The 259,902-nt window shown below is 46.9% G+C and overlaps 8 protein-coding genes and 2 non-coding genes across 18 annotated transcripts; 2 read left to right on the plus strand and 8 right to left on the minus strand.

Annotated features, from left to right (window-relative positions):
- The first annotated feature begins 14,790 nt into the window (after window positions 1–14,790).
- On the plus strand, window positions 14,791–64,224 carry BICDL1 (BICD family like cargo adaptor 1). 2 transcript variants are annotated; one of them, XR_009115374.1, is made up of 11 exons: window positions 14,806–15,126; window positions 19,748–19,963; window positions 45,191–45,307; window positions 47,333–47,479; window positions 48,425–48,604; window positions 49,272–49,490; window positions 50,591–50,734; window positions 53,835–53,965; window positions 56,556–56,676; window positions 57,482–57,590; window positions 60,045–60,132. XR_009115374.1 is itself a non-coding variant. In XM_058037186.1 (10 exons), the coding sequence occupies exons 1-10, from the start codon at window positions 14,806–14,808 to the stop codon at window positions 60,231–60,233; spliced, it is 1,785 nt and encodes a 594-aa protein (XP_057893169.1). In that variant the 5' UTR covers window positions 14,791–14,805; the 3' UTR covers window positions 60,234–64,224. The 2 variants fall into 2 exon arrangements, 1 of the variants encoding a protein (XP_057893169.1); XM_058037186.1 differs by lacking the exon at window positions 57,482–57,590 and having other exon boundaries at window positions 14,791–15,126; window positions 60,045–64,224.
- An 833-nt stretch (window positions 64,225–65,057) lies between these two features.
- On the minus strand, window positions 65,058–80,457 carry RAB35 (RAB35, member RAS oncogene family). The gene is made up of 6 exons (XM_058036807.1): window positions 80,355–80,457; window positions 75,990–76,040; window positions 75,106–75,229; window positions 68,415–68,539; window positions 68,203–68,327; window positions 65,058–67,654 (listed from the first exon to the last, which is right to left on the minus strand). The coding sequence occupies exons 1-6, from the start codon at window positions 80,404–80,406 to the stop codon at window positions 67,526–67,528; spliced, it is 606 nt and encodes a 201-aa protein (XP_057892790.1). The 5' UTR covers window positions 80,407–80,457; the 3' UTR covers window positions 65,058–67,525.
- Window positions 80,458–84,730: 4,273 nt separating this feature from the next.
- On the minus strand, window positions 84,731–123,133 carry GCN1 (GCN1 activator of EIF2AK4). Of its 2 annotated transcripts, none has more exons than XM_058036892.1 (58): window positions 123,098–123,133; window positions 121,346–121,448; window positions 120,687–120,750; window positions 119,602–119,733; window positions 118,884–118,992; window positions 118,142–118,240; window positions 117,928–118,062; window positions 117,390–117,458; window positions 117,200–117,308; window positions 116,725–116,799; window positions 116,345–116,473; window positions 116,065–116,115; window positions 115,564–115,662; window positions 115,119–115,292; window positions 114,071–114,223; window positions 113,245–113,337; window positions 112,541–112,616; window positions 112,222–112,381; window positions 111,389–111,578; window positions 111,149–111,273; window positions 110,667–110,845; window positions 110,404–110,497; window positions 109,817–109,930; window positions 109,439–109,637; window positions 108,808–108,963; window positions 106,167–106,348; window positions 105,822–105,902; window positions 105,219–105,362; window positions 104,421–104,548; window positions 104,052–104,241; window positions 103,600–103,670; window positions 102,718–102,883; window positions 101,586–101,780; window positions 101,156–101,402; window positions 100,571–100,692; window positions 100,147–100,261; window positions 99,498–99,677; window positions 98,947–99,167; window positions 98,215–98,283; window positions 97,948–98,086; window positions 97,642–97,838; window positions 97,185–97,327; window positions 96,299–96,416; window positions 95,922–96,137; window positions 95,424–95,588; window positions 94,863–95,024; window positions 94,319–94,411; window positions 93,932–94,075; window positions 92,691–92,960; window positions 92,465–92,578; window positions 91,721–91,951; window positions 90,885–91,078; window positions 90,200–90,314; window positions 89,120–89,216; window positions 88,174–88,319; window positions 87,483–87,587; window positions 85,998–86,216; window positions 84,731–85,421 (listed from the first exon to the last, which is right to left on the minus strand). In XM_058036892.1, the coding sequence occupies exons 1-58, from the start codon at window positions 123,113–123,115 to the stop codon at window positions 85,296–85,298; spliced, it is 8,010 nt and encodes a 2,669-aa protein (XP_057892875.1). In that variant the 5' UTR covers window positions 123,116–123,133; the 3' UTR covers window positions 84,731–85,295. The 2 variants fall into 2 exon arrangements, with proteins under 2 accessions (XP_057892875.1, XP_057892874.1); XM_058036891.1 differs by having other exon boundaries at window positions 88,174–88,322.
- A 348-nt stretch (window positions 123,134–123,481) lies between these two features.
- RPLP0 (ribosomal protein lateral stalk subunit P0) lies at window positions 123,482–127,274 on the minus strand. The gene is made up of 8 exons (XM_058036873.1): window positions 127,235–127,274; window positions 126,954–127,057; window positions 126,391–126,566; window positions 126,208–126,295; window positions 125,808–125,954; window positions 125,172–125,357; window positions 124,378–124,518; window positions 123,482–123,717 (listed from the first exon to the last, which is right to left on the minus strand). The coding sequence occupies exons 2-8, from the start codon at window positions 127,005–127,007 to the stop codon at window positions 123,553–123,555; spliced, it is 957 nt and encodes a 318-aa protein (XP_057892856.1). The 5' UTR covers window positions 127,008–127,057; window positions 127,235–127,274; the 3' UTR covers window positions 123,482–123,552.
- Window positions 127,275–130,563: 3,289 nt separating this feature from the next.
- On the minus strand, window positions 130,564–172,324 carry PXN (paxillin). Of its 3 annotated transcripts, XM_058037102.1 has the most exons (12): window positions 172,262–172,324; window positions 148,329–148,555; window positions 147,742–147,857; window positions 145,739–145,878; window positions 145,161–145,362; window positions 144,569–144,704; window positions 136,758–136,838; window positions 134,473–134,643; window positions 133,955–134,128; window positions 133,328–133,409; window positions 132,825–132,973; window positions 130,564–130,923 (listed from the first exon to the last, which is right to left on the minus strand). In XM_058037102.1, the coding sequence occupies exons 1-12, from the start codon at window positions 172,272–172,274 to the stop codon at window positions 130,657–130,659; spliced, it is 1,758 nt and encodes a 585-aa protein (XP_057893085.1). In that variant the 5' UTR covers window positions 172,275–172,324; the 3' UTR covers window positions 130,564–130,656. The 3 variants fall into 3 exon arrangements, with proteins under 3 accessions (XP_057893085.1, XP_057893086.1, XP_057893083.1); XM_058037103.1 differs by lacking the exon at window positions 136,758–136,838; XM_058037100.1 differs by lacking the exons at window positions 130,564–130,923; window positions 132,825–132,973; window positions 133,328–133,409; ... (1 more) ...; window positions 134,473–134,643; window positions 136,758–136,838 and adding an exon at window positions 139,414–140,479.
- A 4,397-nt stretch (window positions 172,325–176,721) lies between these two features.
- LOC131091321 (U4 spliceosomal RNA) lies at window positions 176,722–176,862 on the minus strand. The gene has a single exon (XR_009115381.1). It is a non-coding gene; the product is annotated as a U4 spliceosomal RNA (small nuclear RNA).
- A 658-nt stretch (window positions 176,863–177,520) lies between these two features.
- Window positions 177,521–177,661, minus strand: LOC131091322 (U4 spliceosomal RNA). The gene has a single exon (XR_009115382.1). It is a non-coding gene; the product is annotated as a U4 spliceosomal RNA (small nuclear RNA).
- Window positions 177,662–178,991: 1,330 nt separating this feature from the next.
- On the plus strand, window positions 178,992–186,863 carry SIRT4 (sirtuin 4). Of its 4 annotated transcripts, XM_058036910.1 has the most exons (6): window positions 178,992–179,039; window positions 181,233–181,738; window positions 182,369–182,663; window positions 183,765–183,968; window positions 184,387–184,559; window positions 186,743–186,863. In XM_058036910.1, exons 2-4 carry the CDS (start codon window positions 181,239–181,241, stop codon window positions 183,915–183,917), a joined length of 948 nt encoding a protein of 315 aa, XP_057892893.1. In that variant the 5' UTR covers window positions 178,992–179,039; window positions 181,233–181,238; the 3' UTR covers window positions 183,918–183,968; window positions 184,387–184,559; window positions 186,743–186,863. The 4 variants fall into 4 exon arrangements, with proteins under 4 accessions (XP_057892893.1, XP_057892890.1, XP_057892894.1 ...); XM_058036907.1 differs by having other exon boundaries at window positions 184,387–186,863; XM_058036908.1 differs by lacking the exon at window positions 178,992–179,039 and adding an exon at window positions 179,052–179,287 and having other exon boundaries at window positions 184,387–186,863.
- A 2,916-nt stretch (window positions 186,864–189,779) lies between these two features.
- On the minus strand, window positions 189,780–191,770 carry PLA2G1B (phospholipase A2 group IB). The gene is made up of 4 exons (XM_058037038.1): window positions 191,672–191,770; window positions 191,421–191,583; window positions 190,574–190,701; window positions 189,780–189,956 (listed from the first exon to the last, which is right to left on the minus strand). Exons 1-4 carry the CDS (start codon window positions 191,703–191,705, stop codon window positions 189,835–189,837), a joined length of 447 nt encoding a protein of 148 aa, XP_057893021.1. The 5' UTR covers window positions 191,706–191,770; the 3' UTR covers window positions 189,780–189,834.
- A 3,533-nt stretch (window positions 191,771–195,303) lies between these two features.
- MSI1 (musashi RNA binding protein 1) lies at window positions 195,304–224,080 on the minus strand. Of its 2 annotated transcripts, none has more exons than XM_058037173.1 (15): window positions 223,900–224,080; window positions 223,599–223,639; window positions 223,397–223,478; window positions 223,199–223,283; window positions 218,484–218,525; window positions 216,734–216,826; window positions 206,648–206,696; window positions 204,565–204,647; window positions 203,830–203,947; window positions 202,180–202,260; window positions 200,858–200,914; window positions 198,004–198,072; window positions 197,728–197,882; window positions 197,219–197,284; window positions 195,304–196,268 (listed from the first exon to the last, which is right to left on the minus strand). In XM_058037173.1, the coding sequence occupies exons 1-14, from the start codon at window positions 223,956–223,958 to the stop codon at window positions 197,243–197,245; spliced, it is 1,056 nt and encodes a 351-aa protein (XP_057893156.1). In that variant the 5' UTR covers window positions 223,959–224,080; the 3' UTR covers window positions 195,304–196,268; window positions 197,219–197,242. The 2 variants fall into 2 exon arrangements, with proteins under 2 accessions (XP_057893156.1, XP_057893153.1); XM_058037170.1 differs by having other exon boundaries at window positions 197,728–197,900.
- Between the last annotated feature and the right edge of the window lie 35,822 nt (window positions 224,081–259,902).

The following is a 259,902-nucleotide window of genomic DNA, read 5'->3' on the forward strand; positions in this document are numbered from 1 at the left end:
CTTAATGGGACCTAAATAATCCTTAGGTTCCTGACACATTTTGTTCCACTTTCTTTTCCCAAACTATCACAAATTATCCAACCTGACATAATAGTTGTGCACACTACAGGGGATGGGAATATTTGCAAAACACAGATTTGGGAAGAAGAGTTATGGAAGAGGGAAGTACATTCCTTATCAAATATATGAAGGCAAAGAGAAATAATCACCAGGAAAACAATTACTTTGTCTTTCCTTCTGCAGTATTTTTAATTTCCTCCTGAGAATTTTTGGAAAAAGACCACTCTGCTGTCATCCTCCTGGGATGAGCAAAAAGGAAATGAAACTTTAAAAGACCTGAAAGGCTGTTTGGTGTTTCTTCCATAGACTTTCACTAGAAGGTAGGCACAGAGATAATATTCTTCAAGGTTATTTTGACTAAAATATTAAAGGTCTTTTTTGTTTGTATTATTAATATGCTAATAATTGTATTATACAAGTGCTAATGTTCACTGGGGGTTTTTATGCATTGCTTCTATTTTCTTTATATTTACAGAAGTAAAATCCATTAAAAGAGTTTTTAAAACACATCCTATTAGATACATAGTTGTCATCTCCCTTTTGATTTATTCATAAAAATGCAAACAGACATATGTGATGATGCTCTTCAGACCAAATCCCAGTGCTGAGGGTTCCTCATTCCAGCACTCACTGCTCAGTTGTGACCACACTCTCCTAACACAGCCATATGTTTGAATTTCCCTGTAAGCCAAAACATAATCATGATAAATTTCTGGTGTGACCAAAATGAAATAGTAACGGAATTGGGTCACTAAGAATCTTTATGTGCAAACTGAGCATTTAACCTCATGAAAGTGAAGTGCTTTTTTAAATCCTAATTGTCTTCTACATTTTTTTTATATTTTGCCTAAAACAAATCCCTCATTACTTTCCAGAGAAATAATTTATTAACTTGCAGATGCAGTGAAAAGCAAATGATATTTTAGATATCTCATCTTCAGGCTTCCTTTGTGCTATCAGAGGAACATCCCTGATTCCACAAAAATTATTTTATAGAAAGCAATTTATTAAACCTCCCAATCTGTCAAGAGACATGAATATTGATGTATTCACATTAACTCCTGGAGCTGCTGAAAACTGCATTTGTCATGACTTAATGGGAATTACATGTTGCACAGCAACAGGTGACAGGAGCTTAATTAAAGCAAAACTGATAAAGTATCTGAGGCATTATAAAAAAATGTTTTGTTTTAAATGTCCTAAGGAACCACTTGCATGTTTTCATTGATGGGAAGGGAAGGCAACTCTGGTTTACAAGATAAAACCTAGAATAGGACAGGGGCTGCTTATCAGATGGCAACTGCATCTAACATAACACTCAATTACTCTGGAATTTAGATAGAATAATCATGTAAAAATGGCCATATCCAGATATATTTTATTCAGATTCCAAGAGGAAAAAAGAACAGCAATACCATTATGGTGAAGAGACAGAATTCTTTTGAGAGCACAATTAAACTTATTATTAAAATTTAATCATATGTTGGTCCTAGGGTGAATTAATTCTAGATGTTCACAGCAGGACTCTTTTCTTTGCCTTAAATCAACAAATCCACAGAAAAGACATCCTTTTCTCAACTACAGCAATAATTTGCTTGTTTGTGGGATGGGGCATCAGTGCCCAGGTATTTTGTTACAAAAACAAATACCGTCAGACTCAAGTATCAAAATTAAGTATGAAAATAGATTAAACAAAATATGTCTGTTCAAATTATGCCAGCTTTTTAAAAGAAAACAAACCCAGTCTTTACTAACTCTAATGATTTAAGATACAGAGGTAGACTTGGATTCTTTGTGGAATTGAACTTGAAATAAACTCTTTTTCCTTTGAAGATTTATTCCAAAAATTCCAGTAACCAATAATCTGTGCTCTGCAGCCCCATGGCATGGTGGGCAGTGTGAATAGGGGGAAAAAGCACAATAGTAGCACTTGGTGCAGAGTATAAATAAAAGCAGCAGATGAGGCAATGACAGTTTTAATGTCAAAGGACTCTTCCAGGTGAGACTAAAAGAAGTTTGGATTTGATTGCCTGCCTATTTTTTAATGTGGAATCACGATTTTGGTACCTCATGGATTTTCGATGTTCTCGCTCTGAGTGGGTGTGTTCGTTCCTGTCCCGAAGAGCTCGGCAATGACAGCCTACATGTTACTTTATTTAATCCCTCTAGAATTAGTTCTATAATGTTTGCTTGGAGGCCAGGAGATATTTTACAGTGACTGTGGTGGGATTCTCATTTTTAAACAGCTTTTCCATGTTAAGAATTGTGATGAATGCATGATTAAGAAATAACACTGACAAACAGTGAAGTAATTTAAGGTTCATAAAGGAAGTGAATGACAATTTCTGGCTGCTTTGGAGGTCACTGTATGGTGAAATTGCTTTTTTTGGAGTGCTCTTCACCATTTCTCATGGTGATTGGCCTGGCTCACATTGTTTTTTCTCACTTTTAAATTTTCTTTACTACCTGGAAAGAAAAGGCTCCAAACCCAGTATATTCTTCCTCAAAAAAAAAAAAAATTGGGAAGGTGGGAAGTTGTTGCAATGGTGCAATGCTCATGGTCTGCCAAGGAATTGCATTTTGCCATTTTTAGCCAAAGGCTGGATACAAAAATACAAATCTTGAAAGAGGAATGGAAATTCCATGTGAAAGAGTTTCTGTAGAATAAACATTTCCTGAATAAAAAATGGCTTTAGGCTTCTTTTTCCTCCCTTGTTTTTAAAGTGCTGCAGGATGACTTTTGTTTTGAAAATAACTTTTTAATGAAAGGTCGGTTTATGCTACTATTTCAAATTCCTCTATAATTGAATTATAGAGGTACTAAGGTAGAATATTTTCTTCTTTCTATTCCTCTCACCACTTTGCCCTCCAGTTTTCCTCAGAGCAATGGATCTTGTGCATTGCTTCTCTGAAATTTGAAATGGATCAGATGCAGCATTAATGAGTTCTGCCAGTGGATGAGAACAATTAGTATCAATTAGTGCCTTGGAAATGAGGGGAAGGTGCAGACTTGTCACACCCCACACCTTAAAGCTTTTAAGCACAAAGCAGAAAGTAGTCAGCTTTTCATATCAAAGAGCTATCAATAAAAGGCTAACAGCCAACCTCAAAATGACAAAAAACAACAATACCTAAAATAAATAAATAATTTTTAAAAATTTATCTTAAGTAATTGTTATTTGTTAACAACCAACTACCACTTAAAATCCTCCAGAAAACAGCATTTAAATCAGTGGAGGAGTCTAGCTTCTGCATCAACCTACTCCTCCATGAACAGATACTATAAAATAAAGATTATTTAGAATACAAGATGCTGGAATAAAAGAGATTTGCACAGAGGCTGCACAGTTTGTTGCACCTCTTTCTTCTCTACATTCCCCTGGCTTTCATTCTGATGCCTTTCAGTATCCCAGCCTCAAAAGATGATGTATCATCTAGTTCCTGTGAATAAGAACTGCTACTTCTCTCTTGAAGAGGGTTCTTTAAATCCTACTTGTTTTTTGGAATTCAGCTCCAAACTGAGCCAGAGGCACAGCCAGGAAATGCTGGCAGTGGTGTTCAACAGCTGTGTAGAGTCTGCAAAAGTCTTCCCCCCTTATCTGTAGCCTCTTGGGGCAAAAAAATGCTATTCCACATTCAGAAATATCCAGTGAAGAGGCTGATCCAAGGTATTTATAAACAGTGAGGGTGCAGGAGCGAGGCTGCCTCCCCCTGTCATTGGCTGCCCAGCTGTGGTGTGAGAGAAGGACACACAGCCCCCACTGCATCATTCAGCAGTACCAACACATCAGAAAATGGCAACTCCTAAGCAGCATTTTTCTTTTCATGCCTACCAAGTCATTTGTAAAGGGCCATTTCTGCCCAAGCTGCATATAAATCCTGGGTTGTTAGTGCATTGCTGCTCTCTGGCTGCCTCTGCACAGAGCTCTGTGCCAAAACCGGGGCTCTGCAGGACCTCAGCCATAAAGAAGAGAATGATCAATAAGCCTGGGCAGGCTGTGACGCTCAGTGACAGATTTGCGCTGCCTCTACGGCTGGATTTGAATTTAGACAAAAATAGTGAACAGCGCAGTTGCAAGGGAAAAGAAGTCATCTGCTTCTTATCTAATGTGTAATTCAAAAATTCCTATAATTGATCTTCATTGACAGTTTTTGCAAGCTCACTCACCCACACTGCACATATTGTGCTTCCTGACATAATTCCCGACATAGACGATGATATTTCAACAGAGGAAGCTTGTTAAATCAGGTCAAACAAAATAAAGCATTAGAATGTGCTGCAAGTCCTCGCAGCTGTCTGTCTTTTCACTCTTTCTCCTTATTCCCACCAAAAAAATACAAAACAAAACAAAACCCACAAAACAACAACAACAAAATGCACAAAAAACAATACAAAACCAATTTCCAAATACTGGTAATTTTGTAGTGGGCTAAAAACACAAAATTCAGCTTTGTTAAATGTTGAGAGGCTTCTGAATTAAAATACATTATTTTCTCCCAAGATGCTGGACTATTACTGTTGATCAGACATAACTGCCAGTCTTTTATTGCTTCCACGTGGTTTAATTTTCCCTGGAAGTGTCATATATATTCTAATGATCTGCTGAATTAAAAGAATTCTAAATTGGTTCCCAGTTGATGAGATGGTGTTTCTGAGATAGGACAATAAAGGGCATTTTCTCTCACAGACAAACACAAAAATTCAGGAGGTGATAATGGGTCCTCAGGTGTCTGAAAGAGCAATACATAATTTCAGAGCAACACAAACAATAGATGCATTTTCCATTTACAATGACGGTAAATAAAGAGGAACATAATGTTTCTGTTTTATAAACACAATCACTGGCCTAAGCAGCATTCTCCAATTACTCAAACTGCTCTTATTTTTCAAAAACTGAGATAGAGGAAGGGTTCAATGGACTAACAACTAATAGATACAATTAATGATAGCAGAAAGCCAGACAAGTTCAATAGAAGCATGTTAGAATAATAGATACAAAAGGCTGGCACTGGGGAACACCATTTTAATTTCTATAAATACATCTCCAGCTTTTAAAATAAAGCATTTGAAGTGCAGAGTGAGGCACTTTTCCATAGAAGTAGATTGCTTTATTCCAGATTCTTTTTCCAACTCTAGGTGCTAATTCTATAGCAGTTGAGAGCTGATTCCCATAAATCACCTCCCTGACCCACAGGCCTTTTCCCCATTGGCTGGAGGTGGCTCTTAGGCTGTGCTGCTGAATGATTTTCCAATTTCTGGTGGCTATAGCACTGCAGGTTATTTATGCTACAACTTATTGAGCTGAAAAGTCATCAGGAGAGAAAGAGAAGCAACCAAGGGTGACGCATGTACAGACACACTAAAAATAACAGTAAGCTCTTACCTTTCTTGCCCACAGCAAGTTCCCAGGAGGCTTCTGCACTGGACAGGGATGTTGGTGTGCATCAAAAAGTGAGACAATATTTCCTGAACTTTGCAGACATATCATGCTATGTGAAAACATCTCCTTTTTCCCACTGAGTAACTTCTGAAACACTCAACAAACAAAAACACTTTAAGGGCAAACCCATAAATATTTCAGCTGGTTGTGTATTGGTTTGGAGGTTTGGAGTTAAATAACTGGAGTAAAACTGACACAGTGTGTATTTTATACTGAGTAGCACAAAACTGACCCAGGGAGTAGCAAGGATTATGAGGCAGACAGTGGAATGGGAAGCCATACAGGCTCTTCTGCAAGGATATTCAATAATGGAATGTTTGGAAGGTAGTTGCTGCCTTTGTTTTTTGGCCTTCACTGAAATGTCTTCATTTAAGTGTAAATTTGGGGAAGCAAAACTCATCTGTCTATATGATGGCTTTGTATGAAAACAGTGAGGGAAAATAAAAAGTAAATTCTTCACATAAGGCTACATCTGACACTGACCTAAAAGAGGATTACTAAAATAGGAAAAAACATCCTAAGATAGACTTTTAATATCAAAGTGTTGCTGAAAGAAACCAGATCCCCAATAAGTGGCAAGCTAACCCACAGCACTGAAATAATGCAAAAAATATGAATTTTGATGACTTTTCCCTTCCTTCTCAACAAAGCTGATTTCATGTCATTCTAGGCAGGCAAAGGTGTGGAGCTTTACAAAACAACCTGATCTTCAAGAGAGAGGAGAATCAGAGACCAAAGGGCATTCAGCCAAACCCAGAGCCTGGATTGCTGTGGATTTTATCAGTCTCTACATCCAGGATGAAAGGCCATTGAGTAAGAAAAATATGCACCCTAATCTTCATATCTTTTGACAACAGCATGTCAACATATTCATTGATCCCAGTGAAGAGTATCTGGCTCCCTTTTTGTCAAATCATTGCCTTCACACACTCCATGGGAGACATTGGCTGTGAACTCACACCAAGGCTGCACTAAATGTTCATAAATGTCATTCCCAATGCAACTGAGCTCACCCTGCCCCTGCAGGCACAGAATGCTGTACAGCAAAATGCAAAAATGGGAAACAAGAATAGAAGGCACTTTATTAAGGTAATGTTCACATCTTAATTTCACCCCCATATAGATAATGTGTGGGTGAATATTAGATTTAAGCAGTTAGCTTAATGCTGAATATTTTAGTGACAAATATGGTCTATGCACTTCCTAAAATGTCTAGAAGTATGCAAAGCAATAATATGGGAAAGGCAGGATAGAAAGAGAAAGGAAACTTTTAATCTTAAGGTTTATTTTTAGGTGATCTATTGAATGAAGGTTTGGCTTTTCCTTAGAACACCCACACCCCTGCAGCAGAGCAAAGATTCTGATGAATGTGATACCCAGAGTATCACAGCTTTCTCCATGGTTGTTTTTTTCATATAATGCAGTCAGTTAATTAGATCTCCTCTGATCAATCATTGAATTACCGCTTCAAAAGGCATTATGATATGATGAGAGTGCCTCGCAGCAGTTAAACACTTTGATTTTTCTGTCCTAACACATTTACAACTGATGTCAACTAGGTCCTCCCAGCAGGAATAAAGAAATACTTTTTAAAATTACAAGAATAATTAATCTCACAATTTTAAATCTAAAAAATTACTGTAAAATGGATGAGTAAAATTACTGTAATAAGGACTCATTCTCTCCATTGGTCCTTTCTAGTATTTAAGACCAATCTCTTTCATGTTTTCCATGTTGCTTATGTTTTGAGGCCTCTGGAGCTTTAACCTTCTCTCTTGCTCTCTTCAGCTGTTTTATACCATCACTGTTATATATCTGTGACTTCAGCTGTGTTACAGCAGCTCCTTCCTTGATCCTTGGGAGTCTGGCTCAAAAACCAAAGCATTGTAGCCATTGCAAAGAGATATTGACAGGAACTCCTTTGTTTTCCTTTTGTGACTTTGCTCTTGAAGAGAAACTGTGATCTAAGGGTTAGGACTGTAGGTCACAACTCGATCATGAGATTTGCATGCCTTGGCATTGGGGACTGTTGGCAAGTTACTGCCTTGCTTCTCCTCATCCCTCTGTGAAAGGGAACAGGGATTACAGGACAATGCCACCCCAAGAGCTGCCTCATTATGGTTTCTGTGAAGAGCTTTGAACTCCTTGGAAAGCAGACAGTACAGGGAGGGGTGGTGTGTAGTTTTGGCAAAGGTCTGGCTTTGCTTCCTCTCCAAAAGCAGATGCCATGTGCCACATCCAGGGATCCTTGCACAGTGCTGTACAGAGTTGTTATGTTTGCAGTAAAACAAGAAAATAAAGAAGCTTTCTGTGTTCTGCTTTTGTTTGTAATTCAAGTCCTCAAATGGGGCAAAAAAGATACATTGGTTTTCTGAGCAGTACAAGTGATGGAAAATAATTTACTTTCTAATCCTACAGAAATACTTTTGCCAGATGAAAACTGTTCTGCCATTGCCTTTCCAATAGGGTAGTGCAGTCTGCAAGTAATTAAACAGCAGAAAGCAATACCCATAATTCAACAGTATGTTTTAGCTGTTATTTGGCAATTCTTTTTCTCTTGAAAACTCCTATACATAACATGAGCTTAAAATGGAAATCACTCATAGCAGGTTTCATTTCATTGTGAATTGTTCTCATACACCAATATGTAACCACATTTGTAAGGAACCCAAATCTTTTCCTGCCAGCTGAAGCTGTCCTGCACTCTTACAAAGTCTGCTATTTTGAATTTGAATACCTGCTACGTGGGCAGCAGACCCCAGGAAGATGATACACCAGTCTGGCAACTCGCCATTCTGTGAAACAGAAGGGTGCTGACAAAACTGAAGGGGATTTAGAAACCAGCAACTAGCATGAGAAAACACAGGATTTTCATTTTTCTGGAGAAATCAAGACTTGGCTATTTTTATAGCAAGGTTGATTACTGCCTCCCAAATTAAACCCCACTACTCAAGGAAACATCATGTGGAGACTGGTTCCCTGCCACTTGCAGGTCTCCCCATGGCCAGGCTGACACAGCAAAGACAGATTTCCAGCTGCCTCCAGAGCTAAGAGGGGGAGAGGTTATTGCTCCTGACAGTGCAGAGCCCTCCTGGGGCCCAGGGAGGCAGTGTGCCCCCTGTCCTGTGAGCTGAACATGTAAAAGGTGGCAATGTTCTTTTTAGTAGCTCAACTGTTAAAAAGAACCAGAAGAAATCTCAGTTTGAAAGCATGAAAAAGGGGAAAGATGCTGGGGAATAGCACTGACTACCTCAAGCTAATGCAGGATTCCTCATCCATGTAGAATGAGCTTTAGCTCACCAGGAGCAACTTAATTACTTCTGTTCAATGGTTTTCCACCCACATGTTTATCTAGTTCGTGCTCTTGGAAAGTGCTGAGGAAACAGCTCAGGGCATGAAAGGGGATTACTCTCATAGGTAATGGGTGCTGCAAAAGCTCCTCTGAAAGCTTCTGTGCTGCACATACCCAGGATGCCTCCCCCTGGGCAGGATGGTCTGACTCCTAATGATGTGAGAGATCCTGCAGAGACACGAAGGTGCTGATATTTGCACCAAGGAGTGCAAATTAACAGCTCTAAGGATTAGTAATTACACAAATAAGTATACAGCTAATGAAAAACCCCTGTTATCCTGTACTTTTTACTTTAAAATTTCTTGTTCCCAAGAAGTGAATCAGGCCTCTCTTCAGATAATTTATAGAATACCAGTTTCCATAACAACATAATTGCTCAATGAAGCAAAAATACCTGGCAGAGTTGCCATTATCATGAAATAATTGACCACAACAGTGAGTGAAAGAGGCTGCATTAAACCCCCACCATTGCTTTGTGTCAACATGGTCAATTACAATCCAGTAATGCCAGATCAAAGACCAGCATTCCTAAAACAAGTCATTACAAATCACAGCATATCCCTAAGAAGCAGAGAGATCATAGTGAACAAGTATTTTTCCCTACAACAAAGCACAAAGTCATGTCCAATCATTTATGTTGCAGAACTCCATGGCCCACACCATGACAGGAAATTTTAGGACCTAAGGGTTTGCTGTAAAAAAATACAAGCAAGAACAGCTCTCTCAGTTTGTGCCTTAAAATGGGAAAAGGCACAAACTACTTTTTAATTCTTAATAAGAGTGTTTGTTCCACAAAGGCTTGGCAAACATTGTCATGTGGTAAAATTCAAGAGGGAGAACTCACACCCACTGCTGAAAACACCTAGTTCATTAAAAAAACACAGCACCAGTCTAGATGTAGATGTACATCTCCCGTGGAACCCTTACATCTTTACTCCCCCTGTGGGCTGCAGAAGCAGCCAGCCCACAGCTGGGTTTGTGTGGGAGCACTCAGACCCAATCCCTCATATGTGAGTGTTCAATGCCACCCTGTACATCCCCAGCCCAGCTCTCCTCTGCACCCTGTTGTGCTCACCGTGCCCCTGAGACATTTTCTGTTTCTCTGCAGCTTCTCCAGCAGCTCTGAGTAGCTCCAGCAGTGTCACACTGCAATCCCAGCAGCTGGCACAAGGGTGTGTGAGGATGGGAGCCCTCTTGGCATAAGTGTTGGAAGGTCATCCCACTAAGGAGCCAGCGTGGATCCTGTGTCCTCAGTCTCCCTGAATCATGGTAAGCCAAGAAGGAGCCTCAGGTGCAAGGCAGCATGTGTGTCAGATCAGGGCCAGCTGTGAACCAAAGCCAAATTATTGGTGGGGTACCCCAAACAGATCAAGCTGGCCTGAAATATTGGCCACACAACTCCTCCAGGTCTGGAGTAGTTCTGCTTGTTCCCAGCACTGTCAGCTTTATTTTGGAGAGACTGTTACAGAATGCTTCCAAACTTCACAGAAACTAACACCTATGGTACAAAATAGTTACATCTCTAACTCCTATGTGCCACATTACAAGTCAAACTATTCCCCTGCTCTTTTCCCTTTGCACCCCCTGTTCCTTACACACAGGCAGGGTGAGCACAGCATGGTGTTGGTTCTGTCCTTGGGCACTCCTGAGTCATCCATGCTTTACCCCCTTAGCAGTCAAGGGATGTTTCCCCCTGACTTCAATGCCATGAGTCACCATGGTGGATGAGTGGTCCTTCTGTTCTACCTGATGTTATATTGATAACCCTGGGAAAAAACAAACTTGTCAGAAACTCCATGGAGATACTGAGCCTTGAGGAAAATAGGATGGCCTTTTTTTTTTTTTTTTTTTTTTTACTACATCTTGCTAGGCTAACACTCATAACAATGTTCTATCCCTTCTTAAAACTTTCCAGAATTTAACAATAAATCTCTGGTTTTTCACCCTTACCAAGCTCTGCAAATACACCTTCCCACCCTGTATTTCCTCTACTCAGCATCAGGGAGAAGCTGGGCACACACATACTGGATAGCTTTGGACATTACAGAAGCAAAGAGAAAGAAAGGTCACACATGAGCCAGAGTTTTATCTCTGGCTTTACAGTTCTGGCCTGTTTTGCAAGCAAGACACAGATGTCCTTTAATTATTCATTAGGGTAACTGCAAACTCTCTGAGGCTGCCTGCACCTCTTGTAGCAGAGGAGGTTGTGGCTGTAACACCTCGGCACAGAAGTACACAAACAACCAGAAAACATAAGATATTTGCCAGAAATTAAGTGCAGAAAAACAGAGAGAAGGATAAAGCGATTCATCATTCAGAAAGGGGGGAGTGGGGCAGGGAAGGAGAGAGAAAAAGAGAGAGAGAGAGAGAGAATGGCAAAAGAAACCTGATAGCTTGTGCTGCCTCCCCTGGAAGTCTGTCAGCCCACTGGCAGGAAGATTAAGGATGTTGATGGGAATTCCTTTCTCACCACAGTCGGCTTTAAAAGCACAGGACAATAACCTACTTTTACAGGTCTGGCTGTGGCTTTCCCACAACACATCTTTTTCTCTCCTTACTCTAAACAAAAAAAGATGATCCCTTGCAGTGCCTGAGTGCTGCCCTCACAGCTGAGGTGAAGGTATTGATTGAAGCACTTGGACATTTATTGGATTTGCAGCTTTTCTGATGTGTGAAAAATGCTTTGTCCTGCTCAAGTCATACAGTCCTACATGTTCCAGCATTTGTTGGTGTAACCACCAAAGGTCCAGACCCTCTGCCACACTTCCTTTGTGAGCAAACCAACCAGTGAAATCCCTGCAAGGCAGAATACAGATTTCAAAGCATCAGATTTAACAATATACTTGGCACTGGGCTTGAAGAGCCTGCACAGCTTAGAGTTCACCTCCCCTTGACCCTGTGGGAAGGACAATACCCACTGCTGTATCCACAGCTTAAGCTGGATTGCCTGTTTCAGTATCTTGCTCTTTTAGGAACCATAGCAGAGGGAATTTGCACTGGCAGGTTGCCCTGGGTGGCTCCTTGAATCAAGTTCTCCAACCCTCCCCATGGCTTTTTTACTGGATTCGGTACTTGTGGGATGGGGAAAAGCAAGAAGGAAAAAAAATTAGTACTCAGAGGCAAGGTCAGTGCCACCCTTTTGACTCATAAGAATAGAACCTTTTGCTTTCTAGTTTATACAGAACTATGCAAGATTTTGATCTGAGCAAGGAAAGAATGATTGACCCTCTTACAAAGACTCTTACACCAGTCTCTTACACCTATGCTTTATTTTCACCCTTGTTTGCTAATATCACAAAGAAGGCAGTGTGTCCTGGGCAAGGTGACATTTCTGTGCTGTGATGACATCACTGGCATCAGTCACTTGCTCTCGGTTCTCTGTGTGCTTGAGTCAGTCTGGCCTTTTTGCATTTTCAGAAAGGGCCATCCCTGGAGTGATTTCCAGGCTGAAAGATCATTTGTTCTGTACACACAGAAACCTTCTGTGTTTCAAGAGTGTCAGCTCCTGAAATGCCTGATCTAATCTCCACAAGAGCTACTCACTATTGCAGTACCTGAGGAGTGAAGTGTCACATCAGCCTTCAGCAGTGCAATTAAAACAAAACAACCTCATGTTTGACTTGTTTCCAGTAACTGGTTCTTCTATTTCCTGGGCTGAGGCTCTCCAAAGGACATAACCAAGCTGAAGCAGGGCAAGAAGAGCAGAAATGGGAGCTGGGTGTCCACTTATAGGCAGCAACTGTCCCAACTCTCAGCTGAAATACATTTTAGGATCCTAAAACATAATGCCACCATTTCATTGTAAAGAAACTGCATTGTTATATTCTTAACAGTTTTTCATAGGTATTTGATTGGAATGACACATACAAAATCAAATACTAATAAAGTAGCATACAAAGGAGTTTTAGAAGCAGTAACATACCATATTTCTAAAAAGCCAAACCAATAATTAAATTCACAGGACAATGGATTTTTATTTTTTTTTTAAGTGGAAGTCAATAATATGTTGTGCTATAAACAAAGCTTTAATCCAGGGTTGCTCCAGATAACACAGTTATGTTTTGCAGTCAATAGTCCCCAAAAGAACATTAAGCTTGTATAGAGGCCTGACTAAGATGGTGGCATATTTACAATACATTTCACTGATTTATATGTGCTTTTCCCTCTCCATCCAAGCAATAGATTTTCTTCATCCCTCTCCTAACAGATGCAGCAATGGGGTTTGTTTCAGGCTTTGTTTGGGAGATTAAAACCATCTCACTATAATCTCTTTTTGTTTTATACACTGAAGGAAGCATTAGAGATGAAAATTGATGCCACAATGGATTTCATTAATCACACCAGGAGCTTGGTTTGCTGTAGTAGGCACTTCCAGCAGAAGGTGCTCACAATCAGTTTAAATATTAAATGCCCTCCTGTGTTTAAACAGAGATGATCAAATCTGTGCAATCACAGCTCCTCTTGGGACTGGGATCCTTTTAAAAGTGCCAATATTGTCCAAACAATCTCACCTTATGGTCAATCCCTCTTTCCAGCAATGTAAGCCTCTGTGGAGCTGCAAGGACAAAAGGACGGGAAAAAAGTCAGTGCCTGGGGGAATTGCTGTGAGATAAAGGAGGTGTCACCTCTGGGTCACCAGTGCAAAGAAAATCACAATGCTCATAAGGACCAACAGTTACCGTGCTGGGACAGGTGCTGGCAGCACGAGGCACCAGTCTGCCAGGTCCTTGGAGAGTAGGTGCTCACATATCAAAAAGCAGCACTGCTGTTAACTGTTGCTGCCAAGAAAAAGGCCAAGGATCAACAGGTCCCCCAAGCCGGGCTGTTGGGGTGTATCCCCACGAAAGGCCGAGTCCCAGTGGCAGATGGCCAGAGGGAAGTTTGCATTGCCACAATTCATGTTCTAACTGATACGAATAATCAGCAGCTCTCCAGGGCCCTGGGTCTGATGCCAGGCAGAAGCCAGCCATGCTTGAAACCTGCATCCGTCACCAACTGTCCCAGCCAAAAACGTCCTTGGACTCATGTGTTGGGGCTGTTGCATACAGATGAACATGGTCTAAGTGAAGGAAAGGAAAGCAAGTCCCAAGAAAGCAGTGTACAAAGAAAAAAAGCTGTGAAACTCATAATTCCTGTCTGCAGAATCTAGGAATCAAAAGCACAAGTTCCCTTTAAAATGTTTTTGTGCCATCACTGTTAAAGCCTTGCTTGAAATTCGAGTATAATCAGAAATGGAGGGAATGGGGTCTTAGCAAAGGTGACAATATACAGGTTTCTGCTGCTGTATTCTGCCTCAGCTTCCTTCCTGTACTGGGATCTAAGGAGATCAAAAAATCAACAAAACCAAAACTGAAAGCCCAACCAGTCCTGCCCCTAATAGAGGGAATAGTACTGGGACCTGAACTGACTACAACTCCCAACGTTCACTGAGGGTACCTTCAGGACGAATGTTACCCGAGAACATGCCAAACAATCTGAAATTGAAAGCAAGCCCCGGTGGCTGTTGGAAGCTGTAGTCAGCTCTGCGGGATGAACTACTGAGCACAAAGATCCCGAGAGCTGCTCTGGCACCCGAAAGAGCTCCGCTAGAGCTCTGGGGGAGCGAGCAGCGAGCGAGGAGAACGCGCTGTGCCCCTCGGGGGTGCCAAGTTCCCTCCTGGGACTTCCCCGATGTTTTGGGGGGATTTTTGGCCTGGGCCTGCGGCAGAAGGGGCGAGACCTGCCCGCGTTAGCCGGGGCCAGCAGGACCCGGTTTCCCCCGCGCCGCCCGGGCCCGGTGCCCCTGGCGGCGCCGGCGGCAGTGGCAGTGGCGGTGGCCGTGGCGGTGGCGATGCGCTGCCGGGGCCCGGCGCCGGGGGGCGGGGGCCGGGGGCGGCGGCGCTCCCCGCCCAGCCGCCGCAGCCGCGGGCCGGGCGCGGGGGGCGCAGCGGAGCGGCGGCGGCGCGCAGGGCCATGTCGGCGCCGTGCCTGCGCCTGCCCGCCGCCGGGTCAGCACCGGCGGAGGCGGACAGCGCCGGCGGCATGGAGCCGCCCGGGGCCGCCGCCCTGGAGCTGGCCCTGGAGGAGGAGCTGGCGCTGCTGGCCGCCGCTGGGGAGCCGCCGGAGCCGCCGCCCGCCGCCGCCGCCCGCGACCCCGAGCTGCTCTCGCTGATCCGGCAGAAGGAGAAGGACCTGGTGCTGGCGGCGCGGCTGGGCAAGGCGCTGCTGGAGCGCAACCAGGACATGAGCCGGCAGTACGAGAGGATGCACAAGGAGCTCACCGACAAACTGGAGGTGAGGCCCCGCCGCGCTCCGCCCGGCCCCGGCCCCGGCCCGCGGGTTCTCCCCGCGCAGCGCGGCCCCTTCCCCGGCGAGCGGCGGGCGCGGGCCCGGCCGGGCAGCCCACGGGACGCGCTGCGGCCGTGACGGGGAAGAAAGGGTCTGAGCAATGCCTGCGAGGCCTGGGGGAGGCTAAGCTGCCGTTCTCCCCCGATCCCTCCGGCCGAGAGCCGGCGTGTGGGGCCGGGGCCGGGCTGCAGCACCGCGCTCCGGAGGCTCCTGGGGGGCTCTTCTGCCCCAGGACCACCTGGGAGAGATGTGCGCGGCTCATCTCGTCACAGAAATACCTCGGAAGTTAAATTTGCACAGCAGGTACTGAGCTACAGAGCATATGTGACCCTTATGCTTAAGCTGTTGCAGCTAAGGCTTTAGGCATGGCAGGAGATAAGCCCTAATGATACATCGCTCTTAGCTGTTGGCTCTAAAAAATGCCTACAGGTATCTGGAGAGAGCTGTTTGCCAGGAACTCGGGGGATTGAGCCCTTTATTGATTTTTTAAGATAAAATCGAGCTATTACAAAGAAAAGGACTTGTGCAGGCAGCTTTTTTTTTTGGAACGACTCTCTTGCACAATTGTGAGAGAACCACTATTATTCACTCTTCCTCATAGCTGCTCTTGAAATTGTATTTCTTCCAATAAGTAATACTGCTTAGAAGGATGAGGAAAGCCTCTCTCACCGTTCTAGAGAGAGTTTGAACAGTGCTGGATTAACATTCACATTTCAAGTCACAGCCCTAGACCAGTCCTTTCTGCACAGTCCTGAATATTCCTGTATTCCTTCCTCACAGACTTAACATTTCTCAAGTTCAAGAGGATCTGTGAAATTACTGTATGCCCTTTGTTCTCCTGACAAAAATTCCTCTCTCTTATTAAGCTTGTCAGTTACCTCAGCTGATCCCTTCCTTTTTGCAAGGCAATCTCCCTGCCTTTGCTATTTTAATAAAAAAATAGTGAAGGTGACATTTGCTCAAATTGTTGCTTAGTGGCTCTGTTTATCAGATGAGAATTTCCCAGAGTATTAAAATTTTCCTGAGTGAATGTTTCCAGGTTGATCATTAAGTAAGAACAGACGTATGTGGTGTTGTGCTGACATGGTTTTTCCTTAGGAGTTGGAGTAGAACCTTTCCTACCATTAAAGGAAAAATGCACAAGTTTAGGTACCCAGCAAGCTGCCTCTTAGAGAGTTCAGGAGCCTCAAACACCACTCACTGCTTGCAAAATGTTGAGTTGAAAAGGAGAAGGGAGAAACTACGACTTTACAGTACTTTAAATAACATCCCACAAATGTTTACCTCTGCTCTCACAGGCCCATTCAGAAGGTAAATGAAGAGACTGTAAACACAACGGGCTGTTTACATGTTTTCATGCCATTACTATCACCCTAACTTCCCAGTGGAATAACAGATTGCTATTTTCCAGGCTACCCATTTGAGAGGAGTTAGTGTTATCTACTTTAGGGTCATTTTTTTCCCATTGTGTTTGGCAAATTTAACCCAGTGCTGCTTCACACAAAAAATCAAATTTCAACATTAATCTTCTAAAACACAAGCTTGATAATCCCAGCCTCTGCAGATTAAATCTCGGCCTCCTCCTGTTGCCACTGAAGTGAATAAAATTTCACAATAAGCTTTTTTATTTCAGAGGAGCAGAGAGGAAGGACCCACAGCTGTTCCCTCCTTCCCTATGCTGAGAACTTTCTGATGGTGACACAAAGCAAAGTCTCAAATGAGATCCTTGCTGACAACCTGATATAATGATGTTTAGCACTTAAAAGGAGATATTTTGTCCCAGTTCACAGTTCAGAATTGGTTACAAGAGCTCAGTGAAGCCTCTCCATTTCACAACAGCCAAAGTCCAGGTCTGCTCATTGGGTGCTTTGCCTCAAGATTAAATCTGTTCTAGTTTTGTGGGTTCATTGCTGAGGTACAGCATTCCTGCCATGCACCTACTCTGGCAAACCTTTCATTTCACAGCCTGAATTTAAATTCATTTCTAATCATGAAATTAAAGTTCTGTAATAAATTCTGATATGTGATCCTCGACAGTTTTATCCTCTCTGAGGGATTAAAACAGTTAATAGTGCTGTTCCTCTGACACAGAGGAGCCTGCTGTGTCCAAGCACTTTACAGTATGAACCCTCTTTATCAGCTGGGAAACCTCCCCTTGCTTTCATCTGTTCAGATGAGGACCAGCCCAGCTCAGATAAGTTGAAGATAAGCTGTTTTCAGAAGAAAACATCTTCTAGAAAGCAGTTCTGTTTAAAAATCAATGAGCAGCTGGTGAGTGGAGAGACAGACACTCAGGAAACAAGAAACTCCCCTCCTGAGGCCAGCAGTTTGCCCTATCAGCACTAGGTGCAGAAATCCCCTCGCCAGACCTGCAGCCTGCAGGTGCTGGGGTGAGGGCAGGCCAGGAGAGATGGCTGCTGACAGGAGCAGGAGGGACCAGTCAACACATCTCCTCTGGCTTCTCCTCCTCTTTGCAACAGCCCCTCTGTGCCCCACTGCTCTATTCTGGTTTCTCTGTCACAACAGAATAAACTTCATATTCTTCACCTTCTTCTAATGCCAGCCTTTGTGATGGCCATTTACTGGGGCTCTGTGTAGTGGAGATTTTCTTTCGCAGTGAAAAAACTGAAGTGCTTTTTAAATGATTGACAAGGCTTATCAGTGGCTTCTAAATCACATTTGGGTGTCTGGGGCACTTCAGCTGCAGTGCTGCTTCTCAGCAGGCTGAAGTTCCACTTTCCATTTAGAGAAGGCCCTGGATCTTTCTAAACGTTGCCTAGCAGTGAAAGAGGCAGAGCTATAAAAGACAGAATTTTCAGTGTGCTGCTGAAAGTGAGATTGTGGCTGCTCCAGCCACACTTGGACTACAAACAAGATTTCTTTGCAATGGTTGTCATGGGCCAGTTACTGGGATCTCATGCCTACCTATTGCATTAAAATATTTTATTACTGCTTAGTTCTCATTTGCAAGGATGCTCATTCTTTTAGTGTCTGAAACATGGGGAAATTCCCTACTATGGGCCACTGTTTTTAATCAACTTTCCCTCATATTTAAGGGTTTTCATGAAAGTCTGGAATTTGCAGAAGGATTTGAAGGGCACCAGCACCATGCTGCTACACTGAGCTGGAAGGAGCATAGGAAAGGATTTGGGGATCAGGTGAAGAAAGAGAAAACATGGCATGTGTGTGGCAGAGCAAAAAATGGTGGAAGATTAGCAATACACAGGCCAGAAGCTGGAGAGATACTGGAGGGTTTTGACATTCAGACCTGCTTGGGAAGGTGACAAGGACCCTGCCAGGGAGGCTGTGTGTCATCAGCAACAGGCACCCAGGGGAAACAGCCCCCTCACAGCCTGTGTTTCTAACAAGCAATAAAAAGCCACTTCACATAAATGCAGTGCAATTTTCTTTTCCACCTAGCAGGTTTATTTTTCCCTCCTATCAGAAGTGCCATGGGAATTGTTCACCAGGGAACAATTCACCTGGGAAAAATAGGCAAGTGCTTGGCCCAGTGGGTTTCTGTTCTTTTCTAAAACACATTCCTTAAAGACTGGGGAATCTGATAAAGAGTAGCAGGAGAATATTCTGGGGATCAGAGGACAACCAACAAGGAGAGGACTCCCGTTTTTCAGGTTTCCCTGCTGATCCTGGGACGCGCCCATGTCCCCAATCTGTGACTGTTCTGAAAGTAAATGTGTGTCTTCAGCCACCAAGGGAAATTCAAGCTCAGGGTTTTGGAGCAGGGATTCTTTCAAATGGGCACAACATAAATCTGCTTTGACCTGATTTGCAGCTCTGTTTCAATCAAGCCCTCATTTAACTGAGCCTGTAAAACATGCAAAAGTTTCACCAGATTGGTGCTGTCCCTCATTTTCCAGCCAATCCAAAGCAGAGCAGAGTCTCCAGAACTTAGAGTGGTTTCTAAGAAACCTGGACCCAGAACATGGATGTACATAATGTCTATAGCAACCAGTTCATTGCATCCATTGCCATTCCAGAGCAGGCTGCATCAAACAATGGAGTTACTGTGCACTATCAAACTCTCAGACACTAATTAGGTCAGGAATAGAAGGAGCAAATGGATAGATGATTCAACTGTTGTTCATGAGACCCATATGACAACAAGGATGCTTCATCTACATTCCTCACCAACAGTGAGGGTATACAGTTTGTGTATTTTGACTATAAAGGCAATTTTTAAAAAATTATGCCACTGACCACTGAAATATTGCTTTGGAGTTAAACTGGGCTCTGCTAAATCAATTGCTCTGTCTGACCTATATATCTCGCCTATTGACATGCAGCCTACTTCACTCTTTTGGCAGTTATTTCAGTAAAAATTCAATGTGCTGAACTCCAGTGGCCAAGGACAGGCCAATTGCTGGAAATGGAAAATGGCTTAAGTGCCAGTGACCTGCCCTGATGTGGAATTGTTATCTCCATGGCATTGTCACGCTCCAGCACCATCCTGTTTCCTGCACGAGGTTTTAGCCCTAGCATAGAGGAGGAAAAGGAGACATTGACCCTTTTTCCCTCCCTTCCTAACCTCTTCTCCCCCATCACGTAGCACCTGGAGCAAGAGAAGCACGAGCTGCGGCGGCGATTTGAGAACAAGGAGGGAGAGTGGGAAGGAAGGGTGTCCGAGCTGGAGAGCGACGTGAAGCAGCTGCAGGACGAGCTGGAGAAGCAGCAGGTGCACCTGCGCGAGGCCGACCGCGAGAAGACGCGCGCCGTCCAGGAACTCTCCGAGCAGAACCAAAGACTCCTGGACCAGCTCAGCAGGGTGAGTCAGCTGGGTGGCACAGCTGGGCACGGGACAGGGGCACAGCTCTGCTGTCATCCCCCTCTGGGGCAAAGGAGTGGGGAAGCTCCAGCTTCCAGGGAAACAAAGGGCTCTGCCTCTGGTTATGTTACACAGGTGTTGTGATAACACATACTGCCTTTAAACTGATTTTACACCTCTAAGGAGTGATGCATTTCTTTGGCAAAACAGTTGTGTTTCTGGGTTGAGTGGTCATTTACTGCATAGTTATCTCTCTCAACTGTTTTTGTATCTAGAACTGATGTAGAAAATCTGTTTCTAATTTACTAATAGGCTGAACAAATTTAGCATGCAAGAAGAACGCTAATCTGCAAGAGTGGGGCGAAAGGCTTTTTGCAGGCCTCCCTTTTTTGAGATACATTAGCTGTAATGTTGTAGAATTGAACATACCATGTCATTCTCAGATGGTGTGTCACTACAGATAACTTTGCCATGGTTAGATGTGTGAGAACCTACTGAAATTCCTTGGAATGCTGTGTTTCATCAAAGAGCTTAACTTGCCTGTGAATGAAAGAGGATTTATAGTGAGGCTGCTACAAATCAGCCTAATTGACTGAATACTTGCAGCGTGAGTTTCTTTCTGACAGCAAAAGACTTAACAGTTTCTGCCTCCTTCCCACAGAAGTTAACCTGTCTTCTGGAATTAAGAGCCTTGATTTTTTTCCTCCCCACTGGACAGTTAGTACAAACCATAATTTTAATGCTTGAGAACACAGTTACTCCAGCAGACGAAAGCATTTGCTTGTTATCAGTTGCTTATTCCTAAAATAGCATAGAACAAAAACACACACAGATTCAGGCTGAAGAGGCCCACCTCATGCTCTAAGAACCTCTCTCAGACTAAATTCTGTCAGAGCTGAGTCTCTGGGGTGACACAGGGATTTTGCCTATGGGAGGGTGGACACCTCAACCACAGCACTAGGATCAAAGGACTCTGAAGAGGGCCACAGGTCTTCACTCAAGCTGTGTGTGCAGTTGTCCTGTGCCTCCGGAGGTGAGAGGAGCTAGTGTTGGGTATGACACTGTTCTGACACTTGAGGAAATCATTCCTCATTCCACTGTAGATTTTCTTGTCAAGGATTTAAAAAGTAACTGATTCCAATTTGGCTAACTAACTTTAAAAAGAAGAGAGAAAAAAAAAAAACCCAAAAAGACCTGATCTTCCTTAGCTCAGGAATGCTACTAAGTTTGTCCATGTTTTTAAAGCAATGTGTCCCAAGTGAGCTACAGATCTTTCACCTTTCTCTGGACAGAGCATATTCCACATACACCATGGATGAGGGTTTCCACAAGGTTTCCCCAAGCCCTGTGTTGTGTCAGGTTTCTTATCCAGGACTAAGAACTTGTCTCCTTCTCTGTATGTATGATTTCTGTCACTGGCTGGGGAATGTAAGATTTGTTATTGTCCCAGCATAAGCATAAACTGGAAGCACAGACTAGAAGGTAGGAGAGGCAAACCAGGCAGCTTGTTTTGGGCTTTTAAACCAGATGGGATTATCCTCATGTGATACTTGTACTAGAGAAACCTCTCACAGCCAGATGCTCAGAGATCCACTCCACAAAGCCTTGTCAGAGGAACCACCAAGTCTACCAGCATGTGGTGTCCAAGCATGGGTTTTGTTCCTTTAACTCCCTATTAGTGCCAGAAATGGTCTTCGTTGACCCACTTCAGAACTGCCACATTCAAAAATGCTGAGTATTGCTGCTGCCCTTCCCATTGCAGCCCAGCCCTGCTCCCAGCCTGGAGGACAGTTTTTCTCCAATGCAGATAAGCTCTGACAGAGACAGAGCTCATGTTTGCCGAGGCACGATTCAGTGCTCATTGAGTTTGTCACCTGGCCAAAACTTGCCAGTAACTCAAATACAGCAATGGGTATAGCAAGGATGTAAACAGTCCTCCCACAGTCAGGAAAACCTGGACAAATTGAAAGAGAGTAGGGAACAATCTGTTGTCATTCTCAGGGCTTTAGCTGAGGCTTTTTAAAATCTTAGCATTATATTAGCTGCTTAATATTCTATATTTGCTGCTCCATAGTGTATTTGCAGTCTCATGTGTCTGGTCTCTTATTCTGAAGAGGTTACACATGTAATCCCTGAGGCAGTGGCACTGCCTGAACCCTGCACCCATGGAGTTCTGGCTCCTGTTACCACTTAGGCTTCCAATTAATAAAAAGGACAAATAAGAGTAGCATGGATATGCTTGCCATAGGCTGGAGTCTCTCGTGGGATCATGAGCTGAGCACTGGCAGAGGAAAAGTCCTACAAAGAGGTGCTGTAACAGCTTCTGTGAGGTTTAAGGTGTTGTTGGTATCCTCCTTGTGTGCCTGGCTCTGCATTTGTGTCTCCGTGGGTTGTTTGGGAGCTGAGGGTTATGAGAAGTCTGGGATAAGGTGATGAAAACCTTATTCAGAGCCTCAAGCCTACCCCATCCTGCTTCACTCACAGGACACAAAGACAGGCTTCTCTCTGGTAGAGTCATTCTACACTAAAAGCTCCTTAAATTTGAATTTCTACCATTTTTAGCAATTAACACCTCGTGGCCCCACTTAACAACACTTGATCATCTCACTCCGGGAGAAGGTATCCCCTTGGCACTGGACTCTGTGTTGAATGACAGTCAGCCTCAGGAGCTGCCAGCCCACATGGTCCTGCTTGTTTCTTCTGGATTCCCTGGGCTTCAGCCTCTTTTATCTCAAAGCAGGGCAGCAGCCACCATCTCCTCCATCCTGCCCCTCCTCCTTCCTGCTGCTGCCATACTTTCACCAACTAATTAGTCCTTAGGACATTTTTTAAACTCTGCCTTCCCCAGAGATGAAAAGCCAACACATACTCGCTTTGTCTAAACCTGGCACTAATGCCAACCAGCCAAGCACACACACCCACACAAGGACAGCAAGGGGACCTGGAAAGCTCTGTCTTGCAATTAATGCCTGGGACTGAAAAAATCCATCATCAGTTCCAGCAAAGACTGATAAGGAAAACTCAAGGATGGGAATTTTAAGTCCATTCCAGTATCTAAAAATTAGCCTCTTGCCTGTGTCACCAAGAGGCTAAAATAAGGTCTTTAAAAAGTTTTGAGGTCTTCCAATGAGGTGGTGATACAGGAGAACTTTAAATATCTAATAATAGTAAGTAGGCTATAAGGAACTTCGCCTCCTCTTGAAATACAGCCTTTGGTTCTCTGCTTTTAGCAGAACAAAGATACTGCCTGAGGTTACAGCAGCATTAAACCATGGGGAATATTTGGTTGGCTGGACTGGGAGCACATGATGAAAGACATGATTGAAATGCCAAAGAGCAAGTTTAAGACCTCCACAGTATTTTTTAATTTGTTACATGATGATTAAAATCCCTTCTGCACATTGCTTTGATTTCCCTCCCCCTGCCTCAGCACAGCAAAGGGTGCAGGAGCTCTCAGCAGTGTGTCCACACCAAGCTAAATGCCACGTTTACCAAGGAGAACTGAAGAGCTGCTCATGAGCAGTGTGCCAGGGTACAAACCACTCACCAGAACTGCTCAGAGCTGAAGTATGAGGCAAGGAACAGTTCTGCTGAGAAAGTCAAGGCTTGGGAATTATTACATGTTCTGTTTCCAGCTCCTTCAGTCTCTCCCATCTGTTTCAGTTCCCCACAAGGATAAAAAAAGAAAAAGAAAAAAGAAAAACACAAAAACCACAATCCTATGCCTTCTGTCCTTTTATGGAGGAGTGTGTATAGGGAAAGGTCTCCTCTTACATGTGCCCACAGCAGGTAGCACAGCAAGAGTCTGTCCCCACCTTTGGGCTTCTAGGAGTTACTAATACAAATAATAATAACAAGCAGTCATCTTCCTATAATGAGACAACATATTACTACTTTGTCAGGAAGTGAATGAAAAAAGACTTCCACGCTGTTTCTGAGTGCCTTCACCAGATGGCTTTCCCACACATTTCCTGCTCCCCAGCTCTGGCTCCTGGAGCTGTTTGCTGCCTGTAGCTTGGGCGAGGCTCATCCTGCCAGGTTCAGCTGGGCTTCTTTTGTGGTTCATGGAGCACCGGGGAGAGATTTCACAATGTCAGGCTCAGGTAGGTTTTGCAATGCAAATCTGTTTCCCGGGGCAGTGGCAGAGTGTCATCTTGCACTGCTGAAACAGCTCCTTGTGTTTAGAGGGGAAGGCTGGGCTGCTGTGGCATCCCTCAGAGGGGCCCTCAATCACCAACTCCTTAGATTCACTCAGCATCCAGAGCCAGCATGCTGCTACAAAGAATGAGGTGTTTCAGTCAATCCCTGTGCTACAGCAAAAACAGGAGCAGCCAGCCCACAATTCTCCAAAGGAGGTATTATTTACTAACCACAAAAGCCTCCTTTCAGTAATATTTCAGTTGAAGTTTCTCACTTCATGCTCTAACATGCAGGACGTTAGAGAACTGGCAGGCACTGCCTGGCTTTGCTTTGAAAGAAACAGGTTTTTATTTAAGAACAAGCTAACCATAATGTGTTCTCCCTTCCAAATTACTTGTATTTTAAATACATCCTTTTATGGTCAAGAACACACAGGAGAGGCAGATCTGTTGTCAGTTATTTGGAGATTTTTCTGAATGGTTGTTGCTGGGTCTATCAGCATAGGAACAATGTTGGTTTTAAGAAATTCAGATTATTCACTGAAAAAGAAAGTTATTGGAAGAAGCGTACTGGGCAAGATGCACTGCTTTTGCCATGCCAGAAATCTGTAGCAATTACACTATGAATTATGTCTTTAATTCCTTATTTTATCTATACAGGTGCTTAATGCAAACCTGCTTGTGTCTTGTTTATTAAATTGTCTCCAATAGCCCAGCAGGGTCTATTGGGAGCTCCATCCTTAGCACAGAGGCAAGTCAGGCTGAATTTAAGTCCTGCTTCAGGGGGTTTATTTTTAACCAAAGATCCTGAGTGAACCTGGGCTAAAGAAGAGTGTTGTTACTACATTGTTGTATTCATATTTCTAGAGTCCCCTACCTTCTGGGTGGTTTTCTCACACACAGCTCTTCACAGCAGTGCTGCTCCTGCTTCTTCATCAGAGCTCCTCCAAGGCTCTCCCTAAGCAGCCAACCCACCCTCTTTTATCCCAGTTATCTTCATTGGCCACAGCTGCCACCCAATTAAGGACATCAGAGCTGCAGCCCATTTAGAACAACTAGGATTGGGGCAAGGCCACTGATACAATACTGATACAATACTAGGACTCCTACTAGAGAAGGGTTGCTTTTACTCTCCCTACATTTCAAGGTGCAGATCAATGACTACACTGAATTATTTTTCATAAAAACTCTCCAATTTTTACTCTTCAAAATGTTTACTGGACCTATTTAGTGAGTAGATTATTAGAAGGAGCTCTGCACTGAACTCCTCAAGCACAGAGTCCTGAGTAGCAAATCTTCACCTGCCTCACTACTGAGCAGTCCAAATTCAATGGAAGGGGAAATTGCAGGAGAAAGGGCAGCACTGCTTCCTGATGAAGGGGCTGAAGGACCTGCTTGTCACAGCAGCTTTAGTGGGGCTGCTCATTCCTTGAGAGAAGGCAGACAGTCCTTGAGCACTGTTTTGTGCCTGGCATGAGGCACACTCGTGTCACACATGCTGGGGTGAGAGGAAACAGACTCCAGCACCAGACAGAGCCAAACAGTGATTCCAATGAAGCTCCCAGTAACCTCATTCCCCAGCTCCCCACCCCTCTGGAGCATCAGCAGATCCTCACGCCACATAGCCAGATCCCTGATCACCCAGGGAATACTAATGAGAAATGAGGCTCCTTCTCTCCAGTTGCTTCTCCTCTAGCAGAGAGCACTTGTTAATAATTCAGCTTCGTGCCACATCAGGCCTGGAGTGCTGAGGCTTTCCATGCTGAGGCTGTGAATATAGGACGTGACTGCAGCTGCCTGTTCTCGCCTGCAAAGTCCTTCAATGAAATGATTCAGTGCCCTAGAAGGTAATGGAGAAACACCTTGAGATCACTGCTGAGTGGCACTTGTCCTTCTGGGAGAACAAGGAGACAGGCTCAACCCTCTGCTGAGAGTCAGTCCAAGCCTGTAGCACCCATTAACCCCATTTTAGGACACACAGAGCTTTGGGACCCAACAGGAACAGGGCCATCCAGACATCAAGGAATAAATACAGGAAGTGCCAAAGTAATTTCAGCAAACATGAGGGGGAACACCCCTACAGAATTTGCCCAAGGATTTTGCACACACTCATTTCATGAAAGATTTTTACCCTTGAGTCCTCTGGCTGATGAGCACGTACAGAATGAGCAGAAAGAGAATGGGCTGTTGTGATAGGACAAGGGGGAATGGGGACAAATTAAAAGAAGGGAAATTTAGGTTAAGTATTAGCAAGAAGGTCTCTCCTGTGAGGGTGCTGAGACACTGGAGCAGGTTGCCCAGGGAGGTTGTGGCTGTCCCAACCCTGGCAATGCTCAGGTTGGATAGGGCTTGGAACAGCCTGGTCTAGTGGGAATGTTTCCTGCCTATGGCAGGGGGAATTGGGACTAGATGATCTGTAAGGTCCATTCCAATCCCTTAACATTTCATGCTCCTATGAAAGCTGTGCATGGAATAAAACAGGGGCTCCTGAATAGCAAAGCCCTCCCTAGGAAAAGGATTAAACTACTATTTAGATTAGAAAAAAACGTTACTGCTAAGGCAGTGGAGCTACACAAGTCGCTGTTCCTGGGCAAAAGGATGGTGGCATCCCTGGGTCCCAGGGGCTGGGTGGGACCCTCATCCTCCCCTGGGGCAGCAGAGCATCCCCTCCGTCCCCAGGGACCCCTGGCCGGTTGCTGGATGATGACAGCACGGCATGTCCCGGCTGGTGCTGTTGCCGTGGTAACCGGGTGTGATTTCTGTGCTGTAACGCCACGACAGCCGGGGACACGCAGGGAGACGCGCTTGTGACGTCCGAGGCGGGCGGGCGGTGGCCGCGGCCCGTCTGCCCCCCCCGGGGGCTCGGCTCGCTGCCGGGCCGCGCTCTCTGCATCCCCCTCCCCGCCCTCCCTCCTCTGCTCACGGCCATTTCCCCCCCAAAGTCGCGCTGGAGCTGTACCAGCCCCAGGCAGCCTGTTGTCTGTACCATCCGCAATGAGCTCCTGAGCCTGTTGGGACAGACAAACATTGTACACCCTGGGTGAAAAGAGCCCCTCGTGAGCAGATCAGCGAGCCCACGCAGTGACCCTGCTGGGGATTTGGCACAGAGCATCTCCCGGGAGTCCAGCTCGGCCGTGGCACCAGGGAAATGATTGTCTGTCCTAGGCACTGAGCCTGCAGGCTGTGCACGGCTCATCTCCCACCCTCCGAGGCTGTCGTGCCTGGATGAGGCAGCACAGGCTGCCCCGGGAGCCATCACAGAGCCGCTCCTCCTGTCGCACCACCCCCCCTTTCACCGGGCAGCACATCTGCAGGAATGAGTGGACAGATACACGTAGGTGTGAAGCCCTGGGTAGTCAGCCATACACTGTTCTTCCTGCACTTCAGCTGAGCCCTGCTCATAGCCCAGCTTTCTCCTCTGGCAAGTGGTCCTAGAAGACATTTCAAAAGTTCATGCAAGGCTTCTGTCTTGAGACATCAGCAGCACCACTAATCTGTGAACATCTGAAAGCCAGAATCCAACATAAAACTGAAGCTGAACTTGTCCTGGAGTAAGAAGATAAAATTCTGAATGAGTCCTTTCCTCCCCTCTTGCACTACACAAAAAATTTTGAGTGGCTATTCTGTTTACATCCAGGTTGTTTATTGGAATTGTTTTATTATGCAGTAGCTCAGAGGTATGAACACATGGGCAGAAGAAAGTTTTTCAAAATATTTCTGCTTATTCACACTTGCTGTAAACACTTCCTCCAGTAGATTCTAGAAAGTAGGACACTGAAGGTGTTTGTATCCAGCCACTGCATTACTAGCTAGAACCAGAGACAAACATGATTGAAAGCTTTGCAAATAGCTACATAAGAAAAAACCAATTAAAAGCATTTGATCTTTAAAGACCCACTCTGGCTTATAAAGTTTGCACACCTTATAATGAAAGTCTTGTTTTTTCAAGCAGCCTTGCTTTTTCTAAATGCAATTTAGTAGACAATAGCTCAAGAGGGAAGTCTCTTCTACACTGAGAGGGTTTTGCCAGCTGTATTGAGTGCTCTGATTACCCATGAAATCAGAGGCCTCTTGCAAAACAGCCAAGAGCTTAACCAACATTTTGTTTAGAATGGCATTTAGCAGAACCCAGTTTATTTTGAGCAGAGATACAGGATCAGAAAGATACTCTTGTTGACTTCTGGTGGCCACAATGCAATACAGAGCTGGCTCGTGCTTGGCAGCACCACCACAGGCATGGGAAATGCCACCTCAGACAGGGACACAACAGGATCCAGAGGCAAAGGTACCACAGAAAACAACTGACATAAGTCAAGGGGCCTGCATGTCAGAGCAGCTGGAGTAAAAGGCTGCTCATAAGCAGCCCAAGGAGGCATTTAATTTGCAGGAGATACAGGCTGGCCTCACAACCTCAGTTATCCTTCTGCAGGGGCTCAGTTCTGTAGATGCCAAGTCCTGCAACAGATTTCCATCATGGATGGGATCCCTGTCAGTGTTTGAGGGGGGACTGCTGAGGTCAGAAGTGTTGGGAACAATTCCATTAACTGTTCTCTCCCTCTCCTAACTATTCTTGCCTGGAAGGTTCTAATGTTGAAGCATGGAAAGAACATTTTTAAACTGAGGGACTGCTTGGATAGTTTCAGCTGGGTTATGACTACCAAGATTAGCACAGTAATGCAGATGTGTCATAGCTGCAGAGCTTTCACAGAACAGTTACACGACCTGCTGATGTTTGGGTAACTAAAGCATCCAGCTCATTGGATTTGCCCTTTAAATGGAATCCTTCAGTTCCTTTGCACTTCAGTGCACCAAGATAACGAAATTTAACCTTGTGATTGCTTTGTTCTCTCCATCCTTTAAAGTCTGTTCCTGAACCCACTTCCAGACTTGGCACAGTTTTGTAGTGACAGGGGTGCTCTTAGAAAGCTGTTCCATTTGGCAACTATTTAGCCTGAGCTGTTCCTGGTTACTTGTTGAACAAAGCCCCATTGTACTTGGCTGTCTACAAGCTCAAATCCAGGAAAATGGATGTCTTTTACAATTCAGGTGTAGATTTGTCACTCACACTAGGACCATTAGACAGGTACAAACCTCAAGACTTGCTGGAGGGAAGGGTCTATATTTACAGAAGAGATCCATAGTCCTAATTGCTTTTGTAGGCAAAGTGTTTCAGGACAAAAACACCCACAAATTTCAAGAAAAGGCCTTTTGGAGAAGTACCTAAAGAGCTCTCATTGTTTCTTTACTTGGTTAGCAAGGGATTGGCATAAATTCTATTAACACCAGGAAACTGAGGCACTGACAGACTTTTCAATGTAAACCAATAAACAAGACCTGAGTGAATGAGAAATCTCCACTCAGGCAGAGTACATAAGAGTTGGAGCTTGTCTTGCTCTTATAGAATGGGGATGAACTGGGGTGGGGCTTGTTGTTTGTTTTTAAGATGTGGAATAGCAATTTAGTGCTCTGTGCCCCACACTGACAGCATGACAGGGTAATGCTAGTGCTCAGACATTGCTCCTTGACCAAGTATAGGCTTTCTTTATTCTCCATGTCCCTTACATAAATGGCCATGCGTATAAATTTCAGGATAAAAATTAGACTGATATTAAAAAAAACCCCAAAAACCAGCTGTAAGTTTGGCTGAGTAGGAGAGATGGCCCAGAAACTCTACAAGGTCTCCATCAAAAAAGGAAGCTTTTGGGAAGTGGCCAAGCAGACACCAGTTAGGGAGGGCTGGCCAATTTCTGCACTGATATGAGAAGAACTAGCCAAAGTTAAGTCTGAAAGAGACCTTCTGAGGGTTTCCTTTCATGCAGGCAAGAGTTTGACTAACATCAGGTTATGTTTTCTTGCTATTCATGAATACTAAGGAATGAGGCAGAGAAACCTGAGGGAATGCTCACAAGGAATGTGTGATCTCAAAGGCTTTGGAACAGACTTGCACTGAAACTCTACATGGACATAAAGTAATGAAAGGGTGAAAACAGATGTAAACAGGCCATTATTCAAAATGCTTGAATAGACTCAGATTTTGTGGGAGTCATACTTTCAACAGATTTACGTTTAGAGGCCAAATGAGAAAGCCTGGAATGACCATGTTTGTTTCAAAGAGATTGTTGGTAGAATGTAGCAGTATGATATTTGTCTAAATAACATTTATTGATCAGCTATGAAGTTGCACAGGGATTTGCCAACTCAGACTGTTCCTGTAGGTTTGTCTCTATTCCAGAAAGATTTATTTCCCTAGGCTTTACTGGATGTTGTACTTCACTTTCTGCACAAATTCTCCCTAAATGTTGTGCTACTTAGCCTTTATTTCACTCTCCACTTTAGCACAAGGGACCAGATTCTTAGTGAAGTCTAACTCATAAATATTTAAACCTTTAGGGGATCCAGGCAAATGCTTATAAAATTGATGATTTCATTAATGCCACCTCTTCCTGGGGCCTTCCTGTGCCTGAGGCACTGCTGCCATGGGCACAGGCCCTCATCCTGCAGAGCTGCAGACAAGGAGGGGTCTCTGAGGCTTGGGCTGCTTTATCAGCAGAAGCTGCAATAAACCAGTTCAGGCATTATCCAATCCAGCAGCTCAGTTAATCTCTGCTTACCCAGATTAACTCTGGCATCACGAGACACAGCCCATCAGCTGCAGGCTGGCTCTCAGCATCTCCCTCCTTTCAAAGGAGTTCTTTGCATCAGGCATTCAAAACTTGGGAAATTCCTTCTGCCTTCCCATCCTTCTTAATCCTCCATCAAGAGACAGTATCAGAGTCTAAGAAGGTCAAACTGGGGGAGAGGGAAGGAGACAGGCAGCTTTCTCCCTCACTGCATGTCACTGCCTCACCTCAGCACAGGAGGGGAAGATTTGCCCAGTGTGGGACAGCTCCAATTCACAATTTTAGTGCTCCTGGTCCCAGACATGGGCCTCCTCCAACAATCTCTGACCCTTTTCATGGCCATGGAACACCCTGCCAAGGAAATATTTTGCTGTGTGAAACCAACAGTGCAGAAGCCTTTCCAAGCATGAACTTGTTCAAATGAAAGTATTAACTCTCTGGCTTATTTAGTCTCCCTAAGCAGAGCTATAAGGCACCCCAGGTCAGGAAAAGTGGCATAATTGCCCAAAATGCCTGTCTAGACCCACATACCAAGTAGGCCATGATGCTGACCCTGCCCACAGCTCGGTGAATGTGACACAAGCACCCAGAGCCAGGTGTCTGTGGCACAGCTGGGCTCACCCTGCAGGGAGGGAGGAACAAGCTGGCTGCCTGTAAAGCCATCAACAAAGCCCACACACCTCCATGCCTGTGAGTACCTGCACACCTCCACTCTTTCCTCCCTCACACCACTTGGCCTGAGGCACCTGTGAGTATTTCATGGTGGAGTGGACAGTTCTCATTAAGCCTCTGTCAGACTGAAATGGCTTCTTTACACTCTTTATCCTTGTGTATGCTCTGCTGATGCCACAGAGTGCAGGTGGCTGGACAGGGAACTCACATCACTGCAAAAGCCTTGTCTGCCCCTCCCATGAATCCTTGGAGTGACTGCCTAGAACAGAGGCTGGACAAGATTAAGAGAATAACAGCAGGTATTTATTAAAGGTCTTCAATAGGTAAACCTTGGGCAGTCAGAAGCCTCCCAGAGGCTACACCCAAGATGGATGATGGTCACAAGTTTTTCCACAAAGTTTGGTCCATTTGCATATCAGGGTTCAGCTTCAGGTAATGAAGTAATTTAACCCCAGTTTGCTCCCCCAAAATTCACTTTTGTTTATACTTTTCAGGGCCTGAGGCTGTAGGGCGTCCTTGAGTTTTAGGCTTAGAGGAATTGTTTGTCTGACCAAAATGTGAAGACAGTAGTTAATACTTTATATGGAGTTTATAGTAATGCACTAATGCAGTACAGGATTTGAAAAATATAAAGGCTAAAATCTTAAGGAATTACCCACACCACTGGATGAGGCCACCATAGGATAAAATCAAAAAATCAAGGCCAAGCTGATGCTGCTTTAATTTCACAGGGACATTTTTTGCATGTGTACCAGTCCTCCATATTCATCACAGAAGAGGTAGTACTTCAAAGGCACTCAGATAATCACTTCTTGGTGCATTCCACCAGCATCATTAGGCAAATGTCCATAAATACCCTTCTCACATATCTTGTTTCACTCAGATTATCCTTGTCTCCTTGGCAACTGTCAGATGATGTATAATGCTGGCAGGGATTAGCCCCAGTGAGCCTCATAACCCTCGTGTAAATTCCGACTCTGTGAAGGGACCTGGCCAAAACACTCCTTTCCTGGTAAGGTTTAATTGTTGCCATAAACAATATTAAATCCTAGACCCTTTCAGCAAACTTGAGTAAGGGTGGAAATCAATAGAGAGCTTTTTAACTGGCAGTATTTGTCTTGTCCTCTAAATAAATAATTTTGAGACATGGATATACTTGGTGTTTCACAGCTTGACATGTAAAGCTGTATTTTGAATCAGTACTTGAGAGAAGGCTTGTGCTGAAATCTTGGCTCTAATATCTTTATCTCCTTCGTCCCTTGCTGTCAGTGGGATCACACTGGGAAATTCCAAATCCCTGCAAGAGCTTAATAAAATTATGCTTCACTTCAACCTATTAATTTCTGCAAACTACCCAGGGTTCAGGTCATCACTTGGTGTGCACACACTGTCTGTCATGGGTTGTACTGGGACTTTGCACCTCTGAGCAAGCAGCTCTACCCTCGTGCCCCACTGCTCAGGCAGACATGACCAAAGCATCAAGTCAAGGAGCTTCCACAGATGCTCCACTTGCATGAAGCTTGTCTCTACACCACACGGTATGTGGGTCTGCTGAGGAGGATGTTCCTTGTCTCATGTGGCATCCTGGGCACCCAAAGCCAGCTTTTGCCATGTGTGGCACTGGCATGAGACCTGTCTCCATATAGGAGATGCAGAGAGTGCCTGTGCATGGAGCTGAGCAGCCCTGCATTAGATACAAGTGTTAAGAGTTGGAGATCTAAGTGATAAAAGCCTACCTGTGCTGCAGTAGTGACATGGTTAAACCACTTGTTCCTTCTTCAGTCCACTCAGTTCTTTATAACTTTCCAGACTGGGGATATCTGCTCGAATTCAACAGAAGAACTATCTTATATATCTTTAAGCAATATCTTATATATCTTTAAGCAAAGCCAAGGAAAGGAGGCTGAAATCAGTACCAGCCTCAGGAACAAAACCAAATCCAGACAAACTGCAGCAGAAATAATAGTATTTCTGTAATTGAGCAAACAAATCTCTGGCATAGCATTGTGTCTAAAAATGAATTCAACAATGCGTCATGGCTGATATCTTTTAGACTAATCAACTAGAGAGAGCTGGGAGAGGAGGGGTGAAAACTTTCCAGGAGGTAGGTCACCAAACAGCCAAACCAAGGAGTGATGGGGAAGTCAGTGACAGGCAGAAGAAAACCCAAGTCCTGGCACAGGCTGGTTACCACTGATGCAGCCTGATTTTTTTGCATGCTCATGTGGACCTGTTTGCTCCCCAGCCATCTGCCAGCTCCAGCACACACCTCACTGCATGCAAGACTTGCAAGGAGGGGGGAAAGGGATCAGTGGCTTAAGGCAGGTGATTTTTAGCACTGATAGGATGAAAGCCCTCCTAGCTCACTCACATGTCTGTGTACTGGCAGAAGCTCTAAGCAGCACCATTTTAGGCACTCCAGCACACAGCAGGGGCTCAGGAGATTTAGTGCTGCTACCACTGGCTTGTGCACATAGAGAAATTCAGCTACAGCAGCAGGAGTAATAAAAACTGCTGAGAGCTGAATACCACAGTCTCTTCTGTCACTGGTCACATTACTCTTGATTTCAGGCAGCAAGAGGAAGAGAAAGTTAATCATTTATGTGCAGCAAAGCTAGGGAAGATCCCAGTTTAAAATCCTGCTGTAGTAGCAGAAGAGATGGAGTAGATCAGCCCACGATTAAGTGCAGGAGAATCCACACACACTCAGGCAAGGCAGCCCTCTCTGCTGAAGATAAAGTGATAAATGAACATACCTGGAAAGCAACTAAGGTTGCCACAGGTAAATTATGAGCATGCTCAAACAGGGCTTTGAAAATGAAGCACATTCCCAACAGTAACTTGTCAGGGAGTCTCTGAAGCTGAAAAATAGCCACTGCCACACCACTTTTGTTGTGTTTTTCTTGTTGCACTTTACAGCTGGTCTCCTGTTCCCTTTTATGGCCCTAAGTAGGGTCAAAAGGCACATGCGCAGGGTACATGTCATTGATACTGACTTCTGCTTAAAAACACCAAAGCCAAAAGCAACAACATTTTCTCTAAAGGGCAACTGTAGGGAAACTCTCCTTATTTACAAACTCTGCCCCTCCAAGACAAATCACTGAGGGTGATCAGGGAGCTTTGGTGAGGGAGGGAAGCATGCTTCTTACCAGCCAAAGCCTCAGCTGTGAAACCTTTACAGAGAAAAGAGATCTTTTCTCAGCATCAAACACAGGACAGGCTGCTAATTCTGTCTGTGCAGTGTTTCCCAGTCTAAGACCTTGAGCAGTGCTTACAGGTTTGCAGGCAGCCCCACACCAGGGCTGTGGGTCAGTCCCAGACCTGCCTGACACCTGCTCCAGCTCAGCCCAGGCTTGCTGAGAGCTGGCTGTGTCTGCATGGAGTCAGCTGTCAAAAAGCAGCAGCCTCTGTGCCAGAAAAACACAGCTTCAGTGACTCTTATCCCTCTAAGCAGCATCTTAGACAGTGCAGGAAAGGGCTTTCACTTGAATGACACATGACCTGGATTTGCAAAACCTTGGCTACAGGTATAAGTCTGAGTCTAACATGTTTGTGCCAAATTGGCTGCCCACAGCCAAGCACAGCTTTTGTAACATTTTCAGTGGACTCTCTCCCAGGCAGTTACTCTAACACTCTAACAGAGCTGTTGGGATGTTGATGCAGCAGGTTTTTCTTCCTCCAATAACACTGCACTTGTTTTCCATCAGAAAAATAGCTGAATACATGAAGGGTTGGTGACTGAGGCATCTTCCCCCATACAGAACCATCCATACTTTACCTTTAGTGATACTCACATACACTAAACCCTGTGAAACTCATAGAGAGAGGGGCTCTTTCCAGTCCCTGATCATGATTCCCCTGCATGTGTATGGTTTGGCAGAGTAGAGTATCCTTTATATGCCACCCCACAGCATGTGCTGCACCCGCCTCATTTTTCAGCTACGTTTCCTCTTCACATCTGCTTGCATTATTTTTTATTTCTAAGTACAACCTGTTGTAGGACTTCAAGTACCAAAATGCCAGCAAGTTTGCCAAAAGCTGTTATTTCAATAAAATTCATGCAGGAGCTTTTTAAAAGCAAGATTGTAGGAGGACAAAGCTGCAAGGAGAGATCCATATTTCCAGACCTTCCCCTCATCCAGACACTGCCACAGCTACAGCCATGCAGTCTCTCCAGAGAGAGAGAGACATGCCTAAGATCATTATCACATGAATAAGATCTGGCCAGTTGCAGAAGTACTGAGAAGCTTCCCAAAAGCTGGGTTACAGGTGTGGTTTGGAAGATTTTATCTTCAGCTTTGAGTACACCTGCTGTGAATTTAGGTCCTGGCTCACTCTAGAAATTACAATTGCATATTTGCCCCTGTGTACAGCTGGGGAGGTGCTGACTGCTCTGAAGGCCAAGCCCTGCCCTGAAGCTCTGGGAATTAAAGACCTAATCCCCTCAGTGTTTACATCTGTGCACTGCACAGAAGGTAAACATGCTGTGTTCCAGCATCTGCTGCACCTGCATCCCCAGGCTCAACCTGGGTGGAAACAGAGCAAAGCTGGGCTAAAAGGAGACAGAATTCCTGTACTTATTACCCATGTTAATGCACTAAGTATAGATTCAGCTTCAGCAGATCAAAGTGCTCAGATGTTATTACTAACACATTGTAATTATCTTTTGTCAGCAATCACCAAGAGCAAGGTCTGCCTTGTGCTCAAAGTCTGCTCCAAAGACCTTATGCTCTGAACAGATCTTTTCATGCTGTCAAGAGGGAGAACAATTCAGATATAGCTGGAGGCTGCCAAAGTACAGGAAGAAGCACTGCTAAGTTAAATGATATCTGTCTAGAAGCTTTTTGTCTGCAGGTATTCAGCACAGTTCTTTTGTGTTTAGAAGGACAGATCAAGTACTGGCTGACCAAGAAATATTTTCAAGTAAAATGTTACTTAACAGCTCCAGAACAATCCTTTAAGAACATAGATTTGAACTTTTTTGAGTGCTGCAATGTGACATGCTGCCGTATGAGTTTCATGGTTTCAAATTCATCACAAAGTTTCCAAATCTTTGTGATGGACTTGCTCATTTTCATGGCATTCACTTTCCATGTGTGACCCTATTGCACCTATCTGTGGTTAAAACATTCCTCCTGAAGAGGAAACTTTATTGGAATAGTTTGAAGCTGTAGCTTTCATCCTGGCCAATATTCACTATAGAGTTTGAGTTTTCTTATTTTTCCACAGAAAGCAGCCACAAGTTCTACTGTATTGGCCATGAGAAATCATCCTTCTGCACTGAACATTTGCACATCTTGCTTTATTCAAGCCAAGCTCCAAAAACCACTTCTTAGCTCTTCCCTCACTTTTGAAATAAGTTTATCAAGTTTTAAAGGAAATGAGCAAACACACATGAGCACTATTTTTAAGAAACAGCCTGATGGAAGTTATTTGGAATCAAACTTTGCAGGGATTTAAAAGCTAATCAAACATGTCCAGGTCAATCTACCATAAAATTTAAATATACATTTGAGAAAATGCTTTCTCTCTTCCTGTCTGAAGACTTCCTGGGAGAGTTTAATATATTTTAAACCAACTCCTTGAATTTTGTTCCATCTTTTTGGCACTAACTCATTTCATATATATGGGAATGGTCACCCCTGTTTTCATGCATTCAGACATGTTTGTTACTTCAGGTTTGAGCATCAAGTTTACACACACTGGAAAACTTTTGGCTTGCATTTACTACTAATAAATCCTAAAACAGTAATTGTGAGCTTAACATGGTGTAGACATGAAGATTTCAAGAGCAGACAGAACTGTTAGCTTGCCATCAGGTATTAGATATCCCCAATAGAGCTCAGTTAATTTGCCTTCAAATAAAGGGTAGAGTGTGCTTAAAGCCAGAGACTGTAAGAAGCTTAATTATTGTCTCTTTCTTCCAGGCACAACCATTTGGGTTTGAACACCTCCAGGTTTAAGGTCTTAAGACTAAAATGATTTTGTAAAAGAATTAATTCAAGAATGGAGATTGCCTGTCCTGACTTGAGGCTACCATGGAAAGACAGCAAAGCCTCTCAGGCAGGAGGGAATGTTACATTTCTTTGTCTCCATCATTGTAACCACCTTAATTTTTCAAAAGGTTTTAATGACCAGGTCAAGTATTTGTGTTTCCAGTTCAGTTATTTCCAAACTAGTCAGGCATTTTGTATTTCTTTGTCCTCTCATCTGACCCATGCTTTTGGCTCACTAGGAAGTTACTGGAAGAACTATTTTTCAGCCTTTAGCTCATGTAGCAAAGATAGACTGAGCTCCAGCAAATCTGGATTAAAAGCCCACATCAAAGGTAATGGCCAAAATGGTCTATCAAGATAAAATATGCCTTTTTCAGGGGGAAAAAAACTTATTAGTGGAAATTAAATATTAGAAATGCATTAGGAGTTATCTTGGAGAGCAGACCACAGAGCTTACTGAGGGAAAACATGAACTGTCCACTTCCAAACTGTACCATTCCCTCTGCTAGTCCAGTGCAGAGCTCCAGGCACTGTGCTCTTGCACAGGCACAAGGGGAAGGGCAAACTTTTTAACCTGAAGGTCCCAGACCCCCTTGCAGCAAGGGCCAGGCTGTGCTGCAGTGAATTAATGTGGTGGTTCCTCTCAGCTCCACCAGACTTGATTATTGCAGCCTTTCTGCTTCCATGTGCAATAGGTAACAAATGCTCCCCTCCAGGTGATGTGCAGCATCCCCACAGAACCAGACCAGCCTGCTGGTGTCACATGTTGTTACCCTAATCCTCTCCCCATCCAGGAGCCAAGCAGCTGCCAACAAGCCCATGTTCAGCTCTCTGTGCAGAGCCCTACAACAGACACAGTGCAGAGCTGTCTCATCTCCCACACTTCTGCAAAGCAGGATTTGCACACAGAGCAGGAGCCACTTCGTGCACTACTTAGCATGGTGTGTCCTCCAGGCACACTTTGTCCTCTGAATTATCTCCAGTGCTAATTTATTGCAGCATTCAAAGCATCGTGCCTCCTGCAGTCCCTCCCACAGGAAGCTGGCTGACTCATTTTTCCACACACTCTATTTTCTTCTCCACAAGAGCCAAATGTTTAGGTCAAGAATAAACGACAAAAAAAAAAGGGAGGTTTGTGTTTAAGCACCTCCTAAAACAGCCCACAGCCACTTGTGAAGCTCTTTGTTTCATTCAAACAACAGACCTGGAAGTGTTACACCCAGGTAGAGTTACCCCCATATGGCACCCAACTGCCCTTGCAGTTCCTAATCCTGTAAATTGATTTAGCCCAGCTAATGGTTTTTGGTCTCAATCAGTTATCTGAACACTACTAAAAGACAAGATGAAGGCCACCATTTTGCATTCATCCCCCTGAGCTCTTTCCCAAAGCATTCAGGTGCTTGCCTTGCACACTGGTTTTGATGTATCACCTAACCTTACAAGAAGGGAAAAAAAGAACATTGCCAGGAAAACCCCATCTAGTTTTTCACACTTTGCTTAGTGATGCAGCAAAAAGTCAACCATCTTTGATAAAAGGACTTTTCAAAGACACTTGAAAATAAAAAAAGCATCAGTAGCTTTTCTCCATCTCTAGCCACACTTACACAGTTCTCCAGTCACCAGAAATATAGGAAGCAATCAGTCTCATACAATGCAAACACTTTTCCTTCCAAAAACAAGAAATCCAGCTTCAGCCTGAGAAGAGCCAAGGTTTGTAGATGTTTCTACCAAGGAACTAAATATCTCCATTCTTACCTCCACCTCAAGAAACAGGTGCCAGACCACCCCACCCCAAAATGCAAAGCCCCAGGCGCTCCCTGCTCTCTCTTTTAACCCGCTGGGTGTGTGACCTCAGAGTTGATTGGCATTAACCCATTGCCACCCACTGCACAACTAGGGCTTGTTGAGAGGAAACACATTCTTGGGGTTTTTTATGGTGAAACCCAGGTAAATGGGAGTGAGGCCAAAGGACACATTCTGCATTTCCCACTTGTCCTACAGAAGGGAAAGGGAACAAATCTGTAGCAGAAATTTCTCACTTTCATGCAGGCAATAAAAGCTCGTATTCTTGTATTTCCAAAATGTCAAAACTGTGGAAGTAGTGCAGAGCTTAGCATAAGCTGCCATTGCTGCCCTTTGTCTCACAGAATCCTCTCAGAATAGGTTTAATGCTGCAGCCATGAGGCTTTTCCCATCACTGATGTGTCCCCAGCCTGATGCTTATAAAAGAGTCATAATTGTGCCTTTCCTCCATTACTGAGTCTCCTTGCTTTGGAAATCCTTTGGATCAAGATCTCTGCTTTCCTTTTTTCTGGAGAGATTGATTTTGTGCAAAAATAATATTCTTTTATTTACCATTTTGTAAATAAAAGTGCTGGCTCTCACCAGCACTTCCCAGCTCTGATGTCCTGTGCTGCACTGGGGAGAAGCAGGAAGAGGTCTCTGGAGAAGGCCTAGCCAAATCCCCTCCTACTCCTCCTTCAGCCATGAGGCTGTTGCTGTTTCCCACACTTTTTACCTCAGCTGTCACTGGCAGAAGGTTCTGTCCTTTCCTGAGTGCATTTTTCCAGAGGTGGTGAATGACAGGCTCAGCCCTGCCCACAGAGGGGCTGGGGTGGAACTCACCATGTCCACCCTGGGATGGAACTCACCATGTCCACCCTGGGATGGAACTCACCATGTCCACCCTGGGGCAGCCCCAGCCTCACCCCAGAGGGTCTCTCAGCCCCCCAGCAGTGCCTGGGCACCTGCAGCAAATAAATTCCATCCCTTGCCTCAGCAAAATGCTGATTTCATAATGGTCATTAAAATCTTCACTCACCACACACCCTGCACAGCTCCACTGCTGACATTGGCCCAATATCCACCCTCAGTACAGCCCCATCCTCTCCCTCACCACAAAAATCCCCATTGCTAATCCAGTCCCAGGCAGTGCCTGGTCTGAGCTTTGCCTTTTACTTTACTGATCACTGTTTTAACTTCAAATTCCCTAATAGTGTGTAATCTGTCTTTGTCTCAGCCCACAAGCTTTTAAATCTTATTTTCTCCCCCATTGTTGAGAAGGGGGGGTGAGAGCAGCTGGGTGGGCATCTGGGCAGCCCACCAGGGTGCCACTGCTCTTCTCCACAGAGATTTCCACAGGGAATCCCTCTGGGCACATCAATCAGCAAATACAAGCTGATTGAAGGCCCCAAGAAGTGGTGAATGCAAGCACCTCTATTATGTAAGAACTTTTCCTGGATAATGTTTCAAATAACAATTTGAAATTGACCTGCATTCAAAGCTTTGCTAAGAATCTCTCAAAGATTCCCAAACTGAGCAACTTCCAGGTGTGCAAAATATTGATGGTGGCTAATGGTGCCAATGTCCCAAGGGCTGGGAAACAGCCAATTTATTGTATCAACTTTCCCAGAAAACCAGGCTGCTTCCAGCACCAGGATTCTGGCTGCAGTGGCAAGACAGCAATCCCAATCCTCTGGGACTTCCCTCTGAAACCAGATTAACAATTTTTTGTAAATTACTAATCTAAAGCAATTTGTTGTTGTTGTTTCCTGCTCTGGTTATGTTTTAGTAGCCAAATATATTTTCCTTCCAGAGAAGAGCTGGGAATCCAGGAACCTGCAGCCAGGGGAGGCAGCAATTAGTGGTTTGAAGTGTTAATGGGACCACAGTGGGAACTGGAAGTCCCTTGAACTCAGCTATTAGCAAATTAATAAAAGGGGTAACACGCTCTCCTGAGTGTTACAAATTTAGCACTAATTAGAACTTCTCTTTCTTAGCTATTTTAGGCAAGAAAATCTTCAATATCCTTTGTTAAATCTTAATCATCTTGTTTGTAGAAGTAAATCATAGGGAAACATTGGTTTCTCCACCCAGCTACAGCCTATTTAACTTTTTCCATTCTCCTTTTCTTTGTGACATGACTTATAGCTAGATATTTTGTAATCAGTTAGCTTTATTTATCAACTCTTACCCCAAAGGAAGGTTTTCTTTGACTAAGACTAACCTGCAGGCCATTAATTTGTCACAATCCATCCCTAACTTCTCAAAGATCCTCCCTTCACAGGAACATCAGTGGTCCAATTTATTTATATTTGTTTTATGTATTTATTGCTCATACATTCCAGATGTTAAACCTCATGGAGTTCTTGGAACTGGCAAGCATCTCTTTCTGCCAGAAATATACACATGTAGATATTTGTGTATTTTAACACTTGGGAATTAATCACGAGAGAAACTTAATCAAGTTTGCAATGATGAAAAGCCCTTAATTAGAGCAGAAGCCAAAACGTCCTCCTGCTCTTCTTGCACTGCCCAAATCTCATCGAAACCTTGCCTGAAGACCAGAAAACAAATCTCACAGTTGATTGGATATATCTAATTGTGAATTGATGTCCATGCTTTTGCAGATATGTTTCAAATCTTGCCTGGCGGCTGCGTTCACCAATTTGCCCATACTGAGGAAATTAATTCATTTTTAACTACAGAGCAAAGCTGTGATGTTGAGCAATATATGTCTCCCTTTCTGCAAAGAATATTACTTGTCTCTAGGAAAATCAGTGCATTGCTAAGTGATTGACAGAACCACAAAAGATTTAGCTTTTAATGTTTAGGAAACACTGATGGAGGAGAGAAAGCCCTACAGGCTGGCTGAGGCAGAACAAACTCACTTCCATTCAGCAAAAGCCATATTGAACATTAAAGAGGAAATGGAGATGGAAGGTTACATCTTCACTGATGCCACTAAGTAAAAAGAGCATGTTAGAAGTAATCAGTGGGGAGCTCATGGTTTAAAACACACATGTACAGGTGCACACCACCAGCAGTGCTGACAGCTGAAGCAGACACTGTCTGAATATACACCATAAAGCCTGAGAAATACTGGACACTGTCAAGGTGGCTTTCATAAATTAATGCAAGATGATGTTAAAATCTCTATTTTACAACCAATTAGAAAGGGTAGTTTGGCAGCAGCATTAATAACCTCTGAAACAAATGTAGCATGACAAGGAAGATTCCATGACCAGAGCTCAGCTCAGAAGGCTGTTTCATGTCTAGAAAAACTGGATGAAGACTGTTTCTAGTTAGCCTGTGGAGGGAAACACAAAATACAGTCATTTCTGTTTACTTCCGCTAAACAACTGGTCAGAGAGTATTTTCTGCACTGTGTGAGCCTAAAGCAAGTGTTGTTTTTACTTTTCTCTACTGCATGAGGCAGGATGCAAGTGGTGTTCACTGAGGTGACACTGTGACATCCTGTCTGCCTTTAGGGCTCTAAATACTACCAGTAACCGAGTCCTTTTTTCCCTCCATGTGGGTTATAATTGTGGCAATAAGATGTGTAAACCTGTGAGCTGGGCAGCACATAGATAAATTGCAGATGATGATTTAATGCTGGCGAATACAAGTCTTATAGTCCTGCAAGCAGCCTGGTACTGGAGAGGACCTTTGAGGTCAATTCATTTCCCTTCTGTCACCGGCAGCCCTCTGAAAGAAGCTGCATGACAAAGTGACCCAGCTCCATTACAAAGTTAATTCTTTTGCCACCATTTCTACTACTGTAATGGTGCAGGAAGAGGAATCCTACAGCAGGTCCTTGGAAATGTAGAAATCTTCCTATTGCCAGACTTAATATACTCTTATCCGGTTTATTCACATCTTTCTTTTCTGCCAAAATTGTGCTTCTGCTTAAATAGCGCTTCTCCCTCCTGTGTGCTCATCCGTGATGTATTTATAGGGAGTCCTCTCTCAGCATTCACTGCATGAGATAAAACAAGCCATCCTTTTTTTAGACTCCTTTCATATAACAGACTTTCCACAATCTGAATCATCCTTGCAGCTCATCCCTTCACCTGCTCCTGTCTGTGCATGGGGAGCAGAACGAGCAAGAGCAGCTATATATTCTCCTACCAGGGATTTTTACAATGCCATTAATACTGCCTTGTTTCCTTACTGCTCTGTTGTCCATTTATATACTCTCTGTATGTAGAATTCTTCAAGCATATAAATTATGTTACACAGTGAGCTATCAAATACTGGTGTGTCATCTCCTCTGGGGCCACTTGTGCTCCTTGGGAGTGTGGTCAGCATCTTGCAGGCAAAATCCTTCAGTGCTTTTCATCTGGTGCTTTTTCATCCTTGATAGCTCCTGCAGAGTGTTTCAGCATGAAGATGTTTCAGCAGTCATTACAAAAGCAAGTGAATCATTCAGAAAAAGCACAATCCATCCATCTTCTTTAGTGTCACCAATTAATAGCTGCTCAGGATGCTTTGCAACCTATAGTTGCTTAAGGGAAGAAAAATAACCACCCCTTCCTGTAGTGCTGTTCTGTCATTATATTCTGTGTATCCAGCCCAAGCAAGGAAGCTTTATTAAATCCATTTGGCAATCTGCAACAGGTTCTGATATGGGGCTTTAGAGAAGAGTGAAAAAACAGTATAAGAAGGGAACTAAAAACCAATTGGTAGACAAGATTATTTCTTTTTATTGGAACCCCATTTCTCTTTTTGAAGCCAGTGGTCGGAGCCTGATTTGTTGGCCACGCTTCTGTCTGCTGCTGCCCCGCCAAGCAAACAGTGCTGAGGCCACCAGTTTCCTCCACTTGATGGAGCTGGAACAGCCTTTTACTTCATGCTTCTGATTTGGAATATTTTGCTGCAGACTGTGCAAAATAAGGGACCATTTTTTAAAGGGAGCAGTGTTGCCTTTGTGGGCAGCTCAGGCTGGGTCTGTGTGCTCATTGCTCCAGTCACAAGCTGCTAGAGCAGAGTCATTGCACCCTTTGGTGAAGCTCTGCCTTGAGCACTGTCAGAGCACCTGGAGAAAATCCAGACCCACATTTGCCAGACCTAAAGATGCATTCCCCAACCTGCCCACAGCTGCTGACTCCAATCCCTCCCTCCCATCTCACCCCCCAGTCTAAAGCACTGTGGCTTTTGCCACTGGACATGCCCCAAGCAGGACAGGAATGCCACCTCTTGAGGGGAATCAGCTCAATCCCAGCCCATGTGGCATAGTTGGAACTCTGTGCCTAAGTGTAATGAAACCTGATGGAAGCTAATTAAAAAGAAAACTATCTATTTTGCTGTCTCTTTAGGATTTAGTCATAAAAACCTTATGTTGTCTCACAAGCCTAAACAAGTGTGTTCACATGTAAAAAACAGCCATAAAGCTGCCTGGAGAGTCCTTAACATGTCTAAGCTGTCATTTGTAAGGGCTGCCTCAAGCCTGGATCCTGCAGGTAGGAATGACCTTTCTGCTGTCCTCAAACCACCCTGCATAAGTGGGGCATCCCTGCTTCAAAATGGGAAAGAGGGACAAGCCCAGGGATCCTTCACTGACAGTCATGTGCAGTGGATGTTTCTCCATCTGGCCTCGACAGGAGCTGGGAATCAAAGGCAAAGAGTACTTGTTATGTTAGAGCAGTGCCAAAGATGTTCAGAGGTTAAGAGAGTGTAAATCTAATAGCAGCGTTTCCTGGTCTTCTCCTCAACCCCAGCTAGGCTACAATTTTTAAGGCAAAGTGAATTTCCTTTAGGACACAGGAGTCATCATGCTTTTTTTGCAGTGGAAAAAAATTATGGGCTGTGTCCATGGCTGCCCCAAGGGAAAAATCAACATGGTTTAAATGGTAGCTCTCCTCAGTGTCTGTCCACGATGAGATTTTCACTCACCCAAACTCTGCAAAATTCAGAGTTTCTGCTGAAACTGGGCTTGTGCAGAAGGTGTATCTGGGTGGGTTTCCCTGGCCAGGAGGAGAGGGCTGCTCTTGGGGTAACTCCAGCTGTGTCTCCCTGCAGGCGTCGGAGGTGGAGCGGCAGCTCTCCCTGCAGGTCCACACGCTCCGGGAGGATTTCCGGGAGAAGCATTCCTCCAGCAGCCAGCACATCGTGAGGCTGGAGAGCCTCCAGGCCGAGGTGAGTCACCTGCCTCCCTCCTGCAGGAAGCAGCCAGGGCTCTTGGAGTTGTGTAATGACCCTCTCTGAGCTGGGCAAACACAATCAGCCAGTGGAGCCACCAGAGGGATGGCAGCACTGGGGCAAAGGACTCCCCCAGCAAGGATTGCTCCATGGTGTTCTGGCTGGGCTGGCTCACAGCACCTTCCAGTGCTGCCTCAGCCACAGCATTCCTGCAAAATGAATGGATGAGAAGGCTCTTCCAGGAGCCAAACCATGGCTGTGCTCCTGCAGGGCTGCTGCCCAATACAGACTAAACTCTGGTAGGAATGGTGGGAAGGTCTGCAAGGGTTTTTTCTTCTGTTCCTCATGCTTGCAAAGAAAGCAGCAATCCTCTCTTGCCTCTGAGCCATGCACTTGGGAAAGCAAGGATCCCCTGCCTGTTTTAACTCAGGTACATTTGCAGGAATGAGACAGCTTCCTTCCTTTCCCCTTCCCTGACAGGGTCACTGGGGATCACATAGGCAGGAACTAGATGGGTAGAAGATGTCCAACTCTACTACCCAACCACTTCTTTTATTTAAAAGCTGTCTGGAAAAGCTTTTCCTAAAATCTCTCGATTTCTTTTCTCCCGCTCCCACCTGCTCCTTGCTGGTCCCTCGCCTTTTGTTCCCCTCCCCTTGGTGTGGAGCAGCAAGTCCTTGAAGTAAGTATGGAGCCTTGGAAAGGGTTTGCCTGCACATACATTGCTGTCACCATGCATGCCTGTCACCATGCATGCCACACCTTGTCTTCTCACCTCCTTCCTGTCTCTTGCTTTCCAAACCCTTTCCCCCTGTGCCTTTCCCATGGTCCAGGGCTCCTGGCAGAGCAGTGTTTTTTATGTTGCATCGTTATTTACAGCATGTTCATTACTGGTCTGCCCACCAAATATGAAATCTTAACACAGTCTCTCCATTAAACCTCTTATTTTTCTTTCTCCAACCCACGCAAATCATGGTGGTGGTGGGCAGAGACATCTCAGAAACCATTAGTCACCTCAGAGCAGCTTTCCAATACCTCCAGCAGCCTTTACTCTGCAGAAATAGCAAGTCCACATACTTGGCTGATACTCCTTTGTGCAGCCAGATCTTTCCAGCAACCTGGAAAGCAGCAAAGAGACAAGGTCCCAAAGAGGCCAAGAAAACAGTGGGAATTTGCTGAATTTGTCTATACTCCATGAACTGAAAGGAGGCCATGAGGAATATTTAGGGTTATACTGGACTGGTGGATGGCTGGCATACCAGACCCCAGAGATCCTGTGTGTACTAATGTGGGAAAAAGCTCCTTCTTCTTGGTTAAACAGAAGAAGTGACCTTGGCTACTGCTGATTCATCCCTTGCACTGTTCCCAGCTAACTGAGTCACGGAGGGTTTGTTTGGCAAACTGTCCCTTGCCTGAAATCACTGCCCTTGACAATTAAAAGAAATGAACCAATTTTAAAGGCAACCGATCACTGGGAGGCTAAAAATAAGCACAGCACAGAAAGGAGTCTACACAATTGAAAAGACAGAAGAATCCCTGATGGGGACCTGATGAACACACACCAATTAAGAACAGCAATGGGCAGTGCTGTGGCACAGCCCTGCAGGGAGCAGGATCCCAGAGACTCACTCTGGATCCTGCTGGCTCACCCTGTCATCTCCAGCACCCATACAGGAGAAAACGCCACCATCAGGATCAGCCAAAAAAGTCACCAGTTCTTCCCAGTCTTTTGAATGTGAAGGTTCAAGGGGTGGGCAGGGGTGGTCTCCACCACAATATCCTTGCATATTCCTGTCAGTGCACACCCAGCCCCTTTGGAGCAGGCCCTGCAGCCTGGGGAAGGAGTTGTTTCCTTTCAGAGCTTTCCTAAGCTTTAAACCACACACAGAGGTAGCTTCTCTCATACAGGTACAGAACATCTGTGTACATCCTTCTGCTTTTTGCTGTTTCATTGCTCTCCTGGGAATGTGGTGTCTTTCCTGGCCTCTGCAAAGTCTGACAGGGCCTCTCTTTGCCCTGCAGATCAAGATGCTGACGGACAGGAAGCGGGAGCTGGAGCATCGCCTCAGTGCCATGATGGAGGAGAACGACCTTCTCCAGGGCACCGTGGAGGAGCTGCAGGACCGAGTCCTCATCCTGGAGAGACAAAGCCATGACAAGGACCTGCAGGTGAGGAGGCAGCAGTGAGACAGGGAGGGCATGGGGAGATGCAGTAAAAGTCATGATTTGGGGTAAAAATGGCCACAAACTGGGAGACAGGATAACTAGAGGAATGAATGGTAGCAAGCAAGGTCCTGGGTGTTCCCCATGAAGACAGGTAACAGGAACATCAATGAGGCATCTTGGCAGCAAAGAGCAGCCTAGGAGGCAGATCTGAGCAAGGAAGTGGGGCAGGGTGCTGGGGAAATGAGATAAATGAAAAAATAATCAGAGGACTCGGGTTACAGTTCATTTTATTTAATTTTTTAAGAGTAGAATTGGCTTCAAAAGGGGCTTCTCTAGATCCAGAGAAGCCCCTCTTGATCTCTGCTGTTCCAGATCTCTTAGATCCCAGTGCTCAGGTGGTTTCCCAACAATCTCCATGGTGTTCACAGCCATGAATCACCAAATGTCACTCCCCAGAAAACAAGCTTGGCACCTCTTGGGCTTAGGGCAGACCAAGGTTTTTCCATTTCACTTCTGTGGTTTACCAAGCACTGGATGCTCAGCTCTGCAAAACAACCCTGAATATTTTTTCCTAAAAGTATATTTGTAATTTTCTTTTAAAAAAATGTAGATAACACTTTCTCTTTGGATCCACTTCCTGCTGTTTTGTTTTCAGCAAATTTCTTTACCTGAGTCCCAACTTCTTCACAATGTTCTCCATTTTAGTGCTGATTAATCTGCTATTTTTATCTTTATGGGTATTCTGGATTCTAAACAATGTCTAATGACACTTGGAGATTATTAAGCTCCAATAAACAGCAATACCAGCCAAGAGTACTTTCCTCCTGGCTGGAAACCCTGTTTTGTGTCACTCATTCCTCCCTCCCAGCTCCCTCACAAACCAAGAGATTGATCCAGTCCATATTGCCTCCATTAATATTTTTTTGTTTCCTTGATTTTCTTCCCAAGCTGCACCAAAGCCAGCTGGAGCTCCAGGAGGTGAGGCTGTCCTACCGACAGCTGCAGGGCAAGGTGGAGGAGCTCAGCGAGGAGAAAAGTCTCCAAAACCTCAACACAACCAGCACATCCCTGCTCTCTGAGATAGAGCAGAGCATGGAGGCAGAGGAGCTGGAGCAAGAACGAGAACAGGTATTTGCCCTCCAGCTCTGGGAAAGCCCACAGGCCTCTGGTCCCAGAACAAAAGGGAGTTTAATGTATTTGATCTGGATGTGGAGCTGGAAATTGGGATTGGGGTGTGCCATCAGCACCCTTTGACCATTTGAAAGTAAATCCTCTGCATCCATTTCTAAATCAACATGGCAAATATTTGTGAGGGCTGGAAATCCCACACTGCGCTTTGTGACCATGTTCACAGGGGTCCAAGGATGAGGGAAGAGATGGGGATCTGACTCCATGTTTTAGAAGGCTTGATTTATTATTTTATGATTTATATATAATATTAAAACTATACTAAAAGAACAGAAGAAAGGATTTCATCAGAAGGCTGGTTAAGAATAGAAAAAGAAGGAATGATATCAAAGGTTTGTGCGTCGGACAGAGAGTCCAAGCCAGCTGACTGTGATTGGCCATTAATTAGAAACAACTTCATGAGACCAATCACAGATGCACCTGTTGCATTCCACAGCAGCAGATAACCATTCTTTACATTTTGTTCCTGAGGCCTCTTGGCTTCTCAGGAGAAAAAATCCTAAGGAAAGGATTTTTCATGAAAGATGTCTGTGACAGCACTTGGCCATGGAGGGAGGCTGTGCATGGCGCTGACGGCGCAGGCTAATGGCAGGCTCTGTTGTTGCAGCTGAGGCTGCAGCTGTGGGAGGCGTACTGCCAGGTGAGGTACCTCTGCTCCCACCTGCGGGGCAACGACAGCGCCGACTCGGCCGTGTCCACTGACTCCTCCATGGACGAGTCCTCAGAAACCTCCTCAGCCAAAGACGTGCCCGCCGGGAGCCTGCGCGCCGCGCTCAGCGAGCTCAAGAGACTCATCCAGAACGTGCTGGACGGGGCAGACTCCACGGTGAGTTGGTGGCACTGAGAGGCCTTGCCTTGGGCATGTCCCCTAGCCCAGAGCTTGCTGCAGGTGCTGCTGGATCCTGAAGGCCCTGATGTTCTCTGTGGCACAGGGCACAGCCCACTCTTTGTGTCTCAAATGGTCAGCCAAGAGCCAAGCACGTGGGGTTTCACCCTGAAGTGCTCAGACCACGTAAAGTTTCAAGCCCATACAGCTGTCATTGGCCTGGGAGTCATTCTAGAAAATTAATAAAAGTAGGCTTACTTTGAGATTTTCAGTAAGTTAGAGTTTCAACGTGGATATATTGCAGGTTGTCTTACACATCACAGTTCAGTTCTTTCCTTTGAGATTTTCCTAACCTTGCTTTATTAGCAATAGTACCATAAAAACATCATAACCCCTATATTAGGATGTTCCGTCCTTGTGAATGGTAATTGGTAGAAATGTCTTGGCAGGAGCTGCCAAACTCAAATTCATGGCAGGTTAAGGGTTTTGCTGGCACAAGATGATGTCTGTAGGATGTGGTCCCCAGGCTGCTGGGCAGAGGGGGGCATGGAGGGACCACTCAGCATCCACAGAAGTGCAGAATTACAACAAAACACCTCACTTCTTGTTGTGGCTCAAATCAGGCCTGGTCCCATTCCCTACAAGCTGTTTGCATTGCCATTAGTGCTTATTTGGGGTGTTGTGGTGAGAAAAAGAGTGTAACCCCTGCAGGGAGCTGTGAGGGAGTACTCACCCTCCTCACTTGAGTACCCATAGGCAGAGTACAGAGATGAAGTTGTATTTGTTAAATAAAACATAGAGAGTCCTGTAAAAGGTTCACAAACAGAGACTGTAGCCACGTGGGCTACCAAATGGGCAGTAGGTCTCTGTAAATTTGGTTTATGCCAAGCTCTGCATGCTCTTTGCATCATGTGTGGAAGCACTACCCTTGGTTGAGCACCCTTGGTTATGGAGGTATATGCAAACAAAAAGCTCTACCAAAGTCACATTCACATTTTCTTTTTCATTGCTTAGCACCCTCATCCCAAACTGGTACCAAATTAATACAATTGCCTTTTTTAAAGTGAAATCTGAGCAAGAGGTTTCTCTCCCGCTCTCAGAGCTCTCGGCGAAGCGACGACGACACCTTAGAGGAGCAGATCAGGAGAACCAGTGAGGATTCACGAGCCCTGAGGGAGTTAATGGAGGGAGAACGGGGGAAACTGAGGCAGAGTTTGGAGGAGCTGCAGCGACTGCACAGCCAGGTTAGCAACTCCCAAACATTTTACATGTGGTCTTGTAACAGCAGAGTTCATCCTCCAAGACACACCTTCCATCAAAGAGACCAACATGATCAATAACCCAGGAGGATTTAGGACAAAATGGTTGGACGAGGGAGATTTGTTAAACCAAATGCAGAGGATTTAAGCATTCAGGATGAAAATTTCTGACAAATTGTCTGGGGCCCATCTGAAGCATCATCTCAAGCAGCCAGACTTCCTATAGGCCTTTCTCCCAGTCCACATTTTAGCCAGTCTGTTATTTAAATTCTCAGCAGAAGACCTCACGGTATGAGGCTTCTTGGTATGGGGTACTGGAAACCCAAAGGTATCCAGTTCAGCTGACCTGAATTGCTGCACTGAGCCCTTGTGAAGGGTATGTGCACCATTCCATGGATATAAAGGTGCTGCTCTGCTCTGCACGGAGCAGGGCTTAACCTGTTCCACAGCAACATCACAAACCCACAGAAAAGCACTCCCAGAGGATCCTAATTGTGGCCAGGCTGGCTCCAGGCAGCACCCCCAGGACCAGCTGAGGCAACCTCAACAGCAAGGAATGGTCACCCCAACACCAACTCTACACTCATTGCACCCCCACCCAGCATCATCTATCTCTGAGCCCTGTGCCAAGAGCAGGAAATGGACACAGGCATCCAAAGAGGTGCTTGGCAGTCCTTGGCTCTGTGGGACAAGACTCCAGATGCTGGAAGGGATCTGGAGGCTGCAGCAGCAGCAGCAGCAACTGGACTGGAACATGGAATGAATACATGTCCTTGGCTGGTCTTCCCAGCAGTGCTGTATCACCCTTTGGAGAGTAAATAGGAAAACACAGCCCTGCTCAGAAAGTCAGCACAACCTGGGGTGTGACAGCCTTGTGTAGGGCTGTGGGAGCTCCCACCAAAGGGAAGAGAGTGAGAGCATCATTAAATACCCTGGCAGTGGTGGCTGTGTGTGTGCAAGGGTGGGAAATGTCCTGCTTCCACAGCAGCTGATCAGGGCAGAGTGTGGGAGGGGAGCAGCCCTGGAGCCTGTCCTTCTCCCAGGACTGCTCCTCTCAGCAGTGTGGCCACCACAAGAGACACTTGTGAAGGTCCAGTCTTCTGCCCCCAGTGAGACATGAGCCAGCCCCTGCCCTGGCTGTGCTGCTGCAGTCCTGTGCACCACACACAGCTTCCCTTGCCCTTAAACACCTCTGAGATGGAGGAGACAAGAGACAAGGGCTCGACTTCTGCAACCTGGGAGTGCTGACAGAGTCCTTTAGAGACTTATTCACAGATTTGAGGCTTGTCTGATCTCCCCAAACTCTCCAGCCAGGAGGGACCAGAAGACCAGCCCTGGATTGCAAGTCTGGAACCCTGGGTCTGCTTTTAGAGGTCCCCAGCTACCAAAGCTCTGAATATTTAGTAAGCACAGGGAGGACTGCAGTTCTGTTTTCTTCTCACACCTCTGTGTGATGTGGAGAAAGATGAGGCATAGCTACAAATGCAGCAGCCATTACTCTCAGAGAGGAACTCCAGCCTCCCACAGCCAGTACATGTCTCCCACAGCTTTTGCCTGTTATCCAGCCTCACACTTGCTGCAGGTTAATAATTACTCTCACCACCTCTTTAAGAGGCAACACCATCTTCTGTTCAGTGCTACAGAAAATTGATGCATGTGGAAATCTGGTCCACCCGGGGGAAGCAGTGCTCTGCTGCCTCCTCATCCCTCTGTTCTGGCACTGGTATTGATACAATCAAAGGGGAGCTGCTTCTAAATGGCTTTTAGGATCTTGTGGCATCACACACATTCATTGCTCCTGCTCAAGAGCTCAGTGAGCAGGTGGAAACAGGAGCCATCCCCTTCTCTGTCTACACTGAGAAGCTATTTCACACCTTCTGCCTGTTTATTTCCTTCCATTCTTACCTGAAGCCCAGACAGAACCAGTTAAAATCCCAAACCTATCCCCAAACACCATGTTTTGGGCCTCTGGATCCTCTGTCTTCTGGGATTTCTGTAGAAGTGCTCAGCACCTTTTACATCCCCCCATCACCACTGCTCTGTGTCACATCCTGGCTCTGAGGTGCTCCCCACGTGGGGCTGAGGGAGGGACAGCTCCCCAATCCCCTGGCAGCCTTGGCACAGCTCCCTGGTCCCCTGGCAGCCCCAGCACAGCCCCCCAGTCCCGTGGGGAGTCTCTGCACAGACAGGGTGCAGTCACACCCTCCTCCCCCCGGCCCAGCCGTGCCTCACTAACAGCAGATCCTCCCACGCCCTGGATGTGATCAGCCCTTTTTGACTGTCTGCCCTCTATTTAAAGATTTCTTTGAAGATTCAAGCACTACTGAGCTGCATTTAGAGGCAGGAGGTGGGTCAAATGCTGGAGGGGTTTCCAGGTGGTGGAGTAGTGTAACAGAGCATGTGTGTGCCCTAGACAAAGAAATTAAATGTGTATGAAATACTGTGAAGCTGTGCTAATGCAATCCTTGCATGATTTCACACCCTATTAACTCACTCTGCACAGGACCAAAACCATAGATCATTTCTCAGACTATTAAAGACTCCAGACATATTTTAAAGTCTAATTAAAATTGTGAGATGTGCCAGTAACACCTTCCATGGCATGAAAGAGAATTTTCACATCCTTTGTCTACAGCTTCATATTACTTCAGAAGATGTAAGGATCCTTTCAAAAAATATTATTTGCTGGTAAATTATGTTAGCAATAATTTAACCCTGGAAAAGATCAGAATTATAACAAGCAGACTCAAAGGATGTGTACAAATTGCTTGGAGAGAGACAACATTTTAGCACTGATGCCATAGTGCCAGCAAAGTCACAGGTGGGTCCTGCCCTGCCCAGCTTTCAGTGCTGTTTCTGCACATTGCTGAGGCCACCCTGGTGGCACATCTCGCTCAGGTCAGCATCCCAGAGTCACTCAGCACCTTTTAGGCACCAGCACGAACAGCCCCACTCAGCAGACACAGCTTTTTCTATGACCAGGGCATCTCTCAACCTGCAGGCTGGCCCATGTGGCTTTCCCCACACGCACACTTGTGCATGTTCCCGAGCAGCCCCGGGTTTCACAGGCTCCCTGTGCCCGCAGGTGACGCTGCTGAGTGTGGAGATGACGACGCTGAAGGAGGAGCGGGACCGGCTGCGCGGCGGGGCCGAGGACAAGGAGGCGAGCGAGCGGCTCCTGCAGGCCATCCGGGACCGCGACGAGGCCATCGCCAAGTGAGTGCCACCGGCACCCAGAGCCAGCCTGGGCGGCACTTGATGGCAGGAGATGCCTCTGGAGTGGCTTTTCCTGCTCTCCACAGCAGCTCTGACAAAGTGCTGGTGTTGGGAAATGCTGCCAGGAGCTTGGGAGCAGGGCAGGAGATGCTAAAGGCAGAGGCTGCCCACAGCTGGACTGGGGGCATTTAGGAGCATTCTGTGAGCCGTGTTTGTGCCATCCCTGGTGCTGGTGTGAGTCACAGTGAGGAGGAGAGGACTTCAGGAAGCTAAATGCAAACACTAGGTCTGCCCTATTTGTCAATTTTTCTTCCTTTGCTATTCCAGACACACAGCCCTGCTTTCCTGACCATCCCCTTTACAGCCTGCCTGGGCTTCTTCCCTAAGCCACTCCTCTGGTCACTCCTCTCCTTTCCTGTTCCAAGGTCTCTTTTTGCATCTCCAGTCCTGTAACTCTCTGGTTCTCCTTTTGGGATTCTCCCACTGCTTTGGCTCTTTATTTTGCCCATCCTCCTTACAGATCTGTGCAGTTCTGCTCCCCCATACCCCAAATCCCCCTTTCTCAGCTCTGTCCTTGGGCTTGCCAAAATGCCCCGAGGAGAGGGACAGACACCTTTACCCCTCTGTGCTCTGCTAGAAAGGATTCCTCTGATAATCCCTTCAACAAGCAGGTGGGCCAGGACACCACCAGTCCAGCTTCTTAGGGGAAAAGCCCTGGACAAGAGGAGGAGCAGGAGAGGGTTGCACCTCAGAGGGTGCAGGAGCTAAATCAGCCTGCAGCATCCCTTTTTGTAAGTGGCTGGATCGCCTGTGCTGCCCGTGCTGGGCTAGCTGGCCACCAGACTGCCCTGGCTGTGCTCTGGAGCACCTCCCTCTGTTGGCAAGGAGCAGGAGCATCCCAGCTGCGTGCAGGGCGGCTGTGACGCTCCGGTGCCTGTGGGCTGCTGGCTCTGCCGTGGCCATGGCAACGCTGCCGCTGCCATCCCTCCTGGAAACATCCACCCAGCGGCGGGGAAGCGAACAAAAGGCTGCTCAGGTGCTCAGAGCACAGCCCGCAGTGCGAGGGCACGGCTTCCCCACTTCCCTGGGACCCTGCTGGACAAAGCAGCAGCATCTGGGGCTGGCTGTCCTGCAGTGCAGGAGCTGTGGGAATGAGGCACGAGTCAGGGGGATGAAGGAGCAGAGAGTGGCAGCAAGGGAAAGCAGACAAGAGCATCTTGTCACTGAAGTGAAAACATCCCTCCCAGACCGAGTGGGCTGGTTGCTGCCTGGGGAGGCTCGTGATTTTCTTCCCACCTCACAGCCCAAGGGTTAAGTTGCTTTTGTTCATCCCATCCCCCCCCAAAATCCTTAGCTCTGAACAGAAATAAAATCACTGCCCAAGGCAGACATCTGGTGTGGAAAATTTTTGCTTGAAGCTGAAGTTTGGCAACATGGGAAGCAATAGGAAAATAGGATCCTTTCAGAGGAAGTGTTAAGCAACCAGTACCTGGAATATAACACCTGGAAGTGTTAAGCAACCTTGGAATATTTCTGTTTGTATTCTAGTACCTGGAATATAAACACAAATTCCCAAATTGCTCTTCTGCAGGGGAGCACAAGGGAGCTATTACGAGACAAGGAATGAGCTACAGTTAATAAGATGCAATTATTTCTCTCGAAAATGTTTGCAAGGAAAGATGGTTCACAGCAAGTCATGTTACACTTTCCTATCACACAGCAATTAATTGAAAACTTAAGCTTTGTGCTCACCTGTGTGCTCCCAGCAGGATGAGCAGCATTTCCCAGCTTGGGCAGCTTAGGAAATTGCTCCATCCTGAAGGACAATTCCTTTCCACAAGAAAGGAGCAGCTGGAACATCTCAGCCACTGAGCATCTGGGGCTCTTTGGGTAACTTTGTCCATGGCATGACACACTCAATGGCCACCAAATGTCTGGGAAGAAATGCAGCAGAGGTGTTCCCAAGGGCTGGGACAACTCCACTGAAATTGGGAGCTTTCCTTAAAGTCTAACATTTAATTTAAATTATTTTGACCGTTTATCATTCCTGAAAAGTATATGCTGTGATAAGCTCTCTTCTTTCATTTCTTCCTTAGATCCTTCCTTCAGTCAAGTCCCAAGGGAAAGCAGAATTGTGCTCTTTAAGAGATTTTAATGTTTGTTTTATATTGCAATTTATCGATGGAGCAATCAGACACGAGTCATTTGATTTTTAGCACATATCATTTGTTTTCTATGCATGTAAACAGAAGGAGAAGAGAAAACATTTGAATATAGATTCTACCTTGTTCTAGGTCTCCATTTTATTGGCACATCTTGCACATTATCCAGGCACACTCTTACCTTACACAGCAGTGTATCTGAGTTTTTTCAGTATTCTTCACAGTGTGCATCTCAGAAATCTGCTGGTTTTAAGGTAAAGATGTCAAAAGTTCTTCACTCAGATTAATAGATTGTTCAGAATATAACAGAGATGAACACCTTAGGATTTGGGGACTTGCCAGTGAAAGACATAAATTGTAGATTTGCTTGGATATGCCTGACTGTTTAGAAAGAAGGAGGTGCCATGCCTGGATTTCTGTCCCCGCAGGAAGAACGCGGTGGAGGTGGAGCTGACCAAGTGCAAGATCGACATGATGTCCCTCAATAGCCAACTCCTGGATGCCATCCAGCAGAAGGTGAACCTCTCGCAGCAGCTGGAGGCCTGGCAGGTGAGGCATGAGCCCACTGTCCCCCTCCTGTGGGTGTGTCCTGTTCTCTGCCTCAGCACCCATGGATTGGGTGTTTGGGGGTGTTTGGGGGTTTTGGCTCTGCAGGAGCCAGCGATGCTCATGGGGTGCAGGGGGAGCTGCCCCTCCCTGCTCCAACCCTTTTGGCTGTGAGCAGTGAATTCTGCAGCTCTAAACTCATTGGAAATGGAGAAGCAGACTGTGCCTCACATGGGAAATGTGCATGTTGCTCTGCCCTGGGGTGGAGAGGGGTCTGTGCAAGAGGTGTCCCCAGGCAGGCACACCCTGGTACACGTGGGCACAGCATGTCTGTGCTTTTCCATGATGGAGCAGAAGGGTGGGAGAACAAGCTTGTGCTGATTGTTGCTGCACTGTTTGCATAAACTCTGAAGATCCATCAAGAAGGAGAAGCTAAAATTCCAGTTCTTCACCAAGGTGAAAAAACAAAGTCATGGCAGTTCCACAGTGCCCCGGAGATGCTCTGCTTGGGGTCAGTGGGGAAAACCCTTGTGAGCAGACAAAGCTGCCTCCTCCCAAAACCAGCACCAAGGGAGGGCTACTTCAACAGAAAATAGAGCAGACTCAAGAGCAAAGGTCTGTGCCATTTATAGTGATTTGTTGCAGACCATGCAAGCCCCCAGCTCTACTAAAACCAGCCTGACCAATAGAAACCTTTCCTGTACAACCTCGCTCCTGTTTCAACTCCACTGTGTTTTCGTTTCTCTCTCTCTCTCTTTTTTTTTGTTCCCTTTTCTTTTCTTCTTTCTTTTCTTTTTCCTGCTTACAGTTTGCTTCCTCAGGGCTTTTTACTATCTGGCTCCTTTGGTTTCTGATCTAGTGGCCTTTCTCAGTTCCTGTACCAACAGCTTTAGTCGTACACCCCTCCTGCCTTTGAGGTGAGCTCCCCACACCCACCATCCCCTCTCCATCTGCTGCCACCATCACCCACATCCTCCTCTGCCCTCACCATCATCTGGCAAGAGGGGCCAGTGGGGGTCTCCATCACCCACCAATATTCTGCCCACCCCCCCATCCCAGCAGCAGTCAGGGCAGCATCCTGCACCCCATGGTGAGGCTTTACCAGGGCACCACAGGCAAAGCCAGGCTGAGGTGCACATTTTATTAACCCTCTCTAGCCACATATTTAGTATATGGAAAGCTTCTTGAAAGACAGACTGGGATTTTGCTCTCAGCCTCATTGTCCAAGTGACATTCTGCTCTGCACAGGAGCTGTCTGGATCCACATTCAGTCTGGATGGGTGCTATAAAGTTAGGCCTACTTAGTGCTGGAATAAATCCAGCTTAGGGGTTAAGAACAGGTCCTGTTGCAGTAACACAGCAACCCCAGACCTGCTGCCATCAACTCTCTGAGCTGAGGCTCAGGCCACTTCATGGCAGTAAGTTGTCTCCAACATACTGACCTGAGGTGTTGGGTGTTGCTACACAGCAGCAAAATCATTTCCAGCCACCTCCTGTCCCCTCAGCAGCAGCTCAGCCACAGAGGCACAAAACAAGTGGGGTGATTTATGTATTTTGGGGACTGTTTTTCAAAGGAATTTGCAGAAAAGTTTCTGATAAAATAGGATAAAAGTGTCTGCTTTAGCTGGGCATAATTGGACTCTTTAATCTGGTAACATTTTGCTTCTGCACACTTCTAGTCTGCATTTCACCAAGGGCTGTCAACAAGATGACAGTGTTCTCTAAGGACATAATCATACAGGCTGCAAAATAGGATTCAAGCAAAAAATCCTACCCATCCAAGTGCTTTTCTCTCTGACTCACACATCTGACAGACAGGGATCCAATGCAGTGCTCTCTCAATAATGCATACTGTATTTTTATATATATATATGATATTTTGGTGTGTGTGTATATATATATATATATAAATATACATATAAATCCTTCTCATCCCTTGTTGTATGGTCAACCAAGGACACAGATCTGCCATGCAGGAGCCTGGGTACCTACTTCATTTAGCAGAAGAGGTGCCTTCCAAATCCAAGTGCTGTACATTTTCACATGGCAGCTTCAGCTCTGGAAACCTGTCTCACTGATATTTCATACTGATGTTCACCTCAACCTCTTCAACTCTCCCTCTGCCTTTCCTCTCTCCAGCCCTGCTCTAAAAAGACCCAAAGCCTCCCCACTCTGTGTAGCTCTGCACCCTCCTGCTCCCACAGGGGAAGCCCCCATACTAAATTCAGGCCCAGGTCATGGCTATCAATCCTTTTCCCTACAGAAAATGCTGCAACAAGAGATCAGCCATTATTAAGTTTGCAGTCCCAGCTGGCTGATTTGATTCCAATCCAGAGCAGCTGGGGCACCTGCTGGGCAATGGCAGCACCTTCCCTTCAGTCCTGGGGCTGCCCTGACAGCCTCCCCTCACCAGGTGCTGAATGAACAGCACTTCACCACTCCAGCCCATCCAGAGTATCCTGACAGTGTCCTCAGCCCTAGTCAGGGACCAGACTGCTGGGGAGTAGTTGATTCCTCCTGTGGGGCTAGTTTATGTACACACATTTTCACTAAGCTTAAATATTCAATTATAGGAGAAGCAATGGATCTGAAAGTTTAAAATCTGTAAAATTTATAGCCAGGTTTTCAAGAAACATGTTAGCACATTCTTAGTGGCAACAGAACTGGGTAATTATTTTGTATAAAGGAGCTTCACTGTGCAGCAAACATGGACGAAATTAGAGCATTCCTGGTACACCTGAAAAGCCACAGTTCATGTTGAGCTGTCAGTCAGAGCTCCCACTGCTGTGCTGGCTCTAGGGGAAGGAGGGGCTCTAAGGGACGAGCTCAGTTCTGTTTGGTGAGTCTGGTGCAAAGCCCAGGAGGGATCTGGTGGGCCCACACCTGCCCCAGCCCCTCAGCACCATCCCCAAAGCAGCCCCAGTGACAGTGGCCATGCAGCAGCTCTGCCACCCCTGCTGTCCCCAGGTGCACACAGACCTGCTCAGCACAGACCTCCATCCTTCTTCTGGCCTCTGCTTTCAGCTGCATTTGTTCTTATTTATTTCTCCCCAAAGGGGACATCTGCAGGCTGCAGAGGAACGCAGCTTAGGGGCGGCACAGAGTCTCAAGCAGGCACGGAGCTCCTGTGCCGGACCACCTGAGCAATCTGTCCCTCAGAACTGTGTGATTGATCTTCCTCACTCCCTGAAAAGCCTCATGGCAGTGGGCACAGCTGAGCCTGCTGTGGGCTGGGGACACAGACCTGTCCCTGCTCCCTCATCCCTGCTCCATCTCATCACTGCACGTTCCATTCCCATTTCAGCCGCCCCGCCCCAGCTCCCCTTGGCATCAGCTGCCACTAACGGCCCTGTCCTGTCCCTCTGCTGCAGGATGACATGCACAGGGTCATTGACCAGCAGCTGATGGACAAACACCCGAAGGAATGGAGCCAGCTTGCTTATTCCTTCTCCAGTGGCGCCAGGCGGGGCGCCAGGCCCTCCCCCAGGCCCGAGCAGCAGGGGGACGAGCCCGGCGGGGCCGAAGGAAACCGGCTCTTCTCCTTCTTCAAGAAAAATTAATTTGAAAAAGAGAAAACTCTCCAACAATTCCTGCTTCAAGATGGGGAGTGGGGCAGCTGCCCAGCTTGCTGATGGACCCAAGTCTGATCCACTGAGTAAAAAAGAAGGGGGCAAAGGAGTTAACCCTTGAGACTCTGCACTATTTACACCACACCTGGTCTGAACCAAATGTTTACATGAATTGGAGATTTGCAAATTGACAATGTGATTCTAGTAGAAAGAAGTTTTTCTTATTCTATACATGAAGTGATAAACTTCAGGGTATATTTTAGGCGCTTTGACACAGTCCAGTTTCTGCTGTGAAGAATTCTCTGATTGTCTTAAAAGCATTCTTATGCTGGAGAAGGAAATAAGCAGCCCCAAGACAGAGCAGTGCAGGGGATTGAGAACTTCTGTCACAGCGAGCAGAAGGGGAAGAAGAGAGCTGAATGCAAGAGGACAGAAGGGAGCCATTTGTGCCACCCTGGCAGCTGTGACATCCTTCATCCATCCCACTGAGACTGGAGTCACTCTGGCCCCAGCAATACCATGTTTTGACAGATGTAGCTTTCTCCGTGGTGGAAGCTGAGCCCTCAGTGCAGCTCCTGCCTGGGCACCATCTCCCCTGGAGCTCTGCGTGGCCGTTCACCCTCGCTGGGATCCAGGCTCCTCACAGCTCAGGGCAGGGGACAGATGGGTGCTGTCACTGTCCTCTCCAGCTCCCTCCTGTTACAGAGGTAAGAGTTGCAGGCTGTAGCTACACAGATTTCTCCCCAGGAGACTGACCATCTACAACAGATTACAGACTGGATAAAAGTTGTGCATGTTCAGTCCTGAGGCACCTGCTGTTCCTCCAATGGCCAAAAGTAGTTTGGGGGCTTCAGCAAGTCACACACCTTTCCCCAAAGCCATACACATCTCCCAAGCAGAGTAAGAAAACTGGCATTTTAACTGGCTAGGCCCCCAAAAGCCTAACTAATAATTCACTGGAAGCCTACTCCCAATGATGTCAGTCAGTCTCTGACACTGGGTTGGCAGACTCCATCCTCAGAAAGCACACTGGCATCTGCCTTCACTGAAGCCAAAGGCTGTCAGGGTGTCTACAAAGCTCTGGAGAGCCTGCAGGTTACTCTGCCCTATGCAGTAATGGTGGCTATGGCCTGACAGAAAGGAGTTTGTCCCTGCCTGGGGGTCAGCTTCTACTCAGCCCTTCAGTGAGCAGGTAGCCAAAGGTCCTTTGGATCAATGACCAGAGCCTGCTTTGCATGACTTGATCAGCAAGAGGAAACGTGGCTTTTTTGGTGTATTCCAGCACACTGCAGTGCTGGAAATCCTGCAATACTCAAGTAGGGACCTGCCCTCTGCACTGGATGGGCACTTTACAGCTCTTCTATCAGTCTGCCATCATAAGCCAGTGAGGAGCACCAGGCTCAGTTCAGAGATGTCCTGCTGCTGTCATGCAATTTTCACACATTCTCCCAGCTCATAATACCCATGGGCAGGCCCCAGTTTGTTTCCTGCTGCTTTCAAAAGGCCACCACCTACACTGTCCCACAGCAGACAGAGCTGGCTGCACCTTCAGCCCTGCCCTGCTCAGCAACTTCGGTGCTAACACACCATCCCACAGGGAGCTGCTATCTCTGCTCACAGGATCAAGCTTTCTGCTAGAACAGGTACCAGTCACCTTCTAAGCAGCAGGTAAGAGGCTGGTGGCTTGGGTTTTAGTGTTATTCAGCCTCCCTGTGGGATAGAACATCCATAATACCTCAGTACAAATAATCCTTTCTGCCTATGAAGATTTGAGCATTCCTGTATTTCCTTGTTACATGAAACCACCACACTGGTATGAGACCATGTTGCACTAAGGCAGCTCTGGGCTGCAAGGAGCAGAGTGCTCTGAGATTGGCCATGATAGTGAAGAGCTGAGTGGTGACACCCATCTACATGAAAGCAATGAACCCTGGACTGCAGAGCTGCTTCAGGAAATGCTTGGGCAAAGCCCCACCAATACAGCTTGATGCTTTTGGGGAAAGGCATCAGGAGCCTCACAGGCAGGGAAGGAAACTGAAACTTGGCCTCTCCTTTCTAGGCAGTGCTCAGCTGTTGAGTATCTGCTTGTAGCCACTTGTGCAAGCGAGGGGAAGGGCTGCAGTGCAGTGCCACATGTCCTCATCCTGCCATCCTGCCTCTACTGTGACTCTGGACAGGGCAGGGACACGAGGCAGCTGCTCAGCATCTCCCGCTGCCAGGACTCAGTCACACCCTCATGCATTACCCCAGCCTTGGATCCCTGCAAAATGAGGCGTGGATGCCAGTGACACCTGTGACACAGTGACACCCATGACACAGTGACACCAGTGACACCTGTGACCACTGAGAACGATGCTCTATCAAGGAGAGCCACGTGAACACCTCGGTCCTCAGGGACCTTTCTTCTGCTGTCAATTGTCATTTCCCAGACCCCACCAGCTCTCTTCAAGCCACATGCCCACCATGTGTGGGACTCTACCCCAGCGAGGATGAATGGATGGATGGATGGATTGATGGATGGATGCAATCCTGAGGCAAGGGCCTTAAGTTTCCCCATGAAGATGCAGTAATGAGATGAAGAAAGGTGCCTTCTGCTATATTTGCTGAGGAAAGTGACTCAATCGGTTGCAGGGGTAGGCACAGCTCATCTCTTCATTTAATGAGAATCCTTAATCCCATTGCAATTTTATTTATTTAACAAGAGTGGCAGAAGAGATTGCAAGAGGAAAGTCTGCATGTTCTAAGGTGCCAGTTGGGTATGGTTTCTTCAAACAAGCCCCTTCACCCTAAAGACTTAGTTGCACTACTAAACCCAGAGATACAAGAGAACTGGGTGCAATGAACTGGACAACACACCAAAGGAGATCTCCTTGTGCTGAGCTGCTACTCCACAGGAACAGACACTGCCTTAACACAGCAGCTAGGTTTTGTCTTCTGTCTTGAAAAACCTCACCCGTATTTGTCACGTTGTGTTTGAACAATGTCCCGACTGCTTCACTCTGTGCTGTCATTAACTCACTCCCCTCCATCCTGTCACAGCCTGGAATCAGCCTTGCAGTGCTGGTTGGAAGACACTTCACGTGTGGCACTTGACTCTTCCAGGACACATCCACGGTGTAAAGGACACATCAGCTCCAGAGGATGAGATGGAGGAAGCACATTAATCCAGCAGGTACTCAGGATCCCAGAGGAGATTTAATGAGTGGGATCAGCAGCTCTAAACACAACCCTCAGCCTTGCTTTTGGGATAATGGTAAATAAAACAGTAGTGCTGCACAGTCACTGTTCAAATATTGCACAGAGAAGAGATGCCTGCTGAGATTAAGGTTACAAAGGACTTTCCCACAGGTAACAGGTGACTCTTTGGGCAAACGTTTGTTACACCAGCCCGAGGGAAAAGGGATCAGTCTCCCCTTCCTAAACTCTGCAAGGGAAGCAACTGTAAACAAGGAACAAATGGAAATGAAAGGCAAGTCACTAGCACTTTATCTTCACACAAACTTAGATCAGCAACTTGCCATGGAGATGAACAGTAAATCAAAAAGTTACTGACAACAGAGTCATTTTGCAGAGAGAGCAGGAAGTGAGGCTGCAGGCAGGGCCACATGCACTTGTCCTACTTAGAATGGTAGATTCCAGATCTGCCTCTCCATCAGGCAAACTCTCTACTCCCCACTCGGCTATAAAAAGCAAGATTGTTTGAACCAAAAAGCCAAGAAAGGAAGTGTCTGGGTGCTGCAGCAATGATTCCCTTGGATTGAGAGGGAAAAAGCACACAGCAGGGACAAGCAGAAAGAATGTACCTATAGATATGTACATATACCACAGTGCTGTAATTTTTGTATGTAGCAGTCATGTAAATAAATGTATGGTTTTTATAAGATACATATTATAAAAATCTATAAAGGCATATTTTTAGTAAAAACAATGCTCTACTTCTTTTGTAAATAGTTCTCTTCAGAATAAAACATCATTTATACAATACTGTCTCAGCTCTCACCACTTTACTGTGCCCAGCAGCAAAACAAGCTCATTTTTTGAACTGCCATTTAACAGCCAACAGCATCTTTGGTGCTGCATCAGCCCATGAAATTCAGCCAGGTATGTTGTGTGTGCTTAGGGGAGAAGGGGCCAGGGCAGAAACATTTGAAACATTTGCATCTCTTGATGCACAGGAACACCTGAAGGTGGGTAAATCATCCCACCTTCCAGCCACTGCTGTGCTTTACTGCCCTGGGATGGAGGCAGACTCAAACTGGAAGGAGTTTAGACAGCAGACACAGACAGTGACAAACAGCTGGCAGCAGCTGCAGCTCTGGCCATCCACACATCCCCAGGAGTCCTCTCCAGCTGCTCCTCCCAAAGGGCAGCCAAGGCACCTTCCCAGAGCAGCTTTCCATCCCTGCCAGCCTGGGCAGGGCAAGGGGGTGCTGAGGGCACAGCCACAGCTGCAGTTCCTGCTCAGATTAATGAAACACAGAAATTTGCAGGGAAAGTGAGGAGAGACTCCAGGTGATTTTTACTCACCTCAGGAGAAGGAGCTTTCGAAGCTCACTCAAAACTTTTTGTTGAGCAGAAAGACAAAAGATTTCAGCACAATCACAGGCATCTCACTTCACACAGAAATAAGTTCCACCTTCCTCTTTCATTCAAACTAAAACAGCAACTAAACATTTGAAAGCATTAATTATGGTTTTTTTTAATATCCCCTCTCAGGAAATAACCCTTTACACTCAGCAGCAGAGCTCACCCCTGGCTTGCCACCCTCCACCTCCAGGTGCTGGACAGCAGAGGAAACAGAGCCTCAAAAAAAGATTTGGCAGCTTGTAACCTTTATTTTTAGTTTTTTAAAATTATTTAAAAAGCATAATTAGAAACTTTCATTACAGAAATAATCCTAGCAAACCAGTTAGACATTCCATTGCTCAACATTTAGGAAACTTCACATCAGCACCACTAGAGACACGGTCCCCACCCCTTCCAATTGAACAGTGATGGCAAGAGCAGAGGTAACTGCTCCTCTACAGCCAGCTCTGGGGAAAAAAAAAAAGAAATTCCCACTTTAAGCCAGGAAGCTGGACCTGGATTGACAGAATTCCAACCACAGCCACAAAAACCTGGACTCAAAGAGGACCAATTTTTCCATATAAGAGAACACTCCAGGCTTGGGTGCACCATTTCCTCATTTTATTGCATCATTTCCAGTAAATTCAGACACGTTCTTTACTTCTGCCTATATGAAGTTACTCCCTCCTAGATCTGCACACAGCTACCAACAAGATTCCCAAAGTAACACAGCTGGGCCCCTCAGTCTGCAGGGGGAACCCCCCAGCACAGCTCCAGGGACTGGCCCAGCTCCTCCAGCACACACCACATTCCACACTGGAGAGCAGGCAGGAGGGACTGGTGTGACCAAAGCCACCACTTTGCACAGCCCCTCAACACTGATCAGAGCTCAGCCCAGCAGCACCATCCCAGCTCACTCCAGTTTTGGGTTACCAATGCAGGATATGTGAAGAGAAGAGGTGGGTGAAGGCAGCTGGACCCATATCCCAGCACCTGAACCCATGAAAACCCCACGTGTTGCACATTCATCGTTTGCACTTCGGAAAAAGTCTTTAAAGTGATTGACTGTGATGTGATTGTATGATCAGGGCTCTCACCACAACCTGAAAAATCTAAAAAAAATGCAGGCAAAATAAGTGACTAAAATTTAGCCTCTCCTGGAGAAAGGGTGAGGAAGGGAGAGAAGTGGGCTGACTCCAAGCTCATGGACATGGGTGAATCACATCCTACCAAACTAAGGCCAGCAATTCCACAGGGCCACTTACTGGCACATGGAGTATGTCCAACCTTCAAGGCCTTAAAGGAAGTCATAGCCTCCATGCCTTTTAAGGTAAAATTATTTTTTAATATTATTTAGGCAATAATTCAGGTGCTGAGCATGTCCTTTCAGCCCAGACATTTGATATTTTAGTTACACACACACATACACTCTCCACCTTTAACTACATCTATTCAGGCTGAGGAAGTGAGCCCTTGTTTTCCCAGAAAGGCTGACCAGGGCCAGGAAGATGTTGCTGAGCACAGCAAGCCCAGTTTGTTTCCAAGTGTGATCCTCCACCACCACATAACCCAAGCAAGCAAGCTTTCCATGTCTTTGCATTAAAACAGCAGTCCTCCTTCCTAACTGAAGAATCCTGGGAATGATCCTGCAGCTTTCATATTCAGACATCAATAAGAAGAGCTCGATTATTTTCATGCCTTTTCTCTCTCAAAACCAAAAGCTTTACCACCAAAATTCACATTCGAGTTCAGATTGCCTATTTGTGGACAGGGTAACAAGGAGAAGTTTGGGGTTTTTGGCAGAATCACATGATTTTTGTTCTTCTCAAAAGAAATGGACCCTCACTTAGGACACTGGCAGAACCAGAAGCAGAGGTCAAAGTTGTTAAACTTTGCTTTAAAAAAAAAAAAAGGTTTTATCCAAACAAATCCCACTTCTGCAGGTCAGTTTGTTTTCCAGTATCTTGATACAAACTACAGGAGAGCACAGGTACAGCTGGGCTGCAGCACAAGGAGGTGAAACCCAAGGATCCAGCCACAAATCTGGATGATGGCAAGCTGAAATTCCAGGCCCCAGCAGCAGCTCCAGCTGCCAGCCCAGGGGCTGATGAAATGAAACCCCAGGCTCCAGCAGCAACACCTGCAATCCTGGTACCTAGAAAAACACAGCCCGAGCCCCAGGAACAGCCAGGGACTCCAGGAGAAGCCAGGGGCCCCAGGGGCAGCAGATGCCAGCCTGGAGCCCAACAGAAATGCAGCTGGAGGCCCCAGGAAGCAGTGCCAGCCCGGGGCCAACTCAAATTAAGAACTTTTAAACTTTTTCTTTAAAAAGATGAACTCTGCAGTCCATGATTGGTTGACATTAAGAAGGCAGAAGCCAAAGCGACAACAGAGAGGCGAGGCTGGTTAAAGCAATATACATTATATACAAACTCTTGGGTTAATTAGTCCACTTGGTAGGCAACGTCCTTCTTGTCTACAAGGCGCACTGGAATGAGCAGGGGAGGAGAGGGGGGCAAGATTCCATCCAATACCTTCTTGGCACTGCAGTGGGAAGGTGCCAGCGCCTCTTGATAGAAAACATGGAGGAAAAATAATCTTTAAATAACGGCACAAAACTGAGAAAGTCCTCCCAAAGCCTGCCCCAGTGGAATTGCCCGAGTCTAGCTGGAGGGGCTGATCTGTGAGAGCAGAGTCTCTGCAGCAGGGAAGGGGCATTAGCAGCACCGCTTCTTCCTTTTACTGTTCTTTGTTAGCTTCACCACGTCGTTCTGTTGCTGCTGTTGCTGCTTTGCTAAGTTCTCTTTCTTTGCTCGCAGGACAAGCTCTGTAATGCAATTAAACATCTGCAAGAGAAACAAGCACACTCAGACCACCCCAGAACTCGGGCTGGCTCCTGGGGGGTGCTGCTCCTTGGAAGCCATTCCCCTTTTCTGTATGTTTCAATAACGTTTCAGAGACCTTCCCCAACCCACTGTGGCCCAGGTGGAAATCCAGCACCTTTTCCCAACCCACTCCCAAGCTAAACAGTACCTCTACAGTACAGGACTTTCTCAGTTTTGTTCCTTTTTCCAAACCAGTAAATAAAACCAGGGCAGTTTGGAAATTGAGGCCAGGAGTGAAGCCTGGGCAGTCTTACCTCCTACAAGCATTCTCAACTCTTTCCTGCCTAATACATGAGCACTGCAAAGCTATTGAAAATGCAGTGTGAGCCTCCTTGATTTTGCTTCCCCAACTCTTCCAAAAACAGCTGAATGTCTCTTCTTGACATTTTACCCACTACTTGTAACTCGTACAACCTTTTCTTTCTCAATGGGAAGAATGGAATTTTTATTTCTTCCCACACCATTATCCCTAAATCATTCTATCTCTACTCTTCTGAATATTATATTACCTCTTCCACATTAATATTTTCTTTGGCGCTGGTCTCAAACAATTGGATCTCCATCTGCCCAGCAAATTTATAGGCATCTTCTGTTTCTACCACTTTTCGGTCTGGGTCATCATTCTTATTGCCCACTAAAAAAAGAAAGAGAATAAAAGTCAGTTTGGTATTCCAGCAGGCCAGCCCACTAAATAAGATGCTGTAACTCCCTAATTACCTACCAAGTATCCTGCAGACATCATCACAGTTTTGATTAATTTCATGCAACCACCGTTTTACATTCACAAAAGATTCTGCGCTCGTTACGTCGTAGACAACGATGACCCCGTGTGTTCCTCTGTAATACCTGTGGGGTACAAAGGACAGCAAATGTTAACCCAGGGCATCACCTCTCTTCCACTGAGCTTCTACAGGATTCCCAACAAATCCTCAAGTTATGGTAATCAAGTGCCCTCATTTTCTTTCCACTGAGACTCATGCAGCTCTTTTATAACAGCTTGATCCCAGGCTATTCCTCCAAAGCTACAGAGCTCCCTGCTCATTCACTCTACACTAATACATTTCCAAGTCCAAAGTCTTCTAAAATCTTCCTTGGTCGGGTTGTCAAGCCCTTCAAAGATGAATGCTGTCTTCCAGCTACAGGACCAAAGGCAATGGTACCCCCAGCACATGCTCAGAACTGCCTGTGATGTGATGTGATCCTTGGGGCTGTACAAGCCACATCAAGTTTTTGCAGTAATTCTCTTATCTGTGAATGATCACTTACAGACTAAAATTTCAGCAGATCTCCAAATATACTCAACCTTCAGTCACAGTTCTCTTGAGCTCTCAAAAATTTCTGTCTTGTTGAGCGACTGTGTTCTGATCACACCTTCCTACTCAACAGATCCACTCCATATGTGCATTCAATACACTCTGCTACCTTTAGCCATTAAAAATAAGCTTTATTTCAGTTTATTCCCATTAGTCTTGGGCAACTGGCACCTTTAGATGATGATGCACAAGTCTGATATGCAAGAAAAATATCTGAATTCAGGTTCCAACATTATCACCTGCATGAAGCTACCAAGGACAGACAGTATGTGCACCATGAAAATGCTAAACAGAAAACCAGCAAGCTCTACCTTCTCAGTTTTCAGCCACAATCACAAGGCTACCAAGTACATTCCCTATGGCAAATTAGGCAGCTCTAACCCAAAAAACAAAAAGTAATTCCAACAGGAAACAGTTAACAGTGAGGTCTTCATCAGGATCCATTTTTTGTATTATGTGTAGCTTTCTTCTTTTCCTTTCATCCTCTTTCTTCTGATCAATATTAAACTTTTTAATAAAACAAATTCAAGAAACCAGCATACAAAATTGAGGATTTTCCCTTAAATTGTGATAGCATTCCTAGACCTTGCTGTCTTATCACAAGCACTTCTTGCAGTACATCCACTGCACTTCAGAGATGTCCACTGAGACCATTCTGCTCCTCTGTGATTTTTCCAACTCAGCAAACACACCTTTGAACTTCAAAGCTTTGAACCTAACCCAAACACACCTTTGAGAAGATCTCAAAGCTTCAGCTCACTTTGCTACTGAAGTGCTTCAGCAAGTCACTGTCTCTTCCCACCTCCAGCCTCATCATCCTTCTCCAAGAGAAGCCACCTGCCTTTATGCACCATCAGACTTGCAGAGAGGCACAGAGCACCCCCAGGGTCACACACCTTCCTCTCCTGATCCCCTGCAGTGGCAGCCCCTGGGTACCAGTGTGCTCCAGGATGCTCTGCAGCAGCAGAACAGTCTGCTCCTACTGGGCACATGCAGAAGACACCCAAATACTTCTCCCATGCCATGTTTTACCAGTGATTTATGCTGTGCATTTGCTTCCCTTGGCAAGAACTAACTCAGGTAAGAATTACTTATTCCCAGCCCATAAGAAATTCTGCACTTTCAAATGTTCTACTCCATTCACAGTCAGTTCTTTCAACAACTTCAAAACTTGCTACAGCACTGCATTTGTGCTTTACTTGATTACAACACAACTTTATTCATAACTTGGATCCTTTAGAGGGAAAAGTATTTCATGGCCTGAATCCACATGTTGCAAAAATAACCCATCCTCTCCTGATACTGGCATGCCCTGCACACCGGTTTTGATGAAACAGTGTCACACACTGTTTTGTGTGACATCAATCCTACCAACACACTGCATTTCTCCACAGCTGAACAATAAAGCAATTATCTTCAAGCTCTCCCATATCATCACCTAATAATCTTTTAATTCAGCAGCCCCCAGGCTGACCTACCACTTCCTCCCCAGCACTGAGCACTGCATTTGCCAAGGCAGCCCTTGGAGAAGCGCGGCGGCTCAGCTGCACCTACGCAGAGCTGCTTCTCTGCTGTGCACACCAAACCCAGCCTGGCATCCCTGTCAGCCCAAGCAGGGGCCCAGCACAGCATCCTGCTGCTCCTGCCTTGCCCACGCACCTACATTTTCTCCTGAGCAAAGCACATGATGTCAGGGAGGGGAGAAGGGGCAGCCTGAATGCACCAATCCCACTGCTGACACCTCGTCAGCCCTGCTGCGTGTTGCTCCTGGGATGGGGCTCTGGGCTGGACCCTGCAGCAGAGACCACCACAGCAATGGGAACCCTGCAGGGGTTTGGAGCTCCTGCCACTGATATTGCCACCACCTCATCAGAAATAGCTTCCTTTGTGCAAGACAGCAACCCCTGACTCCTGCTGAGTGCCTACCAGCACACACTGCTGCTATTTTTGGAAGGGAAAATTGTCTGGCACATCGTTCTAGAAAGGTTGCCAACCCCTCATCTACACTAAAATGTCATTTTCTCTATTGGCTGTTATTACCAAGAGAGAGAAGCCTGAGAGATAACACCATGACTACCTGTTATTCTCTAACTCTTAAGTCCCACAGCACACATTTCTTCTCAAAAAGCTGGTCATGCTGTTTTCCATCAGCTGTTAGATGCTCTGCATCCCAGATAACATTTAAGGCTTAACAAGTACAGAGAAGCTTCTCCAACCCCAAATGCAGGACAGTACTAGAAAACAAAATCTAATTTATCCTATCCCATACTTCAACTTCCAGAATGATGCAGTGCAGAATTGCTTTTATAACAGGTTGTGGGCTTTGGCGAGTAGAGAACAGATGGGGCTTTTGGCATTCAGGGAGGAGTAGGTGTAAATTTTGTGCTTTTGGCAACCAAGAGGTAGTTGAGACTTTGACACAAGGGAAAGAATGTCTTATCTCCTTCCCATCCACATTTTTGGGGAAATGGAGACCACAGAAATGAAAGCAGAAGAGACCTGAAGTCCTCAATCTGAGCCTCTCAGTCACAGGCTGATGCTGGCTGTCCTCTGTGTGGTGGGAGTGCTCTGCCATGTACTCTGCAAACCCCCAAAGCCAGAATCTGCTGGTGGAAATACCTTCATGAAATACAGAAAATATGTTCTAGACCAGTTATTCATGTTAGGAGAATCCATGAAAGTATCCTGCTGAGCTGAAAGACAAGCAAACCTCACCTGTGCAACCTTTGGATGCTTGGTGGTAGCCAGCAATCCCCCATACAGTTGGAAGTCCCAAGACCTAGAGGCTTTACATTTAGCTTAGGTGTGGAAAAGGCTTAAGAAAGCCAACAGTTAATTGAAATAAACACCTTACTGCTTGTTCTACCACTAGAATTACCTGGGGATTACCCAAACTCAACATGTCCTTCAGCCACCTGCATCCCCTCCTCACATCCCTGAACACAGCCTTGGGAAACACGAGGGAACATTTGCCACTCACTGGGGCATTTGCTACTGCAAGAAACCAGTGAGAAAGCTCTCAGATTCCCTCAACTGCTTCCCAGTATCAACATCTGGAGTTATAACAACCAGCTCCATGGAGCACAGCAGTAGCTAAGATTTAAAAGAGACACTATGTTGGTCCAGTAGGACCCATATGTTGTTTTTTTTCAGGAAAACATTTAACTGCCAAATGTGAAAGACAGGGCACTGGTTTTTAATCCAGCTTCTTTGTTCATCTTTCACTACTTTGTAGCACACATTTCCTTCCTTTTTTCATTCATCTAGAATTCTAACCATTTCCAGAGACTTCTAATAATCTGGTTTCATACTCATCTTTCTCAAGTTCTTGGAAGCACATCTATTGTCAGTCAGACCAGTCTTTTAACTCCTAGCCTTTTAGTCATAGCTGCTTTACAATACACAGCAATTCTATCATCTCCAAGATCTTATCCCTCTCTCAAACATGCCATTCCACAGGAAACCATGGCAGAAGGTCCCTCTGCTATCACTATTCATCCTGAGCTGGCATCTGACAGCCATTATGTAAAGCTTGAATCCTAAACCCACAGTCCTGAATCAGGACAAAGTAGTCCTGTCTACAAGAGGAAATCAAGTACAGGGACTGGCTGCTCATGCATTTTAAGTATTCCTGCTAATACAGCTGCATCCTGGCATGCTAAATCCCTGGTGAATTTAAATCAAATTTAATTTGGATGACATTCCATGGCAACCAAATTCACACAGATCAGCCTCTCCTCCCAGAAGGCACCAGCTATCCCAGTATTTCCACATTTAACAGACAATAAAACCAGCTGCCTTTATACTTCCTAGGCTGAAATTTTCTTGAGCTTCTGTAGAATACTCCAGACCAACTTGATTTCTGTTCCTCAACAGTTTTATTCTGCTTTTCAGCTTTTGACTGTAGCTACAGGCACGTGAAATCAAACTACTACAACCTTTTAATGTTTCCCAATTTTCCACTATTAACTTCCTACCACCTCTACCATTTTGCAGTTCTAAGTCCACACAGCAGCACTACCAACCTATTACTGTAATTACCAGATGGGCTCTAATTTCAGGCTTGCTTGCCAGGCTTGGCTCAACATCAATCTGAACTCTGCCTTTCACTGTAAAGGGACTCCCTGACCTACTGTAATACTGAAGGAACACCTTTTATATTCTAAACTTCAGTCTAAACCTCAATCTAGTCAAAGACTAGGCAGACTACTACGTTCTGTTGACAGGGCACTCACACTCCACCCATGATTTGATGGCCAAGCCCTTTTGTAAGAATAAGCAAGGTTACTTGATTTGTCAGTTAGTTTAGGATTAATAAATCAGTTACACTACCACTTTGCCAATTAATTTAAAAAAACAAAACAAAACCAGCCAGCCAGAACCATTTCTGAAATTTAACTTTCGTTATGGCCTGGTTTTATAGGTGATATGATTAGGAATGCTAGACAGGCAGAGACAACCAACATAGCAAGAGGAGCCCTCATCCCACTATAATCAGCATTCCCAAAGCTTTTTCCTCAACACTTCAAATGCACTTGGGCACATGAACTTCTTTGCACAAAACTGCAAAAAATGCAGATTTTTCCCTGGCCATGGAGTTACCATTCAGTAACTACGAGAGCCCTAAGGCAGAAACCCCAAAAGGTGAGATCCCCCCCAAAGCAAAATACGCCCCACTTGGGGTAAAAAGCAATGCAAAAGGAAGTAGCAGCAGAATTCCAAGAGGTCATGGCACAAATGCCTCAAACCATTTCATGATCTATTTGAAATATTAATGAAGAAAACAATTTCCATAAAACACTGCACAAGGTCCGATCCGCAGCTATTCCCACTGACAGAGGAATCCTTTGCTGGTATCCCTGCTCAGTGCTGGACACACCATGGCTTTCTAAGCTGGCTGGCATCACCCCAGGACCCAGCGCTCGTTCCTGAGCCCAGGGAATCTGCAAACAGGAAGGCCATTTGCTGACTCAGCACAATCAGGGCTCTCTGACTCGCCTGTCACAGCTGACAGGGCTGCAGCACTGCACGGCTGCCTCCCCCTCACCACTTCCTTCCCAAAACTGCCTGCAGCCTCCAACAAGAAGTGATGTCACACACAGGAACCCTACAAGAGGCAGCTGAGTTTTTTTTCAAGCTGAACACTTCAGAAACAATGGAAGTAACCCAGCAATATCCGTACAGGAGTGCAGAGGAAAGGGGCGGCGCACACATCACGGTCAACTTTGCCATTTCTAGACATAACACAGATGTAACCAATCTCATTATTTTCAGAACTGAGCAAATTATCAATGCATCAGCTGAAAATTATCCTTCTCTCAAGTAAGAGCCAAAGGAGAAGTGAGTCATGAAAGACCAAGTGAAACACATGGATCTTCCAAGAATTATTTTGGTTAACACCCAAGGAACAAAAGTTCCATTTCCAAGTGCACTTTTCCCTCTTCCCCCCGTGAGCAGTCCACTTTTACTGCAATCAGTTTACAAACACATTTTATTCTTAGTTCCCACCACCGCAGCTCTAGGTGTGGTTTCTTCAGGAACAGGAAAAGCTCTGCACATGCTGTTCGAAAGGACAATGAGTTCGAATCTGAATTCCAACCAAGGAAAAGGTTAATATCATGAAGCGTCTGCTTCAGCAGAACTCCACATAAAGATAGCTGCTGAAGCATTTGTCCTAAAGGAAAACCAGGAGAAATCCTACTCTTCAATCTTCAAGCTGTTCATTAGTTACACGACACTGGCAGAGAGTTTGCACTCTGTGCTTCTGCTGTGCAGTCAATCAGAGGACAAACTTGGACAGGCACTGAGACAAGCTGTCTACTACATGCAGACTAATAACTCCAGTTCTACCAGCAGAGGAATAAGACAAAGCCACCACAGAAATGCACAGAAGGTTGAGGAACTCTGAAATCCCAGTTCCAAACCTTGCCAGAATATCACCAGCACAGTCAGTTCTGACAGAGCTGAGAGAAGTTTCACTGTACAGACCACACAGCTCTCATTAGTTAATCAACTCCAACACTTCAATAGCTGAACCCCAAGCCTGGCCCATGAGATCCAGAGCCAGAGGTGCCCAGCACAAAGGCTGCTGTTACTCACGTTGATGTAATAGTCCGGAAGCGTTCCTGGCCAGCTGTGTCCCAGATCTGGAGTTTCACCTTCTCTCCATTGATCTCAACTGTCCGGATTTTAAAATCCACCCCAATGGTGGTGATGTAGCTGCCTGGAGGGAAAGTGTGGGTAAGTGAGAACCTAAGGCTTGTTTATTTTGGATGTCCCAAAGCACATTTCTTGAACACTACTTGGCAGCAGCTCTCAGACTGGACAGGAGAACTAAGTTCCCCATATCTGCTTACTGTTTAAAATGCCTTATATCATGCTGATTTACATATTTTTGTCTGTACCTAACAGCTTTTCTTCCTAGCCATAAAACCACTTCTCCCATACCACTTTTAAAATTAACAGCTCAGTGTTGCAAAATAAAATTATTATTTTTCTATCCCATTGATCAAGAGTATACACCCAAATAACTCAAGAAATAGACAGTAACTATGAAAGCATTTCACTTGTGAAAATTCTGAGACAACACTTTGCTTTAAATACTTGTGGAAACACTTATTTTGAATGCAATCCTTATTTTGAATACTCTGTTCTAGGAGTTTCCTCCCAATAAATTGGTTATATCACAAATGTTAAGTGGTTTACCACAATACTTAATCAATCTAAATCCCAAATGGCTAATAGGAAGTCTGCAGAGTATAGCACAACCAAAACCACCCAAGCTGTTTCTGGAACCACCTCAGTATTTCAATACTCAGCTGCAAGTGAAGATCAGGCAGGATGGCCTGCACAGGCTTTACCAAGCGATGCAAAGTTAAAAGATGATGTATTCCCAGCACAGCTATCAGTGGGCAAACACAGATTCCTTACAACCAGCAGCAAACCTAGAGCATTTCACTTACTGAAGGAAACAAACCACTCACCTGAGAAGGTATTATCTGCAAAACGTAACAGCAAACTGCTCTTGCCCACACCTACAACAAACAAACACAGCAAACTTTCAATACAGTCATCCTGGGGGGCAGGGACAGAACAATGTTTTATCCATGTATTGCATAAAAATCAGCATATCATTCAGTACCATCCACCTTAGCTATTCATCTCCACACCCTCCTTGGAGATTTGACCAAGCACAGGATGCTCCTGGTAGCAGTGCAGGGAGGGGGCACTTGTGCCCTCCCTCCTCCAGCCCTCAGCAAACCTCCCAACAGCAGCTTCTGAACTGTGGTCAGCTCAAGAGGTCAGAGAAGAATAATAACTAAAAGCAAGTTCACAATCAGTAGGCTTACATCTGCTAGGGAGAGAGCCAAAGCTGAGCATGTCCTGTGAATTAACAAGTGCTCAGAGCAGTGCTCTGAATTCAGCACTGTTGAATTCCACTTGCACATCGTGTGTGACGTCAGTAACAGCACTGCCTCCCTCCCTCCCGTTCCGTGTGGAATTTGGGCTGCTCTGACAATCACACCGGGCTGGGTGCTCCAAAGCTCACATCAGCATGGCCACACTGTAACAGGAACTGGGAATCACTGTCCTGTACTGCCATCCAAAACAACCTTGCTCCACATCTCACAGGAAGGACACACACCTTTCTGAAGCTGTCCCTGTTGCCAAAATGTTCCATGAAACATTCCTCTAAATGCTTTGAGTAGCTCTCCATCCAGGTTTTCCATAACTGATTGTTTGCACCCTGATCACACCCTGCTGCAGGGAAGCATTTTTCACAGTGCTTCAGACAAGAGCTGTAAGAAACTCATTCCTGCACACCCACCCAAGGGAATCTGGCTATCTAAATGCCTCCACGTTGTTATCTCTGCATAACATCTCTGCTGTTAATGACCCTTCCTCCCCAAAATAAATCTGCTATGGCATGAATAGGAACTTCAGCTTCACCGAGGTAATTATCTATTAAATCTTTTCAGGCAGAAGTTATCCAAGGTAATTATTTTGATGATATATAACTTGCAAGTTCTTCTTAAGAGAAGACCTATGCAAAGGCTATGCAGAACTCCAGCAGTTCTCAGCTGCTGGCATGTGACAACAGCTACCAACAAAAAATAAAAACCAGCCTAAAAATCTGCATGGTTACAGTAAGCCAGGTCTCATTTGCAAAGAGTTCAAATCACCAGCCATCTGGAGAAGCCATGCTCGTTCCTCACTGGTACCAAGCTAAGGAGGAAAAGAGGAAAGGAACTAAAAAATACAAAGCTACAGCATGCGTATCATCAATACATCTGAGCTCAAAAAAGGTAGCAGAGCAGTTCCTGTACTTCAGAGGACTGGTTATTTAGCAAGAATTAAAGCTCTGCAAATACCGGTCAATTAAGATAAAATAAGAAATTAAGAGAAAACAAGGATGTTTCAGCAGCAAGTGCTGTGCCTCTTGACCAGGCAGCCCTGGCCTTCAGCTCAGTGAAAGGCAAGGAGGAGCCAGAAGCCACAGACCTGCCAGACACAGCAGCACGGCCGAGCTCCGGCGGCCCTGGGCGATGCTGCAGAGCTGCACAGGACAATGCCCTGCCACACTGCTCTCTGTCACACTGCCCTGCCACACTGCCCTGCCACACTGCTGTCACACTGCTCTGTCACACCGTCCTGCCACACTGCCCTAACACACCGCTCTGTCACACTGCCCTGCCACACTGCTGTCACACTGCCCTGCCACACTGCCCTGTCACACTGCCCTGTCACACTGCCCAAGCTGCACTGCTCTGTCACACTGCCCTGCCACACCGCCCTGCCACACCGCCCTGCCACACTGCTGTCACACTGCTGTCACACCGCCCTGCCACACCGCCCTGCCACACTGCTGTCACACCGCCCTGCCACACTGCCCTGTCACACTGCCCTGCCACACTGCCCTGTCACACTGCTCTGTCACACTGCCCTGTCACACTGCCGTCACACTGCCCTGTCACACTGCCCTGCCACACTGCCCTAACACACTGCCCAAGCTGCACTGCTCTGTCACACTGCCCTGTCACACTGCCCTGTCACACTGCCCTGTCACACTGCCCTGTCACACCGCCCTGCCACACTGCCCTGCCACACTGCCGTCACACTGCCCTGTCACACTGCCCCGTCACACTGCCCCGTCACACTGCCCTGTCACACTGCCCTGTCACACCGCTCTGCCACACTGCCCTGCCACACTGCCCTGCCACACTGCCCAAGCTGCACTGCTCTGTCACACTGCCCTGTCACACTGCCCTGCCACACTGCCCTGTCACACTGCTGCCACACTGCCCAAGCTGCACTGCTCCCAGCAGGCTGGCAGCTCCCGAACTCAGGAAGTTCTGCATGCTCCCAGTGACAACGATCTCACCAAACAAACCCTGCCTCTGACCCACACTGTTCACACAGAGAAACCACACTCTGGGTGACCCCACACTTCCCACACAGAGCTGTTTGAAGATCTGAAGAGAAGGCTTGCAGGGCCCTCAGTTTCTTGAAGACAGCAAAATGAAACAAAACAAAACAAAAAAAAAATAAGGCCTATTGACTTTGCACAATTAAAATTAAAAGTATATTTCAGTGTCAGACAAGATTCTAAAACCCCCATCTTACTGAATGGTAGAGTGAATTAAAGAAGCAGATGCAAAGCACAGATCATCTGTATTATTTTTAAATATCTGGCACAGCTGAAATCACCAGCAGCTTTTCAAGATGACCTGTTCTAAAAACACACAAACCTACTACCCCTCTGACAGATTTGCATACAAGGGAAAGCAGATGAGACAGATTATCCTATCCAGTAACAGTCCACTTCCTACTGCAGGGAACAAATGTCAATAAACAAGGCAAGCAAACTGTTTCGTGCAAGCAGGGACAAAGCCATCCTGTTGGGGTTAGCAAAAACAAAACCAAAGAAAAATCAATAGTCAAACTACACAGTGAGATTTAATTACAGCAGAGAACCACAGGCAGTGACAATTCTCACAACACTCCTTTCACTGGATACACTACAGGGATTTCGCTCAAGAAGAGTGAGCTGACAAAATTTATTTAATTGTTTACAATGAGAAGTCTTCCTCGGAGTTTTCACCATCCTGTTTATCTTGCCTGAACAGTTTTGGAACTCATCAGCAACCAACAAAGCCACTGCTCTACTCAGAATGCAGCATTTGGTTGTAATAATCCAAGGCTCCCAGAACTGCCTGGGGTTTAAGCTGCTCTGAAGCTGTTGTCCTGTCTCCCTCCTTAGATCCCTTCATGCAGACACAGTTTAGTGTAGAAAAAACAATTTTCTGCATGAAGCTAAAGCTTCTGAAGGTGACAATTGCCAAGATCGTGCAACATTAGCCTTTCATCAAGAGCTGTGCCTCGCTGCATGCCGGGACCTGCCGCCCCAAGGACCACACCTCTGCTAAAAGAAGAGGGTGGATGCACCCTTCTCCAGTTTATGGAAATTCAGCTGTAAGCCGCTGGAGTGCTACCAACAGCGAGCTGCAGGGACGGCAGCAATCCTCCCAGCCCCAACCCAGACCAAAGCACCAGACACTGGCACAGCTCACACGCTCAGCCCTCCAGAAGTTTCTGAGGTTGCTGAAGTATTTAAAGGTCCATTTTCAAAAAAACCTCAAACTACGCCTTTATCTCCTCTTTTTAGATATTTGCATCCTATGCTACAACAAGAAGCAAACAAAGCTACCAGCTCTTCCAGGATTCATTAAAAAAAATAAGGAACTCTAGAACTGAGACTTCAGGGCTGAAGCACAAAAGAAGTCTTCAGGAATAATAATTAAGATAATAATGACTGTTAAAACGTACTAGCTGCCACACTGGAAACAACAGTCCTTAGGGCAGCCAGCCCTTCCCATCGATCCCTAAACCGCCTGTCACAGGGGAAGGGAATTCCCTGCCCATCCCAGCAACAGATTAGTGGGCGCCGTCAAAACATGCGCTCGCCAAGGTTGATGCCGGCAGCACCGCCGGTGCTGTCCTGGCTTCTACGTGTCTAATCTGCCTTTTCCCAAACCCAGCCAAGCTATTTACCATAATATCCTGCGGTAGCCAGTTCCGCAGGTTTATCAGATAAAACCTCCCGAAGCCCAAGCGAACGCGCCCCGCCATTCACGCACAGCGCGGGGTCCCGGCTCAGCCCCGCGCCGCGGCACCGGCACCACAACGCCGCGGCTGCCCCGGGCGGAGCAGGCCGCCCGTCCCCGGCTCCCCCGCGCCGCCCGCCCCGGCCCCGGCCCCGCCGCCGCACTCCGGCCCCTCACGGCCCGAGGGGCGGCCACCCCGCCAGCGGCCTACCCACGCCCCCGGGCCGTGCCGCCCGCGCTCACCGCTGTCGCCGATGATGAGCAGCTTGAAGAGGTGGTCGTAGTCCCGGGCCATGGCCGGGGCGCGGCCGCGGGCGGCGGAGCGGGCGGGGGGGGGCGGGGGGCGGCGGCGGCTCCGGCCGGAGCCACTTCCCGGACAAACAGCCGGAACTGACAGCGGGGCCGCCGCCGCGCATGCGCCGGGCCGCCGCCACGGGCAGCCAGCTCCCCCGCCGCGCCTGCGCCGGCCCCGCCCCGCCCCGCGCGCGGCTGCGCGGGAAAACGGCCGCGCCCTCACGCGCCCGCGCCTGCGCGTGAAGGGCGGCGGTTGAGGCGGGCGGCGCGCGCCGGCGGCCATGGCGGGAGCGTGAGGGACCGGCCGCCCTCAGCCGCCCTCAGCCTCCCGCCGTCCCCCGCTGCCCCTCCGCGGGAACCTTGTCCTCGCCCCCGTGCCCAGACACCGGCAGACCGCCGTCGGGCGCGTGCTTCCCCCCCAGTTCCCCTAGGTGCTCGTGTGAGGACGCGGCAGAAAGCGACGCTGCCCCCATTAAAGTGTCAGAGGCGTGAGGGAGCCGCAGCAGTCCCAGCCCTGCTCCAAAGGAGCGATTTGTGTAGGTACAGGAACAGTCACCAGCGCAGCCCAAGCCGCAGGTGAGGAGCCCCGCAGCAGTGATAGGAAGTGCCCAGGTGTGTGTCACAGGCCTGGCAAGTCAGGCCAGTCTGAAATTAAATGCCTGGGGTTTTTAATCCACAGATGTGCCGGTGTATGGCTCGGGAAGGGCCTTGACCTCACACCCATCTGCAGCTGTGCTTGCACCGTCCCCAGCCACATCTGCAGTTCAAAAGCACTCCCAGCAGCCTGAGTGGTTATGTTATCAGTTGCACAGACATTGACTACACAAATTCTGCCGGACTGTGGTCACTTTTTAGGTGATTGCCACTTCTAAGTGGAGACATGGCACAAGAAAAGTGCTGGGGTTTTGCTCTGATTAATTTTCCTTAAAACATTCTCACTGGTACTTGAACTACTGAGATCAAGTTGAATTAGTTAATGAAACCTGTTACTAACATGCATTGTCATCCCGATGGGAAGAGGTATGTTAGCACTAAATAAATTATTGTTACGGATTATAAATGAATCTGTATTAGGAATAAATTGTTCCCTGTGAGGGTGGTGAGGCCCTGGCATAGATTGCCCAGAGAAGCTGTGGCTGCCCCATCCCTGGATGTGTCCAAGGACAGGCTGGGTGGGGACTGGAGCAACCTGGGATGGTGGGTCATGTTCCACTTAATTATAAACCTTTCTTAACCTTGAAAAACACATTATGGTTTTCAAAGTTCACCTCGTCAAGGTCCTCACACCCTGCAATCCACCCATGTGACCTTCAGCTCACATTCACTCTGCAACTCATGCATTTTAAACACCACATATATAGATATAGATACAGGTGTATAGATGATGATATAGATATAAATTATATAGATATAGATATAATGTTGCACTGGGGCAATCCAGCACCAGGGTAACTGAGGACACTGTAGCTGCAGGGAAATCCCTTGAATCCAGCACACAAACCATCAGCTCAAACCCAAAATGACAGTGACTCCTATTACTTCTATTTTTAAGCTCATGAAACTTCACCATGTGAAAAGCGTGAAGTGTCATGATGTTACCAAATAAAATGGACAGTAAGAACTGTGACTAATCAAAAAAAAAATCAAAATATTTGAATATTTTATGCTTTTACATTTGTCTCTCTTCCATTGTAGTTTTTAGCACCTTGTAAATTTAAACTTCTCTCATAAATTATTTTTTTTATCTCCTTGAAATACACACAGTTCAGCTGTCACTCAGAGACAGCTGCTTGACAGTTCAAAGATATTATTACCATCAGTTGTAGGGAAAAATTATCTTTTACTGACAACTGGTATTTTTAAGACATTTGAAAATGAGAAAAAAATTAATTCTTTCATCTCCAAGTTGGCACAATCAATTTATCAGCTCTCATGTTGTGGCAAAAATTATGGGTATTTTATCTCTGATATATTAATACTGCAGTGTAGAAATAGTTTAGCAAAAGTAGCTATCAAAATCCAAATCAAGTGTTTCCCTGAGACTGAAAAATCAGCATATTCTCCACAAATGTAAGTGAATCCTGACTTTTACTCCTCCCTCTCAGGAACTAAGCTCAGTACAGAAATTCAAGTGCTGTTTGGGAAAATGAATGAGTTTTTCCACTTGCTGCTACCTAAGTTGGAAATACAAATCATCAAAATAATAGAATATCTTTTTGGCTGAAATGAACAAGTGAATAAAAAAGGCTTCATTTACCTGCAATTTTCTTTCCCATGTTTATGTGGAGCAGCAATTGGAATCAGAATAGCCAAGGTGCCCATGATCAAGAGCTCAAACAGCCATTCTTCACCAAAACTTGCCATTTTTTCATTCCTTCCTGGCTGCAGTGACGAGTGAGTGATTCCAGTACAATCACTGAGATTTTTTACACCTTCTTAGTAGGTTTTGAGTGGCATCAAATTGTTTCAGGGCAGAGGTTTCTGCATTGCATGGTTTAACTGCTGTTCCTGGGATCCCAAAGCACAGCTAATTCATCACAGGTGAAACTCATTCCAGTGCCCCAAGCTGCCAAATCTTTAAGAGCATTTAGCTGAGTTTTCACTCTTGAGTATTACCAACTCAGTGCAAAATATGTAGTTTTAAGATGATTTCAGATTCACAAGTATTTTGAGAGGCAAAAATCAGAATTAAAACCCACCTTCAAAATGCAGCCAAATGTGATGAAATAGAACACAATTTCCATCAGACCAACTGGGAAGCACTGCAGTTTTGTAGAAATGTCTAATGCATAAATCCAAGATTAGAGATAATTAACTAAAGAGCCATTTTTGTAGCTTGGCTTCATAGCTGATCACAAACTAAACGTGTCCACAACATTGTGGTGTTGCAGCAAAGGAACACCCAGACCTTGTGCTGGGGTGGACAACTGAGTTTGTTGTGTGGGGCTTGCAGAACAACTCCCCAGGAGACCTCGAGGCAAGGAGGAGTCAGAATGAAACCAACATGAGGGGCAGCAGTGTAAGTTTAGAAAACATGGAAATCTCTAAGGAAATACATAGAGAATCTAAATTTATTTCATCCAGGGTGAGGACACTGAAGTGAAGATGCAGTTGCTGCTGAAATGAACTGTTTTCAGTGTCTGTGGGAACTGGACAGGCAGCAATGGGCTCAAGTAGCACAAAGGAAGACTTTTTCTTCAGACATGAGGTAAGTTCTGACAGTCTGGTAAGTTCATGTAACAAAATAGATGGCAGTGAGAGGTTATGGAATTTCCATGCTATAATGCTGTATAAATAATTGTGTGGCAGTCAGCTAGGAATGGTTCAGTGGGAGCTGAGCCTATCTTAGGCACAGGGTAAAACAGCTGATTTCCCCAGTTCCTTCCACTAACTCCTACAGCAAATCTGGTGTCAGGATGCTACACCACAGGCTGGGAACTGACACAGCACCAAGAACCTTTTGTCAGATTTTTGTAATTCTGACCAGAACAAACCACAGCACTCCCCAATACCTGCTCACTATTGTATCTTGCTGTTTGAGGTATGAATATCATATAAATGTTCTTGTGTTTGCTGCTACTGCCATAACAATCAGAAAATTGCTTCTAGCAGAATGTGTGTTCCCATGGGGGTCCACCTCATGCTCTCCAATTCTATGTGTATTGTGTTCTCCCATCATCATGGTTTGAGCCATCCAGAGTTACAAGCAAGGAAGATTACACACACACACCCCACCTACATGAAATAACAAATCTTAGTGCTCTGTCTTCTCAGGTGCAACCAGCTTCTGTGAGTTTCATAAAATAGGTAAGGCTCACATAACTATTGCTCTACATGAAATGTAAAGCTCATTTAGCCTTCTAAAAATTTGTATTCTGCAACAAGATTTTCAGTATTTCCATCAAGTGACATCAAATCTACTAGTAAACTGATTTTTTTTTTCAAGAGAGATATATGTGGCCAGGTAAAATAAAATACTTTCTTGCAGCAGCACAACTCATGGACCAAAAGACCTAAAGCCAAGTATTTTGTGAAGCCTTTGAAGACATAAATACAAAGGACTTTTTGTGAGTTGAGTAACTAAAAAACTGTCTGTAGTCAAAAATACTTCGGAAATTAACAGGAGTAATTATTTACAAATTTCATTAAATGTCAGTTCTGGCTTGGCTTTAAACCCTGTCTTGCCTCAGTTCTGCAAAAGGTTTTCACAGATCACAGCACTGTCCACTCTACAAACTATATGCCCTAGAACAAACAGGCCTGAAAAGTAAATCACAGTTTGTTGACAAATGCATTTGTAAAAAGAACAGTTTACATCAGAAGGATCAAAGTCAGAGCCTTTATTAAATGTTCCTTCTCTAAACAGACTGCATTTAATCCCCCTTTCGCATCTGTGATTTCTAAGGCTATTTTAAATACTCCGTTTTACAGGGATTTTCAGTCTTCAGAACCGTCACAAGCAGCAAGTTAGCAGTACACAGAAACAATACAACTGAACTTTCACTGAGTTCTATTCCTGCCTCCCAGGGGGTGTGCAAAAACCAACAATACCTCCAGTAGTGGAGTTTCTGCACAGACCCTGGAAAGGAAATAGTTGTCACCAGAGATTAAGCCTGATGTGCTCTAGCCACATCTCACAACTGGCCACAGCTGACCAGTATTGATTAGTATGTCTGTTTCAAAAAGGGGACCAAATTTTTAATTTTCATCTAGTGTGGGTCTAATTAAGGCTATTCTGGTATATTTGATACTAAAATACTCTCTGGGAGTCCTTTTCATGAAATCCCATCAGAATTAACATTTTCAAAAATGAAAACATTTATAATAGGTGTTGGAGTTGAAATGCTGATGCAGCGGTTGGTTCAGTGTTTCCTGGTCTTGGGAGCTTTATCACGTCAGGATAGTGTCATCGATCTGTTCCTCAGAGTCAGCCTGGCCAGCCAGCTTCCGCAGGGACCTCCTGCAGCTCTCATTGAGAAGCTCCAGGCTGGCAGCATCCAGAATCTTGGAAACTGACTGTGGAAGGGAGACAGCAACAGTTACCAACTCCTTACACACACACACACACAGAGTGAATGCTTTACACACTGTATCAACTAAAATCTTTCAAACATCCCAAAAGTCCCCCCCTGGTCTTACAATTCCAGATGTGTGAACGATCCAAAAGCAGGTCACACTTAGGTCTGGAAATGGATGCATGAAGTGGTCTATCCTAAATACTTCCTAGCACCACTGTGATCATCCAAGCGACCAAAGCAATGAACTATCAGTGCCAGCTGAGGGAACTCAGCACATGCAAGGCTTAAGGGGGTGTGTTAAATGCCTCAATTCTATTAATGCTGCACTGTAAGGTTGTACAGAACAGGTGCTGCTGATTTCTTCAGAGCTTAGCATGAGAATGCTGCTGAAGATCTAAAAGAAAATGGGAATGTCTCACTTAATCCTCAGAATGTGCTGGAAGTCTCTCATAAGAGAGACTTCTCATAAGAGACTTCCAGCACATTCTGAGGCTGCAGGCACCTCACAGACAAATGCAGAACAGGGTGACACAGCCTTACTACCAACAATTATGGTTTTTTATATGTCTCATACCTCAAGCACTTCTTCACCCGCTCTCATCTTCAGGAGGTTGACAATAGCCTGGTCACTGTAGGCTCTTACACTGGTGTTTTTGTCTTTTGTGTTGTCCAGAAGTGCTTTGAGAATTGGTTTAATTGTCTGAGTATCCAGTGGGGGAAGATGGCTTTTATTTGCCCACCAAATCATCTTTTCTGCAACTAACTTTATGTCACTGGATGAGTTCTGAAGACACTGAAGGAGACAAAGATACACTTACATTCAGATATTCCAAGAACATATATTTAAAGCAGTTGTTAATTTTTTTTTCCTAATTTAAGTATTTAAAACTGTGCTAAGAAAAGCAAACAGTTTTCAACTCACAGGTACACAAGATACACACTTGTTACCAGTTAAGTCTGACTAAGTTGTGTAAGAGAAGGTCAAACCTTGAAAACAAGACAACTTTTCAATAGAAAATTTCTAAATATATAGTTGATGACAGTATCACATGTTCATCTCAACTGTCTCAGGAAACAACAATGACCACTAAGTGCAGAAAAGCTGAGAGTGTCAGCACCTCTACAACACACTCAGCAACAACAGCCAAGCCAGTCTCTGGTTGGAATCCTGGGTGCATTTGAACAGGGATTTCACTTCAAAATTCAAAGAATAAGAGTAATTTGTGTTTTAACCTTAACCCATTTAAAGCATGAAAGCTAAGTCTGAATGTCAGGTGCATTATTAATATGGTGATAAAGGTTTTGTGGCAACTGTGGTATTTTATATTTTAACACAATATTATTATATTAACATAAAAAACTTGGACTTCAAACAAAAAGTCTCCTTTGAAGAATGTTGGCTGTATCATGTCAACTTGGCATGTCTGGTAGTTCTTCAAGTAAATTGCAAAGAAATGTAAAACCTGAAAATGTAACATGCTGCAGCATCACCCCTCTCTATCTATCCTTGTCTACCAAGAAGGATACTCAAGTGTATTGTGGAGTTTGGGGAGGTCAGACAATTAAAGAAATCAAAAAACCCCAGCCATACACCAAAAGAAACAAACAACCAATAAAGGAATAAAAGAAAAACATTTAAATATTTAAAATAAACTGAAAAGTATGTTCATTTCAATGTTCTCAGGTCAGGTGAGTTTTGGTATTTGATACATTTCTAGCAAAGGCTGTTTGACCTTTAGCAATGTTAAAAACCTGACAGCTTCCTCACACTCTGCCTCTCTGCCAGCTGTTTGCTACTATAAAGGAAAAATGCACTTGTAAGACTCAGGCTTGAGATTCAGTACAAAAGGCTCAAAAGCAAATTTCCATGTTAGAGCAGGGATAGCAGTGTTGTATTCACAGCTTCAAAGCAGGCTGACAGAGTGATTCTATCTGCACTCTGCCTCAAAAAGAAATTTCTAGATTTTTAGGGACTTGATAGACCCACCCATGGGTTATGTCAAACAGAGATTCAGATCACACAAGAACACCAGCAGGTAGCTAACATGAAAATTCTTACCTTAATAAAGAGGCTGGAAAGTTTGGGAGGCAGGTTGCTTCCCTCTTCCATATGGTATTTCATGAGAAACCCCATCCCTCTGATGCCACTAACTGCAATGGGGATCTTTACATAAAGACAAGACTTGGTATTATTACTACAGCACAGTTCAACAACAGCCTTTAAAACCAAACTCATGGTCTGTCAGTTTCTGTGGAAGGCTAAACTCATCTTTCAAAAGAATAGCAGCATCAAAAAACACTGGGTTAATGGCATTGGGTAATATGATGAAAAAATTCCAGTGCAACCATGAGCTTAAAGAAATAAGGCAGCAGGCCCCACCAAGCCCACAAAATTCCTACCCTAAACTACTCATTCAACACCAGATTTAAACACTCCCTCCTAAAATGAGTAATTTCCACTTCTTGCAAACTTGGTCTGTGAATGAGAACTCTCTAGGGAAACAGGAGTGTAATTTACTCCAAATGAAAGCTACTCTGCAGTTAAAGATTAAATAATTTTCATCTCCCAAGAGATCAGAACTCAAAGAACCAGAACAGTTGTGTAATTTCACCATAAAAACTGCATCTAGCCAAGGGAGAATCTTCAGATGGCACTTGGGGGTTTTTGTCCTGGTTGGTTACACAGGAACCTGTTCACACACCTTTCAAAACTGCTCCCAGCAGCACTCCCCCTGTGGGGCAGGACTCACCCTGTCAGCTGTGGCATTGCTGAAGATCATCTCCTGGACACTGCTGTAGTATTTTGGGGAGCACAGCTTGCCAGGAGCCACATTCACAGCCACAGAGAGAGCCAGGCTGCGGCCGTGCCTCACCATCCAGTCAATGCCAGAGACATCTGCTGCAGAGGAAAGAACAGAACAATGGTAGGGCTCCTGCCATCTACTCCTCTTCATCTGAGAGGCTTTTGGCAGTTTGTCAATTCACTGCCATAAAATGAAATAACAAGCAGCATCTAAAGCAATGTCCTGCTTTCTCCATTTCTCCCAAAAAGACACACAGAGCTAAAATGCAACACCTTTTCCAGGCAAGAACACCACCTGAGCAGGCAGGGAGGCAGACACAAACAAGGGACTCTGTTGTTCAACTCAGATACTTCTGATGGTTCAACATTAGACAAGCTTTGACTCTAATACATTTGTAAACGTCATCTATAATTTGACCAGCCAACAGACTTCCTTTATAAGCCTACAGGGAAGAGTAATCCATAACACTCTCAAACACTAAGGTCCTTTAAAACTCACGTATTTTTCTAACTTGGAGGCAAACTAGTTAATTTTCCAAAAGCACGTGGAGCCATCAGATGTGGCCTGCAATTAACATCAGCCAACCTAAGATCACAGTGCTCTCCCAAAATGTGGGATGGCCCTCCTGCCCACCCTTAACATCCTCTCATGCTAGTACTTTTATCAAGCCATCAGATAACAAATCCAGAGAAAAAAGTCTGGCAACTCCAACTGACAGCCAGTTACCTGTGCTCCCTGTGACCAGAGTGCTCAAATTAAGAGCCATGAGCAAAGAAAAGCACAAGAAAATACAGAGCAGAGATTCAGTCACAAAGTTAGCCTGAATCAATGGCTGAGAAGGAATCTCCCCTGCTTTCAGCATCTGTTCAGTCCTGTAAAGAGCTTCACGTACCCAGTAAGTGCTGGTAGAGGACATTGCTGAGCTCGTCGTCGGACAGAAAGGCGCACAGCTCTGCCAGGCAGCCGGCCGAGGCCATGCGGGTGGCATCCTGACAGGGATGGAGAACACAGAACATGGCTTGAGATCAACACGGCCCAGAGACAGGAGTGACAAAAACAACTGTCAGAGGATGACAGGAAATAAAGAGAAGGAGAAAATAAATAGTAGTACTTCACTCGTACTCTTGAGGGTTTCTTTCAGTTCACATTGTTTCTTGTACATAATGGAACTTAAAACCAAATCTAAGGTCAAAAAAGCCAGCAGAGACTGAAGAATTACAGATTTTATCTAAGTTTTGATTCGTTAAAGGGAAAAGTCATAAAGACGAAATTCATTGTTTTAAAAGATGAGTTCACAAGAGCTTACTTTACATTCACTTACTCTAAGTGTTATTTCTAGCCATCACAGGATGAGCTGGTCTCAGTGATAAACTCTCACTACTCCTCATTTAACACTTCCAAGCTTTTGCTGTTTTGGCTTCCTTATGTGACCATCCCATTACTGTCCACTTCTCCCCCAAATTTATTTCTATTTCTAGCATGTCTGTTGCAGAGACTGACATAAAAAATAAATTATGAGATGATTAATTTAGTCTCCCTCATGTTACCATTGCTATCTGCAGAAGACCCTATATTAAACTGGGAGAGCTTCTCTCATTGGAGAAAAATCTGTCATTATCTGAAAAATTTCATAAACCTCACCTGAGAGGCTACAAACACATCCATGCATATAGTGAAGGCACTGCAGGCTTTCTCAAAGATTTAAAGCAAATCCTGACTGCAGAGCTACCTGAAACCTGTTAGCGAGGAGCTGCAGGTCAAACCCACATGTGCAGTTGCCAGGGAAACATGAAACTGGAGGCTTTTCAGAGTTACCAGGGACTGGTCAGGAATCTCCAATTCTTGACTGTGACTACATCATTAGTAATTTTCCCAGAATTACAGATAGTAATTCTGTTAGAAAGTTCAGATTTGAAATGTAAGAACAAGACTGTGTGCAGCAGGGGACTTTTGCAGGTGGCAGCAGCAGTACCTCATCATGTCCCAGCATCCCCAGCAGCACTGTGCTAATATTCTTCCTAATGGCAGCATCCACTTTAGCACCAGCTCCTCGTGTGACAAACCGCAGCGCTTGCAGCATTGTATCCCTGGAAGAGATCACATTCTGCAGTCAGACACTGCCTCTCCCCCACCCTCCAAGAGAAGTTTGGCTCTGGATATCTGTAGATCCTTGCCCAGCAATTACACTGAGATGCCTTACGGTTTGGGAGAGTGATCCCCTCTCTGTACTGCTGGAGAATCCATCCTAGACAGTACTTCCATGTTTCCGTCTAACACAACACAGATATTTTCTGTTTGTTCAAACATTAAAACATTTATCATGTCAGGAAGTTCCTGTCTTAGGAATCTGTGCACATAGGGTACAAGAACAGCTGCTTTACTTCAGGTCAGACTGACAGTCAGTACTGCCTTTAATCTGAAAGTGGGCTGCTTGAGGATGTGCAGGAGAGAACTGGGCAGACCCCAGCACTCTTTCTCCTAAACACTCTCACAGCTCACCTGACACAGGAAAGCCCCACCACCCCCATTCCTGGTTTACAGTCCACTGCTTTCATTAACACATGCATCTTACTCTAACTGGGGGTTTTCTCATTCATCCCAGCTCTTTCTTTGATCCTCAGTAAGCAGAAAGGTGTGAGCTGTCAGCTGCAGCTCACCTGATGGCAGAGTCATCGCTGGAACGAATTCCATTCAGGAGCTCCGTGAAGAGAGGATCCACTTTGACATGGATGACAATGAGCTTCCCAAGAGCATCGGCAGCTTTAAGGCGAACGGCGCGGTTTGAGTCTTGCAGAGCTTTGGTGAACGTTGTTTGCAACTGGGGCAAAAACGGTTTCAGAGCAATCTCCACCTATTCCAGAGTGGAAGAAAGGAAAGTGGTGGGGTCAAGTATTAAAGAGCAGTTGGAGATCAAAGCCTGAAAACCTCTTTTACAGCAGTTTATTATCAGGGAACCCTCATTAAATCTAACACAATACTAAAACAGGAAAAACATGAAACAACAATTTACCACAAAACCTTTGACCTTTTCCAATCTAATTATCTTTTCTTCACACTGAAATACAAGGGTAGCACTGAGAAATTTTACACTATCATGTACTCAGAGCGTTTTGTACTCAGAGCACTGAATAAAAGCTCAGCTCTGTTCAAAAATACTGAACAGAGTATCTTTGAACAAAGAGCTACCTGCATTTTGCAGGTAACAATACATAAAAACGGTGGATACAGGAGAGATTTCATGGTGGATTTTAATCACTTGAAGGTGGGATCAGCATTTATCAATATTTCTAAGAAGCCCAGTGTTTCAGCACTGGGTGCTTTTTTTGTATGCCAGAAGCTGCTGGAAGAATGCAATCCAGTTACAGTGCTATTCCTACATATCAAATCCACAGCAGCAGACATCCCAGCTGTATTTACATGAACAGCAACAGGTATTTCTGAAGGTTGCCATGGAAAATGTTCACAAACCACAGTCCAATACTTTGAATCTTACCTTAGCTAAAAGAAGGCTTAATGTTTCAAGCAGAGCCACCTTGACATTCCAGCTGAACCGATCTCCCAAGATTCGAATGAGTGGCCCGGTGATGCTCACCACAGATGGTTTGAGAGCTTCAGCAGAAGTCAGCTTTATAACCAGCCCTAAGGCCTTTGCTGCCTCTTCCTTCTGTTCTGGATTACCAGTTAAAACACCTTCCCGCAGCACCACAAGTATGGAAGTCACTCCCTGTCACGAAAATCGGATAAGAAAGCTTAGAAGCTAAGATGCAAGAAATATGTATCTTATTTTTGCTGCTATTATACACCAGATGCACAAACTTGGAGAGTTTCTCTCAATTTCCTGTTGACCTTCAGCTGCCTGATTCCACATTGACAGAGCTACTTTTATTTGGTTTGATTTCATGCCTCTCCGCCTTACTAAGCCAGTTGCTATGAGAAAAGTGGTGGCGGCTCAGGGAATTTTTAAACCAGAGAAATTTGGCACAGAAGTCCAGTGTTACTCCCCCACAAAAAGCAGCCAGTAACCATAACTTACGTGCATAACAGAACTGTCAGAGACCTCATTGCAAGAGGGATCTTTCTGTAGGGTTACTCAAGAGCTCTAACGTACAAAAAGTCCTCCAATATACAGGTTTGGAATGCCTAAATAGTCACTGCTTCTAACAGCGATATCAATCAGTTCTCCCCAAAGGTGGGGTATTGTGGCTGTGATGAATCCACACTCATTCTGATCCTTTACCTTCTTAGGAATACAGAATCCTGGCACATGCTCGCCCTTGGCCTCATTCCCTACAATTCGGATATCCCTGTGCAGGTCCTCAATGAGGGCAAGCTGGTTCCCAGCATCTAATTTCTGCAGGAGAGATGGGTAAAACAAAGATCAGGCAACATGACATCCAGATATCTTCTGTGAAGTCTTCTCAGGCCAGGCATTACTCCTGTAACCTTTTTAAGCTGCCTCTCACCTTGGTGATGGAATTAAGCGCATCCCAGCTTTCATTCAGAACTACGGGGTTGGTGTCATTAAACAGGCGAATCAAGCCTGAAACCAAGCTCCTGAGATGCCCAGTGTAGTCTGCTTTTGTCTTGGAGCAATAGATGTTCAGCATGACAGCTGCTGCCTGTCTCATGCCCAGCTCAGGGCTGCGGGTAGCTTCTAGCAGATCTTCAGTTATAATTCTTTGTCCAACATCATCTTCCACAGACAGGATCACAGACTGGCAGTTTGCCATCTCCTGAAGAGTCCAAATTAACTTTACATTAGCTCTCAAACAGAACAAAGCCAAGTTTAGCCCCAGGTTTCTCCATGTTATCCCCAGCATTGTTTCTAGATAAATCCTACAACGCACCCCCACTGCTAATTGTTTCTCATTAAAGAGCTGGTCACATTACCATTAAAGGCTTGACTCAGTCCTGGTGCAGACACAGGTATGACCAATTCTTAAAATTTATCAAGTGACCAAACTCTGCTGAACTGATTGCTCCAGCAGCTGCAGGAGGGCTAATTTACAAAAATTAGAGTAGCTCAGTCTCCCCCATCTTACTCACCCTTGAGAGACTGTGAGTCTTGTCAGATAACATTCTTCTGATTTAGGTAGTTTAATGCTGTGCGTCACAGCCCTAATTACAAGCATGTCTGTGGGTACATTAGAGATCTCCAGGCAGACTTGGGGCTAGAAGCTGATCTAATGGCTATCCACAGCAGAAAGGCAACAGGACTCTGTCACTCATTTCTAATTCACCAACTGATTATGAAAATGTCTAAATGTCTGTCCACAGTCACAACTCCAGGATGTTCTCTGGAGTCCAAACACCATATGTTTTGGAAAGCAATAAGTGAGGAGTGCAGCATGCAAAATAGGAGATTTCCTCCCTGCAGCCCTTTAATCTCTCAGGCTTATACACCAAGAATAAATACAAAGTTAACTAGACTTTCTGGCAGTCCTCCAGGAATAAGCAAACTGAGAATTGTATCTTGTAGCAGGCCAAGGAGACTTTTAAATGGATACAAATAGATTTGGAAAGCATACGTTTTTTGACTCACAATATGCCACCAGGCAAAAAGACTCATCCTGGAGAAGCTAATGGACTGAATTAAACATGCAATCTGTGAATCTAGAGAACACAGATTCTGGGATGGGAAGTAAACCTGGTGCACTATCTTCAGGCAACCTGTCACAACAAAGAGCTGAGCTGTGCTACTTGCCAATTGCTCTTCACTGGTGCCCAGCTTCTCTTTGAGTGCAGACATCATGGCAGGCAGGATGACACTCAAATGCCGTGTCAGAGCATCCCCTGCCACTGAGGAGAGGAAAGCCAGCACCCGGGTGTTCACTGGGGGGGTAGTCAGCTACAAAAATAAAAAATAACACCAAAAATTGAGACAAGCAGAAAGTTTTTTCAGAAGGAGTCTCACTTTCTCTACAACATGAAATATTTATGCATCACAAGCCAGATAACAATGTTTGGAGCACAAAATCAGAAGAAAATTTCAGACTATGCTCTCCCTTTTGCTATATTGGTCCAGAGAAAACTGGCAGCAAGCAGAGAAAACAGCACAAATATCAAGTTTAAAATTTGTTTCCCATTGTACCTTTGGCACCAAGTAAGGCAGCACCACTCGGCTCTTGACAGCCATAACTTGTTTAAGACCATCCACAGCAAAGTCAGCTGTCTCTTCATTATCCTACAGGGAAACAGAAAGAGACAAACCTGAGAAATTATCTGTGACCCACTAAGCTAAGCCCTGTTTCAAGGGACAATTTTACATGTGATCATAAAAACAAAACCAAGTTCTTCTATTAAAAAATGTTCTCATATTTGCATAGTCCCTAGAAAAACCCAAACCAAGCTCTTCTGTCACATCAGAAAGATTTTCCATTTCAGGCAATGGTGGCCAAGCAACTTCATCGGGTTACAGTGGCCACAGAGCCAGGTGTAGCAATTCTTAGGCCTAGGCTTAAGCCATAACATCTTCCCTACCACTGTCTAGGATGACTCCAGGAGGAGACAGAATACTGCTGCCATTCCCTGGTAGGTCTGCCACTACAATCCTCCTGCTCCTTTAAGTTAATTATTCAAAACTTGTCCCACAAAATCATTAATCAGGCTGTTGACTAATGCTGAGCAATGCTCACCAGCTGCTTCAGCAAGAAGGGCAGGATGTCTTCAAGAGCCTGATGGCCAATTGTTGAGTGCAGCTGCTCAAATGTTTTGGCTGCAGCCTCTCGAACTTCTTCCAGAGGGTCACACAGTGCTTTTCTCACTGTAGGAACCAGGGACTCGGAGAAAAGCAGCACCTGTGGATGAAGAGATAAAATTACAGAACATCTGAAGCATAACAGACGCTCAGTAAAGTAGTGAAGAATGCAGAATTTGCACAACTGAAACTAAACTGCAGTTTGCTTGGAATAGTATTGGAAGAAAAGTAAAATCCACCACCACAAATAGCTGCAGTGTTCTAAGGCTACCTAGTGGAAGATTTCTAGTACTATATCTCATAAAAGGCAATGTTTAAATTTACCAACTGATACAAATTCATACAATTTGCCTGAGCAGCAACTCAGTGTTAGTTACAAGCCCTGACTTCAGACCCCAGAACAAGCTGTATTTTTCTGTCTCAAGTGCAATACCTGCAATTTCTGTCTCAACATCAATACCTAGGAAAATGGGAATTTCACCTGGCACATGTGACTCACCGCATCCCTGCTGGTTGATTTCATGATCTCACTCAAACCGATGCAGACTCCTTGCCTCTCATCACTCTTGTCTGATCTCAGTCCATCTTCCAAGATAGGAATGATTTCAGGGAGAATCTTCTCACCTAACTTTCTGACAAGGTCTCCTAATGTCCGTGCTGCAACCTGTCCCCAAAAATGTATTAATTATTTTCCTTTTTCATAAAACTTTAGAAGGTGAACTGTGAGCATATGTTCACTTTTGACCATAAGCTACTGTTCATAGTGCAGACAGAGTGTAGGAATGGAAACAGTATTACAAATAACCATTGAGAAATAGTTCTACTATCGTCACAATCACAGTTGCCTTCGGCAGAGAACTCAGACCTGCTCATGCTCAGTACAGTTAAACTGATGACAACTTTGGAGTTACTTATAGAGAAGAATTATCCTCTGTTCCTCAGGAGTTATTTTGTACAGTCACCTGCAGGATCAGGAAGGCACAACTTAATTCCTCACCGTTCGTTTATCTGCACAAGTACTGGCCAGGAATTTCAGCAGAAGCCCAAAGAGTGTTGGCAGGATTTCCCGCAGCGTGCGAGGAGTGTTTGAGACGACAATTTTCCACACATGTAAGGAGGCCTGGCGCACCACCAGCTGCGTGTCTGAGCGGCCCATGTACAGCCCTGCCAGCACCCTGTTCCTCCTCTCCACTCCCAGAGCATTAATGATAGCCTGGAAAGAAACAGCACAGAATTGTATCATCTGCCCCTGAAATCTATAAAAAGAACAGAATGCATGATTATTCAGTCTGTCTTTCCAGCAGGCTGTCCATGCTGATTCAAAATAGGAGAATTTGAAAAAAATAAAGGCACAACAGGCAAGAACAGCTTTACCTTGTTTGACTGGGCTGTTCCAAAGTTGTCATCCTCTGAGGCAGTTTCTGTAGTCATTTTTCCAGTGACTCCTGAGATATGGAATAGGAGATCTCCAAGGAGCTGAACTGAGCTAAACCTGGCAACAGGAGCAAGTCAAGTGTTACAAACAGGGTGCTCAGGCAGTACCTGTCCAATTCTGACAGGATGTCAGCTACAGACTGAAGCCAAATGTGAAGCACAGCTGGGTCAGCACTGAAATGCTGCATGGGCTGATGTGTCACATCAGTCTGCCAACATGGCTGAAAGCAGCATGATAGAAAGGGAAGGAATGAATTCCAAACTGGAAGGGCTGAGAAAATTTTCAAATCAAAGCAATGATTCCAAGAATAGCCTTGACTCTAAAAAGGAACAAAACATTGCCTGCATGTGTCTAACCCAAACGACATCCACCTGGGGCAAGAGTACTTAGCAGCACTCAGCTAGCACAAATCATTTAGTGCAGCTAATTTTTGAGTAACTGCTATTGGCTGTGAGTGCTCCACTGCGCATCTCCATACACAGGAGGACAATAACTTGCTCAGCATTTGGAGAAATGAAAAACAGTACACAAGGGCTAAATATTGCCACATCAACTTCCTTGGAAGTGCATTTCAGAGTCACTGCCAGAATTAATAATCCAGCATGAATGCTCTGCAGGTAGTAGGAAACCTGATCCACCCTGGCAGGGCTTTGCAGACTCAAGTGCTGTAGGGCATCCTAATCAAATCAACAAGCAAAAAGAGACACTTGTTTTTGCTTCACAGAAGGTCTCTGCATTTTTCTGAGGAGAAACACAGAGCCTATATCACACCAGTTTTTCCAGCACAGAAGGGAAACGTTTGTGGCTAAGCTGGTTGTGCCTTACCTTATCCTCCACAAGTCATCAAAGAGCCCATCCTCGAGCTGTGGCAGGAGCAGAGCGATGGCAGTCTCGGCGTACATGCTGATGATTCGCTGCCCCGCGCGCAGCGCCGTGTCCCGCACAAACTCGTTCTCGTCTGCCAGGGCCTGCACACAGGGGCACAAAAGGGACTCAGAAAACTCAGCCTTACAGCACAATACACAAAAGCAACAGGAGGAAAACAAACCAATGTTTTCTCTCTCCACCATGAAAACTGAATGAACTACGGAATTGTGAATGCACAAAGATGACTTCCAAAAAATGACTAGTGACCACAAGTAAGAGATAGCAAGAGGGTAACTTAGGAGAAATAATTTATAAGTCTCTGCACATCCCACAATTATCAATATTTTTACTTAAAATATTCTGTAGGCTTATTTTGATTCTGTGATAAATAAAATTCTTCAGTTTTGCTACATACCTTAAGGATACAAGGAATGATGGGACCAACATAGGGAGTGAACTTGTCTCCAAAAGTAATTGGCAGGTAGTTGAACATCATGATATAACCATCTCGTACATGTGGAGCAATATCTACTTTACTGGCAGTTGCTACAATCTCTGGCATAAGTTTCTCCAGCTTTTCTACCCCCAAACCAGCCATAACCTCAGCCAGACCTGGGGAAAAAAAAGCAGGGAACAGAGCTGATACACACAAAAAACAAGCAACTAATCTGATTTAATATGAGAAGACCTGAGCTCAGTGCTCACACTGAGCTGTCCCCACCTTGAGCAGCACCAGAGCGATCCACTGAGCTCTGCTCATATGTCAGTGTCTCCATCAGCCACGGCAACAAATCCTCAAAGCATGACTCTCCCATACCCTTCACCATGGCCCCCAGGGCCTTTGCAGACACTGTGCGCACCTAACAGACAAGAGAAAAAGAGATCTGCAAAATGTCCAGTCAAAGGTGCTACAGATGTGCCAGACTGATTAGGACAATGTTTAACCTAATGCACTCAAAGACAGACTGTGTTTGTACAAAAGACTTACTTCAGGTACAGGATCCAACAGAGAGGCCTTCAGTCCAGGGGTCACACTGGGTAGGTAGGGAGCCAGATCCTAAAACAAAGAGCCCAAAAAGTCAGCACCAAATTCAAAATGAGAGAAAACAGTCACCTTCATGTAAAGGACATTCACCCCTTATAATCACCAAACATCCTTAACATCCTGAGAGTTTAATTAGCTGCTCTCACAATACTGCAGATAAGCACAGTGAATTATTCTGCAAGTCCAAGAACACCAGTTCTGTGCAAATCACTCAAAACCTTTTTAATGCTCGCTCACAACCCAAGCAGTTTGTGTCTTAGGAAAATCCAACACTCTTAACATTTACACAAGGTTTAAATGTAGAGATTATCAGCACAAAAATTAAACACAGATCTTTAGCCTACAGTCAGATCCTACAAATACTTTTCAAACAAACCCTGATCTGTGTTTCACTTGTTTGTTTGTTGAGGCATTTCTTATATGGTAAAAATTACAAGACCTTTTTGCAGAGATAAATGGTAATAACTAGATGACCAAAGCTGACAGTCTTAAGGACCTCAGAACTGTCACTATCCTTATAGTCATCTGCTCATTTACATACATTTAATTAAGAAGCTGCATACATGCTAGTATTTTCTATCTTAACAGCAAAATCTCCAAGCCAAATAAATTGTCTCTAGTGCTTGTCACAGTGATCAGTTAGAATACAGTTAGAGGGTTTTTTCAGCACTGTACCTTCTGGTCAGTCAGGGAGTACATGTTCCCAATGATCTGGGCAGCCATTTTCCTGGTGTCTGTGGAACGATCCTGGAAAGCCCTCTGAACAATTGGCATGATCAGGGCTAAGGATGGAGCATCAATGAAATGGACAAATTTGGTATCCAGTAGAGTCTGCAGACACTTCTGAGTCTTCCTGGAGGGGTCGGTAAGAGCATCCAACAGAACTGGAGCAATTGCTAAATGTTTTTAAAAAGGAGAGAAAAGACTTTATTTGTACATAAACCAAAAATGTATCAGGATGAACTGGTGTGCTCTCATGGGATGTTTTAGGCAACAAGCAGCACAAGGACAGAGGAAACTCTATTAACAACAGATGAAAAAATGGACAGGAACATTTAAAAAGCCTGGAGGCAGACAGCTGCTGTTAAGCTTTCGTGTTTCACTTCTGTAGGATTAGTTTCATTTCTATACAAATTTGCATTTAATCCTAAATATCATGAACCTAAACCTTACTATTATAAACCACAGTCACATCAGGACATTAGAGATGCACAGACAGGTCTTACCCAGGATCTCTGGATTCCTGATGACAGACCCAATCTGCCTAAGAGCCTGCTGCCCTGCATTCTGCACCTTCACATGGGAATCTGTCAGCACTTCAGTGAGTTTGGGCACAATGTTGGGTAAGCAGGAGGAGAGCTGCTTGGGAGCACAGTATGCCATAGCCCCCAGCAATTCCACTGAGCCTGTGAAGAAAGCACACCAAGAAAAAAAAGACAAAAGAAAAGACAAAACACAATATTAAGAACTGACGTGAGATGATGATCACATTTACTTCAAAATCAAATCTACCAGAGAATATCTATTGGAGAATACAAAGAAAATGCATTTCAGCCTAAGTCACTCTATGCCACCTAAAGACACCAAAAATACTTTTATTCTGTACAAGGGAGAAGGAATATGTTAAGAAAATTCCAGGTTCTGAAGTACAGCTATAGAGACAGGATACAAACTGTCCCTTGAATATGCCAGGGGGAAAAAGGTTACTCAAATGTGTCAGGGAACTCAGCTGTAAAAAGCTGGAGAAGTTCCACAGTCCCTTATAAGACAATAAACCATCATGGCCGTGTGTAGGGACGAAGGAATCCACAAGAGGGATGACAGCAAAGGGAACTGTGGGTCACTCAGTCAAGTCAGGTGCATATTGGTCCATACCAGCTTTAGTTCTCCAAGATTCCTCTTCCAGTGCCGCAAGAAGTGATGGCAAAACCAGCTTCACTCCATGAGTACTCAGATTGCTCATTACAGCTTTGGCACAGTCATCTGCAGCCTCCAAGGAGAAGAGAACACTTACAAACTGTGACACAACACTGTTTTCCTTCCTCTGAGACTCTCTGGGAACAAAGCCTTCATATAAATAGTGTCTCACTACAATGATGCAGCTGGCTAAGTAGCTCCCAATTAATGGCCAATGAAATCAGATGCTTTCAGTTACTAAGAAGATCAAATTGTTATTAATGGTATCTCAAGGGACAGGTCACCTTCTCTATTTGCCTTGTTACAAACAGGATTTGCATCCATATCCATTCCATCTGGGTTTTTTAACACTCTGTGATAGCAGAAATTTCAAGCACCTTACCTCTCGCACATACTGGTTCCCATCTCCAAAACAAAGCAGCAGGTGAGGCAGCACATGAACCACATAGGGCTCAAACAGCTTCCCTAGCATGCTGCAGAGCATCTCGAAGGCAAACAGAGCCCCTAAAAACCCAAAAAGGACAGTCAGAGGAAAATACAACTCCATTTAAGGAGGATGGGAAAAGAAAATACAATTTGCCAAATATTGTTTCAAAAGCACTGAAATCTCACAGCTGAAAGTCTCTTGCTTTCTTGCCGTTGTGTCTTGTGCTGTAGTAGGGATTTGTGGCCTCAGAAAAGGAGCTCTCCCCCAGCAACACCTGCCTTTGGAAACAGGCGAGGGGGGCATATCCATATGGTCTAGGACTAGAAATCCTTCCACCACCACAATGTGAATTGAGCAATTTTGGGACACTTTACACAACCAACAGCCTCACAAGAGATACTTCCCATTTCTTTCTTGCCAAAGTTCAGTAAAATAAATGTAGCTAAACCAAACACAGGGGTGCAGGAACTTCACCTGAGCACAGTGGTAGCAGGTACAACAGAAATGATGAGTATGTGGAGGAAAGCTCCTGTCCCTTACCCTCCCGCCGGCGGAAGTTCTTCTTGTCCTGGATGGCATCGGTCAGCGTGGTCATCATCTCCTGCTGCTTGAGAGAGAGGATGCCCAGGCCTTTCACCAGCCCTGCCAGGCCATAGGCTGCACCTTTGCGCTCAGCATATTTATCAGACTCCAACAGCAACTGCATCAGCTTCTGGATCATTCCTCCTGCATCTTCCTTAATTGCAGGCACCAGAGGTGGCAAACAGCTTGCCACTGACTCTTGAACCTATAAAACAATCCACCAGCCACCAGATCACAAAACAGTCATTACCAACATAAATTCCCCTCAGAATGCACCCCAAGTGAAACCTTTCTGTCACCATTTTTCATCTCTCTGCCATCCCTAACAGTATCCTGGTGTTAACCTGCCTCTGTGTGGAACCTGGCAACTCCTCCCAAAGGCACCTACCTGCTGAGATGGGGTGGACAAGGCTGCTATCAGTTTGCCAACGATTGGTTTCACTTTAGGGTCACTCTTGTCCAGATGTTTTGCCAGTGACCCCATCAGAATGACCACGCTTTGCCTGACAGCATCATAACTGGCATCATTAGGAGCATTTTTCAGGAATTCTTCAAACACTGGCAAGAGAGAGTTAACATTGTCCTGAAAAACAAAACCACAGAACTTGCCACTAGAGTCCACTCAGAATGAGATTTGCTATGCTCAGTGGACTTGTTTGTTCTTCTCTGAGCCAACAACTGAACAATCACACTGTATTTACAGTTCATTTCATGTGTCACATCACATAAGACCTTGTACCATCCTGACAGAGAACAAATATTTCCTGCTAGAGAGAAATCAGTTCTTCAAAATTAGAATCCCCAAGCCTGCCAGCATGATGTTCTGCCAAAAGCAACACAAGCTCCCAGGCCTGAACATCAGTGCCTGCTCCTCTGCTTGCCCCATTTGCCAAGGGAGAGCAGAAATATCAAACTTCACATTGTTTTTCTAAGAAACACAATGAAAGAATGACTAATATGAAAATACCCCAATTGTCATGGGCTAAACTAAAAAATACAGGCATCTGTCCAGAGGTGACTGGCACATATGAGGAAATCAGAAGCTGAGCAATTCACACCCTGCACGCCTTCCCCATCTGACACTGCTGGGGAGGAGCTGGAGGGAGAAGGATGGTCCTCAGCTCCTCAATGTTTTAAGTTTAATTAAGCCAAAAATCAGCAAGGTTTCATGTTTTGCTTTGCATGAAGCCTGAAAAAGAATTCTCATCTTTGGAGGATTAAAAGATCTATGGTCTGATTTTACTTTTATTACTCTAATTTTATACCATTTTAACTCTAGTTGATCCAGGGATATTACATTTTGTAGCAATGACAGGGATGAACACACTTAGTCAACACTAGACACTAACAGAAAAACTCTAAACACAAAAATTCCTAAATTAAAGTTTTCAGCTGTTACAAGTAACAGCAACCTCTAAGAAATTTATAAATTTTTTTTTTAAATCTATGGGCACCAATGCAGTATCTACATATCTATTATATCTTTTTCCCCTGACAGAGACAGATACATTCAGACTTACTTTGCCATGAGTGTTGAGTGTTGAAAGAGCTGCATCCAACATGCACTTCCTGACCTCAGGACTGCGATCATTGAGAGCATCCGGCACAAAAAACTGGAAGAGGGGCTTCACCTGAGAACTGTCCAGATGCTCTGAGAGCTTGTTAAGGGCCAGTGCTATGCCACACCTGGGAAGAAAGTGATGAGCCTGTGAGCTTACTGACTTCTCACAGAACTGAGAGCTCACAATCACATTTGCTATCAGCAGCAATTACAGAAACCGAGAACCATTACGGAAACAAAATGCCTCACAGTGTCCAACCTCTGTGCATTTCATTACATAACTCCATGCTGCAGTCTCCCACAAGGACAACAATCCCTCAGCCATATAACAGCTTTTATCTCAATTAGGCTTTAGGGATACTTGAGCCAACTTAGACACCAGGATCACTTGAACTACTGCTGAAATGCAGCAGCTTTACAACAAGGTACATCAGCATTAAAGGACAGATTAGCTCAGCAGAAGTAGCAAACAAGATGATCTCCAATTAAACCTGTACAGAACATACAAGTAAACAGAAAGTAATTATCCAAACTGGAATTTGGCCAGTTCATTAAGGCTTGCACTGTTGCTCTTGAAACAATCAATGGCCCATACAGAGGTGGGAACACGGTAAGCTAAGACAAAACTCAGACAGTCTGAGAAGGAAAGACTGTTTTTATCAGGACATTGAAATAAGAGCACCCAATATTTTGGAGTTCTGCCTGTCCCCAGTTTGCCTGAAAGGCACATGAAAACAGCAAGTCAATACAACTGCATGTAATTTTTTGTTCTAAATAAAAATCAAAACCATTTCATTTGCATGCACAGGAAGTGATGAGATCAGTCTGAATACGACTGTACCTTGCTTCCCACTGGTCAGGCGGTGATTCAGATATTACTCGTCCCAAAGCATCCAAAACTGGAGGTGGCCTCTGGAAGAAGGAAAGATTTCATTAAAATGCCTTTTCCAAGGATAGTCATGCAGAGAATTTGTTAACCATACCTGCAATGCCATTTGATAATAGTGCAGAGTTATGATACCACAAGCAGGAAGCAAGTTTGAAGTCAAAATTACTTCAACTGACACTGCCCTACCACAGTCTTTCTGTATCATCTAAGGCATCCCTCTCACCTGTCCAATGGTGCCATTAGTGGCTGATAACATGAAGTTCAGGACACTAAAGTCAGTGCTAAGCTCAAAAAGGACAACAGTAGATTCAATGCACGTCTTCAGGCCAGACAAAAGGAAAAGTGACTAACAGCAAATAAAGCAGCAGCTCGTGCCTGTCACCCCATAGGGTAAGAGTACTTACATAGAGCTTCTCCTGGTAGATCTCTGTGAGCTTGCTCATGACCTCTGCTGCTTGATTTCGGTACTGAGCCACAGCTCTGGAAAGAGCCTCAGCCCCTGCCTGTCGCACTGCCTCCTCGTGGTAGATGACATCTTTGATCAGCAGGGAGCACAGGTCAGGCTGCAGCTCCAGACCCATGGACTCCCACAGCCTGCAGCACACACAGAGAGGTAATGGGTCACCCTTCAGCAAAGAAGCCACTGCCACAAGCACAAGTGGAGAGACCTACAGCTGCCCTCCAGCTGTGGGGCAAAGCCCCTGAGTGTAGCTCCATGCCGTGGGCAGAGAAGAGGTCCCCCTAAACCCCAATCAACAAAAAAGAACCCTTACCTCTCTGCCAGCTTCTGAATCTCATCTTCAACATCAAACTTTACTACCCAGAGGCGACGCAGCAGGTTCAGTCCATTCTTCTCATCACTGTCTGGGGTTGGTAGAACCATTTGTAGCTCCATCAGTCCCTGAATTAGTTAACAGGAAAATCAGTGCAAGGATCTGATTTTTAGATACAGATGCTTTAAAACTCTTAAAACTTCTGGCAAGTCAAGCTCTCAGTGGTTGGAAGTGTGAAAATTCATGTTTGTTTGTGCCTTACACTGCCCATTTTGGTCAAGGAGTTCCTATTGCTAGTATGTGAGATGATGAGACTCAAGAAGAGTGCTCCACAGGCAGGTTGCAGAGGCTCTGGTGACTACAGTCTGTTCTGCTTCTAAGTACAGACAAAACAGCTCAGATGGGCTAAACTGGAATTTGTTTCATGGCAAAGAACACCAAGCACCCTTGAGGTTTTTCTTTCCATGATCTCAGAAGCAACTAAGCCTGAAGCTTTCCAATAACAAGGCCTAGTACGGACAGGAATTTTTTGACAGCTTCTCTCTTTAAGACTAAGCTCCATCCAGTTGTAAACAGAAGGTGTTAAGTAGTCCTAATTATACCTTTTTTAAGGAAACAAAGGTGTGGATAAACCCAGAGTACTGTTTTTGCAGATAAATCTGGCACAAAGAACATGAGTCTGACACACTGCCCAAAGCCTGGCATCACAATTGAAGCCTCTCTGCATCAGTGTCTAGGGAAGATCCGCCTCCCAAAAACTTAAGGAACCTGGTGTGACCCTGAATGATTCCCACCTACCCTGAGAGCTGCATCTCGAACGTTCATGCAGGGAGACTGCAGGGCCTGCAGGAGCACATCGATCTCCTCCTGCTCGGCGTAGGCACAGCCGTCCTCCCCGCTGCTGCTCGCGCACAGCGCCGTCAGCGCCTCCGAGGCCAGCACCTACAACAGCACAGCACGTGGCACACACCCCACTGCACCCTGAACTGCTGGCAGAACAAGCAATGAGCGCTGCCACAGCACAAGAAATTCCCAAAGAACAGTGACCAAACCATGACAAGTTCAGCCCAACTCTTTGCTTTTCATTATTGACCCTTCCGCCACTTCACCCCTTACAACACGCTCAGAGGAGAGACTACTGAGCTTATCTGGCAGAGCATGGCCTTAGAGAAAGAAAAAAATGTCACCTCTGAAAGACTGAAGAATATATTTGGTGCAATAAAACCCACAGAAAAAAAGATGCAGACATTTTAATCCAAGAATACCATAAACACAGAAGAAAATTAGGAATGTATCAATCACCAGCATGAGAGACTTAAACCAGTGGGTACATTTCCCTCATTTAGATGCTGATGAAACTTAGGGAGAATGCTGACTGTGGTTATGAAGTCGAGCACTCACCTGTAACCGTGGAGAACCTGTTCCTATCACCCTGGTCAGCAGAACCAGCATGTCCCTGCGGGGCAGCAACTCTGGGCCATTCTGAAAGGTTGAGGGGAGAAAAGGGTGGGGAGGAAGGAAAAAGACTTTTATCTTGTGATTTCAAAATGCCTTGCCTATGTGTGACACTCCTTAAAACATCCCAGTCAAAACCTCAGGCTGGACAGGTACCAAAACCCATGGCAGAAAACAATCCTATACAGGTAACTCTAACCTGGACAATTAATCTGCTTTGTCCAGTTTACACATCAGCTGTTTTATCCCATGGCTCATCTGAAGGAGATAATCTGACACCACAGCTCTCACCTCATCCACCAACAAAGATTGGCCATTTCCTGATGATCTCAGCTGAGCATGGACTGTAAGAATCTGCAGGATCTTGACCAGGAACTCCTCCTTGTCTTCACTGCTATGGGGTGTCTCAATCATAACTGTCTTCAGGAGAGGAAAGACTAAGGAAAATGCTGGAGCTGATAATGGGGCAGCACCTATAAAAAGGAAAAAACCCATCCTGTGAACACAGCTGATCCTCCATGACTTGGTTGATAATACTGACTGGTATAAAATGTACACTTGAGTAGCTCATAATAGATATGGCAAAGCTTCAGCCTCATACACAAAGATGCTGAGTAAACCTAAGTATTTGCCATTTAGCAGCAGCAACAGTGCAGCTCCAACAGTGGCTTTTTCAGTGTTAGGTTAAGGGTAGGACTTGATGATCTTAATGGTCTTTTCCAACCTAAGTGATTCTGTGATTCTACCTGGCTTCAATTCAAGTCACATTAGGACTCCAAATTACTACCAATGCCACAAGAGTATAGAAATACATACTGTAAAGGGAATTGAAACAATTCAATTAATTAGACAGTCACTTATAAAATTCATTTGTCCCAAAGCAAGACCCTGTTTGTCAGCTGCATTTCCTTTAAACACTTCCTACCAACCTAGCTAACCTGTCATTCCAGCCTTCAGCTGGATCCTTGAGAACTAAGTCCTCCTAATTCTGGTGCAAGATTCAGCTCCCCTCATCTCCTTGAAAAAATTAAACTTTTGGATTCCTGTTGTTAAAAGATTTTGCCCCTTCCTTTCTACAGGGTCTTGACTATAGCATATAACAAATGGTCCTTACACTCCTTCATTAGTCTGGTTAATATTCAAGTATCAGGTGTCTACAGAAAACATTTCCTTTCTATATCCTATCTGTGCTGACAGAGAATGCCCAAGTTTAAATTTCTAAATGCAGATGAAGAGCATTGCAGATACAATACTGCAGTATTAGTCAGCTTATGTAGGGCAAAAATACTGCAAAAGTAGTTCAAGGGAGAAATATTAAATCCCCAACACGTTCTGAGCTCCTATTTAACATGAATAGCTTCAGTAAAACCCTCTCTATTTCTCATGTGGGATTTTTCTCTCTGTTTGCTCAGTATCTGTTTGCTTTTACACTTTTCTTTTTTAATTATTGGCTGGATATTTTTAGCCTTAAACCACTGTCCCTCTATACACAGCAGGAGGAAGAAAGCTTTACTGGAGGAGAAAAATGTTCTACTCACACAGTAGCTGGTATTGACTAACACAAGAAAGATTACAGGATGCATCTTGGCATTCAGCAATGATTGATAAATTCTGTCATCCACATTATAAGGAGGTGTGGTGAATCTTAGGTCTCAAAGTAACCTAAGAAATTAATCTCTGCTAAATCATATCACACAAGTACATTCCAATGAAGTTTGAAAATGAGGAAAAATCTTTTGGGAATATAGTATGATTTGTCCAACAAAGTGCTATGGAAACTACTGCCCTTCTCATGCAAAAATGGAAAAAAAATTAGATATTAATATAATTAAACAATATAGGAAATCTTGAAGGATTGAAAATACTTCCACCATTTTCTTATTTTCTAGAAATGATTGAAAAAGGACTCAAATGTTAATGAATGTGCACTTACTATGGCAATAAATTGCACAGTGGTGACACCAAATTATCACTGAGATGTTCAGCACTGAAGAGGTGATCAACATGGCCAATGGCCACTGGTCAGCTGTGACAGTGACATGTGCCACAGTTACAACACTGAACAGCAAGAGAACTGAACTATGGGGCTAAGGGACCAAACAGAATCCCACACTTCCCTTAAAAATATACACCATCTACCACAGCAGCTTTTGACTGGGTTATTTGATGAACAGCTCCAAAGCCTGGGAGAAGTGAACCACCTCTCTCCCTGGAGTACATCCTGAGAGAGCCAAAGCCATCCCAGCCCCCAAAGGACACACCCCAACTCTCCTCTTCTGAACTGTCATCTTCAGTGGGGTGGCACAAGTACTTGTGCACTTCACTGTGAAGAAAATTCTGGAAGCAACCTAAATAAAAACTAACTCCAGGAAATAAATTTTTTTAAAAATCAAGAAAAAAGGTTTACTTTAACTCAAAACATTACCTGGCACTGTAAAAATATTGGTGCTTGCCTTCATGTTATAGAGTGGAGAGAACTGCTCTTTCTACAATCATGCCAGTATAAAATATTCATGAACTGCAGCACCACACAGCAAACAAGCAGAGGCCATGGGCACTTCACTGCTGTGATCACAGACAACAAGCAATTATTTTCTCACTCCACTTAGTCTCACTGAATCCCTTATGCTAAGTGGTGCTGAAAGGTAGGAGCTGTCCTTGGCAAAGATGAACCCTAATTTCACTGCTGTTATTTCTGTAAGAACCATTTTAGGAAAAAAGACTGTTAACTATAGTTGCAACATCACTTCTACTACCAGCAGAAAAAAACCCTTAAGGTTTTTCATATCTATGAACAGCTATCCAATTAAAAAAGAAAAAGTGAACTTTTGCTTGCAAAATATAACACAAACTCTGAAAACTAAACCAGTCCATAGTTATTGGAGGTGGGGGCAGTGTCAGCAGGATGTACCATATCTACCATACATCATACCTGGCTCTCCCTTGCTGCTTCGGCTGGGAATGGTGTGGGCATGCAGCAAACTGACCACTCTGTTCAGAGCAGTAGGCAGCTCTTCCTGGCACCAGGATTCATCCAACTCACACTCTGGTTTCAGCAGGCGCAAGGTCACATGGCTTACCAGGGTACCTGGAATGGAAGAGTAAAGAATCCATGAAAGGGCTAAACCAGAAGATTTCTCGAGAGAAAAAGCCTCAGGAACACGAACCCAAGAATTGTAACAAAGCTCTGGGCAAGAGCCCAGGCTACAAAGAGGCTCAGAGCAGGAAGCCCAGCCCAGGGTTGTCAGGGGACAGATTTCTTCACAACATGTGTGAGTTACACTCACACTATCCTAACTCTGCACAGGGAAGATGGTCCCACAGTGACCAGCTGCTCCTCAGAGCTGGGCACTGACCAGACAAGTCCTTGTCTTTGGTCCCAGTCGTACCCAGCAGGAGGATCTCTGGGAAATCACAGTCATCTCCCTAAGCACTGTTCCAGGTGGTTTTTCCTCTTGGCTTCCTGTGGTACATGGTCATGATCCACAGTCTATAAGAGCAAGAATTTTCACCACCTTCAAAATTACAAACCCTGCCCTTAAAGAGCAACTGCAAAGACTCACCAAAGGTTTTCAGTCGAGCAGGCATGACACAGGAAGCCAAGGAAAGAAAAGGCTTCTTGATCCTTGGAGCAGCCAAAGGAGATCGAAGAAGTGGCAAGAAGGAACTGATGAGACCAGGGATGTACTGAGTGAGACCAGGAGGTTTTTTCTTTAAAACAGTGTCCAGGAGTCCTAGAGCTGTTTCCAGCTCATTATCAAGCTGTAGGAAAAACAATTTAAGAGATTACCATAAAAAAAAGCTCCACTGGGAAAAAAATCAATTCAATCTTATTTCTAATAACAGAAACAAATAGGTGATTGCTACACCATTTTCTCTCCATCAAAGTGACTGGGGTCATGGTGGTTTCAGAGGTGACAAAAAATACAACCAAAGTTCACCTCCTTCAGCCGTTTCCTTATCTGAGCCTCCCTTTCCAGCTGTGCACGCATCAGCTCCTTCTGCTTGCTTGTCAGCTGCACCTCATCCTTTATTCCCTTCTTCTTCTTTATCTCCTGCAACAGAGAGCCATGGTCATTGTTATCTGGGAGCTACAAACACCATCCCTTCAATTAGTCAGAGAAGCAAGTTGGAAACAGGGTTTTTTGCAATTTATTTTTGAAATAGTATCAAAATATCCTTCCAAGTATATCCCTCTTGAGTAAAGACACAAAATGGAAATTAGCAGGTTAACAACACTTTAGTGTCCCTCGGCATAACATAAGTTTCTCTGCATTGGTCACAAATTATTTGGCATCATTAAAAAGTGCTGTCCTGCTCATTTACAGGGGATGGTATGTCACCCTCCCCAGAGCTAAGAGAAGTCAACTTTTGTTTAAAAAATGGGATACATACAGATAGAAATATTCCAAGTAGTTCAGAGAATCTTTCCCACCAGCACACAGACATCTGCCAGAAGCCATGGAACAACACACAACGTGCAGTGAAGATTCTGACCAGCCTGGAATTTCTTTTTCCATCAACTTACCTCCTTCAGCTCCAGCTCAATGATTTGTTCCTTGAAGGAATAAGCTTTGTTCTCCCTCTTCATGTTAGCCTTTTTCATACTATCCTGCTGAGCACTAAGAAGGCAAAGTAGAGAAAGAATCAGCACTGCTCTGGACTAAGGATCAGGCATAAAAATCCATAAACTTCTGTGCAGAAAGAGCATCTGACACACCCAGTCACTCAATGGCAATAATATCAGTGGTGATCAATCCCCAGATGCACACAGAAATTATGAAGACTTACCTCTGTATTATGGATTTGTCATACAGTTCTCCCTCGGGTGTCTTCATAATGGCAAATTCCTCTCGAGTAACCTGGCACAGAGCTGGATTCTCCATTGCTGCTGAGATAGTGCTGATGAGCTGTGGGAGCACTCTGCCAGGTAAAAGCAGGGAGAGAGACCCCACTGCATTCATAGATGACTGTCAGGAAAATGGAGAAAAAAACATAACCAGTCTTGCTTAAAATTGTCTCCAAGAAGTACACCCCCATTACATTCCAATCCCCAATTCATTGTTCAGTGGGTATTTGAATGATATCTAAAATTCTACTCAGTTGCTGGTACATTCTTTCTTTCTTAAAAACCAGCTCCTTTTCCCCAGAGACATTCTCTTTTAAAATCCCTCTTCCACACCTTTTAGACAGCTCTCCTTCCTTATAGACCAGTTAGTACTGAACTCCTCCAAGATATCTCCCAAAAATAACAAAAGGAAAGCAGTTATCACCTGGTTCTCCAGAGTGTAGGTGGTGATCCTGGGTAAAATGTCATTCAGATGTTTGGTAATGAAGTCTTTAGGATCTATCTTCATCTTGATGAGGAGGGCTGGCCAAAGTCCTGGCTGCACTGCCACTAGCAAAAGGAATAAACGAGCATAATAAACATGAAGCAGGCTGCTGGCACAACAAAACAAAAAGCACAATAAAAACTCATACATTGGCCATGAGAGTCTTATCCCTGCACTTACCTACAGATGGATGATGGCTCACCAGCAGCATCTCCAGGGCCAGCTTCTCTGGCTCAAAGGAGTCCACATCAAGCCCTGCCACACTGGAGATGACACAGAGGGCCTCATGCAGCACACGAGGGGGAATGTATGTCCTTCCCAGCTCCGACAGCTCTCCTGCCTCTGTCACCAGCACCTCGTGAGGCAGAATCTGAATGGACAACACCAAACCTCCCTGAGACCTGAACACACCTCCCCACAGTAACACCAGGCTCAATGCCATCTCCCTGTCAATACCAAACATCTGAAGTTTTCAAAGGAAAGAAGGGGATAACAGCAAAACCAAAGCACAGGGATCACAGTGACAAGAAGATTAGGAATGCAGGACTATACTGGAATTGGCAAGCTGGGGTAGAATAAAACTAAAATGATCACTTCTGGCAAAGACTCTGGAAAAGGTTGAGCCAGCTGGCTGGGAACATTGTGCTCAACTTCTGCAGTCTATAAGCCAGGGCTTATAAAGAACCAAGATACAAAAAAAGGAATGAAGCACTTGGTCTTTCAGCAGATACTAAATCTGCATTAAAATAATAAAAATACATGGAAAATTACAGCTTCCTCCCCAAAGTATTTTGAATATGTCTTTTCTAAGTATGTAGGGAAGACTAGGCATACCCCAGACATTGATACTGTAATATGCAATAATCCAGTAAAAAGTGGCATTCCAGGAGATCATCTGGAGCTGAATCCTGTTCACATCAGGCTGTATGTCAATGCCAACAGCAAACCTAGGGCAGAGAGGTGACCGGCACCACTCAGACATCTGTGTGAGCAGACACTTGCTGGCTACTCACCTTATGAGAACTGAGAACCACTTTGAGCTCCTCCAAGAGCCCATAGGCCAGCTTGTACCCCCCCAGGGAGGACAGGAGCTTCTTCACTGTTTGCTGGGCCTGCCTGCGGACGTGCCACGTGCGGCTCAGCAGCACGGCCACCAGGGCACGGTGGTACTGCCTGCAGACAGACACAGGGGTTAGCCAGGCAGCCAGCTCTGCAGCCAAGGGGACACCAAGGCACCACGAGTTAGTTCAACATTCCCAGGCCACCCCCCAGTGCCCACAGCAGCACTCTGGGGTCACACAGGGACTGGGGACAGCAAGGGACCGTACGTACTGAACTTTGCTTTCAGGCAGCCGCTGTGCATGATCCAGGAGCAGGCGCTCTGTCAGCTGCAGCACTGTGCACATGGCTGGGGGAAAAGACAAATATTTAAAACAGCATGAGATTTTGTAAGGAAACAGATTTTTTTTACCTGAAAACGAATGAACAGCAAACAGGACACACTAAAATAGCTCCCCAAGCTGAGCCTCTACATAATCTTCCAATTGAAGCTAAGACAAATCCAACTCAGATCTGCCAACACTGGGAACTGAACCATGATTTCATTGAGATGTTGTTAGCTGGATCCCAGGACAATTTTCCTGACCATTGTGTGTGACCTATTTTGGTCTAAGTTGACAGAGCAAAGCAAATTATAAACACCACGCTCAGTGCTTCTGTTCTGTTAATTCCTGAGCCCTGCCAAAACAGCTTCAGTGGCAATGAAATGGGTCCTGAGTGTCAGCAGTGTCACAAGGCCCTTCCATTTCTTTATCATTTGGAATGATAAATGAGTGATAATTCAGGTTCATCAAGAAATAAATTAATTTCTTTTCAAGCTTAGACTACAGCTACTGTAGATGTACTTTGAAGAGTACACAGCTCCTTTTAATCTGAAACTGTATTCTCCAAGGACATAGAAAAGGGCTAACATTAGTTGTCAAATATTAAGAAACAGAGTTAAACAGCATCTGGATATACAGTAACTGCCAATTTACCTTCCTCTGATGCAGACTGCAAAAACTTCTCAGATGTAAAAATTTGTTTTTTCTCATCCAAAATCAGCTGCCAGAAACCACTCAGCTTAGACTCTGACAGGAAAAGAACAGATGTCCATCAAGGAAGTTTCAAAATAAGTCAGAACTCATCAGTGTACAAAAAATATAGTAGAATTCTCTCTCCTGAAATCCCTCAAGTTACTTCTAGCCTTACTGGTCTTCAATTCTTAAGCCTCTCATTTCTCTCATTCAGAACTATAAACACACCCAAAAAACACCAGCTGACAAAAATACTCTTCTCTGACTTATGTGTGAAATGTAAAGTCTAATTTTCCTTAATCTTTCATAGGGCAAATCTTCCTAGAAGGAAAGAAGAGGAGGGAAGTAGTGTATTGTTTTTGATAGAACACCTGATTTTATTTCCTGGCAGATGTATGAACTCAGAGAGCTCTTGTAATATCCTCTAATGGGAGACAGAATTCCAGTCCCTATGCTTCCCCAAGATTTGTAAAAACACTACCCAAATAACAATCAAAGAATTCTTCCAATGCATCAGTCAAATCTGACCATGTAAGGTCAGGGTGAACATCTCCTGTCAGAATAAAAAGGAAACTGGAATTTGTAAAGCCATGGAAGAGTAAGAACTCTTCACTGACATAAATGAGAGAGATGGGAATTAATCTTTCCCTGGTTTATAGAAGATCAACGTTGCTCTATGTAGGAACTATACACAGATTAAGAAATAGTATCTCCTGCACACTGTCAAGAAGTGTTAACCCCCAGAACCTGTTTATATTGGATTCTGCCAGCTGTTTTGTGACCTTACCAGTTTGTCCCTCAATTACAGACATCCTGCAGATCAACAAAGCTGCAGCAACTCCTTCAGTTACCATGGGAACCTGAGTACTTTGAGATGCTGCTTTTTCTACTGTCTGGATCAGCATTGGCAGCAAGTCCATTCCCTGCAATAATGTGTCACCTGAGGGGACAAAAGAGACACATTACAAAACAGCATGGTCCTCACTTCCCAACCCAAGTATCAATGGTTTTTCTGCTGCCAGGAGACAAGGAGAGGAATCAGACACACACTGGGAACACTAAATCTCCCAAAGTATTTGCCAATCACTATCACTAAACTGCAACTATGAAAAGCTCAATAGCAACCACTTGAGTCCTTTTCTCACAGACAGAACAGTCCTATCTCAATAGATTAAGTTTCTGTTCACAGGATGCAAAAGAAAATGCTAATTCAGTTACATTAAAGGAATCACTTCAAATCACAGGAAGTCTGACTTCAAAGATTAATGTTTCCCTGAGAGAGGGAAAGCAAATTCCTGGCATGCCATGACCATCTGTTTCACTTCAAACATTCAGAAGTTAAGGAATCCCAGAGGTCTACAAATGTGCAGGAAATGCTGCAGTCAAAGGGGGCAGGACCAAGATGTCAATCCTGAGAGGATTACCAAAAGAGAGTAATTTCTTGAGTTCTTCATTTCAAACACAGAAGTTTTTTTTAGACTTCCCAGGAGTCAAAATCAGAGACCAAGATGCAACTGTTCTGGGTGCTACATAAAACAGAAGTATGGCCCCTGAGCTAGAATTTAGTTGTAAGACAAAAATAAAGCAATCAAAAATTACTTTGAGATATATGAAAGACAGCATGATAGACAGTGATTTTAGTTATACAATGAAACAAACCATCTTTATAAACTTGAAGGCAGAAGAGTTTAAGGAGAAATGTGAAGGTCAGTAAAAAGACATTGCCTTACAAAATCTTCCAGAGAGCAGAGCTCTCTGTATCAGGAAGTACAAAGGTTGCTAACTCTCCTCCTAAGCCCCACAACCAAGAGTTATCAGCAGCTGCCCAGTTTTACCTTTGAAGGAGGTTAGCATGCACTGCAGGTAGGCATGTCTCACTGCTGAAGTCGAGGTTTTAAGGCTGAAGGCTTTCTTTAGCCATTCCACCAGCTTTTTAGGAACTTCTGTGGTGAACCGAGCACACCAAAGAGCCAGGACAGAGACTGCATGAACCAATGTGCTTTCATGGACTGGGGAAAAACCAGAGCTCACATCAGTCCAGCAATTGCAGAAAGCACAGAACAGAAAACAGAAAGCAGGTAACAACAAGAGGATGCAGGAAAAGAACACGTGCTCCTAACAGGCACAGCACAGTCTCCCTGGGGTTGTTCATCAAAATAGGGCAACAGATTCTCTTACACAGCAGGCAAGAATCCAGATTAATCTTGAATAACCATGTAAAAACCCTGCTCAAGATGAAACACAGCTTAGCAAATCCAGAACAAAGGCAAAAGCTCTCACCTTCTTGTTGCAGGAAAGGAATGAAAAGCTCAGCCACAGTTGCACTAAGAGCTTGGCTGGAGGGTCCAGAAACCACATGGTGACTAAGGCTGCCAATCCCTGAAAGGACAGAATTCTCTCAGTAGTTCCCAAACTACCAGCACAACATCTAAAACCAATCAAGAACAACCCCTCACACTTCAATCCTTGCACAGACATCTCTTTTTCTTGTTACTACACCTGGATATTACATCCACCATGTACCACACTGCCAGATCTCTGTCTTCATTTTCACTCTGGGTGCAAGTCATCTTCTTTGAAGAAAATTTTTGGCCTACCAGCCAATTATTTTCTTTGAATAGAAAGTCAGGAACTGGTATGTGGTATCCAGCACCCTCTATGGCTTCAACTACAGCCAATTTAGAGTGACAGGCTGGAAATCCTAAAGGCTGAGGTAGAGATCCCTTCCATTCAGCCTTCTGCTCAATTTCTTCCACCAGAGCTTTCTTCCAGGACCCTCACCTGAAAGGACACTCATCTTCTGAGCAACAACTGTCAGCTTCCCCTCTGAGCCTGCCAACAAGAAACACAAAGGTGACAGGTGAGTACAGGCAACAGCTCTGTGCTACATCCAGAATCTCCAGAATCTCCTCCAAAACACAAAAGCTTGCACCATTATCCCTGATCCAGGCTGAGCCACCCCCTCCATACAGGCAGTAAAGAGAACAGATACAATACACAAAACTTCTTGAGGCTGTCAAACCTTGATTCATCCCCACTGCTTATCTGACAACTTACTCACCCCCTAAGATGGCAAAAAGGTGCCTGCCCAGAGACTCCACAGCCGAAGGATCGCTGCACTGCCGAGCCAAGTTCTTCAATGCCACAACTGCTTCATCCATCAGCTGCACACTGTTGGATTTTAGATGACCTAGAAAATAACACACGAGCCAAGAGATCCTTATGACAAACTGCATAAAATCAGCAAGTAAGGATTATCTTTACATGTGGCTTAATGCAGCTTCTGGAACCATCATGTGAACTATTCCAGTTCCAATTTACAGCATCATCCTCCCTCCCACCTAAAACAACCTTTTCACCTGTTGTAGGTACAGCCAGAAAGTTGCAGAAAGCTTTATTCTGAATTCATAATTCCCTCCAGAAGTGAGAGAGTGTACTTACTGGCCAGTCCTTTCACGATGTCTAGAGCATACTGGCTGAGATCCAGGTTCACAGATACGAGCAAGCAAGAGATTGCTGACAACATAAGAGATAAAAACAGTTACTTAACAAAATGTGATATGCCATTAGCATTTTAATACACTCTTCACCAGAGTTCACATCAAGAGCAGACAGGTTAATAAGGAGTAGGAATAAAAAAACTACTGAAACTGATGCCAAATGAACAGAATAATTCAGGATTATTCTTAGCATTCAGCTGTGAAATCCTGTCCTCAGTGCAAACAGTAGCTATCACATACCCTGACACTGGGATCACACCACAAATGCTGCTTCTCCACATCCAACCCTTGATGCCAGACAATCCTGCCTGCACTCAGGGACCCAAAGCAAAGCCCAGAGTGACACTGCCCCACCAGCTCCAGAGTGATAAGGATTTAGGCTCTTTGACAGAGCAACGCAGAGGTGACAGACTCACTCTCAGTTACGTTCTCAGGGCTCCGCAGCAGCGATTTCTGCAGAGTTGGCAAAACAGAGTCCTTGAACTCGGCGTGGGACACGTAGCGAAGCAGGGGAGAACAGCTGTCCTGCAAAGGGGACAGGGCACTCAGCACAGGGCAGTGCTGCCTGTGGGACAGCATCACAAGCAGCTCTAAACACTGTCTCACCAGCACGTGCTTCTGAGGCTTTGTCTTGCTCATAAGGATGGTCTTCAAATAGAAATCCAGGAGAGCACTCTGAACAAGCAGAAACACCAGATTACAGCCACATCTCAACCTGTACTTAGGTCCTGGCACACCATCAGGTGCCAAGCTGGATACCCCATCTCCTCTTCCTCCTTTCCTTGCACCCTCACATGAGCCAGTCAAGCAGAGACCAGTGCTCCCTGCTCTCCCCGAGCCCAACACTCAAACCACACTGAGAGCTACATGCTGCCTTTCATTCCCACAGCAGGGACAAGGCAGGAAGCTGTATGTTGGACACCCACAGAAATGCACAGGCAACACCAAACAGCCACTTATCTGGCACCTCCTGTCTAAACACACCCCAGCTTTCAGTCAGAAGTGCAGGACTACTGAATTGACAGATAGTGAAACCAGGGCAGAAGCAAAGTACCAGCCTCACTAAGACACCTTTTCAATCCTTTCTTCACGATAACAGATGATGCTTGTTATTCCCCCAAAAAAAGCTGTACAACAGACTCACCTTGTATCGTTTAATAATATCCATCTCCTTCTGGGCTGTGCAAAACTGCACCACAAGTCCCAGCATTGCAGCATAACTCTGGCTTGGTTCAAGCCCCAGAATGACAGATAGGTACTGATCCACCAGATCCTGGTTCTTAAGAGGAGAAAAGCAAGGCACGTTAACAGCGCAGAATAGAACAGCTGTAGAATATGGCACATAATGTAAACATCACCTCTTTCCACAGCCTGTTCAATTTCTTCACAGCCCCATCCACTGCCTGCTTGTGAGAGCCTCCCAGGACTTCCAAAAGGAGCAAACACTGAACCTCCACCTGCCAAAGGCAATAGACAAAAAAACCTTTGTTCACCCGCTCCTCAGAGAGCTCATATCAAACAAGACATGCCAAATGTCAATGATTGTCAATGATCAGCTGAATCTGCTTAAATATTTAGATCATCTAAGTTCTTCCAACAAGCTGCCTTTACTTTCATCCCACACCTAGAGCAGAACTATGCCCAACAGTTTTGGAAGCACTGAAAACAGATTACATCTCTTCTTAAAATCTGTTCCAGCTATATCCCAGTGTGCTACGAGCACACTCACACTCACATGTTTGTGTAAAGGAAGTGAAAGGAAGGCAAAAGCTGTATGACAGTATCATAGAGAGATATTTCAAGGGAGGCACAAGGACTTCAGGTCAAACTGCAGATGCCCCTCAGAGGCACCAGTAGCCATCTCTGTATGCAGAGCAACTGTACAGGTGCAAGACTGCCCCACTAATGCTTTATACACCTTCTGCTTTCTCCAGAGGAACAGGAGAGAGGTCACAATACACCAAATCTCCCTCTAAAACTGGATTCCAATTTGGTGTTTTCAGTTAAATTCAGCATTGTTTGCAACATTGCAGCAACACATTAGAAATATTTAAGTCCATATATGTGATGGGATATTTCTGCAAACCTTAAAGAACCTACCAGTTTTTTCCATGTTTCTCCCTGTCTCTTGTCAGGGGTTGGAAAGACTGTGCGAACAAGCAGGCATGTCCAGGAGAGTGCCAGCAGAGCTGCAGATCCACTGCTCTTACTGTTGTACAAACAGGAGAGGGAGGTCAATCTACACTTTCCAGGACATAACTTACACTTACTAGACCATTACAGACCTATTTTGCCCAAATTAGAACAGCACCTGACTGACAAGCAATTCTACCACACAAAAATGCAGCTAAAGCCTTAGTTTTTACAGAAAATAATCAGCCCTCAGAAGTTGGTTGTTTCAGCTCTGGTTTGACACTCAAAGCTTCCAAATAGCACATGAGGCAGCTGAACATTTGACAGGTGATGAAATTTTCCTTTCCTAGTAATTTTGGAGATTGTTTCTTGAAAGAGTGTGTTCCTCATCTCCCCAGACAGAGACTGTTTCTTGAAAGAGTTTGTTCCTCATCTCCCCAGACCTGAAGTTTAACAAAGGCTAAACCATAACTCAGCCCCAGTCCACCAGCAGTTATACCAAGGTATTCCCTCTGCTTTCCCAGATGATATGGCAAAGATAAGAGAGGAAAATCTGAACAGCACTAAGAGCTTTCCCTCTTAAGGCTTTGAACACTTCTGCCAAGCAGCAGCAGAAGCCTCAATGTAAACAGGAGGAACTGCCAGCAACTCAGAACTGCTTCCACTTCCGCACGAGGCGACTCACCTGGGCACGGCAGCCCTGCCGCCGATTCCTGAGGACTGCAGCGAGTGCAGCAGGTTCCTGGCCGTGGCCTCAGGCTGGGACTCTGCCAGCTGCTGCAGGGCCAGCTGCAGGGCCCTGCGGGACGCCGCATCCCTGTGACAGACACGGATCAGGAACGTGCCCAGCCTGCCACACTGCACCCACACCACCACCCCTGCACCTCACCACCACCCCTGCTCTGCTGTCTCACTTCAGCCGTCAGCCTAATAACTATTTCATCCTTGCTGTTCTGCACAGTGCAGAAGTTTTTATCAGAGACCTCCATTCCCTTCCTCAAGTGACAGCAGTTATGTAGAAGAAAATGGGTTGTGAACAGCTCCTCTACAACAGACCGTGATTTAATCCCACTTGAAATCTTCTAAAAGACAGCTCAGTCTTGCTTCACAAGGACATGGGTGTTCATTCTTACAAAATGAACCACAGGATTAAAGTTTTCATTTCAAAATTAAAGATGAAACGCAAGGCAAATATTGTAGAATTTTTTAATGTCAGTCCTTCCCTGAGAATGTAATTACAAGATGACATATTTTGATGTCACATACATTTCTGTGACACTGCATGCTAACACTTCCAGATGCTCCAGACCAATTTAATGACTAAGTACTGACAGATTACATAATACAGCCTTTCCACATCAATTTACTTGTAGCCATGATGTTTTATGAAAAAACCTTTCGCTAGGATTTTTTCTCCTGAGAAGCTGAGAAGCCTCAGAGGAAAAGAAAAACAATAATTATCTGCTGCTGTGGAATGCAACAGGTGGATCTTTGATTGGTCCATGTTGGTTGTTTGTAATTAATGGCCAATCACAGTCAGCTGGCTCTGACTCTCTGAAAGTCATGAGCTTTTGCTATCATCCCATTCTTTCCTTTCCTTGCTAGCCTTCTGATGAATCCTTTCTCTATTCTTTTAGTATACTTTAATATATAATGTACTTTTAATACAATATATATAATAAATAATAAATCAGCCTTCTGAAACACGGAGTCAGATCCTCATCTCTTCCCTCGTTTGATTCCCCTGTGAACACCACCATATTTACTCACCGGTATCGATGCAGAGTAAGGCAGAAGAGTTTGCAAAGGCCTTTCACTGCACCTTCTGGGAGATCTGTAACAATGTATTTCAAAATACTTCTTCATAAATCACTGTGCTCTTGATCTTTAACACAAACACGATTCACTTTATGACTGAAATCAGTAAAATGTTTGCATCTATGAAATTGCTTGCAAGAATCACAGTAAAAGTTTGCTCTTTATATACATTTTATGTGTATTTTTATAAATAATGGTATAACTGGAACATGTGAAACACGGTCATCTTCAGAAAATTAGAGAAATAGGTTTTTAAAATTTGCTTCAGCTGTTTTATTAAGACCATCTGTAATCTTCCACACTTCCCATCTCTATACATGTGTGTATCCAAATATTCCATATGTACCAAAAGAACAAGCCAAGAGTCATGAGAGAAACTCAAGTGATGCACTATATGAAGAACTAACATACACAATGCTACAGCTACTGACTGGAAAAAGCAGATGTGCCAAAAGCTGGTTCTGTGCTACCCACAAACCCCACACCTGGAATTAACCCTGTGATTGAGCACTCTCTCCCTAAACAAATACTCTTCACACAGCCTTATGAAACAAAACATTTTAACATTCTCCTCCACCCAGGTAAGCAGAACAGTGCTCCCAAGCTTTTACCTTTCCCAGAAATGCATTTTCCCAGCTCACTGAGGATCTCTCTCCGCTCCTTCACGCTGGCTGTAGTTACTTTCACTGCAAACCGCTTCAGTGTGTCAGAAATCTAAAACCACAAAGCACAAAAAACACCAGACTGCCTTTGATATCAACCCACAGAACATAAACCAGGGCAAGCAGAACATGTCACTTGCTGCCACATGACCCCTTAGTGCCCAAATGAGAGCATCCACCAAGGAAGGGTCACTGTGCTTCACACACTGTGAAACTCCTTCCCCAGGGTTGAGGGATGACTGCTCTCCAATTATCTGTGCTCTCATGCTCTGTAAGAGACACCCACGCCTCTAAAAGTAACACAGAGTAAGAACTGGGACCCATAATCTGGAGCACAGGACCTTTCAAAGCAAAATACAGTAACTTCCAGAATTCAAAGGAGCTTCTCCCTGTATGTTATCCCCTGAAGTCCAGGTAGTCTTGAAGGGGCACTTGAACTGCAGACAGCCCAGGGAGACCTACACACCCAGGTTTTCAACATTTACATAAAGCAAAGCACAGCTCTCCAGGAAAGGCTTTTGAAATCCAGCTCTTAAACTGAGCAACTTTATATCAACTTTCCAAAAGGCAGAGCATGTCTTTAGAAACTCATAGAAAACTGTTCCTTCCCTTTTCAATATTTTTCAAAGAGCTCCTCAAAGCTGCTTTCAGTGAAGCTTTTTGCCTACACGCTGGAAGGCTGATCCTGCACAGTGGCTTCCTGACCTTTCAAGTCCATCCACACCTCCCTGAGACTGTCACCGTTTCACACCCACAAGTCCCCTTAAAAGCTGGCTGGAAGCAGTGCTGCACCTGTGAACAGTGAGGCTGGGCTGAGCTGCAAAGGGTGACCAACAACGTGACCGGCACCAGAACCAAACAAACCAGCTGCTGTTATGGACCTGCTCTACTATCAAAGATTTCAACTACATGAGTTCATCATACGCAAACTCAAACCAAGCTGCACTTACTCATGCTACTTAATGATGAGCAGGGAAATGTGCAGACATGAAAAACATGTTAAAATTATCCTAAGTCTAGAAATTAAAAATATAAATTATGTATAACGCTACAGGATCTCACCAGCATCTCAGTGACTTACACAAACTCCAAAACCTCGACTACCCACCAAGTCTCCACGGAAAAGCCACTGGGACAGGCTTCAACAGTTTGCTTTCTATTTTTATTTTTTAAGGATATTTATGTACACATTACACAGCCAGCATACCATCAATGCTTCTGCAAATACAGAGCACAAAGGCAGCATTTGTACAAGTGAAGACCTGATGCCGAGCAGACTGGGATTTGCTCTGGGACCATCCCAAGCCCCTCAGGATGAAGCCGGAGGTCCCACATTCGGGGCACGGGGAGCGGTCACACCGCGGCCGGGCGGTGCGAACCGGAACAGCCGCACACGGCGCCGCAGCCGGGCGGGACGCGACTCGTGCCGGGTCTCCGCCGGGCCGGTCCCGGTCGCCCTCGCTCCGCCCGGGTTCCCCGGCGGCGGCCGCTTCCCGCGGGCCGGGCACGGCGCGGTGCGGGCGGCTCGGCGGGGCCCGCCCCGGCTGCCACGTCCCCGGGCGGCTTCGGGCGCCGGGCCGGGCCCCGCAGCCGGGCCGAGGGCGCGGCGGGGCGAGAGCGGGACGGGGCGCGGCCCCGGGCGCAGCCCCCGCCGGTCTCCCCTGCCCGGGCCGGACCGTGCGCGGCCCGTCCCGCACTCACCTGCGTGTCGGCCGCCATCGCTCCGCTCGACCCCGGAACCGGTAGCGGCTTCCGGGGCGGGCCCGGCGCCACGGCGATGGGCGCTGCCCGCCCGGCCTGGGAGCCCCGGCCGCGCCGCGCGGGGAACCGGAACGGGACGGGACGGGCGGCGGCTGCACCGCCCCGACGTGCTGCGGGCACGGCCTGCGCTCGGCCCGGCCGGGGAGATCCGCGCTGCGGCCCCGAGAACAACTGCTCCCCTCCAGCACCCGGGCCGGGGCACAACCGCTCCCCGCCGTGCCCCGGCCCGAGAACAACCATCGCCCTGGAGCGCAGGGCCCCTCGCGTTACACCGTTCCCAAACCCCAGCTGACATGGAGACTACACCATCGATGCAGGCACACATGAAGGTGTAAAATAGCTTTTTATTTCTCCCATCGGGCCAACTCTGACAGAGGCAGAGAGGGTGGCTGCTGTTAGTCAAAGAGACCAAATCCCATGTCCTCGTCAGACTCCTCCGACTCCTCCTTGGCTGCCTCCTTCGCTGGAGCAGCAGCAGCGGCAGCAGCAGGTGCAGCAGTTTCAGCCACCACAGGCATAGCTGCCACAAAAGCTGAGGGGTCTGCCAGGAAGGCCTTCACCTGTAAAAGTGGGGGAAAAAATGTAAACTCACAGGGAACAAAACATTTTGCAGGACTGAACCTTTGCAATGATAAAGGCAGCACTTGCAGCTTGCCAGAATCCAAACAGGTCCACTTATCAGTAGCAGATATGAAGAACCAAAGATATTTCAGCTAAGCTTTCAGCCCCCAGGTAAATCAGCTCTCTCCTGCCATTTGTACACAACATATGGAAGGAAGCAGGTGCCCCTTCTCCAGCCACATCTCACACAGGAGTGTCTCAGTGTGGATGCCACGGGACAGAGAAGGAGAAACAGCAAGTGTTTCCCACAGTGGCTTGTGAGAAGTTTTAGGGAGTTGGAAAGATGTGATAACTTGTTGAGTATAAACAATTTGCAGGTGTTTTTCTACTTTATTTTTCTGTTCCTCTTAAGGACAGTGTGTGAGAAAGATATTTTTGTTAGTTAGCCAATAGAATAGAACCTATGGTACCACTCCATAAAAACCACATGGTTCTTTTGAGCCTTCTTTGCCTTTTCTCCGATCCTGCCTCTCGCCTGTTCCTGCCTCAATCTCAGCACAAGAGCGACATCCCAGTCCTCTCAAACCAGAGGACATGCTGTGAATGTGCCTGGCTGCACTTCTAACACCCCCTCTGCAGAGCTCAGAGCCAGCCATTACCTTTTCAGCCAGTGGGAAGGTGTAGTCGGTCTCCACAGCCACGGCCAGGACACGCTTGTAGCCGTTGATGATGGAGTGGGGCACGGACGCGATGGTCGGGTACCCAATCTGCAGACAGATGCTGGCAACATTGCGAACACCCTGCAAAGAGACAGACTTGTGTCTCTGTGGCCTGAGAAATAACCTAGAAATCGCAGCAGAGGATGGCCAGATGACAGCTTTTACAATGCAAACAGAAAGGAAAGCATGCAATGCACACAGGTAACAGCTCCCGTGAAATCAAGGCATCAACATTTATATGTCACTGATCTCTGCTCTCTGGTAACCAGTGACAGGACCCGTGAGAACAGCATAAAGCTGTGTCAGGGGAGTTTTAAGTGCAATAATAAGAAAAAGTTCTTCCCCCAGAGGGTGGCAGGGCACTGAACAGGTTTGCCATGAAATGGTCATGGCCCCAAGGCTGCCAGAGCTCAAGAAGCATTTGGACAACACTCTCGGGCACAGGGTAGGATTGCTGGGGTGTCCTGTGCAGAGCCAGGAGTTGGACTTGATGATCCTTGTGGGGCCCTTCCAATTCAGGATATTCCATGATTTTAACTGGCCTCAAATGATTTCCAAAGCAGATTCAGATGAAGAATCCTACAGGAAGGTGCTCCCTGACACACAGTTTCTCTAGAGAACCAAGGAGAGCTCCTGGCCCTGCAGGACCTCATGGAAAATACCAGACAGGACACTTTGTTCTGGCAGTGCTGGCTCCCACAACAGCGAGGGACAGGGCTGGCTGTGGCACTCACCTCCAGAAAGCGCTTGTGCAAGGTCTCCTCGGTGATGTCCAGCACTTCAGGGTTGTAAATGCTGCCATTATCAAAGACCTGCTGGATCACCAACCCGAAGGAGAACGGGGAGATGTTCAGCATGTTGAGCAGGGTGGCTTCGCTGGCACCCACTTTGTCTCCAGTCTTGATAAGCTGCACATCACTCTGAGGAGATGAGGGAAAAGGAGTGAATACACACCAAGAAATTCCAGCACGTCAAAGCAGTGGGACACAAATGCAGATGGTGGAAGTGGAGGAGCAAATGAGCACAACCAACATTCAGCTCCACAATCAAGAGAAAGCCCCAGATCACATAAACAAGTCCATGTCAGCCAGGAGAAAAGCAGCACCTTTCCTTCATTACCTACAGGTAGCTCACCTGCACATTCCTCTGACAGAGCCTACCCCTGGAAAATCTAATGGAGAACTTCAATCCCCCCACACTGCACACTGAAGCCAAGCCAGCCAACCCTCCTCCAGATCCCAAAGTTCAACAATCACACTGCTCATACAGTATCTTGGCACAATGAGAGCTTTGGCCTTCACAGCTCCCTCAGCTGCCACAGTCAAGGCCTCCCAGTCAAAGAACAGCTTGAACAACCGCAGCTCACTGACCAGAATTTCAATGGTTCCTCTGGAAATCTTTGTGGTGATGCCCAAGGCCTGGAAAAAGGAGGTCTTCTCAGGTCCGAGGCCTGTGTTCTGGGCTGGCACAGTCACATCACAAGGAGCGATGGCACCGGCACGGGCAGCAGCTGGCACCTGAGAGGGGGGAGACGAGAAGCTGCAAGAATGCTCTCCTCAGATCTTGTGGGATCACCGCCTCCCTGAGGTGCTCCTCCAGCAGAGACAGGACACAGGCACACACAAGTGAGGCAGCTGAACTAAAGCAGTTTGGCTAAGACTGCAAGGGCCAATGCCCAAACCTTGAGGAATTCCTGCCCACTGTGAAGACTCAGCTTTATTTTGTGCTCCATCTCAGCATAAACATGAAGTGAGGAGTGATCTCCCTTACCTTGTTAGCCAGCAGCATGTCCCGGATCTCAGTCAGATCCTCCTTAGTGAAGACAAAGCCCACATTCCCACGGATATGAGGCAGCAGCCTGAAGAAAAGAAGACATCCTTTAGTTTTACTCCTTAGACAACCTCGCCTGTCCAAGACAGAGCACCCAAAGTGCCCTCAGGCAGCATTACCCACTTTTCTAGAGCAGGGTTATTCTCCAGATGACCACGAATAGCTTTGCGCATCATCGTGTTCTTCCCCATCAGCACAACAGCTTTTCCACGCAGGGACATCCGGATCTGCTGCATCTGCTTGGATCCCACGTTGTCTGCTCCCACAATGAAACATTTTGGGTAATCATCCAGGAGTTGCTATAGCAAAACAAACACTGTAACTATAGGAAGAAATTCAGAGCAGTGCACAGAGCAGCATTAAAACTGCAACACATGAAAACGTAAAAAAAGTCTATCAGAAGTTTGAGAATTATGAGCTCCAAGTGAGGCTGGGTGTGCCATAGGCTGCATCCTTCACTCAGCCATCGAGTCCCATCCCTGAACAAGTCTGGAAGCGCCACGGCAAATTCCCAGCAGGCCTGATCTGGACTATCTCACATCTCTTCCTAGTTCCAGGAACTCGTTCAGACACCCCTGAGCACTCACCCCTCTCTCCTAAAAGCCCCCACAGCCCGGCCCGCCCGGTTCCCGCTACCCGGGGCCTGCTCCGGCAGCGCCCCACGAGGGCTCCGAGCCGACACTCACGATGATTTTCATAAAATAGTTGGACTTCCACGTAGCCCTGTCTTCCCTGGGCATCTCGGCGGTGCTCCAAGGATCGCCCGGTGGGTTTAAAGACGAGCTGTGACCTGCCAGAAAGAAGACCGGCTCAGGTGGGTCCCCACCCTCCCCTTCTCTCCGCCCTGGGGCCCAGCGCTCCCAACCCCATAGCCCGGCCGCGGCCCAGATCCCGTTCCTGGTCTGCTGCCCTCAGCGCGGCCCCCCAGCCCCGCCCGGGCCTCGGAGCCGCCGCGCCGCGCCCGCACCTCCACGAGGGCTCCGGGAAAGAAGGGCCGCAGGGCGGGCTTGTCTCCTTTTATACCGCAGCTCACGACCAATCGCAGAGCGCCGCGGCTCTGCCTGCCCTCAGCCCATTGGCTGCCCGCCGCGTCAATCATCCGCCGCTCTGCGGGAAGCGCGTGACGCCAGCGGAAGGCGCGAAGGGCGCAGGAGAGCGCGCGGCCGGGCGCGCGCCGCCCCCTGGCGGCCGGAGGAGCGCAGTGCCCCCCCCCACCCCCTCAGCCCTGAGGGGCCCGCCCCGGCTCCGCTCCCTCACAAACTCGAGGGCAGGAAACAACCGCGACACAGGCGTGACTATATTGGTAAAAATTTTATTGGCATAACTGCAAGAATTTTAAATGGAGAGAGAGAAAAAAAAAAAGCGGAGTTAGAAGTTTACAAGGGAGGAAAAAATCAAATAATTGTCGACCCAGCGGAGTTTTCCCCAGCCCAGCCCAGATGTGAAAGGCCCTCCCCAGGGGTAGCGCCTGGCCCGGGGGGGCCACACACCTTCCCGGAGCACCCCCACAGCCCAACAGCGGCTGTGCTGCCCTAAAGCTGCATCTGTACTGAATGAACAGGCATTTTGGACACCCACAGCGGCCGCAGCCACCACCAGGCATTATTTGGCAGAGTAGCATCGGTGTGGCACCCCAGCATATCAGACACCAGATGAAGGCAGAAGGTGAGTGTGACATCGTCTCGGTTAAGCACTAAGGCCAGAGGAGCCTCCTCTCAGCACCACACAGCCCACACAGCACCCTGCACCCAGGTGTGCCACAAGAGTCACTGACAAAGCCTCAGCTAGCAGTGAGGTAGGTTAAAAACTCCCCAGACAGGGAAACTGAGGCACAGGGTTACACAGTTTGCAGGTGTCACATAAAGTGGCAGTGCCAGAAACATCACACCCCTCTCCAGCATCTGCACACAACAGCTGTGTGTCCCCTCAGCGGCACCAAGGAAGTAGACCATTCCAGAGATAAACACAGGCAGCTTAGGAACATCCATTTTAAGTCAAATAGACTACAAGATGAAAAGGCAAATGCACAAGGCCTCTTGCCTCAAGAATTTCCCAGAGCTGTGCTCAGCCCAGCTGACACAGCTCCAGCGCTCCCACAGCTCCCTCTGGCCTCACACCCACACGCTGAGGTTTGTTTGTTGGGGGAAGCCCGTGGGACAGTTTCAGTGACCTGAGCAGGGCAGCGCAGCACCGTGACGAGGTTACATGGGACAGTGACCCATGGGTTTCAGGGCTGGTTTCTGACACAGCCACCCCTGGAGCCCTATAATGCACCTGCCGAGCTGCAAACACAACCAGATGGCAATGGTGACAGAGCTGCAGCTCTCTGGAGCAGGAATTCCAAACACTGCTCCCAGGGCTGGTATGCCACTGGGAATTTCAGCACAGTGCTTCCCTCTCCACAGCACCCTCCAGCCAGAGACCTAAAAGTGCTTTACCAAACATCAGCTAGGTCTCACAATAACCTCACAAATCCAGGCTAAACTGCCCCCATTTTACAGATGGGAAACTGAGGCACGGTAAGGTTTAGTGACTGGCCCAAAGCTGCACAGCTAGTCAGGAACAGACTCTGTCTCCCAGTTTCTTCTCCTCAGTCACAGGACCTTTCTTCCACAGAAACAAAGGAGCCCCTTCCCCAATTAACCCTGTTCTGGTTTCAGGCAGCTGAAGAAGAGAAACCAAGGTAAAAGATCTGAACTCCTTCCCCCCTAGCATATTAAGACTCACTTTTAACATCCTGGAAACTGGGCTTTGGGAGAACGGCAGGTGATTCAAATACAGCAGTTTACAGATTACAATAAAAACCGAAATTATACTTTTAGGTGACCCAGAGGAGGAAAAAAAAAACCTCAAATCTATTCACAGTTCACCTGCCTGTGCTAGAGAAAAAAAATACAAGTCATGTTCCCTTGCCCATAGATTCCAGCCCCTCCCAACCCGCAACAAAAAGGAAATATTGAATGTTAGTTAGGCTTAATAAAGCATTGAGATTACAGATGCAGTAAACCAGCACAACTGGCACACTGCCTAGAACAGCACAGCTTGATATAAAAATTGCTTTCTTAAAATCACTTCAAAACCAATTTCTGTATAAGAGGATTAAAAGTAAATTAGATATGAATTCAAAATCAGTGTAGAAATCTACAGTTCTTATCAAAGACAGGATACAGTATTCACTTTGATAGTAAAACTCCAAGTGTCATGCACACCTGACCCCCCAGGACTCGTTATACCAGTAACAGTCAATATAAAAGGTTATTGCTGTAGCATCTCTCAGTAGAACATGTTTAACAAGAGCACAGAAAAGGGAAACACCAAGGGGCTGATAGGTCTCATTAGCAAACTGGAAGAAGAAAGGATATAAATTTAGGATTTTTTTTCCTGGCTTCTTAAACCCTTCCTTCTAGCCACTGCTGTGACAGATTGAGGCCCTGATGGATGGGAGAGTCCCAGGGCAGATAAACACTCGCACGTCACACTCGCTCATGACAGGGCTGGATGAAAAAGGCTGCTCTAACCTCTCTGCACCTGTGTTTAAAGAAGGGGTGATGCCTCTTCCTCTCCCAGGAGCAGCAGGTGAGGGCGGCAGATTCCCTGAGCTGGCCTGGGTGCCTATGGAGCTGCAGTCCCCACAGGAGAGCACAACAGTGCTGAGGGATGGTTGGGGCTTACCCCACCTCCTGCTCCAGTGTGCTGAGAGAAGGCATTGAGAAAGGGAGTAACAAACTAGGGAAAAAAAGAAAAAAACCCCACACAGTAACACCTTGATTCCTCTTAATTAAAACAAGAGTAAGTGGTATTATCTCCTTACAGTGTAATGGAACTGGAGAGACCCTTGCAGGGTCTTGGCTGCCTGTGCTGATGCTCTACCCTCAGCAAGTCACACACACCGTGTAACTCTGCCAGGAGAGCCAGGGTGGCACTGAGGTCACAGGGTGACCTCGCTGTGCTGTCACCCTGCACACGAGCAGGCAAAAGCCTGAGAATAAGGTGTCAAAGCAGAGGGCTGTGTTGTCTGCAAGTGTCACCATTTGCTCAGAGAGCTGACACAGGCTGAAATGTACTGGCAAAGCCTCCTGCTGCCAGGAGGGGGCTGGGAGAATCTCCCTGTTAGAGCCCTCGAGCTAAGCTCAGCTGTCAGTCACACACACAGACACACACACCACAGTGAGGGATCTCAGCCTCTCTCTTCTGAGACACAGCAAGGGCGTTTCCAGTTTAATGGTCCATCTCATCTCTGGATCCACTGCCTCTCCATAGCAGCACCTCCCACCCCCCACCCCCCTCCTCCCCTGGCCTGGTAAGGTTCCTAAATCACAGTAATGTTCAGAGAGACAGAACTGCCAAGGGGGTGGCAGAAAGATGCTTGAGCGCCCATCTATAGTGCCTCTAACAGAAGAGCTTGAGGAAGCAGTTCTGGCAGTAGGGCTTGTCGTTCTGCTCCTTGAAGGTTCCTTTGTTGAGCTGCTTGAGGCAGAAGGCACAGACAAAGTGTTCTGGGTGGAATTTCTTGCCCATAGCAGTGATGCAGCGTCCTGTGATGGGCTTCTGGCAGCCGGAGCAGAGCGAGCCGCGGCGCTCGTGGTAATGCACCTCGCAGTAGGGCTGCCCGTCGTGCTCGAAGAAGCTGCCGTTGACAAACGGGGTGAAACACTCCTGCAGCAGGACAAAGCAAAGGGACAGCTTGTGTGAGAAGCTGGGCTGGTGGGGAGGGGCAGCTCTGCAAGCACCCTCTGCTCTATGGCACAGCCCAGCCGTGCTGTGGGCAGGTGAACTGCTGCCTTTCAGCACTGCCCAGGCATCCAGAGCCAAACTCTGCCCATCAGAAAGAGCTTCCAAAAAAAGACTAAGAAATGGACAGATACAGACACAAGGGAATTAATCAGCTCCTTCACCCAGCTGGCTTCACTTCTACAAATAAAATACTTATGGATGAGTTACCATAAGTATCCAGCCAGGAAAAAAAACATTCATGCCCTGAGATGGGAAACACTGCAGCACCTTTCCCTGTTTTTTTTTTTCCCTCACTCCAGCTTCCCCACAAGGGCAAGCAGAAGAAAGGACCAAGAGACTTTCATGCAGCAGAATCCTGATGAGCATGGGACTGGTTCCAGCTGAGAAAATCAAGCACAATTCATCTTTATGAGTGACCTCTCCAGAATGGCTGGCATTAGGCAGGTACACTCTGCAAAAGATTGTCCAGCCTGAAATATTTCCAGTTACATGGGTCACTGCTGGGAGAAACTGTTTGTCCTATAGTGCTAATGATGTTGAATAGATATGGGGAAGAGGATACATCAGCTGTGTGCTAATAAATGTCCAGAGCTGCTCCCTCGCCTCAGCATCTGAGGACACTTCACTGCAGAACTTGCAACAGAAGCACCCACTATCCCCACCAGACTGGGGAGACTCCTCTCCTTGTAAAAGTGAGAAACTGAGGCAGCAGAGTAAGGGAGGGATTTACCAAATATCTCAGCAGCAAGACCCAGAGGAGGCAGTTCTGTGAACCCTGGTTTTGCTGTCCTGTTCCCCAGGGAGGGCTCTGAGTATCACACGCAGCTGCTCCCAGCGTGTGGGCAGGAGCCAGCAAACAGCGCGCAGAGCCACGGGCAGCTGAACGCCTGCAGTACCAGGAGAATGCAGCTTGCCTGCAGCAAGTCCAAGACTTTACCAATGCTGACAGTCACTTCAGTCAGCAGAGCAGCTGAAAAGTTTGCTTTGCTTTTGCAGAAACAGTAAGAGAATCACATCTTGTGGCCTGGAAGAAATCTGTTCTGGCCTCACTAATTCAGGGCGCAGCAGGGGGAAAGGAAAACAGAACTGCTTGATAAAGTCTCAATCTCTGCATGAGAAGGCTTCCCCCCGCCATCCCCAGTCAGGCACAGCTTCTGCCTCACTCTGCACACCACTGCAGGAGCCACAGACAGTCCCAACAGGTTGGTGACTGTCTGCTCTGAGCATCACAACAGGAATCAGCAGCTTGTGGCTCTGGCTGCTTGATCTGGTTTCTGCCTTCTCTCCCACTCTAGGAAACAGTGGCTGATTTGGCTCATCTCTTGGGGATGGTAAGAGTTAATATTTGCAATGCTCTCTGAAAGAGTGCCAAGCATTTAATCTGCAGTATTCCTGTTTATTATGCCTGCTGTATGGAGCTTGCCACTATTTCATTGACTTGCATGTTTGTCTGAACAAGGTCACTTTCATTAGTTTACATTTTCAGATGGAGCATGGGAGGAATATCCTCAAAATCTGATTGCTGAGGCAAGTGCTCAGAGAGAAGCTTAGCTTATAATTATTTAAAGGTCATAGAAATATCTCTATCTGTGAGCTGCTGCAGAACCCCATAGTTAAAGCTGGGAAGAGAAAGAGCAAAGCAACTCCAAAATTTAATACAAACAGAGAACAAGAAGATGTTTGGTTGCTGGCATGTTTTTATGTTGTGGGGCTGGCTGCCCTTCACTACCCCACAGACACCTTACCCTGATATGAGGCCAGATGCCTCAGGGTGGAAACAAGATGGGTCAGAGAGCAGCAGCAAAGGACCTTGGGTTCCTTACCCGACAGACAAAGCACTCGGGGTGCCACAGGGTGTTCAAGGCAGAGATGTAATTTTCCAGGATAGCCCGGGCACAGCCTCCACACTTGGGAGCAAACATATCAAAGTAGTCCTTGCGGCAATAGGCTTTGCCATCCTTCTCGTGAAACCCTGCCAGAAGAGAGGAGAGGCAAAGGGATCAGCTCCTCATCTTCACCTGTGGCCACACAACCTGTGCAGGGTAACCCATGGGTAGGATCATCCTTCCTGCTGCTAACACACAGAGCAGCCAGAGCTGTTTCTTGTTCTGTTCCCTTCCCATCCCAGCAGAGGCCTGTTCTTCCTCCCCAGGGAGAAGCCATTATTACTGGCACCATCCTTCCCCCATAAACAGCTCCCTTGGAACTCCAGTAGTTCCCCTGTGATGCCTCAGGCTGTACCCTGGAAGCAGCTCTGTCTCACCCTCTCCTCTGCAGTTCAGAGGGGAGACTGAGATTGCTTTTCCCTTGCATAAACCAGCAATACCTTCAGGTCCAAAGAAAGCTCCACACTGGGCACAGAAAAAGTGTTCAGGGTGCCATGTCCTGTCCAAAGCAGTCACCACTTTCTGTTGAGAAGAAAACACAAAGTGCAGGTCATGTAAATGAATTGGAGGTGAGTAAGGGGGGCTGGAGAGAGGAGACATGAATGTTGGTGCTGACAAGAGCAAGCATTAAAATAGACTGTACTTTAGAGAGCAGAGTCAATTTGCTCCTGCCTCTGGCTCATTCAGGCTTTCTCACTGCACACTTTTTTTTACCCTAAAAGGATCTTAGGCACTGCTTCCTCCCTCACACAGGGCCCCACCCAGTCTTAAGGACCAGCACTGGTGCCTGTTACCACAGGCTACCAACAACAAAAGTGAGGAATCATCACCAGCATGATGGAGCATTGTGGGGTTCTGAAGGAACTCCAGCAAAGGTAAAAGGGACCAACTCCACTCACTGGTGTAAGAATTTGACTGTGCCAAGTTGTTTCCCTTTCAAAGGAAGGCCAGAACAACTGCAGAAATCCCTGAACAAAAGCTTCCACCCAGGACACAGGGTGAAGTGGAATTTTAACCCCCAGGCCTGCAGCAGCTTGCCAGCACCGTGGCTCCCCCAAGGAACTCACATCGAGGATGGGCCCATTGCAGTAGTAGCAGCGAGGAGAGAAGAGGTTGTGATAATCCTTCTCGCAGTAGGGCTGCCCATCCCGCTCAAAGAAGTTCCGCGAGCCGATCTCCTCCTGGCAGTGGGTGCAGACGAAGTGCTCAGGGTGCCAGGTTTTCCCCATGGCTGTAACCACCTGTGGGGAAAACAGATTTTGGAGAACAATTCTATCTCTCCCTCCCCTAGACCACATGACAAGATACCAGCTGGAGGTCAGCAAGAATGACAAGTTCTACTACTCAAGTGAGCCCTGGACTGGGGTAGCATGAAAACTGAATTACCTATCATCTCAGGAGAGGGCAGTCCCTCAGGGGCAGGGTAGAGGTCACTGGAGGAGCTTACAGCGTACCTAGCCAGTGGATAAATAGAGTACTTCAGTTTCTCCAGCATCTCCAGTCTCTCCAGCCTCACGAAACAGCCCTCCCCGTTGCTCCCAGCTGCAGCCCAAGGTCCAGCAATGAGGCAGCACCTTCAACTCACCTGCCCAGCAATAGGCTTCTTGCAGGCTCCACAGACACCTTTGGCAACTGTAGCTACACCCAGTTTGTTCAGGTCAGACTGAAGACTTCCCAGCATGGTATCCAGCTGACTGCCAGGCTTGGAGGCTGTGGATGGAGGGGAGCTGCTCCCAGCTTTTCCCTGTGCCATGAACTGCAGGTGAGACAAAACAAATGCTGTAAGGTGAATGCTGCTATGGTGATCAGATAAATGCCTGCTGTTGCTGCCAGTGACTCCCCTGCAGAGACAGACAGGAGTCAGCCACGCTCTCTGAAGAAGCTGTGAGAGCCAGGATCAAGTACACACATGTATTCTGCCCATGCAGAGACAAGCAGAGAACTGAGATATGTAACAGCAGAGTTGTGAACTGAGAATTTGATTTTCTTTCACTGCACATACAACAACAGTCACCAGCACATCCCAGGCACTCAGTACAGTGCTCTCTAAGCCTCTGCCAAAAATTTCCCTTTAGCTCATCAGTTCCTGGCCAGCTGACAAAGCAGACGCCATCCAGAGGGCCCCTTCTCCTTGACCTCTCTCCATTCCTATGCTCTTGCTCCCAGTTGTCTCTCCTCTCTGATAGAGATGCTCTTCTCTCCTTCATCTCATCTCCCTTTCAGCTAGAACATTTTTTCCCTTTGCACCACCATCTGCACATGTGTCTGCCAAGTTTCTCTCTCACTCTCAGGTGGTTCTCACCCTGTGCCTGAGCTAAGCAAGTGGAAGCAGGAAGGAAGGAACTCTCTCCCAGCTGGCTGCTGTTTGCCTACAGAGAGGGCAGTGCTAGGTGTACTGGAGTTGGAAATGCACCAGTAGGGAAAAGGGGATTTGGATGCTTGTCTCAGAGGCCGTTTCTGAAACTCGCACCACCACAGCACACACGGCTTGGAAAGGCTTCCAGAGGAGGGGAGAAATGTTTTACTGAGGTTCATAACTTATAAACAAAGCTTTATGTTCTCCTTGGCCACCACAGCCTCCTTTACAGACAAACCCCAGCAAGGAAATAAGAGATTATTTTAGCTGACTTGGCACTGCCACAGCTACTGTCAGGTTTAGGGACACACAAAGTTGGGTTTAGAGCACATTTTGTTTTACTAAGAGAGTAAATTAAAACAGACAAAAATCTATGCCTATGAACAACCCACCAGCCTGCTGCCAGCATAGCCAAAGGAGCAGGGACATGCTGAAGTGTTGCAAGCCTTGGCAGACCCTGCCCTTCCAGCCACAGGAGGAGCTCTATTCCCTGTGCTGCAGCTGCTTGTCCTTGCAGTTGACCAGTTTATTCAGTGATAAATCCTGGTTTCTGCTCATTTGTATAAACATTCTCATGACATACATGAATTTATCTGCTCTTACACACACATCCACACACTCCCCAGCCTTGCCTCACGTGCAGTGACTCCCAGTGGATCCTAACACACAGCTTTTCCCCTCCTCTCTCAACTGACCTCTCCTAGTCCAGCAGCACAGAGCAGGCCCATCACACCCCAGCATCCTCAGCCTAAAACAAACCCTTCACCACACAACACAACCACATTTGCTACCAAAAACTGTTACAGTGACTGTCTGCAAAGCACACACACGCCTGCAAGGACACTCTCACAGGGAGAGACAACAGTGTTTGGAGACAAAGCCTGTCCAGAGCCCCAGGATAAAGCCCAGGCTCCCTGCATGGTGCAGCAGGAAGAAAAGGGCTGCACTGTGTGGAAAGAATCACAGCTTCTCTTGCTCCAGCCAGGGGTTATTGCCACGCAGGGCAGGCACAGATGCCACACACAAGTGATAAATACCATCCAGGGAGAAAGGAGATGAGATGAATTTAACACATAGCAACAGAGCACTTCGCCCTTGTAGCGACATGGAGGGAGCACACAGTCCTGCAGTCATGGCTGACCCCAGAGCAGGCACAAATACCTGTGCACACCTCCATTTCTAGCTGGCCTGGCCATCCAGCCCTCTTGAGAGCTCACAAATGAGCCCCCACCTGAAAGAGGCTTGTCTCCACCTCCTGTACATAATGCATGCTGTTTGTAGGGGACACTCAGCACATCATCCTCATGCAAACTGATCATGCAAAGGCCCTTCAAACTCCCACCCCTATGAGATCTGCCATCAGTCAAGTTCAGAAAGGAGCTCTATGAGTAGCACACCATGCAATACAGGACATTATCCACATTAACAGTGCTGGGAGCCCCAGGAGCAGATCCCAGCACACTCATCAACCAAAGAGCACACATCATGCTGAGGAAACAGAAAGGGGATCCTGCCTTGTCAGGGGCTGTGGGGCCCCAGGGTGCAGGAGCAGCCAACAGACTGGCACTGCGGACTAGGGGAGGAGCAGAGGTCACCTGCAAAGTACAACAGGTCAGGATGCAGAGATGTTTCCTGCTCACTGCTTTAGAGCTGCCTGCACACTAACACTGCACTGCACAAATGTGTTAAAGACTCCCCACCATTCTGGAGCTACAGCCCTTCCCTGGCAGGAGATGCAGAACCCAGGTCTGGACCATGCCATCTCCTCCCCCAAATCCATACAGTGGACACCTGCATAAAAGGGCAAACACAGGAAGGATTGCTGAGTTGCTCCTTCCAGCATGCATGCTCTGCCACCTTTTACTCCCCCTACTTCAGAGAGATTGTGGCAGGGAGAGCTCCAGGCTGTGTTTCAGAGTTACCTTCTTAATCTCAGAGGGAAATGAGAATCCCTGCTGCATGAAGTGACTGTCAGGACACACAGGACCCACATATCCCAGCAAGTTATTGCACAGACATGTACTGTGCATTACTACAGCTGGGATTAGATATTGTCCATGAGTCCTCCCTCCATCCAGAAGTTTATACCAGCCTTTACCTGAACACATTATCTATTGAGCTGTCAAATTACAAGCACTAGTTGGATTGGAAAATACTGCTAAAAACACAAATCAGAATAGAGAAGCCTGCCTGCATTTCTGGGAAGAAAGCTTCATCTTCAGTCTGACAGCCAACAGAGACAACTGCCTTGGTGCTAGGAGTCCAGGTCTGGGGAGAACAGGAATGTTTGGGATCTTCATTAGGAGGGGTGCCCACAACAGAAACCTCATGATAATCATTATCAGAAGCTTCCCACTGGAAGAGAGGCTGGGGAGCCAAGCTGAAGGAAGAGGAAGAGACTGGACTAGGAGCTGGGGTAGATGACACAGAGGAAGGCTGAGGTGGGAGTGAGAGAAGAGATGCAGGGCCAGAAGCAGGAGAAGGAGCAGCATTAGCAGGGACTATCTTTGCAGCTTCTTTGGAAGGCTGGAGATGGGAAGAGACAGGAACAGAGATTGTCCTCCTGGAGAGGAGCGGGGACTCTGGAGGAAAAACCACCTAGAAAGACAGGGAGGAAGAAGAAAGGTGAATAAATCCAAAGAGGAACCAACAAGCACTTCCTTTAACAGGAAGGCTGGCTGCTACCAGTGTGTTTATCTAAGGGGGAAAAGCAGCAAGAAGGAGAAGGGAGCTACAAAAGGTGCTGCTCTGTGTAGCTTAAGGAAGAGCACCATTTTACTCATCCCCAGAAACCCCTGCACAGGTACAGCACTGGACAAAACAAAGCATGCCTGTGTGTCAGGCTTCCCAGTGGGGTTTTAAAAATAATCCTCTCATGGACATTTGAGATGTGATAGCAGCAGACTGCATCAACAGATACCATAAGCAGCTCCCTCAGATCCCACTCCAGTTCTTAAACATCCAGAACTAGGACCCTGTGCTGCTTTCTCTCTCAGGCCAGACAAGGGTGAATAGTTACTTCTTCATTTTGTGTTGTTTAGGATGCTCAGAAACTCAATCTGCACCTCCACACAATGGGATCTGGACAGAGGGACATGCTGGAGTTTCCCAGCACATGTGACCCTGCTTTCTACCTTCTCTACTTGCTGTTCACCACTCTGCTCTTCCCCCCGGGGCCTGGCAGTGACAATGACCCCCTCTGTCAGCCAGGCATCCTGGCTTGGCCATTCTTCCTGCTCCTGGTTATCGATGCCCAGCCTGTCCTGAAGCTCCTCAATCAAGCGATCCTGGGACTCAGTCTTGTGGAATATGGCAGGACCTAGTTTGCGCCTTGGAGAGAGGTCCCGAGACATTGGATGCACATTCGCAGTCTCTTTTGTCCTCTTGATTAAAGATTTTATCTAAATGACAAAGGCAATAGTATCAGCAGAGAAGAGCAAAGTCAGAGCAAGCCCCAAGATGCAATAGCACAAACTCAAATACATTAGTGACAATTGTGAGCAGGAAGAGTGATGGCATTTATTCCACAATGCCAAAATTCCTCTTGGCACAGCCCAGAACAGTGACTCAGTGCAAGGAAAAACCCTGTAAGGACAATCACAGCAGCCAAAAATAACTGTCTAGAAAAGGAAGGGAAAGATTAACCAGTGGGAAGCCAAGATAGGAGGTGCAGCATGAGCACTCCACTGAGCATTACAGAAACCTCAGCATCACAAGGGCACAGAGCTGTGCTTCTGTGTCTGCCCTTGACAGGCACAAGGCTCTTGGTCAGAGATGTCTGGTGCACAAAGTGTACTTCCAGAATGGAAAAGAACATTGACAGCTTCAGTAATGAGACCTGAAACAGTAAACAGAGCAGAGGAGCTGCAATCCCAATCAGTAGCATGAAACAGCCCTTTCAGCTTTTTGGAGGTCTCTGTGGACTGAGCCTTACCCCAGTTAGGGAATGAAAGTCCACTTCACAAGGAAGTCCCTACAAACTGCCATGTTCTGTGCTGCTGAATCACATGCAGGAGAGACCACAAGATGAAGCTGGGGGTTGTGAAGCCCTGTGAGATGCAGCTGCCAGTGACAGTGCTCAGAGCTCGTGCTGTTAGTGGGGTGAGCTGGGGCACACTCACTGCATGCACACACTGTGAGTGTGCTGGCAGAACAGTCCTGGCTAGGACTCGCCCTACTCCTACATTCACTCAGTGCCTGCCTGGCCTGATGCAGAAATCCTCTCAATGGGTGGTTTGGAGACACATGGCAGATCCCATCCAGCCTTCCCAAAGGTTTCAGGAGATTCCGGAGTGACTGCAGAGCTTCTGAATTGCTCCTTTTCCTGGTCTCCTCTGGCCTTGTTCGTGTTAGCAGCACCTGCCTTCCTAGTTCTGTCTCTGCCCTGCCTCTTCTTGCCCACATCAGGACTGTGGTATACCTTGGTTTCATGTGGCACTTCAGCTTTTAGCTCCTGTCCTTGCTTCACTACAAAGCCCAACTGGTTTTTAGTGTCTGGGAAGACATCCCACCGATCCAGGGCAACAACAGAAGGTTCATTAACAGAATCCAAAACACTGTCATTCTTTGCAAGCACCTCTGGCACATGTGCAGGCAGCTCCAGGGGCCACAGCTCATCTAAAGCTGTTTCCACACTTCTGCCCTGGGACGAAAGAGCTGAGTTTTCCCTGAGTGCTGCTCCCTGCTGATGCAGCTCCTTGGCTATCTTCCCCTTCTTTGAAATGGGTACACTTGAGATTTTGGGGTCAGTTCTCTGCTCCTTCTTCTCAGTCTCTTTTGCCGCATCATAACCTAAGCCCCGTGCCTCCACAGTAGCAGACCTACAGAGAAGCTCCACATTGGAAGCTGGCACAGCCTGGAAAGTATTTCTGGAAGAGTCAGGCTTTCTGTTCAGCTGAACTAAGCTGGCAGAGGCCACTTGCTCCCCACGAGTAGCATAACCAGAGGAGCTCCGTGGTGGGGGCACAGGGACAGCTTGTGCTAAATGGGGCACAGGTGGAGGGGCAGCAGGGTGCCCTGCCACAGGCAGAACTGCAGTGTCACTGCCCTCCTCAATGCAGGTGTCTGCTGGGGGGACAGATGCTGGCACTGTTGAGTCCCCACTGTGACTTGCAGAAGGGTGTTTGGAATGGGACAGCACGGCTAAACTGTGAGGAGTGTTGCTGGAGTCTGCATTAGCTGAACTGGGAACCGGTTCAAGGGAAGATTCAGAAATCAGAGACATAGTGGAACTAGTCTGCAAAAGAAGAGATAGAAGGAATAAGGAGAGAAAAAGATAATGACAGAGATAAGGAGAAGGAAGAAAGGCACAAAATTAAGCATTATAAGAATCATGACTCACAAACCAAAAACCCATGCTGACCCAAATCCTTACTTCCAAGATTAAGGAAGAAAAACGAAACACCCAAAAGCAGAACCAGTATGACATTGTACTGATCTTCACGAGTTCTACAGCTACTGGGATCCTTTTCCTGGGCCCTCCTCCTCAGTGATAGCTCAGTGTTCACCTGCAGCTGTGATGGGGACGTGGCATGGCCACTGCCACTGCTGGCAAGTGCAGCTCCAAATCCAGGAGTGTCTTGACTGTGAATAAAGGTCACGTAAACTAGCTCACAGTCAGACATGTAAATTTTGTATTCCAAAGCTGCAAAAAATTCAATCAATTAATAGAACAAAGCATGACATTTTCTTCTTGATACACTTAATAAAATGCTCCAGTTGGCTGAGTACATGGCAATGAAAACAAAGCTTCAGGGCATTCACAGCAAAGAGCAGATGACATGGGCTTTGTTCTATTCACATCACTAATCTCACCTTGGAAGCGACACACACTGAATCTATACAAGCCTGTCAGTCATTCCATGCCCTTGTGAGCATTGCTTAGGTGGCAGATTAGCCTCTTCCCCTTAGGCCAAAGACTCCACATTGACATTGTAATAAAATCAGTATTAATTTTGATACAAAAACATTCTAAGAAGAACAATTAATACAGAGGTTTTGGTTTTCCTTGACTTACAGGATCTTATGAAAACAAAATATCATGGGTCTTTCTTTCCCCACTTCCAGTGGTTCCTGACTAAACTCTAGGAGACAAAGTAATAGTACTCCTTTTCCTTAGAAAGGGAGACTCATAACAGCAACTTGGACAACCTGAGACCAAGACTGTGCCTACTCAGTTTTAAAAATGTACCCACAAAGGATTTCCAAATCCAAGAGCTATCAAGACCTGCTCTAACTCTTCATCATATTTTCCAGAGAAGCCTAAAGAAGTCACATGCTTGTGCTCTGAGGTGGAAGGGCACATAACTTCCTAAGCCCCAGGTATGCTACCTCAGTCTCCACTTACCTTTCTGAGATACTTATAATGAAATAAACTATAGAATTAACCAGAACATGCACAAAACCTGTCAGTAAATGGAAGAATAATAACTTTCAGCTGATCTGAGCTCCTGCCATGCTGAGGGGCCAGGAGCTGGCACACACACACGCTTGCAAAGTCACACCAGTAGTGCTACAAGGAGACTGTTCTCAGAAAGGAAAGAGCAATAAGAGACCAAATTTCATTACAGATTCTCTTCCCTTCGAGTAGCACAGCCAGGCTACTGTGACCACAGTCACAGCTGAGAGGAAAATGACTAGCCAGTATATTAAACTGAGGGAATATCCCAATATGCCCTCTCCCTGAATTCTGCCTAAGCTGGGTGCACCTGTAAAAGTAACCTGGTTTGATGCTGTACTTCACATTTGGCTTCCAGACTTCCTAAAATGCAGTCAGTCACTTTCAAGGCAAGAGTGGCACTGTGCTCAAACAGTATTTTCAACATACTGAAACCATACTAATTCCAAAGTAAGAGCAATGGGTGAGCACTCTACAGTAACAGAACAGTTAACTGCAAGTATCCAGCTATGCAGTGAGCAGGCATCACATTACACAGAAATGGCAGAGGGTAAAAAAACAAGTGCATTAAGTAATCTCAGTGCCTGATGACTGATTAACCAGATAACCAAAATCAAATGGATTCTGCAAGCAAAAAGAGGAGCAACAAACCAGGGTGAGCAAAATATAATAAAAGGGTAATGAATCATCACCTTTTACTCAGGGGTACAAGGCAAATCAGGCACCAGTGCCCTCCACTCCTCCCATCCTCATCTATTGCAACTTCTATCAATTCCAGCTAATTACACATCATATTTGGGTTTTTTGTCCTATATCCTGCAGTCACACACAGGTCTGATGCTCCAACAGCAGTCTTTCATATTCCACCTTCACAAGGACTCCCCTTGTCTCCCTTACATTCTGACACTGGTACAGACTAGAATACATTTTTACAGCCAAGTTAACATCCCCAGCTGGCACAAACAGAAGAGGTATAACCAAACAAAAAGGACTGAAGGGAAAATGAAGTAACCTGGACAACGGGAGAAAAGGAAAGTAACTTAAAAACAGTCAATGACATCATCAGCAAAAGGAAATGATCACAGAGGCCATGTTTCTTGTGCTCCAGGAAGAATGTTTAGGCACAGATGAGCTCAATGCTTCACAAAAATATCAATGCTGTGCTTAATAAAGCCCAAATCTTAACATTTCAATTTGGTCTCTGAGGTCAACTGAAAACTAAGCCAGGAAGGCAGGTGGTGGTAGCCACAGCAGCTCATTTCTGTCACACAGGTTTTAGTGGAGATTCTAATGCTTCTCCAGAGTGCAAAGCACTGAACACCCACACTTTAAAATGTCCACTCCCTGTTCTCACCAATGAAACCTGTGCTGGGCAAGGTCATTCTGAGCTGCCAAGAGCTCACCTGGGAGCAAAGGCTGGGCCACACCCTGAGCTGGTTTCTGATAAAAGCAGCAGGGGCACAAGGCCACAGGGCTCAGCTCCCACAGCACACAGAAGGAGCAGGGCACAGAATGGCCTGGACTCTCTCCAGCTTCACAACACTGCAGAGCTCCAACCAGGCTGAACAGAGCTTGTGGCTACCCTGCACTACACCCTAGGATGTCAGAAGGAGTAAAAAGGCAACACTAAGGTGCTCATATTTGTGACTAAACACAACTACAGTAAGTCTAGAGAAAACACTGAGGAACTCACAGGTGCTCACTGATTTAGGTGCATGTGCCAGGAATGGTAGACTGAATCCTATTCCAGCAAGGACAAGGCAAGTGAAGCTTCTCAGAACACGTGTGCTCAGTGCAAGGTTCTGAACTCACACACCTGTCACAGCTCTGGGTGTTGTATTGATCTCCATGGGACTCACCAAGCACAGAAAGAACAGCAAACAGAAAAAGCTGTCACTACATGTTCTATACCTCTCCTCACAAAACACTGCTCAGCTCTGGCTGCCCCACCTAATGTCATCTAGGAGGTGATGGAGTTCAACACACACAAGAAATTTCAAGCATCCAGCAAAATCTTCCATACAGGAATAAAGAGAGTTAGGAACTGATTTAGGATTAGAAAGCAGACAGGTATGTAAAAAAGGCAAACCTAACAAAGAAATATTTGCTTTCTCCATCTCTCTCAGAAGAAATCCAAGCCAACAGTTCAGTAAAACTATAAGCAAATCAGCTGAAAGTAGAAAGTGAGAAAGTATTTTTCATTTTGCCATGAGTATGGGTAAATGAAATCTCATGAGAACAACCTCCATAGTTCATCATCTAGCGCAGGAGTGGTAACACACCCACATGAATAAAGAAAACGTTATTCAAGCACATATGCTGACACTGAATAGTACTTACTATCCTTTGCCCCCACAAGAAACTGAAACTTTAATCCCATGTTGAGGTGAATAAGAGATTTTGGTTTAAGATAAAACCTTTGAAATCTCCTTCTGTCTGAGGTAAACGCTTCAGTGCTCACACCAAATGCCTGGAATATCCATTTTCCTCAGGGAAAGCACATCAGGGTAAAACACACTCCAGAGAGGAGTCATCCCACAGAACAGAAGGGCCTGGTCTCTGTCAGAAAGCAGAGTGGTGTCCCATGCCTCTCTCCTTTTCATTTAGTTGTAGCACAGCAAAATAATTCACTCTACCGAGCAGTAACAAAGCTCATTATCTTTGGCAAACAGACAAACTGCAGAACTGAAGGAAAAACAGATCCCAGAACTGCCTTCCCCTGCCAGTGATGAGAATTTATAGCAGTCAAGGACACCTACAGCCCCACTCAGAAAGCACAAATACACCACAGGAAGTTTATCAGAGCAAATGTGAGAGGGAAAGGAGGCATTCTGGAGACCAACCGAGGTCAGCAAATGTGGTTAACAGGCAAGAGAGACTGGGCTGGGTAGAGACAAGATGAAGCACTAATCTGCCATGACAGGGTACCTTGAAGTCAGAGAGAGATGCCATCAGCTCATCCAGTTCTCGTGTAGCTGAAGAAGCAGAAATTCGGGTCTGCTGCTGACTGGCCGTGACACGCTGGGGGCTGCTCACCTCACCCTGGCTCACAGTGATTGCAGGCCTGGCCAAGGGGAAAATTAAAATAAAATTTTAAGAAGAGTGTGTTTAAACATTGGAGGGCACTCCTAGACTGAAGTCCCACTGTTCCCCCAAGTAAGCAGAGCATGAGGAGTTTCATCAGCACAGCCCAACCTGGCCCAGCATCCCCAGCACGTGCAGACCCTGCCTCACGTGTGCACACACATCCCATCCACTAACAAACAGATGATTCCTGAACATTCATTTTGTATTTGTGGTCAGCTGTAAATCTGAGCTTGAACAGTCTACACTCTAATGGATGACTTATGCAATTTTCCATCCAGAAGGAGATTACAAAGCACCAGTACCCGCCTGACTTCTGACCCTTTAGACAAAGCCCATCACTGTCCTGCAGCAGCTGCCCCTACACTACAGTCACCATTCCCCCAGGAGCCCATCCCACCCCACCCAAGCCTGCAACCACCCCAACATTACTCACACTGGACTTGGCACGGAGCTCTCCAGCTCATCCAGCAGGCTCTCCACGCTGGGACGCACATCTTCAATCCCACGGGCACCATTTCGCTTTGGCTTCTCCTTTGTCGGGGGTGCAGCCTTCCCTCCCCCTGAGCTGCTGTTCTCTGGGACAACATAGTGAGGGCCAGCCACGCTGGGCAGTGATGGGCTTCTGCCAGCCTCATCTGAAGAAACGGGAGCAGAAAAGAGCCATTCAGAGCCCCATTCCACACACACACATCTGCTAATCACAGGCAAGTACAAAACATTGTCCGGGAATCTTGTGGAATTTCCATCTTCGAGGATATTAAAAACTTAACAGTGCAAGGGCCTGAGCAACCTAAACTAACTCAGAAACTTTAGTCAGAGGCAGTTTTAAAGTTGGCCTTGCTTTGAGCAGGGTGCTGCAGCTCAGACCTCAGGAGATGCCACCCTCACTAAATAAATCTTTGATTAAAGGCTGGAGGGGTCCCCCTCACTAAGGATGTTGGAAAGAAAAAGCAAGGTACTATTCTGAGAATCAAATTATCCACTCATGCCAAATGTCTTCCTATTCCTTACCTGCTGTGAAGCCACTGGCAGGGGTATGTTGAACAGCATTCAGTTCCAGAAGGAGCCTGTCCAGTTCTGAGAGGTTGCTGCCCAGAGAGGAGCTGGTCATTGTAGGAGACGGTTCTGCAGACTTCTGCTTGTTTGGGAAACTGAAGATAAAAGGGAAATGTGAAACTTCAAGATACAGCAGAAGGATGGAGGGAAACTCGTCGGGTTCCCAAAGTTTACACATGTGCTGTGGTCTTTTCAGGCTGATGCTTTTAGCTCTGGGGGTAAAGAAGACACATGCTTTGTGACATGACTAAACACAGCCACTGCTATTCTTGTAAATTAGAAAAATAGCATTGATGGACAGGGCCTCTGATTTCAGGACTATGTGCTGCCCAGCCCTGTAGGAAAGAGTTAACTGTCTGTAGATCCAAAATGCACAGAACAGCAGCAGAACCATTAGCTCATGTACGGGAAAATGGCTTGTTTCTGCTGACACCACACCAAGCAGCAACAGCCTCCTCCCTGAGCGAGGGAATGCAGGGCTAGCACAGACTGGAGACAGAGGCAAAGCCCAAGCCTCAGGTTAGCAGCAGAAACTGAAAAGCAGTAGGATATGTCATAGCCTCTTGCAACTCTCAAAGTCTCCCCAGCCTTTAATTTGGGGAAATCAAATCAATTCATAAAAAAGTAACTTGGTATTATTTGCTACTGTGTTAAACACTCATGCATGTATAAGGCACTATCTGTAATTACTACTAGTCTTATATGGGTAATATCATTTACCAGACAGAATTGCAAACTGTTCCAAAGCAGAACTTCACATAAATGCAGTGATTTGTATAGTGGTTACACTATAGTAACAGTCGTTCCATTGTCAGTGGCAGGAACATTTTTTTCTCCTGGTTTTACAAATGAACTTTACAAATAACTTTTAATGCTCTAGAGGTTCTTATTTTATCAAAAAGATATTTTCCAAATCCAAAATGGGAACTTCTGCCTTGTGCACAGGACCACATTATGCTCAAAAAGTTAGTACCTAGCAGGTTAAGGACTCTGACACCTGTAACACCACTGACAATTATGAATTCCATAAGGAAGTTATCCTTCTCTTCAGGTTGAAAAACAAGATCCACAACTGCAACCTGAGGAGAACATACTTCACGTCGAAACAACACACCAGTTACAACTAACACCAGAACCAAGCCATGGCAGACCCTTGTTCAAGAGGACTTAGGGCTCTAATTACCTTCATTTAATACTAATTGCATGCAGTCATCTGAAAAAATTGCAATTACCATCTCCATTGGACCACCTCTGGCTAGGCTGCCCAGAGAGGAGCTGAGCTCTCACCAGAATTAGTTCTGGTTGGAAGCAACTTCCTGCTCAGCAGAAAGAGCTGGCATGGTTAGATTATGACTCCAAAGAAACACCAATCTCCAAAGTGTAAAAAGGTGCCTAGGATGAATTTCTGACAGCACTCATCCCTATATCAGCAGAAAGGTCTGTCTTGCTGTGCAGGCTACTCCTCCAACCTCTCAGAGTGAGAGCAGCTGCCTTTGCAAATGTGAACTTGCTATCTGTCAATCACCTACTGAGAGGGAACTTTTAAGAAGCTTGAATTTACCTGAAAACTCAAGTCCCTGCACAACACCCCAGAGCACAAGTACTGAGTTCCCAGGGAAAAATAACCCCAAGGCCATCCACCTCCTGAAGAACTTTTGTGCTCTTTAGCAGGGGGGTGGATTTGTCACTTGTGTCTGGATCATACCCTTCACAACACAATCCAGATCCTGCTGTGTCTGATGGATCCTTAACCTCCTGCAGCTGAGCAAGCCCAAGGGCCAGGTCAGAGTTTGAAGTGAGTATGAAAGTTACAGTGGTGTGTTACCAAAGAGGCAATCAAAACTGCCACAAAGCAATGTAACACACAGAGAGCAGTTTTGTTTCCACTTATAGAAAGCAGCTTGACCCTCAGCAAGCTCAAGTTGTGAGTCAGGCTTATCTCAAAAGGGACAGGATACCTGTAGACGTGTTCCTCTTCACTGGCACGGGGAGTAGGAGAGTTGAGCCCGTCTCTAGGAACGGAGGCACTGGAGCTTTTGGCACTAGAGCTGTATATAGGAGACTGGGACTGAGGCTGTGGAAACAAGATTTGCATTGAAAACAGAGAATACAAAACAAATATATACACTACTGCATTACAAACCCATGCATTGACAAGGCAGAACAAAATAAATTATCTGCTCTTTAGTCAAGCCAGTCTCTATCAGATGGGCTACACCAGGAACAGTTTTCCCCTTACTTCAGACCTGCCTATGAGTCACAGATTTGTGCTGGAAACCCGCAGTCTGCCTTCCACAGGCTCAAGACAGATGAGTAACACTAATCTCATCACACCACCATTTTGTCAGCACAATGACGATGGCTTTCAAATTCTTTTCTGCCATTTGCTCCAACCAGTTAATTCTAATAAAAACTCCCAGCTCCCCCCCATTTCCCTGCTCCACAGCCAAATCCATCCTCACTTCTCCCTATTTCCTCCTCCTTACTTTGCTGAGACCCTGCACTCACAAAACAAGCACCCTGCCACCCACACAGCCCCACTCACCTGCTGGTGGCCGTATCTGGGTGTGCTGGGCTGCCACTGCTCTGAGGGGTCGATCACGGTGCCATTCAGGGCGTCGCTGGAAGGCGGTGGGGGCACCGGGGGTGGCACAGCAATCTCCTGGTACGTGTGGTTTCCAGTTGGGTAGGAGTAAGGAGTTTCCTCCGTGAGAAACACTGGGCGTTTGGAGATATGAGAGGTGGTTGATTCCAGGTCTGCCAGTAAGGCGTCTGCAGGAAAGCAAAACAACCCAACAAAATGGTAAAAACCTGGACTAGAGCTTTCTCTCTTTCTTCTCATTTAATGTATCTGTGTCAGAAGTTTTTTGGGAGGACTTTTCATCTTGGGTAATCTACCAAATGCCTTTAAAAACACTACTGCTGCTCAGGAATGAATGAGTTAATCTAACTTGTACTACAAAGAAAACACCAACATGTAGCAAAGCAGCCAGAAAAGCTGTGTCAGTCTCAGATTTTTGCCTTAACTGGAAAAACACACAACAACTGGAACCTGTAGTCTCACTGTACCCTGCAGAAGTGCAACCTAGGCAAGCCTGTCCAGAGATTTACTCCAACAGGATATTGACACAGACTAATTACAGGCCCCACATCATCACAGAGTCATTTACTGTGGCCGCAGGCACTGCTTTCTGCAGGAAACAAGATCTCAGGAGGTGTTTTCTCCAGAGCCAAAGGTAGGGAAGAAGCATGAAATGCTCAGAGCGGTCCATCAGAGCAGCAGGAGGATGTATTTCAGTTCTCCTGACAAAAATCCCCCTCAGTACATCATACAAACAGTTAACAAGTTTCCAGAGGCTGCCAGGTAAACGCCATTTCTTCTGGAAACAATTCTTAACTAGATGGGTGGAGACTGCTCACAAATTCCTCAAGAGAAGGAAAACCTTCACCAGCTACAAACACAGTCACTCATGCCAGGCAGAAGACCCACATCACACAGTTAGCACTTCTCAAAAATCTCACAGTCCCATCAGATATTAGGCATAAAATGGCATTCCCAGCCTTCTGGATTTCTCCCTGCAAATGTATCCTCTGCCCATTCCCAACCCTGCACTCCTCTGGGGTGACTCAAAGGCAAATCCTGACCTGCTGGACCTTCCAGCCCGTGTGCCCACCCTGCAGAGCCCATTGCAGTTCCTGCAGGGGAAACTCCAGTGAGCGCCTGCAGGTCTGTGCTGCACTCACTTTCCAAAGAAAGCCTCGCTGGCCACGGGCCCAGCTTTCCACTGGGGCAGCAGCACCAGTGCACACCTCAGCAAGGCTGCTAGAGAGCAGTCAGCTACTGGAGACATCAGCACTCCCCATGCTCACAGGACACATCCGGCAGGTCCCTCTGGAGATGTGGAATTCAGCCAGAAAACAGGAACACACTTCAGGAGAATTGGGAGGGGACACTGTGACCCCCCTGGATCTCCCTTCCCCCTGCACAGACCCAGCTGTCCCCAGAGAGACTCAGCAGAGCCCCTCTGCACACAGCAGGTACCTGACACTCAGGTTTGGGCACAGGGGCTCAGCCTGAGGGTGGCCACCCTGCAGTGTCCCCACCAGGTCACAAGGAGCTGGTGGCACCAGAATAGCAACCGAGCAACTGCTCACACTAATGGCTGCCCACAGCTCCCCAGGCAGCACCTGCCAGCCCCGAGCCACTTCCTGAGCACAGCACTCCACAGCAGCCAATGCACCTAGCAAGCCTGCAGGAAAATGTATTGGAAGAGGACAGTATTATTGAATTACAACATGAGGAAGGTGCTGCTTTTATATTCACTCTTTGCAAAAAACCAAAGCATCACAAAAGAAAAAATAAGCAGTCCTGCACTCAGAGAGTCGAATACAGCCATTAGCAAATTAAATGCTGTGTTAAATTATTTCTATACACCAAAGACGCTCCAAACCATTAAAGTCACAGGATCTATCTTCCTAAAGGGACCAAAATATCCCAGAAGCAGATTCTCTGAAGGGAGACAAGTATTCCACAGCTGGGGAAAAATGAACTGAATCTTCTTTTCAAGCAAAGGAACGGCTGGTGGGCTGCAGAGTGAAAGGCACATACCTGCAGGGAACTGCCGATCAACCGCAATTCCTACAGTCGGGCAGGTCCTGCGACTGGAGGTTTCACGCACACCACCTCCCAGAGAAGTGCTTGCCTAGAAGGAGTGGTTTTTGCTTCTCCCCTCCAATGACAAAGGCAATTCAAACTCCACCAGGAAGTGAAAATCCCGTGAGGGTGTTGGGCTCCTCCGGCCCTGCAGAGGGGACGCGAACCATTTTTCCACCCTCCACCAGCCCTCAGTGCAGGAGCAGCAGCTGTAACCATCTCACCACAGGCACTGCCCTGCTCGGCTCCTCTCTGTGCTGCTGATCATGGGACAGACACCCACTGCCTTTTGCTGATGGCACACACACAGTGAGCTCGGCTACACGCACTGATTTACTTTTACAGGTCTGCGGAAGAAGGGAGGTCTGGAAATGCCAGGAGCACTGAGCCCCACGGCTGTGAAGGAGTTAAGGTTAATGATTAACCGCCCCCATGCCCTCCCTCTTCCTGACTTGAGCAAACAAGGCAAAGCCGAGGAACGGAAAGCGGAGGGAGGAGAAAAGGCCGGAGAGGAATTACTCGGTTACTCAAACTAAACTCCAACTTTACAACTGATATCGAAGCAGCTGCACGAAGGCACCACCCCAAGCGGGCGGGACAGCAAAGGCGCTCACACACCGGTTTCCCGATGTGAAGGATTTCTCTCAGTGCTTGCTCGCCCCCAAATCTGCAGTCCCCTGTCCTCCCTTCCCTGTGCCCCCGCTCCTCCAGGCTCACAGCCATGACAGAGGGAAGATCTTCCCCATTCACGTTCCTCCCCGTCGCTATTCCCGGATCCAATCTCATCAACAACCACAGCTCTCTGAAACTCTGCTGAAATGCGAAATTGCGCCCGTTCAAAGGGCCCGGCAGCAGCAGCAGAACGTCCCCGGCCAGGGCAGGGTGAGAGGGGCGGCGGCACCGTGCCACCCCAAAGCCATCACCCTGCCAGGGGGAAGCGATTCCCCAATGCACAGGCACGGGCTGCAGGTCCGTCCCCTGGAGGTCAGCCCAAGGAGTTCCAGAGCGTGACTTGAGGCTATTATTCAAAACCCAACCAAAAATTAACCAAAGGGATTAACATTTTGTTTTCCGTTAAGCACTTCATCCCAAGAGGTCCCAAAGCACTGTGCATTCATATAGGATTTGTACAACTAGCAGAAGACAATATGAGATAAGAGATGAGGGGAAAGATTGGAGATTTATTAACAGAAAAAGATGCATCACTCTCTCTTTTGCAAAAGGGACCAGCACCTGTAACCTGATGAACTGTGACAGGGATGCTGTGCCTTGTGCTGCACCTCTCGTCACAGCACTGAGTTCACAACAGTGACTGCTCCTTAAATGGAATATTAAATGCTTAAATAGAAATATTACAGTCTCGATCGATTCAGTGGGTAATGAAGTGTTCCTGCCCAAGGTGACCCCTGAGGGACCGTGCTGCGGGACGTGTGAATCAGCCCGTCGGAAGCAGCAGACTGTGCCACCGCAAGGCAGTGACTCGGGCCCGTGCCCACCATCCATCAGAGGGCACCACCAACACCTCACAGGGACAGCGACGAAACGCAGGGCAGTGCCCGGCCTGGCAGCGCCTCCAGCTCACCTGTTCAGCCCCCAAGAGCCGGGAGCCTGTCCCTGTTTCAGGCTCACAGGAACGCCCGGCGGTGCCACGTGTGCTGCACCTCCCCACGGAGAGGCGAATTTCACCGCAGCCACCGCCCCGAGCTCCGGAAAGAGCCACACACCCTGACCCACCACAGCCTCACCGCTGCCCCAAATACTCTCTGGAACCCACAGACACGGCTCTAGGAGGCACAGCCTCCCGAGGATGAAGATTATACACGTAGTCATCTCAAGAGAATAGATTTAACCATTTTGTAGCAGTAAAGTAAACCAGAGTTATAACGGACCTTCAAACCAGGATCACCCCTCTCTCCACTCTCACTACAACAAGCCACTAACACAACCCACAGACAAAATGTCAGCTCAGAGACGTGCACGGAGCAGAATCACCCCAGTTTCCAAAGACTCGGTAGGGGTCAGCTATCTATGGGCTGTGCATATAGAAATCTGTATTTTCCACTCCATTCACAGAGCGCTTCTCAGGAGGGTGCAAAAGGGAAACTTGCTATAACACCACCAACCTGGACACTCCTGCTTGTCATGGCTACTCTGGAGCAGTTACACAGCCAAGAAAACCCTAAATCCCTGTGCACCTCAGCATAAGCACAGCTGGTCCTCCACAGGCTCAGATAACCTGGCCAGCCACCTGGCAAAGCTGTGTGAAAACATGAAACAGAAGGACAGAGACTCAATCCCCTCCACTGGACAACCCAAAAATTACATACTCAATTGAAATCAATTGAAATCACATTTAGTCTTGAGGGCTGCTCAAACCACATCCTCCCCATATGGGAGGACATTGCTGTTTGAACTCAGGTGGGTTTTCTACAAAGATTTTCCTGTGGAGGAGGGACAGTTAAAGAATGATGCCACATTAGACACCTTTACCACTAAAAAGCACTCCAAGACACCTGGAGGTGCAGGGACAATAGTTTGCTCCTCTCTCCCTTTCCTCACTTTTGCCAAAGATCATTATTAACTAAAAGGTCCTTGGTATTCTGGTCTACAAATGCTCCACACCATTCTGCACATTAATTAGGTATGTACAAGCAGCCCTTTAATACCAACTGCTTTGCTTCAAGGTAATTCCCAGCAAAAGCAAAGCTCTGCTGGTCATTTCAACAGCTCAGGACAAGAACTCTCACACTGATGTCCAGTGCATTGAACCACTCACAAAACATCCCTTCTACCAGCAAAGCAGCAAGGCAGAAGAGCAGGACAAATCCTCAGGCTGAGCCCCATTTACCAGTTCAAGCTGCACTGAAAATTCCCAGCTGTACAGTGCACATTCCTGTGCTATCTCCCAGAGGAGCTCCAGGGCAGGCTCCCTCGGCACGGCTGCGTGTCAGCACTCGCTGCCTGCACATGCAGCATCCTCTGAGCAGCCAGGGGCACATTCTTCAGCTTCCCACAGCCCAGCTCTGCCTGACACAGCAGCAGCACCAGCCCAGGGAGCACAGCGCTGCTCTGCAGTCTGCAACAGCAAGAGGTACCCTTTGTACTGATGCACACACCAACACCCCTTTCCAGGAATTTGAGCTGGACTCAGCCCCTTTAAAGTGACTAAAAAGAAAAATAGATATTTATATATTTAGATGTGTCTTCCCATGCATATCAAAGCATACTTTGTTCACTTCCCCTTTCCTGTGCATTTCAGAAATGCTCTTGGATTAAGGTGACACTGAAGCAGAACACATCATGGATTAATTCTGAAAAAACCTACATGACAAGGCATCGACAAATTCACATTTGCCAACTGACATCAAGCAGCTTTTCAATGCTAATTCTTCCTCAAGCAGTAAATAATTTTCCACTATTCATAAGCGGTTTAGAATTTATCCTTTCCTTTTTTTTTTTTAAGTGAGGCAATTTAGAGAAATCTAAATTTGCTTTCCTCCGGAGAAAGGATTTCCATATGCAGTTCATCTCTCTCCACAACTGAGGATTATTAAGCCATGCTGACACAGCAAATCACAGCATTATCAAGACAGTGAGTAGATCAAAAGGATGGTGGTCAATTTTCTTCCCCATCTCATCTACTGCTGGGGAGGAAATGGAAGCATAACTGGAGCAAGATACTTCAAATGCCTCAGATATCAGCCTTTCATTTTCAACAGCTGAATGCCACATCTGCACATGTATCAAACCACAGACTGCCTGTAGCTCTGCCTCTTGCAGGAGACATCTGGAAAGTGAGTAGCACTGGAGACAGGATTCCTCACCCAGCCAGCACACAGCAAATGCATTCAGCCACAGAGTCCCATCTCCCCAGCATCTCTGGTGCCACATGTCCCTGACAGCCCAGACACAGCACACTGGGGAATCAGGATGAGATGTCAGAGCACAAACTACAGAATTTCCTCTGCTGCAGCTGCACAGAACAGGTACCTGCACCTCCCTATTTCCTCCTGCCTCTATTTACCCAAATAAGTAGAAGTGCTGCAAGTTTTCCTGGTTTAGGCAGCAGAGGATTCCTAGAGGATTGGCAAATAGAAATAAAAATGAAGATAGCCCTAAGGGCAGCTCTCAATGAGATGGACTTTACATGGTAATCATATCTCTCTTGGCATCAGACAAACTGCAGACCTCTCACTGGCAGAATCACACACCATTCTCCAGCCCTTTTTTCTTAATACCTGCAAGATGCTGAATTCAAATCCTTGATTTTGCTGTCCCCTGAGAGAGTGAGGGGAAAGGAATTGCATTTCCAGAACTGCAGTTTGAGCTTGCAGCCTCATCTGAGACACCTCTTTGCAAAACCCCTGAATGCAAACCTTAAAAACCTCATTAGGTTCAAATAAGTCTCCCCAGCACCTCCAGGAGTAAATGCAGCTCCAGCTCACATAGAGGGAGACAGCTCAAGGCAGTAACCCAATCCCTGGCATGACAGTTTTACCTTATGAGTAACTGCAGAGGAATGGAGAGCCTGGGTATATTTATCCTATTAAACAGCCTTTCAAAAGAAATATCTGCAGTGCTCTACAAGACCTGCAGCAAGAACACTTGCTGGAGCCTTGCTAGGGCTTCTCACTGCCCTGGAGTTCGACTGCAGAAGGTGTGGGGAGCCCCAAACACTGATGGCAGGAATTGCCATTTTGATTTTTCTCAGCAAAATGGAAGAGCCTTATCAGAAATAGGAAAATCAAGAACAGGTAAAGGCATTGACTTCCAGGTAAAAGACACTTATTAACAGGTTTAAATCAATGTTTTTAAATGTAAAAAGATCAGAGACTACAAAAGCAAGAAAATACAAAGACTACATTCAAAATGAGACCTTAAAAACTCAAAGTGCAATTATATGCTCTTAAAATCCTCAAGTTCTCCAGCTCACATATATAGAAAGCATGTGAAATAGTTTGGCTTACTAAGACATTTTGAGATGACATCTAAAAGTTTTCCAAAATGTAATCAATATGTCAAGAAAGTGGTTAGAACACAGGACACACAAAAGTGCTCAGCTTTCTTGTGAAGCAGGGGCAGATTGTTATTTAAGATACACAAAAATCCAAGCCACAAAAGGTAAGTCATTTTCCAGACCTAACAACTGCTGGAGTATGAGTACAGAGCAGCCACTGGGATTTTTACTTCACATTGCCCAGACCTGCTTAGAGAAAGTTCAGATTGCATGGTCAGTAAAATCACTCAGCTCTCTCTTTAATGTACTAATGTTTAAAGCCTTGTGCTTTCTCACTATCAAAGTATTGCTGCAAGTCATGTCTTGTGTCACTGCTTAACAAAACAAATGTCCAAACTAATATCAATATGTGGCATGGTAAATTACAGTAAAGACAACAACTATTAATATTCTGAAGCTTCTCTCTACTTTCAGATCAAAACTGCCCCTTAAAATTAGCAAAATTTTGCATTTGTAGCACTGATTCACAAACTTGTGTGGGTGCTCCCAAAAAGCAAAGGCAACCTCCCAGCTGCAGATGTGCCTGGCTAGCCCAGGCTGCAGAGACAGACTGAGCAAGGATCCCCCCTGTGACAGCCAGAACTGCTGCTGGAATCAGGGGGTGGCAGCCACCCTGAATCCTTTCTGTGCCAGAACTGGAGCACTGACAGCCAAAGCAGTGAGCCTGGCCCAGCACAGCAGCACATGCACCCAGCTCTGACCACTATCAGCAAACATCCAAACAAAGAAAGACACTGCAGTGAGAGATGTGGTCTGCATGAGCAGCTGCAGCAGGACTGTGGCTTCCTTTCCCAACCACTGAGACCCAAGCTGGAGAGTTTATTCCAGAGCTTGTGGCCAACTAACTGGTCACAGCTAACAGGCACTGCCACCACCCCAAGCCTGGGGCTGTAAAAGGGTGTGCAAATGCAGCCTGTGTGAAGCAATTTCAGGAACTGTTTATCAGTAACTACTCACTGCATTTTTGGGGATGAACTGCAAACCCTGGAGTGCTCTGGCTGTAGTTGCAGCAGAGCTGACACCATCATGCACTGCCAGTGTAAGGGAAAGGCCCAGGGATCCTCCCTTCCCCAGCATGCAAACCCAGGCTGTTCCTGGAACTTGCCCTGCTGATCACCAGATACTTTCTAAACTAATTCAACTTACTAATCCAATAAAAGTTTGCTGAGGTGTTGGTTTCAGTTTTTTAGATAAACTCATTAGGTTTCTTGGAAGAACAGCTCCAACCATTGTATGACTTAAGCAGCTTTTAGAAAATATATTAAAAAGACCAATGGCAGAATTGAGCTCTTGTTCAAGTAAATGGATAAAATTTCTGCTTTAAATGGAAATGTTCTACTTTCACAACTTAGGCCAGAACACAAATTGTAAATCCAGCTCATCCTGCCATTAGTTGAAAGAAATCACCTACCCTCCTGTCAGATTCCCATAACTCATCTGCAGCTCAGATGCAGACCAGAAGAAAAGGCAGCCTGAAAAGATGCAGCCAGCAGACAGCTCCAGCTGAAACACTCCCTATTCTGGAGACATTATCTGCTGCTTCCACCCAAACCAACACTGACATTAAATTTTGGCTTTTCAGCCCCAGGACTGTGACATGGCTCAGTCCCTAGGGCTGCACGTGCAATGCACCCACTGATGCCTCATTTGTGCTGCTGAGCTGAAGAGTGAGATTTTGACAGACTCCTGACCATAAAAGTGGAGATAAGCCAACTCTGTGTGCTACAAAAACCCAACAGAAGCCATCATGTGAGCTCAGAGCTTCCACCAGATCCCCCAGATGGGCAGGAGGGCTAGTTGTGTGTGGCTCTGCTGAAAAACCATTCATGTCACCACTAGATCCTCCCTGCCCACACCATGTTCTTGCAAATGAATGCATTTCTGTGCCACCCAGAGCTGCAGTGGTCTGTCTGTCTGTCTGTCTGTCTGCAGGGTGAGGGTGCAGTCAGCAGGCTCCTGTGCAGCCCAGCAGCTGCAGGGCTCTCAAGGGCACAAGGACACTGTGGGAGAGCCAGCTGACCAGTCTGCAGCTTGGCACCAGCAGTGCCTGGGAGCCACAGCCCCGTTCCTTGGGGAGCACCTCAGAGCCCCCTCCTGACATCCTGGGGGCAACAGGCTGGGAAATCCTTTGGCTGCTGGCTCTGTTCACAGCACCAAGCTGGCAGGGAGGTAACCTGATCTTAACCAGTTCCACAGGGCATGGGAACACCAGCTCAGCATGCTGGCTGAGAGACACCACAAGTGCTTGAAGATTGAGTCAGCAGAGCTTCCTGGATGAAATAACAAATCCACAGCACTCCCTGCCTACAGTCCAGGCTGTGTGAAGGAACCACAAATGATTTTCCCGTAGGACCAGAATTTTTCCACTTAGCTCTCTGAACACTAGACTCCAGCTTAAACTGAGTGAGATAAATGAACCACCACCTACAAAAGAGAAACATGCAGTTATTCTGCCTTTCTCCAACTTCCTGATCCAAACTTCCATCCCCTTTCCCCTGTCTCAGAACAGTTCATTAGATGGCTGAGGTAATGGAAGTCCCACAAGGTACACAACTGCTTTTGTGGTCAGAGATAAATATTCCTCAATATGTCACAAGTGTGCTGAGCATCCTCACACTGAAAGTGATTTGTACTTCAAGTCCCTTCTCCTGTCAGAAGGGAAAATGCTCCAGAGAAACAAAATATGGTTTGAATATGTTTTTTTGGTTTTTGGACAAAAAGCTGCTAAACCCAAGTGTAGCCTTTTGAAGTTCTTCAAATTAACCTCAGCTGTGCACTCCACTGCCTTGCCTATCACATTCAAAAGCCACCAACAGAAACACCAGGAAGAACAAACTCTCACTGGCACTGAAGATCCAAGGGCAGCATAGAGGACAGAGACTTTCAGAGGCCACTCCCTCCCAAGGGTGTGTCCTCCCATTTATTTCTCATTTCCAGAAGTGCTAGATCAGGGGGTTGGAATGGAAGGAAGGGTTGTTTCCTGCCACATACAGCATCTTCTTTTTTTATAGCATGGTTTTCTCCACACCTGAAGTGGAAAGAGACATCTTATATTTACTTCCCTCTGTTTATAGTGGTGAGCAGCAAACAGCTCATGCCAAGAAAAAACACGTTACGCTAAGACTGGCTGCTGAAAATTGAATTCATGTTCTATGTTCCTTACCAAACAAATCAATATTTTCAGTTTCACAGCTACCAAAGGCTCCTGAGAAGGCCAGATGCAGCTACACAAGCCTTGGATGCCTCCAGATTCATGGTTGTGTGAAGCTAAAATAGAAGATAATCCTTTGTGTGGTTCCTTTCTACCTAGATTCACTGGGCTGGCAGAGTCCTGAATAACAGGAAACCATTTCCAAAGCTGGAGAAGCACAAAATATTCTTCCACTGCTCCATGAACAGTCTTCAGGAGAATGAGGAAAAGTTTGTCAAGGGTTTGTACATCACAGCTGTGGCACATCCTGTGACACAGCGTGTGCAAAAGCTGATCTGACCTCAACGTTTGCACAATGCTGAAGAGCAAAGCTGGGCTCTGCTCACTGGACAGAGAAGTTGGAGATTGCACAAGAGAAGGATCACAGGGTGATCTGTAAAATTTACCAGCCTTCCCCAGTACTCCAGCTCCTGGCCTCCAGGGATTCAGGCTGTTTGATTTCAGTACCACTGTCCTCAGATGATGTTCCCACACACAAGTTACAGCACTTATCACAGGGAAGCTTTTCAGTCACAGCTGTCACAGTTCCACACCCTAAACCTCAATCTCCACATATTCCATTTTGTATTGATAGAACTGGCTGTGGCCTGCAGCAACTGCAGGCAGTGAAGTCTGCAGCCACTGCACCTGAATCCCAACAAGGATCACAAACCAGAATCCTCATCCTAACATTCACAATTCCTTGACAGCACAAAAGAAATGTACCTTTCAGAAATGGAGAACTGACATGCAGCCCTGAACAGCACAACATAACATGGCAAGTCCATATTATATCAGAATAGAAAACAAATCTGACTCTCAGGCCTGTACTAAAAATATTTAAGTTGGAATTTCTCAGCCTGAATCTGCAGTCTGCTATGAGCTCCACCTGCCACCAAGTCTTTTGTCAGAATCCTCTCCTTTTGGAAGCAAACTCACTGGCGTTCAGCAGGCAGTTACACCTAGCCCTGTAAAAGATCACAAGGAACAACTATCTGCACAAATTAGAGAGTCTCCATTTCTCTCCCTGTGTGTCAGCTGTGAAATTGGAAACAGCTTTGGACTCCAAGGAGGGTAAGTACAGCCTCTGACAGTCTTCTTCTGGAGTGGCTCTTCTTATGCAAGATCTATTTCTGATCTCTGCCTGACAGCAAACACATCCTCAGGCATTTCCAGGAAGTCCCAGACAAAGGCAGCAGCAAATGGCCAATCCTGACCCAAGTGTCTCTGGAAGGGAGGGTTGGCTCAGACTAAAGCCAGGGACATTGCTCTGTACAAACAGGAATGAAACGGCATCCTGGCCACTTTGGTGGGAGGAACAGACTGGAGGGAGTGTAAACATTTTACACAAACAACTAAGCAGTTAACACCTCGCTACTGACCTGGGCTGGATTTTAGCCAACATTCTAGATGGGAAAAAAATAAACTTAATAAAGCCAAAACCACTAGTAACCAATACACTTATTTAGTCCTTTATTTATCCTTACACATGCAAAATATTAAGTGACCCTTCTTGTGCATATCATAAGAATTTTCACTTGGTGCTGGATTCCTTCTGAAAGTTTCTAGAAGTAGAACAGGATCTGCTGTGCTCTGCCAAAACAAAAAAATTACAAACACCAAACAAGCAGCCACTGAACTGACCCCTCAGGGAAAATTTCCAGGGCCAAGGCCTCTGGACAAAGTACCAACTGCCTTGTATTCCTACAGGAAGAGGGGCTCAGCCAAGGCAGCTATCTGAGGAACCAGACCCTTCCTGCTACACCAGCCTGCAGCTACTCCACAAGCACCAGGTCAAAACACAGCCCTGCCATTCTACAAACATCTGACAAATCTGGTACAAAGGAGATCTCCACGAGACAAGAGTCCAAGGATGGGAACAGAACCAGCAGGAAACAAGACATTAGATTTTAAACCACAGCTCTGGTAACAAAAGCTCAAGGCTTGAATGCAGAGATGTGCAGCACCCAGCTACAAGCAACCCTTTACATGCCCATGCATGCCCACTGAAAAGAGGGTAGAAAAGGGCATTTTTTAAGCCCTGTGTTGGCATTTGGTTGAAATTTGTACAACTGAAAGCTGTCATAAAAAGCACTGAGGTTACAACACATGCTGATCCAGGACTGGATCACTCCTCCAAGCAGCTTCTAAGCAGTAGCTTAGTGTGAAACCAACAGTGGCAAATCACAACATTGTGAACACACAGCAGTGGTCTCCTCATCTCTGGGCAGCAGCAATCCTGGTGTGCTTGTGCCCCAGAGCCCTCAGGTGGAAATGAGAAGGGCGTGGGTTTGACCTCTCAAGGGGACCCCTCACAACAGCTGTAAAGCACTCCTCAGCTTGGAGATCATCATTTGCTAAGTGCTCATTCTAACTCATCTAGGGAAGGAAAACATGTTACATCAGGGTTTCCAGGAGCACAGAGCTCCACTGGACAGTGAGCACCCTGGAGTGAAGGATACAGTTTCATAAGATGCAGAAAGGCAAATTAACAGCTCACCACTGCCAAAAATGGAGAGGTTTTACTCCCTCTTCCAGACATGTGCTGCTGCCACTTACTGGTACAGGCTCTGGCTCTCACAGGACCCCTCTGTGAAGCAGTCCAACAGGATACACACCCAGTGGGAAAAAGCTGACTGTCTTCTTTTGGGTCAGGGAAGAGACGAGCACAGCAGTCAGCAGGAAGGGATATGTCAAACAGTCACACAACACAGAAGGAGAAAGGATAAGCAAAAGTAAAGCCCTCTCCTCCTTCAGCAGCAGCAGGAGCAGCACCTCAGACACCCCAGCAGCACACAGGTACCACACAGCCAGGAACAGCATTGCTAAGGATCCCTGTGATCCTCTCCATCTGCTTATGTAAAAATGGGTTTGGACACAGACACAGACAAAATACTGTCAGAGCTTGCACATTCCAAGTTAATTAGCTGCCTTTTTAAAAGTAACAGAAACAGGAAAGCATGTGGACCCTATTACCAATAAAGGGAAGAGCAGGATTTGCATGGTTATGCAATAATGGACATGGAACTTGAGGGGAAAAAACCAGCATCTTTTAAGCTGTGGAAATCCTATCCAAGCAGCATAAACAGATCTGAGCATAGACCCATCTAGGCAAAGTGCCAGTCACAAAATTTGAGACACACATAAAGATGATGAAATAAAGGACTGAAATACTAGTGTAAATTCTGAATTCATTAAAAGAATTCTGAATTCATTAAAAGCATTAGAAGAACCAATTCTGCCAATGAGATGTAGAGTGCCCTGGCTACCAGCAGAAGGAGGACTCCAGTAATAAAGAACGGGGACACTAAAGAGACTCTGTAATCATACCCATATTTAGTACAGTCTTATTGAGGCATTCCTATCCTGAAGGCTCTTAAATGGGATTCAGAATGCAGACTTGACAAATTTTAGACCTTGAAACACATACTTTTCATTAGCTTCAGCAACTTCCCATTCAGGAAGTAACAAGCATAGCTCCCAAAAGCATAAATGCAAAGAATATTCAACAAATGCAAATCTACCCTTAAAAAACCAAGGTATCTCACGATTTAAAAGCCTGTGTCAGTAAGGAGATAGAGTCCCAGCAAATCTCACCCAGATAAAAAGTTAATATATTGAGATATAAATAAAGACTTGCTGGCTTGACCTGCCAACCACTCTGAAGTGGGTTGTTTCCCTTTTTGTAAAATGAGAACTTGTGTCAAATGTGGTTTAACTGGCTTGTTAAAAATCTAATTATTAAAGAAGTACTCTCAAAATGGTGGATGTTTCTTTTAAGAAGTTTTCATTTCTGCAAAGGTTCTCTGCAGCGGGGTGGGAGCAGACTTGGAAGCAACACTGAAATCTCTGTAAGCCAAAAAGTCTAAGTCATCATCAAAAACTGACTTTACACAAAGCGCTGCCAAAAGCACAATGTAAACTCACAGAACAGGGCAGGGGGAAATGACAACAAAATACTTCACATTTTTCAGTCCTGTGAATGTTGGTACTACTTATAACTATAATAGGTAGAAAGTTTTAAAATGAAGCTTTCAGTCCGATGAGCACTGCACTGTAACTTAAAAATAACCCAAGTTATGCAGATAGAGGGCAAGCAACAGCTCTGAAAGACAACAGAGTACAAGGGCCCAAGAAGCACATGGTTAAAAATCCAGCTAAAGCAGCTTCTTTCCACTTTAAAAACAGCTTCTGGGAATGAAAGGAGGACAGTGTTTCAGAAATTAACGTGGGAACTGGTCCCCCAGTCCACTTTGGGAGTGTGGGTGGCAATTGGATGGAGACTGCTGATGGCTCTGTAGCTGCAGAGCTCTGACTCAGGGGAGGTTTTTGGGGGTTTTTTTAGCATTGGCAGAGGAATGTGGCTCGAGTTTCACAGTGTCATGACACTGGCCCACTGCAAGAAAGAAAACTGTTAAATCTAGATAGAAAATTAACATTTTAAAAACTGGAGTATGGAGCCAGTGGATGGAGAAGAGCTGGAGAATGTTTAAGGTTTTCTTATCTCCTCTTACATGAGAAGGTAGATGACCCATCATTGTACCTGTCATCTGGTATCATGACACAAGTACCACTCACAAGGCTCTTGCTTGTTTCAGCAGCAGCAAGAGAAACAGTGAGGATATTTTACCAAGAGCAGTATTAATAAAGCAATTAAATGCATGACAGCTTCTTCATCTCAGTGCCCTGAACATAAGTTGTTGTTATTATTTGATAAAGAAAAATTTTATTCTATCAACCAAAGGTTGTTACTCACAAGAGAACTCTTGACTGCAGAAAAGAACAACTGAGAAAAAAAATTCCTAGGATTAAAAAGAAAGTAGATTTTTGGGAGGTAGAGATGAGTAAGAGAGACCGATCTCCAGCACTGACCAAAAATGGAAATGGCAGCAATACTGAAATAGAAGCAGCATGAGAATAAACTTCCCTTTCAGAGGTACATGAAATAAATCCTTCTTCAAATTGCTTTCTAAAAAAGGGTTTTCAGCATGATCTCTGATTGCCCCTCCACCAATGCTATGATAAAAGTCACCAATCCTTTGAGATGACTGGAGAGACTGTTTTGCACAAGTCTAGAGAAGTCAAGACTCCCACTGCCTACATATTTGCTTCGCTGAAAATTAAGTTGACTTCTTTGTCTCAGCTCATCATGTTCTTCCCCACTATGCCCTGAACTAGGGCACAGAGGAAAAGAGATGAATTTTCTTATCAAGTACTTGGATGCCCTCACATTTTATATGGATGTGTACTTACATCACTCTCATCCTGTTACTGTTGGGTACTTTAAAATTAACCTGCTCCTCCTCAAACCACACTGGCATCCCCAGCCCTCAGAGAAACAAACCCAGGGACCAGGCTCTGCCACTTACACACCCAATGTACCAACAGAATGTGCCACACATGCACAGCAGAGCAACTGCCCCCTCAGCAAAAGCAATATTCCACTTCTATCTTCGTGACAAATCCAAGCCTAGAGTGTTTAAAGCAGCTGGAAAATAGAGCAACCCCAACTCCTTTTCCCCCTCTAAGATAGAAAACAGAAAAAAAACAACAAAAAAAAAAGCTGTTTCTGCCAAGCAAGTACTGAATACACTGCATTCCATTTCATTAAAACAATTATTCAAAAGCCAGCCAAGAATTACATAAAGCTTCCTCCCTGCACCACCCCCAGCCCCTTCCTCCAGCCCCTCCTCCCCAGCAAACAGCCTCCCAGCCCTGCAGGGTCAGGAGCAGGCACAGACACTGCTCCAAACCCCTCACAGCCCCCTGGCTCTCCCACCCCACACAGAGCATCCTCCAGAGCCCAGCCACACAATCAGGGGCTCAGCAGATCCAGCCAGCCCAGAGGCTCTCAGAGTTTCACATCACCACAGCCACACCACGGTGATCTGCTCCAAGCAGATTTCTCCCTTGCATTTGATGGGAAAGCAGCATCCAACAAGTGAGGCCCTTAACCAACCCTACTAGAAAAATGAATGATAACCCAACAGATTTTCTCTCAGACTCCCACCAAGGCTTTTAAGCATGACCCCAAGACAGAAGGTGCTGGAGGCACTGGGTTTAAGCAGTTAAGAAGCACAGGAGCAGCATGCCAGAGCAGCTGTGAGGCACTGCCCAAGCAAACTGCTCAGGACAGCCAAGCAGCAAATCTCAGATTAAGCACAAGCAGGATAGATTGAAAACCACAAGCTTAGGGTTATAAGAACCTGACTGACAAATTCATCTCAAACTCCACACAGCCACTGCACAGCTCTCAGCCTGACTGACAGTGCTGAGCTCCTCATCCTCCACAGGAGAAATAAAAGGCAGCTTCCTCAGGCCAGTGCAGCTCACCCACTCACAACACTGAGTTGGCCACTGATAAGAGATTTCATGACGTGGATGCAATGGCATTTCACTCCCTCCCCCAGTGCTCCAGCTCTCTGCAGGGATCCTGTCTAACTGCTGGAGCTGCTCACAGCCAGGCAGAATAGTTCCAGCTGTGTGTCACACTGCCTGACCAGGCCTACACAGCCCAAAAATGTCTCCCATACAAAACCATAATGAACAGGAGCTTCAAACCAGGAGTACTACTCTAGGCAGCTTACTCTTGGGGATCACCTCTGTCCAAAAGGCAGCAAAAAAAAAAATTAAAAAAAAAAAAAAAATCAACCCAAACCTAGTCCCAAGGCAGCTGCTGGTGCTGAGAAATAGGGAGCAATGGGTGCAACTAATGGTAAAACAAGATGAGCAACAGAGAGCAGCCAAGCCATCATCTTATTCCAGCTCATGGGGCACCAGTAACCTCAAGGGACATGCAGTTAGCCCTAGGCTTCTTGGTCTGACCCAGCTGAAATTAGTGGCTTCAACCCAAAAGAAACCTTTTCACAGAGAAGCCCTGAACTGGTTTAGGACCATGAAAGAGGATAAAACAAGGGAATACTAAGCCCCTAATCCATGGCAAATTATTTACAGCCCTCTTGCCCATGACCTTTTCTACCTCTGGCTTCTTTTACCATCTCCTGCTCTTATTAAAACTCAACCTAACCACAGTCCCTGAACAACCACAAACTTCCCCAAAGCACAAAGTGAAATTCTCTGTTCACCTTCTTGTTCAGCAATGGAAATAAAGCAAGATCCTCTGAGGCATCTAGACAGACACAGGATTAATTCTGTCTGCCAGCTCAGTTCTGTGACAAAAACACGGGACTGGTTTATTCCTGGAGCCCCCATACAGTCTGATTTATAGCTGAGCCATTTAAAGCACAATTCCCCATGCAGAGTGTCATTCAGAAGGTTTATTCCCTGGAGTGCCATTTACCTTTTTTTTTTATGTTCTTCAAATGATTTGCAAAATGTTAGAGGTTTAAACATGTGCAATAAACAGCAAAAAACCACAAGAAATGAAGCTACACTGCACTGCATGCTGCCAGCCAGGCACTCAGTGCCTCACCCAGCAGAGCCATCTACACAGATGGGCACAGGGTAATGAGAACACTGTGAGAAGTGGCACGACAAGCTGCACTGGACAACTTCACACTATCTCATCATCATTTAAATAACTTGAACTGAACTTGTTCACAGTGTAGAGACAGTCCAGCCCAGGGAAAAAGGAGCCAAGCTCTAACAATGCAGGCTGCCTCCCCCGTGGCCTGCCGTAAGTTCTCTTGGCTCCTCAGTTTACAGTTGTCTCAAACTGCTGAGATAAATTGCCCATGTAAATTCAGAATAGTTACTGTCTGCTAAAAGAAAAAGCTGTGAGCAGAAAAAGTTTACCAGACTCCTAAACAGCACAAACACAAAACCTCAGGGACTCAGTTCCTGTAACTGAAACACCAACACCAAACTTGTTCCGCAGCACTCCAGTTCCCATTTCAACTTGTTTGTTTCACTGGGATTTAAAAACACATATGCACAGAAGAGAAAGCATGGATTTAAACACCTAGCTGCTTGCTGCTGCTGCTCTGGGGCCATTTGCAAAGAGAATGAGAATGAATGGGAAAAACAGCTAAAACTGTTATGAGGAAGTCATCACCCACCTCTATTTTTATGGTATATCTTTAGCACACAACATTCCTTGAATGACTTCACGACGCTCTGTGGTGAAGGGAAAGACGAGGGCAGAGCCACTGTGGGGAACTTGGAAGGGAAAGAAAATCTTTTCTCCCTACTCACAGCCTGTCATAATGAGGGGTGAAGAAAGGATGAGCAATCAGAAAGGCACAGAGGGAATACTCAACAGGCCTGAGAAAGGAATAAAAACTTGTACATCTAATTTAAACTTGCCACTGTAAACTTTTCCAGCAATGGTGACCAGAAAAGCTTGAAAGAAGCTTTTCAGCTGGAAGCTATTTCAGAAACACAAAGATCTCAACCAACATGACCACACTTTGCAGGTAAGGAGTAATTACCCCTGTTTCACAGACAGAGAAACAACATGCCTTAAGTTAGGGTACATTTTTGAGGCTGTGGAGCAATGGTTACCTTATGCTATATTAAACATAACCCACAGCTGAAGGAGGTAGCCTCACTTCCCAGTCCACTGTCCATGTAAAAAATGACTTTGAGAAGAATCAGCTTGCTGATGCAGTTAACTGTCCAACAGTTAATGTGGACACAAGCAAGGGAGATGGCCACAGGGAACACCTCAGCAGCCAGCTTAAATCAAGTGAAACCAATTTGAGATCACAACTTATTCTCTAACCCATTCAACTTCAACCAAAGTGGAAAGTAATGGTGCCACTTCTTGCTTCTACTCTGCACTGCTGGATGCAGTAATCCTGCCACAGATGAGACAGTTCCCTACTCAACATTTTACAGTGCAATATCCTAAAAGGCATGATAACCTGTACTCCCAGGGTTTGTTACTAAACCTCAGTTTGTTAGGACAGGCCTGAAGTGAGCAAGGAACTCATTCCCTAATCACAGAGTGAGACATTCCCACAGACAATGTGTCACTTTCAGGCAGCTGGAACAGAAGAGCATCTTCATTAACAGCTTCCGCATCAGACAGAAAGGGACACAAAGGATCAGAGCACAAAGAGGGAAGCACAGGCTGAGACCAGAGCAGGAAACTGGGACCAGAGATCCCATTCACTCACACTCATTTTCCACTAGCACTCCCAACTGCACTCAGAATCTGCTCTGGCTGTCTCCAAAGCTGCATCAGATTCTGGGTATCACAACTAACACATTAGTCTGATTCAAACTAGATTTGTTTTGTGGCCATGGACAGGCTTTTCCCCCCCTCTAAACAGAGTTTAATATAAGGAATTTATCTGTCTGTCTGAGCAGCAGATCAGAAAACCAACTCTGATCAAAACAGAAGTGCATTATTAGTCCTTGTGCTGCTGCCAGACTTCAAAATTTCAGCTGTCATTTCTACAGTTTCACAACTTGTTTCATATAACAGATAGACTTCAAAGGACAAGAAGTGAGGAAAAAGGGGTCCAGAAAACTGAACTATCGTGCTCCCCAGGAAAGGAAGAAAAAGGAGAGAGAGAGAGAGAGAGAGAGAGAGAGAGAGAGAGAGATGAAGATGTAAAGATGTATGAGAAGTTTCCCATTTGTTTCTCTCGTGGCAGAGATGGTGTTGGAGGATCAGTTTTAACCAGGAGGGCAGCTGAACACTTAGGATAAGCTGACCTCTCCCAGAGAGGGACAAAGGAGCTAAAGACAGCACAGAGTCCAGCCTTTCCGTGGAAATAGAGCAGCAAGAAAAGAAGCCTCTCTCTGCATCACACACTGCTTGAGGCAGAGGACTCCCTGTCTGAGCTGCTCAGGACAATGAAGTCCCTGTTTCACGAGGGGTCACGACAGCTAAGGAGCTGAAACAAGTCAGAACCCCATTGTGCAGAGCATTAGTTCTGTTTACAGCCTTCTCGCCCAGCAGCAGGAAGGACTCAGAAATCTGAGCCAGTAGAAAGCCAAGGCACCAAATTACTTTACCAGTGCTTCCCCCCAATAGCATTTCCTGGGCGTAGCTGACCTTAAGCAATTTCACAGCAAACTTTAGTCAAGTGAGCCCAAAGCCCACAGCATATGACTCCCAAACGAAAGGAACTGAGTCAGAACCAGGCAAGCATCCCCCTCTGGAGAGGGACAGACAGCACCGCCCTGCAGAGCACAGCAATCTTCCAAATGTTGGGACAGATGACAGATGGAAACACATGCACCTCCCTCCACACTCCCATGAAAAATCAATGGCAAGACTGCTCCCTTTAAAGTCAGTCTTGAGAGGATTAAGCACTGAAGAGAGAGTGGATTAGAGCTCCCAAAACAGAGGAAAACAACTCATAAAGCAAAATCTCTTGTGCCCTTGAACTCTGCGCCCAGAATTTTGAAGTCAAATTGCTAGAAAAACTTTCTGCAAAAGAAATATCCTTCTAGAAGTGAAAAAGCACACCTAAAAAAACAGCTCACAATGTAGTTGAGGTGGACAGCAAAACACTGCCATAAACACGTCCCCATTAAACAGATATAACTTCTTTGTAAAACACCTCTTACAAGCTCTGGTGAATGCTGTTTTGTCTTTGATTGCAAAATCCAGTTTAAAAATACCTGAAGCCTTTGAAAACAATTTTGTTTTTTAAACAGCAGTAGAGAAATGAGAATTTCATCAAATGAAAGCTTCTAAAAGCCATTTCTGCCTGGAGTTACCAAAAGGTTTCCCAGTAGTATTTGCAAACAACCCTTTCAGAAAAAGGCTGTAAAAAACTTTTGGAGACAAAATCAAAACAGTATTCTGACTAAAGCAAATGTAAAGTTTCTCTTCTCCTACTCCTCTCACCATAAATACATGACAGGTTCCACAAATTAGGTTTTTTCCTCTGCAATAAGCAGTCCTAATGGATCTGTTCCCTCATAATACTTAGACAAGGCAGCACCACAGAACCATAACTCAACATCTCATTCAGCATCCCAGATTGTCTGAAGTAAGAATGTGTGGATGGTCACTCGTGTGCTGGAAGCACAGGCTGTGCTTTGGCAATCCCTGAAAGGGGCAAGAGCCCCAAATCTGGATTCTCACTCTTGAGGACAAAGCTGTGCTCTCTGTGCCAGTTCACAGCACTGCAGGACGGCAAATTCATTCAGCAAACTTCCTGTCAAACTCCAAGCACATCCGCAGAGGCTTCCTCAGAGGGACTGCAGGGAGACAAGCCCTGCCAGCTGCTCTCCTCCCCCTTCCCAGCACGGGCTGCTCCAGCTCCCAGCCAGCCCCAGCCCTGCGTGTCCTGGGCCACGGAGGCTCCCCAGAACGCCAGGGTGCACAGCTCCAGCCTGCAGAGAGCTTCCTGTCTGAGCTTCTTCAGCACTGGGGGAGGGGGAAAAGGGAATGAAGATTTTTTTTTCAACTCCAAATGAATCCTCAAATTTATTCTCCTATGTTTCATAAACTCTCCAGTCCAAGAACCAAACTGACATACTTCTGGACCTCCATTTTACATGGTCATGTGCACACTGATCAAATCCTTCAGCTCTAGGGAGATTTTTGATAAAGGCAGGGAGTTAAGAACAGACACACCAATGTCTCTGTGAGGAGTTCACTCCTGCCCAGCAAGGCCCTTCACTCACTGCTCATTTCTGCACCACACAGATTCAGAAGCGAGGCGTGGAAGTATCTGAGCTGATCTGACTTGACATCAACTCTGAACCTGCAAGTCCCAGCTCAATATCAAACTCCTTTTGGGCCAAAACTGGCCCTGGAAGCAGAGCAGCTTTGTCTACATGGCACTGTGCCTGAACCAACAAGTCCTGCCTAACCAGCTTGCCTCTGGACAGAGCCAGTGCAGACGTCTGTATCCATGGCACAGTTAATCCACAACTCAGATAATCCACCCATAGATAATGGGGAAAGAAAAACAAACAACTCTCACTTGAGTTCGAAATCTGACTTATTCCAGGGGGGTTGTATCAGCACAGCACAGTTCATTATGTGTGCATCCCAAGGTGAAAGGCTTTAAAGCAGTAAGTGAGCCATTTTGGGCTAACAATGATTCACAGAGGGAAAACAGCTGGTGTGCTTTCCGTGCTGAATTCTGTACACCACAGAAAAGCTTACAGAGAGAAAGGGTCACACTTTTTTTTGTTCAGCTGCCTACTGTTAATTAGATCTTGTCCAGTCTGAAAGGCTGTGCAAAAATTGAGACAGACGCAGTGTAACTAAGACTTGATGAAATCAAGTTGCTCAGACTAAAAGTTCTAGCTTTTGGTTGTCCCAATACACTTCAGAGCTCAGAAAAACAAGCCAGGCACAATTTCAGATCTTTTTCAGAATTACTTTGCAGTTCACCTCTAATTCTCCTACAGAGGAAAGAAAAAATGTTAAGGGACTGCAGCAGCCTATTCCAACAAGTGGGAAGTCACAGTACCACTGTTCAGGAATGCAGCCCTTGCAGTGGGCACAGGGAGGCTCCCATGGTTTACTGAAGAGCAGCTGCTGAGACACCAAACTGGCCCTACACAGACCTGTAGGCTCACCTTGAAGGGCTGCTCACCAAGTCAACACACAGACTGGGTGAATCCTGTTCTGACTAGTGATGCATTCCTGAACAGGCTAGGAACTCGCACCACATCTCCAAGAGATAACCAGAATGAGAGAGATGAGAAAAGGTGAACAGAGCTGTCTCCACTTAAAGGAACAATAACCATGAGAAGAAGCTGCAGTAGAAATTACTTCTGTTTCCACCAACAGCTACTTCACCAAAGCAGGAAGTTTCACTCCCCAGGGATGAATCCTCCCTGGGCACACCTTTCACCAGAAAGCCACGCAGCAGATGGACTCCTTGCCCCGTAAGTTTTATCATTAGTCCAATTCAAAGTCTGTTTTCTGAAGGTGTGACCACCAGCTTTATGCCAGCACCGTAATGTGAGCTTCCAGGTCCAGAAATAAACCTGCAATTTTCTTGGACTGTATGTCAACAGAACGTCTGGTTTCTGTTAAAGGTAGGATGGAAGTAACGGATCACAGCCCCTCCCCAGTGTCTGATTTAATCAGTCTCATAAGCGGAACTCAGTCGTCCTAATGCCTCCCAGAGCACAAGGGATTTTGGCAGATCCACACCCTTTCCGGCTTGGTACCAAAGGAACTCAAATTCTCTAGATCTTTCCCTTGAGACCAGTTGCCTGACATTTCTCCATTACACGGTTTCGGGAAACCGAATAATGCAGCACACCTGGGAGAAGCACAGGGAGGACAAGGATGAGCTCCGAGCCCGGCTGGGCTCCGCTTATCCCCCCAGGGCTCCCCACTCCATACCCGCGCAAAGTTCAGCTCTCGCCCAAGAGCGGGCTGGAGAGGCTGCGGCGGGGCAGGGGAGGCGATGTTTGCTGAAACCCGAGTACGCTCCGCGCCGCTGCGGGCACAGGAGCGCCGGGCGCCCTTCCCGGCCGGGACAGCCAGCGCCTGCCCTGGCTGCGGGCGGACGGCCCCGGGACAGCCCAGCCGCGGGGCCCGGGCGCGGAGCCGGGCCGGCGGGCTCGGTGCGCGGGGAGCGACACGTCCCCGGAGCGACAGGCGCGGCCCGAACCCGCGGCCCGAGGGGCGCAGCGTGGCCGGGCGGGCCGCGGCCGCCGCCGCCCGGGGCGCAGCAGGGAGGCGGCCCCCGCCGCGGGGAGCCCGCGCAGCTCGGAACTCACCCAAGTCGTCCATGGTGCCGCCGTGCCCGCTGCCGGTGCCGCCGCGCCCGGAGCCGCTCCCGCCCCGCCGGTGCCGCCGCCGCCGCCTCAGCGCCCGCAACTTTCCCGGCCCGCCCCCGCGCGCGCCCGCCCGCCCGCGCGCCCCCGCCGGGCGACCCGCGCCGCCCCCTGGCGGCCGCCGCGGGAACCGCCAGCCCGGCCCGGGCAGGATAGCGGGGTCGGGCCCGGGCTGGGAAACGGCCCCGGGACTGCCGGGAGAGCCCGCAGCGCCCTGAGCCGGCAGCGCCCTGAGCCGGCAGAGCCCTGAGCCGGCCGCGCCCTGAGCCCACAGCGCCCCGAGCTCGCAGCGCCCCGAGCCCGCAGCGCCCTGAGCCCGCCGCGCCCTGAGCCCGCAGAGCCCTGAGCCGGCAGAGCCCTGAGCCGGCAGAGCCCTGAGCCGCCACCCGCGGGGGCTGTGCCGGGGCCCAGCCTGTCCTGCCGCACAGGAGCCGTCCCGCTCCTCCCGCCCCACGCGCGTCTGGGACTGAGCGGGAACGCGACACGAGCTCCGCACTGTGCCCTGCAGGAACAGGAGCCTTTCCCACAGGAATTGTCCTCCCGGGGCACTGATGCAGCCGCACCGGGCTTATTACGTGCTGCGGTAGGGCTGTGCCCCAAAACCTTCAAACAAACATTTCAGAGCCTCAGCTGATTTACCCCAACCCAGGGAAGCTGGGCAGCAGAAACCTTTCCTAAACAGTTTTCCATAAGCTGTGGCCACCATAAAGGAAAGTCATCACCTATTTCTCCTTTGCTGTGTTCAAAGACTATAACAGCCCACCCGGATTTCTCATGTGATGATCTGGAACCGTCATTTCCCACGTGCTTTTCCTTTCAAACCTCTCTAAAACAACACTCCAAGGCAGCAAAGTCCTCACTTTGTCTGAGCCACAGCACAGCTCAACCCTCACCAGAGCTACTGTTTCCCACTGTGCTCCAGCCAAGCTGACATGGCAGTAAAGGCATTTGCTCAGCCTAAATGTTCACTTCTTAATCTGATGAGAGCTACACCAAAAACTATCAGTGTGGGAACTGCCAAGGATTCAGGAAACATGACTCTTGTAGCTCTTTTCCTTACAAAATGACTACCAAGTCAGGGAATGTTCCCAGAACTGAACAGCACATGTCCTGTTGTTGAGCTGAGATTACGGAATTGTATTTCCATTAAACAGAGACCGTGAGGTCAGCTGTGAGCAATCTCCAGTGCTGTATTTTTCACTCTCTAGGCACAAACATGCCCAGTTTCCCCTGCTAGCACAAGTCAGACATCATTATTTCCTGTGTTAAGTCATGCTTTAATGGGAATTATCGCTAGGGGGGCAGGGAAATATCTCCTCCCTCATCCCAGCCAATGCTTACGAATAGTCAAAAATCTCCAAGAAATTCATTCCAGCTTTCACTCCAAATACAGGAGTTGTCAGAAAATAATATCCTTACTGAGATCTAAGTACAATACAAATGTAAGTAAAGACTTTCACTGCATGCTTCACCATCCATGCTAAAGATCTCTACCTGACATCCCCCTTGCTGGTCTTCCTCGGCAAAATGTAAAACATTATTTGGAGGGACTGTTAAATTTTCTCAAAATCCATCCCTGGGTGTACAATGACAACTTCAGGATGTGTGTCCCAGGTGGAGCAGCATAAACCACTATCACTGACTGGTCACAGAGCAGACCTAAAGTCATTAGAAACATGTCCTTTCCTGGGGTCTCTGTTTCCTCCACCAACATGTGACAAGCATGTGCCTCAGCTTGGGTTGTATTTTTACCTCTGCATAAATAAAGTGCCTACTGTGCTCTGCTCATATTGTAGCCTGCTATGCAGTTTTTATTTTCAGCTTCCTATGGTGTCCTTTGGGAGTCTGGAAGTGAATGTAAATCAAGAGAGCAGTTTCTATTGTGTCTCAGGGCTGAAATTAAGCTGTCATAGAACCAGTTAGGATTGCACCCACAAGAAATGGGTTGTGTCCAAGATGCTCAGTGTTAAAAACAAAAAAATAAAGTAATTGTTTCTAAAGCTTTGCCTATGGCTTGTGCACTGCATTGAAAGGTAGGCTGGGAGGCAGGGCTGTCCCATGAGTGACACTATCCTCTAGGCACACTGCTTTTAAACCAACCTGCTCACAGCCAGGTGCTGCTCATAACTGAATTCTTCACACATTGGCATTTCTTACTTAAAATTGCCAGTCCCTAACCCTCCCATGAGAGCTGAAGGAGTAGGGGCAGGTTAAAACCCCAGCTGTCAAAGCAGCTCCTCAGAGGTGTGGGCTCAAGCCCTGTCCTTCCCAATGCCCTGAACTCCTGTTCCCTCACCATCTACCTGCTCTTTGCCTCAGACTCTCCCTGACTCACAAGCACCTGCTTGCTGCTAGAAATACACAGCCTTCCTCTTATGCTGTGCCCTGTGCTGAGACATTTTGATTTACCCTTGCCTTTCACAGAAGGTGGAACAAGAAGTTACCACCCCCATTTGCAGATGGGAAACTGGGGCTGGGAACTCAAAATTAAGTTAGACAGTGAGTCAACATCAACAAAATGTTGAACTTTAGGGCTTCCTGTCTCCACACAATCCATGTTCAGAGTATTCCTGACTCCATACCATCTGTGGCCAGAGTACTTGCTCGAGGCATCTTTCCCTCTTGTCCAAGAGTCATTTATTTACCAGTTACAGACCAAGTCCCCCAAAGGGCAGCTTAACCCACTGGCCACACACAAGACCCTCAGAGGTGATGGATTAAAATCTACCTGTGCCCTGTCATTTCAGACTGGCTGCCAAACAGAGGAGTGATCCAAGCTCATTTCATAACACCACCAAAGAAAAGCATGGTTATTTTCAATCAGTGTCAGAGAAGAGAAATGAAGCTACACTGGCCTCTGAGGCACGTTTAGAACTTACCTGTGCACTTTCCAGAGTGACTTGAAACTGCAGAGCAACGACAGCACCTTCATTGCAGTGTGTGCCCTCTGTGCCACATGAACACCAGCCAAGGGCCTTTTGCTCTTTCTTCAGGTGAATGCAAGGGAAAAATTTCAATCAGAGCTTTTAGGCTTCAGGCAATGGCAGTAAATCACAACATGCAACTCCCACATTCGGGGTCCAACTTCACACTTGTTGAAAAGATCTATTACAGCAAAATTAACAAACTTGGTTTCTGGATCTAGGACATTGCAATGCAGATTGAAAGCACCACTCCAAGGCATTATCACAGACAATTCTGGCAACAAAGATGAGAAACAATCAAGTGATAAATCCAATACTTATCAACACAGTTTATAAGAATAAAGAAATTACCTGAAGTGTATGACTCACTGCAAACTACACATGCCTTTGCTATTTACCAGTGTGGCTTATTCTGCAAAGGGCAACGGCATCCCTATGCTTCAGGGTCTGATTTCAATTGATACTGCTGGCAATAGGAACAAATTGGGGGACAAAGGCAATCTGTGAGGTTTCACTGTCACTCTTTGTCACTGTTGTGTATGATACCCCAGCATGACTGAATGCTATTTAAAAAAATAATTATTAAGAGGAAACACTGATGTTCACTCTTAAGTTTTCTACTCTACCAAAGTTTCAAGTAGCTGCCCAGCTCAGGGTCTAAGGGCAGGGCAGGAGCATCCACATGGCACACGTGGATCTGATTCTCTGCCCATCCAGAGCATGTCAGAGGCAGGCTGTCAGCAGCAGAGGGTTCATCTCGTTCACACAGGGTGACAGAGGGCAGCTGCTCCCAGCTGAAGCAGAGCTGGTGTGCAGTGGTCACTACTCTCCCTGTGCAGGGCCTGCCTACCTACTCAATTGCTGCAAATTAGGAAAGGAGGGGGTTTACTTATATAATAGGAGTTGGCACCAGCAGCTGCTTTTTCCAGAGTAAAGGGTTGTGATTTCTTTGACAATAAAGATCATTTTTCTATTGTTTTCTTTTTCTTAAAGCAAGTGATGTCAATAAAGCACCGCACACAAAATGGAGTTTACAGTACTTTACACTAAGTGTTCCCTAATGGGTTTTAGAGGACTTCTGCAGCTGGGGAAGCACGATTCAGACTTTCACTCCCCCTAGATTCCTCCCTGCCTGTTGAGAGGCTGACCTCTCCCATAGATCCTGCTCAACAAGAGCTATTCCAGAAACCTTCCTCCAGCTCCTAAGCCCCTCCACTTCCGTTTTCGCTGATCGCTTCATTTCTCAGTAATTTTGAGAGAAAAAGAAACGAGCTTTCCATGTAACAGCGCCCTCATTTTATTAAACCGCGGCTTTGGCGGCAGCAAACGCAGGCAGCTTTGTAAGAACAAAAACCTCATTATCTGCTGTAATCGACCCCTCCAGCCATAAGGTAGGAGTAGGGAGCAGGTCAGCTAAGGCGGCCGCTAGGAACTGACTGTCTGCAATGAGTTAGATCTATTTTTCACCAGGAAATTCAGTCTCCGTAGAGACTGTCAAAAATTGCCAATGCCGACTATATTTCAAGTCGTCATGGCGGGGTATTGGGAAAAGTTTTCAATTAGCAATAATCGCGCCTCGGATTAACCTCATTGGCTACGATACTGCCACTGCGCAAAGCTGACTGGGCTACCCCGCCGCTGCCGCCACTCGCCCCGGGGCTGCCGCCAAGGTTGCGGCGAGTCCCGCCGCCCGCCCGTTCCTGCCTGCACCCTCCCGGCCGTGCCCCCCGCCCGCCCCGAGCCCCCCGCGCCCCGCCGGAACCGGGGGCGGTTCCGTTCTGCGCTCCGTTCTGGGCCCCCGGTACAGCCGCGAGGGCTGCTGGGAAGGAATATGCAAAGTACGCGTGACGTCACGGCGGGCAGCCGGCGCGGAACCAGGGGAGCCCTCTGCGCATCCCCGGTGCACCGAGCTCCGGCACCGAGCCCCGGCCCGCCCCGAGCGGCCACAGCGCCGGGGAGCCCGTCCCAGCACGAGTCCCTGCCCAGCATCCCCGCCTGCTGCAGCAAGAGACAGCGTGTAATGAACTGAGCGCGCTTTTCATAAAGAGCTCGGTGTCTCTTTTTTTTTTTTTTTTTTTAACGTGCTGAATGAGAAATTATCAATGAAACTAGGCGTGATCAATGAAACTAGACGTGGAGTGACCCATTTGCTGAATTATCCCCACTTCTAAGAACAAGACTCTTAAATATGCCGAGTTATCCCCACTTGAGAATAATACTCTTAGATCCATGTCCTGTTCTGTTTCTATACATCTATCTTTAAACGACACAAAATCCGCCTCCGAAGAGGCTCTCAAAAATTGCCAATGCCGACTATATTTCAAGTCGTCATGGCGGGGTATTGGGAAAAGTTTTCAATTAGCAATAATCGCGCCTCGGAATACCCTCATCGGCTACGATACTGCCACTGCGCAAGGCTGCCATGGTGCCGCTCCCTCCGGGGCCCGGGGCCGCCGCGCCCCCGCCGCGCTCAGAGCGGGTCCGGAGGGTCCCGGTGCCCCCCGCCCGCCGCTCCCCGCCCGCAGCCCGCACAGCGCTGCGGCACCCGCGGATGCACCGGGGGGCCACGGCGGGATGCACCGGGGGCCGGCGGCACCGCCGGGACCCGCGGAGGTTGCCGGGAGGGCAGTATGGTAATGAGCGGCCGGGAAGGCGCTGCTGGGGCCGGGGGCATTGCCCAAAAATCGCCGTTTTCATCCTGGGAGGGCTGGGGGCGCTCTCGAGGAGCGTCTGCCGGGTGCCACCAAAGCAAAGTCATCACCCAACGGTTTAAAACACCTTTAAACTCTTAAAGTATAAATCACTGAAAGACGTTTGGACTCACGACGCTGCCAAAAAGAAGGCTGCACTCCACAGCTAAACCCAAGGGCCGAGGGACAGGCAGGGTGGCACCGCAGGATGCTCTTCTTCCTTGTGATCACAGAATTACACACTGCTACACAGACGCTCAGGCTCACCTGGTTTTTGAAATAACTGTATAATCCGGAAAAAAAAAAAAAGGATTAAAACTTCCTGCAATGTTTTGACCTGTTTATCAAGAGCTCTTTGGTGAATGCATTTGAAAAGCAGTCTAAATCTTTAGAAAGAGCCCATTGTCTGTAAGACTGCTGGGCATCCAGTGCACCAGGCTGCTACCATACAGCAATCTGGCCTTCCTCATATTATTTGTCCCTCAGAAAAATAAGCCTCATTTGAAGAAAAACAAAGCAAAACACAAAACCAAAACAAAACAAAAAAGAAGAAGAAAAAAACCGAACGCAAACTCCTTATTGCCAGGCAAACTAAACAAATTATCAGATGATTATTGAGACTGAAACTTGCATCAAGCAGGGAGGCAAAAAGATGGGTTCCTGCCAGGGTGCACACAGTCAGCAGCAGACAGGTTGGCACTGCCTAATTCCCAAGCTAGAGGTGTCTTTAACAGCCCTCAGTGGATTTTTCTTCAGTAATTTATTTAGTCACATTTTAAGTCTAAAACATGTTTATAATGACAAGCATCTACAATGCACTTTATCAAAGCTATCGCATGCATTTGTATCAAATGAATCAAATCAAATTAATTCAGATTTTAACCTCACACTTTTATCTGAGGGCTGCTATGAAGCTCTCAGCATTCTCAACCCGTCTCAGGTGTTCGGATGTTGGGAACACCTTTCGCTCCCGCTCTGGCTCATGGGAGTTGTAGTCTCTGCGCTCGGGGTTTATTTCTCCCCATGAACTACATTTCCCAGAGGGCTCCTGTTCCTCCCTTCCGGCAGGCCCGCCCCGTCCCTGCGCGGCCGGCAGCACCATGACCGGTGAGTTCTCAGCGTTATCACCGCCCCGCTCTTTTCTCACCAGCCCGGTTCGGTTGTCACCGAATCCCCGCCGCTGTCACAGCACGAGGGACACGTGGGGGTCCCTATGGCGCGGGGTCCCTTTGGGTTTCTGGCCTGTAGCCGTTTGTGGGATCCTGTTTCTCTTCTACCTTAACCTTGAGTGATCTTTTCCTGTGGAGCATCTTGGGTGTGTGCTAAAAACAAACTCTAGCCTCAGATCTCATTAGGTACGTTTAAAGAGTTTCACTTGTTATATAAAGTAGATTTGTGGTTTTGTTTTTTGTGGGGTTTTTTTCTTTTCTTTTTTTAATCTCGGCACTTTCATTTTAAAAGCAGCTTTGTATTTGACAAGAAATATTCCGTCCTTTAACATTTTCTCTTCCATAATCTTTACCTGGTTCACAGCAGCTTTCAAATGTATCTGTAATTTTTGCTTTCTCTCTCTTGTGGGCCAACCCCTATTACATTTCTATTTCATTTTGTATCTGAACATTTTCTTCTGAGAGATCTTTTGATGATAAGGGGCAGGAATGGAGAGTTTTCATCAGTTAAAGCAATTTAATTACCATCAAGCTGGCTTAACAGCCTTTGGGGAGCATCATGACACAAGTTACTCTCAAAGCAAATTAGTTTATTGGGAGCCTTTGTCCCTTCTAATGAATTCATATGGGAAATTAAACCTCTTTAGAGGGAATGCCCAACACAGCTCCTGCTGAACAGCAAAACAAAGCAAAAATCATTGCAAACAGAATCACTGCTTACATACAAAAAGCAATTCAGATTATGGAGTCTGTCCAATCTTCCCTTCATTTCAACTGATGATGACAAAAAGCCTTGAGAACTGAAAACTAACTGAGCCAAATCTACCTTTTGCCACTAGCAACAGTTTAGCATCACAGTGTTTGGAGCTGAACACCTCAACTTCAGCTGTATCTAAGCCCTCAGTTACCCACCAGCAGTAGGTCTTACAGTGAAGAGAGCAATATTTAAATACATCTGAAGTTTAGGTGTTCAGGAGATCTTCCCCTTTTATCAGTAAATGAAGTTCTTTCTCTGTCCTCCACATCTTGTACAAGCCCCCCTGCTTAGGGAGATTCAAGGAGGTAGAAATATCAGACAGTCAATTCTCAGGACTGTTGCTCTCAAAGCTTTTTGTACATTGTTTGCAAAACCATAGTAAGGCCCAGAAAGAGTAGTTTTAAAACAGTGAAATGGAGACAGAACTGCAGACTGCTCAAAAGCACAAACAAAATCAAAGTCCAAACCCATGCACTCGTGTCTTAACAGGTCCTGCACACAATTCCAGGCTACTTAGTCAGCAAAGCCATCCACCCTGCCTTCCCCAGCAGGGCATGGCATTCCTCCCTTAAAGCAGGGTGTCCCTCCCATTCCTACCTGCCAGGCAGCTCCTTCTCCCCCAAGCACTGGATGATCCCTTCTCTCTCAGAAAGCCCCTGTGTCTGCTGGAGAAGCAAAGCAGTGCCCATCCTGCTCCCCACTGACTCTGGGAGGTGGCACCCACAGAAGAGGAGGTGCCAGAGGCATTTACCCAATGCCCTAATCATCTTCAGTGCCATTTCAAGGCCTGTTCTGCACCAGGCCTTTGTAAAAAACAAAAACAAAAAAACCCAACCAAAACACACCACACAGGAGTAACTCCAGTCAAGGCCTTTGTTGGGGGAAAAAAAACATTTTGAGGTTGTTTTTCTCTCCCTTCCTACAACATGTGTTAAGGACAGGGTAAATATAAAAGACTGATTTGGAGCAGGCAGAATGTTACAAGTGCAGAACAAAAGTCTCTTCTGGGCAGTGCCTCTGGGGTGAGGTGCTTGGCCTTCCTGCCGTTTCCTCTGGCCTGCTGCACATACCTGGGAAAGGCTTCACATGGGCCCTTTACAAGCCTTCTTAGGCAGCCATTCTTCACACCAGGGTAGAACAGCAGGAACCTGCAAGTCAGAGTTGTTACCTTTGTGCTCAGTGTTCCCCTCTTCCAAAAGAACATACTTGGATGGTGGGCTTTAGTTCATGTTTCCAAAATAATTTGTTTCTTTACTAAAAAGAGAGCAAAGAATACTTAGCAGCATAATTTCCCAGAGAATCACAACCAAATGGCATTAAGGACATGCTTTTTGCTTTGTGTTACCTGCCATGTGTTCTGTTCTTGCCTTTTAGCTGAACATGTTCTCTGCCAGGAAGTGGTGTGGCATTTTCAGAGCTGTCAGACTGCATCACTGCAGATCCCATTCTGTATCCAGAGCCTCTCCAAACCTGACTTTCGTGCCAGCCTGTCTTCCCCCAGATCCTGCAGAAGTGGAGGAGCTGCAGCGCTTTGTTTCTAACTCCAAGAGGCTGTTTGTAATGACTGGAGCTGGAATCTCCACCGAGTCAGGGATCCCCGATTACCGCTCTGAGGGCGTGGGGCTCTACGCCAGGACAGACAGACGGCCCGTCCAGCACGCCGAGTTCGTCCGCAGCGCCAGCGCCCGGCAGCGCTACTGGGCAAGGAACTTCGTGGGCTGGCCCCAGTTCTCCTCCCACCAGCCAAACAAGGCACACCTGGTGCTGAGGGACTGGGAGAAGCTGGGCAAGCTGCACTGGCTGGTGACCCAGAACGTGGACGCCCTTCACACCAAGGCCGGGAGCCAGCGCATGACGGAGCTGCACGGCTGCACCCACAGGTACAGCTGCTGGCACTGGGGGCTGTCAGTGCTCACTGGCACTGCTGCACTGTCAGTGCTGAGAAAGGAGGCAAAATATCCACGCTGAAATCCTGGAGATGACAGGCACAAAGGTGGTATTGGGCTGGGGTGGAGAAAAAGATCACAACCCAGTGCTGTCTGCAGCACGGTGTTTAAGAAACATGACCACCACACCTTTTTTTGGAGCATTATTTGGATCCATTTCCCCTTTCCTTGGTAGAGCAAATGTCCTCTTTACTAAAGAGAACAAGGGGATCATGAGGATACAAGGATTATCCACCTTAAGCAGAGTGGATAGGGCAACAATTGCATGGGATATATGTACTGGAGAAGGGCCATCACAGTCTGGCTGGGATCACCCAAAATTTCTAGATGAAAAAGCACAGCATGAACTGAGAGAGAGGATGCATGACAGGGTTAAAAGAATTCCTTCACTACTTCCTCTAGAGCATTCCTACAAAGCAACAGGGTAGAAAGACATCTCCTTGACCTGTCCTATTTGGTAAATAAATGTGGAAAATCATGACAGGCCTCCTAAGGAACAAGTTAGAGTCTCCAGATCTTCAGCTGGTGTGAAACTCTCCATTAAGACTTTGCTCTGGATTTCAGGGTTTTCTGCTTGGCCTGTGGAGACCGAATCTTGCGTGCTGAGCTCCAGGAGCACTTTGAAGCTCTGAATCCCACTTGGAAAGCTGAAGCCTTTGGGGTGGCTCCGGATGGGGATGTGTTCCTGACGGACGAGCAGGTGCGCAATTTCCGAGTCCCGGCCTGCCGCAAGTGTGGTGGGATCCTGAAGCCTGATGTGACCTTCTTTGGAGACACAGTGAGCCAGGAAAAAGTCAGGTTTGTACACCAGCGCCTGGCAGAGTCAGACTCCATGCTGATAGCAGGATCCTCTATGCAGGTAAGTAGCTCTGCCTCCCAAACTGCATCCCTGCTTCTCTGCTACCCTGCCTGCAATGATCCTCAGTCCCACAGCTCAGGACTACAAATGGCTTGTGGGTCAGACCAGCACTTGCAGAGCTTCTTTGTATTTTATTTTTACTGTGGTTGGAATCTGGCTTTATGGATGACCTGTTTGGGCTTCCCTGTCACTCTTTGCCAGTCTACTTCATGCTGCTGTAAATACCTCCATTGAGACCTCTCTCTGCTGCCTCCTCCATCAGGTCACAATTGTCCATAAAGGCAAGAGACCTGATACAATTCATTCCTCACACTTTTTTACCTGAAATTTTTAGCCTTTGATAGCTTTTTAGGCCTCATGGCACACTGTGTAAAATACCAAGGTTTAGGACCTCTCATTCTTTATTAAATTCTCAATAGGAGAGCTGAAATATCTCTGCTGCTTGAGATTGTCCTTTGTATCACAATATGTTTTCTCCACTAGCCTCTTATCTATAAGGCAAGGTAGCTAAACAACAGGGGTTTCTAAACCCATAGAAGCTTTTGTAATGGTGTTTATGTAAGATAATTTTTTCCAAGAACAAGTTCTATTACATAAAAAAACCTTACTCTTAACACCTCCCAGAAGGAGATAAAACCAAGGCTGCCTGATTGTGATTCTCTTGGCTTCAGGATACTGGATACAAATTCCTTAAGCTTGCACTTCTTAAGCTTATAATCCTCTGTACAGGAATGATTGAAATGCCTTAGGTTTGTTCTTGTACTACCTTAGCTGGGCTATGCAGGAACCATCAAAAGGCAGCATTTAAGTACCTGTGATAACTAATAAAAACTGCTGCAGAGATTTGCTAAAAGACAAGGACATTACCCTTCAATCTGCTCTGAAGTTTCAGTTTCTATGAAACTGCAAATCCTTCACTGACAGAGGTTAAAAACTGTTCTGTGCACTCCTGAATGAAGACATTTCCTACCTGAGCTCAGTGCAGCAGCCTAACACAGCATGTATGTACAGCCCTTTTCCCATTGCCAGCTATTTTATTCCTTTCTGTAACTCTTCTTTTGCCTAAGCTGCCTGTAATTTTGTTTTCTGCTACTCCTGCAGGTATACTCTGGTTACAGGTTTGCTCTTGCTGCCCGGGAGAAGAAGCTGCCAATTGCAGTCCTTAACATTGGGCCCACCAGGCTGGATCATTTTGCATCCTTGAAGCTGAATTTCCGCTGTGGAGAGCTGCTGCCTTTGATTGTCTGCACATGACCCCACCAGCTGAGCTTCAGCAGCCAGCAGGATCAAAGTTATTCTTACAAGGTGAGTACCTTCCCTGCTCAGTCACCTTTCAGGGTAAGAATATGGATTCCTGGCAAATGCTGACTGACAAAATGTTCCCTCGCTGCAACAAGAGGTGGCTGTAAATTTTAATCTGTCACGGGTCTGCTCTGATGGGCCATGATACTGTTTCTCATGATCATAAACAAAAAACATACTAAGTGCTAGCACTCCCAGAGAATTGGTTAGCAATATCCAGAAGACTCAGCAGTGTAGAATTCCAATCCATTTGTTACTATCAGGAAACTACAGGGGATCACTTGATCACAACTGTTCCCTTTGCAACTGACAATTCAAAATCTGTTCCTGATTGAACTGGTCCAGCTAATCCTAATCAAACACTGCTGTTTAAAATAATCAATTCAGTCGATAAAGCAGCTTCTTTCTTCCTTTCCTGTAGGACTCACCTCAGAAAAGGGAAAACTCCAATGCAGGAGGCAGCTGTGGGATGCAGTGCACAGCCGCTGAGGGCACCAGGAGAGGGCAGCAAGCCTCACACGTGTCAGCCTCACCAGTGCTCCACTGAAACCATCTCCACGTATCAGGAAACAGAATGAGGATGGAAAAAAAAAAGTACATTTCTGCCTTACCTTGCCGTTAAACAGTGCCTTTTCATTCACTGGGACAGATAATTGACTACCATGTCTGATGACAAAACACCTTTTTTATAATTGTCCCCAGAGGAGAAGGGTGGGACAGGGATTTTGACCAGGTAATTTGAGGCTGTAGCACAGGAGGGCGATGTGGGACACTGCTGGGGAATCCGGTGCCGCTGGTGGGATACTGTAGAGTGTGCAAGGAGGAAAAGGAGGCAAGAGGAACTGCAATGGTCACTTAAAAGAAAAAAAGGTTCAAAGTAGAAGCTGAACAAGAACACTGCTCCTGTAACAGATTATTTGGAAGCACAGGCTTTAAGGCTGATGTCTTCCAGCAAGGAGGGGAAGTCAGCATTTCTCTCAACTGTTGGTTGACAAATTAAACTGCTTCCTATCTGACTCCTTTAAAAATTAAACATTGTTGAGAAGCCAGAGGAGTTACTTAAAGCTAATCTGACCAGCACTACTTTGAGTGAGGCCACTACATTTTCCAGAATGCATTTTTGAAGATGCTATTAAATAATAAATAGCTAAGGAATCAATTAAAATTGTTTAGAAGATTAAGACTATTTGCATTGTAATTTTCTCTCCCTCCCATTATTTATTTAAGTACATTCTCAATAGCCAGTTTAGATTCTTTTTTTTGCCACTGCAGAAATGCAGGTTGTAATTACTTGCAGCTGATGAATTAAGAGAGAAATACAATTAAATCTGTACAATAGGTCTCTCTCAGGAGGCAATCTCTGTTGAAAGGTGCAATTTCCACACTCCTAACAGGAGATCCATCACTACTGGATAGTGATTTTTTTGTTGATCCTCAGGATGGTATTGCAAGCTCTATCAAACTGTCCACAGAGTAAAATACAGTCTGGCACAAACTAGAATTATAACTTTTTGACCTGACCTTCTTCAAGAAACCACCACTCCTCCTTCTAGCTCTGAGGGATTGAATTGTTGGGGTTTTCCAAGTGCCCCCTCCTACTCCAAGTAACACATCCTGGACTAATATTTTGACAAGAACTGAAACAAGCAGTTGGAAACAAGGATGCCAGAGTCATCTGCTAAAAGGTCAAGTAGCAAAGCAAGGACAACTGACCACAGGATGCAAAGTTCATTTTTGCTTTGTTGTCGATTCAAATCCATGCCAGGAGAGAGCAAATAAAGCAGAGAATCTAAGGGATATGTCAGGCATCCAATTTCTGCAGAAGGCAGAGAGCATTAAGATGCCTGACACATTTCAGGATTTGGCTGTATTGGGTTAGAGACAGGTTCAGTTTGAAGCCAAGCGAGAACAGTTCAGGACTCCCACCTGCATTCTGCTCACGTTGAATGGTGACTCCACTTTCCAGTGACTCAGGTTTCTGCTGCTTGGCAGTGAGCAAAGCTCACAGATCTCTCTCCATCTTTAGCAGTCCTGTCACAGTACAGCTGCTGCAGAAATCATGCCTAAAGCACAGCAGAGTCTCCACATAGACCATGGTTTCCTGTAGGGGCTTTCCCTGTAAGAAGGGATGCTGATGCCTCCTTAGCAGAGGAGCTGGGGCTGAGTTTCTCACTATCCACATCATCTCCCCCTCCTTGAACCTTACACAACGTTGCTGTGTCAAAACCAGAGGCTGCAGGTTCAGTGCCAGCAGAGCCAACATTTTGAGAAGGTGTGGGAGCATTGCCAAGCAGTCTAAAACAAGTCTTGGGATGAGTTCTGTGACAGGTAACTAAAGCTCCCACATCTGCCCCTGCCTGCCCTCCTTGGGAGAGGAGTCAGGGTGTCCCTTCAGCATCACTCCCAGATGAATCATTACCCCAACTCTCCACTGACTGTACTTTTAAGCCACCAGGACAATGACTCAGAATAAATGAAAATAACAGTAAATTTCCTGTGCGTGGTTTATTGCTATATGATAATGAGCATATCTACAACAACTGTATGAGGCTGAGATGAAGAAGTTCATTCTTTTTTCTGCTAAGTTGATCCAGCACTACTAAAATTGACCACTTTTAGAACAGGATCAGAACACTTGAGTTCTTAACATATTCCCCAAGATACCATTAAATTTGCTCACATGAGAAATGCCTGAGAGAGCCTAAAATTCCTACACCAAAAGCCATGACATGAAATTAGCTGAATCAACAGCTTTTGCTCTTCTCTTTTTCTTACAGCTTCCTCCTGAAGCTTGGATAGCTGAGCTGAGAGTATCTTATAATGGATTTTTCTTCTGCTCCTCTGAAAGTGGGGTTGGAGTTACCCAAAGCAAATAAAAGTTACTTCCTATTTGGCAAATCTTGTCTTTGTTTCTGGGCAAATTCTCAGAGCCATCTGTAATTTAGTCCAGCAGCCTGAGGAAGGTATTTCACATGCTGAGCTCCAGTGAGGGCAGCACAGAATGCAGATGGCCCAGAGGGTTTGGTGCCCGTGGTGCAAGTGCTGCCTCCCATATCTTACAGTCAGATTGCTCCTATTGACACACCTGCGTGTGGAAAATGACCCAAAACCCTGGGCATGCAGAACTTGGGAGGTTCAGTGGGGTGAAGGTGACTAAATCCACCATCCAGAGTGTGCTTCTTCCCCTGTGACTGCCTTGGATGTCGCCCTTTCCCAGCCTTTGCAGCAGGCAGGGAAACAGCAGAGTCAAGCCAGATGGGCTTTAAAACCACTGTTCCAGACTGTTCCTGCAGTTCTGTGTGCAGCTCCCTGCCATCTCCCTTCCCACCAAGGAAGGTGCCCCAGTGCACTTCTTCCCTTCTGCACCACTAACCAGACAATGGCAGAGAAAAAGAGAAGCTGAGCCTGAAGAGGACGAGCAACAGTGAGAGTGTCTGGAATTGCTCTCCAGGCCCAAGCAGAAACTGGCACAGGATCATTACCATCAGCAGAACTGTTTGCTCTCTGCACGTCTCACCTCAGCTGGAGCACTCTCTTTCATCTGTGCAATGCCCATGTAGTTAAGAGTAATTCAGCTCTCCCTGCAGAGAGTGAAAAATCTTGGCATAGAAAACAACAATAGAGAAAAGATAAGAGACTGAGGCTTCACTTCTGCAGTGAGCCCAGGGAGCTGCTGTCCCTCCAGCAGCCCATGCACCAGCTGTGGTGCTGTGCAGGGTCTCAGAGCTCCCCCTTGCTGAGCACAGGGATACCTGGCATTCCAGGCAATCCCTTTTGCTTTGGAACAGAGGTGCAGACCAGCATGGTAGATCTTCACACCCTCCTTGTACTCCCTACTCTGGCAGTTCAAGCAGTCCCCAGCCCTGCTCTTACTCTTCCCACAACGTTCCTCGAAGCCCTAATGAGCAGCTCTGCACAACCCCTTCAGCCTCCCCACCTGTGCCCTTCATTAGGGCCTGACACTCTGCATTGTGTGGGAAGGCTCCCCATGGATGGGGAATGTTTGGCTTTAATGGAGGGTCTTTCACACCACCAAAGGGGCATGGAAATGAGAAGTGTGATCAAGGGACCAAACAGAAGTGCAGGCTTACAAAATCCATATGAAGTAAGACAGATTTGGAATCAATTTGAGCCTTTATCTATCTATGGGGTTTATCTAGGGAATGCTAGCATGCTCCAAATGCTCAATGCCAGGAGTAGATAATACTGCTCACCTCAAATCTAGAGTTCCTGTTACAGGCAAAATTCATACTGAGTTACTGAAATGCTTCCAATGCACCCCAGCAATCTTCTCTACAGCTCAAAAGTGCAGTGTTCTTTCCAGATAGTGATATTTTACTTTTTTTCTCTACAATGAGGTTTATCACAAGGGGATTCTAGTAACATTTACTTAGGAGCTTTACTGTTCTACAAACAATAATTTCAGAGAATCTAAGCTATTGAGTGAGTACAAGAGACCTCATCTTGCTCTTCCAGCCCTAAGAATGATTCATTTTGGCCATATCATAGAATAGCATCCAGGATCCTCAAGATTTCTGTGGAGGACTCCAAGCACTCAATGTTTCCAGAAAATTCTCATACACAAACACCTGAGAAAAACAAGCAACCAATACTGGTAAAAAAACAGGACTCAATCTACCATAAAATGGAATGTGTCTGGCTGTGACACAATCCCTTCCCCTTTTCAAGGAAAAGAACAACTAAATGCAATTCACTATCCTTTCTCAATATCATTCTAATGCCCTCAAAGAAAGATACATTTACTTTCAGAAGGAAGGCGTTGCAAGAACCTTCCAATAACATACCAAGCCAGCTTCTTCCTTCTCCTTTTGTTTCTCATTTCTCAGAGCACTCTCAGATCCTTGGGGTCTGCTCCATGTTTGGATACAGTTCATTCTGATGATGAACCGGGACACTCCTCACACCCTGCCAGCAAGCAGGGGGTATGTGTAGACCCTGCCCCTGGAGTTCACCCACACCTCCAAAAACATCTGCCAGCAAAACCGGTACCAAGAGCAGGGGGCAGCTTTGGCACAGGACCTTGGCAGGGCTGGGAAAGTGGAACAGATACTGTCCCTCAGACGGGCTCCCTGCCTTCCAGGCTGACATTACCTCCTTCTCTGCAGCTCCTGACTGCGAACAGGGGAAGGGCTCCCCAGGGTAAGCACACAGAGATCCTCAGGAGAAAGGAGAACCAAAGGGCTCAAGACCCTCACGCAGCGATGCCCCGGGGAAGAGGGACAGCTGTGCTGCGGCTACCGCGTGGGCAGCCCGAGGCGAGGGCGGCTGAGGGAGGGCTTGAAGGGCGCCCTCCGGAGTCCCGGGAGAGTGAGGGCGGCAGTGAGGGTGAGGGAGGGGGAGAAGGGCGCCCTGAGGAGCTCCGGGAGGTGAAGGGCAGGCAGGGACGGTCGCCCTGAGGAGCCCCGTGAGGGTGAGGGCAGGCAGAGACGGTCGTCCCGAGGGGCCTCGGGGGGGTAAGGGCAGGCAGGGACGGTCGCCCCGAGACGGTGAGGGCGGGCAGGGACGGTCGCCCTGAGGAGCCCCGAGAGGGCGACGGCGGGCAGGGACGATCACCCAGGGAGAGTGAGGGCGGGAAGAGGGCGGGGGGGGGGGGGGCACGCGAGCCCTGAGCAGGTGCGCCCCGCCCTCGCCGCCTCCAAGGGCCAATCAGAGAACGCGGGGGCGCCTCACGCGCCACACAGGGCCGTGCGCAGCGGCAGCGGGGGCGGGGCTTCCCTCCCTCCCTCCCTGACGCCCCGCACACCGCCCCATCCCCTCAGCGCGGCGGCGAGCGGCGGCTCCGAGTGTCGGTTAAGGTTATTTATTTGTTTATTTTGGCCTGCGGCCGCCCTGAACCACACGACGGTGACTATTTGCAGTATTTGTCTTTGTCCAGCCTCATGTGGTCGGGGTTGTAGGGCGTCTTGGCGAAGCACATGGCTGCGGTGCGGTCGCAGTTGCAGATGAACGCGGCGCACTCGCTGTTCTTGCCTGGAGGAGAGAGAGGAGCGGTCAGAGCCCGCGGCTCCTTGGCCAGGCGCTGCAGAGGCTCGGGCTGGTATTTCTGCTGTCAGGTGTGCCCATTTCATTGCTGCCATCGTTCTAGGGGGGAACAGGCTTCTGCCCACTAACCCAGTGCCCCAAAAGCTGTGTGTTTCTGCCAAGCTATCTCTCTCCTTGCCCTTTCTTCCCTTCCCTACAGCCTTATTTGCCAACCTCTCTGCTCTTTACCTCCGTTCCAGAGCCCTGTAAAGTCTCCACGATTCATCAGAGGTGTCTGGCAGAAACTGTATAACAATGCCTAGTTAACATGCTGATCTCTTGCATATTGCCTTTAGAATGCCTCCCAGAATAGTACTCAATCCCCTGAAGACTAAACAGGCTTTTCTATATTCTGTTGTACCATATATCTTCACAAACTTTGAATTTGGGCTATATAGAGAATACTCATTCCAGTCCCTGTGTGAGGTGCCCTCTTTCTAAGGACCAGGTCCCCTGGCAAGAACTTGCACTGTGCCTTCCTGCCACAGAGGTGTGAGTGTAACACAGCCCTGCTCTTTCCTGAGAAAGGCTGGAGAACATCTGGGGTGAGGCGGAAAGGGACGTACTGCTGCATGTGATCTGCCCATCAGAGCAGCTGTAGCGGTACAGCTTAGTGTACGGGTTGTCCACGAGGAATCTGCAGGATTCCATTTTCTTTGCCTCTGAGTAGCAGTTATCATGGGCTTGGCAGCACCTGGAAACAAGGAGTAAAAGGTCAGAAAATACCAGAATCACAGGCTCAACTGACCCGTAAGACACACAAATACATTAGATTTGCTTTGACAAGGCTCTTGACAATAAAAAAAAAGATACCCAGCAATAAGAGGGCAGACACAAAGGACCTCAGAGGGATAGAGTTGTGCCAGCTCATGGTCCAAGAGGTATCTGGTAAATAACTACTTATGGGAGCATCTTCACAGGTGTCTATTGGGCACAGGGAAAGCCAAAGCCAGTGTTTACCCTACACTTCCCCTCAGTGCCTGGTAGCTGACAAGCTCTCAGCCAACACAATCCAAGACTTGGCTGCCAGATTTGTGTGTCTCTAAATTGCCCATGCCATTTCCTAGCATTTTGCAGCCCAGTCTGCACATGTTGATGGTCAAGCACCAGGCAGAGTGTGCAGAGCTGTGTCCAGGCTCTGGGCCAGCACTGCTGCTGCTGCAAAAAAAAAGCTGGAATGAGCACACTGTGTTGCCATAGAAGAGAAGAGCTACTGTAATTATATTTTATCTTAGTAATAAGGCATCAAGGTGTGATAGAGCACATCCTTTTCCCCTGAATCCATCTGTGCAAGCAAGCTTCCTTCACAGCAGCCAGAGAGTTTTGTAAACGTTCACAGGCAGGGCCAGCTGAGATGAAGCTGAAGCAGCAAAGCACAAGCAAGGAAAGAAGTTTGTAAAAGCAGAGTTGTACCTGTCGAGGTCGTCCACGGGAGTGCCGCTGCCCCCCAGGCCGCAGTAGCAGCCGTAGTGGTTGAATTCCAGCAGGGGGTGGCTTTGGGGCAGGGTGCACTTGATCAATTCACGGAACAGCCACACGGCCCGGGGCGAGACCTCCTCGGCGCTGGCTGCGCCCACTGCGGACAGACAGACAGACAGACAGACAGAGGGAGGTTAGAGTCAGGTGTCGAGGTTACCTGCACCAGGACGAGGGCACCTACACACCCGACAGCAGGAAAAGCAGGGCCAGGAGCTTCATCCTTGCAGCTCTTGACACAAACACTGGTGCCAAGGGAAATGAGTCTTTATACAGCAGGCTCACCTTGACGTGGCACGAGATAACCCAGCCAGTATTTATGTTACTAAATGCAGACTTCTTCCATCGGGGGCTGTGGGCCCCAGCTTGTGGTGTGACCAGTTGAAGGCCAGTTGAGTTAAATCCATAAAAGCTGGAAAGGCAAATATTTGCTCTCTAAGATTTTGCTATTAAATTCTTGTAGTATTACTATTAGAAGTCAGCCTGAAAGATCTGGACATTTTTAAGGGCTCTCTACTAAAATATAATAGCAGTATGGAAGTTTCATTGTGAGTTTCTTGGCACACTAATAACCACCTGCCACTAATACTTGCATCCCCTTTTTATGGTATCCCCACATATCATCAATCCTGTATAATCCTGTATCTCTCCATGAGTTCTCCTGGCATAATTCAGAGAATAAGATACAAGTTGTCCAATCACATCAAATGACCATTTGGCATGAACTCAACTGAAAGAAAAAAATCAAGCTATTCTTTACTTTAAAACCACAGAGCAGAAGGAGGTACTACTAGACAAGAAATAGGAGCCAAGTGACCTGGAAAACCTTTAGGTGGCTTAAACAAGGAGTAGTATCTGGTTTTATGTGGCCTTAAGCAATCTACATTGGAAATGAACCAGGCTTAGAAGTTTCAACATACACAGCAGACTTCGGTGACTTAAAGCAGTTTCTCCAACACCAATGCAGAACCCAGTTAAGAACCTTTGGTTTTCTATGCCATAGGACGAGGAGAGTTGGGAACCTTGAAAGAAGTTAAAAAAATGGGTAAGAAAAATCTTCCTGGAATCAGTCAGGGGTAAGCAAAACAGTGTGCTCATATTTAGACCCCAGAGACTCTGGCATTTTCAGGGCTACAGGTCTGGCATTTTTACACACTCAAGATACAGTTCCTAGACATGGCTGTCAAGTCTGCATTGATAAACAAAGCACCAAAGAAGCAAAGGCCACCTTTCTGCAACAGCCCCATGCACCAGGGTGCTCATGCAGGAATCTTTGGGCTCACACCCCACCAGCAGGTTCCAAAGGGTTGATGAGGACACCTTCCTCCTCATAGGGTCTGAAACTACACCAGGGCACCCACAGTACCCACAGTACTGCATGTTGACATATCCATAGGACATCTAGGGAAAGTTAGACATGGTGCTGAACAACCAGATCCATTCCAACTTCTTTGATCTCTTCAAGTGCTCCCATTCTGGGGCTCCCCACTCATGGCTACCTACAGCTGAACAGAGGCTGGGTTGATTTAAGATTCTCAGTGTTCTAATCCAGTATTGAACAAACATTAAAGGCTGATGTAAAGGACAATCTGTACCAGTTAGTTCAGAAAAAATAATTTTGTCTTTTGCCCACAGATCAATCTGGCAACTTTCCCTTCAATATCTATTTAAGAGTTCTCTGTCTTCACTGCCTTTTAACATTAAAAAAAAAAAAAAAGTTTTCTTACCTATGAAACTTAGGAGTCTGGTTCCTTTTTCTCTGTTCTCAGTACATGATATATTATTGTTTCCTAGAAAGTTTCCAGTCAACTGGCCTTTTTAAAATCATAAGTCAACAATTTCCTACACTGTTAGTTCAACAAAAGGATCACCAAGTGTGGGAAAGCAAGCATGAGTATTACAAGTGCCTCATGAGAAAAAGCCCAGCAGGGTAAAGATTTTTCCACCAATGCTATTTTTGGTTTCCCCCAACCTGTGCTGTATACAAAATCACTGGTCCCTTGGTACACTTGTGAGCACATTTCAACCTATAACCTATGGTTCAAATTTACAGGCTTAAGCCTTAAATTATTTTTAAGGCTTTTTTATAAGCCCTATTGCAGAGCTCCCTACTATTCCACACTGTTAGAATTCTCCTTTCTCTCTTTTGTCTGTTAAGGACTTTACTTCCCATCTCCACATTATATTTCCTTACATCTCTAGCTTCCTTGGTCCACCACAGTCAATTGAATCCAGGGTATGTGCTAAACCTGTAAGCAACACATTATCTCATTTTCTGAACCTACAGATGCATACACAAAACCTCTGTAGTGTAAAGAGACACAATCTCTACTAACTAAAACCAGATCTGGCTCACATTATAAACTGGCCACTGCCAAAGTGTGGGAGCAGAACAGCAAGTCAGGGATCTGCCTGGGGCTTTTATACTCAAGGCAGGATGCAACTCCTGCCAGGTCCTGAAATCTCCCCCACTGGAAAACCTTGCACCCCCAAATAATGACAGAGAAGGACAGTTTTCAAATAATTTATTAGGAATTTAAAACTGAAATCTGGAAAAAGGGTTACAGGTGTGGAGAGAACAAACACTGGAGTGTAATAACTTACTGGCTTAAAAACACAGCTTTATTTCTTTTAAAAAAAATGCCCACCCTGAAACCAGAGCCCCAGCCTCCAGGCAGTGGCCAGAGAGTGACTCACAGCCCAGCAGCAGCACAGCTGGCCCGGGATGTCTGGAGGGGGCACGGAAGCAGCTCAGCGCATACACCAAGAGGGAGGAAAGCGCTGTCCGCAGACCCAAATTTGAAGTATATAGAATAAAAATAAACCCAATAAAATGCAGCTCTTCTTTAATTAGGAAATATTTAAAAAAACAGACATACAGACTCTTGTCTCAGTAACAAAAATTATTGCTTTGTGTTTTCAGTACTGATCTGTTAAGTACCTTCTTACCTAAACAGAACTCTCCAAACGCATCGCCCAGGTCAGGACAAGTTCCAGCAGACGGGGGAGAGATAGAAGAGAAAAAGGGCCCTGTGGGCACTGTGGCCCTCCCAGTCCTTTTCTAAATGCCCATCTCCTTTACAGGGGCTCAGTTTGGGGGAAGAGAGGGAATGATTTTTAAAAACTTAAGATGAAGCTTTTATTTCCCTGGGAAAAGAGTTTGGCTGCATCTTAATAAAAGGCTTAATCACCCCCCTTAACAAGGTCTTTGGTTCACTGAAATCCAGACCCAAACCTGCCCCATGTATTCCTGCTGGAGGTCTCCCCTGGCAGAGTGCTGGTTGGCAGAGGCCTGGACCATACCAGGGGAAGCCCCAGCAGGTTCTGGAGAAGGGACCAGATCACCCCGCACAGGACAACGGACAAATTCCCACAGTCTTCAGAACACAGAGTAAAGCAAACGGGAAGCTGCAAATCTATAATTCATATAATCCCTGAGAAGCCCTTAGCCCGCCCCCAAATCACCACCCTAATGCTTTTCTCCCCTGTTAATGAATCCCCATCCCAGAGCCCTGCCCTTCAGAGAACGACTACCCAAATCTCCCCCTGGCTGACACCCCTTCGATACCCTCGCCTCCGGAGGAGGATCCCCTTTCCCAGGAAATCTTGACGCAAGCGATAAAGTTTGGAGAGTGAATTCCTTTCAAAGTAACCAAGACAAGCAACGGCGGCAAAGCCCTTTCCCTAAGCCAGCCCAGAGCCGGTGCTACGGAGCCCAGGGATGGAGTCTGTACATCAAGCAATTGGAAGCAGCTTTAACCCGCTCAGCAAAACAGCCGATGGCTGGTACGTTTCACCCCGCCCACCCCCCCGCCCCCCTTTCATCTCATCTCTTCAGAGGTCTTAAAATCTTACAGTAAAAGGTGTACAAAAAAAGAACAAAGTCCTGTCAGGATTCTGCTGGAGAGTATTGCTCACGCTGCGGCACCAAGTCCAGGACCTGGAGCTGCTCCTTGGAGCCAGGCTGCAGGCAGCAGCCAGGTTCAGCTCACGATATTTACATATTATACAGGAGGAAAAAGAAAACCCCACGTAAAACTAAACCTAGGAAAAAAAAATCTTTCAGCTGTAAGGATAGTGTTTTTCACTTAGCAAAATATACATTTGTTTTGTTCCATAGTGATGTCCAACGTTTTCGGATCCTTGGAGTTTCACACTTTTCAAAGCCTCACATTTACAAAACAGAAACAATTAAAAACAGTTTCTTTAAAAAAAATAGAAATACAGCAGTTCCTCTCAGCCTTTGCTCTCTCTCTCTCTGTCTCTTTCTTCCCTTCAGAACTGCATTCTTGTTACATACCGTGCTTTAAAAACACTGACGACAACAACAACAGAGTTGAAAATATTCAAAACAGTTTCAAAGCCAAATAAAAATACTCCTCAATGAAAACTACCTAACACAATCACAAAGCCAATTCATAAAATATGTCTACTAGCTCGGGAAAGAGCAAACAACAAAAAGAAGGGGCAGCCCCCAAAAAAGATAAAAAAATAAAATAAAAAAATAAAACTAACAGCTAATAAAATAAATAAAAGAAGAATCAGTGGGCTGGGGGCAGGGAGGGGAAGCGTAAACCGTCGGTGGTTAGTAGGAAAGCGAGATGATCTCCTCGGGTTCAGTCCAGTGTGGTCTGGGCAAAGGGAGAGATCGGGCAGGGCGGCAGGAGCCTGGCAGCCAGCCGGCAGTGTGCAGTTTGATTCAAGAGAAAGGAAACCTTGGCTCATCCCCCGAGGCTCACCAGATCCTCCAGCCACGCGCTGTCCTCGGTCAGGTCACTGGGGAATCTGCGGGAAACAGCAGGGGAGGGAAGGGACAGGGTCTAGAACAGCCACAGCTCTCCTCCTGGGGCTTTCTTCTGGTGTGATCTGACAGAAACACCCAATACCCAAACTTTGCCCCAACCTAGTCTTACTCTGCACATCACTGGCACAGGGACAAGGCACAGCAGAGATGTTTCTGTCTTCAGTGGCAATGTGCAGGCCTGGGGAACAAGGTCTCACACACTACATGGCCTGGTCCCTGGGAGGGCTGGGACATAGCAGAGTCCAGCCATTTCCCCAGCACTCAGCTCAGTCCAGCCCTGCCAGGCTGCCATAGGCTCCTGTCTGTGGACACTGCTCCCTCCAGGTTTTGCCCCCCTTTTTGAAAAGCTGGTTGTTTACTTTTTTAAATTTTAAATTTTAAGCCAGCTAACTTCAGTCACATTTGCAAAGCAAACAAAAACTATTCACCAGTTCCCTCTCAGCCCTTCCAAGGACCAATACCAGAACTGATCAGATTGTCCTTCTGCCCTTTTCCCAGGCAGGAGATGAAAAAGTTCACCTCCCAGAGACTGGTCTCAGCAGCAGTGAGAACAACCAGCTGCATGGTGGAGGCTTCCCCAGCCCCACAGAAGAGCCAAGCTTGTCTCTCAGATCACCACCGGGTTGTGACGGTGGCCAACCCTGCAGATGTTTTCTCTTTTTGTCAGTGCTTCATTTTATTCTTCTTTGTGCCAGACCCTAAGACACTCTCCACTCCCAGCCTGGGGAGTGTTCAGTAGGAACCCAACCTGCCAAGCCTCCTGGTTCAGGAAGGAGCCTGAGGCTGGCCACAGGACTCCTCCCACAGGCTGGGCCAGGCCATGGAGCCACACAGCAATATCCACAGCTTCAGCTGAGAGCCCAAGCACAGGGACCAGCTCAGAACCTCACTCCTCTCTCTCATTACCTGCTCCTGTTCAAAGCTGTCTTACCTCCTGCCTCCTTGGTCCCCAGCTTCAGTGATACCCATTGGTAAAAGCTGTTGCAATCAAGGGACCCTGTGAAGAAAGAGTTAAACACTCTTAAACAAAAGAACAGTGAAGAAGAATTGCTAACACAACAAATTCAGTCATGGCCCAGATGACAGAGTAAATGTTTTCATTTGGAGGTGCCAGGTCTAAAGATCACATCGCCCTGCAGAATGCTGTGTCAGGGCCAAGATGGGCTCTTGGAAAGCCTGGGCTAGATCAGGGAAAGGACTGGAGATCAGGACCTTGAGTGGTGATCAGAGAGAGCCAACAGTAACCAAGCATGTGGGCTCTGTACTGCCCATCTTGGTCTGGGGCTCAGCAGTGGCACAGCCAATGCTGCCGTGGGTGGTATTTCATCACCAGAAAACAGACAGTGGACTGAGGGAGCTGCCCACTGCTGCTCACCTCCCTCACCACAGGGGGACACAGCCCACTCCCCATGTCCCTCCCTGCACAGAGGGAGCACTCACCCCTAGGCTGTGTCCAAAGCCGGTGCTCGGGGCTGGGCTGGCAGCGCTGATGTAACTGCTGACCCCTGAGTCCTGGTTGGCAGCCCCGTAAAGCTCTGCCATGGGCCCGGGACTGGTGGTGCCCAGAAAGCCTCCGGTGCGACTGGGGGTGGAACCTACAGCAGGCAGCAGAACTACAGAGTGAAGATCCCAAAAATGCAACCCCGTCCCACCCCCCTCCCCAGCCCCTGGGCAAAGCTCCTGCAGGGCCCGTGCTGGGGAGGGAAGTGGAGTTACCTGTCCCTCGCACCACGGCCGCCGCAGCCGCTGCCGCCGCCATCGGTCCATACGCAGTGAGGGGGATTGCTGCAAAAGAAGGAACAGGCAGCTCAGGAGCACTGTGGCTACATGGGAAACTCCTCAAAGGGAGCCTGCATTTCCTATTGCAAAACACTGGGCTCACACATATGTATTGGCTTAGTGCACCACAGAGGACATTAAAGGATGACAACAGGGAAGTGCATAGCCCTGAATTTATCAGTGTTCTTTTGCACAGCCAATGTCCAGGGGAATGCACGAGCCATGCTCTGTCAAGCTCACATCCCAGAGCAGCCAAAGGCACGGTGTGGAAGAGCTGAATGAGAAGTGGGCAATTTCAGATGTATCCTGTCACTGCTAAGCTTGCAAGATGCAGTTAATCTGAAGCTACAGATCCAGATTTTGGCAGTTAATGTGGAGAATGGCAACAGCTCAGGGACAGCAGCTGAGGCTTAACATCCTGAGGCTCAGCCCCTCCTCTGTGTCTTGTTAATATTCTTGATTAACAATTTAATAGCCTCTTTCTCCCTATTTCTTTGCTCAACACATACCATTCTCCCCACACTGAGTTTTGCTCCTGATTGCTCAAAACCTCATTGTATATTGTAGAAAAGCAGGAAACATATACCTAGGGAGCAGGAACTAGAAATGGCTTAATTAAAACAGTAAGTCTTAATTTATATGTAGCAGTTCTAATTCCCAACTCTACTGCCAGAGGCATTCAGCCCTCGGGGCAGGAGGCATCTAGCCAGTATGTTTCTCTTTGCCCTTAAAATGACTGGGTCAGCATTTCATGCTTGAATGTGAAATTCACTGTGATTCTGTTTAGAGCACCATAAAAAGAGGTCAGAACAAATCAATCGCGTAAAGGCTGAAACCCAGACTAGCTTAGGAGGGAATATTTAGTAGCAGGCACCAGCGTGTTTCAAGCAAACGTCATAGGAGGCTTCTATCTGGGTTAGCCGCTCATTACAGGCCCTGGGCCAACGCAGGCATGTTGCTGCTCCACATCACCCCCAAAGATGCTGTTCTGGGAAAGAAAGGCTGCTGGCAGCCACCCTCCTGCAAGTCCCTAACACATGAGTGAATGTGGTTTTACTGAGAAACGAGGCAAGGTCATCTCAAAAGCTCCAGCTCTTTTTCCAAGAAAAATCCTTCTTGCCTTTGCAGTGTTATCTGCTGAGACACCAGGTTTGTGCTGGGTGACAAAGCACCTGTGCGTGCATCCCTGCCTGTGCCATCCCCTCCCCTTGGCTCCCCTCCCAGAGCCGTGGAGCGCAGCCCGTGTGTGCTGCAGCCACTCAAGGCACGAGGGCCCTCGAGCGCACGGCTCTGCCCTCCCCAGGGCCAACTGCAGCCTCTGCACGGGAACCACGGCCCAGCCAGGGCTGTGCAGCGCCTGCTTAACAGGAGGGAAGCGTCTCGGGGAGGGAAGGATGCCACGATCCCCAGCTGGTACTTCAGCGAGACACTCAGGACTGTCAGCTAACGTGGCACCCAGCCAGGACAGCAGCATTAATAACTTCTTGTTGTGCAGAGCTCTGGTGCACCCCCAGCACCAGTGACAGCCAGTGACTGGGTGAGTCACCTCTGCTAGGAAAAGGTGCAGGACAGCTAGGGGTGGACATGAAGGGAGAAACTATTCTACCAAGTCACCAGCATTCCTCTACAAATGTGATGGGTTTTGCAGAAAAACACACATGTAAATAAACAACTGGACACACATCTGCTTTGCTTGCCAAGCAGAAGGCTCAAAGGTGCTTATGCAGCTGCATACATGGTGTCAGGGAAGGGTTTTGTTATGAGGGAATGGGATTTAGTTTTCCCCTACCTCCCTCAGGGAAATTTCTTCATTGGTGGCTGCCAACCTCAGCATCCTCACAAACAGAGAGTCCCTGAGGATTAACATAGTTTTGTGCCACAGAAACTCCCTTTCAAGCCTGTTTGTACTGCTAATTCCAGAAGAGCTTCCTTGGAAGGTTTTCCATACCCCTTTGCAAAGAGATTCAAACCCTGAAACAGGTGGGGGCAATGAAGCACTGGGAAGGAGGAAAAATATGGAAATGAAATGGCACATGGGGAGCAGGGTGCTACACAAAGCTGCTTTTCTATGACAGAAACCAGGGACAGGACAGAGCTGGGGAAAACATGGCCATGGAAGGGCGAGTAGACAGAAGGAACATCACGTAGGGAGAACACACTGCACACACCCCAGGGGCTGAGGATCCAGAGGGCATTTGCACTTTGAGGAAGGACACTGAGAACAATCCTCTGCTCCCATTTTGTTCCACAGCTCCCTACAAGTACTGCAGGACTTTGCAAGGTCCCACCACACTCACTCCTACCTGGGAAGCCTGTGTGGGAGTAGCTGGGGAACTGCACCACTCAGAGCAGGGAAAGCATTCCCTGAAGCGCCTCCTTCCCAGGGAAATGGGGTTAGAGTAACCAGGAGTGCATCCACATCCTCTCCCAGCACTCCAAATTTCATCCTTGCAACAGCTCAGGTTAAAGCCATTTGTAGACCTGTTGAAGTCACCCTGCTCTCTGCAGCTTCCATATCTGGTTTACATACAGCCTGGGGCAAGGAGTTAAAAATGAGACAGGCAGCAGGAAAGGACCTGCATGGCCCTCTTCAGAGGCAATACACATGGCTCTGATTGCCTCTCCATCTTTCCATCCCCAGCTTTGAATGGAGCTTATCCAGATGAAAGAGGAAATAAGGCACATTTCCAGTCTAACTGCGCCAGGCTGTGGAGCAGCAACACCACTGAAACAGCACAAAGCCCCCTTCTCCCCTTGCAGCTTGTGAGTTTAGGAAATGAGTGGGACTGACCTGTGAGCTCAGGGAGGACGGGGGCACTCGGGAGAGGGGTCCGCTCTACACGGAACTCTAAAAACGAAATGCAAGACAGCTTAGGAACTCATCCAACGCCCCCAGGGAGACCCCCAGAGACACAGCAGCCAGGGTCTGCTGGGGGAGCAGTCTGCAGCCAGACTGCAACCAGGCCAGTGTCTTCTTTAAACTGATTTATAACTGGTGCTGAAAGGTGCTGGACTCCTGCCCTGAAGGCTGAAAGGATCCATTTATCTCGGAATAAATGTGACCAGGGTAGGGCGAGTTCAAGCATCACTGTGTAGCCTCAGGTCTGCCCTGGAGCACCACTCTGTGACCTGGCCAATCTGACCTCTCAGCCAATCTGACCTCTCAGCAGCAAGGCCAGTGAGTGCTCAGTATGTGCCACACTCAGCCTGGCACAGGTTTACAATGAGGGACTTGAAGCCACTACAGCTAGATTCATGGAGAGCTTCCAGACAGCCAGGAGGCAACAGCAACTTTCAGCCAGTTAGCCTGGGCTCACCTCAGACAAAGAGGAAACTTCCCATTCCCAGCCCTTAATATCAAAACTTCATATATCAACCATCACACTGAGGGATGGAGTAAGGAAGGGATGCTCAGAGTTGCCACAACTCTAGAAAATAGCAACAGCACAGTGTGTCCCTTAAGTGTGCTCTGCCTCATTCCCTGGCCTGGCAGAGAGCAGGAGGGGAGGCCCCACAGCTCTGAGCAGCTGGGACACAGCAGGTTCCAGCCATTGATCGCTGAATCCATGTTCTCAGCACATGGCAGTGTTAGAAACCACCCAGTTTGCAGGGGATCTGCAGCCCCCTGATGCTTTGTGAAGGCTGTTAGTGGTCCAGGCACTGTTCAGAACACAACTGCAGTGCTGCAGGCACCTGCCTTTTGCGTGCCCAGGAGATCCCTGGCACATGGGGTTTAACATTCTGTGCTACTTTCAGAGTGGTGGCAACCCTGGTAAAGAGAGACAGACACACACAAAGGCGGTGAGACAGGCAGAGCTGCAGGGCCCTTCTGTGTCACAGCAGCAGCAGCCCTGCAGAGGAGGCCAGCAGAAAGGACATGGGAGCAGCCTTGGGCTTTTCCTGCCACTGCAGTGTGAGGATAATCCTAAAGAAGGACAAGCTGTTCCCACCTATTCCAGGGCTTCTCCAATCCCCCTTCCACATCCATCTCCAATTTAAAGAAAGACCAAACAGGGAAAAGGGTGAAAGGGGCAGAACCTGGGTTATAGATCATGCCAGGGGCTCCCATCACCTGAAGGCAGACCAAAGAACAGAGCAGGGAGCTCCACTCACCAGGGAACTGGTAAGTGTAACCAGGTGCAATGCCAGTGTAACTTCGACTCGCGTAGGTGGCAGCTTGGAAGCCTGGATAACCTGGGGAAGAGAACAGGACTCTGTTACTGCAAGCTGGCAAGGTCTGGCTGCTCACCAGCAGCAGGAGCATCCTCTGGACAGCAGGGAGGGGTCGCAGCAGAAGCCCCAGGAGAGCACTGGGCAGAGCACACAACACGTGCGAGCCTGCAGAGTTTTAGCAGGCCCATTTAACTTTTCCTTGTTCCAAACATGTAAGGACATGGAGATTTCCTTCTCAGACTCACAGCTCTGCAGACTAAGGCTTTCTGATGCATCAGCTGGATTTACAAACAGGAGATCAGGGAGGAGGGGGCATTTGAATGGCTGAGTCACTTTTGCACTAGAAGGGTTGGTGAATGCAGGTACAAAGAACATTTCTCCATGGTGCAGGCAGGAGCACAAGTGCTGCTCTTCCCCAGGGAGCTGACCACCTATAGGAACAAGCCTGTGAGAGGGCAGGGCATTCACTCACAGATGAACATTTAATTTGAGATCTCTCAAGACAAGAGTCCGTATATTTACCAGTGACTCAGTTTGAGTCTTGCTGTTTTAAAATTCAGATGGCTTAGAAAAGGCAAAACCCAAAACCACAGGCTGGAGATTTATTTTCCTTCAATAAGTCAAGAGAAAACATTGGTGGAAAAATGCCCTTTTGGGGGTTTTGTTCAGTGACTAACTGCTGCTCAGCAGGCTTAGCACTGAGAGCCAGGCTGAGTACACCCTGCCCAGCAACACCAGCAATGATCCTAAACAAACAGTGCTCTTGGGTCAGCTCAGTCCTGGCTCCAATGAAAGTGAGAAGAGAGAGAAGCCAGGACCAGCACCCACACTGGTAGGATCATGCTGACTCTCAGATCCAGGCATGAGGTTTTGTGGTCCTACAAAAGATAGGGCTACAAATGACTTTTGTTTTTCATTTTAAAATTTTTATCCGAATGCTTTTGTCTTGGGAGCATTGGTAGACATGAAACCCAGCCTGCTTGTCACCAACTTCTCCTTACAAGACAGTTCCAGGATAATGTATAACTTTCCCTGTAATACCAGGTATTTACTGTACCTGAGAGGGAGGGAACAGAGCGAGACAACACTCAACTAGAATTTAAAGGGCGTTTTAACAGTCTGTATATGGCAGTGGGGACATTTACACCGACCACTGCTTCAAGTGGAAGCGTAGCGGCTCTTTAATCAACTAATTCATCAGAAAGCCTGTACGAGATGAAGAGGCCTGGGTACAGATTACTCCACACTCAGCTCTGCAGTTACATCCCGTTCCACATGAAGGAATTGCTGTCCACGTGCACTGCGGGACCGTGGAGGAGCTGCCGAGGGGCAGAGCCGCCCCGCAGGGGCTGAGCCCAGCCTGCCCGGGTGTCCCAGGACCGGCCCGGCTGTCGCAGGCGGCGGTGGCACTCCGGTCTGCAGTTTTTCCCGGTGCCAGCAGAGGGCAAGTTGCGATCGCGAACAGGTCCCGGCGGCCCCGCACGGGGAGCGCTGCCCTTGGCCGCCCCGGCGCTCCCGGAATAAACCTCTAAGCTGCTGCCTGGCACGGCCGGGAGCGGGGGGAGCGCGGCAGAGCCGACCGGGGCTTACCCAGCATGCCGATCCCCAGCATGAAGGCATCCATCCCGTAAGGCATGACTCGGGACCGCCCTCGTGCAGAGCCCGTTGGGGACATCACCTCCTTCGGCTGAGCTTTTTTACACTCCACCTGCCACAGGAAAGTAAGGATCAGGCTGGCCTGTCACAGGCTGGATCACAGACTGTCACAGGACACAGCCACGGAGCACAGGCAGGTCAGGCAGGGCTGCCTGCGTGACAGCATGTCCCAGCCCCAGCCACCTCTGTCAGCCTGCCCTGATGCCCTTCCTGGCATCACTGTCCCCAGCCCACATGGTGCCAGCCTTCCCTCTTGTTCTGCAGCCACCACAGGCAATGGGGAGTTCCAACACTGCTTTCCTCCTCGTGCTGTTGCCCTTGATGTTCTACTTGACCCTGCACCAGAGCCTCAAAGCCTAATTTTCCTCATTTCTGAATAAAGGTAAAACCTGCCCCTTCCCAGGCCACTACAAGGTTTAGTGTAACTTCAAAAACTCCAAGCGCAGTACAATTCCTTGTTTAGCTAGCTCTCCTCCTTGAGAACTCAGTATTATGCTTGTTCACCCCCATACGGTGGGTTTCTTCCCCAGACTGACTGCTGTGATTTTTGGGAAAAGACTCAATGTGATTCCCCACTGCAGAGAAGATGCATCAGGACCCAAGTGCCTCACACTCTGCCTTTCCCACACCTCAGTCCCTGCTCCCCCAGGTTCTGCCCCAGACACTCACCATTTTGTTGTTGATCTCATGGAAGTGGATTTCACATACTTTTTCCACAATGTCTTCACTTTCAAATGTGACAAACCCAAATCCTGAAGAAAAAGCAAAACTCCCTGATCAGGTCAGACCTCTCACAGTTTGAACTCCCTACTCACAGCCTTTTATTGGCAGGAGAAAAGGAGAGTACAATCAGCCCTTTCGAAAACAGCTGTCACTCATCTTCCCTCTCCAGCAAATTCTACTTTTATGCACAAGAACAGGACTGTCCTCTTATAGATTCTCCTCTCCTACTCATCCCGTACTTCCCACCCACTCTGAACCCAATCGGTCTCAAACCCAGGTTTGTTGTTCTTTGGGTTTTTTTAAACTTTGCTATTTGCAAGGCAAACCACATGGCTGGTAACACAGGGGAGGATCTGGGCAGATGCTCACACAAAGAATCGGTGGGGAAACCAACAGCTGCTTGCCAGGACATCACCACCCTCGCTAAACGCAGCCCACCAGCAGGAACACCCTGCAGCTCCCTCGCAGGCACTGGCCATAAAGCCTCGTGTGAGCAGGCACAGATCAGCAGTGCAGCTGCACACAGCGAGGCAGATACAGGCACAGAGATTTGCAAAGTTTCACCAAAGTAAGGTTTGTATCTGGGGTAAGACAGGACAGCTTGTTCCTGGCCCCTGGCCCATGCTCGCACCTCCTTTCTCTCACCAACCCCTTTGCTGACAGCTCTGGCAAAGCCCAGCTCGGGTGGGCAGACTGAACTCCTCTAAGCTGACTGCAACTGTTTCCGGAGAACTGAGGCAGGTGGGAGGATGTCTTAGAGCTCGCTGTGCAAGCAAGCTGGGATTAAGCAGAACTTTCCGCTTTCCAGAGCTGGCCAATTCCAGAGCTGGTGTTGTAAAATAACATTCAAAAGCAGATGGGAATCCACTGCCCAAACCTAACCTTTTCTCCACACTGCCAGAAACACCCCGCTATAAGCTCCTCCATCTGTCTGTGCCCAGGTAGATTCACACCACTCACCTCAACACCCATTAGCAGAGGAGCTCAGGAATTCAGCAGAAAAATGTCAAAAGCAGTCCTGAGCCCCATCAGTCCCCCACCAGGCCTGCTATGCCCTGGGCTGAGCCCCTGACTGTTGACACAGTGCCTAGCAGCTCTCCCTGCTGCCTCCCAAAATGCCCAACGGCTCTAATTGGACCAGTGACTGGCAGGCACCCATGGAGGAACAGGGGTTAATGCTTCTTCCCTTTCAAGATGAAGCTGGAACAACATCCTAGGACTGCCGAGGCCTGGCAGTCAAAGTAGATTGAATGGCTTTAGAAAAAAGTAAAAATCTGAAGGGCACAGAGAGTAGCAAGAGCAGAAGGGAGAGTTCCCTCGCTGCTCTGGGGGCAGGACTGCTTGGAAGTGCTTCAAACAACACACAGGAAAGCAGTCAGCATAGGGCTGTTACTGACCCTGGCTGGGAAGAGGCTGAAGCTAAGTTTGCAGGTGAAGTTGTTGCCATTAAATCTCCAAGCTGGATGCAAATGTCAAGCCCTGCCACACCACCAGGTAGTCGGCCTGAGGACTGACCAGGAAGGCAGGGACACCCATGGATGGGCTGGGTCTGTATAGCACAAATAGCACAGCCTTGCTCCATCCTGTAACCAGACTCCATCAGCAGGACTCGGGTAAGAAAAGGTGACCTGGGAGCACAAGTGGGCTCCAGGCCGAGGAAGGGGCGAGAAGCAGGCACTCTTCAGGCTCTCGTGTCAGCTTTCCCAGAGCTCAGATTACTCGGGACAAGGTAAGACACACACTGCAGGCTGGAGCCACGGAGGTGAGCATGCAGAGGAGGGGGCCGTCTCCTCTCACGTATCTGCAACTCGACGAGTTTACAGCACAGGAAACGCACTGGACAAAAGCTCTCTGTGCTGTGAGGGCCGCTGGTAAAAGATGCAGATGCAAAAGAATGGGGTGACTGGAGGCAAGATAGAGAGCAGCTGCGACCTGCATCCCCTGCTGCTGGATACCGACCCCTCCCTAGGCAAGGCAGGAGGCAAATCCTGTGCAGTAACCCCTCCTAGGGCCAGGAGACAGCTCTCACCTCGGTGTCGGTTGGTTGTCTTGTCAAACATCAGCATCGCATCATCCACCTGCAAAGAGAATGGCTGCAGTCAGATTATTACTGCTGCAACAAGCATCCTCCAACACAATTGTTCAGAGCTCCCCTGGCTTTCCTAAACCTGAGGGGATCAAGATGAGACATCCTGTCCCCGAGAAGGAAACAGGGTGTGCACACATGTGCAGTACACATAAGCTATCACACCAGGCACTTCCTTAAGCCACAACCAGCATGGTCCTGGTCCCCCCACCAGCCCAGGGCAGGTGCTGCTGGGCTGAGCCCTTTCGGCCCAGCCCGTGGCAGCGAGCGACCCCGATTGTTTGCCTGCAGCTCCAGCCGGGGGCCAAGGAGCAGGGAGGGCATTGTTCCCAAATCCCGGCCTCAAAGGAGAGGAGAATCAAAGAGGGGCAGAGAAGCAAAGCTGGAGAGGGGAGAGGAATAAGGGGCCTCCCAGCGGTGGGGGAAGCGGAGGCCTCAGACAACAGAGCCTGCCTGGGAAAGCTGGGAGGCGCCCCCACCCCCACCCCATGAGGAGCCTTTCCTCTAAGTGAGGTTTCCCACTGCTGGAGGCTGTAATTAGAGCAAATTTACTGCAAGGCCTGAGCAGGGCTGCCTTCCCGGGGGGAGGGGCGGCCGGATCCCATCCCCCAGCCGGCCTGGGGCTGCTCTCCTCCCCAGCACATCACCGCCTGGTGCCACTTTTCCCCCCATCTTCCCGCGGGTGTTGCCTTGTGGAGCAAAGCATCCACTCCGCAGGTCAGCCCGAGCAGGGTTAAAAAATACACTTCAATCCCCTCCGTGTAAGCTCCAGTGTAAACCTGTCCCACTGACCCATCCCTCCTCTAATACCACTGCCTTAATCCGATTATGAAACTGGACGTGCAAGTGCTCAGGGGAGGTGGCAGCAGTCTCCGGCCAGCAGCTGCCCTGGCCCTCCTCCTTCTCCATGTGAGACAGCCCCTCCCTGAGCAGCGAGCCCTGCACGCCCCCCAGCTCTACAGGATTTCCCCCTTGCCTTGCCCCAGGAAGAATCTGCATTGCTGGCTGCTCCTAACAGTCACTGGACAGGGCAGAGCACTGGCACAGGCAGCCACGGGCTTTGCCCATGGAGACCCCACAAGCCCAGTCAGGAAGGGAGAGGCTCCTACTCTCAGGCCCCCAGGACACCCAGCTCCACCTCAGGGCCAGGCGGATGGAAGGAGCCCTTACTGACAACTCCAGCACCATCATAAGCAGACAGGGATCATATTTGATGCCCTTGGCATTGTCTAACACATCCACTCCAGGTGACAACAGACAACCTGGCTCCTGCTCATCTCACACACTTACCATCCTGGCTCAGCCTCCTCAGCCAAGTAAACAAACACCTGAGAAACATGCCAAGCATCCAGCCTGGAGCCACAGGGGACATAAGCCTTGACACAGACCTGAAGCAACTCCTCAGCAGCTTCCCAGGACACACAGTTAGGGAGATGGGCACTGAGAGCAGCTCCTCACGCTGTCATTCCCCATTGCCACTTGCTCCCACATCTGCACCATTTCTCTTCATGGCATAGCACAACTGTCATGTGCTGGAGGGAAGCCAGACATGGCTTTTAAAAAAATTCAACAGGTTTTATTGTCTGGTTTTCCTCGTTTTAAAATCTAGATCCATTCCCCCATGCAGTTCACAAAAGGCTGGAGAAATAGCTGCTGTCCTCCACAGTAAACACTGGGAAAGCTGTGTCAAAGGCACTCTGAGGCAGTGCCACTCCTAGCTCAGGTAGCTGGAGACCACAAACCCATCACAATGAGAGATGGGCGTGAGGAAAATAAAAACAAACTAGTGTCAATGAGCACAGGCCCACTGCTGATTTACTCTGTCTGACCAGCCCTCCTCTCTGCAGAGCCTGGGAAGCAGGAGCAACTGCAAGTGGCAGAGCTCACTGCACTTCCACACAAACTCCTGGCACAGCAATATCCCAGGCAATGGCTGGGCACTGCCACAGTGTTCAAGCACTCAGAGAAAGATATGCAACCACTTCATCCCAAACCATGCTGTATGCTGTGAGCAGAGCTGCAGCCTTCCTCCTTCTGCGCTTTTTCCAATGGCTCTGCTTTGAGGTGTACCCAGCACTCCAAAATGTACTTGTCTTGCAAAGACATATTTGTTGTAACACATGTGCTCTATTTGAAAGCTGTTTCCTGCTAAAAGCTACATCTTATACAGTACATAAGTGTGTGTGTGTATATATTTATGTGTGTCTGTGTATATGCACACAACTCCAGAGCTTCAACTTGTATGGCTGTAACTGATATATTTTATTGCCATTAAAACCTACACATGACCATCTTTATGTCTCCTTTCAAGGCAGCCTGTGGGTTGAGTTGGGTGGTCTCAGCACACACCTGTGAGGTAAAGCAGGGCCCAGATCCCCCCTAACCCTGGCTACAAGGGATACATCCATCTGTCTCCTGCCATGGATAACTCGGGCAGACCCTCCCTCTGAGGCACCACATCCAGCGCCCACCAAAGCTCTGCCTGCACCGACTCTACCCCACCACGGGCCGTCAGTGGGCAGCTATTGTGGTGCTGAAGCCCCGCAATCCCCCACCCCCGCTCTTCCCTCCGCGCTGGGCCTTTCCCGGCTGGGCCGCGCCGGGCCCCAACAAAGGCGGCCGCCGGCGGGGCCGTCGCGATGGCAACGCGGCCGCCATGGCAGCTGGGGCCCGGATTAGCGGCTCACAAAGCCGCCCCGCAGCGCTCCGGGCCCGCGGCCTGCCATGGCCTTCGGGAGGGCACCCACCGGGGGCCTCCGGCACCCCAGCACAGGCGAACCGGCGTTTCCGAGGGATTCGTGCCCTCGTTCCAGCCCCGCGGCTCTGGGCACGGACACCTTCCACAGGCTGCTGCAGCCGCTCCAACCGGGCCGTGAACCCGCCCCAGATGGGGCGGCACAGGTTCTGCGGGCAGCCTGGGCCGGGGCCTCGCCAGCCTCACAGGGAAAAACTTCATCCTAAGAACCAATCTAAACCTGCTCTCTCTCTCTTTCAGTTTGAAGCCATTCCCCCTTGTCCTGGCACTACATGCTCTTGTAAATGATTGCCCCCAGGAACCTGGTGCCTTGAGCTAGAGGGATCAGACAGGATGACTTGGTGCTCCCTGCTTTCTAGGTCCTAAGTGTTCCTATGCCTTCCCTAAATAAGAAGGAAAAAAAAAAAAAAGGAGTGATTTTTTTTTTTTTTTGCATGCTTTCTGTCTGGGCTAAAATGTATTTTTCAAAAGCATTTATCCTAATTTAAAGTGGTGGCAAATCTAAGACACGCTCAGGCTTGTGGCCTGAGGGTGACATACAAACCTTCATGCAAAAGCCATCCAGCAGCCTGGACTCCCCTGTCCTCAGAAGAAGAGCATGATCTCCCCCTAAAGCCAACATCTAAACTGAGTTTGCCACTGGATTCTCAACAATTGACTAAAAATCACCCCTGGGAACCTGGCACCTTGAGCTTGAGGAATCTGCTGTCTTCTCTCTAGATCCTAAGTGTTCCTGTGCCTTCTCTGGACAAGCAGGAGAAATGAGGAGCAATTTTAGCACCTGCCAGGTGCTAAAAAAAATGTGAGGGCACTTGGAAGAAGAGTGAACAGAGTTCACTCAGAGAAAGCCCTTTCCTCAGAGGGTAAGTCCCCTAAAGAAATATTTTAAAAGGGCATCCTCAACAGTTCCTTTTCACACAGTCCCAATGCAATTCCAGAAATAGTACTAGACCCAAATAACAGGAAAAAGTCTCCTGAAAGAAACATTTTCTGAGATGAAGATACCATGACTGAAGCTTCAGCATCTCTCATTTAAAGGTGCCATAATTACAAATAATCCATCCAGCCTTGGCCAAAATATCTGGGGGTTTTCAGAGGTTTAATTCCACTCTAATATCTTTCAATTTTCCTGCTTCATTTTTAGTTATCTGCTATGGGGAAGCCAATGACATCCTCATGCAGATTTAATAAAATAATAATTTTCAATAGCATTTTGATAGGAAATGTTGGATGCACTTTCACAAAGGTAGATTTTGAAAGTTGGTAGTTTTGAAAACAAAGGATTTGTGGAGATGGAGATTCCACTTGAAGTGCAAATAAAAATGTCTGAGCTGGTCCAAGAAGGAATCACAGAAATATATTTGTAGTAAAGTTAGGCAGAAAAATAGTAACTGTTGAGACAGCTTCCATATGGAAAATAGAAACCAAACCATCTAGAAACCACTTGGCCATCCTGTCAAGAGACAGACAGCATTAACAGCCCTGTGAGGCTCTCCCAGCTGCACAAACAGGACAGGCCAATTCCAGGAGGAGGATGCATGGACAGAGAGGCTGGCTCCAGGGAGCAGGTGTGCTGTGCTTTTCAGACCCTTCTCACCCTGCTCTGCAGAACTCTGGGAATGAGACTTGGCCAAGGGGACAGAGCCTGCTCCATGCCACAGAGAGCAGAACAGCCTGTCCAGGTGTCCTTGCCCGCTCTCACAGGCACCTGGCAAATATCAGGTGAACCCCAGAAGACCTGAATGACCATTACTGCTGGAGTGGTTTTGGCTGTGTGCCTACCAGATGCGGAGCACAGAGACCCCTTTGTTCCAGAGGCATTGTCACCACAGGCCAAACAGCCTACTGCCACAAGAGAGGTGATCAGATTCCTCTTCTCCTCCCCTCCCCATCTGTTCATGGCAACCATGTTATGTGTGAGAATTTACATAAATTGCCCTCTGATCTGTGGAAGAAAATCCAAAATCCAGTTTGGAAATCCACAGCAGGTTGACAAGTAGCTTTGATCCCTGAAATTTCCAGAGAGCGGCAGATTAAGGATTAATTAATTAACATTCTCCCAATCCAAAGTGAGGAAAATCATGGCCACTGTAAGCACAGAAACAATTCTTCCTTAAAGGCATTTGCCATCAGTATCTGAAGGTTTTCCCATTAGTCAGCAGAGAAAACTCATTTCACACACCTAAGTCAACCACCCCATTCTTGTGGCAGGAGTACATGAACAGGCATTTGTGACAGACCTACAGACCCTCACCTGATCCAGCACCTCAGACACTGTGATTTTCCCTCATGGCAACAGTAACAGCCATCACCCCAGTGAGACCTCAGGACCTCTCAGGTGCAGAATTTGGATGGAGTATTAGATGGCAGCCTAAAGGTCAGAACCCTCTCAGACCCCAGATCTTTTTTCTCGTTTGCTTCCAGGGTATTTTTAGAGAGGAGATCTCTCTCTTTCTCTGGGCAGGAGAGAGGCTGAGCTTTCATGGCCGACTCATCCACACACAATTACCTCAGGCCCAGTGAGAGATGCAGACTGGGTTTAAGCACTTTCCAAGCACCCTTGGTGCTGCAACTGATTAGTGAGTCATGCAAAGACGTCACTGGGAATGTATTTCCTGCACTGCTGCTTCACCAAATGTAAAAGCACACAACAAAACCATGAGTTCAAAAACCTGATTCAGGTGCAGGCCCCCATTTCTTCCAGGACCTCTGCACTTCCAGTTTCTGTTAAGATCAGCTTCTCTCCTGATGACAAACAAAAGACCAGCTGCATCAAGTTAGAGCAGAGCTCTGCCTTGCCCAAAACCTCCCAAGATACCAACCAACAGACAACTTTGGAAGAACATAAAGATAAGGCAAGGATATTACCACAGAGCCCAGAACACTACATCCCCATCCAAGCTATTTGTGATTTGGAGATTTCCTGAATTCAAAGAGGTGTCTGGGTCTGTTAAAAGACCTTCCATGAATTTGCCCAATCATTTTGGAGCCTATGTAAATTTTAGTAACAACATCCTGCGGCAAAGATTTCACAGTTTAGATATGCACCACGATAAAATGACTTTATTTGTTCTAAGCCTCCTCCTATCTTGCAATTTATATGACCTTCTCTACCACAAAACTTCATCAGACCAACTCTTGCATTAGAAAGATGATCTGAGTTTTTTTCAGTTTTGATTTGAAACAAATAACCTTGCTTACAAGATCAGATACCCAACAGTCCAAAGAAATTACTCTGATGGACAACTCCTTTTCCTCCCCAAAAATAATACAGAACAACATGTTCCCACAGGTTGAAGTAGCAAAGGAGGAAGCTGCAACTTGAGCTCCTCTGGCATTCTCATACATGTTGAACTAGACACAAGACTAGCTGTGCCTGAGGTGGTAGCTGCAAGACACCTTCCTCCTCTCTCTCTTGCAGGTTTCAGTGAGGGTGGCAGCCTCAATCTAGAGAAGCTGTTGAAATAATTCCTTTTGCTGTCTAAAGATCTTCAACACCATCCAACTTAAGCCAAAGTACTTGGCTACACATACTGTGAATGAAAGTCTTTCCAGGACTTCTGTCCTACAGTTGAAAAAATAATCTCCTTTAGAAAGCACATGCATGGCCTGAGCTTGGAGCTCAGAGAGATTCCAGTTTTGGAACCAGAGAGGTGTTTCCTAGAGATCCAGCTTTGCTCAAAGCCTCACAGCTGCACCTGACAAACCACAGCCAGCTTGAGATCACTTTTCAGTCTCTCTCTCTGTACTAAAAAAAAAAAAAAAAAAAAAAAAAAAAACCAAAACCTTTGTATTTTCTTTCTCAGAAAAACAGCAGCCCATGTATTTTAGTCAGTGTTTTGGAAGGGAAAAATCCCCAAAGTGATTCCTCTTTGAAGCAGACACACTGTATTTGGGACCCTCTTTGAAGCTTCACCTTTTGTGCCTGTTAAAACCAAGAATTTTGATATGAAGAACTGGGCTGCCAGTCTCTCTCTCTCTTGCTTTATCACTAAATAATACTCACGGATTTCCTTTTCACACATTTTCACCTTTTTTTTGCCCCTTCCATTTTACAAAGGTGAGAGAAGGTTTTGGACACAGCAAGGAAACAAAACAAAACAAAGAGAATAAGCAAAAATGCCAAAATGGAAAAATCACATCTGGGACTTTTGTCTAATGAAATAGAAAACCATTTCCTTTGCAGCCCAACTAAAGTTCCATTTTTTTCCTGCTAATGGACGTAGGAGGTGTGCTGGTTCTGACCTGAGATGCACTGAGACCAACCACCTTGGATAGGCTTGTGAGCTGCAGTTCACGAATTTGAACTGCAGAGAACATTATGATAATCTAATTTGACCTCATCTGTTCTGCAGGCCATAGCACTTCCTCTTGTAATTCCTTCAGCATGTACATGCTTTCTGTCTGGGCTAAAATGCATTTTTCAAAAGTATCTATTCTAATTTAAAGACCTTAAATGGTGGCAAATCTGAGACACACTCAGGCTTGTGGCCTGAGGGTGACATACAAACCTTCATGCAAAAGCCATCCAGCAGCCTGGACTCCCCTGTCCTCAGAAGCAGAGCATGATCTCCCCCTAAAGCCAACATCCAAACTGAACTTGCCACTGGATTCTCAACAATTGACTAAAAATCCCCCCTGGGACCCTGGCACGTTGAGCAATCAAGACAGGATGAGCTGGTGCTCTCAGCTTGCTCCTCTCTAGATCCTAAGTGTTCCCGTGCATTCCCTGGACAGGCAGGAGGAAAGAGGAGCAATTTTTGTCCTGCCGTGTCCTAGGTAACTGTGGGGCCACTCCAAAGAGAAGGGAACAGTTACAAAGCTCTTTACTAACAAGGTAAGTCCTCTAAAGAAATGCTTTCAAAGAGCATCCTTAACAGTTCCTTTCCACACAGTCCTGATACAATTCCAGAAGCAATACTGGGCCCAAATGACTTGGAAAGTCTCAATGAAAAAACATTTTCTGAGATGAGGATACCAGGAGCTTCAGCACCTCCCACTTAAAGATGCCATAAATCAAAGAGATGAAGACCACTCATGGTGTCTGGGACACCCATAAAGACAGGATTCTAGGAGACCTCTGAAATTACACAGCACATCATAAAGAGCCACCAAAAGAGACTGTGCATCAAAATCATGTTTTCCACGAGTAATAGCTGAAACTGAAGGCAACAGGCTTAGCCCTACAAACCACACAACAGCACATTCAGAGCCCAGAACTCCAGAGGTGAAGGCCACAAGGCTTTCCTCTGAAATGCACTTTCCCATCGATCCTGCCCATCCAAGCTCTCTACTGTAGAAAATCTCTCAGGAAACAATTCTCTTGGCCATGGGTGAATTATTTGAGGCTTAGTCTGGAAGATGGTTACAGGCCAGGAACGATGCTTTACACAAGAGCTCTGAAGAGTCTCTCATCTGAAGTGCACAGATGAGTCAGAAAATTGCCCTGAAAACAGCAAGTCAATCTGACCAACCCTAACATCTCCCCATGGAAACCTCCCCAGAGCCAAGGGGACAACTGCTCCAGCCCCACACAGACTTGAAGCTCTGGATGTTGCCCAGGACACTGGTTCTTCAGAAATGAATTGCTGAGCAGAACTCTCCCTCCTGCCCACTCCAGAAAACAGTCTCACACAACCACTCCTTGCCTGACATCAGAACACCTCTCAGCACACAACCATTAAACAAGAGAAACATAACAGCACCCCAAAAGAGCTGGAAAGGACTGCTCAGACTAGAGCAACTGTAACTGCCTGTAGACTGAGTGCCCTGTGACATGCTGCTTTGAATTAGCAGGGATACAGTCAAGGTTAAAAGGGGATTATGCCAAAGACAATTTGTTTTCCTATCAAACACATCCATCAGCACAGGAGAACTTGCAAGTCAAACAGCCTTAAGACTGCACAGACACATGAACACCACCACCTTTAGTGGTGGCACCCTTGAGGATACCATGTAACAGCTCTTGGGGACACAACAGAGTTTGCCTATTTCTTATAGAAAATGAAACCACACAGAGCTACCAACTGGCAAACACAAGGATATCTGACCACTTTCTCTTAGAAGTGAACAGAGTCCCACTTTGCACACATGTAAATTTGGCTTCAGAAGCTGAACAAAAGTTCTGAGCAGATCCTTGTCTCAAACTTTCTGCCCAAAAGTTTCAGCAATATGGCAAATCTGGTTACAAAACTCCCTTTCTTTTCACTAATTAGTGTGCCTTAACATGACATCACCCTTTTGCAGGAAATTTCAAAAGAAAATACCAACCCTTCACCCCACACTGCAGCTTCCATGGTACCTCCCTCCATGACCACGATTCCATCAGCAATGTTCTGGCTGGGTCACCACCCACCAAACCATGTTCTTCCCTCCTGACTGGGCAGGAAGGTTCCAAGAGCTGCAGATTTCAACATTTCCTGCCCCAAAGAGCAAACCCATGCACAACTCCACTGAATAGCAGTGAAACGGTGACAACGTCCTGCCCACAGAGGTGACCACACTCCTTGGGTACGATGATCCCCTTCAGTTCCTAATCCCATTAAAAATCTTGGGATCCTTCAGTCTAATCCTGCTGATAGCACTCCTGGAGATGCTGACAACCTCCTCAGCTGAAAGGTCACAGCTGAGCTCCCTTCAATGCTCAGATTTGGTCCAGTCTCACAATTCACACACCAGGCTGTCATGGACCATGGCACAAGTGACTTCCAGCCACAGTAGCCCACCCTTCCCTGAGCCACCACCATCCACAGAAGAGCCAGACCAACACAGGGGACAGCCTTGGTGCAAAACTGTCTTCAACTATACAAAACTTACACCACCACTTGCCCAAGACTCAGCAGAAGTTTCAGGACCAAAAGACTTATTTTTAATAAAGGATTATTGAAAAATAAATCACAATGTTTTGAGTTAGAAACAGGCCAAAATCAGAGGTTTGATAAAGCAGCCACTCTGTTAGGAGTGTCTACAGCATTTGAACAAACTGCAAATCTGTGAGCCAAAAGAGGCTTCTGTATAGGGAAAAATTTCCCATAGCTGAGGTCCTAGCAACTCTGGGAACAAGGATAAACTCTGTTTCAAATCACCACAGGGCAGGAGTCACTGGCTGTAGCCCCTACAAGGACATTACAGCCAGCCAGCATCTGTAACTGACCTTTAATCTACTTAACCCTTGCAAAAGACTCAAGCTTCTAATCCCGCCCCCACAAAAGTTCAGAAAACTCCTTTTGCCCCAGAAGCAACAGCTTTGATCCAACATCACTCAAGAGACTTACCTTCCCAAACTGCTCGAAATATTGTTTCACATCCTCCACAGTAGTGTTCACAGACAGACCACCCACAAATATCTTCTTCGTTCGGGTCACCATCTGGAAAAGGGAAGGACAGGAATTCACCAAATAAACCCAGAGCGAGCACAGAACGAGACTCAAAAGGCCACTAACTCCCCTCTGCTGCTGGGAAGTGCTTTTCCCTTTGCTGCAGGGCTTCCAACTCTTGAAGCCCTCTGGCCAAACACAGCTGGCAGATCTGTCCCACACCAAATTCTTGCTCTTGTCTTCACAGACCCCACCACATGTGTCAGCACCCAGCCACCACCTCCTCGTCAGACAATTACCACCCTCTTCCCTCACCAACCTGCCACCACTCCCTTGGCACTGTGATACCACCCCAAATGTGTGGGGCACAGCTGTCTCCTCCCCAGCTCTGCCACTTTGCACAGCCAGCCTTCTCCAGGCAGCCCCAGAGGCGCCTGCTCTGCTCCCAGGGTGGCATGAAGCCATCACAGGCAGGTTCCCCAGGCTTTGCCCTCCCGCCCCACAAATTGCACAGCCTTCCAGTCTGAAATGGAATAAACCTCAGCTCACTCCCATTCTCCAGGCACTTCAATAGAGCCCAGTCAACACCCAGTTAAATCTCTTTTGCCTCTGCAAGAAGGTAAAGCCAAGATCCCTGTGCCACTTGTCACTGATACAGCCGGGACAAGGAAGAAAACTAACTACCCTGAGAGGGGCCATGGCTGCCAGGCTGAGGCACACCAACATCCTTTGAACCAGCTCTCCAGCTGCATCCTCCCCTTAGCTGCTTGGCTACACCCCTGCTCTCAGAGGAACACATGGTCCTAATTACCCCAAGGAGCATAGGGCTAATCCACAGCAATTCCCTGCCTTGGAGAGCAGCCCGTTCTAACACTAAAGCACCTTCTGTCACCAAACTGCTTAATGGAATTAACCCAATTCCTACCATGTGCTTCCTGGCTCCAGTTACTTGGGATACCTGCTCACCAATTGTTCTCAGTGCCTGAACCCCTTACTTCCCTCCCAGCACCAGTCTCCTCTTTCCTCTCTGCTTCTCAACACAGCTTCTCCCCAGCTCTTTCACCCCTAACAGCACTTGGAATACAGACTCTAAACTTTAAAATTCACATCCAAGAGCCAAGTTAAAGGAAACCCAAAGTCTAAAGGCAGTCTCCAGCATGCTGCTGGCTCCTCAGCTAAAAGTTTCTAGCTGCACACCTAGACAAAGTTCCTGCCACTGTGCATTTTAATGCCAGAGCCTCTTGTAGGTAAGATCCAACACCAAACTCCTTTTGCCTTTTCCAGTGCCGAAGTACACAAGGGCATTTCACAAAGTGAAATCCTTCTCCCCTTCCCTGCCACACACCTATTCCTCACACACAGGTGCACACACACAACACTCTGCCACCTGTGTCACATCACAGCATGGAGCTGTTCCATATCTCCAAGGGCCTGGAACTTCCAACCGTTGTCTGCAGCCTGAGAAGGACTAAGGTCACCCTGGGCAGCATTTAATCCACCAGCTCTATCTAGTGCATCCTGAAGTACAACCAAGGGGCCTCCTGGTTCCTTCAGTGCCACACAAACTCCCAGCACTGTGCTCCAGGTGAGTCCTGAGCAAACCCCAGCGAGCAGCTCCATTGCATGCATTGCCACCTTGCACAGAAGGACAAGGTTCACCACCACAAATTGTGCCCCTTGTGGCACAAGGGCTGCCCACAGTGCTTACCTTGGGCTGTGCTCGGCGAGGGAACGCTACCTTCGGGTCAATCTGAAAGAGATGTGGAGAAGAACAGGTGAACACATTTTTCCTGCCTATTTACAGACACACGGTTTCCTCCATGTGTGCAGCTGTCTCTGCCCATGTGGCACCTTGCTAAAAACGCAAAGAATCTACCTGAGGTTCATAAAATGAAGCTCGCTGCAGACATCTTTCCCTCTTCGTGAGGTGTAACCCAGGGAGACTACAAGTCCCAGCATGCAGCAGTCCATCTCCAGCTGAGCACTGGGCAGATGCACTGAGAGCCCATCACATGCTGGGATTAACAGGCTGGGCTGCACCCTCCCGCTTGGCCAGCCCCTGGGTGCCTTGCATCACTAGCCTCATATTAAAAGTGATTTCTTTTGCCTTTTTTGCTCTCACCCTTCACTCTTCCTACAACTACAGAGTTCATCTGGGTAGTAACAAGACAGAAAAGAAGCAGTGCCTAAACCCCCAAACATTTCATCCCTTCAAACACAAACTGAAGGGCAGACAAAAAGAAGCAATAAAAGAGCAGACAGGATGGCACAAATTAACCCGAGGAGCCCAGGCCAGGCGGCTGCGGAGGCTGCGGCCGCAGGGATCGCGCTGCCCCTCTCCCCAGGCCGCGCTGCACACAAAGCCGTGATGCCTCCCTCCCTCTCTCCCTCCCTCCCTCGGCGGGCTGAGCCTCCATTGTGCCTGTTCAGCTTCCCTATAAACCTGCTGCTGGCCGGAGCAGCCGGGCCCGCGCCGCCATCCAGGTGCCGCGTGTTCTGCCGGGCTCAGCACGGATGAGCGCCTGCCCACATCGGCCTCACACCACCAGCAGCACCACCACAAAGCTGGGACAACACCAATGCAGCTGCAAGCCAAACACCCACAAAGCCTTCTCTCCTCCTCAGCCACCACTTCTTTCTTTATAGCCTATTTTTACAGTAACTCCTGTAAAGTTACATCACATCGGGGGATGATCCAGACCTACAAATCAGCTTACAAAGACCTGTGGTAAAGGCAGGTTTGGCTCATCCCCACACTTGGACAGGCTGCAGCTGGGAGGGCAGCCTGGAGCATTGTCCCATCAGCCCAGCAGCTCCAACAACCCAAAAGGAAGCTGTGTTTCTCCAGCTCCTCTCACTGCTTTGTTCAGCTTTCCAGCCTGGCTGCCCTCCCGTCCCGCATCCTTTTACTTGTCTCACAGCCCCGGAGCTTGGCCCCCCTGTGCCCTTCCACCAGCTCCTCTCACTGCCTTCCCCACCTCCATCCTGACTCACAGCTTACAACATAAATAAACTCAGCACGTAGGTAAACACAGGCAAAACTGAAGAGCACAAATAAATTCAAAAATAAACCTCTCTCCCCAAGCTCCAAGCGCCGGCAGATTAGCATACCCTCCGGTGCCTCCCTGGGGCATCGGAACCATCCAGGCCCTCCCCTCCCCACTGCTTCCTGGCTAGTGCAGACACCCACAGTGAATTCTGAGGACAGGGGACGGCAGGAGACCAGGAGGTTGATGGCAGATAATAAGCAAAAACAATAATCTACTGTCTTTTACTTCTCAGCCAGTGTCATTCAGCTCCTGCCAATAAGATGCTTTCATACTCAGCAATGCTAAGCTCAGCCTCATTTTCTCATTACCCTGAGTGTGATCAACTGGGCAGAGATAACGTGTCCTCCTGGCTGGAGAGAGCAGGCAGTCATTTCACAAATTCTTCAGCACAACCAGCTATTGTTGCAGGTAGAGGGAGGCTGGGTGACTGATTTGCAGGCGCAGCCCTGGGAACACGCAGAGGGGAGTGAGTTCGGTGCCGGACTCAAGTTACTCAAACTGGACTGCTCCTTGGCTGCTGGAGTCTTTCCTTATTAAAGCAAAGGCACCGGTACCTTATTCCCTCATTTCTGGTGTTAAAACAAATAGCCCTGGAGGAGTTGTGTTTCAGTGTCACCCACTGACGTAATGGATCCTTTTTACAAACCCAGATAGAAATCTGCTAAGAGCATTCAGAACTGTTCAGATTGTATCCAAAAAACAAAACCCTAGATCAGGCTGCAGTGAATGGAAGTCACCTGAGCTCAAACTGCTTCCAGTTCACCCCACAAGACTTTGGTAATGAGGAATCTCACTGAAGTTGCAGGTGTACCAACAGGCCAGCCAGGTCCTTAGTAATGCTCTTCAGGCCACCTAGAGCCCCATTTCATAGCTCAGATCTCGTAAGTGCTGTGCTAGCCTAGCTGGTACCAGTGTCCCAAAGCACGGGGAAGGCTGGGAAGGACCTGCCAGACATCAGGTCCGGGTTTGTTCTTTCATTGTACCTCTGTCACTACCTCTGCCCTGCTGGTCTGCACTGCAGGGGAGCTGCAGATCACTCCCTCCACCACAAAAGACAAACCCAGCAAAAACTCAACAACGGCAACAAAGAAACGATGGGATGACCCAGCACTGCCAAGTGCTCTTCCCAGAGCGCGTAAAGAAGCAGCTCAAGGCAGCGGCCAGCTGCAGCTTTACAAAGTCACGCAAATCTTTTACCTTGAGATTGTAAAGCCAATTCTCATATCAAGTATTTTCAAAAATAACCCTGTAGTCTGCTATCTAGCTTACAAACAAAGAGGAGTCTGAAAAGAACAAGGCTGCACCAAAGAATTGGGCCAACTGCCTTCATTAGGGTAGGAAGAATCAGAAGACAATGAAGCAACAAGTTGAGCAGACACTGTCTATCAAATGTTGTTTGCCAAGAGACACCAAGCCCCATGAGAAGGCTGTCCTTACAGGACACCAGGCCTTTTCCTGCAAAGTTCCATAAAACTCTAAATTAAGATTTAGATGAGTTTGTGTCATTTAACCCATGACTCACAGCAAAAAAGCAGGGAAAAGGCATATGGATGTTCCATGTGCTCCCGTAAGATCAACCTCTCACAAGGCAAAACACCCCAAAACATCTGACCCATCTGAAAACTGCACCAAACAAAAAATAAGAACGAAGGGGAAAGAGGACCAAAGTTCCTAACAAAGAAGGCCCTGGTGAAACTGTCCCCATTCTCTGTGCGTGCCGGCGGGGCGAGCGGAGCAGATGCAGCAGGGAATTTCAATGGCCACGAGGCCCTTCTGTTCTCCTGCAGCGCCCACCGTCCCTCCCTGCCCGCCTGGGCTGCACCCGGGGCCGCACAGCCCGCCAGCGGCGGCTTGGGGAGGAGAATGGACAGCGTGGCTTTCAGCTCGCTCCCAGCCCTGAAACACTTCCAGGATTAGTGCTACAACCAACATCCATCACTTGCCTTTGCAAGAGGGGTCTATGCCAGCCCACAGACTCATGACAGGACTAGCTGATCAGAGACTGTGTTTACACAGGCTAGTGAGAAAAAAAAAAAAAGAGAAAAGGAAAACCCTGGGCCCTCCTCAAAAGACATTACTGTAAACCCACCCCCCAGAGCAAAATTCACATCACTCCTGGAAGGAGGAGGGCCAGGAGTCCTGGGGACCAAGCCTCAGCCAGGAAGGCTGGGGTGGGTTTAACCAGGAGCTCCCGTGGGGAGGAAGGACCTGTGCACATCAAAGGGAGTGATCCAGGCAGTTAAACAGGAACAGACATAAATCTTGCTGCAACTCGTGCCGTAAACCCTAAGAAAGAGGGTCTCGCTCTCCCGCCCTCTCCTTCTGCCAAGATAAAGACTAGGACGCCTGGGCCACACAGTGCAAGAAATAAAACTCTGCAGTTGTACTCCTCAGCAGCCCTTGCCTGGAGCCAGAACATGCCCTCTCACCATGCCATCCCCTTGCAGACCCCGCCACTCCCCCATCCCTACCCTCACCTTCACCCCAGGGTAGCAATAAGGAAAAGGAATTCAGGGGAAGGCCAGTCACTGAAACTAAAGAGAAGGGACCTCCCACTCAGACATCTCACCCCCACCCCTCAGAACAGTCTGCACATCTCCTCAGCACCACAGATTCACAAGGCAGGACCCACCACCTAGCGCCACTAGTCCAGCAAGCCACCAAATCTTTCTGCTGGCCCACCTGGGGGTCCTCATCACCCAAACTTGCAGAGTGAGGGCTGGAGCCACAGCCGCTCCAAGAAGCTGGTGGTAGCCCACACGGGCAGACATTGGCCACACTTGGAGACAATAAAGTCCTGAACCTCCACGACTACTACAAAAACTTCACCTGGAGAAACCACAAGAGAGTCTCTGGGGTGCACAGAATGAGGGCTCTGCTGGGAAGGGGGGATGCACAGGCCACCATGGCCAGGGAAGCAGGGCCTAGGCGCTGGGGAACAGCACCCCTGAGGAGGGATCAGTGCTCAGCAGCACACAGGATGAAAGGGCGGCTTCCCTCTCTCGGAACGCAGCCACGTCTTATTTCCCGGGCAAATCCTCATCCCAAACGTGTCCAGGTGTCCCAGCTTCGAGAGAGCTACAGTCACTGCCGGGATGGGCCTCGAGATGGGCCTTACAACCAACGAGCGAGAAGAAAACCATCACCAGGATCCACAGACCCGCACCAGGAATCGGCACACGGTAAGCCCTGTGCTCAGGCGGCAGCTAGGCTACCCGCCGACAAGTGGGACAGAGAAGGGAACGATCGATCCGTATCAGGAATCAATAGTTTACAGCCTCTAACTGGAAATCAAACACTACAATCGACGGCTGCTCCGAGCACAGCCGTTCGGCCGGTAAATGCACCCCTGAGATGAGAGAAGTCATCTCACCGTCTTGGAGTCCAGTTCATGTCTGGATTGGGCCAGGACCTTGTCGACGCCAGCCTGGTCCATGAACGTGACGAACCCGAAGCCCCTGAGCCCCGCAGCCCGGGCAGAAGAAGGGATGCGGAGAGAAGAGAGAAAGTTGGTTAAAGTGGCGGTCGGGCCGCGGCGGGGGCGAAGGGAGGCGCGGGCCCGGCCTCTCACCTGGATCTCTTTGTCAGCGGGTCCCGCATCACCAGGCACTCCTTCACCTCGCCGAACTGGCTGAAGTACTCCCGCAAGCCCTCTGCAAGTACAGCACCCACCGTGGGTGTCCCGTCCCGGCCTCGCCGCACCCCCCCCGGGCTCAGCCCCAGCTCCGCCACCCCCGGCCCCGGCGGCAGGTGCGGGGCCCCGCGACGCTCACCTTGCGTGGTCTGCCAGCTCAGTCCCCCGATGAACATTTTGCTGCGGGAGGAAGGGGAGAGCCGTGAGCGGGGCCGCGCCGGGGGGCCGCGGCACCCCGCGGGGGTGGCGGCAGCGGCGGCGGGGCCGCGCGGGGAGGGGAGGGCGCGGATCGGCCATGTTGGCAGCGGCACCGCCGCCGCCGCTGCCTCCGCCGCCGCCGCGCCTGCCCGGGCCGGGCGGCCGGGGCCGTGGGAGGGGGCGGCCGCGGCCGGACCGGGGGGGGCGGTGGGGGTGGCCGGTGGCGGCCGCTGCGGAGGTACCAGGGGTCGTGCGGGGAGTCCGGGGAGGCGAGGCCGGGCTGGCTGCCGTCTGTCTCCATTCGGACCTCTTCTCCCTGCGAGGAGCGGCGCCGCACTCCCGGGGCAGATGAGCGCTGGAAAAGGGGCCGGACGGACAGGCCATGCTGCCCCCTCCCCCGACCCCTCTCCGCCGGGCGGGGAGGGAGCGAGGGAGGAGGGCCCGGCGGGCACAACCTGCCCGGCTCCTCCCACCCCCGCCGGCCCGCCGGCCGCCCTGCGCATAAAACCCGCCGGCGGCACCGGGGCCGAGTGCCGGGAGCCGCGCCCGCACCGCGCTGGGAGAGAGCGCCCGGCTCCGGGCTCGGCGGCGGCAGGAGCAGCCCCGGAGCTCGCAGCCGCTTTGTCCCCGGCCGCGCTGCCCGCACCTGCCCCGGGGCGGTGGACAAAGGGCGACGGAGCCAGGCCCGGCCCGGTGCGCTCGGGCTCGCTGCGGCGGAACCCGGAGATCCCGGCCCTGTTCCTCCCGGTGTTTCGCCGCTGCCGAGGGCGCTTCCAGGTCGGGACCAGGACTGCCCTGCTCATCCCGGGATCCCGACCGGGCAGCGGGGAGTCGAGGCGCCTTCTCGGAGCCCTGGTACCTCCGTGTCCCCTGGCAGCCCGCGGGGACCCTGCAGGGGTCAGGGGCTTCCCAGCCTCGCCGCTCGCTGCCCCGCACGGCAGTGCCCAGGCTGCAGGACCCGGGGCAGAGCTGCTGCCGGGCACCGCGGAGCCCCGTAGAGCCCCGCAGCACCAGGTATGCACAGCCCGGCCGCTCCTCTCTGCCCGCGGCTCACTGGGAAGGGGGTAGGCTGGTCCCCAAGGCACCGCGCAGTTTCTTACTCATTCAGGCTGACAGACTCGTGCCGAGCTCCATTCGAGTTCCACTGCCACACAAGTTCATTCACATGCTGCTTCTTGAGCAGGTCTGTGCACTCTGCCTCTGCTCTTGGGCAACCTAGCCTGGGTGACTGGAGCAGCTCAGGAAGGAACAAATGAAATACCTGTGAAGTTGGAGTCAAGAAGAGAGCTGAAACTTTGCCTGACTGTACCAAGCATCTCTGGGAGAAGGCACTTCTTTGCATCTGTGGCAAATCAGAACAGAGCAGTGCTCAAAACCTCTGGTCACAGTGCTGTGACCCCTTCTCATGCCAAGAGTGTATCATTGGATTCCAGGCATATGCTACTGTGATGCCAAATACTTCCCACAGGCATCCCTGGTTCTGCTCCTTCCAGCATGGGTCCCCCCTGTACCCTCTCACTGCCTAAAGCAAGGTACTGACAGCTCAGGTCAGTGCCATCCTCATTTGACCATTCTGCCCCTTCTCTCATGACTGTTTTACACGTCCCAGTACACATCCTCTCCTTCCCCGAGAGGAACCACTACACCTTTGTTATAGCAATACTTTGCAACAGTATCTTTTGTTACACGGGCTGCAACTCTGAGTTAAATTCATCCTCTGCCCATTAGCTCTGCCAAACCACCATTCACCCACCCCATTTCCTGAGCTGGTTCAGGATCCTGTCCTGGCCCTGTGCTTGGGCACAGCAACACACCCAGCACCAGAGCCTTGGTAGCTGCCCCTGGGAACTGAGCTATGCAGCATCCCAGCTCCTGCTGCCACCAGTCCAGGCTGAGCTGCTTCTCCAGAATAACCCACTCTTCATTCCACAGGGCTGAAGTCATCACTTTGGGTGGAGGTGCCCTGGGAGGCAGCAGGGCTGGTGCAGCAGGGAAATATAAATAATGACATGCAGAGGTGGTACTGCAGCAGTGCAGAGCCAGTGGAAGCAGCGGTGCTGGGGCAGCACCCCAGCCATCTCCCCCTGCACCTCCTGAGAAACCTGGACAAAGCTGGGCCACCAGAGCCACCTGCCACACTGCCCAAACTCAGGGCTGTTTTGCTCCTTCCCAGCACTTGCTCTCTCCCATTTGGAGGGCAAATACTTTAAAGGGGGAGCTAACTAAAAATTTCAAGTCACCTGGCACCGGTTTTATGTTTCATTATTGCCCAACCTAGGCACACTACTAATGCTAATTAAAAACAAGAGAAAAAAAAAAAAAGAAACAAGAGCTCAGTGTTGGACTCACTAAAGGATAACATCTCTTGGTTTGCTACCAGTGCATTACTATAATTTTAAACGTGTTATTTTTAAGACAGTACAAGTTGAACACTCTGAGGGACACTGTTAAAATGCTTAATTGTCTTTTTTTTAATGTTTATTATTTTATTTACTTTTTCTCCACCAAAATAATATTGGAGAGGGGAGAACAGGATCAACATGAGTTAACATCTGTGAAGACCAGAAAGAAAAAAATGAGCCTTCAGAAAGATTTGGGTGGAGGATGTGGTTGGACTTGCATCACTGGCAATGACACAGTAACCTACCATGTAACTTATTCCAAGGTTGTTTCCAAAACATACACATGATATTTTGTATTTCCACCTTGGGACCCCCAAGTGCTTTGTAAGCATCAATTCATTTATCTCTGTAACGCACAGGACAGTGGGTTTTGAAAAATCCGCTGATTAGTGACAGTAGGAAGCTTTCCTCAGAGAGAAGTAAACATATAAAACATTCCAGACCTTATGATTGGAAAGATGATCTGCCGAATATAAAATAATGCAGCATTGTGTTCCTGGGGCTGCAGACAGACAGCTGTAGTGCCTCTGTGGCTGCTGCTGAGAGGTTGCCAAACACCAGCGAGATTAACAAAACTGCTCAGTTTTCTTGCTGCTATTCAGTGTCTCATGTGTGGTAGAGTGACACTATCAAAATCATGTCCACTTCCTGCTGAGGAGGATGATTGGCAAAGCTCTGCCCAGCACCAGTGGCAGACACTGGAGTTATTCATGGTGAGAGGGAGGTTCCAAAAACTGGAGGTTAGGGGAGGGTCAGGGAGAGCAGCCGCCTCTTTTCCTCCCTCATCATATAAAGCTTAGGGAGAGATTGTCTTGGAGACCTGTCTCTTGCTGGGAGATTTTGGCAGTCAGGAACCACGAAAAGTTTTGCTTTTCATGTCATTTGGACAGTTAATAAACAAATTTGAACTGGAATTGAAATGTTTTTTGTAACACTCGCATTACAGTGCTGAAGATGCAAACCTGGAAGGTATTAACTGTGGCTGCATGGGCAGCCTGGGGGCATTGCCTGGCTCTGGCAGTGCCTTCTGGTGGTTCCCATGCCTGCTTTAGGAAGGATGCTGACCCTCTGGAAGGGCTGATGGCAAAACTCTGCCAGCCCATGCATGAGGCAGCCAGGGGTGTCTACCTGGAGGGGAACTCACTGCTCCAGCAGCAAACTGCCTGGCAGGAGCTGGCTTGGGGCAAGAGTCAGGCACACAGGCAGAGAAGCTATTTAAGGAAATTAAATTATTTAGATTCCACTCAGGTAGGGGGAGGGACAGAGTCAGCAATAGGAAGAGGCGAATGACTGCAAATGCACCAAGGATTTCTTTAATTCATATAAGAAACCTCAGGGAGCAAGATTCATGGGGGTTTACATGGTGCAGAGCACTGAAGAACAGGATGGGTGGGAATACAGAAGAGGAACAGGGTGGCATGCAAGAGAAACATAGGTGTTAATAAAGAGCAGGAGAAAGGGGATAGCACGAGTAAATAGAGACAACTGGGATAACTGGAAAAGGAGTGAGGAAGGAAGGAGGAGACCACCCCAATTACCACAAAGCAGCAAGAGGAACTGGAGCCTCACGGGGAAAAAAAGGAAAGAAGTCTGCAGGGGATGAAAAATAAAGCATCAAGAGAACTTGCAGAGTAGTAAATTCAGTGTAGGGATTCAGCATAAAACAGCAAACCCAGAGAGAGGTCTCTGAAGGACAGTAGGAGATTGCAGGCTTCCACCCGCTGTCCTGGAAATGATGGCTAAGGGAAAAATCAGAGAGCCCTGCCTGCTATTCTCCCTCTCTACAAACTCTAAAAACTACTACGTGGCGTCTAGTCTCCATGATCCTATCTAAATCAGTCCAGCAAAGAGGGAGGAAGCCCTGGCTGCTGAGCTGTAACACAGGAGCTGTTCCATACATGGAGTGTGCCCAGCAGCCAGGTCCCACCTCCTGCAGCAGCCTGAAAAGGACACCCCTCCCCAAGGAGCAGATGGAAACATTTTAATTTCACCTTAATTTATTTTTTTAGATACTCCAAAGACGCATATCAAGTGACAGAAAGCAACAACAGATTCGGAAAATGAGACCTCTCTCCTTGAAAGTGCCCTGAGCTCCACCTTCCCTCTAACCTCTTAGTTTGTCCCAGCCTTCCATCAGGCACTGCTTTCTGCTCTGTCCTTTCTCCTACCTAACCCCTTCCCAGTCTTCACTTCCTATGGAAAAGGGACCTATCTTAGAGCATCCACTGTCAGGAAGCTCTTCCTCAGCTGAGAAGCAGAGCATTGCTTCCCATTCTTCCCCTCCTCACATGGAAGCTCAGAGCTTCCCATGGTGGGATACACAGGGACTCATTTCCCCACCATTAGAAAAGAGAGATGAGGATGGATGCAAACAAAATCCACCACATGTGCTGGACTCTTTTAAAGAAGATTGATTAAATTGTTTCTAATGCTTAGTGAAGGTAAGGCAATAGGTTTAGCTGACACAGAAAGAGATAAATGTTACATATCAGGAGAAACTAGCAACTATTAGGATGGCTAAAGATGGGAGAGGGGAGCCAGGAAGGCCAGGGAATTCCCATTCATAAAATTTCGAAGAATAAATTAAACAAATGTCAGTTTGGTGATTATATCCTGTTTTGTTCTTGCACATTACATGCATAGATGGTGCCTAGAGAAGAGGAATAACAGAGAAATTTAAGGACTTTGGTCCATGGGTTCATACCAGGGCAAGTGACAGTGCAGCATGGGGCCAGGCTGACCAAGTACCACCAGACTGAGAAGACATTTGAGAAAGAGCTGGGTGAAGAGGGGTAACAGAAAAAGTTCTGAGTCAGGTTTGATAGCTGCCAGACACCTTATACAAAAGGGATTTTCATATTAACATTTCAACAAAGTATTAAAGTTCTGAATTAAAAATGAAATCCTGTATCCCAGTGGAAGAGGGGCAGGGTGAGCCCCAAACACACCAGCACAGCCAGCACACATTTGCAATGTCTCCTTGCAGGGACAGGGCTGTGCCCGGGGTGCTGGGCTCCAGCAGCAGCTCCCCAGGCAGGGATGCTGCACTACCCTGCACCTGCACATCTCTGCAGGTCTGACGTGTGTGTGAATTATTAATCTGGGCATGGAGTCAGCACCATGTCAGGGACCTCTAAAATCTGCCTTAAAGAAGGTCGAGTCCAAAGGAATAGAGGAACAAGGGGAGAACAGGACTCAAGGGAAGTGCTGGATTCCCTGCTGAGATGCTTGCAGGAGGCAGAAATCTGGGTCCTGGCAGTGTCCCAGAGCAGCACCAGAAGGAAGCACTCAGAGGAGCAAACAGAGAACTTTTGGCTGAACACATGAACAGGAGCTGAGCAAGCAGAAGCTGTTTCTCCATCCCCTCTCTTTCAGGATATAATCGATTTCCTACTCTGCTACAGCACTCGCACTGGCTTTTAACTCTCCCATTTCTTCAAGACTTATTTTCTAATCTAAGATTATGGGACCTCTGCTCCACAAATCCCAATGGCACTTCTCAGAGGATGACATTATAGCATCCAGGTACTATGATGGTGTAAAGTAACTGGGGCTGAGTAACTGTTAAACTTAACAGCACAACATTGAGAAGGTTTGCAGATTATTTGGAGGAAAGAACAGAAAAGAGTATCTTTAAAATTCAGGGTGCATGCTGGAGCTCCTGAGATGAGAAAGGTTCAGACCAAGGCAAGTATACAGGACAGAAATACACACTGTAAATCTTCCTAAGCAGCTCAGCCTGTCCTGGTTCCTCAAGGTTTTGCCAAGGTATTTTGTTTGCACTTGTCACATGACTTCCATCAGGCATCACATCCTAATCAAGATGGACACCAGTGTCTTCCCAGGCAAAGCTGCCATGCTCAGATTGCAGGAGAGGCTTAGCTGCTCTGTACACGTCACTGCTGCCTGAGCCCCCTCCCTGCTGGAGGGGAAAGGAGGTGAGAGCCTGCCAGGGTCCAGGTGCACTCATGGTCAGCCGTCTCTGGTCACTCTCCTGTTTGCTGTAGAACAGGCTACTGCAAGGCACAACTCACCCTGTGTGTGCTATACTCAGAACTGGTTTTCTACACCAGTGCACCCAGCACAGATGCTCTGGAGCAGGAGTGGTGTCCACCAGAGAGGAAGGGCTTCCCTCACCCCAGGGCACATCTTTACTCAGGCTTACAGGCTCCCAATCCTTCCAGGCTAGGGAATGTGAAATGAGATGGCTGTTACTAAACACTCTAGTTTCAGCAACCTTCACAAGCTTTTAAACGTGTTTGGAACTAGAAAAGGCTCAAGATCTGTTCTTTGGTCCCAAGACACAGCGATTCCCCTGCCCACACACCCTGTGAGCTGACCTCTAACTGAAGAGAATCTCTCATTCTGCACTGCTCAAAGTCTAGTGGGAAGTACTTTGCTCATGCTGCTACTTGTCCATCCTTGCTCATCTTTTTCTCACTTTTCACAGCCTTAAAGCATTTATCTTTTCACGCCTTTGCCTGCTGTGGATTTCCCTCAAGGCTGATTTCGCTGCCTTAGGGTCCTTATGCCTATTTTTTTAATCTGGGTTTTTTTTTGTTTGGTTTGGGGTTTTTTGGGGGGAAGGGAGGGTGGTCTGTTGGTTGGATTTTTGGGTGTGGGGGAATGTTTGGAGGTTTGTTGGGTTTTTGGTTTGTTGGGGTTTTTTTGGTTCCAGGCAGAAATTTCCCCACCTACCTCATGCCCATGCAGTTCCATGAGCTGAAGTAAACTGAGTCACTGACCCTTTTCCCACCAGGAGTAAGCAGTGATTCACAAACTGTTCCTCAGAGCTCCCAGCTGGCTGGTGGCCAAGGCACTGCAACAGGGCTAAGGACCAGCCCCCTCCAAAGGAGCTGGCCAAGGCATTATTTAGCACAAAGCTAGGACAGACAACATGGAGATACTCCTTCAAAAGCAGGGACACAGAGGAGCAGCAGGAAACCTCTCATAGTGGAGGTGTGAAATGTATACTGAAACCATCCCTTTAGTAAAAGTATAACCTCTACAATTCAAAGCTTCTGACAGATACATTAATCAAAATGGAGAATAGTAATGTTAAATATTTAAGTAATATTAGTATAGTAACATTAAAAAATGCTTAAGGCTCAGACAAAAATGTGTTTAAGATTTTAGTTCCATCTCTATGCCATATTCCCAATTATTCAATGAGCAATTCTGCACTCCTTTTTGCAGGAATGATCAGTGCCTTTTTAGAGACATCACAGGAAAGGACTCTCAGGAGTTACACGTGAAATAGAGGGATCATACTCTGGTTTAAGACATCTTGACTCATTGGGCTTGTAATCTGATTATATGGGTGGTTTTGGAATCCCTGTGCAGTATGTCCTGCCCTGCTCTAGCCTTTCCCTTCTGGAGGTAACCACGTGCACTCCTTCACAGACACCCTGGGCTTTGGAACCTGCCCACTTGTGATGGATGGAAACAGTGAGGCGTCTTCCAAAACTTCCCACTGATTTTAAATGTTTGAAAGAAGCTGGGAAAGAGTAAACATTCCTCTTCCAAAGAAGGTCTGGGAAAGCTCTCAGCACACAGCATTTTCTGCGAAACAAGCTCGTGGTGTCCCTTGGTGCACACACAAGGTCTGGGATTGTTAGTGGCACAGGTGACCAGGCTGAAAGCACAAGGCTCAGTAATTTACACCCTCTCTATGGTTTTATCTGCCAGGCATCCTGGCTCTGTTTACTGCCACTCTGCTGGACACCCAGGAAACCAGTAGGAGTGTTTTGCTCTCTCAAATGCTACAATGATCCTGTAACAGAAAGTGTATTTAAATCACATTTTCAAGGGTGAATCTAAAAGGGCCTCTCTGATGTTTGAAGAAACCTGGGAATAGAACAGACAGCAGCTAGCAGAGCAGCTCTGGAGTAAAACAAGTTTTTGAAGCAGGAAAGCTGCTCTTACACACTCCTGCTGTCAGGCAAAGCATGCTCAAATGTGTTGGTCATTCTGGAGCCCTGAAAGCAATGCAGTGTGTGGCAAGGTCACTCCCAGATGCTGGGAGAACAAGGGATTGTGGGAGACAGTGTAAGATGGGGAGGGATTTACAGAGAAAAAGCAAATCAGTGGAAGTTTGTTGAGCCTTACTTCCCTTTTGGTTTGTTTTTAGTGAGGCTGCAGTAGGAAAAAAAATTAAGATTTTATGCCTGTGTTGCTTTAAGGACAGGAATGCTGGAAACAGAGGTATTTGATACCTTTGCTGCTAATTACAGTGCAAGCTCCCAGTGTCCTGACAATGCCCTTGTCCCTGACCTGGAGGGGCCTCACTGTCTCAGGGTCAGCTGTAATTTAGTTTCAGGTCAGACCTGGGACTCTCCTGCCAAACCAACTGCACTTTGTTTTGAAGTAGAGACCATTTACTAGTAAGTCTGAGACCATCAAACTCATTTCACTAACAAGAAACAGGAACAAAGTGCAGGGCCCCTGAGATGAAGGTCAGTGTTTGACACAGGGAGAGTTCAGCTGCATCATGAAGGAAGGGGCTGTTCTGCCCACTGAGCCTCACAACCACGGCAGCTCAGATCTCCTGCTCTCTCCAATTAAGTGAGTTTATTACACACAGGCCTAGGGACCAACCAAGCTGTGCCAGGCCCTGGGCAGGCAACTGCAGTGTCAGGCCCCACCTTGGAGCACTGCTCACTGCTCCAGGGCTGCTCCATCTCACAGGAGGCTCCAGAGGAGTGAGCTCTTCAGTGAAGTCATAAGTTGTTTGTGCTGCTCCTACCTCTTTCTCACAAATTGGCCAGGTGATTTGGGCCAAGAAGATTCTCTTTTTCTACTTGAAAACCAAGGGGATTTCGCCCTACCTAAAAAAAAAAAGAAAATTTCAAGATCTTCAGAGAGAACATGCTGCAGAAAATAACTCAAAGCTGGAAAGGGAAATACTTTTTATCTTCCCCAAATAATCAGCCCTCTTTAACTCAAGGGAATGCAGTATTTTTTCAACAGACAAATAGATTTTGATTCTGATCTTCTTCCCCTTCACCATACTGATGGAGAGATTCTACTGTCATGACACCACATGGCATTACCTCAAATTAACTTGTCATTTAATGAACAGTTCTTTACAATTTATGTCTTAGTCTGAGCACCTCAAGCATTTTGCATGTTGTCAGACATTGTTCTTTTGCTTTTATGTAGACATAGGGCTGGATATGCTAAGGGATAATCCATCCACAGCACATTTTCTTTTCTTTTAACTCTGCACATCACTGCAACAAGAGGCCAACTTAAAGAAAAAAAAATCTGGATGAAAAATTGGTGCCAATTTACAAAATAGTAAGAGGTTTTTGACATCAAAAGAAGGTTCCATGTCCAAATCTATAAATACATGAGTGAGACAGACAAGTATAGACCCAAACATACTTTGTGGAAACAGTAAAATATATTCAGCTCTAGTTGATAGCTAGAGTCGGGGTTGTTGGTAAGATGTGAGAGACCACAGCTATAGCAAGGAACAGGACTTCTAAGGGGTGTTCAAATCTTTCTTTCATAGAAGTTGACTAGAAGACTGCAACACACCTTGAGGTACATTAACACTTGTTCCCTGCCATGCTGGACAGCTGAAAGCAGAGTGGCAGGAAGAGTTACCAGCACCACAAACTACAGATGATTCAAAATGCAATATTTCTGCTGTCAGACATCACAATTCCCTAACTGCCTGTACAGTTAGCTCTAAGCATTGGTGCCTCTAGAAACCTGAAACCAGCTTCCAAGAGCTCATCTCAGTTGCCAGAGCTCTTTGTGGGACAGGTCCCAGCTACCCAAGAGCTGGCTCTCTCCTTCCTGGCTCCCTGAGAGAACCACGTGTTCCAGGAGCAATGGAGCTGCCATCCAGCAGAACAAGGCTCTGGAGCAGAGCAGATAGCTTCCTTGGCAGCTGGCCTGCAGTGGAGGAGCTCACTCCCAAGAGAGATTAGAGGCAGTAAAAACCTCATTGCCATCACAGCAAAGAGCTCAACCTGCTTCTACCAGAGATTTCTCACAAGAGCAAAAAAAAAAATTCAAAAGTATCTCTGCAAATAGGAGGCTGCAGGAACAGAGAAAAGATAACCCAGTTAATGTCATGCACACAGCTTTGCTACCAGCTCAGGCAACCCTGATCAGTAAAGGACAGGCAGAAGCTCTGAGCAGAGCCTGTTACACCTGGAAGATTACCTGGCTAACATCTGGACAGAGAATTACCTCCCTACTTAAAGCCACCCAAGCTCCAGATCTGCAGCTGCAAAGCTTATGAGTGAGGTTTTTAAATTTGGAAGTAGAATAGCATGATGTGTATTCTATCCCCCCAATGACCTTATCCAAGCTCATTTTCAGGGCACAATAAAGGACAGAAGTTACCCTCAGGTTCCCAGGTAGTGCAATTTATACCCTGAGGAAGATGAAAGTACAGACTACATGGATTCACATAGACTTTGTGTGCTTCTGGACTTCCCTGATACTTCAGGTGTCACTACATTGGCATGACCCCCACAGTGACAGGAAAAAAGAGAGGGTTTTCACTCATTTCAAGGAAGGCTGAGCTCTGACCACAGACAAGGCAATTTTCTGTCTACACACAGAGGACTCTGCACATAGAAGCTGTTTCCCAAGGGCACAGCAAGAGATCCTTTGCAGACAGCTCCCAGGGCTGGAGCTCCTGCAGGGCACCACGTGGGCTCATCCCCAGCCTAGGAGGCTCCTGGGAACAGGGACACAATGGGCATGGACTGCCCAGTTAACCATATGAAGGCCATCTCCCATCCTCTGCCTCACTGCAGCAGGACTCTGCAAGGTGAAGCATGAAGCTCTGGGCAGGGCTGTGCGGGTGGCAGCCCAGCCTGGGAACTCAGGAGCAGCAAGGAAGGAGAGGATGCTGGAGTGGAAGTGATTTGAATTAGAACAAACTGGCTGCTGAATAGAAGCTTTTATTCCAGCATGGAGAAGGCTTTGTTAGTCAAGCACATGTGATGCACAAAAGCCTCCACTTGAATTCATTGAGTTTTAATTGGTTCTCAGGTGGGGGAGGAGATGGGTGTTAGGAATTAGGGATTCCTTAAAGAGGCAATATCATTAAATCTTAACGCCTCTTCCCTCTCACCCCCAGCTTCGGCTTAGGAGTCTGGCCTCATTCAATTGTCTCATGTTAGAGAATCAGAAAAACTGAGGGAGAGAAAGGGTGGGAGGGAGAGTCACTAATAAAGCCTAAAGGGAGATCAATGAATGAGGAGGGTGAGGGGCAGGAGGAAGACTGAAAAAAGAAAGAGCCTGGTTGGAAGAGGAGGGAGGTCACAGGCAGGCAGGGAAGACAGGAGAACCTCAAAGGGATGCTGGAAAGAGAATGATGCCATTCCAGTCGGTGCTTTCTTTTCTCCCCGCATTCCTTCCTTTATTGAACACTTAAAACTTCCCTTGGAGATCCTCTCTCTTGGCTCTGTAAGCCTGTGCTTCAAAATAACAGAGTCAATCACCAGAAGGAAGCAAGCAAATCCTGGGATGGGTATGGGGAGCATGGTGCATGTGCAAGGGGAATGACAGCAGTGAGAGAAACCTGCTTGGAAAGACCTTACAAGAGCTGCTGCTTGTTTTGCCAGACATAGCACTTTTCAAACACAAGTTTTGTTACTGAGAGCCTGCCACAGACATAGCTGACTCAAGGTCCTTGTGAGTGAAAAAAAGAGAGTAATCAGGAGCTGAGGAGATTGCACAGCCAACGCTGCAGGAGGCTCAGGACTCTGCCTGGTGCACAGAAGGGACCCTGGGTACCTGGGAGCCAGACCCTGACAGACAATTGCTATGCTGTGATGTGGAACACACATCTCCCAAATGTGTAATGATTTCCATCAGCCCAATACATCATAGGAGAATGAATTAATGTTGATTTAACTACTACACTTGGAATTTAGATAGGTAAGTGAATGACATACCAAATGCACTGCCAGCAAACACCAACTCAAATGCATTTTCATTTAGAGTTCCTGACAGAAGAACACTGTTTCTATATTTAAGCCAGACAGTTTATCCTGTAAAAAGCCACACGCAGGAGATATTTTTTGCAGGAAGCACTGCCTACTGTTTTATTATAATTCTTCATTACAAAATTAGACTGCACGATCTCTGCTGTAGACAGCATGGCACTAAAACAGTGGCACAGCAACCAATTACTATAAAACTCAAATGGGAGGTCTCTGCCTTGTGTTCAAGGACAGTGTGGGATGCTGAAAACAGCATTCCCATGGTGGCTTCTCTCTGAGAGACTGATCCAAGTAACTTACTGTGTTGTGAAATCTGAAGGAAACACAAGATGCTCCACTGACATAGTTGTGGAACAGAGCAGCTCTCATACACTTTGGTTATTCATGTATTTCAGAGCACGGGGAAAAAAGAGTGATTGGTGAATTCCCCCATTGAAAGTGTCATAGGATTCAATTTTCTAAACCTCCTACCTGAAAGAGGAGCCTAAGAATCATTTAGAAGTGCCACAGAAAACAAAATCTCATTTGGTCCTTAACTCCAACTAAAAGCACACGTGGTCTCCACCTGGCAAAGGCATTTGTGAGCAGTGGGCCATGACAGTGCCTGGCACCAGCTACAGAGAAAGCATTTAACCACACATGGAGAAGAGCTCACAGCACTTGCCTTGATTTTTAGTACTCCAAAGTCTACATGCAGACTCTGCCAAGCTGCCTACTGTCACCACTTGACCAGTGACAACCCACGAGAGCCCTGCCCTTCAGCAGCAGCAGGGCTTTCCTCCAACAAGGAAGTCTCCTTTGGACAGCTCACATAGGAAAATACAAACAAAAAAATTCCTATTGCAGAGACATTATTTTTCCTTTTCAATAAATGTTTCCTGTGTGCTTCAGCTTGTCTCTTCTCAGAGTACACCTGCACTACGGGTAACAGATTTATTTCAGTTTTTATCTTAGGGGTTTTAAATACTTCATATAATTCCAGGCATAATTTCAAATCATATCTGACTCACTTGAAGCAACCAGCTGCTCCCCATCAACAACAGTAACATGGGTGAGTCCATCTCACTGTGCATAGATCCCTGCCCTGTTGGAAAGCCACATCACTCTACACAGGACTGAGCAATTGTACTGTTTTCCTACAACCCTGCATTCCACACTAGAGATAGAACAACTCCTGTTAGAATCTTCCCAGCAGCAAAATGTAGGAAAAGGCTGTTGTAGTAAGGATGGGCAAGGTCATGCCTCCAAGACTGTTCCTTATATTTATCCTAGACTTGTTGCTCTGGATGCATTTGCCCTCCTCCCAGCAGTTTGCTAGTAACAGCCTTTCCTGTAATTGTTTTCATCTTTTTCAGATATGTTTAGTTTATACTTCAGTGCTGGAGTATTAGTTTTCATGATTTCACCTTGTTTCTCAAGAATCCCCTATTTTGTAGCTCTCAATAGAATCAGACTATTTATGCCTTTGGAAAGAAAAATAACAGGGGAAAAAAATGTCCCAGTACTCTCAAATATCTCATTGCTCTCCTATGGCTTTCAGTAGATGCCTTTGGTAGTTGGGATCCTCTTGCAACATATTTCCTAGCAAGAACCATTTCCACAACCTCTTGGTATGCGACAGCAGGCACTTCTGAACTGCTTCACTACACAAGCCACAGATTTGTCTGTCACAAACAGTGTCACTTATCACAGCATCAAATTTGCTGTGTGCAGCAGGTCTCCAAGACTGCCATGAATTGAAAATATTTTTGCTACCTCTTCTCAGTGCCTGATGGGACAGGTATCTCAGCAATCAACAGTGGCTTTGGGGCAAAGTGTGACTGACACATCTGTATCAGCTATCCTGTTAATTTTATTCCTGGCCTGTTTCATTACATTAAGCCTCACGATGCTCACCATATTTCCTCCTTTCCAGGCAGGAGAGATAGCAAAACCATCCTTTCAGCTCCAGAAGCAGTTTAGCTACGGCTGCTCCACGATTAGACTGGCTTCACCTCACAGGTCCTCCTGCAACCAGGAGATTGCCTCTTTCTTTTTGAGTACTAAAACCACAAAATGAGACCAATCCTAAGCAAAACTTAGCCTTAACAAGGTATCACTGCCAATTTCAGCAGGACCACAACAGAAATATCCTGTGCCAAGCTACTGGTCAGGCACAAACTTTTACTTTCTGTTATCCTCTGTGAAGGGGTCGATTTCTGTGGCTGCTGACAGTTTCAAGAATATGAAGGCCACGTACAGCACAAGTCTTTACAAAGCTGCTCAGAACGTTCAAACCAAAACAAGCCCTGCCATCCTTGGAAATCACTTGTTTCTGCTCCACTGGACAAGCCCTTGGAAGGACACTGGGAGCACCCATCCTTTGCTCTGTCAAGGGCCACATCAGCATCGTGTGCTGAGCCCAAGGGTTTCCTGCAGATTGCAGCTTCTCATGCTGCTTCATTTGAAGCTCCAGTCCCCAGGCAGGCTCCATACACAGGCTCCTCCTCCAGCCCATGCCAGGGCCGTAGTTCCTGCAGGACCAACCACCAGGGCACTCACAGCTTCTCTGGGCCCACAGGCCACATCCAAGTTTGTGCAGGAGGAAGGGAGAGCTGCACTGGAGCCAGGCACTCTGTGTTACAGACAGAATGAGGCTAGGATGACTAATGAGAGAAGCCAGCACTGCAGAAGCTTTCCAGCCCAGTGCCCTCACAGGTTTCTGTGTGAGATGATAGCATTTGCACATTTATCAGTGTGATAGTGCACACTTACTCTTCTTTAAATTTGAACAAACCTGCACCTCCATTGCTCTGCTGGTCAGTGGACCTTGCTTGGAAAGAGCTTTACAAATGCACATCAGTACTGGTAACAACACACAAGTTTCCACTGGGAACTTCAGGGAAGAGCTCTGCACTTTGGTACATTCACTCATTGTAGCTAAACATGTTATTTCTCTGAATGACACCAGTGCTGTGTCTCCTGTGTTTTGACAGGTAAGTAGATGAGGGGCACTGTGACTTTAAGAAGGTCATTTCCACTGTCCTGCCGCTGTAATTAGCCTGCTAAAGAAAGGGCAGAGGCTGGAAATTGGATTGAGCAAACCAGGCTTTAGCCGCAGGATGAAGGCAGAGCTCCGGGATTGTTATGTTAATCACCTGAGCTCAGCAGTCCCTGCCCTTCAAACAAGCACAAACCCGGAGCAAACCCAGGACCTCTCTGCAAAGCAAACCCAGCGTGGCTCAGGCTTCAGCTGCCCCACGACATCTCCCTCCAACGCCTGGGATGCAGGGGCCACCCCTGTGAACAGGCCTGGTAGCACCTGGAGAGGATCCTATGCCTGGCCACTGCCTCAGCCCGTGGGCATACAGCTCCTCTGACCCAGAGCAGGACATAGCTGCCAGCGGTGGGACCACTGAATGGGGTCACAGGTGATGCTGTGAGCTGATGGGCCAGGGCTGCTTTGCACCATCGGAGCATCCAACCTCAGCAGTGCTGAGTCAAAAGCATGTCTGAAAGCACAGATTGCTTACTGCTACTTCACCGATGAAAAACAGTCTTAAGAACAATAGGCCAGATTCGTATTCGGCATAATAATGGCTGTAGGCAGCAGGACTGCAGGCGGGTGTCAGTCCCTCTGCAACAACAGCACAAGCCCCCCAGGTCCCTGGGCCACTGGTTAGGTGCTCCAGTCCAATGTCTTCAGCACCAGAACCACCCCAAGTGAATGCCTGGAGCAAGTCCAGGGGGCACAGCCCCCAGCCTGCCCCTGAACTCTCCCCAGGAATGCAGCCACACTGTGTGCCAGAGCTGTCACCTGCACCAGACAGCGGTGTCACCTCAACAAGGGGTGCTGCACAAGCCAGCAGCAGTGGCAAGCTTGGCCCAAGGTGCTCTGTGTGCTGTAAGGACATGTTTGTGGCACAGCCAGTGAGAGTTGGCCATGAATTGCTCCCAGCCGGCTGCCTGCTGCCTCCTGTTTTGTCCTCTCCACCTCTCCCCTCCACAGGGAGGGTTTACCTCATTGCACTTTACTAGCTTGTATCCCTGGGAAACGTACCATTTTGTCTCCTCTCTGCTCAGAAACTTTGGGCTAACAGCCCTCACCACCACCACCCACCCTCTTTTTAAGGCAGCAGCCCAGGCTGGCCATTGTCCCCTCCTTTTGCCCCTATTTTCTTAGGGCAAGCTTGTGCTTCTCCCCCGCATCGGGACAGCTGGGGCTCCGCGTTACCTCCCTTGTTCTTTGGCACATTTTCTCACTGCACCCCTGCGCTGCTGGGGAGGGGGAGGGAGGGGAGGAGGATGGGAGGGCAGTGTCTGGCTCTGCACCCAGCACGCCGGATGGCATGGTTTTGGAGAGGCCTGGCTTAGTGAAGTTATTCAAGCCAACGGCAGCCTGGCAACCGGGCGGCCACAATGGGAGTGCAGGAGGAGGAATGTTTCCACATGCCTGATCAATGGGAGCAAGGGAGACAGCAAAGCAAACAGAAGCTGGGAAAGAGACACAAAGAGAAAGCAGCCTTTTCTCTGCTCAGTTCCTTTCATTTGTCACAGCTCTTTGTGCGGCTGATGACAACGGAGGCCCTTCGGAGGCTAGTTTTGGGAGTTTGGTTTTTCTAATTAAATAAAATGCCGTGTCCCTCTTATTCACTTGTCACCTTCCCGCTCGCCAAAAAAACCCCAAGAGCAGCCCCATCAGCACCTCAGCCTCCAGCTCCATGCACCTCCAGGAGCCCCAAGCACCACTTTCTCCCTGGGAAGGCGGAAAGGCACAACCATCACCCCCTCACCCACTCAAGAGCAGCTCCTGGATGCGCTGCCCTGCCCAAGCGCCGCCAGGCCCCGCTCAGGGCTGCAGCTCAGGCCACCCGTGGCCCCCTGCCTGCTCATTACGGGAATAAAGAGTCCAGCCAGGACAGCTCCTCTGGAGGCGGCGTGCTCCTGCAGCAGCTGCTGACCAGACTAACGGGCAACTTTCTATGGGAACCAGGCAGTTCAAAACAGGGTGAGGGGACAGTTGCCTTGGAAACTGAGGCCATTTCTGCTGCGGAGCTACGATTTCCCTCGAAATGTCCCAGACAGGATTTACCTGGGAGCTGACTGTGGGACAGAAACTCTTCAATCTGCAAAGCAGATGCTTAGAGAATGGATGGAGGCAAACGAGGGGTGTCAGAACAGAGGCACCAGCGTGTTGGTGCTGGGTTGTGTGGTGACAAACAATCCAGCCCTGTTGCATAACCAGTAGTGGGAGCCCAAAGTTGTTTCCTCTAATTACTATGCAAGAGTTCACAGCGACAGGCCTCCTCTTGTGCAGGAGTTTACAGGAAAGGTCCTCCCTGGCTCGAAGGCATCACCAAGCAAAGTCGCAGGACAGAGAGTTTAGGGGTAAGCTTTCCTCCATCGAGGCCAGAGGAGAGATTATTAGGTCACTTTTTAAAAAAGAAGTCTAGCTGAATGTATGTAGCCCTGAAGAGCAGAGAAACCTCCTGGATGTTGAAGAACAGGAGGCAGGACATCTGCCTCCTCCACAAAAACACAGGCTTGCCCCTCCTGTAAACAACTCCATCCCCAAGCAGACAGGGCTGCAGCAGCTCAGCTCCATCTCCCTGAGCATCATGAGTGCAGGAAAAGGACTGTGATGCTGCATGTGTCTTAGGAGGAGGGAATTTCTTTAATGATCATGGCAACATCTGGGATCTCACCAGGCTTTTGCTCAGAGTTAGCATCGAGCTGCCACCAAACCATGAAAATGAGCTCCAGCAGTATAAGTCAGTGAATGGCAGCATGAGCTCAAGGACATAGAATGAACCTTGGTCCTAATCATGGATGTAGCCTTGGTTCAACAGCACAGGAAAATTCCTGCCCACTTTCAACATCCAAAGACACATATAGCTAAATACAGGCTTCCAGTCCTCATGGGCATATGGTCCAGACTGCCCAGGAGGACAGCAAGTTCTTCTGTCAACACCTCCTTCTATTCCCAGGAATTACAGTAAACTCAGGACCTTTTGGGTCTTTAGTAGTCTTGTGTCTCAGTCAATCAGTGGGAGCAATATTGGACCAGACATTTTGGCTGGCAGGATCTGAAGTGCTAAGGACAGGATGCATAGCCTTATCTGCTTCCATCATCACTCCACCTGAATTGCACCTCACACCTTGCTTCTCAGCCCAGCCCTCTCCTTTGGGGGTTCAGGCACATCCATATAGGCAGGTTAAGGAGAATCCCACAAACCATTTTTCCACAAAAGCTGAATTTCAGCAGTGCTGGGGTTTCTTCTGCCTCATTCTGGAGGTATCAAGGGGGTGTCATGCGTCCCACAGCATCACATGTAATGCTTTGATGGCTAATAATGTTTGTGGTTTCATTTAACAATGTAATTGCCTCTAAATAATAATAATTACAATTACTTAAAAAGAGGATTCTACCCTACCCCTTAACACCAAGTTGTTTGCTGCCATATAATCAGCAAACTTGCTTTTGGGAGGTGTCTCAATTTCCATAGTGACTTTATCATTGTTGTCCCAGTGCTGCCTGGCTCTGCCACTGCCCCCAGACATGTACTAAATGCCAATCTCCAGATGAATGAATGGGAGCCTCCCCTCCACAACTTCAGAGAGAAAACTAACTCCACAGACATCACCTACACCTTCAAACTTATTCTGGTGTTCCTTGAGCATTTTTGTAAGGAGGGAGAAATCCACCTTCACTTCTGCTCAAAGGATTGCTTTCATTAAGGCCTCTGTAGATTTGCAATGGCAACTATTTGACCTGCTTCAAAAATATTCATGAGACTCACATGCATTCTGTAAGGGCAGACAAGCAAAATCCTCAGCTCATGTTCTCCTGTGGTCTCAGGGTGCTGATGGCAATATACATCCTAATTACAATATATAACACATTGAGAACGAGACCTTGTCAGCTCTGGTGATGCTTTCTTTGAGTCAAAGAATCTGGAAGTGATTGTGATTATTTCTCAGTAGATCAGAAAAAAGTCTAACCACGTGCAAATATTTTTAAGTAATTGCCCTTTTCCCTGGCCTCAGTGAGAGGTTTTCAAGACAGGCCACAGGTAACATTTGAACTGTACAAGAAAACTTAGACAAGTCTGTAACTGGAGTTGTGCAGAACAGCAAATTGGGCTGCTACTATGCATTAAAAAAAAATCCTCAGGTATGCAGACTGCCAAGGCAGTCCATTACAGCATTTATTAAGCTCCAAAACAGAGATTGCTCTTCTTTACACCCAATGCATGGTGTAATGTGTGTGGACAAAACAAAAAGGAAAAGCAGCATTAATTCCCCACAGAATTCCAAGCAGTTACTGCAGACTTACAGAAATATTGCAAAGCAGTACAAAACAAATGCAAGTGGTCCCTTGTGAGGAAGAAAAGCAAAGTGTACTCCCTCTTAACATGATCACTGCAAGGCAGAGCAGGTCTTGCAGAGCTGGTGCTGCTCTTTCACTCCTGCACCTGCTGTGAAGACACCATCCCAATAAGTAGCAGCACTCTACAGCTCCCTGCTCTGCCTCTCTCAACAAGATCCTTCTGTGCTGCCTATGGATTCATCTCAAGATAGCATTCTTTGATAGAAGGACAACCTGCTGATGGACACATGCAATTAGTAGCCTGCTGACAGGAGCTCTTTCAGCCTGTCTGTGGCCCCTTCTACTCAGGTAAAGCTGGCACAGTGATCCAGCCACTCATCCTTTGTTACAGCTCTATAAAGCGGAGGAAATAATTTAAAAAGTCTTAAAGGGAACCTCAGGGAAAGAGAAAACCTGACAGGTATTCCATAACTGAGGGAGAGGCACCATTTTATCACTGTTGACACAGCTCCCACTACTGAATCAATAAGTGCTTGAGCTTTTTATGATCCTCCTTAGCACAGGTAATACCACAACAAGGCAAAGAGCTACCTCAGGAACCACATAAACAAGCAAATCTCAGAGGGGAGAAGGAGTGGGATGGACAGAGAGCATTTCTCTCAGAAAATACTGTGCTCATCCCAACTGAAAGGGGAATACTTCCTCTAATAGCCTTTCTTTCATTTCTGTGACAATGTACCCTGATGCAGACAGTGCACAGGTGATGGAGAGAGCACACATAAGACACCTGGGATGGTGGGACAGCCCCACCAACCTGCTGGCCTCCTGCAGGTTACAGAGTACACACCACACCCGGTGACCAGATCTCCCTGCAGTCTAATTACACAACCCTGCCACAGGGGTCAACCCCCAGGAAAGGAAATTCCTTCGGACATATCACATCAGATCTTCTGGACATCCTTCCCACTTATTTAAGTCTCAATCCCCCTGGCACACATGTGCCACAGCCTTGTATAGTTGTTTTCTGAACAAAACTGGAAGCAAAATTATTCCAACTCATTTTGGTATGCAGCAAGAAAAACAACTTCACGTGGCTACAGGACAAACTGCAAATGTTTACTATAACACCCTCTTCCACCCACAGCCCCACATCCTGCTGAAAATCAGAGAAACCCATGCCTTGGGTACAGCCTGTTCTTGGCCACAGCACATGTGGGTGCCAGAGACAAAGCACAGGGCAGATCCAGCCCTGTTTACTTCATCACTTGAGACCCTGACCTTGATCATTCCCTTGGCAGAGGATGCATGTGGTGCTCAAAGGTTGCTCTTTGCAGTGTTCAGGCTTTTCTCTTTGCTCACAAATATGTTACACAAAACACAGCCTAAAGTTACACCAGGTTTTCACAGTTGTGAAAACCAAACATCCTCTCTGTGAAAATCCATCAGTTTCCCTTTAGCCTACCACAGCCCGCTCAGACATTCCTACAAACCCAAGGAAAGTGGCTTTTAATCTGTTCTCATTTGCAGACCTTTACAAGATTTTCCCCAGAAATCTGAACCTACACACAGTGACTTCCAGCCTGCTGCAAATACACCACATTTCTGTTGTCAAACATGTAGCAAGAATCTTTACAAGCTGCAGGAGCAGATATTAAGCTGGGTCAACCAGGACAACAAGAAAAGATTACAATTCATCCTCTTTACTTAGGAAAGGAATGCTCCTCAGTTCCAGTAAAAAAACCTGAGAGTTGCAGAGAGTTTAGACACACTGACTTATGTAGCCCATGCCTCATTTTGCAGTGATCAGCCAGGCAGTGCAGTGCAAAGGAGGAATCTCTGCTGGTTTGCTCTCTGTCTTAGGGGACCAAAGGGCAGACATGTGAGTGCTATCCATAAACTCCACTGAAATAAAAAGCCACTCGTACAAAGCCATCAGTACCCTCCTATACCCTGCCAAGGTCTATGGCCAGGCACAGAAGTGCCTTCCTAATGGCTCTGCAAATTCCCCTTCAGAAAGGCTCTGACAGCTGATCTGTTACAGCACTTAGCACCTGATGAGCAGCAACCCGGAAGGGGATGCTTACAGGCCACCGCGGTGTGCCATGTGCATCTCAATACAGGGGCCCTGCCAGAGGCAAAGTCCTGCCCAGATCTGGGGGGAAGTGGATTTCATCACTCCGAAACTGTGTCAGTGCAGCAGGTGAGCCCTCTTCTGCATTGTCACTCTGTCCAGCTGTTTACAGACAGCTGGCTTGAACACCAGGAGCAGAAAAGCCACTGTGTTATTTCCTCTGTCATCTGTATTGTCTTGGCTCTAAAAGCCACGTGAACCCACAGAGAGAAATCCACCCATCTCTGCAATTCCAGAAGTGTTTGCATCCCTCTATCATACTAAAACTGCCACACTAATGGTGCCTAGCAGCAATTCCCCATCCTGCCTCTTGGCCAACGTGAAAATAACTCTGTCATGCTAGAGGAGTTTGTCAGCTTGTCTCACACCCAGTTCTGGGGATACTGGGTATGGAAAAGGCATCTCTCAACAGCCCATCATAAAAACAACCACAGGGCTGAGTACCGAAACCGGCCATGGGATGTCTGCCCACAGCTCCACGGAGCTAATTTGAACCAGGCCGAGCTGTATGGACTCAATAATTAAGAAAGAATGTACATGAAGTCAGTATATTAAGGGGTGAGAATGCATTTCAGGTCTAGAGAATTAAACCATTGTAATCAGAGAAGAAAAAAATATGAAGTCAAATCCTTGCATAGACCTTGACTATTCCCTCGGCAGGACAAACCTGATGACTAGTTGTTGTTTACAACGATAAGGTCAGAGGAAAGGCCATTTCCTCTCAACAATTGTCAGAAAGGATTAAAACCTGCATTCAGGCTCGCTTTGAACTAGCAGGTACTCCATTCCCCGATGGTATCAGGATCCATTCAGCGAGGTCTCCGGCAGCCTCCGGGGCATGTCTCCATAATGCCCCCATTGTGGAAGTATGCACAGCCCCGCTTCCTGCGCTCACTCCATCTTTATGAAGCTTCACCCTTGTGGTCTGATACCCAGGGCAGGAAGCAATCCTGCAATCATTGTTTAATTAGTCATTTCCCAAGTCTGCCTCAGTTGAGAGTTGCTGCTGCTTGTCAGCTTCTGGAGAGGGAGGCGGGGAGACAGAAACATCACTACCAGATTGTGAAACAAGGCTTGCTCTTAGCTTTGAGGCGCATTACACCACAGATCGACAGGCTACATTCTCCATTTCCACTTCTTTTTTTCCAAGCAGAAGGATTTGAGCAGATGAAGGAGCCATTGCACCTTCTGCAAGTCAATACAAAAACTGATCTATAACAAAAGTGGCTTTGCTTTTGTTGATTTGTTGTTATGGGCTGGGCTTTGGTTGGCTTGGGCTTTGTTTTATTTTATTTTTTCCTTGAGAAACAGCGTCTTTGATACAAAGCACCTACTGCAAGAGAGGTCTGTTCCAGGAATTCCGGTTGCATACTTTCCTTTGTGGAAGTCAGTACTGACCTGAGAGATTGGATACACGCAGCCTCGGCTTTTCCAAGTGAGATCACTGCAAGAGGAACTTCTTAACACACACTGTCACCCATTTGAAAAGAATGAGAGTTACATAGTATTAAAATATTTGTCTAGATAATGAGTGTTTGTGCGTGGATGAATGCTAAAGGAAAAAATTTCTTTGTTGAAGCCCAACTGTTTTGAAAAACTTTATGATTTCTCTGTTTAACAAAATTAATGCGCTATTTAAATAATGTAAAAAAGGCCTATTTTGGCATTTTTGATGTACTGCACATATTTGAGGAAAGCTTTCCAAAATAAAAAAATATATACAATTATATAAAAAGCTAGACTTTTTTTTTTCAGTTTAAAGACACTGAAATCAGAGGAACTGTTCTGATCAAAAGAAGACAATGTTTCCAGAGTTTAATTTTGTAAGAAAGCTTGATCTAAAATGTAATATACTCTGGAATGATTTTGAAATCTCAAAATTTCCCAGTAAAATGAGAACTTCTCTCTTTCTTTAGTCCCAGTTTCCTTTACTGTAATAAAATAAGTGGAAAAGTTGTGTATGCAAAAAAATTTCCTTGTGATGACAGTAGGACAACCCTGCTTTTGGCAAGTGTGTTGTGAAGCAGGAAAAAGAAAATCAGAAGAAGAAAAACCCCGGATCAGTGATCCCACTGAGGAATTTACATAAATTTCAAGAAACTGGAATTCTCAGAAGACACTGGAAACTGACTCCAATGGGGAGTAGAACTGGTGAGGGAATTATGAATTTTTGTTGTTATCATGTGAAAAGTTCCCACTCTCTCTGCAGTTCTAGCATGTAACTTCTTATAACCTTGCTCAAATCACATCCTGTAATATGCTGGATCAGTCTCAGTACAGGGCTAATGCACACAGCTTCCAGCAGCTCAGAGTGCAGGCAGAAACAAAACTTATTTGCTACAAAAAACAGTGCAAGTATGTCCTCAGAAGGGATTCCCCCCCCTTCTTTTTCCCACTAAGGCTATACTAACCTTGGCAACAAAATTGAGAAGATATGGGGATGAGACAATTTCACATGAGCACCCTCTCTCCTTAGCCACTCAAGGAGACAAGTGGCATCTTCTCCATGCTCCTTTCCTCTGATTCCATGACACTTTCCCTTTCTGCAGTGATGTTTCTGGGAGCACACTATGCTCCTCTGCAATGTGATCTCCCTCTTAAGCTGAGGTTTCTTGCAAAGTGCCAAAGCACAATAAGAAAAATGATTGTTAAGACTGACATGGATGAGAGAAGGGTGCACAAGAGAGCTGTGAGAGAGGCCAGGAACACCTGTGAGGTTGTGGGCTCCATCCCCTCACCTGGGGGAACAAAGGCTCAGCACCCAGCATTGCCATAACACCAGCAGCCATCAATAAATTGCTCTTCTAAGAAAAGAACAGATGTGACAAAGATTGTTCCAGGGTCTGTAGCAGACCACAGCCAAAGCAGAAGAGTCTAAATGTGCTGGGCTGGGATGGCAGGGGAAGTCACAACTGGGTTCAATCTAGGGGGAATTATTCTTACACTCAATTCATCAATTTATGGGCAAGCAATTCCACAGGCAACGTTGACTTGATTAAACAGAGCCATAATGACAGTGAGTGTAAGGAAGCATCCAGCCAAGTATGCAAACTAGCCTCCTCAGCCTAGAATAAAAGCTTTCCAACCAATAATTTCATGCTTTTATCTATACGATCATTAATACAGATACCAAACAATGCCAGCTCAACGTGGTGTCAAAGGCTCTGACAACCTCTAATTGATAATAAATAATTCAATTTCTGTCCCAGTCCAAAACTGCTGAATCTTGGGACATGTTCCAAATAAATGATTAAAAAGAACTTTGAATGTAATTATATCTAACACAATTGGGGATATTGCCCAGATGAAATTTACAGCAACTATTCAGAGCTACAAAATTTCAATGACACTGACAACTCCTCATGCCCACTAGAAAATGAAATGTTCTTTACCCAGGCAATGGCACAGAGTGCATTTTTTATCAACAGCTTTATGCCAGGAACTCACCCAGGCCAACAGTGCTTCCCACAGCAGCGCAGTCTTTCCCAAAAACACCAGAGAAAATTTGGGAGCAGGGTTTTGACACAGCCAAATCTTCATTATTCTGTACAAGCAGAACTGGATCTTCTTTCTGACACAGCTGAGTCTACCCCTCTCCCCAGACTGCTTACTTTACAATTAGCAGAAGTTTCTTAAGAAATTAACACTCTTAGTTCTTGGAAGGAAATTAGGGCAAGGTATTTGAGCAAGGAAAGTAACTATCAGCACAGTCCTGAAGGGGTGAATGCAGCATCTCAGTGGCACTCGGATTGTTCTCAGAAATTCCCAAACTCCAAAGCCAGAAGGATCTCTGAACACTTACTGAAAACATAGGACACATACTTACAGAAACATCCTTATATAACATTTGACTCCTATGTTTCTCTCATATGTATAAATCCCTGCTGAAATTTTACTTTCTGAATCTGTAAACAAGGGATGAAATTCACTTTGAATTATTTGGATGCAAATTTTTTGAATGCACATTTTTAATGTTCTTTGGAGAAGGGTGGATGTAACTGACCTGAAGAAGCAGTGGCTCCTAAGAACTTTGAAGGTTCATCATCGATTATAAGTTATATAAATTAAATTATATAAAAGTGCATATATATATATATATATATATATATATATACACACACACACACACACACACACATACACGTAAGATACAAAAAGGAATGACTAACAGAATATTTAAATATCAGAAAAAACAAGGATACTTTCCTTATGCAATCTCAGTTGTACACACAAACTAGACAAAGATCTCACATGTCTTCAGAGCTTTGGTGAGGTGGTTGTTGTTTTCTAAGATAATGGAACAGTGGAACCCAAGAACAAAGTACTGTAATGTCAGAAATCACTCTGGAAGTTGCTGAGAGAACTGGATTGAGCTCTGTGACCCTGTAACATTTTCACTGCCAGGTCACAGGTACAGGATGTTTGTTTGCAAAGTAACTTTTTATACTTTGTGGTTAAGCCATATATCTATAGGAAAAGTGTTCCTAGCACTTTGTTATGCAAAGTTCATTAAAGGGAGTTTGCAGCAGTTCATTCAGAAATTCCACATGGTCGCGTCCTTTTTGAAAACCCAGAAACCAGTGGCAAGAACAGAGGATTCAAATTAATATTCTGATTTCTCATTGCACACCTGCAGGTTGGAAAGGGCATGGGATAATACAACAGCTGTGTGCTTCCCCTCTAGCAAACCAGGCAACACATCCCTGCTGGCAGCTTTTCTGCAGAACAGAAGGGACAGCACAGGAAGACTCCATCTAACATCTCTAATGTTAACAGAATTTCTCTACTAAAAAGCCCATAAAAACAAAACAAGAAGGAAAGGCATTTCAGAGCTCCAAGAGGGGCCAGAAATGGGATAAGAGAGAAGTAGAAATACAGATGATGTATTAAAAAGATGTCATCACCTCTTTAATGTGTTTTGTCTTGTCAGCTGTTAACATCCTTAGCTGCTCCATTTGCAGTGGTACAGAAGATGGGGAAAGGCTGAGCTTGGAGCAGCAGCTGTACTCTGAGGGCTGGGTAACTGGATCCAGCCTTCTCAAGCAGACACAGGGCGAGTGCTGCTGAGGTGAACTCAGTTTAATCGGTTGCTACTTACAGGCTTAGACCGATTTACAGGTGTTTGCCCTGAAATATGACCATCCATGGCACCACTGCTAATCCTCTCCCCTTCTGAAATACTCCCACTTCAACAGGTAGCTATTTTGGGGAAAAAACCCACATACATACCAAAAAGCAGCAGTGCTCTCTAAATCCCCTCCCACAGGCAGGGCAGCCTGACTATCACACCAGACAAGCTGTCTTTGGTGTACAGCACAACACCAAACCCTTGGTTGCTTCTGTCATGGTGGGTGTCAGCCACCTGCAAGTGACAGTAATAACAGGGATGTCACAGGGAGAGCACACACAGACCTCACAGCCTCCTGCCTGGCAGCCTGGTAGAAAACCTCCTGTTGGCAATGCAAAGCCTGGGAAGCAAAGCTGGCTGCTCCCACTGTGTACAGGGGAACAGTGTTTTCATCTTTCTCTGCTGAACACTTCCCTTTTGCCTGCTCTTTCAGGCTTCTGACCTCTTTTCTACAACTGAGTTTCCATCCAGCCTGCAGCCCAGTTTTGGATCCTGACACACTGCTGGAGACAGGATACTCTGAGAGATCCAGTGGCCAGGGCACTGTGATGCTCTGGACCTGGTGAATCAGTTCCTATTCCCCACACACTCTGCTCCAGCACTGTGCTAATGATTTGCAGACATACATGAGGACAGGGTTCACAGTCTAAGTATACCAAACAAAAAATTATCTTGGGAGTGAATGTAAATTTACATAAGTAGATAACCTTTTTTTCCTTAAGTAATACATCATATAGGTACTGACTGTGTTGCATACATCTGTCTCTTGGCTAAGCTTAGAGACTGCTGGGTACAGTTTCTAGGAATCCACCACTCACAGCAAAATGCAGCTCCTAGGAGTTCAAGGCCATGCCAAGTCTCACATACTGAGCATAAGATCTGGTATCCTTGCTGCTGTTCTCAGCTCCATACCCACAGAACCTGCATTTTAGCTATTTTGGAGCATAGCAACCCTCCCTCTCTGTCACTTTGGGATTTTTATGGGGCAGATATTTTGGTATTGCAGGGCATGCTGTGAGAGAGGTGCCCCACAGGCACCACAGATGAACCACAACCAAAACTCTTGCCAGAGGGAAAAGCCTGGTGTTGGGGACCCCCTTGCCCATCATCTGGCCAAGTGGGAGATACACAAACCTATCTCAGAGCCCAAACAAGGCCAATCAGGATCTCATTCCACAGCTGAAAGAATCAGATGCACAGGTACAGGAGCCCAACTTTTTGCCCTGAAAACATTGTCCAGAAATCTGCTACAAAATTCTGTGGACTTTCTAAGCAGAAACCAAGCAGGAAGCCAAAATATACAAGTTAGATACAGGGATAAAGCTGGATGAAAGTCCATAGTGGATGTGAGTTTCATATCCAGACTAGCAGGGTAAATGGATCTCTGTGCTGCTGTAAAACAGCCACATTGGAGCTCCCAGCACAGCATGGACAATTCTGTTTGGGATTCCCCACTTCTTTCCAGTACTACAGAACAAATACCTCCTGCAAAAGCTGCTGGTGACTCTAAGTGAGGTGGGGGGGTGAGATCCCATTCCCTGCAACAGGGACCCCTCACATGCTTCACCTCCCTCTCTCCTATTCCTGGCCCTGAAAGTACCATAATATTTTGAGGTATTTAAGTGTGTGCCAAGAGACTGACATTGCCCTTCAGTTTCTGTGGATGCCACAACTCTCCAGAAGTTTTCCTTGGTATAGACAATTGCATATGTGCATTTCTACCCTTTCAGTTTTCCCAATGGCTTCCTCTTTCCATTCCAATACAGCTTTTTCCAATACATCCTGCTTCTGTTGTTCCTCTGCTATGTAAGCAGTTCTCTGTCTATTCTTGCTTTTTTTTTCCCTAGCTCTGCACAGCAGCTACTTGCTAGTTACTCAGAATCCCAATAATTTAGGTCAAAAAGCTCAGTGAATCTGATGTGGTTTGTTTCACATAAAAAGAGTGAAATTGAAAACCACCTTATTCTTCTCAACTGAAATGCTGCATCCCTATTAATTCAGGTGTATAAATAACACTCTCTAATGCTGCATCAAGGGCTCTGCTGTGTGATTAAACCTGCCTCCCTGACCTGTAATTAGAAACTTTGGTTTTGAAAGGCAGTTTGCAGAGAGAAAAGGAGAAAGAAAAAGAGAAGGGAACCAGCTCTCAGACCCAACAATTTTGTTCTTAATAAATTATTCAGAGTTTTTGAAAGTTGAGCTGGATTTCCATCTGCTAGCATTAAAGACCCAAAGGGAAGAAGAACTGAAGGATTCTCACAGCACAACACAACAGCACAGAGCACAGGGCTGGAAACCAAAACCCAGCAGAGAAGCTCACTGTGTCCTCTGCCTGTCCCTGCTGCCTGTGCACACCTGGACGTGCAGCAGCTCTCAGAGTAATGCAGAGTGACCTGCACCAGAGTCCCACTGAGCTAGTCATGCACAGTTTGGGACATAACATTAGAAGAAAGCCCCCAAATTTCATTATTGTCCTACAAATGTCAGTGCAATCAGGCAACAAACAAGTAAAATAGTGATGGTGATGAGTAGAGAAACAACACAGACACCACTGCACGGTCATACAGCAGTAATATACAGCCTTTTCAAGACAAGTAATTTAAAGATGAATTATAAATGATTGAACTGGATTTTTGCTCCAGGGGCAGTCAGACAGTACAGACCATTGTACTATTAGAGATGCTAATCACTGTTAGCTGCAACCCCAAGGTACCTCTGCTGTTGCAAGGTGAACTTCTCACTTGGAAGTGGGAAGACAGTAAATACCTTTTTCTTCTGTAGTCATAGAAAAAATATTATTATTCCTTCACCAAATGTTGATTCATTTTAACATTAAAAAACAACAACAACAACAAAACAAACCCAAAAACCCCACTAAACACAATGCACAAATAAAACATTCCAATTTTTGCAAAGGATGTCAGTAAACTTTCCTCCTTCCACAAACTGGGGATAGAACAAGCTTTGAGCCCCGGGTAACACAGGTGATGAACTGGCCCTGGGATGAGAGGTCTCTCTCTGGCCTTGGGTATTTGGCAGCTGTTTCCAAAGCTCTGCTTGACTTCAGATCAGAGAGATTTTGTGATGAATTCCTCCTCTGGTTACACCTATAATCTTTGTGTTGAGGGTGTGACTGACATCAGTTTCTGTCTTTTATGTTTTCAGGCTCAAGTTTGCAAGGACTCACACCAGGGGAATCAGGGGTCGGCTAATTTTCTGCATAACTGTTTTTCTCTAGGAACTTCACCAGGTTGCTCCAAAGTTTCAGGGCAGCCTTATTGAGACATCAGGTTTAAGGAGACTGAAGTGAGAGAGGGAAAACCTGAATTTCACATCTCAAGGATCCTTTGGTCAAAATACCTGACTTCTGAATTTTCCAATATTTTTTATCTCCTACAGTGTTTTTTTACATGCACAACTTTAACAAAAAGAACAGGCTAAATCTACCAAAAAAATAAATTCTCACTGCTGGAAATGTCTTCATTCCAGTTTGCCTAAGTTTGTAAATGTATAAGGTACAGAGCCATTGGGGACCACAGGCTTGGTACGAGGGTGTGGATCCATGAAACAAAGGAGTCCTTCAAATTCAATAACAACAAGTTTAAGTAATCTTTTGTGTTTGCAGTGAGGTAGAGTCCAAGTTTATCACAGAGCTGCCAGAACATAAATCTGATACAAACTACTTTGGATTAGATAGCATAGCAGAAAGAGCTTTACTAGGGTACTGTGACAAGTTTTATGAACTTTTTAAAGAAACAGGACTTGGAAATACTCACTGTTTTTAAGTTGTTGTCTTGAGGGCTTGAATATTCAGCACTAAAGAAAGGAAGAAGAAAAAAGTTAACAAATTCAGAAAAAAAGAGCAGTACTTGGAACTTGTATTAAGACACATTTGTTTTTCAACTGGAATTTTATGTCAGTTACACTTGGAGCTGAGTCCTGTAAATGCAGTATGCCCTGCCTTCCTTGGATGCAACCATGGGGTCTCCTCCCTCCCCCCGTTTTTGCAAATCCTCAGTGAGCACTGTGTCACTTCTCTAAGCTTGCCTTTGAGGATCTCTCATCCTTTAACATTGGTATGCAAGCACATGAGCCAGAAGAGGTAAAGAATTAGGAACACATCAGCTTCCAGGGCTGTCTCTGCATGGTACCCTCAGGCACAGCGAGTGCCCCGTAGCCCCTGAGAGGCACCAGCTCTGCCCAGCACTGAGGGGAGCAGCTCCAGCTCTCTGCAGGGACCACGGTCAGGGTCAGTGACTTGTGTGGCTCCCCTGGGAGCTCTGTCCAGCCCTGGGCACCATGTTGGCCTGCTTGAGTTACCAACCAGTTTCTCTGGTTTCCAGCAAGTCATACACGGCCAGAACCAGCCCACAATGGCTTGAAACCTCTTTCCCACCTGCTGCCATGGTCCTCCTCACTCTCCACAGCCTTTAGCAGAGCTGCTCAGGGTGAGGTGGCAGCCTGCCCTCCATTTCTCATTTCTTGTGGGCAGTTTATTATCTACAGCCATTCCCTTGAAGATTTTGCTCTCCCATACAGGGATTTATTCCATAAGCCTCACAAACCCTCTGTACATGTTCCTCATATGCCACCTTCCCAAGCTCCTCAGCTCCCCTGGCCATGTCTGGGGCAAGTGCATGCCCTCAAGCAGGCTGTGTATGTGTTGCTGTGATAGCAGCGTTTTCTTCTTCAGGAATCCCTTATTCTCTCTTACAATAGCATTTTAATGCCCCATCTACCTCCACTCCCTGAGTAAATGGGTTCTCTAAATGTCAGTGTCAGTGTTCCTGTGCATGTGTACATTACTCCTCTAGCAGAGCACCCTTAACTCCTTCACATCAGGATTTCTTTTTCCTTCTAACTTAGGGTACAGGCCCTGTATTTATCTGGTGACAGATCTTTCTGGGTGCTCATGTAACTTTTCTAGAATAATAGACAGAGATGAGATAAAGGTATTGGTATGCAAGAGCTATCACCCAGTTGCTTCACACCTTCAAATGCAGTGGTACCTAAATCACTGCTGCTTCATAAGTCTCCCTTTTTGATTTCCTAGTATTTCCACAAATTAGTGATGTTCTCTCTCACAGTAATGATAGAAAGTCACTGAAATTTTTGTAGATGATCAGATGAAGCATTTAGAAGTCAAAGAGAAACAATGACCACATGGGCACACAGCCTCACAAGTTTAACCTTAGACATAATGAAAATCAAAGGGAAACTTTCATCATTCAAACACTGAGCTGAATCACAGTGCAATAATGTTCAGTTGGTCTTTGGAAAAAGAGGGTTTATGTGAGGTTTTCTTGGTGACATCCCAAGTGATTTCCAAATCTCAGAATAAAAGGAAAGATGGATCCAATGGTTTGGATTATTTCCAACCTCCAGGCTGAAATGGGGTACTACACTGAAAAATAATTCTCAAAAAAAAAGGAGGAATTGTTCAGCATCTATTAAACTCCAGTGACTCTGAAGAACACCTTCCCTGTTCCTTAGTCCAAATGTTTTTCTAGCTTTCAGAATGCAGAGAGGGTTCTAAAAATCAAGCTGGGTTTCTGAGCATCAACAGAGGTGCCATTTCTACAGTTCAGCTTTGAAAATATGATTAAAGCCTGAAGCACAATGCTGTGCTCCATGGGACATATCTGACCCACACGCTGCCTTTTCAACCCTCTGCGTTTTCTAAATCATGTACATTATGAGTGAATAGGAAGAAAACGTGTAAACAAGAACAGAAAAGGTCACTGCAAGTTCATTAATTCTGATCACTTAATAAGCTGTAAATTGAAGTGCATGAATTCCATTCTCTTGAACACCAGGATAAATTTGAAGAATCTCTATTGACTTAATTTACACTGATATGCATTAGAATAGTTTCTGGCACATTCAGAATCAAAATAATTATTACAGCAACATTCAGGACCAGAAGGCAACCAGCTCCCATTTAGTAACTAAATGAAGAACAGAGTTACAAAAGCAAAGAATTCACTGACTTAAAAAAAAAAATCTTAATTATTTTTAAAGGTGGTGCAGAGGCACGACCATGGAGATTGTGAAATTCAGGGCTGCAGGATTGGCCCTAAGAAGCAGAGTGACACTTTGCACCTAACTAATGAGAACACTGTGTTGTGCAAAAGAGCTACAACTGTCCTCTGTGCCCGCTGCTCACAGAGGACAAAGGTGAACTGTATACAGGGAGGCAGAAGTGCTTGAATAACTTTGTCAAGCCAATGCTCAGAGTGGTACTGATACATTTCAGAGCTTTTTGCTTGGAGGTCCCCTCAGAGGTCATGAGGACTCCAGGAGGATATCTTCCTATGCTAAGACAAACATTGTTTTTGAATTCTTTACTCCGTGGTTAGGATGCTGTCCAAGAAATCTTACACTAACTTTCTTGGAAAATAAAATACTTGGCTGCTTCTAGGGACTAAAAGGCATCCTCAGTATCTTCCTGAACACCTTAAGTATCTAAACTAAGGTAAAAGGTAAAAGCACGATGGTGGGACAAACAAGCTGAGAAAAGTCTAAAACACGTTTAGTATAAATCACTGGGGCTGCTCGGCTGCAATACCACGAAGTTTGCTCTGCCTTGAGCTGTTGGTGGTTTGTCTGCAAGAAAGTCCCAAGAAGGCAGATCTAACGCGATGCCCTTGAGACGCGTCTGTGAGTGCCTGGGAGCGATCCAGCGGCGTGTCCAGCGAGCTCCTCCTGCCGGCTGCTCTCCGGGCTCCTGCTGACAGACCTGGATTTCGCTTTGGCTTTTCAGGCAGCTGAAGGGAGGCAAAGCTAATGCCACATCTTCCTTCCTGTCATTGCAATAGTGTCTCTCATGTCAGTGCCCATCTCCTCCAGGAGTCTCAGGCACTCGGAGGGGCTGTGGTCCGTGCCAGGAGCTGGGCAGAGCAGCAGCTGCAGAGGAGCTTGGGGAGCCTGAGGAGCAAAGGTGAGCAGGGCTGGCAGTGAGGACAGCAGGGACTTGGTAAAGGGACACACAGACACAGTGACCAAGCAAGAAGAGCAGAGCAGGTCTGGTGACAGTGACCACATAGAGCCAGGAGATCAGTGAGCCCACAGGGATGAAGTGCCAGGTCTGAAGCAAAGCAAGGGAGTCAAGTCAGGATCAGCCACAGCCAGGCACAAACAGCCTTAGAGCCCACCCCACATGAGGACTGAGGACAAGGGCAGCTCTGTGCCATGGCTCCCATGGAACTGGGGAGGCCCCAGCTGGCTCCCAGCTCTTCTCACAGCACTCTGATCCCAGATGACATTCCACTGTATCATGACAGACCTCAAACACAGGCAGCCAAACCTGTAGGACAGGGGTAGGAGGTTGCAGAATCAGCTGGTGCTCCCAGGGCCCTGTCAGCACACTGCCCAGTACAGCCAGGGAAGAACATAAAAATTATTCCAGGTGCTGACAAAGGAACCTGGGTACAAATATGCCACAGAGGTTAGCACTGTGCAAGACAGACAACCTGTACTTCAGCTGTTTCAGGGTCTGGTAAGGAATTACCTTAGCAGGGCACTGTATGTGTGCTTGTGTTTTGCCAGTCTGTTGGGAAACTCTTCTTTCTAGGCCAAAATAAAGAAAACTGCCACTGAGGTGTAATGACAAAGCCTTTCCACATTTTTAGCTTATAACTGAAACCAGAAGAAATGCAAATGTAAACTAATCCTGGCTTCCCATAAAAAAGGTCACTCACACCATATATTCATCTGTGACATTTCAGTTGCTCAGCTCTTTGGTGAAACTGTGTCCCAAAAGAAGAACACAGACAAGACATACTGGTACCCCACTTCCTGCCTCCTCATAGGTGACATCTGCCATGGCCCTGCACTGGCAGGTCTTGTAGGTATCTGCATCAGTCCAACCCTGCCTGCAGGGACAGGAGAAACTTCCTGAGGCAACAAAACCCAAGTGGTAGATAACAACTGTCTTTAAAAAGATAACTTCTTGAATCAATAAGGAAAGACTAACCCTTTAGATAAGGGTGTCTGTGATTATCTCATTGAGTTACACTGGGAAAAATCAAAGAAGGAAAGGGAAAAATATGAGGTGAGCATCCCCAAAGTGTTCCCAGCTGCACTGACATGATACACTGCTCAGATAAAAGCCAGCCTGCCCTGCAAAGTTTACATGGATACAGCAGAGAGCAATGATCTACTGAAAAAAGAACATATTTTATCAATATTGATTTAAAAACCTTCCAAATTATGTAAAATATTTTGGAAAAACCCACATTTATGAAGAGAAGCCCATACATTTGCTGAGGCCAGGGATATATTGTGTGTCCTTCCATACAGAGCACTGAAAGTATACAGGACTGTTACTAAATGTGGCTTCTCTGCCAAGTAATTGTATTCTTGTACTTTATATTTCCAGTGTGAAAACTCTAATGAAACATTTTAAACCAAAGCCGTTTCCTTGGAGCTGCCTTTGACCTTCTTTTCCTTCTCTCTCAGCCAAATCTCCCTGCCAGGATGAATTCAGACCTAATGTCTGCTCCTCCCACCAGGCTTTTGGATAAGTGACAATATCCCAGTCACTGGGAGCTGTGCCTGCTGGTGTCCATTGTCTTGTGTCCACTTTGGGAGAGGGCTTTTAAGGAAAAGCCCAGAATTACATTTATGAAGAGTCCAATGATTTACAGGAATGACCAAGCCTGTAGCTACTTTCTGCACACATCTACCAAAAACTTGTGAGTCCTTACTAACTCAGCATAGGAATGGTTCAGGGTCTGAGGAAAAGATTTTGAAAGTTTAAAAACCAAAACAAATAAACAAAACCAAATTTGAAATGAGGGTCCAATCTAAAAATACTACAAGCCTGTGCATCAGCTGGAGGTGTGGTAGTGAGACTGCCTACCAAGCTGCTGTGCAGAGCCTGTTACATTCCTGACAGGCACCAAAAAGGGTTACACAGAGCCCAGACAGAGCTGCTGGCTGTGCTCTGTGGAATGCATCTGTCCCAGCAGTTTGGTGACAGGCACAGCACAGACCTGCAGCCTGATCACAGCCACTGCTGAGTACAGCCAAGGCTCACATGGTGACACTGAGGTCCCAGAGCAGTGACAGGACATGATGAAGGGACAAGAAAGGTGCTGCTCAGGATGGAAATGCCAGGTGCACTGCCCAGGTAAAAGAGGAGTGGGTCTGTGGCACAGGGGACACAGGCAGCAGCCAGGTGTAGCAAAGTGCAGCTGATGCAAGGCCCTGGATAACTCACCAATGCTGTTGATGGTATGGTTGGACAGTACCAGAAGGAAATTACATTGCATGCCTTATTTGCAATCAGTCCAAATCT

Source organism: Melospiza georgiana, chromosome 18, assembly GCF_028018845.1.
Source record: "Melospiza georgiana isolate bMelGeo1 chromosome 18, bMelGeo1.pri, whole genome shotgun sequence".
Taxonomy (NCBI): domain Eukaryota; kingdom Metazoa; phylum Chordata; class Aves; order Passeriformes; family Passerellidae; genus Melospiza; species Melospiza georgiana.

Excerpts from the sequence above, each read along its gene's own strand:
- BICDL1 (XM_058037186.1), top strand. The coding sequence starts at position 14,806 with ATGTCGGCGCCGTGCCTGCGCCTGCCCGCCGCCGGGTCAGCACCGGCG. Across the intron at positions 47,480-48,424 it reads GCCATGACAAGGACCTGCAG|CTGCACCAAAGCCAGCTGGA; the intron begins GTGAGGAGGCAG and ends TTTCTTCCCAAG. Across the intron at positions 50,735-53,834 it reads TGCAGCGACTGCACAGCCAG|GTGACGCTGCTGAGTGTGGA; the intron begins GTTAGCAACTCC and ends CTGTGCCCGCAG.
- RAB35 (XM_058036807.1), bottom strand. The coding sequence starts at position 80,406 with ATGGCCCGGGACTACGACCACCTCTTCAAGCTGCTCATCATCGGCGAC. Across the intron at positions 68,540-75,105 it reads TTCCGGACTATTACATCAAC|GTATTACAGAGGAACACACG; the intron begins GTGAGTAACAGC and ends TGTACCCCACAG. Across the intron at positions 68,328-68,414 it reads TGATGTCTGCAGGATACTTG|TGGGCAATAAGAATGATGAC; the intron begins GTAGGTAATTAG and ends TTCTTTTTTTAG.
- GCN1 (XM_058036891.1), bottom strand. Across the intron at positions 112,382-112,540 it reads CTGCCTGAAAGCAAAGTTCA|GCAGTACCACCGTGCCCTGG; the intron begins GTACGTACGGTC and ends GTCTGTCTGCAG. Across the intron at positions 104,242-104,420 it reads ATTCAGAAGCTGGCAGAGAG|GCTGTGGGAGTCCATGGGTC; the intron begins GTAAGGGTTCTT and ends TGTGTGCTGCAG.
- RPLP0 (XM_058036873.1), bottom strand. The coding sequence starts at position 127,007 with ATGCCCAGGGAAGACAGGGCTACGTGGAAGTCCAACTATTTTATGAAA. Across the intron at positions 125,358-125,807 it reads GAGGAACCATTGAAATTCTG|AGTGATGTGCAGCTTATCAA; the intron begins GTCAGTGAGCTG and ends TCATCTCCTCAG. Across the intron at positions 123,718-124,377 it reads CCTTCCCACTGGCTGAAAAG|GTGAAGGCCTTCCTGGCAGA; the intron begins GTAATGGCTGGC and ends CCACTTTTACAG.
- PXN (XM_058037100.1), bottom strand. Across the intron at positions 145,879-147,741 it reads GAAGAGGAACACGTCTACAG|TTTCCCAAACAAGCAGAAGT; the intron begins GTATCCTGTCCC and ends TTTTATCTTCAG. Across the intron at positions 145,363-145,738 it reads TGCCAGTGGCTTCACAGCAG|ATGAGGCTGGCAGAAGCCCA; the intron begins GTAAGGAATAGG and ends CCGTTTCTTCAG.
- SIRT4 (XM_058036907.1), top strand. The coding sequence starts at position 181,239 with ATGTTCTCTGCCAGGAAGTGGTGTGGCATTTTCAGAGCTGTCAGACTG. Across the intron at positions 181,739-182,368 it reads CTGCACGGCTGCACCCACAG|GGTTTTCTGCTTGGCCTGTG; the intron begins GTACAGCTGCTG and ends TCTGGATTTCAG. Across the intron at positions 182,664-183,764 it reads TAGCAGGATCCTCTATGCAG|GTATACTCTGGTTACAGGTT; the intron begins GTAAGTAGCTCT and ends CTACTCCTGCAG.
- PLA2G1B (XM_058037038.1), bottom strand. The coding sequence starts at position 191,705 with ATGAAGCTCCTGGCCCTGCTTTTCCTGCTGTCGG. Across the intron at positions 191,584-191,671 it reads CCTGCTTTTCCTGCTGTCGG|TGGGCGCAGCCAGCGCCGAG; the intron begins GTGTGTAGGTGC and ends GTCTGTCCGCAG. Across the intron at positions 190,702-191,420 it reads CCCGTGGACGACCTCGACAG|GTGCTGCCAAGCCCATGATA; the intron begins GTACAACTCTGC and ends CCTTGTTTCCAG.
- MSI1 (XM_058037170.1), bottom strand. The coding sequence starts at position 223,958 with ATGGAGACAGACGGCAGCCAGCCCGGCCTCGCCTCCCCGGACTCCCCG. Across the intron at positions 223,479-223,598 it reads GAGCTGGCAGACCACGCAAG|AGGGCTTGCGGGAGTACTTC; the intron begins GTGAGCGTCGCG and ends CTGTACTTGCAG. Across the intron at positions 197,901-198,003 it reads GGCCGTGGTGCGAGGGACAG|TTCTGCTGCCTGCTGTAGGT; the intron begins GTAACTCCACTT and ends TTCACTCTGTAG.